The 288,358-nt window shown below is 39.7% G+C and overlaps 6 protein-coding genes across 13 annotated transcripts in view; 3 read left to right on the top strand and 3 right to left on the bottom strand.

The window, feature by feature from the left end:
- TNMD (tenomodulin) overlaps positions 1-14,343 on the top strand; it is a 16,226-nt gene extending 1,883 nt beyond the window's left edge. The window contains exons 1-6 of one of the 2 annotated variants that reach the window (XM_031445326.2): positions 6,076-6,272; positions 7,314-7,454; positions 7,675-7,776; positions 10,677-10,830; positions 12,216-12,382; positions 12,698-14,343. In XM_031445326.2, coding sequence (XP_031301186.1) covers positions 7,323-7,454; positions 7,675-7,776; positions 10,677-10,830; positions 12,216-12,382; positions 12,698-12,907 — 765 coding nt within the window. In that variant the 5' untranslated portion in view covers positions 6,076-6,272; positions 7,314-7,322 and the 3' untranslated portion in view covers positions 12,908-14,343. Of the gene's footprint in view, positions 1-6,075; positions 6,273-7,313; positions 7,455-7,674; positions 7,777-10,676; positions 10,831-12,215; positions 12,383-12,697 lie in introns of those variants that run through there. The other variant, XM_010975780.3, reaches the window with a different exon arrangement.
- A 21,883-nt stretch (positions 14,344-36,226) lies between these two features.
- On the bottom strand, positions 36,227-40,889 carry TSPAN6 (tetraspanin 6). 2 transcript variants are annotated; one of them, XM_064482969.1, is made up of 9 exons: positions 40,649-40,861; positions 40,213-40,230; positions 39,461-39,649; positions 39,108-39,182; positions 38,309-38,407; positions 37,931-38,065; positions 37,536-37,619; positions 36,859-36,964; positions 36,227-36,447 (listed from the first exon to the last, which is right to left on the bottom strand). In XM_064482969.1, the coding sequence occupies exons 1-8, from the start codon at positions 40,733-40,735 to the stop codon at positions 36,896-36,898; spliced, it is 756 nt and encodes a 251-aa protein (XP_064339039.1). In that variant the 5' UTR covers positions 40,736-40,861; the 3' UTR covers positions 36,227-36,447; positions 36,859-36,895. The 2 variants fall into 2 exon arrangements, with proteins under 2 accessions (XP_064339039.1, XP_031302214.2); XM_031446354.2 differs by lacking the exon at positions 40,213-40,230 and having other exon boundaries at positions 40,649-40,889.
- Positions 40,890-47,797: 6,908 nt separating this feature from the next.
- Positions 47,798-77,369, top strand: SRPX2 (sushi repeat containing protein X-linked 2). The gene is made up of 11 exons (XM_010975777.3): positions 47,798-48,156; positions 49,893-50,122; positions 54,502-54,582; positions 63,361-63,552; positions 65,630-65,806; positions 66,088-66,214; positions 66,374-66,495; positions 67,587-67,766; positions 68,113-68,246; positions 70,617-70,738; positions 71,792-77,369. The coding sequence occupies exons 2-11, from the start codon at positions 50,041-50,043 to the stop codon at positions 71,970-71,972; spliced, it is 1,398 nt and encodes a 465-aa protein (XP_010974079.2). The 5' UTR covers positions 47,798-48,156; positions 49,893-50,040; the 3' UTR covers positions 71,973-77,369.
- SYTL4 (synaptotagmin like 4) lies at positions 75,229-181,371 on the bottom strand. Of its 3 annotated transcripts, XM_064482963.1 has the most exons (29): positions 180,984-181,371; positions 180,329-180,372; positions 179,051-179,158; positions 174,759-174,880; positions 173,606-173,715; positions 172,462-172,591; positions 134,772-134,917; positions 130,944-133,982; positions 130,637-130,676; positions 129,962-130,162; positions 127,499-127,990; positions 124,155-124,562; positions 123,268-123,344; positions 98,763-98,941; positions 98,299-98,514; positions 98,045-98,154; positions 97,718-97,820; positions 90,154-90,255; positions 89,601-89,676; positions 89,175-89,265; positions 88,958-89,061; positions 88,345-88,440; positions 87,080-87,258; positions 86,698-86,800; positions 86,020-86,181; positions 82,150-82,258; positions 79,764-79,863; positions 78,796-79,004; positions 75,229-76,871 (listed from the first exon to the last, which is right to left on the bottom strand). In XM_064482963.1, the coding sequence occupies exons 14-29, from the start codon at positions 98,870-98,872 to the stop codon at positions 76,723-76,725; spliced, it is 2,019 nt and encodes a 672-aa protein (XP_064339033.1). In that variant the 5' UTR covers positions 98,873-98,941; positions 123,268-123,344; positions 124,155-124,562; positions 127,499-127,990; positions 129,962-130,162; positions 130,637-130,676; positions 130,944-133,982; positions 134,772-134,917; positions 172,462-172,591; positions 173,606-173,715; positions 174,759-174,880; positions 179,051-179,158; positions 180,329-180,372; positions 180,984-181,371; the 3' UTR covers positions 75,229-76,722. The 3 variants fall into 3 exon arrangements, with proteins under 3 accessions (XP_064339033.1, XP_064339034.1, XP_064339035.1); XM_064482964.1 differs by lacking the exons at positions 129,962-130,162; positions 134,772-134,917; XM_064482965.1 differs by lacking the exons at positions 123,268-123,344; positions 124,155-124,562; positions 127,499-127,990; ... (8 more) ...; positions 180,329-180,372; positions 180,984-181,371 and adding an exon at positions 100,621-100,765.
- Positions 181,372-181,430: 59 nt separating this feature from the next.
- Positions 181,431-203,130, top strand: CSTF2 (cleavage stimulation factor subunit 2). Of its 2 annotated transcripts, XM_010975771.3 has the most exons (15): positions 181,431-181,579; positions 182,674-182,752; positions 183,096-183,265; positions 184,115-184,251; positions 184,726-184,845; positions 184,939-185,076; positions 187,607-187,730; positions 191,657-191,719; positions 194,119-194,178; positions 194,805-194,946; positions 195,722-195,897; positions 196,189-196,481; positions 199,894-200,004; positions 200,718-200,843; positions 202,922-203,130. In XM_010975771.3, exons 1-14 carry the CDS (start codon positions 181,522-181,524, stop codon positions 200,838-200,840), a joined length of 1,794 nt encoding a protein of 597 aa, XP_010974073.1. In that variant the 5' UTR covers positions 181,431-181,521; the 3' UTR covers positions 200,841-200,843; positions 202,922-203,130. The 2 variants fall into 2 exon arrangements, with proteins under 2 accessions (XP_010974073.1, XP_010974074.1); XM_010975772.3 differs by lacking the exon at positions 194,119-194,178.
- A 1,532-nt stretch (positions 203,131-204,662) lies between these two features.
- Positions 204,663-284,300, bottom strand: XKRX (XK related X-linked). 3 transcript variants are annotated; one of them, XR_010379448.1, is made up of 14 exons: positions 282,408-284,300; positions 278,486-278,754; positions 222,925-223,031; positions 222,613-222,697; positions 222,049-222,200; positions 221,772-221,953; positions 221,547-221,679; positions 210,576-210,668; positions 209,621-209,856; positions 209,243-209,405; positions 208,674-208,820; positions 208,349-208,473; positions 205,806-206,242; positions 204,663-204,751 (listed from the first exon to the last, which is right to left on the bottom strand). XR_010379448.1 is itself a non-coding variant. In XM_064482962.1 (13 exons), exons 1-13 carry the CDS (start codon positions 282,740-282,742, stop codon positions 206,116-206,118), a joined length of 2,154 nt encoding a protein of 717 aa, XP_064339032.1. In that variant the 5' UTR covers positions 282,743-284,300; the 3' UTR covers positions 204,968-206,115. The 3 variants fall into 3 exon arrangements, 2 of the variants coding, with proteins under 2 accessions (XP_064339032.1, XP_010974067.1); XM_064482962.1 differs by lacking the exon at positions 204,663-204,751 and having other exon boundaries at positions 204,968-206,242; XM_010975765.3 differs by lacking the exons at positions 204,663-204,751; positions 205,806-206,242; positions 208,349-208,473; ... (7 more) ...; positions 222,613-222,697; positions 222,925-223,031 and adding an exon at positions 252,326-271,771 and having other exon boundaries at positions 282,408-284,291.
- Positions 284,301-288,358: the final 4,058 nt, after the last annotated feature.

Here is a 288,358-nt window from a genome sequence, read left to right as displayed (position 1 = left end):
ATTTTAAGCCCTATGCATTACCTATAGTTAGCCTTTCCTCTTAGCTCTCTCACTACTCTGCTTCTGAACTACTTACCGTTTACATGTCTTTCTAGAGAAGCCAGGCTAGCAAGCTGAGCAAAGCCACTGAGATCAGGAAAGAAACAGCAAGTGAGTGAGAGTGCCCTAATGCCTTCGATCCAATTTGCTATTACTTAGCTAATTCCCAAGGTGACATGCTGCCCCACACATTGAATCTTAAGTCCTCTTGACAATTACGGATGAGTTAGAGGACAAGTAACCCTCTTGCCTTCCATGGCCATAATGTACTTAACTGAGTGTAGTAGGTAGCTAGCCCTTTGACTTTCATCCATACATGCCTGCCTAACCATGGGGCCAGAGGGCGTTTTTTGTTTTATTGTAGGGATTGCAAATGCCGCTCTGAAAGAGCTTATGTGTTTTTCTAAACTTACAATGCTATTTGTCTCAGTGCAACTATAAATGATTAGGTCAGGACCTTGCTTTTATCTTGCAAGGTGTCAAGCTCACTAATGGGGCCCATGATGCCCTCCGCTTCTGTATTATATCATCTTTGCCTCTCACTCTGTCGGTTCCTTTTTAATGGATTGTAAGGATAAATCCTGTGATTCCTTAAACCAAATGTAAAACCGGGCAGTGCATGCACAACAGAGATGGGGTATGCTACCGAATGAAGTTTATCAAGAGCCAAATCTCTTAAGAAGTAATCCATCTTAGGATGTAATTTTTTAGCAAAGGGATTCTCAGAAATGAACAAAATTATCACAAAGTAATCTGGTAAAAGACAATAAATAGGTGTCTCCTGAGGCAAGTTTTTCTACCATGAACAAAGGTCGTTTGTTTTCCATTCCAGTGGGGAGTCGCAATTTATTGTCTTTGATATTTAAATCCTGGCCTTCACCACAAGCCCAGGCTGGGTCCATTGCAAACCGAGGAACCAGCTGGAAATGCAGATGCTTTACTCTGTCTACTACCTTCAATTCCCAGACACAGAGCCCAAGGGAGCATCTATGTTTCCAATGGCTAAGGCTGCCAGTAAGCCTGCCTCAGAGCTGACTTACGAATGCTGGGAAGTGAAGAGTAGTCAGATTAGTCTTGGAAGAAGATTTGCAGAGGCAAAGGATCCAGGCATCTTGCACGAATTAAAGAGGCTCCCCTTAAGAGTATGGCCTGGCAGGAAACAGCAGTTAGCAAATTAAAACCCAGGCTCTTCTGGACTTCCCTTTACAAGCCTGTAGGACCTATGGGGACTGTCGGGCCCTTGGTGGCGAGAACCGGCAATGCTGCTGTGCTTACAGATGACAGTGATGTGTTTGCCGTCCCGGGGCAGCCTCCAATTCTTAGTGTTCAGTCCTCTGGCCTCCATCACATCTCCTTTTTATTTATTTATTTTTTTTGACATCTGTTTATAATAAAGCATTTATTTAACATTCCACATCTGGTGTTGACATTTCCATGCCAGTAAGTTCCCCCCTCCTCCTTCCACTACCTCCCACCTTGGTGTGGACAAAAGGTCCAGAGTCTTGATCTCAAAGAGGGAGTAAGGCATGCTTGACTCCTTCTCCTCACACACCTCAGGCGTAAGGATGCCCCAGCACACAGGAGGGAGGAGGGGAGGGAAGAGGAGGGAGAGGGAGAGAGAGCAGAATAAAGTGAAACAAGGAGGGCTGCCTCTGGGAGGGCTGTTGCACTCCCTTACAGGCTACAGACCCCCCAGCCCACAGCCACACACAGGAGCCACCTGAGCTGAGTGAAAGCCAGTTCATCGAGCTCTGCAGTCAGCTCTCTTACCCGAGCAGAGGGGACCTATTCAGTCCCAGAGATTTTTGACAGTGCTCCACAACGAGGCTCCACTGCCAGGCGTCTTTGAAGCAGATTCCCTAGAGAAACATTCTTGCTCAAAGCTGCCTGTATTACACATTTCACTTGAAACCATCAGCAGTCCACTCCCTAGCTAATTAATCCAACATGGAGAAAACAAGGAATAAAAATGCCAGCCCTTAAACCAACAGATGTCACACAGACCTTGTAGCCTATCCCCTCCAGTCTTCTGTAGAATGACACAGGATGACAAATTAAATACATGAAATGCTGCCCTTCCTGCCTGGTGACTTTAGAGTCATTTGGAAAGCAAAAGTCCTAAGGCCCTCACTGCAATCCACAGATTCTTGGGGACATCCCCTCAGCTGGTACATCCTAGCAGTACGAGATGAGACGTGGTGGGGATGGGTGGGCATCCTTCTGCCATCCCCCTCACTTCACCTACAGATGACCGTTAAGAGTTTCACTCAGGATTGCAAGCCCAATATCACTCTAGGCTGAAAATCCTTTGCCCGGAATGAAAAAAAAAAGGACTTTCCTACTAAGTCTGGATCTAGCTTTCTTGGGCCCATTTCTCTAATGTTAGCATTGGCCAGAGACCAACTTTCTTCACTCCTCTTCTAGGCACACAGAGGATATGACTTTCTTCCCTGAGTTCCCTGGGCTTTCCTACACAGCAGTCTGGTGGGGGAAATGTGGGTCTGGAGAAGCATTTCACACTCTCAAAGAAAGAGTTGGAGTTGGAGCTGGAATCTCATTAGCCAGGGGACTGAACTTCATTAGATGGTGCCACGTCAGCGTTTTTAGAAAGACATCTCTTCATTTTCTTTTCCTCCCAAACCACTGCAGGAGCAAAAGCCACCCTGGTACAGCAATCATCATGGGCCAGCTCTTGCTCTGGGCTACTGTGGAGTGGCAGCAATTGTGTACAGCTGGCTACAAGGGGCACATTCGCATGTCCCTTCATTCTCCTAGGTCAGCTGAGCTGAGCCACTTACTTGGCACCAGCCAGAGAAACCTAGGTCTTCAAAGGGAGCTGTCCCTTAGTGGCTGAGAGGGGGATTGGGGCTACTGTTGGGGGAAAGCTGCCCAGGTAGAAGCAGTCCAATGGTCAACTCGACAGATGCCAGCCCAAATCCGAGCAGCACTGACTTTGTCAACTATTCAACATTGCATCCGGCAAGGGGTGAGAGATAAAGACAAGAGCCAAGCCTCCAAAGCTACTTGGTGACTTGCCCAAAGGGACACAACGTGCAAGTGGCAGAGTTGAGGTTAGGACTAGAACCTGGTCTAGGGGTTCTTCACACTATTCTTATCTGTCTGCTGCACTTAAGAATAAGGAGTGGTGAAGGCAGTGGGGAGGGGAAAACTTCCCAGCCAGCTTGAATCTGTGGAGGAAAAAAATGTTTTTTTCCTTTCTTTCTTTCTGAAAAAAGAAGAATGTCTGTGCTGCTTATGCCAATTTTTGTCAGGGCTGAGAACTGGTGATGGAAGATGCAGAAGTCTGACTTTGCATAAGAAATAATCTGTCTGCTCTGTGTTGGTTAAAGAAATACCCAGAGGCCCTTTAATTCCCACAGGCTAGGTCGGTAATAATATGGCACAACGCATTCCCTCCCCTTCCTTCCAACCTAACACCTGCTAGCCAGCTATGCCGAGCATGTATCTCACCTTTGGAAAGTGTACCTCATAAACAGACAGTAAAGAATGAAGGTGGAGAGCAGAACACCGAGATTAATCACAGGCTTCAAAAAAAAAAAAAAAAAAACGAAGCCAAATGTCCTCAAATCCCTTTCAGGACAGACTAAAGCAACTTGCGCCCAAACAGATCCATCACGCTGAGGTCTGAGGCAGCTTTACTCTTTATAAAAAGCTCTCTTTTCTGATCGCAGAGATTGTCACAAATTGAGGCCAGAAAACACAGCAAACTGTGAGAGGGGGATGTTAGGGCTCATTTGCTGCCTGAGTGGAGAATTTAACTGGACTGAGGAAAGAATACTTAGGCAGGGAAGACAAATGAGTTTGCGCTCTCTCCATGTTTTGTCAGGGTGGTCTTCTTACATCCATCACCACGTGGGCTTTACCACATATCAATCTCATTTCACTTCTGAGTCGTAGGCCACCCCATTGGCTTCCCTGTTCCACACTAGTGTTCTAGTAGTTAAAACCAGTCTTCTATGTGGATGGAGTTGGAACCCGTTTCAGTGGTGCTGGAAAGATGCCCTTGCCCCTAAAATATCTCCTATTCCTAGTACCACTGTGCTTAAAATCCACCATTAGTAATTCATTTCTTTGAGTTAAGTATTACATTCAGTTTTTTTAAACAGACAAATACCCATCACTAATAACTTAGTGTGAAGTCATTTGTCAGATCAACTTCTTTTGAGGGGGAGGGTAATTAGGTTTATTCATTTATTTATTTAATGGAGGTACTGGGGATTGAACCCAGGACTTCGTACACTCTAAGCGTGCACTCTACCACTGAGCTATACCCTCCTCCACCCTCGGTTTCTTCTTTGATATAAGGTACCTGAAACACCATGATGTCTAGACAGCAGACAAAGGTATAGAGGGAGGGGGAAGGGCTAGAAAGGTACAAAGTGAAAAGGATGTGAAAAGAAGAGAAAAGGGAAGTTAGAAGCACCAAAGATGATCTTTCCCTATTTGCCAGTTTGGCGGAAGTGTACTTTTTGTCATACTCTGTCCCTGCTCTGTCATTCCTGGAATAAGACTGAATTGGGGGCAGTCTGAGATGAGCTACTGGGAGCCCCAGTCACACCTCTCTCAGACAGTCATGATGTCTCTGCTTTAGTTTGCACCAGGAGAAGACAAAACTAACATTTATTCCTTCATCTCCAGAAAGACCCTCAGTCCCTAAGCCAGTGAGCTTAGTAAAGTCCCTCTGAAGCCAAAGGCATGAGCTCAGTGAAGCTTGCATAGCCATTACCCAGGCACTGCACTCCACTGGGACCTGGATGAGACAGGATGTCTGGATTTGCTCAAGCCCATCCCTGAACAGTCCAAAGCGGGCCACCAGCATCATCTTCCTAGACAAAGGACAGTCTGTTCCAAAAAGACACCTTCGATAGTTGAATTCCATCTGAGTGAATTTATAGCTCCCCAACCCCCCACCTCCACCCAGAATTCACATATACATGAAGTCATTCTGATCCCACTGCCATGGCTAACAAAAAAGGCAACATACATGCTGGTTAGTAAATACAATCAGAACGGATCCTTCCTCCCTTCCTCACACACACACACACACAAACCTTCGTTGAAGGAATGTTGAAAATAATCAAGATCTGCTGAGCTTGGCAGTTTCCAATAGGTTTCATCTAGCAAGGTGTCCAAGTGAAGTGCATTGCCAACAGTGCAGGAAAACTCATTCCACAGAAGTACACTGAACTCCTAAATGTCACCAGTATGGTTCCATAGTCTTCTACCAATGATTGAAAATCCAGCCTGTATTTTCTCTTTTGCCCAGGTAGGCAGTGTTCCAACATCCCCTAGTCTCTAACCTCATTTTTCCGTGCAACAATCCATCAGTAGTGCTACTGATGAAACAAACACCCCACCCCACCCCCAATGACTAGTGGTGTCAACATTTGTCTCAACAATGGATAGGATTTCTAAAGAAATTCCCCCCTAGTGGGAGATCTGACAAGCCTGGGTCTGGAGTAGATGCCTCTCTCCTCTCCTCAGGTCAGGCCAACTGAGAGCTCAATTTGTTGCCGTAGGTAGGAGTTTCTCAAGCTGGCCGCAGAGCTGGAACTGAGGACAAATTTATAACTAGAAGCAAATAACAAGCCTAGAGGAATTTGCTACCTGTCACAAACCAGGCCAGACTTCCTGTGTTAACTCTGCAGCTGCTGGAAGATTCTAAACACTGCCTTCCTTCCCCTTTTAAACTATGGTCTCTTAAAAGACCTTGCCAATGCTCGAAATCTCTCCTTAGGAAGATGAGAATTGCCATTGTTGGGAAAAACTTATTCGGCAGATACTTTAGTTCTGACCGCATCCAAGGCACTGCAGGCCTGCAAGAGGTCAAAGACATTGTCTGGTGTTTTCCTATTCAGCAACTACATAAACTTTTCACAGTTGAAGTAACATTGCTTCTACGAACCCTTCTGACTTGTTTTTCTACTTGAGTTGGGGAAAATTTGACCAGGTTAAACAAATATGCAGTCACAGACACTGGCAGACATTAAAAACAACCCAACCCAGTGCAAGCTCTAAAAGACTGCCACTGGGAACAGGAGCATGAGAAAGCATCGTTCGCTCTGTGGATTACCTCTGTTTTCAGGCTTTTAGTTTACCAAATGTTTTTTGTAAGGAAAAAATGAAGGAATCTGATAGCCGAAGGCCTCCTGACAACAGGGATGAGATAGATTTCCACCTGGCTCCATCAGATCTGGCCTGGTTTGTGACAGGTAGCGAATTCCTTTAGGTTTTTATATTTGCTTTTAGCTATAAATATGTCCTCAGTTACAAGTAATGTGCTTGTTTGTAAACTGCGACACTCTATGGGACCAGGTCCTCTTGATCCTTAGAAAAAGAATTGTCTCTTTTAGAGGGTGGGAAAGAGTCTGGGGTTTTGTTTCAACCGCTTGAGAGCGACCTGATATGCAGCTTTGCCAAGGTGTTCCTCTCGGCAGACTCCGTATTACACAGTGCAGGGCCCTTGACCCAGTCGTTGAATTCCGTATACGGGATAATCTCGAGAACTTGAAGTCAGCTGAATCAGGCTAGGAAAAGAGAACTCAGGAATATAAGCTGAACGAGTTTGGTTAGCTCATAACAGAGAAGGTTAGGGGAAGGCAGTAAATATTTCCTGGAGTTTAAAGGGTAAAAGGAAGCAAGTGAGGTCATGGTAAAACTATTACCTAATACTGGCCAAAGAGAATGGTCTTCAGATTCTGCAAAGGACAGACTCCAGACGACTGAGGCAATATTGAATCCCTGGTTGGATAAGGAGATAAAGAGCACTACTGAAGTGTTCTAAATGTGTTCAAATCTCTCTCTTAGCCCTAGTGAATTTCTTGGGGCGTCAGGGGGCGGTGACTGCTGGGTACTTGGCAAGGGAAGGGGTACCTTAAAGGAGCAGCATAGGTTTTTGGTGATTCCCCTGCTTACCACAAGGGGAAAATCCCTTACAGGCTGGTTTGCAAAATATCATTTGCTATTTAGTCAAGACTGCCAAGAAAACTGTTGGAATTCTTAGTAATTAGTTCAGCAACTTGGCTTGAATACAAAATCCTGGCTCTGAAGGGATCCCCATATCAGCTGCAGTGCCAAAAAAAATACCTCACTTTAATCTCGACTCTCAGAGAATTCCCAGCGGCAAGCTGCTGAGATGACACCTTTCTACAAAGGCTCTGGAAAAAGAAGGTGCCCCAGATATTACCCAATTCAAATGTCTTAGGAAGGGACATACTGAGTGTCTTAGAGCTTGTTTCCCTCTGTACTCCCAGACATATGACATGGAGCACACTTTCTACAGCAATGGAGAGAAGAAGAAGATTTACATGGAAATTGATCCCGTGACCAGAACCGAAATATTCAGAAGCGGAAATGGCACTGATGAAACATTGGAAGTACATGACTTTAAAAATGTAAGTTGGATATTTCCCCTCTCAGGCTTCCCACAGAATATTAGAACATTTGAGTCAAGTCAAAAATAGCCTGTAGCCTCCATTTAATTGATAAGACAAAGCTCTCCCTTTGAATTCAAATTTTGCCAGCCTGGGGCCCTGACAGATCATGAAACTCATTAATTGTGGCTCTTTCAGGAAGTTGTTTTTTTTTTTTTTTTTTTTTTGGTCTGTTTTATAGGGATACACTGGCATCTACTTTGTAGGTCTTCAAAAATGCTTCATCAAAACTCAGATTAAAGTGATTCCTGAATTTTCTGAACCAGAGGAAGAAATAGATGAGGTATGTAAGAGTAATAATAGTGGCGGTAAAAGCTATCATTTTATTGGGTGCTAACTGTGTATCAGACATTGTACTAAATATTTTACTCTCACTTGATTCTCACTACGACCCTCTAGATAGGTTCTATTATCATCCTCATTTTCAGAAAGTGACTTGCCCAAGGTTACACAGCTGGTGAAGAGCAGATTGGGGTCTTGAACTCAGGCCTTTCAAAAAACTAAAGTTCATGCTTTTTAGTGCAACACTAGACTTTTAGACTTGGGTATCCATTAACAGTATGTCCATTTGCTTCCAAACCAAAGATGTCTAGTAAAAGGGGTGAGCCAGAGGAACAAAATCAATCCTGCCTAAGATAAAGTCCTCAAAAAAGTCCCAAGGCCACCTGGGATCCTTACCACTTTTGTCACACTGTGACATTCACCTATTTTAAACATTTCAGTTCCTTCACCGTACCATTTTATGCTGGGCTGCTAACGGAGTAATCCACCTTTAACCTCACTAGGACAGGCAAAAGCAAAGAAGGTGAGAAGCACAGTGTAATACAAATTCTCTGGAAACACACTGCTGGGCCAGGATGGGGTAACCTAGGGGACCAGAGCAATCGCACATGGCCCCTGAAGGCCTAGTGGGAGGTGGGAGATGACTGCCTAAAGTAAGCTATCGGTAAAGCCCTTTTAATATTTTCCCTGATATTCTGTCTGTAATTATGGTGTGTTGTTCTCAGTGGGGGAAAAGGGAGAACCCTGGCTAAGGCCATATTACGACTGCATACCCCGACTGTAGCCAGGAAGAGACAAATGTTGGATGGTTTAGTTTGTGTTAGTGTTAACTGGCAAATCTAAAATGAGATTATGTCAATGCCCCAGTGACTTCTCTATATATTACAAATACCTCTTTCTTTTTCTTTTCTCTCTCCCCACTTCTTTTTCACTTTTCTCCTTCCCAACTCTCTCCATCTTAATTCTTATCCACTCATTTAGCTTTTTCTTTTACTTTTCTTATTTTTTGGGGGGTGGTATGGGGAGCACTTTTTTCTTTTCCTTACCTGAATCACAGGCTTGTCACTGGCTCCCACAGACATGCCATTAGTATCTTCATGGCCAGAGAAGTTATAGACCTTTGTTACTAAGATTTCTAAGAAAAAGAAGATTTCACCCAAAGGTGATGCTCTGCCCCCAAGGTCTATGGCAGTGAAAAGTTTTGGAGATTTTTTTTTTTCCCAAAAATCAGCCTAAGTTGGATGCATCTGAGGAACAGAACGAGTTGCAGGATATTAGGGATTACTATCAGAGGCAAGAGTAAGATGAAAGGAGAATCAATAGGCTAAAAAGCTATTCTATCCAATACCCTGTGCTGCTTCTTACAGAAAATAATATAATCATTTGAGTAGGGCCAGCCAGCAATGACATCCCAAACTGACACAGCAGGATTTATTTTTTCTGAAGAAGTTAAAGGCAACGGCCCATAATGTCTCATTTTGGCCCTAACTTATTCTTCAGTTAATTTTGGCAGATCGTCGAAATAACACAAGTATTCATCTCATGAGAGTGAGATTGCTTTCTCCTCAAGAAAATCCTATTTTTTATATTCAGGCTACAGATTTTTTCTTTACGAGAGAAATTTGTGGTCCTGAATGACAAAAAGCCTCTTATTCTGTACTTCTCTCTCCACTGTATCCATGATTTGTGCATGTTAAACATGCAGAGCAAGTATATAAATAGCCCTGATTTTGCTAACAAAGCGAGTCCGCGTACCAACCTCATTTCATATAGTCCCTTTCAATGCATCCCAAGGTCTTTACAGACTCAAGGACAAAGGAGCTAAAACTGGAGAGTTTTAAATGACTAGGAGAAAAATTATACAAAGCCATATTTCAAGAACAAATAAAAACACTGAAATCATAAAGCTAGAAAGAAACAAAAGAGAGAAGGAAGAGCCTTATTAAGACTCGGGAAAAAAATGTCAAAGCCCAAGAGACAAATGAGTAAGAGCTAGGTATACAAGACAACAGCTTCCAACACTAGAAACAGAAGAGAAGGCAGTGTTCTTGACAGTATAAGAAAGACTACCTAAACAAAAAACTCTCTGTGAGACAAACTCTAAGCATCTAGAATGAAAGGACTAAAGTAAAAGTAAAGTAAGGCCAGTGAAGTCACAAGGAAGGGACATGATTTTAAAATACACAGGGAACTATATTCAATAGCTTGTAATAACCTGTAACGAAAAAGAATATGAAAAAGAATATATATGTATAACTGAATCACTATGCTGTACACCAGAAGCTAACATAACCTTGTAAATCAACTATACTTCAATAAAAAATTGATTAATTAAAAATAAAGAAATAAATAAAAGACATCTTTTGTACTACAACTATACCATTAACAGTCAGTCTTGCAAAAACCAAAGCATTAAATTCAGTCGCAATTTAACTGATTTCACCAATTTAGATTATAGGAGTTTTTCCCAGCTTGAGATCAAATTTAGCTTGCAACCCTTAGTCATAAGCCTAAAACAAGGCAGGCACTCACAACATCCATTTGAAAAGAAGGAAACAAACGTAAATCACTCAGGGTTCCAGAAGCTCAAATCAAAACATACATGGCCCAGTGGGAGGCCCAGAAAATGATGGCGAGCCTTCCTGACTTAAGTGAAAGGGTAACAGAGAAGACTCCTGTTTCAGTGAGCAGCCTTACTTTAGACCCGAGAGGGAGGGACCAGTTGTTACCTCTCCCAGGGGCACCTGCTGTATGCAAGGCACGGAGCTAGTTCACTGGCAGCCCTGGGACTGGAATTTTTATTCAGATTCAAAATATGGTGTTCCCCAGTGTCCCATAATGTCTCACTCATTGTATTAATGTCTCTGCCTATCTTCACCCTGAACCACTTTCTTCTCTCAGAATGAAGAAATTACCACAACTTTCTTTGAACAGTCAGTGATTTGGGTCCCAGCAGAAAAGCCTATTGAAAACCGAGACTTTCTTAAAAATTCCAAAATTCTGGAGATTTGTGATAATGTGACCATGTATTGGATCAATCCCACTCTAATAGCAGGTATGGCCTCCTCCTCTTCCTCCTCCTCCTCCTCTTCTTTCTCCTCTACTTTCCAAAGTCTGTAACAGGTTAATGTTCCCAGTATTCAGAGACTACGTTTCTAGGAAAACAAATGGTCAGCTTATATCTTCTTAGATGAAACTGTATATGCTGACTGCCAGTGAGGAGGGAATTTTTCACAGCCAAGTTGTAAATGAGATAAATTAATGCTGACAGGCTTTTAAATATCCCAGCAAAGGTAACGCCACCCTAATGTGAGTAGTGATAGCAAAAAGCTAATCTGTCTCTCTTTGCACATCTATATTCATTGCAGTCGGGCTACCAGACTATTACTCAAACCACTGTGTGCCCAACCCAAGAAGGGAGGAAAGAAGAGCCAACAGTGATACTCTGTTGTCTCAGGAAGGGTGCTCTATGTCAAATGGTGGCGTTCTCCCCAGAAGATAGGACAGTCATTGCAATACAAATTTCTTCATGGCTGTTTTAGGAATCACTATAAAAGTAATTGAGGGCTAACGGTGCAGAGTAGAAGAGTTCAGCTCTCAACTTCCAGCCAGCCCATAGAGGGGGCAAAATTCCCTGGACATCTTATTTTGCCCAGCTAGCACAGAATTTGGCCTCCCTCATTCTGGATAGCATAGATTACTCTATTACTCAAGAGAGACCACTCTAATCAATGAGGATGTCTATTGGTGCTCTTTGCCCTTAAAAAAAAAAGGCAACCAAATGCAGTGTGGTATCCTGGATTGGGTACTATGACTTCTGCCTGAGCATCCTTCTTCTAAAGGACATTACTGGAAATAATGATGAAATCTGAATCAAGTCTGTAGTTTAGTTAATTATACTGTACCAATACTAATTTCTTAGTTTTGATCATTGTACCATGGTTGTGTAAGATGTTAACATTAGGTGAAACTGGCTGAAAGGTATACAGAAATCCTGTACTCTCTTTGCAACTCTTCTGTAAATCTAAGCTTATTTCTAAATACAAAGTTTTTTTAAAAATTAAGACAGGAAAGAAAAGGGAGGAGGGAGGAGGACAAAGGGCACTGAATCAAATCAGGCAACCAACAAATATGTACTGGGCACCTACCATGGGTAAAATCACTGTGGGAGACACGGAAGTCCCCTGTCCTCAGGTTTTAATTTAGTATGCTAATAAGGCAAAGCAGTAAGTGATGCCAAATGAGCAAGGACGTCTGTGTACATGGGAATGGTCAGATTTGTTTTGGAAGATCTCCTTAAAATAACAGCTGCAGAAGCTTCAAAAAGTGGTTCAGGCATGCCTAAACGAGGGCTGTGAGAAGACAATGAAAATCTCTATCCCTCAATGCTTGTCCCTCAAGCAAAGCAGTGGCATCACAATTTTGTATTTATTACCTTAGTTTCAGAGTTACAAGACTTTGAGGAGGATGGTGAAGACCTCCATTTTCCTACCAATGAAAAAAAAGGCATTGAACAAAATGAGCAGTGGGTGGTCCCTCAAGTGAAGGCGGAGAAGACCCGTCACGCCAGACAAGCAAGTGAGGAAGACCTCCCGATCAATGACTATGTGAGTTATGTTCACGCTATTCTAGTTAGAGGAAAACCAAAGAGCCCGCATAAAACTTCCTACCTCTTAGATCAAAGTCATTGAAAGAAGAATGTTCATTGTTTTAACAAAAAAAAAAGTATTTTAAGAAATTTGGAATCCTTAGAAGGCTCATTCAAAATCAACCTTGATCTCTATTGATGTATCTCCAAGATCAGGCTCGGGAACTGAATTTCTCACCAGTCCCAATTCCATATAGTCTTACGGTCCTCCCCGGCTTGGTGGACCTTTTCCTAGTGAACCTTCCCTTCCAACACTGGCTTCTTCTTCTTTCAGACCGAAAATGGCATAGAATTCGACCCCATGCTGGATGAGAGAGGTTATTGTTGTATTTACTGCCGTCGAGGCAACCGCTACTGCCGCCGCGTCTGTGAACCTTTACTAGGTTACTACCCGTATCCATACTGCTACCAGGGAGGGCGGGTTATCTGTCGTGTCATCATGCCTTGCAACTGGTGGGTGGCTCGCATGCTGGGGCGGGTTTAACAGCAAGTTTGAGCTCGAGTGCTTAAACTTCTGGCAGCCAACATATAATAAATGCATGCTATTCAATGAATTTCTGCCTATGAGGCATTTGGCTCCTCGTAGCCAGTACTCCGGAATTACTTGTAGGTAATTCTTCTCTTCATGTTCTAATAAACTTCTACATCATCATCAATGGCCTGATTGCTGCTGAGCACACTGGGTAAGTGTTTGCTGAGAATATTTCCTGCAGCTGAAATGAAGCAGATCTATCTCACATGGAGGACGACTATGAAAAGTTGCATTTCATCAGGCTTGGGGAGTAGGAAAGGGCAAAGCATAAGGATTCTCAAATACCGTATTCTCTAGGCTGTATTGAGAAAGTGGAAATAGGGGCTGCTGCTAAAATGTCCCCATAAGTGATGCGTAAAAACTTGTCCTTTTGTGCAGAGCCCCAGTGTTTAATTATCTGAGAGACATATTGTGGACTTGCTTAAGCCACTAGACAGGCAGTGAGTCACAGCAGGCCAACACTAAAATATTCCAAGTGCTCAGACTCAGCAAAGGAGAAAGCTAACCCAGCAAAAAGGGGCCCAGACTCCCCTCCTGTGAACAAGAACTCAACTTTGGACAAAATCAACACTTCATAACCTTTAGGTATGACTTCTCTTTAGAGCAATGCCTAGTTACATAACACTCCAAGGCATTGTCTGGAAAATGGGGACCTATAAATATCATTCACAGAAACAGGTATTACAGGACATCACTGAGGAGTCAAATGGGATTTTTTGCCTCCAAAATGACGAGAAACTAGCAGTATGTCACTTTTTTAAAGGAAGGATAAGGTCTCGTTTCCGATCACCTGATACTTCGCTTGGGAATGGGGAAACGAGCAAAGGGGTGAGGGAGGAAAAGAAGTAGTCAGAGGGGAATGTTGAAATTGTAGTTTCAAAATTCCTGTTCTACCCATCTGTCACGCCTTCTAGTTTCACTTGCAGGTAGCCCCTTCATTGCTCCACTTCAAAGTTACTATGTCATGAAAATGTCTGTCTGGCACTTTCCATTTTCAAAGAGTACAATCTTCATCAAGATGCCTGTGGGCAAGAAGTCATTTTCCCCCATTTAACACTTGAGGAAGCAAATAGAAGCAGCTTTGCCCAAGGCTGAGTTAAGATTAGCCAGTCATTAATTGATAATTAGTATACATGCTGCACTTGGATTACCAATTTTCACAGAATGAGAGCACAATGAAACAGATCTAACAATGCACCATCACTGAAAATATTTTCTTTTTCATTAATGATTTAGAAGACATTTGAGAATTCTGGAGTCCTTCAATTATCATAACAGGCATTAATTTCTGGTTGAAATAGAAAAATGGAAAGGATAGGAGATTAATTTGAGGTTGTATGGACTTTACAATGCTCTCTATCATTGTTAAATAAATTATTCATTTTTGACATTGGTTTTCAAGCTCAGCCAATAATTTTAAATTCCTGAGACGCTCAATTTTCTACAGTCTACATTGTACTATATATACTACACTCTGCGGGGGATACAAATGAGGTAGAAGGCACGCTCCTTATTGCCAAAGAAAAATAAGACACTCAAAATAGATAAGCCCATGTACAGAAACTTCTACACAACTAACTACAGTTGTATATGGCATGCTACATACACGTGCACACACACATACACACACACACACACACACAAGAGGTATAGAACGTTTCATGTCATATGTGAGGGTTGAGTTCCTACTCACATTATTTTAATTCAGGAAGCATTTCTTTTTTTTAATTCTTGTTTTTTATTGAAGCATAGTTGATTTACAATGTTAGTTTCAGGTATACAGCAAAGCCATTCAGTTATACATATACATACATGTATATTTTTTTCAGATTCTTCTCCATTACAGCTCATCACAAGAAATTGAATACAGTTCCCTGTGGTATACAGGAAGCATTTCTTGTTCAAATGAGATACCTTGACCTCCATATCATTTCACAACACTGGGAAAATGTGATCCCCTTAATGAAGCAGACCACGAGTTCAAAAGAAAATACAAGGATGTGCTTAAAGAAGCAGTCAAATCATCTCGCTCTTAAGGAAAAAAAAAAAAAAACAACCAAAACAGCAAACAAACCCAAACACATGAGTCTGTTGCTTCACATAGGCCGAGGTCAGGTTGGACAAGAAGAAAGCAGGGTATCACTCTCCTAGGATAGATTTTTGCCCCTCATTGGTGCTCTGTGCAGACAGGCTCCTTACATCATGCCTGGTACTTTCCTCAGACCAACCCATTGAATCTAGAGCTGTCTGTCTGCCTTCTGCCACCCTGCCCTAACCCCAGGCTCCCCATCACAAGGAGTGACACAAAGTGACTCTGCTCTCCAGAGTCAGAGACCTTGTGGTAGTTCTGATGGATCCACGTCCTCCACTCCAGCCTCTCACCAAATACTTCCAGCTTCTTCCTCCTAAACCACTCTTCAATGATGCTCTGGTCCAGGCCATGGGTTATTTCTTAGTACCACTGATACCACTGCCTCCCTGCTGAAGTTCCCAGGCTACAGACTGAAGCTAGAATAAATTCTTTTATTTTTTCACATATAGATTTGATGAATGTCATTTTCTTTCCTGAAAGTCTATCACAGCTACTTAACTACATTAAAGATCGAGGCTAACTTGCATTCAGATAGTCCTGCCTCAAACCACCCTGAGACACCACCTCACACCCGTCTTATCCTCCGACTACGCTACCTACCCCGTTTGTTTGTCTCAGGCACATTAGCTTACTGCTCTATTTGGGAAATCTTACCACCATCTCTGCAGAGTTTTCTCTCACTAAGTGGAAGAGATTAAAAAATCCCATTTTCCTTTCACCTAAACATGAAACCTAAATCTTCTCTACTTTATTCTCTGCCTGTATAAGTTACTATATCCCTCAATGCACATACTGTTTGTGTATGAGTTCAACCTACAAGTTCTAACAAAGGGCTAATACTTGGTCCCATTTCTCCAGAACTTTGCCCAGTATCAAAGGCATATAAGTGGCCTTTAATTGTTTTTTTTTTAATTAAAGGTAATGAGAAAGAAGAGAGGGGAAAAGGCAGAAGAAGAAGAAGGGGTTGTAAGCGAGCCCAGCTACAAGGCTCTTCAGAATGTTATTACAAAAAGTTGGCCTTGAGTTCTGTTGAAATTTAGGATGAAAGTTCTTATCTTACTTAAATCCGTTTTTGCATTTCTTATCTTTTGACACAGTCTGTCTTGACAAGTATGAAGGATTCGTCTAATCCCAGAATAATCAAAAGCATCGATGATTGCCCACAGCTCGATGACCTAGTTCCATTATACAAATGCAGGCTTTTTGCATTTTCTTCTTAACTTTCAATGACTCCATATATTAAAAAAAAAAAAAAGGCCAAAAGCACATCTGCCGTGAAATCATAAGAACCACCATATTACCTTTCAGATTTTTGGGAATCTAAACTCCAATCAAAAAAAAAAGTCAGGAGAGACGAAGTCATCCATTGCTCTCCCCCAGCACAGGGCACTATGCATTAGTGCGCTCAGCGCCCTGCCTGCACACCTAAAATGGCTCTTTGGCAGGGCTAGGGGCAAAGGAAATCTATTTTTGAGTCTTTATATATAAGGCTCACTGTCTGGCTGAGTCCAAAACTGTCACTTTGGCTCCTAAAGTCTAACGCTGAAAGCTTACTGAGATAAATATGGACCTTCTCATTCAGGCTGTCAGGAAATGCGTGGATCTATTTTATTTATACCCTTAAAAAATGATTTCATTTTGGCTTTCCTTTTTTGAAGAAGTTTCATTCCAGGACTTCATTTTGCTGACAACAGGCTGTTCCTTAACAAGAAAGAAAAGTGGCTCCATATTAAAAACCAGGTATGAATGTACACACAAAAAATATGGTCCGTAAGTGGCTCATTCCAAAGTCCAGCTTCTAAGTCTCCTCTGAGTCTCTTTAATTAATTTACATGAAAGCTACTTACCTGAGGACTGCAATTAAGATCAAGAGTCAACTCTGGCATTTGTAGCCTAATGAGTGAACAGTCACTTGTATACGTACTGCTTGGACATTTGGGTTCCATCTGCCTTATTTTTCCTTCCGTTCATTTATTGGACACTCGGACCTATTGTCCTTGCTAGAAAAAGCTCAGAAAGAGAGAGGTCCATTGAACCAAGGGAAACCAACCAAGCCACAATAAATCCCTCAACCAAAACAAACAAACAGACAAAGCCAGCAAGTCCCTAGTGCTGAGATGAACTCTGTCTAACAGTGATATGACCAGATTGTTTATATTTCGCCTTCCCTGCTGATGCTATCATTCACCATTCTGAACTTTCCACTGACAGCAGTATTTCTGCTGGTCTTATAGAGATGTTGGCTACTGAAACACAATTCAGGCTCATACCCATATCAATCATCAGTGAGCCAAGAACAAGACACTTGCCAAAGGTAGGGAACTTAGAGTACAGTTTCCAGCTATTGTTGATTTGCTGAAGCAGACAGCAAGGTGACTAGCTACAAATAGAACACAGGGATTTGAGCTTGTTTATCTTGCAGAGGTGCCCCTTTGGCATGCTGACCCCCAAATTCACTGTGTCCACTGAAATCCATCCCTTGGGGTGGGGTTGCCTCTCTACAGCTTTGTGGCTCTAGCCCTATGTGTCTGTCTGGTGCACGACTGTCATGTAAATCCCCCATGTTCCCATTAATAGCATTGCATGTTTTGGTTATGCTAAATCATATCCTGTTCAAATCAGAATGGTTTGTGGTTGACCCTTTACATTTCCTGTTCCTCCAAACTACTTCTCTCTTTGAAAGTGTCTTTCTCTTAGGTCGTGTCAATCTAGGGTAACTGTCACACTAATACAAACAAGATACAGGAATCTAGCTGTGACATAGCAGATAGGTTAGCCTCTTGTCTAGTCATTTACAATTTATTTGGCATGATCAGATCTGTGCCCTGTAAACAACTGAAAGTATGAGACAGATTTATTTTTTTTTTTCTGGAAGGATTCAGGAGAACAAGAATTCTCCATCTGCTCTTAGAGATGGAGAACTTCTCTCTTTCAAAAGTCAAAGGTGACAGTTTTCTCAGAATTAACCTACCGATTTTGCTGAGAGATACCACAAAGCCCTGATTTCCCGAAGATATTTGCCTTCTGACTCCTTAGAATCAAGTTCAGCTTCATATAACAGAAAATCTCCAAATGATGTAACTTAAACAGGGTAGAAGTAGGTAGTCTTGGTAGTCCAGTCAACTGACCCATCTACCTGTCTTTCTGCTTCACCATTCTCAGGATGATGTTTCCATCCTCAAGGACAACTTGGGGTCTGAGCAAACTCCAGTTCTAATCATCATGTTCCCATTCCAGATTGGCACCACAAAGAACCTGATCAGGACAAAAAGGCAGCCATCTATCTTTTAGGGAGACTTCCATTTACATGTTGTAAGCCTGAACTTAGCCTCATGGACAAATGTAGCTTCGAGGAGACGTGATAGTCTTTGTTCTGGGCTCATTATGAGACCAAATGAAATCATGATTATGTCACTGAGAAAGAAAGTTAGAAGTCATGCTGGGAGACACAATTGCCAATATTGGTCACACATAGTACTTTGTTACAGGATCTAGAATCCCTATTATTAAAGTCATCTCTTTTGTATTAAGTCACTGTCTCTCAAAATCTCTGCTCAATGCAAATACTACTTGGAAAGTGGTAAAATGTGAACAAATTAACATCCATCCCCCTATGATCACAAATGAGTCTATGAGATTAACTTTTTATCTGAAGGATGTGACCATAAGTAAACGGAACCAAAAACAAATAAACAATATGTTCAGGGAAAGCCCCCACAGGACACTGGAGTCAAGGCACCACAGGTCGAAATGTTGAGGGTAGGGAGAGAGCCCAAACCAATTGTGCTTACTTCACAATTTTGCTGAGGACTAACCCCACCCATCTAAGTCAATACAATGGAATGCAGTTGCTGCAGTCTTGTAGATTATTCCCAGACTGTCACACACATAATTTTAAAAATAAATACAAATAAATAAATAAATAATGTTTAAAAGAATGTTACAATGCAAATAATTCTATTCACTGTTATCTTTTCCAAGTTTTTGTTTGTTTTTCATTTTTCCCAGAGAAGGGAGAGGGCAGGGGTAGAAGAGTGGTACTGTGAGATTTAGAACTGGTTGGAAAAAGGAGAGAAGAAAAAAACTTTCAAACACTCTTATTTTGGAATCAAAATAGAGCACCATTTGGAAGAAAACGTATGGGGACAGGTTTTTCTTTTCCAAAATCCTCAAAATCCTTCAAAATCAGTTTTTGGAGTAAGCCCTTTATAAAATGAATTTTTTTTTTATCAAAGGGGTTTTGTTTTGACAGACAAATTGACTAGAGAAAGTTCATCTTCTACATTATGGGGAATCAAAACGTGTCTAGTGAAGCAGAGTAAATTTCACGACACATCATACAGAGAGCAGATGTGAGACTCTAAAGCCAGAAAAAACAAGTTCTATTTTACCGTCACCCAGGGAAATTTCCCTTTTCTTTCAAGTAGCCAATAATCCACACTTATTTTTCTGAATCTTCATTTTTTGCACCATCAATGGATCCCATCCATCATTCCAATGAATATGGCTTTGGAGATATAAAAGGCTGTAACCAATTTATAGACCAATCCCAGGAGCATAAACCTTTATATTCAGAGAAACTATGGTGACGATTTAGGCCACCAGAGAAAAAATAAAGAAAAAAAATTTATTAGTTTGAAACTTATTCACAGTCTTCAGGCCAACCAACACAAACTGATTCCCTACAGCACATTCATTGTGGGCATTCAATAAATATTAACCAACATTCCCCGGTGTTTTGACCCAGTGTTATATTTAGCCAGCTCAAGAATGAAGCCCCCTTCAAGTACTGAGAGATTTCTTCACAGAAATTCGACTTGTCTTGATTTTCAGTCCAATTTTTTTTCTAAAATTTGTTTTCCTGGTGTCTACATTTTATTAATGAATGAAGCCTTCCCTTTGAGTTTATGAAAAGTTTTACAGAAAATGGTGAGAAGGGTTTTTACTTGAGGGTATTGCTATCATGGTCTTAGGTATTTTTCACTTGAGGGGATGGGGAGAAGCGGCAGGAAAGCTGATCTGTGTTTAGCTTTTTCCCAAAGTCCCTAAACCTGGGTCCTTGCAGTTTCTTTTTAGATGATCATTAAATGGTCTGTAGGAGCTGAGAAAAAAACACCTCGAATCACAGAAAATTGAAATTTATCTTTCATCAAGCATTCAAGAATTTCCCTCCAGGTATCTAATTCCACATGCCAAAGCACGTTGTTTTCAAAAATAGAAGAATTCAACATCTGATAATTTTTCTTACACATTTCTCTACATTTAACACCCTATTCCAAAGTGCTCAACTGGAATGCATGTCACTCATGAAAGAAGGTCTCTATTTCATTTTAGACAGTGGCATGTCGAGGAGGCATTTTTCAGATATAAAAGTTTTAGATTTAAAAGTTTCATTCTGTGTCATCTTTGAAAAATGAACAATCCCACCCAGAGGGCCACGTTCCTACCCTATACAGAAACGTCCCTTGTCTCATTATCCAACCCCCCGGGAAAGATTTCCATGCTAAAATAGGGAAAAGACCACCTCAGACTTCTCTGTTACATAAAGCCTGAGATCAATAGGCTGACTGTGCCCCCTACTGGTATAATGGAGAGCTACAGCCAGCCATCAAAAATTCATTGGACAAAAGCCTTACAGAACCAGGAATTAAACATTTGTTTACCATGCCCAGAAACAGGGTATTTTGCCACCTGAGTTCAAAAATTACATAAAGGATTATTCATTAGTCTGAAAGCAGAAGCAAGTGAAGTCAGAGCAGCTCCTAGGTCAAGTTCAATATGGATTTAAATATTAGTACCCTTTGACATTATTGTCGGTGTAACTAGCTGCATACTGTGTTCTGACCAAACCATACCTCAATGTAGCCTGACCCAGTGGTTCTCAAACCTTAGTTTGCATCTGGGGTTTCTGCGGTACCTGTTTAAAATGTACGGTCTTGGTTCCAAGGCCCAGAAATTCTGATTCTGCAGGTTTGGGATGAAGCTCTAGAATCTGCATTTTATCAGTTCTTCCCTCCCCTGGTGATTCTGATACAAGTAGTTCAACGAATACATTTTGAATAACATTGACATATTCTTTACAAAGCATCCTGATAGTATGAATAATTACTGACTCGTATGTCAGCAACACCATCAACAGAGCCATGATCTCCCTAGGGGCTGGAGGAAAGCCCCTAGTTTTCTTGCTCTCAAACACACCGGCTCTCTGCCTCTACTTGCCTTACTGTCGTCTGTTAGATGCTTGAGCAAAGGAGAGACTTTTAATTAATAATAATAACAATAATAGCTAATATTTACTGAGTGTCTTCTATCTGCCCAGTACTAAGTGCTTTTCTTATATTAACTAATTTAATCCTCATATTAAGCTGAAGTAGGAACTATTATTTTTATTTTACAAATGAAGACATTGAGATATTGCCCAAGGTCACAGACTCTGTAAGTGACAGAGCCAGGAGATGAAGACAGGCAGTCTGGCTCATGCACTTAACCGCTATGTTATTCTGTCTACATTTTAAAGGGAAAGGACTCGCTTTTTTTTTTCCCTTTGTGATTATATGATTTATATGATTTTAATTTTACTCACTAAGGCACGAAAGTATAAAATAGTGTGAGGAGAAAGAAAGAATGGAAGTATAGCCCTTTATCAGAGGCTTAATTGATCAAGTTCAATTTCCCCAAATAGTATGTGATCATGGTAATACCCACTCGAATGCTTTTATAATAGTTCCACATGCCCCACTAATTCATTGCCTCACTTAAGAGATCTGAAAACTGAGACAATAAGCAAATTTTCCAAGGTCACCACAGAGTTAATGGTGGCAGCAGAGTGAGGCCTGCTCATCTTCCCCTCCTCCGCCCCAAATTCTGCATGCTCCCCACACATTTCCTCTACGTACTGGCCTGATTTGAGTAGCACAGTATCCATCATATGGGAATGGCCATGTATGGAGGATATAAAAGAATAAGCAGTGTATTAAGTGAACTTGGCCTGGCTTTTGGAAACAGTACTAATGCCCAAAAGACAACAAACGCAATTGAAGACATCAGCCTAGACAAGGGTGATGTTTTCTTTACAGTTGTCATAATAAATCTCTCTCTGAACTTCACCTGGCATTTAGGTATATCAGGCCTTCAATTGTAGACCTTTGATGTTTTTCGCCTTTCTTTTTAACCTCACTTTAAACATCACTGTTTCTTTCTCTATACTTCCCTCATACAATATTTTTAAAGCAGCCTGGACATAATATTACTCTTTTCATACCCTTTACAAAATCTTTGTGAGCCCAAAGCATGTGCAATTCTTTCTAGTTGCAAGTGTGAAAGAAAAAGGTCACCAGTAGCTAGTCAAAATGTTCATGAGCAACTGTAAGTTCTAGTCAGAGCTTAGCAGGGCCGCAGAGCAATTTTCAAGAGGGCGCTGCACTCACCATCCTGAGTCATTATGCCAAATGCCAGGGTGTAGGACTTCAGTTTCTCCAACAATCACAATGAGTCTTAATAGTGTGAAGTTATACAAATCCATGAAACAATGGCAATACCAGATTTTGATTGATGACTTTATCCCCAGACAGCTTTTGCAAACCATTCGATAATAAGGCATGTTCCATGATGTCAGCCTTATACTAAGCTACTTAATCATATATATAGCATTAAAACCAATTAAAAAATAAATAAGTGAATTAATGAAATGTGGCACCATTTTCTGAACTATTGAATTAGCAAAAATTAAGAATCTCAGGGTTGGCAAATATATGTTAAAAAAGCACTTTAATATAGTAGTAGAGTATAATTATGTAGCTATTTTGAGGGTAATTTGGCAATATTGATCAAAATTAGAACTGCACACACTCTATTCTTCAGTTGGGAATTTAACCCGAAATATATATAAAAGATGAAATATATATAAAAGATCATTCCAAAGGGTATTTGTTGCATTGATTGTATTGGGGGAAAAAAACTAAATTGTCCAGTGATAGGGCCTGGTTAAATAAATATGTCTCACCCCTTCTCTAGAACAAACAATACAGAAGATCTGTATGACCTGATATAGAAAAATCAAGAGGCATTGTTAAATGGTAAAAAACAACAACAACAACAAAAGAAAAGGTAAGCTAAGGAGCAACTTGAAAAATAAAGTAATAGTTAACCATGTGGGACTTCTGGAATGGCAGAGTGAGGGCTTCTATAAATCCACTCTTACATAAAAGCAACAGAAATCTGGAAATTAACCAAAGACCTGAAGCAATCTGAGGGGCATTTAATCAAGAAAAACTGTTTAACCTCTATAAGAACACTTACGGCATTTTTAACTTGACGTACTCCCCATGTTCTCTCCAGTTCCACAGTAGCCTTGAAAAACAGCAAACTGAACCATAGTAGCTGTAAAGAAAACAACAGCATTACAGCCACCAGAGGGAGCAAACTGGGAAGCACCATCCCCAGAACACTGTCACTATTTAACCTGTCTTGCAGCACCCTGGAAAGCCCCATTCATAGAGTGTTTCCATTATTTGACCTGACTCAGAGCTTGCCCCATGGGACAAGCCCTATTTGCAGAGCATCTGTTGAATGCAGTCAGCAGCAACTGGTTAATATGGCAATTGCCTGAGGTAGCTATAATAGTTTGGGCATGCAAAAGCCTAGCCAAAAACTTAAATAAAAAAAAAAGATCTAGAGAATATATCCATAGTGGCCTTTAAAGAGCTGTGATATAACTCTGGGAATCTAGAAGGCTGTGTATATGTGCAGGGCTGTGTACATGCCTAGGAAACACCTGGGAGGAAATCAATCTCTCATCTCTGGCTAACCTTAAGGCTCTAGTCAAGCTGGAAGCACAGGCCAAGGCAGAATTGTAAACTGCCTGCCTGAGTGTTGAAGGCATGCCCCAGCCAGTACAGATGCCCACCCGCATCCTGCCCCACTAGGAAAAGGATGGAAGAATTACCGATTCAAGACACTTAAGGAAATATCTGATGAATCATCATCTAATCACTAAACTGAATAGAGACTTGCATGGCCACACACTAGAGGCAACACAATAGAATTTGTCCAGAAAACTCACTAAACAAAAGAACCGCAAAAACAAACTGACTAACAAAATAAGAACCAAAAACATCCTGGAGAGGGAAAGGATATGATCTAGAGTTTCCAAATTATATTATCTAAAATATCCAGCTTTTAACAGAAATTATATGACTCATAAAGAAAGAGGAAAATGTGCCTATACACAAGGGGGAAAAAGCCATCAATAGAAACTCTCCCTAAGGAAGCTCAGACATTGGACTTAATAGACAAAGACTTCAAATGAGCTTTTATTAATATGTTCAAAGAACTAAGGGAAACCATGCCTAAAGAATTAGAAAAGTATGACAATGATGCCTCACCAAATAGAGAATTTCAATGAAAAAAGAGATGTTTTTTTTTAAAAATCTAAATAGAATTTCTGGAGTAGAAAAGCACAATAAATGAAATAAAAAATTCACTAGAAGTATTCATCAGCAGATTTGAGCTGACAGGAGAAAGAATCAGAAAACCCAAAGATAGGTCAATTAAGATTATCCAGTCTGAGTAACAGAAAATTAAAAGGATGAAGAAAAATGAACAGAGACTCACAGACCTGTGAGACACCATCAAGCATACCAACATACACATAATGGGAGTTCCAGAAGGAGAATGGGGTCAGAGAAGGAAGTAGAAAGAGTATTTAAAGAAATAATGGTTAAAACTCCCCAAATTTCATGAAAGTCTTTAATCTACACATCTAGTAAGCTCAAAAAACTCTGAGTAAGATAAACCCAAGAAGATATACTCCCAGACATATCATAGTCAAATTGTCATAGTCATTTTTGAAAGCAACAAGAGGGAAGCAACTCATCATGTACAAGGGATCCTCAATAAAATTAACAATGGACTTCTCATCAGAAACCATGGAAGCAAAATGCAAAGGGTTGACATATACAAAGTATCCAAAGGAAAATACTGTCAACCAAAAACTCTGTATTTGACAAAACTATTCTTCAAAAATGAAGGAAAAATTAAGATATGTCCAGATGAACAAAAACTAAAAGAATTTTTTACCAACAGACCTGACATAGAAGAAATAATAAAGGCTTCAGGCTGAAATGAAAGGACCAGGCAGTGACTCAAATCCACACAAATAAATAAAGACCATCAAAAAAGGTTTAACTATATAGGTAAACATAAAAGATAGTGCAAATGTTAACCACTGTATATAAAAAAAGATTAAAAAAACAAGTTTCTACTGTATAGCACAGGGAACTATATTCAATATCTTGTAATGACCTCTACTGAAAAAGAATATGAAAATGAATATATGTATATATATATATATATATGACTGAACTGTCATGCTGTATACCAGAAATTGACACATTGTAACTGACTATACTTCAATTTAAATAATTAATTAATTTTAAAGTTACCAAAAAAAGATAGTAGAAATGTATTTTTTGTAACTTCCATCCTCTCCTATCTTATTTAAAATACAATTGCATAAAGAAAGAAATAACTATAAAACGGTTGGACTAAACTATATTATATAATAAATAAATGCTGGAGATAAATGCTGGAGAAGGTGTGGAGAAAAGGAAACCCTCCTGCACTGTTGGTGGGAATGTAAATTAGTGCAGTCACTATGGAAAATTGTATGGAGATTCCTTAAAAAATTAAAAATAGACAGTTACCATATGATCCAGCAATCCTACTCCTGGGCATATATCTAGAGAAAACTCTAATTCAAAAAGATACATGTACCTCAATGCTCATAGCAGCACTATTTACAGTAGCCAAGACATGAAAGCAACCTAAATGTCCATCAACAGACAGATGAATAGATAAAGAAGTTGTGATATGCATATATATATATATATACACACACATATATATACACTATTCAGCCATAAAAAAGAATGAAATAATGCCATTTGCAGCAACATAGATGGACATAGAGATTATCATACTAAGTGAGTAAGTCAGACAGAGAAAGACAATTATCACACAATGTCACTTATATGTGGAATCTAAAAAAATAATACAGATGAACTTATTTATAAAACAGAAACAGACTCACAGACATAGAAAACAAACTTATGGCTACCAGGGGGGAAAGGAAGTGGAGGAATAAATTAGAAATATGGGATCAGCAGATACAAACTACTATATATAAAATATATTAAACAACAAAGTCCTACTATATAGCACAGGGAACTATATTCAATGTCTTATAATAACCTATAATGAAAAAGAATATGAAAAGAAAAAAAAATATATATATATATACATGCCTGTATGGCTGAATTACTATGCTGTACACCAGAAACTAACATAACATTGTAAATCAATACACTTCAACAAAAAAAGAAAAATGTATAATAAAAGAAGCAACAAAGTAATTTAAATGGTACACTACCCATTTATTACAAAATAAGGAAGTAATGGCAGAGCACAGGTACAAAAAGACATTAGACATATGAAAAACAAAGAGCAAAATGGCAGGAGTTAGCCCCTCCTTATCAGTAATTAAATTAAATGTAAGTGAAATAAGCTTTCCAATTAAAAGACAGAGATTGACAGGATGGATAAAAACAAACATAATTCAACTATATATCTACAAGAGACACACCTTATATTCAAAGATTCAAATAGTTTAAACATAAAAGGAGGGGAAAAGAGATACAAATAGTAAATACAAAAAGAAATGCAAGCAGTGATCAAAAGAAGACTGGAATAGCTATACTAATAGCAGACGAAATAGCCTTTAAGACAAAGATTATAATTAGAATTAAAGAGGGATATTTTGTAATGACAAAAGATTCAATTCAGCAGGAAGAGACAACAATTTTTAACTTACATGCACCTAACAAAAGAGTCTCAAAGTATGTGAAATTAAAACTGACATAATTGAAGGGAGAAATAGACAATGCAATAATAATAGTTGTATATTTTAATATCCCACATTCAATAATGGGTAGAACTAGGCAGAAGATCAACAAGGATCTAGAAGACATGAACAACACTGTCAACGAAATCAGCCTAACAGAAATCTATAGAACATTGTACCTAACAGCAGTGGAATAAATTTTTTTTTCAAATGCACATGGAACATTGTCCAGGATAGATTTATGCTAGGCCACAAAACAAGTATTAACAAAGCTAAGGAGTGAAAATCATACAAAGTCTGCTCTGCGACCAAAATGGAGTTAGATTAGAAATCAACAAAAGAAAGAAATTAGGGAAATCAGTAAGTATTTGGAAATTAAACAACACATTTCTAAAAACCACATGGGTCAAAGAAGGAATTCCAAGGCAACTAGAAAGTACTTTAATTTAATTAAAATAAAGGCACCTGTATCAAAATTTAGAGGCTGCAACTAAAGAAGTGCTTAAAGGGAAATGTATACCTTTAAATGTCTATAATTTAAAAATAGGAAAGATCTCAAATCAATAACCTAATCTTCCACTTAACAAACTAGAAAATGAAGAGGAAACTAAACCCAAAGCAAGCCGAAGAAGGATATAATAAAGATTAGTATGGAACTAATTTCCCTAGAGAATAGAAAAACAGTAGAGAAAATCAATAAAACCAAAGTTGGGTCTTTGAAAAGATCAACAAATTAACAAACCTTTAGCTAGACTGACCAAGAGAAAAAGAGAGAAGACTCAAATTACTAAAATCAGGAATGAAAGTGGACACATACTACCAACTGTAGAGAAATAAAAGTATTATAAATAAGGGAATACCATAAACAATTTTATGGCATCAAATTAGAAAACCTACATGAACTAGACAAATTTCTGAAAAGACACAAATTATCAAAAACTGACTCAAAAAGAAATAGAAAATCTAAATAGATTTATAAAAAAGTAAAGAGATTGAATTAGTAATCAATAAACTTTCCACAAAGAAAAACCCAGGTTCAGATGGCTTCCCTGGTTAATTCTATCGAGCGTTTGAAGAAGAATTAATACCAATCTTTTGCAAGCTCATAGGAGGAAACACCTCACAACTAATTCTATGAGACCAGTATTACCCAAACCAGACAAAGACATCACAAGAAAACTACAGACCAATGTCCCTTATGAGTATAAGCACAAAAATTCTCAACAAAATACCAGCAAACTAAATCCAGCAACATATAAAAAGGTTTACACACCATGACCAAGTGGGATTTATCCTAGGAATGTAATGTTGGTTCAACATATGAACATCAATCAATGTAAGATGTCATCTCAATTGAAAAAAAGACAAAAACTACATGATCATCTCAATAGATACAGAAAAAGCATTTGACAAAATACAACACCCTTTCATGATAAAAAACATTCAACAAACTAGGATTAGAAGGAAATGTCCTTAACCTGATAAAGGGCATTTACAAAAAAAACCCACAGCTAACATCATACTTAATTGTAAACGACTGAAATCATTCTCTTAAGATCAGGAAAGAGACAAGAACATCTGTTCTTATCGCTTTTATTCAATGTTGTACTAGAAATTCTAGGAAATTAGTCAAGAAAAAAAATAAAAGATATACAGACTGGAAAGATAGAAGTACAACTATCTCTATTTGTGTATGACATAATCTTATATATAGAATATCCTAAGGAATATACAAAACAAAGCAAAATAAAATAAAACAAAAATACAGCAAGGCCACAGGACACAAGATCAATATAGAAAATTAACCGCATTTCTGTGCAAGCCATCCAAAAATCAGATTAAGAATGTAACTTTATTATAATAGTATCAAAAGAATAAAATGCTTAGAAATAACTTTACTGAACAAAGCACAAGACTTGCATACTAATAATTACAAAACATTACTGAAGGAAGTTAAAGAAGATATAAATAAATGGACAGGCATTCCATGTTCTTGGATTGGAAGACTCAATACTGTTAAGATAATAATTCTCCCCAAATTGGTTTATACACTCAATATAATCCCTGACAAAATTACAGCAGGAGTTTGCAGAAATTGACAAGGAGATCTCAAAGTTCATATGGGAATACAAGGAATCCAGAATATTTAAAACTATCTAGAAAAAAAGAAGGTAGAGGACCCTCACATTCCAATTTCAAAAGTTACCATACAGCTATAGTGATCAAGAAAGAGTGGTACTGGCATAAGGATAGACATAATGATCAACGAAACAGAATTAAAAGTTCAGAAACAAATTCTATTATTTAAACTGATTTCTGACAAAGCTATCAAGGCAATTCACTGAGGGAAAGAATGGTCAACAAATGGTTCTGGATGACTAGACATGTGCATGTAAAAAGATGATCTTTTTACATGCTTTATTGTCTCCATAAAGCTGTTTATGGCCTTTATCTCAGGCCAAACACAAAAATTTTCTCTAAACTTTCCAAACTGAAATGTAAGAGCTAAAACATACAACACTTTCAGAAGAAAATATAAGAGAATCTATGGGAGTTTGGGATAAGCAAAGATTTCTTAGACATGACACAAAAACCATGGCCCATAAAAGAAAAAACATAATAAATAGGACCTTATCAAAATTCAAAATTTTTGTACTTCAAGACACCATTAAGAAAATGAAAAGACAAACTAGGAGAAAATATTTACAAAACCCATATCAGATAAACAACTTGTATCCAGAATACACAAAGAACTCTTACATGTTAGTAAGACAAATAACCCAGTTTTTTAAATGGACAAAAGAAATGAGCAGACTTCACCAAAGAAGACTTAGGAATGGCTAATAAGCACATAAAAGGATGCTTAACATCATCAGTCATTCAGAAAATGCAAATTAAAACCAGTGAGATACCATTTTGTGCGGACTAGAATGAGTGTAAGACAGACAGTACCAGATGTCAGGTGAGAATATGGAGAAGCAGGAACCCTCGTTGGATGCTGATGGGAATGTAAAATGGCATAGCTACTTTGGAAACAGTTTGGCAGTTTGTCAAAATGTTAGCCATAAAGCCACCATCCATCTCAGCAATTCCACTCCTGGGTATCTATTCAAGAGAAATGAAATCACATGTCCATACAAAGAAATGTTCCCAGGAGCATTATTCACAATAGCCAAAATTGGAAACACTCTTAAATGTCCACCAACTGGCAAATGAATAAACAAATATGGTATATCCACACAATGGAATACTATTTGGGAATAAAAAGGAATAGACTACATCCATGTTACATCATGGATGAACCTCAAAAACATTTTGTGAAGTGAAAGAGACACAAGAGACCATATACTGTATGATTCCATTTATATGTACTGTCTAGAAAAAGGCAAACCTATGGAGACAAAGTAGATTAATGCTTGCCTAGGGTGGGAACAAGAATTAACTCTATGTGAACATGAGGGATCTCATTGTGCGAATGAAAATGTTCTATAATTGATTAAATCACTGGACTGTACACTTGAAATGGATGAATTTTGTAATACATAAAATATATCTCAGTGAAGTTTTAAAAAAATTGTAGCGAACAATCTTGGCAAATCCAAATACTAATGTATGTATCTTGCCAATGAAACGGTTCTCCTGTTTTTCTCATTCCTTATACTACATATTGTCTCCATAAAGCTATGTTTATGGTAAAAAGTCTGCTAAGATTTTTCTTCCACTACTCTCCTCAAAAATGCAAGTTCTACTAGACAAAAATAGTAACATTCTCAAAGAAAATATACTCAAACTGTGTTTCAACATTTTTTTTAACTTGGTTAAATATAATGCCATTAGATGTTTGTACTTTGGGTTACCAATGCTTTAAGAGATTGTTAGCACTTTAAGAAAGCTGTAACAAATATGTATATATTTGGTGGAAAACATTCTTATGTATATAAACATGATGAAAAAAATTGTAGCTAACATTTATATAGCACTTAATATGTACCATATACTGTGTTAAGTGCTTAGCATGTAGCAAGTCATTTAATCCTCATAACAGCCCTATGCAGTAGGTAATATTATTTATTCCTTTTTCATAAATTAGGAAACCAAGGCACAGAGAGTTTAGGTGACTTGCCAAAGAGCACACAGCCAGTAATTAGTAGAGATGGGGGATCCAAACTGTCAGTCTGGATCCACAATCTGTGATCTTAACCATGGCTTCCATTTGTGGGAGAGAAAAATAAAAGAATATATGAATATTCTTGTGTATAGTAATATGTAGAAGGAATCACAAGGAACTTAGATCAGTATTTCCTTCTGGGAAGTGGGAATGAGGGTGGACAGGACAGAGAGACAAATTGATTACTTGATACCACTTTGACCTCTGAATTTTTATCCATTTTATAATTTGTGTATTCATTTTATAGATAAGAAATGTCTGTTTTTAAATCAAAACATTGGTTATCTTTGATTTGTCAGGTTTTTACATTTTTAATTTTCCCAAAACTTTTAGATATTTTCTGAATTCTTCCAGCTATGTCTTCGGGCCAAGTTCTCTAATAATTACCATGACATGTTTTCTGTTACGTCTCATTCTGCCAACATCAGAGGCCCGGGATGAGGTCACGGCCAAGAAGAGTCACGGTGGAGGCTGAGGAAGACTAGATGAAAGAAGGGCCTGGGTTGCTGACTCGCCTGCTTGGGCCAGACTGTGACTGGCTGGATTCAAGGCTTCAGTGAGCTGTGATGTGCAGCTCTGAACTCCCTAGATGTTCAGGGGCCCACCATGCGGGCTGGCAGTCTTGGAAATTGCTGCTATCCTGTGGAGGGATAGATTATCTGCCTGCATGTGCACATGTGCAAACAAACCCATTTAACGAAAGCCTGCATTTGCATTTGTGCCTACCGGGTGGAGAGTGATTGCCTCCAGCATGTGTGTGTGTGTCTGTGTAGCAGAGGTTTGGGTTTGGGGGGGATGTTTTTTCCATTTAATATTTAAAGATATTCACAAGAGAATACATTATGAAAGCAGCTGAGTGTTGTGGAGTGTATTTACTAACATAGGAACTATTAGCTTATGAATTTTAGGGAGCCTTTGACCCTGTGACAAGATGCTTACAAGAAAATGGGAGGAGTTAATGCTTAGACTGTGACTCATTGTCATCATTTTTTTAGTTCAATAATATTGTGGAGGCAGGTAGTAACAACAGATGTGTTTGTTTTTATTATGCACTAATTGTATACTAACACCCTACAAGAGCATATTGTGAGAAAATAGGATACTCTTTTTCATCAGGGCTTTCTTTTCAAAGATTTCTATTCAATAAAGACAGAATTTTTTTTTCTTATTCCTGTTCTCTGGCCACAGACCAGGGTCACATAATCTCCAGAGCCTTTTTGTTATTAAGATGTAGCAAAATTCAAAGAAAGAAGCATGGGCTTCAGAGTCAGACAGATTGAATTTCAAATCCTAGATGTGCTACTTACTAGCTGTGTGAGCTTGGACAAGTTATTTAACTTAACCTTCAGCTTTTTGGTGGTTTTTCTGAGAAAATGAGGCTAGCTCTGCCTCCCTGCACAGGGTAGTGGATTGAAGCACCTTACACGATGTCCAGCTGTTACTAAGTACTTAGTGAACTTTAGTTTTCTTACCTTCCCTGGGCACAGGGGGGAGAGAAACTGAGTAGGAAAAATAATTCTTTGCAAAAGGTCTACTTTCTCTTAGATGCCATTTTCCTGCTAAGGGAGGTCATGACATGCACTTAAGAGTGAAAATGTACGGATGCCATCCCTCACCTCTCAAAATCATATACTGTACCCCCTGTGTGTTGCTCTAACTGTGTACATAAAGCTACTCTGCCTTTCCAGCGATGACGCTGAGTGGTTGTATTACCTGTGCTGTGTACACCCATCTGTGAGCTGATCATCCAGGCAAACACCATGCCAGTTTGATTTGCTTTGAGGATGTTGCTCCCAGGATTATCATTTCCCAGCAAAGGTGGTGAGAAATTTGTTGGAAAAGCGAAGTCTTTACAAGTCACTACTTCAATTTTTTTTAATAAAAACTTTGAGGATGTGGTAATGAGAGCACCATCAGATCAAGTATGACAGTCCTACCCAAAGAACTCGTGTTTGCCCGGTAGCAGAATCTATGATAAACTCTCAGAGCAACTGGCCCGTTTTCTCCAATTCCCACTGGGGAACCAGTTCACTGAACATCAAATGTGCCTACTATCCATGGACTATGTTATAGGAGGGGTTCTGAATTTTTAAGTGTTCAGAATGTTAAGCTTTGGGGTGCTGGAGGGGTATACAAGCAAGCCACAATTACCAACACAGAACTCAGGTGCGCACCCAGAGAACTGATCGTTAAGCCTGATGATCATCTACATTCGGTTCCTCCAAGGTCAGCCTAACCTAAGAGCAGAAAGCCAAACGCCAACCTTCGGGAGTCGCCACGCTTGAAAAGTAAGAGGAAATTAAAACAGCAAAATAAATGAGAAAGAGCAGTAAAAGGAAGAAAAGCAGGATATTACAAGGTCAAAACAAAAACCAAGAATCTTCAGTAGCATCATATGTAGCAAGGAGTTCAAAAGAGAGAAGCAGCCAAAAGTGATTTGTCCAGGAGGAAGTTAGCAGTGGTTTCTGAGGTTGAGTGGTTTCTGACTGGGCAGGTGGTTTCTGTTATATAAACAGTGGCTTGTATGGAATGAGCTATGGAGATCAACAACTTATTTCACACAGAACATTAAGAAGCTATTATAATTAGATTCACTCACTCATTCATTTCATTAGCATTTGCTATGCTCTTACAAGTGCCTAAACTACTAAGCTCCACGGGGTAGGGGCATCTAACAGAAAGCCATCATTAAATCATAACGGCTTCTCTCTCACAAGGAATCTGGGTGAAGTTTTAGACCCACGGCTCAAAAATGAAAGTCTCATTTCCCTGAAACTGTTTCAATTTGTGTATTCTTTTCTGATATATTAGCCTTTTATTTTCCTTTTTGAATTAAAAAAGTTTGGTTTGCCACAACACAGGCAGAGTGTCAACCTTGTTTTTGTTTTTTATTTGTTTTGTGGGGGGAGATAGTTAGGTTTATTTGTGTATTTTTTAATTGATTTTTTTGTGTGTGTGGAGATACTGGGTATTGAACCCAGGACCTTGTGCATGCTAAGCATGCGCTCTACCACTGAGCTATACCCTCCCCTAAATTGTCAACCTTGAAAGGCAAAAAACAAAACACAACAAAATCAAATCTCAGTGTATCTTATGTATGCTGTGAGAAATGGTAGTTACAACTTGTGTTAGTTTTTTTCTATAAATACAAACAAAAGCCCATACAGAGTAGTCCAAAGGAACAAAAGTTTCCTCAGTTTCACACACACACAAATGCATATATGGCTTTGCCTCTCATATTTTAGTCATTTTTAATTAAAATAAATTTTGCATCGCTGGCAAAGTACCAACTTGGATTCTGACAGGAGGTTAAAAACATCAAGTCTGAAAGAATCTTGTGTGAGCTCTGAGGAAAAACAGAAATGGCATTTATGCCTTGTATTAGGGACTTATTTTCCATAAAAGTTTGATGCTACAACATAAACCCAACCCCTCACAGGAATAGGCCAAAGCTGCCAAGCTTTCCACACTTTCAGAAAATATACGCACGGAGCTCTGCGGAGCTCAGAGCCGCCGTGCAGTGGGCAGCCCTGTGCCTGGAACTGAGACAGCCCGCAAGGCAGCTTTGGCACATCGCGAAGGTGGAGATGAATTTTACAGTCCAATGTGCACACGCACACCTTAGCTAGAAGGGACTTTTGTAACAGGCCATCCAAAGTAAATCCCCCTTAAAAGTAAATACACAGACCCACCTTAAGGGCGACACGTGGTGTTTTTTCTCTTCCTACTTCCCGTATTTCCTGTTTTTTTTTCTTTTTAATAACGAGGAAAAACTTTAAACTTTTTTAAAAACTAAAGAAAAATTTAAGATTCTTCTAGGCCACCCTAGTGAAAACTACCTATTTGAAAATTGTTCTGATTAGCCTTTAAATCCTTCTTTAGCTTCACTAATTCCAATTATCTTGATTCTCCACATTTGGAAAGCCACTCTTTTTCAATTGTTTAATCGCTATACTTTATGTCAAGACTCACTCATCAAATGTTTTAATGGAGAATATCCTTTCTCTGCAGTACCTCCAAGTATTTTAAAACATGTAACTCAAAATTCATTATTAATCTTATTTCACTAGTGGTTTTTGTCCATTCTCCTTTCCCCTTTACCAAAATTCAAGGACTGCGGATGTGAGAGATGAACTACATTCTACTGATGGATATATAAAGAAACCCAAAACCAAAGGATTCCTCCATTTCAACTTGAATTTTATTAATTTCCTTATAACCCTGAAGGTACAGGTTACATACATCTCTCCTTATTCAACTTCTTAAAGTATTACAATCAAAAATGTCTGATCTCCAGGAGAATGCTAAGCATGTGCTTATTTCATAGCAAGGAATGTCATCCTTTCACAGGGAACAATTTTTGTAAACAGGGACTTTTTTTAAAATCAGAGCCAAGACCTCAGTTTTACATTCGTATCTACAACTGTACTCCAAGTAGGAATGTGGGGCTTAGCTTTCTCAGTGGAAAACAACCACCCAACAGATTTCCTACAATTTAAACATAATTTACAATAAAACACTATTTATTGTGTAAAACGTTTATATTTATTAATCAAAGGCACAAAGCAAAACTAAGACTATGAAAGTTAACCTTAATATTGACAATTAAGTCATAGCAACCTGGTAAAGAAAGACCAGCTAAAGCTAATAAAGAGGAGTTGCTTCAAATTCCTAAGGAAAATACAATGACTGACACCATTAGTAATTAGAACATTTCAAACAATAGGGAAAATATAAACATCAATAAACACCTTATTTTGGAGGCAAAGAAATGTAAAGTGTTCACTGCCTTGTAGCCTGTGGTATGTATCATAGAGGACTGGTTATGCCTTTCAGTCTTGGGTGCCTTAGAGATCAGAGACGGTTACCATCTGGTAACTCTGGTGGGTGTTATCCAACCACTGGCTGGAATTAAATGACACAGTGACTCTGTTTATCAGCAGAACAGGGACGAATGAAAACATTTTAACTTCTTGATGCAAATTATACAATCAAACCAGATAACCTAGGCTGGGAAAGGGCCAGTTTGGAGGGATCAATTTTCAATCACATTACATCACAGTGCCTTTCAAGGGCCCCACGTAGAAAAAAAAAGTCAAGAGGAACACAGTATTGCTTCATTTACATTTATTAAGCTCTTCCAGTGTTTCAGAGTGGTATGGGGATTTCAATGATCTAACATGAATGGGACAAAAGGTGGACTATAACATGAGGCTAATGTCTTGATCGAATCGGGCTACTGGTGCGACTTTTCAATCTATTGGTAGGAGAATTCAGGATTCCAGCCAGGCGATTTTGTAAGTTACAGGGTTAGGGGTGGGGATGTCAATGTCCTAAAATGAAAGAAAAAAGATTAGTTTACTTGTAACCCAAATTTCAATATCTGGATTCATTTGCACACATTCTAATCTATTCTGCTAATAAAGATCTTCATGTGTTCCTGGTCAGTAGCTCAGTTCTCACCTCTTACCATGTTTATGGCTCCAGGTCTAAATTTGTTAGAAAGGGGACCACTTAGGATCTTTAGGCTGACACAGGAAGGTAAACCCACAGAGGCCCTTCTGTCCTTTTTGGCCATGACCTGTATTTTGAGGCCTGATGTGCCTATGCAGTGCTGACACAGTACCAACAATATTTGGATGCACTACTGGACGTGACACCTTGGCAAACTCAGTACATGCATCATGTGTACAAGCTGAAGTAAACACCAACACTGACAGAGTTAAGGACCAAAATGAACGTACCTTAACATTGTAGAGGAATTGGCCCGTGTTATGTTGGTCACACTATCTCATACTGGTTATTTGTTATGGCGCGAGAGAGGCAGTAGGCTAGAAAGATTCCAATCAGCTGGAAATAAAATGCAAGCAAAATTACACACACATATCTCACTGCTAATTTCCTCCCTTAAGTTTTTCTAGACAGCAATATTTGCTACTCTGCAGCACCTAGATCATATGCAAAGCATAGAAGTGAAGTAAAATCTCCAACTATGAAAGCAGACATTCTCTTGGACAACCTAGAGCAGTGCTGTAATGATGAAAACACTCTGTAACACCTGTGCTGTCCAACACAGGGGCTACCAGCCACATATGGCTTCTGGGCACTTTGAATGGGACTGAGGTAACTGAAGAGCCAAGATTCTAATTTAATAATTATAATTTCTGAAAGGTGGCTAGTGGCTATTTTATTAGACAGTGCAGATTCAGAAATGTACCTAAGAGGGCACCAGGTCTTAGAGCACTCTGTAGTTGTGGAAAACTTAAGATCCAAGATAAAAAATTGGAATGAAAATAGCAAAAATTTCTATACTGTGATGAGCTACTGAGAGTTCTGTGAAAATGTGGAAGCCTTCAAAGTGGAAATCTTGTAGCTTACACCTATAAGAGTGATGAAACATTTCCGAACCACAAGGACTTACCTGAAAACAAGCCACTCCGAAGGAAATTCCTGCGACGACTCCCATTTCTGACTCTATAATGGTCATCACCTTTATAAAACAACCCTAATGGAAGAGAAATTTACAAAAACATCAAGTTTTTTGTCTTAGTTCTTAGTTTTTATGTTATCTTTCTTTTATTAACTTTTTACTCTTTCATATAACAATTCCTGTCTCCTTGCACAGTGCTCTTGAAAGAAGTTTGAGGAACAGAAGTTCAACCTTTTGGATTATGCATTTAAGTGTTACTTGCTAGCTGTGGAAACTCAAGTCACAAATTTATTTCCTCATTTATTCAATGAAAATAACACCTGCCCTGCTTCATTTCCGATTATGTGTATTGTGAGTAAAAATTTAAAATTTTTTTTCCTCCTTACTTCATTGTTGACTTTATCTGCATCTCTCTGAGGAGAACAATCTTCAAGTTTACAGCAGCTCTTGGGAAATCCTTTTTCTAAGTAATAATTAGTATTCTTCCAATCTCTATAGTCGGTGACACCACAACAATGTAACTGAAAAAAAAAATCCGACCAAAGCATTTATAATTACAACTTTGTAGTCAAACAGTTAAACCATCATCTTATTATACTCAATGATCTCTATTGGCATTATAATTCAAGAAATGAACGCTTGTTTCTAACATCAAGAGTGACATCTTTGGACTGGCCTTACTTTCCATTGGTACTAACAGTAGGCAGATGTTCCCCTCTTGAGAAGCCACCACCAACAACCACTTACCACCTATGACCACTTACCGTATTTTGAATCTTGTCTACTGCATCACTTCTATAATCTCCCGTAACGTTATATTGCTTTAAAGCTTTCTCATAATTATTCTTAAAGCTGTTCTTAATCTACAGCAAAGAAACACAAGGCTAATAAACAAAGATTCTAGAGTGTTCTTTTGGTTTCTAGGTCAAATAAGAAATTCCCACATCTGACCAATGGTCTTATCTTTGACAACAGCAACGTTTCTAAGGTCCAATCCTGTCCTCTAGGTGATAAGAGTTTAGCTAAGGGGACGACTAAGCAAAACATTCCAGTAAAAGATGATAGCCACTAAAAGTTCAAAGTGCTATAGGAGCATGTATTTATTAAAGCGGCAGCTCTGTACTGCTGCATCCCCTCCCACCCCCAATATCTTTCTCCACTTTAAAGTGAGTACACATTTGACTTCCATGGAATTTGTAAGCTACAAAATCATACTCTGGGAGACTGCACTACCACTTAGTGAAACACTGCTATAGATGGCCTTCAGTCCTCACTAACTTCCTAACCCCAGGGTCAGCAGAGAGTAATCCTGATTGCTAATTCAATATTAATGATTTGCATTAAGTATATCCATTTTGTATTATCAATTTCACACTTTAAATAAGTTGTACTATGTCCATTTTAGGTACTTACACACAGAAAAATGACTGGAAATACATGTAATTATGGGTACCTTTCATTTTCTTGGGTGATTATCAGTCTTCATCAAAAAAGTGGGCTAGACTTAATTTTTTACAAGAAAGCCGTTACTGTCAGCTACTGAGTTCCCAAACTCAGGCTTACCTCATGTCTGAAAACAAATCCTACGATGGCAGCGACCAGTTCGACCAAAAAAATGAGAGTCAGAAACATTGCATACTGTGGGATTAAAAAAAAAGTCCAAGTAAGCAAATAAGATACATCACAGCTGCAAAGGGAGTCAAAGAAAAAAAAATTGTCTGCTCAATCAGTTCAGCATGTTTTTATTGAAAAGGGCAGGGAAAATACAACAAATGTGGAAACTGGCAGCTAAGGTAAGTTTTCATAGGGAAGAGGAAAAATCAAAAAAGGCCACATCTAGCTCCAAGAAACAAAGCTTACAGCACATAAGCCTGGTTCAAAAACCAACAACCAATTCTAGGAAAACAAGAACTCACCAGTTTTAGCATCCATGCAGAAGCTCGGCAGGTAGCAAAACAGCCGAAGGTGCCCAAAAGAATAATGACAGTGCCAGTGCCGATGAGCACGAAGGGGACATTGGTGGCCTTCTCATTTAAAAGTGAGAAATAATTCTCTAGGCTCACCTTCCCCCAAATGCCAACGGCAAGAAGGATAACGCCAGTGATCTACGTGGGAAGTCAGAGAATAGAAAGTTACTCGCTGTATACAGCAGCATCTTCAAACCACAAACCACTAGGTGTTTAAGAAACAATAGGTGTGAGAATTGATTAAGCTGCCTGTGACCAATGCTCTGGCCGGGATGTGGCAGACAAGACACAGGGGGTTAGGATGGGGAGCTGCACAGAAGGACAGGCCTTGATCAATCCACACGCTGGATCACTAGGTAGCCCAGGTAACCAGGACAAAATCAGGGGGGCAGCTAAAGAGAGCATCTTGACAAAATTCTTAATCTGATTTTTTTTTCCCCTAGGGCTGAAAACTTACTTAACTGTTTTACTCCCGCCTTAGAAAGAAAACTCTCCCAGAGATGGAGCGGGGAATGGGCAGGGGTGTGGGGGGGTGGGAGGGGACGGGGGGTGAGGGTGGGGGCGGGGTTGGAATGTTTCTAGGAGTTCCAGAAACTTTCCCCTTCCTCCCCAGTTCAGGGATGAGCACAGGGTACAAAGGGATGGTACACAAAGAAAGTCCAAGGATAGATTGGCGGGAGTGCAGCCATTACCATACTTACCTGCGAAATACTCCCCTCCTATGAAGCAGTGAAAAGAAAGAGACTATTACGCAAGCGAGCTCCCCCAGGGGCTGGGCAAGCTTTGCCCCTGCAACGGGTCGGGGACACTCTCTGGGCGTGGGGGAGCGGGGTGGGGGTTAACTCCCTTCCTCGCCCCCCGCACGAATTCGCATGCGAGGCACGTCTGGGTCGCGGCTCAGCTTCTAGGCTGCCGTCGCCCGACATCCCGACCCTGGTGCGGGCGAGATGCCCGAGTTCGAGCCCCAGCAATTCGTCTACAGCGCCGGGGTCCTAGCTGCGACCGCCACTCCCACCCCCACCCCCACCCCCGCCCCTCCTCCACCCGCGATCCGAGCTCCCTCCGCTCGGGGTCACACCAACCCCACCGACCCAAGCCCACGATCCCCTCCCATCCCCGGGCGTCTCCGTCTCTCACCCAGAAGATGAATGTGTAGATCAAAAGGACGCTCTTGAAACATGTGATCACCGGCTTGGTCTGCAGCCTCCGAGATGGGGACGCCATGACTAGCCCAAGACCCTGCCCCGCCGCGCCAGGCGATCGGAACAGAGCGAGCGAGGCGCGGAGTCCCCGAATCTCCCCGGAAACTGCCGAAAAGTTACGAGCGTCTGCAACTGAGAAGAGCCGGAAACACCGTAGTTTTCTAGAGGGTAAAGTCCGGGTAGGCCGTCCGGAAAGCAACGACAATTTCCGAGCGCCCCCTGCCGAAGGTTACCGAAAACTATATACAAAGGTTGTAGTGTCGGAAATTTCTTGGATCTTCAAACGGAGCTTGCTTCATTTTTAGGCTGAAAGAATCTTTCCCGCCCCCTAACCCTCCCCCTGCCCTTATAACTTATCATATTATGTTTCTATCATCAGCAGCGCCAGCAGCGCTGAGATTCGGCCTCGACGGCCCTTAGTGCCCTAGAGGGAAAAAAAGAAATATAAGGAGGTTAAAAGTGACCTAAAAATATTTTATGACATCGCAAAATACTCACAAGAAATATCTTTCCAAAGAGAAAGAGAAGCGGGTTGCAAAACGATACGTTCAGTCACATGTTTTCAGACAAAAACCCAAGTGCACTTTACGTGAGTGGTGAAATTACGCTGATTTTTTCCCCCTCACTTATTTTGTGCTTCTCAGTTTTGAACATTGTTTTATGCGGTGGGAAGGGGGTATAAGAATGAATGGATTATGGGAAATAATCACTTGTTGACAGAATTCCAAAGGTAGGAGAGAATTCAAGTCCTAGAACTTGAGACTATGTGTTCCTAAGGAGTTAAACTGAATAGGAATGAATCATCAGAAAGTTTCCTGTCCCATATGTCGACAGACAGCCTGAGTCAACCTTTGTGCTAGAATGGAATTAAAAAAAGAAAAACCCAGCCCTTTCACAGTCTCCTAAACACTGGTAATAAAACGTTCTTTTTGTTTTGTTTGAGGCTTGACTAAGTGTAAAAACTGGTCTCCAGATAGTTGAGAGGCCTAGAAAGCTTGGATTATGCAAATCAGCAGAGCCAATTAGGTTAAAGTTCTTTGATTCATCTATAAAAAAAGGGATGTCTCTATTTCATAAAGGATGTATAGACAAAGGATGTATGTACCCAGCCCACAGGAATAAGTGCATACATTTGAGCTATAGATACAATAGGTTGATTCCATGTCTCTCATTAAAGGGGAAAAAAGAAATGAGTCCATTGTTTCCTGCTTTCTAGCACCATTTAGGCTTCAAGAGTGACCAAATGAGCCATTCAGATTGCCCTCAATTTAAATAGGTCATTTAACTTCTCACGAGAACCTCAGGATAGGGATGTCTTTTTCATCAATTAAGGTTTGGTTTCTCAACTAAAGTATAAGCTCTCTGAGAGAAGAGACTGAGTGTCAAATGTGTGTGTGTTATTTACAGAGTGGTAGTAATCCCTCTAATCGAAGACAGTATCAGTTCCCTACCCAACCCATTACATCATCATTGACACAAGCATAACATCACAAATGGGCATTTACTATATTGCTATTGCAAAAAGTCCTGCACTAGTGAAAAGGAGGTGGCTGCCTAAACTTTTTGCCTGAAACCTTGCTTTCAGTATATACCACAGAACCAGAAAACAGGAAAGTTCCATTGACTTGGTCACACAGAACTTCCCTGTGCTTCAAATATTGACCTAGGACCAGCTCCTGTAACATCATGCCAGATGTCTGAGGTCCAAGAGAGCAACTGTTGGAGAATTATCACACTGCCACACTTTATACTAAAATTTTATCCTAAAATTAGAAAAGCCTAGCACATAAATACCTGGAAATGGGTAAATGATACCTCTGTATACCTCATAAACAGCAAGGTCATCAGGAAATACAGCAGACATTGACTTTTAAAGTGCCACTTGTGCCATGGCTACGGGAACTGAGGTTGAGGGGCTCTGAGGATACACCAGGCTGTCTCCCTAGGCTACACATTGCTACCTGAGGGGTTCTTGTATTAGAACAAAAAACTATCGAGGGAAGTCTTACTAACTTCTTGTCACCTTAAATGGAAGTTTCCTCTGAAGCTTAGGTTTGTACCATGTCCCTGAAAGGGATTTTCATTGTGAGCCTGAGAGCAAATAAATATTTGTGTCTGAAGAAAAAAAAAACAGTCAAAGCAAAAGCCGCATCTTATTTCCAAGAATGTGTTGATTTTCCTCCTCTCCCTTCCTCTGCCACTCACAACGCTGCTTTGTTTGAATAACAGTCGGTGCCAAATTAAACCAAAAGCTGACATGGAACTTAATATTCCTATGGCCGCAACACCTTGCACCAGTGCCTCCCAGCCTGTTCCACCTCCCCCCTCCCCCGTTGCCATGCCACCAAACCCAGAAGTTCAGTTCAGTTCAAATTTAGGCCTGGGTCTGGGTCCAAACCCAGACAAAGGGGTATCTAATCCCATCTAAGCAGTGTAAGAAGTCATTCTCTAGGTCATAAGATAAATTTATTCTTTAAAGTATTCATATTGACTATAATATTGAGCAGTGACTAGGTACCAACCACTGTTGCTAAGCAACACGACATGTGTTACCTCACGCATACATCACAAAAGCCCTTATTGTGAGGTGGAGACTACCACTGCCACATTTCACAGAGGAGGAGACAGGTTCAGAGAGGCTAAGTAACTGGCCTGGGACGAAGCCCTGGCAACTTCTGTTTCCCACATGAGAAATGAGGCCCACTCTGTGATGAGACATGGCTGCCTCTGGACAAACAGCTGTCTCGGCTGGGAATAACCTCAGCCGAGACAGCTGTTCTCAGATGTTTAGCCACAAACAAGGGCTTTTTGGAGCCCCTGAAGCACAAGAATCTCAATGGTTTCCCCAATTCTGCCTTGTGCTTGGGGATTTTTGTTGAATTTTACTTTTGCCTTCACTCAGTAGCCCAAATCACTTAGGAAGTCACCCTGCCCCCGGTCCCAGAACGGCGAAGTAGAGAATTCAATAATTTTTCTGGTTCAACCTCTTACTTTTTCCCTCTTTCTGATCACTAAAATGTATGCTTGATGTCAAAAAGGTAGGGCAAAAGGAACTTACCTTAAGTATTGTTGCTGCTTGTTTTACATTCAATATTTAGTAGAGATTTGTGTCCCTTCCCTATTAACTTCTATAACCTTTGAGATTAGGTTTTAAATGTTTTTCTTTGGCATTTAAACGATGCCTCCTGCACCAAATATATCAGCTTATTTCCTATAGCTTTCCCAAAGTGAATTTTCTGTTCCACAATAGGCCAGTATTATTATCTCCCCAATAAACAACATCTGTTCCCTACTCCCTCCCCACTCCCCAAACTCAAAATTCCTGCCCCACAACCTAAGGTTCAACTCAACCCCAATTCAATGAGAGCGTCCCCAGCCCCCCAGCCCCCATCCACACACATACCTCTTCCTCTAACATCAGTGCTCATTAGTCTGAGCACTCACAGTAACTCATACCCTTAGTCAGTTACTACCATACCTGCTTTGAGTACCTGCTTTCTTCTCTACTCACCTATCTTACATACTGCTGCCTACATATTAAGAAACTTCTGAGGAGCTAGTTTGGCAGGGCTCCTGCGCCCCCTTTTATACTCTCCCAGCCCCTCTATGACATAATGCACAATTGTTGAGCTCATTTTGTGCTCAGCCAATCCCTGCTCAGCTCATTGGTCATAGCTGGCCTCTGAGGCCAACCACTTAGTAGTGACTCAAGGTTTGATTAATTAAATTAAATTAAAAACTAACTGTCTAAGCCATCCCAGTATCACACTGACACAAAACAGAAAAATTAAGTTGAGCTACTAGATAATGTCTTGGGATATTACTATTCCCTGTCTTAGGAACCAGTAAAAAGACATAAAGCACTGTGCACAGAATACATCTTATCTCTTGTTCACATAATAATCTTACCATTTTCACTTTCTAATACCTTTTCTAGACTCCCTTCAACTACCTTTAGCTAAGTGCCTATCATAAAATTTAAAAGTACCTTCTACTTATTGTCTTAAAATCTCACATTTTACATTACAGCCATCAGATAAACATTTAAACAGAATTTAAACATCATCACTTAAAAAGATAATTCACATGTACAGTTTCAAAAATTAGTTTTCTGAATAGGAGTATCTTTCTCTTCCTAGTGTCTCTTATGTATTCTCATTATTCCTTCTCTGAAATTCTCTTCTGTGTCTATTTTTTGATTCTTTTTTTTCCATCTACTCTTTTCAGGTTCTCCATGAATCCTTCCCTCCTTTTCCAGCCCTGATCTTTCCTTTTTCAAAAAGGCCCCTAATGTACAACTTGGGACACATGGAAATGAGAAATACTCCCAAATGGTATTAGTATTCACATTTCCACATTAGTCCATTTTCTAAGAAAGTTGTTTCTAGTCTAGGCTTGTTAAGCTTTGCGGAGATCTCAGCTAGGCAAGTCAGTTTCCATATCTAATATTTCTTAAAACAATATCTTACTGACTACTGAGGGGTTTCATATTAAACTCTTAAAGTTGAAGATGGTACTGAACTTTAAGAACTTTTAAAATTTTATATTTGGATGGATGGATGTTATCGGTTTCTTTGTCTTTGTCTTATCTTTCCAACCAAATCATAGGGAGATGGCTTTTATTGAACTTTATGTAACTGCAGTGTCTAACATAGTGCTGTCCACACATAGTAGGTGCTGAAGAGGTGTTGGGTTTTTTAATTGACCCCACTTGTTTTGGGTAAGATCTTCATTTACCCATCCCAGTGCTTCATAGGGATACTGTCCCTCTTGTCTCATTTAACCTCTTACTTTGATCTCCCTATGATTTCCATAATCTTCCCCTTCACTTTCTTCTTTAACCTCTCTCTGTGACCCCTCTGTCCTGCTCCTTCCAGCTTTAAGTGGGACACAAGGCTTTATGCAGCCTCCTCATCTTAGCACGTGCTGGGCTCTGTGTTTGGTGCTAGGGGAATGAAGAAGACGAAGGCACAGTCCCTGCCCTCTGGGGACTCAGAGTCTAGTAGGGGATAGAAATGAGTCTGAGATGAACAGACTAGTATAGTAGGAGACAGAGCTTATCATTGATCAACAGTGACAATAAGCATGATAAATCCTATAATTGAGACATGCATAAAGTGATATGGTAGAAAAGGAAGGTGAAGTAAACCAGCTCTGGCTGGTGTGGGCTGAGGGAAGCTTCTCAGTAGCAAAAATGGATATAGTTTCAACAGGCCAGGGAAGAAGGGAAACGGATACAGGGTAGAGTCAATATGTCTCATCCCAGCCGCCATTGTGTGAAAGGAAGAGCAAGAAGTTCAGTGTGTCCAGAATGAAGAGTTACGGGGTGAATGTTTGAAACTAGGCTGAGGACGTAGGGCAGGTTTGCTTGTACAGGGTATGGAATGCCCTGCTAAGAGCTCAGACTGTCCTCTTTGCCAAGGGTGAGCTAATGAAGGGCTTTTTTAGAACGAAAACAATCCAGGTAGAATTTATCCCTCTGCTTAGTCACTCTCCTCTCTCAACCTCTCTCTGTCCATCTCTCTCTCTCTCTCTCTCTCTCTCTGTCTCTCTCTCTCACACACACACATGCACTTAATCGATTCACTGTTTTCTAATACATAAGTTTAATGTAAACTCCTATATCTGATTTGAAGGGCCCCACAATCTGGCCCTATTATATTTATTCAACTTGGTTTCCTCCCCCCACCCCCGAGCCCTCTTATTGGTTAGCCTGCCCTCCCTCTGAGCTAACAGTGAGCACCTGTTGATGTCATCTCCCTTGCCTGAGAGCAGGCCAGGGCCCATGTCCACCAACAGAGTGCTCACACCGTCCTCATAGCATATTCTTTATCTGGTCTTGTACAATTTTCTAATGGTTTGTGCCCCCCTCCTCTCCCCTACTGGAACATAAACCCTCTGGGAGCTGGAGACTAAACTCCATAAGATCAGGAATCACACAGTTCTTACTCAGCATAGTCCCCTGGTTCTTAGCTTATAGTAGAGGCCTGATGAAGGTTAGTTCAATAAACACACACAATTGTAATTAAGAACATTTTTGTTGAACGTCTGTCTCCTCCATTCCAGGAGGGCAAGGATTTATGTCCATTTTGCTCACTGATGTCTCTCAAGTACCTCAAACAGTGCGTGGCATATAATAGATGCTCAACAAATATTTGTTGAATCAATTATGGATTAGGATGTCAGGGACTTCGTCCACCATTCTTAACATAGTAAATGCTTAATAAGTTTATTGAATGAACGAGGCCAAGACCATGTCTTTGGCTTCTTTATACAATGATCACTCAGTTGAACATGTGGTAGATACTCAATATATATTTGTGATGGGTGGACTGGAAATGAAGCATTTGCTACTGAAATTTTTATTATTGTTAACACAAATCCTCCCTTCATAACTGAGAAGGGGTTACCAATTTTCTTGCACACACAAGGAAGAAATCCTTTCTATAGCAGCTAAAAAAAATTTTTTTCCACGACCACTGCCTTTTCAAGGATGGAAATGCAACTCTGAGGGGAGGGAATGTATCAGGAGCTGGTCTTCACCATGGTAGAACAGTCTCATTATCAGATACTAAAATGAAGAAAGCTTGCTTAGTGAAGAGACTCAGCTCTCCATCAGAGATCACCGGGAAACATGTCAGCAATGCCTATAACCTTGCCATGCCCAGACAGATCATCTAGATTTGCTTAAACAACCTCCTACTAAAGCCTCTTTCAGCATGCTTTCTCTCCACGCTTATGACAGGCAATCAGTTTTGATTCTGCAGGCTAGAAGCACATGGTATTTTTTATTGTCAACAACATAATCTTATCAGAAACTGAAGTCCATAGAAATTAGGTCATCAGAGAGGGTTTCAAAGTGGGACCCTGTGCCTGGGGATGGCAGAGCAACTCAGAGATGGAGGCACTCAGGAATGACAGGGGAAATCTCTGGGGAATGACAAAATCAGCTCCAGTCTTCCCCTCTCCTAGGAGTTGGTGGAATTCCTTTTCATTTAATCCTGATGTCATGCTGAGTCATTTAAAAAAAAATGTTCTTCAGTGCGCCACATCTCTGGAGGCCCCTTAGCCGGCCTATTAGTCATTACTATACACACAGGCTTGGGGCCAGCACCATTCACACATTACCCTGCTCTGCAGCAGACGGACAGAGTTGCTCTCATCCTTGTCTCCCTTCTCCCCTACTTCTCCAAAATCCTTCTCTGTGGGAGGAACAGCTATAGCTTTAGGGATAATATAGCTTTAAGGAAACTTTTGGCAGATGCCGATGTCCTAACATCTGGGCAGTGTTAACGGGATCCCGGAGGCCCGGACAGACCAGGAGCCACTCGTTCTAGGAATGTTAAAGTAAAAGTTTTTCCGACTGATGAGAGGAGCAGAAAGGAAGGAGAAAGAGCAAGAGAAGGAGAGAGAGCCGGACCCCTCCTCCACAAAATACAACAGGTAAGATGTGCTACTTCGCCCCTCCACATCACACTACCCCATTTCACAGCCTTGGGGGGTACAGGGGTGGGGGAGAAGTTATTTTATGAAACTGGATCATTTGAGTCGTGACCTGGCTGCAGACACACGTTCCCACTACCTTCCCAGCCTGCAGCAGAGGAATGGCTGACTCCGGTGGTGAGTCAAGTTGTCAGTCTGAGACTGGGGAGGAGGTGGGCAGGGAAGGGGTCACAGACTCAGAGCACTGGGTCTGAAAAGGAAAGCCCCTGTTCCCAAAGCAAGGAACTGGATGGAAGCTGCATGTGGGAGAGGGGTCGATGATTCGTGCATCTGAGCTCTTCATTCTCCTGAATCTCTTTAATCTCTCTCTCATCCTTTTTGTTCCTTCTTTCTGCTTTTATCTCTTGACTTTGGCTCTGGTAGATTTTCTTTTCTTGTTAAGCTTCCTTCCCACATCGTTTCACTTTCCTTGCCTCCCTCGCTTGCTCTGACTGTTTCTCTATCCTGCTTCCTCGCCATTCTCTAGACAAAATCTGAAGCCAGGTAGCAAGGCATTGGAAGATGAATGGTGCCATTCTTGGCCTTTTCACATTTCTTTGGGGTTCTGTCCAGAATCTGCCATCTTTTTGTTTCTCCATTTCTGGGACTGACTCCTTCTCTGAGCCTGGCATTTCATTGAAAGCATGTGGGTGAATGGGTGCCTGCTGAGAAGTCCAGTGGCCAGCTTATACCCATAGGCAGCAAGTTTTAATACTGTCATTTATGAAGTATTTGCTTACGGGGAACCACAAAACTCTCATCCCATTAGAGTGAGGACAGGACGGGAAGTGAGAGGGCACTTGGAGCTTGCTTACCCTCTCCTCACGTACCTCAGTAGGTTCTTCCCAACCTCACCAACTTCCCGCTGGCTCAGCAGGGTAAAACTAGAAGGTTAGGCTGGACCTGAAAGCCAGAAGTCACTACCAAACCACTAAGCCTCAAAACCCAAAGCTAAGAACAGAGCCAGGGTACAGTTACTGCCTGAGAGACTAGAGAAAGGAGACCTCCAGTCCTGTTCAAGATGGAGTTGGTAATAATAATAATATCTATTATATACTGATTGCTTCCCTATGTGCCAGGCAATAATCTATTCTATAAGGTAGATGCTATGATTATTCCCATTTTATAGATGAGGAAACTGAGGCTCAGAGAAGGTAAGGAATTTATCTAAGGCCTCATTGCTAATAGGGACAAAATCGGATACACATCCAGGTCTGTGTAACCCCAGAGTTCAAGCTCTCAGCCTATATATGCTAATGCTTTACCAGATGAGTGGTTAGGAAATACTAGTTAAATGAATGGAACCATCCACTGGCGCCTTTAAATTGCAGGATTCACTCTTGGTTCTGCATGATTTTATGTTGGCCCTTTCCTGGTCTTGGTACCTCAATGTCCCTCTCTATAACTTGGGCCATGGAATATTGGCATCAGATATCACCAGGGTCAATTGGTAATTGGTTGTTTTATGTCCCCTTCCTCCTAGGAGGAAAAGAGACCATAAATAATAAAGAGAGTCTTGTTATCCTATAAAGTGGGAGAGCCTTACAAGGAGCATGATGATACAACAGGCATTCACTAATTTTTTTTATGGCAGTACTACCCAGTGCCTCGTGCATGCTAAGCCTACACTCTACCACTGAGCTACACCCACCCCCTGTGGCATTCACTAATTTAAAAATCTCTTTTCTTCCTTGCAGATCCCACATTTCTGCTTCCCCTCACTTTTGGAAGTTTATTGATGGCCGATTTCTGAAAGTCATTCTCCTTTGCCCTGGTACTTCTGGCCACATACCTCTACTCTTGTCTCCCTAACCCACCCTTCCCCAGCTTCCCTGCCTTTCAAGGATGGCCATTCAACTAACTCGAAGAGGAGCTCTGTGTCTGCTGCTCTTCCTCACTCCAGTAGTGACACCAACGTGGTACGCAGGTAAGTTCTAGAAGCCGTTGCCCATCATTTCTGGGGAGAGCAGGGCCTAGACCAAGTCTTGGAGAAGGGAAGAGTTAGAATGCAATAGGAGGCACTTAAATTAGATACAGAGAGGAACTATTCTCAACAATAAAGATGTTTAAACACTGCAACAGGCTACCAAAGGAGGCTTTTGAGGCAACTGATAAGAGCTATTTGAAAACAGGCTGCATCCACAGAAAAATGAGGTTTAGTCAATATATCCTTGTAGCTTATTTGTACCACACAGGGAATATAGCAAATATTTTATGCTAACTATAAATGGGGTATAACCTTTAAAAATTGTGAATCAGTATATTCACATCTTTAATTTATATACTTTTATACTTCAATGATACTTCAATAAAAAAAATAAAATGAGGTTGGTCAACATGGCTTTTGAGGCCACTGTCTTACCTGCTTCTCCACTTACTTTCCTCTCTCTCTCTCTCCCCCTCCCCACCCCAACCTTACTTATAGGATGAGATTTTTATAGCCCCTTTCTGCCAAAGATTGTTAATGACAATTCAGATCACATTCTCTTAAACAGGAATCCCTCTGTTTCTTCTGGCTTGTTTCTTATTTCAGAAGGGATGGAGATTTCAGGATTCACGAATGTTCCATCCTTTGCCCCTGGAGACCTAGGGAGCTCAAGAGAACAGACTTCGAGGAGAGGGGAAGGAGGAGGGGGAGGAATGAAGGAAGGATAATGAGGTGGCAGACAGAGGTTTTTTGATGGGGCCCGGCTGGCATTCCAAGTGCTAAGAATATTCTGCGGCCTGCAGTGTCTGCCTCCACCGGGCTGAGGGAGTAGGGGGAGGAGACCAGCCCAACTAACGGAGTTAGAAAAACATCCAGAGACGAGTAAATAACAAACTGCTTCCATCACAGCTGCAGTCATTGTAGCTAAAATTTTCCACATGCCCTTAGCTCCTGGTGGAGGCCTCTGGCAGGATCTCTGTTTGGAACAGCTGCATCAAGCTTTTAAACAAATATGCGAACTTCTTCCCCTCCTTGGCTTAACCTGGCTTTGTAGGGGGTGAAGCAGAAGGGCTGACATTAAGATGAAGAAATTCAAGTCAAGCCTTTGGCAGAGTACACACTGTTTGGGCTTGAAGGAACCCCGAATCCTCAGGAGACAATACGCACAGCGGTCCTCCCCAGCCTCCCCTCTAGCTTCAGTTCAAGTGCAGGAGACCGAAATCCAGCCAAAGACCGCAAGACTATGGAGCGGATGTTAGATGGCTCAAGCCCAATTTTGAACGCCTGTAAGAAACCCCATGGTATGCAAAGGTCTTTATGTTTCCCAGGGTGGGAGCTAGAGCTATCGGAGTCTTGAGGACAGTGCAGTTTAAAAAAAAAAAAAGGCAAAAACAAACAAAAAACAAACCAAAAAATAGATTCATTTGAGGCTCTCAAAGGGCCATTTGCTAAGGTGGCCCCTCCCCACTTGCTACAAGAATCCCCATGCTCACCACTCGAGCCCAGGCTGATGAGGTCTCTGACAGTCCTGCCAACCCCCTGGTTCTGCCCTCTTCTGTTCTTAGGAGGCTATGTCTTGAGAGAAATTTGGAAATTTCCCAGTAATCCTCCCCTCCATCACTAGCTCAGCTGTCTGAGCTGGCTCTGTTCATTTGTTCATTTATTCATTCAGTAGATATTTAGTGACCACCCGGCACTATTTTGTTGGTGGCCATAGCCTCGTCCTCAATTGGGAACAATACAAGGAAAGCAGCCAAGTGTGGATTCAAGGCTAATCAGAAAAAGGATCTAAGAGTAATCAGCAGGGGGTAGGAAGGGTTAAGAATACAAATAAAGCCAACAGTGGGTTAAAAGTGTTGGCATATCTGTGCAATTCAGGAAGTCAGACTGTATTTCTTATCATAATCCAAGCCTTAGTGTGGAGTCCTAAAATAGTCATCAACTATCAGTTACATTCCCAACCACACCTTTGCAAAGGGTAGTACTTAGAGGATCTGAGTGTACTATGGAAGTTGGAGAAACCCAGACCACACAGCATCTACTGATTGACCAAAAGGAACCCCAGAATGTTGCCCAAACCTTTCCCGGCCAGGGCTGAAGGGGGAGAAGGAGATAGAACAAGGTGGGAAGGAGGCCCCTCTAGCTTCTTATATCTCATCTCAGTAACATGATCTGCAAAAAATACCCAAAGACAGGCGAAGAGGGGAAATGGAAAGGCTCACGGTGGTAAGGTGGCCCTAACCCATTCCCACCACAAAAGCAGACAGGGCACTGGGCCAGCCACCTCTGTACCATGGTATAGACTCTAATTATCTGACTGAGTCTTCCCCTCAGCTTTCCCACATCCCCTGTAATTCTGGAATGATGTGAAATGCTTGGTGGCCTTCGATCCCCCCCACACAGAGTAAAAACAGCTGAATTGCAAGAAAGTGTGGATTTTTATATCTGCTGGATGTTGTCCAGAGCTCTCCTTTACTGCCATCTTTAGTGGCATGTGTCTGAGTTTGGTATTGAGGGGCTTAAAGAGCCCTGGGTGGGAATGGCCACTCTGCTCCTTACTAGCTGGGAGAGCTGGGGCTCCTCCCTGCACAACTCTGAGCCTGTTTCCTCATCTGTGTATTGGAGAGCAATAAGGTTGTCTACCTCACTGAGATGTCAGGGTGATCTAATGAGATTACGCATATAACGTGCTGAACACAGAGTACATGCTGGACGATACACGCTGTCGTTGTGGTGGTGGTGGTGGTGGTGGTGGTGGCGGTGGTGGTTCTTATCCAGCCATGGGCCTCAGACACTCGTGTTCGCTCGTCTGGTAAACAGAGGCTTGCACCCTGCTGGGCATCTCTTCACAAGCCAGCTCTGGAACAAGAGTGCGGGGAACAGATCCTTTAGAGAATCATGCACATCTGGCCTCCTGTTGACAGGCGCTGTAGGCGTTTGAGGCTAATACTAAACAGAAACAGCTGACAAGAATTCTGTTCCCCTCCCTCCCCCACGGCCCCACAAAGAAACCTCCCAGGTGAGAAATGAGCGAGCAAGGGAAAGGAGGCCTAAGGAGCAATAAAGGAAAGCCACGAGAAGAACCCAAATGGGAAAACAGGGGGAAAAAATAAATAAAGGGAAGGAGAAAATATGAACTCTTTCCTCTGGAATGAGGGCAAACCGACGGGGACATGATTTCATTGGGCAAACTTTCAGTTTGATTCGTTCCCTTGTTCATCAAGTTGAACTGGTTTCCCAACACCCCCCCACCCCCACCCCCAGTCTGGGCCCGTGGGGAATGGAGGAGACTCATCGGCAACCCTCCGCTCCACCCTTTAGTGCAGGGGGCCCTGCGCCTCTTCCCAGAGAGGAGGCTGGCGAGCCTGTTTACACAGGCCACAGGGCTTCAGCGCTCAAACCCAGCCCCGTCCTGGAAGCACACCCTCTCCTGGAAATGAGGGATCGTCCTCTGCCTCCAAGCGCGGCTGGCGGCTCTATTCCTGTGCGTGCACTGGGGCTCTGGGAGGCTGGAAAGGGAGCTTCCGGAGAACTTCGCTCCGGAAAGGACCAAGTTGTACTCCAATTAGTTCGTAATCATGACCCGCTTCCTGCCGTCTGGTGGAACACACTGTTTAGTCTCCCAGAGAGCCGCAGACCGGCCTCCACCAGGGGCTGGACCACTAAACAGAATGGGGGTGGATTCAGAATGTTCTCTATCTCTGCAGCTCCCTACTAAGGCTTCTGCTGATTACAGAAACTGGTTATTTCTCCAAAGGACGCTGCCTTCTTTTTTCTCCAAACCAGGACAGACTGCTCGGGATGTGAAACCCTTCTCATTCCGCTCGCCTTTTGGGCCCCCCCTCCTTTGCCTTGGCATGCCTCCCCAGCACTGGCAACCAGGTGGCAAAAGTCTAGTACCCTGCGGGCTGGCGGGAGCGTGAGGGATTGTTTCTCTCTGAGGACTGTGAGAAGGCCCCTCTAGAGCTGAAAGACCCTCGCTCAGGCTCTATTTTTGCCCATCCTTAGAGCTCAGTCATCGGTGTCTCACCAAGACTCATGTGTTGCATCAAGGAAATAGGTCATTTGTAGTCCAGATTGGCAGGATTAACGGTTAGTCAAGTATTTTTTTCCTTTTGCATGGGGGCTTCTAGTGCTCCCAGTAAGCCGCCCACTCCTCCATCATCATGAGCTCCCCCTCCATGCCCCTGAGGTGTTGAGGTTTGCCCACAATAGTTCTGCTCCTTCACAAGGCAAAATTTTCCCCACTAAATAGCCACCTAGCTCCTCACCCATGGAGTGTCATGTCCTCAGAAAGGGACCAAGTTGGAAAGGGGAAATGGTTGGGAAGGACTTGAGTGAGAAACCAATATGTCACCTTGATCTTTTCTTCATTCCAGGTTCGGGCTACTACCCAGATGAAAGCTATAATGAAGTATATGCTGAAGAAATCCCGCAGGCCCCCGCCCTAGACTACCGAGGTAATCCTCGCTGCTTCTCAGCCTTGGGAAGGGCCTTTTCTGGCCTAAGGCCTAGGCCCTCCCTGAAGCATCCTCACCCAGCTTGGCTTGTTTATGTCAAAACTGCAGCTCAGGAATCAGGGGCTGTGATTTCCGGTCATGAACTTAACTACTGGCTTGCTGTGTAAGCTCACCTCTCTAGCATTAAGGTTGCCCATCTGTCATTAAGTATTGACTGAGTACCTACTGCATGCCTAGTCTGGTGTAAGGTAATCCTTGGGTGATACCAAAGCTAAGATAGGGTTTTGCGTCCCTCAAGAAACTTACATTCAGCTGGGGGATATGGGTGAGAGGGCAATAAAATTAGCACGTGTAAGGCAAGTAAGTGTGAAACTATGTGGTAGCAGTAAATGTAATAGGAGTTAAGAAAAAAAGTCAGGAAAGAGGTTATGAAAGATGACATTTAGACTAGGCCTTGAATGATGGGTGGATTTCGAGAACTGGAAAGGGGAGGGGAGGGCATTCAGCCAAGCAGATGGCCACAGACATACAGGTAAGAACAAACCTTTTAGAGGAAGGAGCTAGGGAGAAGCCAGCCTGACTGGAGGCGATGGGATGTGGAGGGAGTAGTAGAAAATAAAGTTGAATATCAAGAGACCAGGGGAGGTTGATATAGCTAAAGTGCTAAAGCACACGAAGTCCTGGGTTCAATCCCCAGGACCTCCTCTAAGAATAAATAAATAAATAAACCTAATTACCTTCCCCCCTCAAAAAAATAAAATAAATTTTTAAAAAGAATGAGGTCAGATTAGGGAAGGCTCCATGATCTAGGGACTCTTCTAAAGAGAGGCAGGAGGATTATCTGTGAAGAAGGCTGAATAGCGATTCCTGCATTAGAAGGAAAGTTAGACCAGGTGATATCTAATTTCCCTTCCATTTCTAAGATTATTTATTTCTGTTCTTTGCAAGCCATGATGAAGAGTTTAACCGTTGTGCTAGGAGTTATAAGGAGCCATCATCTGTTTTTCCCTGGGGGAGTGACATGGGAAATGGTATTTTCAGAATATTAACCTCACTATTGCGTAGAGAAAATAGGAGTTCGGGAGGGGTGGAGCCTGGGTCATGGAAATTCTCCAGGAATCAGTAACAGTAATGTTGGTTAGAGATGATTGAGGGGAGTGGAAGAGAAATGGAGAGTAAAATAAACCCAAGATGTTTCAAAGAAAGAGATGACAAGACCAGTACAGATTTGATGTACTAAGAGGTTAAGAAACAAAGGACTCTCTGAAAGCAACCTGTCTGAATACCTGTTAAGATCCCTCTCAGGGAGACAAGGTTACAAAAGAAAAGCGGTTTGTACCCTATAGGCAGTGGGAAGTAGAAAGACAGAGCTTTGTGAGTCACTAGGTTAGCTGGATGAGCTGTCTGAGGGAGCGGAGGGTGAATGTCAGAGCCTCAGAAGACACCTACAGATGTGAGTAGGAGAAGAGGAACCAACAAGGAAAAAAGAGACAGTTAGTGGTCAGCCATGGAGGAGGAGATCAGGATAGTATCTGTTATATTACAGAAGCCACAAGAGAAGAGAATTTTAAGGAAAGGGAAGGGATAAGAGATCTACTGTATCAAATAATGGAAACAAACTGAGGGTGTTTCAAACATATTTGGCAAGAAAAAGGTAAATGGTGACCTTTGAGGAAACAGTTTCAATGTGGAAATGATCAGAGTTTGGAATTCCTCTGTGCTCCTTTCTAGCTACCTTCTACCTATCTTCTCACTGCCAAATGGTACACACCAACTACCTCTCTGTCCCGACACCCGCTACCTCCCAAACTCCCCGCAGACTCTTTCCCACTCACCCACAGATCTCTATGCTGAAATGACAGCCCTGGAAGATCACAATTCTCTCCCAAAGCCCAAATCATATGGCCCCTTCTTGAGCTCAATCTCCCCTGTCTCTCAGCAACAATGAACACATCCCTCTCTTCTCACCCTGCCCCCTTCCTTGGGCTCCATGACATTTCACTATTCTGGTCATAGCTGAAGCCAAGAAAGTAGATGGGCTCTCTAGTGGTGACAAGAGAGAGAGGGAGGCATGGATCTGAACTTTGAATGACCCTGACCTGTCTCCTGAGCTCCTGGACTGCATCTCCAATTGCTGCTCCATTTGGAGATATCTAAGACTAAATTCTTTCATCTTCCCTGAAAACTGCTCTGCATCTGACCTTCCTACTTTTGATAATGATACCCTCATTCTCTTAAAAATACCTCAGTGGCATCTTTAATAGCCCCCATCACCTTTAATAGCCCCTTTTTCCTAATCACCCCTCACCAGTCATTCACCAAGAATTGTCATTTCTTAATTAATCCAGGGGATTAAGACTTTTATAACCTCACAAATGGATAATGACACTTGCCTCCTAACTGGATTCTCTGACTCTCTCCCTTCCCCAAACCTAGTGGCCCAAAATGATCATTTCTAACAGAATTTGGTCTCAGTCTAGCTGCCCAGCCTGACAGCTCATTGTCCCTTCTCCCCACATGAAATCTAGCTCTACCCTGTTCCCTGACTGCTTTGGCCCACACTGAGCTCTCCCTCATCCATTCATTCTTTCATTCATTTATTCAATGACTGTTTATTAAGTACCTACTATATACCTCTTCATTTCTTTTTAAGGGTTGGGAAATACTATGTCAAGTTTCTTTTTTTAATGAAATATAGTCAGTTTACAATGTTGTGATAATTTCTAGTGTGCGGCATGGTGATTCAGTTATACATATATATATTCCTTTTCATATTCTTTTTCATTATAGGCCATTACAAGGTATTGAATATAGTGCTATACAGCAGGACCTTGTTGTTTATCTATTTTATATATAATAGTATATGCAAATCTCAAACTCTCAGTTTATCCCTCCAGCCCCTCCTTTCCCCCCGGTAACAATAAGTTTGTTTTCTACATCTGTGAGTCTGTCTCTGTTTTGTAAATATGTTTATTTGTTTCCATTTTTTTAGATTCCACATATATATGACATCATATGGTATTTTTCTCTCTGGTCAAATATGCCTGCCCTATACCTCTTCTGAAATAAATGTTTATTGTCTGGACCACTCACTTGGCATTCATTATACACTGCCTCTTTGGTTTACTTTTCATTATCCTCAACACAGGAGTTACCTATTTAACAGAAGGAGCCATGTATGACACCCCATAGAGCTTCGTAGAAAGTAGATGCTCAAGAAATGTTTACTGGCTGATTGGCATTCTGGGAGCAGAAGCCAGATTATAGGAGACTGTAAATGGGAGAAGTAGATGGGAAAAAGCAACAGACACAGAAGATACTTTCAAGGGGTCCAGCAACTCTTAGTTAATATTAACCTGCCTCATTGGTTATTTTTAAATGTTCATAAAGCCATTTTTAAAAAAATATAAGCCATATGGGGGCCTTTGGCCTTGGGATCAAGTGTCTCATGACTATCTTTGGGACTTAGTCTCGGGGCATAAAACTAATTGAGTGAGGTTATCTATGTTGAGGGGTGAGGGGGTAGCCAGGAATGTACAACCTGAGGTCCCAGCCTTCCTTATAAGGTCTTGTGACCTCATAATTGGCAGCTCTGCAACCATAGCGCTTGAGACTTTCTGTAATTTGGGGATGGCATCTCTAGGAGGCAGCAGCGTGTTGTTGCTTGAAGCAGTATGAGCCAGCATCTCAAACCCAGACACTGATTCAGGGAATATCATTCCCATTCCCAAGGCTAGATCTATTTCACACATGCATTTTCATCTGATTCTCGAAACAGTCCTATGAAACCAGCTTATTGTCCCCACTTCACAGATCAGGAAACTAAGCTTAGGGAAGCTTAATTTAGAGAATCACAGAGCTCAGGGGTGGCAGAGCAGGAATTTAAACTCAGATCTGACTTCAAAGCCATGCTTGTTCCAGCTCTTTCATAAAAAATGTAACCCACTGTTTAAAAAAAAAAGGAAAAAAAGAATAGTTAACCAGTAAAAATCAGATCATTATTTTTGAGCAAACTGCCTGTGTACTTTGGTGCCATTTTCACTAATCTTGCACTTTTGTTCCCTTAAACTAACTCCCAGCTTGGAGTCAGAAACCCTTCTCTGCAGTATGCCCCAGTCCCCTGAGCCACCACTTTTCCCCCAGATTGCTACAGCTCTGGGCAAGCTGGTAACTCTGCCTGCTTGAGTTATCTGAAAATAATCACAAAGAAGGCACTTTTCAACCCTGTTGTCAGCACATCGTTTCCTTTATAATCTCTAGAAAGAGATAGATGGATAGCAGAGGCCGTGGGCCTAAGTTCAAATCTCAGCTCCTCTGCCTTCTAGCAGCTTTGACCCTGGCAAACACATATCATGGGCCAGTCACTGTGCTGTGTATTTGATAAATGTTATTTAAATTAAATAAATGCTGTGCTTGCTATGCAGTGATATGGGAAGACCTCTAAAACATACTGTTGAGTTTATTTTATAGGAGTGGAAGTAATTAGGTTTATTTATTTTTAACAGAGGTACTGGGGATTGAACCCAGGACCTCAGGCATGCTAAGCATATGCTCTACCACTGCGCTATACTCTCCCCACCACCCTGTTCAGCTTATTTTAAGAAGTATTGGTGGGAACAGTGGACATAACATGCTACTGTATGTGATAAAGAGGAGGGGAAATAAGATTTGCTTTATATGTATAAATAAACTACTAATAATTGTTAGTGGGGGCACTAAGGGGGATTAGGTGTGGGAGCAGGGGTGAGAGGGAGAATTTTACTGTGTAACTTTTTATACTTCAGCGGTGGCTAAAGTATAAAATGTGGCTATATTACCTATTCAAGAATGTAAATGTATACTTCAAAATAGCAGCCTAACATGCTGCAATGACAGATACTGTGGTTAGGGAAAAAAAGGGTTTTAGAGTCAAAGCTTGGGTTCAAAGGCCAGCCCTGCCCCATGCTTGCTGACAGATCCTTGGCAAGTTACTTCCTCATCTGCAGAATAGGGATAAACCCCTACATACCTTACAGGGCTGTTGTGAGAAGTATATGGGATGATGGATGGAAAAATGAAAATATAAATCTGGGTGCCTAGCACACGGTAGCTACTCCGTAATGACTGACACATGTCCTACCATGTTCTTAGTTTCAGTTTCCCATGAGCATTCTTTGGGTAAGTTTGTTCAGCCAGTTATGAATCTCCATAACTGTACTGGCACCTCTCCTGTGTTTCTTCATCTGATCCACATCAGTGGCCTGAAAGGCGTGGTCACGTGCCTCACTTACTTCCACATAGTATACCCACCATTTCCCCTGCTCCACCAGTCTGGTGACCATACCCAAAAAGGAAATGAGGTCCACCTGGAATTACTTGTTCTTGAGATCACTTGGAGATCATCGCTTCTCTTTGAAACTGCTCATAAAAGTATGTTTATTCTAGAATATTTTGTTATCTGTGCTGTCAGTCTCACCAGTCTATAGTTCCCAGAGGCTGCCTTCTTCTTCCTTCTGGGGATCTAATGTACAGCATGGTGACTGCAGTTAATAAGTCTATGTTGCATACTGGAAATTTACTAGAAGAGTGCATCTTAAGTGTTCTCACTACAAAAAAAATGGTAACTTTGTGAGGTGATGGATGTGTTAATTAACTTGACTGCGATAATCATTTCACAATGTATACATATATCAAAACATCATCATTAAGGTTGTTCACCTTAAATATATACAATTTTATTTGTCAGTTATACCTGAATAAATCTGGGGAGGGGGGAAGAAAATTGGAATAGTGTTTTTTGCTCTTTCCAGCCTTCCAACATGTTCTTTTTTTTTTCTTTTGGTAAACTGTCATTTCTTATGGTTAAGTCTTTTTTTTTTTTCCTTCCAGTTTTATTGAGATATAATTGACATACAGCACCATGTAAGTTTAAGATGTAGAGCACAATGAGTTCAGTGAACATCCATCATCTCAAATAGATACAATATTAAATAAATAGAAAAAAATTTATCCTTGTGATGAAAACTCTTAGGATTTCCTCTCTTAACAACTTTCATATATAACATACAGCAATATTAATTATATTGATCATGTTGTACATTACATCCCTAGTATTTATTTATCTTATAACTGGGAGTTTGTACATTTTGATCACCTTCATCCAATTCCCTCTCCCACCACCCCGTGCCTCTGGTAGCCACAAGTCTAGCATGTTCTCTTTATGCCAGTATTCCTCCAGGCCAGCAAATACGAACTTATTCACAATAGCTAGACCCTTTATTACTGTCTCAACATTTATCCTGGGGTTTATATTTCCCTTTACTATGCTTGCTTGTTCTTTCCATTCCAATTTTATATGTATTTTCCTTGACAGGATATGAGTGAAAAATAGGGCAGGAGTGATTGTTGAGGTCCCAGCCTCCCATGTAAAGTCTTGGTGATATGTGTTGTGACCATATAATCGACAATTCTGCAGCTATAGCGCTTAAGAGACTTTCCGTCATTTGGAGATGGTGTCTCCAGATGGTAGCTGTGTGTCACAGCCACAGGCTCAAAACGAACACTGGATCTGTTAATCCCAAACTTCTAATTTATCCCTCTGCTCCCTACTTCCCCTTTGGTAACCGTAAGTTCGTTTCCGATGTCTGTGAGTTGGTTTCTGTTTTGTGAATAAGTTCATTTGTATCACTTTTTAATTATAAATGTATACCTCAATCAAAAACAAAACAAAACAAAACTAATGCTGGAAATCACAAGCCCATTGTGGCTTAAAAGATAGTTTTCTCTCTGTCATCTGTCTTCATTTTCCAGCTACCCTCAAACAGAAGCTCTAGCCTGTCTTTGTTCCTTTAGCTCCTGATGAGCTTTTTAAAAAAATTTTTTTATAGCTTTTTGGGGAGGGGATAGTTAGGTTTATTCATTTACTTATTTATTTTTTACAGAGGTACTGGGAATTGAACCTAGGACCTCATAAATACTAAGCATGTGCTCTACCACTGAGCTATTACCTCCCATCCTCTAATAAGCTTTTATTCAAAGCTCTCCTTTTTTTTTTTTCTTAGGATTTAGGAACCAAATGAGCACATATAGGGCTTTAGCCTCCCCGATCCTAGGCTAAAACATCTGTGTCATCCTATGTATACATCCTTGGGCAAGTGGCCCTGTTCTTGTTTATACGTGCCACTTTAAAATCTGAACCCACTGAAGAGTCGTTTATTTTGTGTAGCCAATGAGGCATCGTAATGACGCTTTTATGATTTAATGGCCCTATTACCTTTTGTGCTCAGTACTGAACAGGGATCAGACTTTCATTCCTAAGCAGCCTACTTTGAGATCACATTCCCTTCCTCTCTCACAAAGCTTCATTCTTTGTGTTATTTTTTAAAGTTACTGTAAATGTATCTACTATATATAAAATTCACTCTTTTTGGTTTACAGTTCTATGAGTTTGGACAAATGCATAGAGGCGGGTCAGCAGTACTACAGTACCAAACAGTTCCATCACCTCAAAAATTTGCCCAGGGCTGCCCCTTTGAGGTTATCCCCGCCTCTACCCCTGATCTCCTGCCACCACTGATCTGTCTCAGTACTTTTTGCCTTATCCAGAATGTCACATACATGGACTCCTACAGTCTGGAGCTTTTTGAGTCTAGCTTCTTTCACTTCACAAACTGTTTTGGAGATTCGTCCAAGTTGTTGCATGTATCAGCACTGCTTTCTTTTGTATAGATAAACCGCCGTTAGTTTAACCATTCACCACAGAAGGACATTTGAGTTATTTCCAGCATTTGACAATTATGAATAGAGCTACTTTAAACATTTGTGTACAGGATTTTGTATGAACATGGGTTTTCATTTCACTTGGGTAAATACCTCAAGTGGGACTGCAGAGTCACCTGGCAAGTGTGTATTTACCTTTATAAGAAACTACCAAATCATTTTCCAAAGTAGCTGCATCATTCTGTATTTCCCCCAGCAACGTATGAGAGTTCCAGTTTCTCTGCATCCTCACCAACACTTGGTAGTGCCAGGTTAGTTTAGTCATCCCAATGGGCATATAATGGTATCTTGTTGCAGTTTTAATTTGCACTTCTCTAATGACTAATGATGCTGAATATCTTTTCATGTGCTTAGTTGCCACCACTATATCCTCTTCAGTGACATGTCTGTTTATATCTTTTGCTCGTGTTCTAACTGGATGTTTGCTTTTTTACTGTTGAGTTTTCCGAGTTCTTTATATATTCTAGATACTAGTTCTTTGTTCGATATGTGGTTTGCAAATATTTTCCCCCAGTTTGTGGTTTGTCTTTCATCTGTTAACAGTGCTTTCTTCAGAACAAAAAATTTTACTTTTGACAAGTTTCATTTCCTTGATTTTTTTCTATTATGAATTGTGCTTTTGGTGTCATGTCTAAGACCTCTTTGCCCAGCACTGAATCCTAGAGATTTTTCTCCGATGTTTTTTCCTAAAAGTTTTATAATTTTACTTTTTCCACTGAAGTCCATGATCCATTTTGAGTTAATTTTTGTGTAAGACACCTAGGTTGAGGTCCTTTGCTTTGCTTTTGTGTGTATGTGTGCCTATGGAAGTTCAGTTGCTCCAACATCATTTGTTCAAAAGGCTATCTTTCCTCCATTGAATGGCTTTTGCACCTTTGTTAAAAATCATTTTGGCATATTTCTGTAAGTCTGTTTCTGGGCTCTCTACTCTGTCCCATTGATCAATGTATCTGTTTTATCACCAATACCACGCTGGCTTGATTACTCTACTTCTAGCTTACTTTTCTTCTATTGCTACAGTCCCCCGATGGTGTTATACATTAAATATCCAGGATGGAGAAGCCACGTGCTACTCACCGAGAGGAGGAAATTATCACAGCAGCCTGGGCACTCGTTGCGAGCTCTCCTGTGACCGGGGCTTTCGACTGATTGGACGGAGGTCGGTTCAATGCCTGCCAAGCCGCCGTTGGTCTGGAACTGCCTACTGCAGGCGTAAGTGGCATGTGTGCATATGCTGACGGGTGTGTGGGAGAGAGGCTGACCGGCCAGCCACCCAGGATATATGCCTGGAGGTGTTACTATGCCCTCTGTCAAGTGCATATGGAGAATATTCCCCCAGGCTCCCAACAAGGCCTTTCCCCATTCTAACATTCAGCTCATTGTCTCTCCCTATGGCTGGTACTCAAGCAATGTGGGCATTTAAGTAGCAACCAGCCCTTCGGGCTCCAGGGGGCCTAGGAGCGCATGGAAGGCTTCCACCTGGGGCCTGCTGTGGACTTGGGCCTTCCCCTGGTGCTCTGAGGGTGTGTGGTCTCAGATTCTTGTAGTAAATGGCTGTACTTCCTGGCGTAAGGCCTTAGAAGGCCTTGGCAGTGAAGCTATAAAACATCTGCTATTCTGCATTTTCTCCTGAAAGTCAAGATGGGTCCCTAAGGCTAGAATGTGGGGATGCTAATACACACATTTCACAACACGTCCCCTCAGCTCCCAAGTCCCGACCTCTTAGTTAAGTCCTACAGCCTACCCTCTTCTGGCTGCTGGGCTTGTCTGTCCCTATGTCCATCGCTGAATGCCATTTGTAGAACAGCCACACGTGCCGAGCCCTTGTATTGGTCATTTGAGGAACTTACTCAATCTCTCAATTACCAGGCTGCTTATAGACTAAGGGGATGGAAACCCCAGTGTGTGCGCATGTATGCAGTATAAGTGGATGCCAAGTGCTGAGCATTCAGGGAGAAATGGGGTTGATCGGAGAAGATGCTGTGGAGGAGAGGAGAAGCCTGATAGCCAGAAAGAAAGAAGCCCCCACACCCCTCTAGGTGACTAATTCATTTATTTTAGGACTTAGACCCCATCGTTTCCAAAATGAATTTGAATTGGCTTTCCAAAATGAATATAAGTCTATAAGTGAACGTAAAACCAGTGTAAAGACTGGAGAGGTACATATTCCCAGGTGTCTAGCATGAGTTAATTACTATATTGAAACACAGAGTCTGGTTTTGTCCTTCCTCATAAGAGACACAAGGGCAAACCTTTTGGATGTGTCATTTTCATTGTCATATAATACTGAGAAAACAAAGGCATCTGGAAAGACAAACCTTTTTTCTTGGCCCTGATTTCAAGGAGGTCATTTTTGCATAGATCTTTACATAAAGGATACTGAAAAACATAAAAGGCAGTAATCTTCAAGTCTGGTTCAACCCAGAAGTGAAACGAACACAGCTTATAGAATCTTTATTCAAAGTTCCAGTAATTGAACTTAAGGAGGGTTAGAACTTAGACAACCTGAAGGAATGGCTGGCCTACTTATTTCATTTCAAACTAGACTTTGGCAAGCATGGGCTCACAATCAATTCATGGGAGCGGTCTCCGCTCCCAGCCCATGTGATGTCTAGAGCACATGGATTCCTCTTTCAACAAATGCCACCAAAGCTGGCCCTGCAGGCACTGGCCTGATTTGCATTCTCACCCAGACAGAGGGCCAGCCTGCTTCCACGTGGAAGTGAGCTTCAGCTGAGGAGTGCTTGTGGTAGCACTGAAATTATACTCAAAAAGGAGCTTTGAGTCTGTTCAAGGGCATCTAGCATTTGAGGAATGAGAGAGGAAATCTATCAGCTGCCGAGGCCCTAAATAAGCCCAGAGGTTTATGTGTATCGTCTCCTTCATCCGCACTACAATCCCACTTCACGGTATCCACATTTTAGTGATGAAAACAATGAGGATTAGAGAGATGAGGTAACTTGCTCAAGTCACAGAGCTAGTACGTGGTGGAGCTGGGATCCAAACTTAGGTGCGATTCTCAAGTCCATATACTTGGACGAGTAATTTACTTCTTTAAGACCAACACCCTGCCCCCACCCACCTAGGACACTACTGTACTTTATAATATCAAACTAAGAAGGCAATTAGGAAAAAGAGGCAATCAGGCACAAAAACATCAGAGCAGTTCAGGGTAGAGTTTTCTGGATTTTATGCTGTCTCTGATATGGTTCTCCTTGTGCTAGATGCCCAGGCATCACCTCCACATGGTCCCACAGGCCCCTGAGCTTGCCACTTGATTCTCTCTTAGAAATGAGATGCCACGCACTGCCATTCATCACGAGTGGCACCTACACGTGCACAAACGGGGTGCTTCTTGACTCCCGCTGTGACTACAGCTGTTCCACTGGCTACCACCTAGAAGGTGACCGCAGCCGAATCTGCATGGAGGACGGGCAATGGAGCGGAGGCGAGCCTGTATGTGTAGGTAAATGCTGGGTGCTCCCAGTCGTCCTGCTGCAAAGAGCCAGCCTGACATTCTGTCCACCGCAGAAGGCATTCCCATTCACTGTGAGGGTGGTGCCCTGAGCCTGGGCTTAACAAAAAGATCCCTTCCCTTGGAGCCGTACTTCCTTCCCCAGTTTGGTTGAACATGTTGAACTGAGAGTGCATGTTTTGCCTACCCAGTGGTGTGGTATTGCTTCTACGGGTTCCCTCCAGGGAAGGCAGGGGACCCACGAGTCAGCACTTGATTTCTGGCCTTGGCAGACATAGATCCTCCCAAGATCCGTTGTCCTCACTCACGTGAGAAGATGGCAGAGCCAGAGAAGCTGACTGCTCGCGTATACTGGGACCCACCCGTGGTGAAAGATTCTGCTGATGGGACCATCACCAGGTGAGTAACGGATACCTCTTTTGCCTCCCACCGGCTTCTCCCAGGCCCTCAGGCTGCCTACACTGAACTGCACAGGCTGAGGGTACAGTGATGAAGTGCCCCAGACCCTGGTTCTAAGAGTCACTTTCCTCAGTGGCTCTCTCACCCTGTCCCATGCAGGGTGACACTTCGAGGCCCTGAGCCTGGCTCTCAGTTTCCCGAAGGTGAGCACGTGATTCGTTACACTGCCTATGACCGAGCCTACAACCGCGCCAGCTGCAAGTTCATTGTAAAAGTACAAGGTCAGAAAGAAGTCTTCCATTTCTGCATCACTTATTATTCCTGTTCTTCCCTGATCCTCTGGATGCCCATCACAACCCTCTTCTCTGTAGGGCTGAAACAGACACCTCAGGTATATCGGGAGAGGGAAAAGACAAGTTCACTAAACAGGTCATTCAGGAAGCCCACGTTACATGTGCATACACATGTTTCAGAAACTCTACTCCCCAGCAAGACTTTCTCAATCTCCTAAATCTAGATAAAATCCAGAAAGATATTCTGTATCCATTTCTATTCTTGGTCTTCTAATAATCAAATCTAATCAGCCTTCATTCTCAGTCTTTCACCTCGGCTGAAATTGGTGATGTTGGCTGCCTGATTCTTGCTCTTTGTTTTGTTTTGTTTTTATCATAAAATTAACTCATGCTTGTTGTTTAACATATGGGAAATAAAGAAATAGACAAAGGGGAAAAATCTATTACCCTTTTGTCCAGAGGCAATTGCTGTTAATCTTTTGATATTTTCCTTCCAGTATTTTATTCACATGGACTTTAAAAAAGATATAGTTGAGATCATACTGAGTATCCAATCTTAGATTACCCTTTTTCACATTTCATTATAACACAAGTAATTTTCTCATGTTCTTTAAAATTTCTTCAGAAGTATTTTAATGACAGTATAATAATCTACTTCTAAGAATATAGCATAATTTGCTTAACACTTCTCCCACTGATGGATATTTGTCCCCTCCAATTTCTTTTTGATATTAAAAGTAATTTTGTAAGGTGGTCATCTTTATGCAGTGTGTCTCCAAAGTCCAAACACAAAAGTGGCAATTTTTTTTTTACAGATTAATAGTTTTTTGATGACAACATGTATACTCATCTGTGCTTCCACACTTTATGAACACCTTTGCCTACATTTCAGACGTAATTCTATAAGAAAGGAAGATCCTGGCTCTACTCCTGGCCATTAGAAACACAGAGAAGTCATTCATTTTGATCATCCTGGGTCTGCTGATCTAGAAAACCCAGCATGGGCACCCTCTTAGCCTTCTTTTTTTTTCCCCCCTAAAGAGCCACCATAGCCTCTAACTTGAACTCCTCCCTGACAGTGAGACGCTGCCCAACTCTGAAACCACCACAGCATGGCTACCTCACCTGCACCTCATCGGGGGACAACTATGGTGCCACCTGTGAATACCACTGTGATGGAGGTTATGAGCGCCAAGGGACCCCCTCCCGGGTCTGCCAGTCCAGCCGCCAGTGGTCAGGATCACCACCCATCTGTACTCGTGAGTGAAAGTAGGAAATGGGGAGAGTGGACATATAGATCGGGGCTACTTTGGAGTAACTCCCAATGTTTATGGCACAGGGGCCAATAGCAATGTGTATGATGTGGAAACAGGGGATTCTGAGATGTGTTAAAGGGCCAGTGTTCCCCATAGACTACTCCTATGCCAAGAAAAATGGTTTAAAATCTCCAAGTTCTCCAAGTGTTCTTTCAGGATTTCCCCCAAGGAGAGGGAGAGACAACCAAAAAGTGTTAACCCTAAAGCCTGGAACTCCTCAGGATGTTGTTGCCCATGCTGGGATGAAGGAGCCGGCCATACTCTGACTGGCCTCGTGCTTCTGCCCTAGCTATGAAGATTAACGTCAATGTCAACTCGGCTGCTGGCCTTCTGGATCAGTTCTATGAGAAACGGCGACTCCTCATCATCTCAGCTCCTGATCCCTCCAACCGATATTATAAAATGCAGCTCACTATGCTACAGGTGAGAGCCACTCCCCTAATTAGGACTTCACTCCTTTGCACGCCCCCAAACCCCACTCCATTACTCCATCACCTCTTGGAAATCAAAGACTTGCTCTTTCTGCAGCACAAACACTTCTTCCTCAGACTCTTTGGGGACAACATTTGATCAGTTTTACTGTGGACAAATATAGCACATTTTAAAAACTGCTGTTTTTACTGAAAAGGCAGTGAGTTCACTGGAATGATGGGTTGCAGGGGGCTTGGTGAAGGATGAGAAGGGAGGGGCAAAGCACTCTGGAGAGATTTGTGAGACGGGTAGGATCAAATGTCCATGTGGGGAATTAATTATGTTTGTGTTTTCGAGGAATAATAGCACCTAACAAACTTAGTAAGTGCTATAATAAGTACCAGGTATGTTGAAATATACGTGCTTAACACATGTTCATTGAATTTTCACAGCCACCCTTATGAGGTAGGTACCATTAATATCCCCATTTTATAGGGCATATGTGGTATAGAGAGGTTAATGGTTTGCCCCAAATCACTAGCTAGTAAGTGGCCGAGCCAGGGCTGAACCCAGGCAGTCTGACTCCAGGATCTGTGCTCTTAACCACTGCTGGTAGCAGAAGAGAAGGAAAAGTGTCGTGATATTTCAAAATCAAATAGGGGAGTTGCGTGATGATTTTTAACATTCTATGAGATACTTAGTTAAAGCCACTTGCAGGGAAAGGAGAAGCTATGAGCATTGGGACCTATAGAAAGAACAGACTAGGATCTATCACTAGTCTGTCACTATGGTAGTACACCTGACACTTAAGTCAGATTGTAAATCAACTCTACCTCGATAAAAAAGAGAAAAATAATATTGAAGAGAATTCAGGGTATGCTGGCAAGACTATGAGAATCAGCTCTGAGGAGATGCAAGGGGTTAGATATTCAGGTAAAAGAAGCTATTTAGGGGCTCTCTAAAGTTTGAAACTTACAAGTTGCCAAGGCAATATTCAGAGGCCAATGATGAAAGCAACTTTATCAAAAGAGTGACCCTGGGTATCTAGACCAAAAAGGACCTAGTTCCAGACAAAAGTAATACCTCAGCTTGAACAGAAAGCAACAACAATAACAGGAAGCAGCCAGGGAGGACTGTGACCTTGAGAGCCAAGACTAGAGAAGTAGCCCAAAGATGAAACAAGGGGTGCGGCACCAGGGAGTGTTCTCTGCTGCTTTAAACCTCCACCCAGGTATCTGGCTAAGAGGCAACCCTGCCAAACAAGGCAGGACAAAGAGCCACGGGAGGGTTACAGGATGTTCAGCCCGGTGGGAAGAAGGCAACACAGGGTAATGAAAAGAGCACTGGCACTGTTTTGGAGAAATTCTGGGGACTGAGAGAAGACTGTGGCCATGTTGCCTAGTGGTAGGGAGCACACCCTTGGGCAGGCAGCCTCAGCCCTCATTTTGAATCTTGCCTCAGCATCCTATTGTCATGCAAATAGGGGCAAGTTAATTTCTCCTCTACAGAGAAAGAACCACCTATGTTGTTAGGGGTGTTGTGCTGATCAAATTAGATTATTCCCACAAAGTATTAGGTATGCATGTCAATAAACAATAGTCATTATTGCAGAAACTAACTACTACATATAAAATAGATAGACAACAAGTTTCTTCTGTAGAGCACAGGAAATTATATTCAATATCTTGTAGTAACCTATAATGAAAAAGAATATGAAAAGGAATATATGTATGTATATGTATGACTGAAAAAAACATGCTGTACACCAGAAATTGACATGACATTGTAAACTGACTATACTTCTATTAAAAAAAAAAACTCTGTAGCTTCCAGTTATAAAAGAAATAAGTCCTAGGTATGTGATGTATAGCATGGTGACTATACTTGTATATTTGAAAGTTGCTAAGAAAGTAGATCTTAAAAGTTCTCATTGCAAGAAAAAACTATGCGTTGTTGAGTGTTAACTTGAATTATTGTGGTGATCATTTTGCAGTATATACAAATATGAAATCATTTTACTGTACCCCTGAAACTAATATAACGTTATATGTCAATTAGTATCTCAATTTTTTAAAAAAGAACCTATGTAGTTTAAAACCTATGCAAAACTAAGCAAGGAGAGATTTTGTTCCTGCAATTTATCAATTACATTTTTCTTTTCTACTCCACATGGTGTAACCAGTTTCCACACTTGGTTAGAATAAAGGAAACACTGTTAGGGCAAGTGCTTCAGAAATGACAGAGGGAAGAGTTCGTAGACCCCCTGATGTGACGGTTGGGCGAGAAGCCCCTCCTTTCCCACACTGCCCAGGAGGAATCAGCTAAGTAACCTTAGATTTGAGTCTGACAGCTTATTATCAAAAACCTTCTCTCCCCTCCCAGCAATCTACCTGCGGACTGGACCTGCGGCACGTGACCATCATCGAGCTGGTGGGGCAGCCACCTCAGGAGGTGGGACGCATCCGGGAGCTACAGCTGTCAGCCAACCTCATCGAGGAGCTCAGGTCCAGGCTGGGAGGCGAGCGGGAAGGGGTGGGCAGAAACCCTAGGCAGGACACTGGCACTGGAAACAGGAGGGTTGTGGGACCATCAGCAGACACTACTCTCTTGGGGCATTCCTTCTGTTTGAACTCTTCGGATACATTAGGTTAAGACCAGAGAGTGGCAGGGTGTCAGAATCAAATGGAGGGGTGAGGGGAGGTGCTTAAAATACAGATGGCCAACCCAAACCACCTCAGGACTGTGCTTTTATAAGGTACTTCAGGTGACTCTGAAGCATAGCCAGGGCTGAGGCACAGACCCAGACATGACAAGCCTCAGATTCTGGTGCCTTATGGCTTTATCCCTCTGCCTTTAGTCTCCAAAGGTGCAAAAAGCATCTTTAGGCACTGAAATCTGAACCATACCCATCTGCCCCCCGTGGGGAGAGAAGACTATGAGAGGCAGGTGGCAGAAGTGGACTTTTCTCATTATCTATCTGTTATCACATTTCCAATGCTTCCACATATACTCAAAGCCAATAAGGCCGTCACTGCTATCTGTCCTATAAACAGTAGACCCCTTGGGGTTCAATCTCAGTAGAGACAGACAGATTCAGTCCCAGGTAGAGGAAAGACTGTGAAACACTCAGAGGAAAGAGACTGCTGACTTGTGGTTACCATTAGAAGAGTTGACCAGGTGATATTGATCCCACAACCTCAGGGCTGTCATGTAAGGCTGTGTGGGTTATGCCCACACTAGGAATCACTAGTAACATCATGTGATAGCCAGCTTAAGGTGGCCTATGAGGCAAGCACAGTCTGGTCATAACAAAGCTGTTTCATCTGGGGTGCAGAAGGGACAGCTTAGCTGAGCTAGACGCACAGGGGCAGCAAGACTCTGGTCTGAGTAGAGAAAAACATAAGGGCTTGAGATAGGTGGTGGAGGGGATGGGGACAAGGGATCAGGTGGGAAAGGAATTCGTCCATCAGTGGAGCTGTGAAAGGTCAGAGGGTTGTAGAGCCTGGCGGAATGACGCCCAGATAAGTTCTCACACCTCCTTGGGCTCCTGTCTCTAGGCAGTTTCAGCGCCTCACTCCCTCCTACTTCAACATGGTGTTGATTGACAAGCAGGGAATTGACCGGGAACGCTACATGGAACCTGTCACCCCCGAGGAGATCTTCACATTCATTGATGACTATCTACTGAGCAACCAGGAGCTGACCCAGCGCCGGGAGCAAAGGGACATGTGCGAGTGAACTGGAGCCAGGCCGTGGTCAAGGTCAAAGGAAAAGGTCCCCTGGTCAGCCAAAGCTGGGGCCTCATAAGAGGAGAAAATGCTTTCCCACAGCTCTAGGGACAGGACTCTGAGGTGGCTGAGGTTCCTCGATCCTGGGACATTTCCAGACACCATTTTAGGGCTGTGTAATAGTTTCCTTAAGCAAGTCTCTGCTTTCGGTAGCACTGGAGGAGCATGAGAAGCTAGGTGGGGACTGAGGACAGGCCCTGGGCAGCAGGTCGTGGCTAGAAGATCTGGCTTTCCTAACCTGGGCCTCTGCCCGGCTCTCCGAAGTCTTCTAGATAAGTAAATCCTAAATTCATTCACTAACCGGCTGTGTTTTACATAGTTCCTCTACCATGAGTGACAGCAGAGGGCAGCACCATCCCAACAGACAACCAGGACACTTGAGCAAGCGTAGCTGGATTAACTGTGGGATTGGAGGGTGGAGGGGGAGCCACAAAACATTCCTGAACTTGTTTGTCGTTTCCCCCTTAGGGTATTGGGCTACAAATGCTATGTTAACTATCACTTCACCTAAGAGTTACCAAAATGCTGCAGTGGGAGGGAGTTTGGGAAGAAAAATCAGGCCAGGGCAGAATGCTTTCTCTTGCCCCTCCAACTAGCTCATGGGCAACAGTCTCTTCTTACTGAGCCTCCGGTTCCTGTAGCAAAAAGGTAGGCAATGCGGCCCCCTCCTCAGAGAAGCCCCCAGTTCGTGATCTTGGAAACCTCAAAACCACCAACTATAAACTAAATCAGAGAGAAGGAAAAAAGACAGACTCAGCCTCCCGTATTCACTTACTCAGACATCCACTTTGAAGAGATGAGCATGGAGCAGGTGGGAGCTACAGCAGCACAAAGGCAAGTAAACTGGGGCTTTGGGGGCTGTTGTGAAGCTGATCCACATTTGGACCCTTGCTCTGGCTTCTGCTGCACTCAAGCATGCGCCACTGTTTCAAAGAAAAGTGTTCTTCCCCTTGCTGCCCCGGGAACCTTCTTGTCTACACTTGTGGAACCCTGTGTCATGGTTAAGACTCAGCAGCCATTCACCTTCAGCTTTACCCAGAGGGGTCATCGGTGGAACATTAGAGGGGAGGAGGAAGTGGGCTAGGTGGAGAGGCAGAGCTAAAATGCTCAAGTACTCACTCTGTGCCAAGTGCTGTTCTAAATACTATCAATTGACTGAAATCTTCAAAAGAACCCTCTAAGGTCGGTCCCATTATGAGCCCCATTTCACAGATGCGGGGATGGAAGCACAGAGAGGTTAGGCAACTTGCCTAAGATCACACAGCTCAGAAGTGGCAGAGTCAGGATTTAAACCCCAGCTGCCTGGCTCCAGAGTCAGTATCCTTAAACATAATGCTTTACTGCCTGTACTTCTTTTTCTACTTTTCATTTAAAGATAGCAGATAGCACCAAGCAAGGAAGGAGGAAGATGTCCTCTTCTGTAATCCCACTCAGACAGAAGACTTAGAGTGTGCCCAGGAGGAAAGAGAGAAGGGGGAAAAATAATCTCTCAACCCAAGGAAACTCCCTCTCCCAAGCAGAGTGATGGGACGGAAGTCAGGAGCCCAGGACCTATAGGTCGGGGGTAGTAGTGCGTCACAGAGAAGCTCTTTCCACTGGGCAGTTAGTGGAAGTCTTATTTTTAAAATGTTACATTAAAAGTCAGGCAGTTCCTGGCTGGAACGGAACATAGAGGAAATGATCAAACTTAAAGCAAAAAGGTCCCTTCTTGCCCCTTCCCTGCAGGGAAATACAGGAGTTCTGAAAGGCAGGAAGCAAGTTATGGGCAGAAGGGAAAATACAATGAGTTAATGTGGGAAATCTCTGGTCAGACAGGGTCTGTGGTTCCAAAGGCAAAGATTGCACATCAGGCAAAATGAATGCCCTTCCTTGTCTTTATCACAGACACTTCATGTGGCAAGCCAGCGCATGCCCGCGGGTCAAAGGCCCGAGTGAGGACATGAGGAGGCCCACTGCCTCCCGAGCAGGGTTCCCACCTGGGCCTGACACATATAAATGCTCCTCTAGCTTACAAAAAGTTGAGACACCTTTGTTTTGTTTCACTTTATTGAGTAGGCAAGGCAAGTCAGTCTTGCTTTCTTCAGGTCAAGCTTTACTGTTACGTTCCTCGGATTATGATTCAAGAAATCCCAACTCCCAAAATAGGGGGAGGAGACAGCAGTGGAGTCAGGCCCACAGCCAGACCCAAAGGGGCTAGCCTGACCCCGACCCTGTACTACCTGTTTCTGTGTCACTCTGTCCTGCCCTACCTGCAACCTTCCTTCTTTCCTCCCCCTCCCTCCTTCCCTCCCTGCCTCCCCCTACACACACACACACACACACACACACACACACACGCACACACACGCTGTTCAGTCAGCTGACCAGGTAACATCCAAAGCATTTTGACTGTCCTACTAACTAAACTTATTTCTTTGAGATACTTTAGAAGGTACATCTCATCCTCACAGGAGGCAGCGTGGCCCAGGAGAATCAGATCTTGATTCAAATCCGAACTCTGTTCCACGATAGTGGGCTTGACTTTCCTCACCTGTAAAAAGGGAAGTTTTCCTACTTCATAAGGTACTTGGGGGAAATTATGGAAATAAGATATGCCTAGCAGAAAGCCTTGTACACAAAAGGCATTCAGTATATATTCATGCCCTTTGTGCAAGAGGTCAAGAATCACTTAGGCTCTACCTAGAAGCCCAGAGCCTTATATCTGAGATGGATTACTTGGCATCTGGGTTATTTCTCTCTCAAAACTAAATAGCAGTCGTTAAGAGGGAAGGAAAAGGCCCTAGCTCCTAGAGAAAGTGAAGGACCCAGAAAGAAACAGCAGGGACCGGCTCCCCTGCCCTGTGCACTTCTCTCCTGTTCCTGCAGCACGTTGTGGTGGTGCAGGGTGGGGGAGGGGGTGGGTTACAAAGGTAGAGGAGGAGTTCCTTTGGTACTTTACAGAGGGAAAGGAAAGTGGTGGCACTTTTAAGATGGGTTTTCATTCTCTCCCTGGACACCAAACACAAAGGTCAATGGATCACAGCTTGGCGGAGGTCTCAGGCAGTAATGTGGAGACAGGGAAATTTTCTTCCAATCAGCACAGGATGGTTAGGGAAGGGCATTTGTCACTTTGGTTCTTACCCTTCCAGCCATGTGAAAAGCAACAACAAACAGTAAGTCAGGACATCAGAGACAAAAGCATTTATAGAACTAACAAATGTAAAGGCTTGGCAAGTGAGAAAGCTTTATTGAAGCACACACACATTTCAGGGTGTGGAGAACAAAGAGGCACGTGACAGTCTGGGATCCCAGGTTACGCCTTCCATTACAGTATCAATCCACACCAAGTAAACCTTTTTAAAACACTCTTCCATTCGCTTCACACATACAGCAGAAACTGCCGTGGCTGCCTTCAGTCCAGTAGCCTTAGAGGAGCGTCCACTAGCACCCGACTCTACTGAAAACGACTTTTTCTCCCGTACAGGCTCCTTTTGCAAATGACTTTGTGTTGATACAGTGGTGAAAATAAAAAGGTCAGTTTGGAACAGTGAGTTTTGGAGAATGAACCTTAGACTACTAAACTGAAATTGGAAAGGTCTCAACCCACCACACCTAGGTTACATCTAGGTCAAGATTAGGAATAGAAAATATAGGAACTGAAACCACTTCAAGAAGGAAGTCAGAAAAACTGGGAGAGTCTCGGAACACGTTCTCTTGGAGCACTGACAGTGCCCAGGCTGGAGAAACACTGGACTGGTTTTAGACCATCGTGGCTATTCTGGCTACATGACAGTATAGAGACCACATTCTGTGTGGTAGCACACGGCGGACACAAACGCTAAGGAAGGTGTGGTTCGTGAGAGTGAAGATGTCTTGTCTTTCATTAGAGAAATTAGGAGCTCTCTAATAACCACTGCATCAGTTTAAAATGCAATGAATTCAGCACAGCCTGGGAGACATTCACCAGTCCCCAGGGACCACTGAGAAGCCCTTACTGGGCATGCCCATGTCCCACTCCAAAGGCCGTTATCTAATTAAAGTGCTTTTCTAAAGCAGCACAATTCTAAGGGTCCCCCAAAGGTCTAGTGAAGGTGTCCAGAACTGGAAGCAACTTAAACATTTTCTTAGCATTTCCAAGAAAGCCATTAGACCCAAGCAAGGTGGAAACTGCTAAAAACAAGAGGAGTTAAAAGCCTAGTTTCAGAAATGTGTCAAGGTAAATAATGGAGTTAAAAGCATAAATTGGGGAGGAAAGAAAGGACCTACTCACTTCTCTCCCATCTTCTTTCCTGGGTAACCCACCCCTGCTTCCCAGAGCCTTGCCCTCAGACCAGGCAAATCTTGAAAACACAGACAGGTATGAGTGCCAAAGGCAGTCAGGGCTTCCCAGGGAAGGAGTGTCCAGGATAGCAAGGCAATAAAAAGTTGTTTTGAAAGATAAGTTAATTAAATCTCATAAAGATAGAAGAAATTGGACTCTGAAAACACATACTAGTTTATGCACAAATAAAAACATTTTGAAGAGATTCTTATTCTCGAGCTTGCGTTAAAAAGGGGGAGAAGTCTGCTCACTCTGGTATGATGAGATTTGTAGAAATCCACACTTATACACACACATACATAACACACACACATATTAAATTATAAATCTTTGCTCTTGGTTTCTTCACTTCCTCCGACTTGCCCTGGACAGGGCTGGACCTGCAGAGAAGGACAGGGGCTCACAAGCCCAGCTTCTGCTTGGCCATCGAGGAACGGAGCGGCAGAGTCCCTTCTGCCCAAGACCCTGGGTACTGCCGCATCTTCTGCCACAGGCTCACTTCTTCCCCAGTCGAATCCATCCAGTCCACCACTTCCCCGTTACTGATTCCTGAGGAGAAACACCAGAGGAGGCTGAACAGGGACCCCACTTCTCAGCTCACCAGCAAAGATGGTTTCTGCACCAAGGGTGGCCACCGCGCAAATGACAATGTACTACGGAAATGGGCCGATGGGGACAGCAGTCTGGGAACGGCGCCCTGTTGATTCTGCACAGCCACTTCTGTGCTCCTGAGATGCTATCAAGATGTCAAGTGGATGAAATGGGACTCCAAACAGCACACAGTAGCTCAAGACCTCTTATTCTGAGGCTGTTACAGCTACTGCCCTTCTGTTATTGTCAATTTGACTTGTAGTGGAAGGGAGGGAAGGAAAGAAAAGATGGAAGGAAGGGAGGGAGGGAGGGAGGAAGAGGTGGGAGAAGGAAGCCAGCGGAACACCTTTTTTTTTTCCCTAGCTGTAGACTCCAGGCTTGAAGCTCAGCTTATATGTGGCTTCATTCCTATTCTCTTGTATATTCATTCAATAAACATTTACTGAGTGCCTACTATGTTCCAAGTACTCTTCCAAGTTCTGGAGATAGAAGGGTGAACAAAGCAGAAAAAGTCCTCCCCACAGGCAGCTTCCATTTGAATAGGAAAGACAGAAAATCTACATGTAAATCAATAAGCGTATTTCAGATAGTGAGGTAAGGGTCATGAAGCGAATAAACAGGGTGAGATGTAGTGTGGAGATCAGGGACTCCCTTAGATGGAGTGGCCTGAGGGCCCCTCTGAGACAGAGACATTTGAGTCAAGAGCTGAAGGGTAGGAAGGAGCCAGCCTTTCCAGAGGGAACACAAATTGCGGAGGTTATGAAGTGGGAAGGAGCTTGGTATAGTTGGAGAGTAGAAAGAAAGTCACTGTGGTTGGAGCATCGCGAGCAAGCAGAACAGTGCTATAGGATGGGTCATGAAGGAACACAAAGTCCAGATTACACAGGGGCCTGTTGGCATGGTGTGAACTTTGGATTGTTTTCTAAGTACAGTAGGAGCCACTGAAGGGTTTTAAGCAGGGGACTGACATGAACTGGCTTACATTTGTAAGAACATCATTCTAGATGCTTCGTGTTAAATGCTTTGTATGAATTATTAATGTACCAGTACTATCTACACCCACAGGAATGCAGAGTCTGGAGAGAGGAAAGAGGATTCAAGGCTAAGTTTGCAGAAGCACCAATATTCAGAGTTTGGGTAGAGAATGAGGAAGCCACAAAGGAAAGTATGGTGTCAACAGAAGCTAAGTATTTCAAGAAAAAGGGAGTGTTCAGCTATGTTAAATAGTATGAACATTTGAGGAAGATGAGAACAAAATTTCAGCATCAGCAACTGCTCAGTGGAGGGGTGGGACAGAATAGCACAGTGGAGTGAGGACTAAAGGAGAGGTGAGGATATGGAGATGACTCTTTTTAAGAAATTGGATGGGGGATGTGGGGTCAAGGGAAGGTTTGTTTCTGTTTATTAAAATTGGAAATACTAGGGCATATCTGCTCTCACCACCAGTCGGGAGGCAGAGAGAATGAAACTGATCAGACAGGAGAGGAGATTCCAGCAGTGAGGTCACTGAGAAGGTGAGAGTGTGATCCAGAACACTTGGAAAGAGCTCGGCCTTTGCTAGAAAGGACCCTTCTTTCATTGTAAGGTGGAAGGTGGAAATCAGAGGGACAGATATAGGTAGGTCTTTAAATGTTTTTGGTAGGGAGGTACTGGTGTTCCTGGGAATCGGGGTCCTGTTTATCTGTACACATAATAGGGCAGGGGCTCCGCCTTCCCCAACCCTGCACATAGTAGGCACTCAGTAAATACTGGTTGAACATTAACTGAAAGGAAAGAAGACAACTCTTGACATAGAGGAGATGTGGAGGGAAGGGGATGGCTCTATTTGGAGTGAAATATCGAAGAGGCCTGGAAGACACTGAGGATGAGGGGAGGCTCTCACCAGTTCCAACACCCAGCCTGACCCCCCCCAGGAAGTCATTGCTGGCCAGGGGCTCCCGGTCCCACACTGTCAGCTCCAGGCACATGTGCTGGAGATCTTCAAGCCTCACGCCATTGTAGACAAATGTATGGTTGTAGTGGGGATTCAGGGTCTTCTTCATCACAGGAGTTTTCCGCTTACTGGCCTTGTTCCTCATGGGAAGCAGGTATCTGGCAGAGGGCGGGGAGGAATCAACAAACTACAAAAAGCTGGCAATATCTATTTAAATTCCCTTTTCCCCTACCACAGGCCCCGCCCAGGAAGCTGAGGCAACATGCAAATCCAAGGACACAAACTCCCTCCTTTGAATCTGCCGAAGCAGAGTTCCCACTTCCTCCACTAGATCATTCACCCAACTCAATTCCTTTAACCTGGAGAGAAAATTAATACAATATTATTAGGGAGCTGTTGTCAGTATTCTACTGAAAATGGGTTTTAAGTAGTTGGTTCCACTTCTATTGGGCAAGGTCCTCTTTAATAAAACCAGGAGTAATTATCATAGGGATAAGCCAAACATGATTTGCTAGAGAACTTTAGTCAGTGGGGTGAGCTCTAATTTGGGGAAAGCTGGCATTGCTTCAATATTGTGAGGAACAAAGTCCTGAGCCCTCAAGTCTTGACAGTCAGGAGACACAGATTTTTATTCAGGATTAATTAGGAGCATAAGTCGATAACAAAGGAAAAGTCAGACCTAACCGTTCACCACCCTCGTTTTTGGAAATCAACACCACAGCCCTGTCCAAACTGAGCCCAGACCAGAGCAAATTGGTAGTGGAGGTTGGGCCATCACCTAATTTCAGGAACAAAGCTGGATGCTGGAGGTGGCAGGACACAAAGGGATAAGATCCACAGAGAAGGGTTAAACTGGGTTCCTCTCCTAGCTTTTGTATCCTGAAACTGGTTAGTTTGGTGCTGGTCCCGGGACTCACCCCTTCACAAAGCTGTCTGAAGTCCCTCCTGATTTGGCGGCCATCAGGTTCTTGGCTTCTTTGATCCACACCTGGAGCTCTCCCCCTTCCCCGCCTTTACCTGGAAGGGATGTCAGTCACAGCAAATGAGCCCTGACACCCTCCAGATTTCTCTCAAGCTTTATCTACCCAGCATTTACTCTTCTGGTTCCTGAAGACAGCAAGTGCCATGACAGCTGGACCACACCTGCCCTGTATCCTCAGTACTGAGCACAGTGCCTGACAGCAAGCAACAGGCACTCAATTCACAACAACAACAATAGCGAGAAAAATATTGAAAACTGGCCATGTGCCAGATTCTACATGAAGTATTTATTCCTCAAAATAACCCTAGGAGACATACACTGTTATTTTATATAATAATAATATAATTATTTTAATAATGTTATAATTCTATAATAATGTCTTCATTTTCCAGATGAGACAATTGTGGCTTAGAGAAATAAAGTTGCCTGACATTCACTGAATGATTAAAAAGGGCACTCCCCCACTTGTGTTCTGGCTCCCATCCGCATGTCAACAAGACTCATCAGGCATCATCAGTTTCAACCCCCATCCCCCATTTTTAATATCTTGTTCTCTACTGGTCCTATCCTCTCAGTCTAAGTAAGTGCTAATCTCACCTCTTCTTTTAAAAAATCCTTCTAAAAGAAAACCTCCTTTCAACCTTATCTCCTTTTCAAGCTATCCTCCATGGCTCTCCTTTCCGTATAAATGTTACGATTATTTGTTCTAGTTCTGTGAAAAATGTCCTGGGTAATTTGATAGGGATTGCATTAAATCTGTAGATTGCCTTGGGCAGTGTGACCATTTTAACAATATTGATTCTTCCAATCCAGGAGCATGGAATATCTTTCCAATTTTTTAAGTCTTCTTTAATTTCCTTCATCAGTGGTTTATAGTTTTCTGTGTATAAGTCTTTCACCTCCTTGGTTAGATTTATTGCTAAGTATTTTATTTTTGGGGATAAAATCTTAAAAGGGATTGTTTCTTTACTTTCTTTTTCTGATATTTCATTGTTAGTGTAAAGAAATGCCACTGATTTCTGTATGCTAACCTTGTAACCTTCTACCTTGCTGAATTCTTTTATCAGCTCTAGTAGTTTTTCATGGCTCTCCTTTCTTTCTCCATCAATTATCCTGGAACAGAGTCTACACTCACCACCCCTACTTCTTTGCCTCATTCACTCAGCCTAGTTCCTAGTGAAATCTGGCTTCTGCTTCCACTAATCCACTGAAAATGTAATCTCAGGCTGATGAGCTGTGTCTTCCCATCAAGCCTGATATCCCAGTAGCATTTCAGTACTGTTAACAACTCCACTCCCTTCTTCGAGCTCTCTCCTGGTGCTGCTCTCCCCTGATGATAACCCTCCACCTCACTGGCTTCTCTTCCCGTCTTCATCCTTTAAAGTGTCCCCTGTGGTTCCATCCCTGCCTGTCTCCTCTAGTCATTCTTCACACCTTCCTTGGGGATCTCACTGAATTCCCCAAACTGTATAGATGAGACTTTGCTGCAGGTAACTTTTTAAGAACTTGGGCTTCCCATTGCCAAGGCATCAAGTTCAACTCCTTACCATTACATTCATGGCCTTTTTCCGCCAAGCTCCAGCCTCATCAACAATTCCAGCCCCACTCCCACATCTACATACCATAACTGCAGTCCCACTGAACTAAGAAGCTCACTGCCTCACACTGACATACAACCCCACATTTACCATTCCTTTTTAAAACCTTTGCTCATGCTATCTCCTCTTTGGAAATGCTCTTCTCACCCCATCATCTTCCTCTTCTGCCTGGTAAAGTCTTAAGTCCACTATCACTATTACTTCCTCTTTAAAATGTAACCAGACAGAATTCATCATTCCTGCATCTGTGTTCTTTTAACATATGACTGTCATTCTTTCTAAAAAATGCTATGCAAGGGAGGGCAAATATCATGATTATTCATCCACACACCGACCGTCACTAGCACAGTGCCTGGTGTGTTGATTTACTCCTTCTCAGCCTTCAACTTCCTGTTGCTTACACTTCACCAGCACTTCCAACCACCCTCTCTCAGTCTTGAAGTTTCTGTTCTGTTCTGACCTCTTACTAGTTTGCCAGAGCTGGACCAAGATCAAGATAGTTTAATGGCCTCAAAAAAAAAAAAGGAATTCCAACTCTAAGGCATTCCTTTCTAGCTGAAAAACAGAAAAGGCTTACTTAGTAAAGGAATCTTCCCTAGAAGGTGATCCAGTGCACTTTGCAATCTGGTCCCTCCACCAGTGCTAGCCACTAGCCAGCACGGCCTCACACAGATCTGGTGCAGAAAACTAAGAGCTAAATCCAGGGCCCCCCAAAAAACTCACTCTTTTTCCGGTTACCTCCAACAGAGAGTTTGGAGGCTGGGATGTATTTCAACGAAACCACCAACTCGCCTTTGTGTGATGGCAGGCTGGCTGGGGACTCGGCACTGATCTGAAACACAGGGAAACGCAAAAGGTCAAGCTGGGCTGCTCAGGAGCTGCTGAGACCTCTCGCTGAGGAGATTCTAGAACTGCCCCCAAGAACAGCTTCACAGCATAAAGGGATTCTCCTCCTTATGAATACCATCCAGGATCCCAAGGCCACGGCAGCCACAGGGTTCTACGGCAGTGTCTTCAGAAGGAACTGCAGAAGAAGTAACAAACAGTCTTCCACAGTGCCCATTATTTTGCTATTTTGGGGACAGAGTGACTAGATTCCAAATACCCTCAAAGGTCTTCCAGCAAGGCTGCCATACAAATTCCCAGGGGACTGACACCATGATGAAGAATCTTGCTACCAGCATTGTTAGTAACAGCCCCGAAGTGGAAACAACCTATGTCAATCAATATGGGAAAGGTTAAATGAGTGATTTTAATGCCTTCATATGATACATGGCATGCGATCATCAAAAAAGATGCAATGATACATATATATATTCTTTTTCATTTTAGGTTATTATGTATAATTGAATCACTTTGCTGTGTAGCATACAGTGACACAACATAGTAAATCAACTCTTCTTCAATTTTTAAAAAAGGATGCAGTGAATCTCTACATGCTGACATGGAAAGATATCCAAGATGTCCTGTTAAGTCAACAAAGCAAGATGCAGAAAAAGCATCCGACTTATATTAAAATACACTCATATTTGTACATGTGAATATATATGTATGTAAATAATGATTACTATCATTATCACTTATTTAGTACTTACTGTGTGCCAGGCACTGTTATCAGTACTTTACCATTTTGTTTAATCCTCAAGATAGTCCCTATGAGACTGTTATCCCCATTTTACAGATTATGGAACAGAGAAGTTAAGTAACTTGTCCAAGGTCACACAGTCATTGGCAGAGCCAGGATTCAAACTCAGACAGACTGATTCCAGAGTCCATGCTTTTAACAACTATACTACACTGCATAGGAAAACCCAGAAGGATACAAACTTCACATTTTTATCTTCTAAGGAGGGAAGTAGAATGGGGAAAGGATAGAGGGCTTTCACTTTTTTACTGTCTCTATATCTATAGTGTCTTTTTTTATGAGAATGGCACATATCATGTGTATGGTTTTCAAAGATAAAAGGTCTTTTTTAAAAGAGAGCTTGCAAAGATTTGCGGTCTAGGTGAAACTCTGTTACAAGGACTGAATATGCCGCAATTTTTAATTTTACGTTTGTCTCTCTTCCTTTGATTAATGACTATCTCTCCCACTAGAATCTAAATTCCAGAAGGACAGGAATCAAGCCTTTTTGTTGTTTTTGTCCATCCTAGTATGCCCAACACTTAGCAAAGTACCCGGCACATGGTAGGTGCTTCACAAACACTTCTGAATGAGTGCAAGAGTGGATGAGCGGACGTCTAGGATGAGCAGCAAATGGCCGTGGGCAGCAGGACTGCTTCACTCCACTGGCCCTCCCGGCACGGCTCTGCTGCTCGGGCTTTGCTGCCCAGAGTGTGAGCCGGTGTGGATCAGAGGTGCTCTTTCACCTGCCCGTGTTCACTGGGGGTCCTCTACTTTAGGGCCTCAGCACCGAGCACAGCAGTGCCAGGAAGGCATAATCCCCATCAGCTTGGGAAAATGTCCCATATGCCCAGAATGCACAGAAGTGTAGTATATGGGAGAGGTACAAAAGAGAGGGAGGTGGAGGCCAGGAAGAGAAGACTCAGTCTGAGCAAATGAATCGCTAGAGCAAAAAAGAAAAATCAGAGACAATAAATGTAGGATGTTTTCAGTTAAAATAGATATGTCATACTAGAATGGTCTTTTGCTGTTTATAAAATGTCTACACCATTTATTAGTCTCTAGATTGTGAACTTCAGTGGACTCTTAAAAACCGGAGTTTAGCTGTAGCTGGAAATTGGTGTAATTGGCGTATTTGTTTCAGTAGCATGTTTTCATTCTGGCTCAAAATAATTGCAAAGAGCAAACAGCTCCATTACAGTACAGCTTTTTCTTTTGATGTAGGACTTTTTTTTATTGTCAGTACTCTGTGACTGTTTATAGTGACATTTCCAATTTAATTATATAAACTGTAGGACCCTGAGAGAATGATTTACGTATCAAATGCTTAAGAAATTCCAAATTTCTAATAATATGCTATAGTTTGGTGATAACTGCTTTCCTGTTTTTATTAGTACTTAAAGGGACAGATTTAATATTGTTACTATTTTTTTGGAAGGCAGTAGCTATCAAAATACTGGATGTACATTTCCTTTGACTCAGCCATTCCACCACCAGAAATTTCTCCAACAGTTACGTTCACAAAAGAAGGCCAAGATATATTACAGCATAGTTTTAAGAGCCCCCCAAAAGAGGCAAACAATTTAAATGCCTATCGGTGGAAGAATTAATTGTAAATAAATTATAAAACAGGCACATAAATAACACAATTCCAGCAATCAAAATGAGATAAATCTGTAAGTGATGGCATAGGGAAAAAATGTTCATGGAAAATGACAAATTGTTAAATGAAAAATATCAAGATATATATACACTGTGAGGTTCGTATCATCCCATCTGTGTAAAAAGGAAAAAATATACACCCATATGTGTATATCTGTGCTGCTTAATACAAAATTTCTATAAAGATATCCAAGTCATTGATAACAGTGGTTATTTCTAGGAAATAGAACCTATCTTTCTTTCTATACACTTCTAGTTTGTTTTAATTTTGAGCCACGTGCACATAAATCCTTTTATTCTTAATTTTGTTAATAAGCAATATATGCAGACATGGTAAAAAGTTCGAACATTTATAAAAGGGCATATAAAGAAAGCTAAATTGCCCTCCCACCTCAGTCTCTCTTCCTAGAGGCAGCCACTACTACTAGTTTCTTGTCTGTCTTTCCAAAGGTATTCTATGTCCCATGTATTATTTTTAGCATTAAAAATGCTAGTGTAAAAACACCTTCCAGAAGAACTTTGCCAATGAAGAGTTCTGATAATTTCGTCTTAACCAGATTGACAATAATTTCACCTTAACCAGAATGACAGTAACCTACTGAATGTCCTTTACGTCCCAGGTACTGATTGGTACTTTGTATACAATCCTGCAAAAGAGGAATATTATTATCATCTCCATTTTACAGATGAAGATGCTAAGGCTCACAGAAGTTAGGTGACTTATGTCAGTTATTTTTAAGTTAGGTGATTTACCTCGCTGGCAAATCACAGAGCCAGGATTCAAATCCAGGTCTGCGCTCAGCTCCCAGGCACTATTATACACATTGCTACATTCTCACCTGAGATGCCATCTCCTAAGTAAAACTGTCCCTGGCTTGTGTGAACAAGAGCACGGCAGCTGGAACTCAAATGAATTCCTTTATATTCCACTTCCTTCGTGAAAAAATTAGCTTGGAAAAGGAGTGCAGATGACGCTAACTGAAAGGCTAGCTTGGAGAAGATGCACAAGTTAGGATGATGGGACATGCCCAGACTCTGGACAGTTAGGAGGCAAAGCCTGGCACGTGTATTAAAGACTTCAAAGGGAAACCATAGTTTCTCCTTCACCTGGCCTATACAGAAGAGATTACTCCCACTTGCCATCCAAGTACACCTGAAATTACTGTTAAACTCAGAAACCCCAGCAGGGGGCGCTAGAAATCTACAGAAGACTACATTCAAAACTGCTACCAACAAGTCCCAGCAGAGGTCACTGCAGACAATTCTACCTCAGATCCAAACTGTAAGGAGCTGTTAAATCAGACTACCTTTCCATGTAAAGGGAGGCAATGATCCAATTTCCTATCAACCGTCCAGGAATCCATCTGGACCTCTGCCTCTCCAAGGAAAGTGTTTCTCCCGAAACGACCATGATGCCAAACCGAGAACTGCAATGTCCTCTGAGCCAGGAGAGATTCTGGGATCTCATACTGTGAAAGAAAAGGAAAAGCCGAAGATGATTAGTTCAGGGTAATTCCTCCAGAAACGATTATTCCAAAGTCCGCGCAACCATACCCATAGTCCTGAATATCAAATTACATTAGTCCCTAACCACTCTGAGTCTCACTTCAAGTTTCCACTTACCCCATTTCACGAAAACCTATTATAGTCCACGGGAGGACCTGGAATATTAATTTTTCCTTCAGTGGGCAAGAAAACACTGGAATATTCCAAAAGAACTGCCAGGCAGACTCCTTATCCCAAATGACTTTTTAAAATGAATTTGTGGCCACATGGATCTCCAACTTGACAACAATCCAAGAAAGCCAGATCAGCTTTGTTCTCTTCTCTGAGAGGTGGGGATATGAAGAGACACCCACAGTGTATCCTCAAACACAGCCATGGCCACTGAAAACCACATCTACCAGCCACGTGGCAGAGGAAGAGCTACAGCTGAGCACACAAGACAGAACGAGCTCTCCTACTCTCGGGCTCCAGATACTTACTTTGAGAATCTCATCATATAGCGGATTAATGGTGTCCCGCTTGAGGCTGGTTTTTCTTTTCCCTTGGCGGGATTTGTCAGGCAGAAGATAAGTCTTCACGTATCTAGAAACCAAGGAGAACACTGAGTAACTCGCTGTCTTTTCTGAAGCCCATTCCTAACTGCCCTGCTCTCTCCATATACAGATCTCATGACAGGATGAAAATGTCACATCAAGCCCTCTTAGACATGCCATTCTTGCATTTTCCCAGTCCTGGTCCCTTTCCCACATCTCCTCCAACCACTCTCAACCACACCTCCCTGTCTGCCCAGGAAGTGATAACCTCAGTTCAAGGATGCCCAGCGAGACACCAGGGTCTGAGCCCTCCTCTCCGAGCACTCACGGGTTTGAGCGCTTCTTGGCTTCGTCAGCATAGGCCAGCTGGTGGCACTCCTTCACGTGAATGACCAGAGTCTGTGTTTGCTGCTCATACTTCAGGGAAAAGGCAACCTTGCCGGTCACGAAGATGTTCCCAAAATCGCCAGCTTCGCTATAGATGCTCATCATGCTGCCAATGGTACTCTGAAGATAAAGCCCCCACAAACATCTGCACACTCCCCCTCCCACATTGCTCACGTTTTCCCTCACGAGAAAGGCAGTCACTGAACAAGACAAAAGCCCCTGCAACAAGCCAGTACTGCCAATGGTCTTGTGCCCAGGGTACAGCAGATGCCAGGACACATCCACCGTTGTTCAGGTTCATCAGTCTGCACATGACTCACCCAGGCCTCGAGCTGCTTTTCTTCCCCTCTTTTTACACATTTTATCGTTAATTTTGAACTGCCCAAAAGGTGGCCAAGGAGGAGAGGTAAGGTTCAGCTGAGTCCGATTTTGGTATCTGTTATATATGCTACAAGGTTGGTTAGAAGGGGTCAGTTACTAATTAAAACAAGGTGCCTTAATTATAGGTGGGTTTCTTTTATCTACTTTATCCCTCTCAAGAGTTACAGAGAAAAGTGACTGCATCAGAACTGGGGGAAAACCCCACCAGAGGGGAAAAGACATCTTCCTCTTGGTAATAATCAACTCGGCAAGCCCACCATTCTCTTCCTTTGTGTGAGTGGGAACATCTAATCACCCTGCTTCCTGACTCTGTTTCCCCTAAACATCAATCTTTATACTTATGACAGAACTAGGCTCTGATTTTCAAATGTCCCTTTAACTTCACGATTCTGATTGGCACTGTTATCCCTCAGTCATATCCTGATGCCAATTAACCCTGCCAAGCAAGGTCCTTCCCATGACACTCACTGCCCTTGAACATGAGATTTCCAGTGTGCTGTGATGAAGAAATCTGATCTTGCTCACTTCGTGGCTTGGGTATACCTTTTTAAGGGAGAAGTTAAGGGTTACTGTTCACTAAGCTGCGACAAAGAACATCTCTAGCCCCAACTACCTGAGGTAAGACCCTCCAGGGCAGAGGCTGAGAAAATCACCTAACTGCACTAAGCAACTATGGTTTAAATTGAGGAAAGGAACAAATGCATCTCACTTACCTGGAAAGGGTGACTAGGAGAATTTCTCCAGGTCCTGACCAGCTCTAGAGAGGCACTTCCATCCTTGCTGGTACCCCAACATGTCTGTAGCCACAAAACTAACAGAACTTACCATGGACGAGCCACTTCGCATGCTGCTTCTGGCTAGCTTCTGACGATGTAACTTCACCAGGTGGTCGATGTCTTCTTCTTCCTCCTCTTCCTCTTCCTGGAACAATAAATATAGATTTCAGAATTAATAAAAACAAGAAAAAGTTCAAAGACGGATATTCTTGCTTCGGTAGGGGCCATAATTGCCGCTGAGCTCTGAGGTGTCATGTGCACATGTACATACTTAGCCTTATTTTTATCTTTCCCCATTTCAGGCTTCCCAACTATATTCCAACCATCTTTCTCAAATCTCAAAATAATAAGATAAGAATAGCTCTTTCCCATTTGCCTGCCCCAAACCAGCCAGCTCTTTACATTTTAATCAAAAGAAGTATTTATTTGAGCCCCCAACCATATATCAAGCAATGTTTAGAAAATAAGAGATGGTGAAGACAGTCTTATTTTTTTAAGCAATTCAGCAACCAGATTTACTTTAGAAATGTGCGGGAATCAAGATTCATGTTACCTTTTCCTAAAGAATTAAACAGATGAATTCAGAGTATCAGGTACTCAAGTCAACTCTAGATATATAAATTTTCATATAGTGACCAAGTGAAATATACAAGGGTACTTACCAAATCCACACTGAGGCCTGGGACAGATTTGCTTCTGTCTCCCAAGGAGCCATCTTCACGCCCTACATCTTCCGGGCGAAGATCGATCACAGATTTAGTGTATTCTGAGTGGAACACCAAAAACCCAAATCAAAAAGAACCCACTCTTCTCCATACCAATGACCCACCAAGTACTCAGAACTTCAATCTCAAAATGCCACAAAGGGAAACCAGCTACCTGAAGGCCTGAGGATTTTTCTGGTGTTCTTCTTGAATATCATTTCACCCTCATCCACAGTTAACACATTTTGACCCCCAGGCTGAGTTTCCTAGGAAGGAGTAAGGGCAAGGAAAAGGAAAAGGACACCTGGGTAGGTAGAAAAGTGGAATAAGGAAGAAGGCTCAGATTTTCACTAAACTACGAAAAACTTCAAGGAAAGATTAATTTAATCTTAGGAATTTAATCCTAGGAAGTAGTATAAAATCCATTTTCTCACATGTTTCAACCAAAACCTTAGAAAATGCTCCAAGGGGATCTGAGCTAAATTTGTTTACATGAATTCTTGATTTAAATTCTTCCTGAGAAAGGAAGAAGAAAGAAAAAGAGGGACAGACACAGACAGAGAGAAAGACAGAGACCGACCAACCAATAACTAAAGCTTACCTTTTCTACTTGAGATTTGGGGGCAGACATCTTCTTCCATTCTGGAAAGAGGCCAGATTTATCGAGAGAGTCTCTCCTGGAGGCAGATACAGATGCTAGAACAAAATCACTTCCTCCCCTTCCCCTTCTATCTAGGGACCCAAGCTCTAGGGAAGGAGAGCCACTGGCTTGAGGTCACTGCAGTGACAAAATCCAGGAGGTAAACTTCACATCTGATCTACCTTGAAGGAATGCCAATGATGAGGTAAGCCATTCTGCACAAATACAGACACTCACACCCCATTCCCAAGGGGTAGCAGCAGGTGCTGCTGGTCCAGGAAGACTCCTCCAAGGTGCAGCAGCCTATGGAAATTAGCATGTTCCAGAAGGCTGTGCCCAGAGCCAACAGAAGTGCTACCAGAAGACTTGTGGCCAAGTCAGAGAAAATACTTTGTTCTCCTTGCCAAGGACAGAAGTCAGGATCACTGAAGGCATAGGAATCCCGGCACCCTGGTGCTAGAGAACAAAATGGGAGCTCGGTGGAGTGGAGGGGCAGGGACTGGGGGCATCTCACCTGGACGTGGTATCCGAGTCAGCCGTGTAGCTATCCAGACTCTCGCTCTCTGCCTCCAGGGCGCTCTTTCCACTTTTCAGCTTGGACACTTCAAATGGCACACTAGAATCAAAACCAAGAGCCAACACATAAAGGAAGTGGGCTCTCCTGCCAGGAGTCAGGCTTCCTTCCAACCCCTTCAACGATGGTAGCTGAAGTGATCTTTCTAAGAGCTGAGCATACTTTAAAAACTGCTCAGCGGTTCCCCATTGCTCTGGGGATTGAGTTCAAACTCCTTAGCGTGGCAAGAAAAGCCTTATGGTTGGACCCTGTGCGTGTCCTCAGACTCATCTTTCCCCCTCCACCTCTCCTCACACTTTACATTCCAGAATGATGAAGCTCTTTTGGGTCCCTGAATACGCCAAAGCTCTTCCTCTCCTCTCTTTTCTCTGCCTGGATGGTCTTTTCACAACGGCCATTTTTCATCACCTGGCTATATCTACTCCTTCTGGTCTCTCCTTATACGTCATTTCCTACAGATCTCTCTGGCCATGCCCCCACCCCAAGACTAGATTAGTAACTTTCCTATGTGCTCCTAAAGCACCCTGTTGTCTTGGTAGCAGTCATCATATGTATGATTTTATGTGTGTGTTTATGTCTTTTAAACAAATTATTTAATTTGTTCAATAATTTCAACAAATGATTTATTTAATGTCTTTCTTCTCTATTAGACTAAGTTCCAGGAGATCACTGACCACATATTTTGTTCACTGCTGTGTTCCCAATGCCTAGAAGAGAAGCTATCATAGAATGTCTAGAAGAGAGCTAGCACTCAATTATTTGTTGACTGAATTCTTGACTAAATGCCTTCAGTGGGGCTTAAAGTATATATATAAATAAGCAGTATGCTTTGAAGATATTACTCAGGAGACCAGAATTCTTTCCAGCTTAATGAAGGATGACCCTGGGCATTCAAAACAGCAATCTTCATCTCTAAAGAGAAGGACACAATTCCTGGACCCCATACCTCAAGGAATTTGTGAGGACAAAAAAAAAAGGGAAAAAAATCATTCTTCCTGAAGTACCTCAAGTAATTTCACTTGGTTGCCAGGATGCCACACTCTCCTGGTCCTCTGACCACACTGGTCCTCCCCAAAACTTACTCTTCCCTCAATTTCATCAAATGACAATTTCATCCTTTCGCTTCTCAGGTCAAAAATCTTAAGACTTATCCTCAACTCCCCTCATTCTCTCAAAATACAAATCCAATCTGTTAGCAAGTCCTCTTGGCTCTTATCGTCAACGTATATCTAGCATATGACCAGTTCTCTCCCACTCCACTGCCATTACTCTGGTCCAAACCACCATCACCTAGCTCCTGGATGGTTGCAATAGCCTCCTAACTGAACTCCCTACTTCTGCCCTTGTCTGCATACAATCTATCCTCAACACAGCTACCAAAATGAGCTTTTAAAATATAAATCCAATATAGAATTACCACATGACCCAGCAATTCCACTCCTACCCAAGAGAACTGAAAACGTTTCCACATAAAAACCTGTACACAAATGTTCACAGCAGCATTATTTACAATAGCCAACAAGTGGAAATAGTCCAAATGTCCATCAACAGATGAATGGATAAAGGAAATGTGGTACAGCTGTACAATGAAATATTATTGACAATAAAAAGAAATGAAGTTCTGATATATGCTACAACATAGATGAACCTTGAAAGTATTATGCTAAGTGAAACAAGCCAGACACAAATGACTACAATCTGTATGACTCCATTTATATGAAATGCCCAGAATAGGCAAATCCATTGAGACAGAAAGCAGATTAGGGGCCAGGGGAAATGGGGAGTGACTGTTTAATGGGTGCAGTAGAGTGATGAAAATGTTCTGAAATTAAGATACTGGTGATGGTTGCACAACGTTCTGAAAGTACTAAAACCACTAGATTGTATACTTTAAAATTGTTAAAATGATTAATCTTATGTGAATTTTATCCCAATTTAATAAGAGACAAAATAATATCATGTCACCAGAGCCTTCCTTCTCTCGGAGTAAAAGACAGAGTCTTTACAGGTGCCCACAACATCTTACATGATTTGCTTCTTGTCCCATCTCTGTCTGCATCCCCTCCCCTCCCCTCCCGCTCACCAGTTCCAGATGACTCATACATGCCAAACACCAACTCACCTTAGGGTCTTTGTATTTGCTGTTTTCTCTGCCTAGAAAGTATCTTCTTCCCCCAGACAGTCTCAGGCTTTGCACCCTCATTTGCTTCATGTCTTTTCTCAAATGTCATCTTACTATTAAGACTTTTCCCTCCACTGGCCTAAATAAAGCAACCTATATACACGCCTGCTTTCCTGGCACTCCCTCTCCCTTTAGTCTACTTCATTTTTCCCCATAGCACTTGTCAACATCTGATATATGCTATATTTACTTGATTATTCATTTATTGTCTGTGACCCCAACTCCCACGTCAAAGCTCTTCAAGTAAGGGACTTTGTTGTCTTCACCTGTGGGTCTCACTACCTAAAACAGTGCCTGGCAACTAGTAGGCATTCATAGATATTATTCAACAAATGAACGAACCAGTAAGAAATCAACAAAGAATGAAGTAACTAAAATCTATAATGTCTTAGGTAGTAGAGAATAAACTTTCCAAGTTATCATAATACGATGATGGAGATGACTATGAAAACGGACAGCAGGGGTTGGAGTCCTAGGGCATGCAAGAGGTGAAACAGTGGTCATTTCTTGAGAGATACAGCAGGGAGCTTGATTTCATTTTTAGTTTAGAATCCTTCTTTTCCTCCCTTTGCTCCAAAGAATAAAGAACCCAAAGCAGAACAATTCCTCTAGACGGGTAGTTTAATAATGGCCCATGGAGAGTGTTTTCTGCTTGTATTTTTTTTCCTAAAGATTATACGTACTGATCCAGAGCTGATACAAACCACCCGAGGACCAAAAAGCAATTATTTGACATCTGTGCAATAGAAAAATAGACTAAGAGATGGGAGTCCTGGGCTCTTACTATCTGTATGATCTCAGGTAAATCACTTATCCCACTTTCTTTTCTGTAAAAATAAGAGAGTTAAATTAGATTATCTCGGAGGCCCCATAAATTTAGGGAAAATATCATTTATATCCACTTAATCTGTTTCCATGTTTAGGATAAATAGGAGTCTTCTGGGTCCAATGAGACAAGAGGTTATAGACAGCCAAAAGCAGTAGGTTTCAGAAATTACAATCTGACCAATGATATCAGATGTGTTAATCAGGTTCCGGAAATAAAAGCCATTCTTATCCTTATCCACAAAGGAAAAAGGGGGCCTCATAACGTAGAACAAGTGAGTCACCCACCCAAGGCTGTGTGGATAAAATCACAGTACATACATACAATGAAACACCACACAGAGAGCAAAAAGAATGAGGTAGACCCTTGGTGCTGACATGGAAAGACATCAATGTTATGTTTTTCCATAATTTTTTCCTTTTATACCTTGAGCTACAACTGACATGAATAAACTGCACGTGTTTAAGTGTGCCATTCGATGAGTTCTGACATATGCATACACTTTTAAACCATCACCACAATTAAGTTAGTGAAGATATCAATCACTCCCCCAGAGTTTCCTCGTGCCCCTTCATAATCCATCCCTCCCTCTCCATCCCTGTCTCCAAGTAAGTGCTGATCTGTTGTCACTACAATTTAGCTTGCATTTTCTAGAGTTTTATATAAATAGAATCATATATAGTCTGTCTTCTTTTTTGTTTGGCTTCTTTCACTCAGCGTGATTACCTTGAGATTCATCCATGTTGTCACATGTACCATCAGTTCATTCCTTTCCGTTGCTGAGTAGTACACCACCATATAAACAAAGCACAGTTTATCCCTTCACCTGCTGATAGACATTTAGGTTGTCCCTAGGCGCTGGCTGTCACCAATAAAGCCACTATGAACACTCACGTACAAGTCTTTGTATGGACATATGCTTTTGCTTGAGTAAATACTGAGAAATTTAAAGGCTGAATCACAAGGTAGCTGCATATTTAACTTGTTGAGATACTACTAAACTGTCTTTCAAAGTGGCTATACCATTGTACACTCATACCAGCTCTGTATGAAAATTTCCATTGCTCTACATCCTCATCAAAAATTGGTATGATCAGTCTTTATAATTTTGGTCTTTCTAGTTGATACACAGGAGCATCTGATTGTAATTTTAATTTGCATTTCCCTAATGACTAATGATGCTGAGTATGTTTACATGTGTTTATTTGACATCTGTATGTTGTCTCTGGTAAAATGTCTGTTCAAATCTTACGCCCATTTTCTATTGGATTATCTGTATCCTTGAGTTTTTAAAATTCTGTCTCATTTTTTTTCATTTAATATACATACAGTAAGATACATTTGTAAAAGGAAATTAAAATTTTAAGAATCCAACACATATTTGTACATTTAGACAGTCTGGTAGTCCATACACCAAAACTATTAATGACTATTAATGATAATTGTCTGCGGCATAAAGTAGTGAGATTACTGGGGACTCATTTTCTATATTTCTATATTGCTTTTCCTCAATCATATAAAACATGATAAAGTCACTTCTCTTTGGCTGAGGTAAAGTTAGAAAAAAAAACCACACAAATAAAGAGCCAAAAATTCGTCAGCAGCAACCAAATGAGGGAAAGAACAAAGCTCTAAGTGCCAGAGTTCAGAAAGTCATGGCAAAGGAAACAGAAGAAATATTTAGCTCAGCAAAACTCCTTCAAATGTGGAGACATAAAGATTAAGTGAGTGAGTAGACAGTCCTAGGGTGAGTCAAGGAAAACAAAAATCCTCAAGATCTGCAGGTATCACAGGTGGACCCCAACAGAGACAGACAAGCCTGCTGGAGGATGTCTTCTCTCAGGGCACTGATATGAGTTAGAGGATGTATCCAGAGCTGAAGTGAGTGAGCCCAGACATTTAAGAGAATTTCAGGAGACTGAAACCAGGGATTCCCAAGTTACCTTTTGCCCCTCCTCTCAAGTTATAGAAAAGACGTATATAGAAAGCAATTTCTATCATTAAACTAAAGTATAATTGAGTGTGGGGAAAAGATAATTGTCTCAAATTGAAATGAGCAGCCAATCAGGAAGAATCCACATACAAACAAAACATAGAAGCAGAACTTCCCAAGTTAAATATTAGAATGAAGAGAAGTGGTCTGGTAGATATATAAATATGCCACAGGGTGGGGAGAAAGAGAAACAACTTGCATGATGGACAAAGAACCCATTCTGGAGAAGAATATAACTGTAGGAAAATAAGTAGTTTTCTTGCGAATGCTTTACACTTACACAGGAACTTAATAAGGACAGAGATTTGATAAAGCACAAGAGCTCAAACACAAGATGATGAAACAACAAAATTATAGAGAAAAAGGAAAGCAAAGAAGAAATTAAAACCTAAACAAGACAATTCATTCAAATATGTGAATTAGATACAGCAAAAAGGAAGGGAGGGAGGGGAGAAGGAAGGAAAGGGAAGAAAGAAGATGGCTGAAAATCAAAGTGATAGCACAGAGGAAAAGGTTGGGCTCCTAGGGTTAATTGTTTTCCCCTTTCTCTTTTTCTTCTGCATTTGATAGTAAAAGGAAAGGACAGAAATGGAAGATAGAGAAATCCAGTGTCCCTGAAGTGGAGAACTTAACTAGTGAAATAGAAAGAGTTCAGAGGATACAATATGGAAAAATTTTCCCGCAATGAAGAACTCAAGGGTACACCTCATATTAGAGAAAAATGATACAGGATGATTAGCAATTGAGATCTATCCTTGGTAAGTTACCAAACTTCAAGAAAAATACAAGGAATTTTTCAGGTACACACACACACACACTGAGTAAGTTAACTACAAAGGAGAAAAACAAAGGGCTAGCTGGCCTCAGACTTTACAGTTACATTCAGTGGCAGAAGACAATGGAGTAATGTCTACAACATTCTGACGGAAATAAAGTGTGACCCAAGAATACAATATCCAGCCAAGACATTGTTCAAACATAAAGGGACTAGGCAGACATTCTTAACATGAAAGAGTGAAATAAATACAGCACTTACAAGCGCTTGTTAAAGGAAATTCTCAATGATGAAATCCACAAAACCAAGAAATAAATTACAGTAAAGGATTCAGAAATATAGAGAAGCCATGGTCCAAAGCCTGGCTGTAAGCATACAATCCTTTTAAATATGAACTAAAACTAAACAAATAGATAAAATAAGCAGATGATTTGCGGTTGCATAACAATATAAATCTTGTAAGTCCTGACACAGTAAAAATAATTTGATTAATAAAAAGTGGGAGTAGGGGACAGTGTTGGGAAGAAGTGCAAGAAAGCTAATCTCCTCTTTCATAGCAGAGTCCACTGATAATGTTTAATATTGAAAAAGGTAGATTTTAAAAATGACTAAATGACCCAGCAACTCTACACCTAGGTATCTTCCTAAGAAAAATGAAAACATATGTCCACGCAAAAACTCATAACAAATGTTCAAAACAGCATTACTCATAATAGCCCCACAGTAGAAACAATCCAAATTTCCATCAATAGATGAATGGATAAACAAATGTGGGTATATACACATGGCAATAAAAAGAAATGAAGTACTGACACATGCTACATACAACATGGGTTACCCTTGAAAACAGTATTATATGATTTCATTTAAATGAAATGTCCAGAATAGGCAGATCGTGATTGTTTAGGGAAGGGGAAAGACATGGAGAAGGGGGAACAGTGATAGCTAAAGGATACAGGGTTTCTTTTTAAGGTGATAAAAAGTTCTAAACTCAATTGAGGTGATGGCTGCATAATTCTGTGTATATACTAAAAACCTTGCACTGTACACTGTTAATATGTGGATTATATGGTCTGTGAATTACAGCTGGATAAGGCTGTTACCAAAAAAGACAGTACAAAATAAAAAATGACTAACTGCTCAATGGTTTTCATAATATTTTTTCTTAAGCTTAGAGGGATGTTAATGACTAATATCTTCTATAGTAAAGAATCATTCATCTGAAGATTAGCAATTCCTGTATTTTATTTCAGTGTTTTATTCTGTTAAATTCAAGTAAAATTAAACACAGCTTTTATTTTAATACATTATGATCCAATATGATGAAGGTTTTTCAGTCTATCCACCCACCCATCCCTCTATCTACATATATGCACAAAAGATATGTGAAGTAATTTTTACATAATGTGAATACTAGGGTAGTAGGAATTTGGGTGATTTGTTGCTTTCTTTATTGTTTCCCATACTGGTTAAATTTTTAATAATGAGTATGTGTTATATGTATTTGTCTTCAAATTGTTCTTAAAAAGGACTAAGTAAATATGCCAAAATGTTAATGTTTATATGTGGTTAGCAGGATTAGAAATGTTTTTTTTCTTCTTTTTTTTTGTTTTCTGTACTTTCCAAATTTTCCTATAATGAACATCTATTATTTTATAAATAGAAGTAAGAAAATAAAAGAATTAAAGGAATGTGTAGCATTTCTTTAAATGATTGCTTGGTTCCTACCTGGGCTCCTTCTGTTGCTCCTGAATGATCTTTCTTCCTGGCCAAATATCACCCATCTGTGGCTGATGAAGGAGGGACTGTCCCACTGTCTCTCTTTTATTCACTTAAAGACAAACAAAAGCATGGCAGAGGGGCAGTGGTGAGAGGGGAAGGGAAACACAGCACACCTGCAGAAAGGATGGCGACACAATCTTCACGTTCCCCAGCAAATGGGCTGAGCCCAGGAAGTGAAGACACCACCACTAAGAACACACTAGGATTCCACAGTAGAGGATCTATCACTGAGGTCAAGCACCTCCGGGAACCATTTCCCGACAGGTCTGGTACCTGCAGGTTTGCGACGCAGGGACATCCTGATTATCTCACTGCCTGTGCGGTAAGCAAAGCGGTTCACTTTCTGGTCATAAAACCAGTCTCCAGTTGCCTTCTTTAGCTCTCTGGGAAGGAATAAAAGAAAATGATAGATGAATGAAAAAAAAAACATGGTCCTTGACATTCAACCAACAAAGGCCAAGGAGAGAAATTCTAACCACAACTGGGGCCCCATTTTTTCTCTCTACTCAGCCGTAAGTAACACTCACATTTCCTTGGCGCACACCTTACACCTCCAGGTACCGCTGCTTTCCTGGATACGACAGTCCCGACACACCAAGTGATTACAACCCCGACAAGTGTTGGTCTTGGGAGTCAAACGGCCCAGGCTCTCCTGGCACCGGGCACAGGTCCGATCACTATAGTGTTGGCTGCCCCTCTTGGCCCCTTTCCTTTTTATCTCCAACAACTCATTCTTCAGTCGCCTGCCAAGACCCAAAAGAGAAACACAAGTGATTCGGGATCTGCAGAGGTTGGATGGAGAGGGAATGAGGGACAGAGACAGTAAGACCATTTGGTTCTGTGAAAGCAACCTGCTCCAAGCCCACCCTGACCCAATGAGGAGCTGCAAACCTCATACACAAGTTCCTCTGAAAGTCAGATGAAAAGAAGTGCAAGTCCAGACATCTTTGGTTAAAGGTCTGGGAACCCATGCTTGTTCTGGGACTCTCACCTAATCCGCTTCTCTTCTGCTTTCCGGAGCTCCTCATCCCGTTGTAGAACACTGAGGATCAAATCTCTTTCCACTTCAGACAGAAAAGAGAGGTCAAGTATCTCCGACATGATGATTCTATTTTCTCTTCTACTCTTCTTTCTTCAAAGCTACCAGACCAGGAGAGCTACCACAGCTGCCTGAAATAAGATAAGAACTAATTTCACATAGATCATTTACTCCAGGAGAGGCCGACACTCCAGGGACTTTCGGTACGCCACTTTCCCCTTAAGCCAGGCTAAAGAAACAACATAGAAGTATCTGGCCTTTTTATTATACCTACTCCCATCTGAATCCTACCCTGAAGATAAAAAGAGGCTTTGATTTTTCAAGAATAAAAACTTATTCACGACTCTGGCAAAGGGTTGGGTCTTTCAACATAAGCATCTTAGTCTGGAAAGAGCACTGAACAGCTGAGTCAAACTCCCCCTCCACCAAGTGGATCCTCAATCATCCAATTGTCAATACTTTCAGTGTTCTCAAGTCACAAGCCTATTAAGCCAAATAATCAGACAGCTAGTCTCTGCAGTGAAGAAAACCACACAGGGACCTCTGCCAGCTGAATCCCCATTCCTCCTTTCCTGACCAGCTTCCATGTTCCCAGGATTCAGTCAGCTTCCTGCTACACTTCCAAACTTCCATCGCCTGCTCTATTTCCCAAAGTTCTTATTGCTAACACTACCTCAAGAATATCTTCACCCATTTCATGCACACTTGTTGGGCACCTGCTCTGACAGGCATTGTGCAAAGTGCTGGGAACACAGAGATGAGTAAGACACAGTTCCTGTTCTTCACAAGTTCACAGAGTAATAGGGGAAACAGATATACATAAATACAGTACAGGGCACTGAGTTCTATTAGAGGGATAAGAAATTGTTATGGGAACTTAAGAGGAGGGAGTAACTAACTCTGTCTTGTATAGAAAGGGAAGAAAGAGAACTATACATGTGGAAGGTTTTACAGAACAGGTGGGTTTTACCTTATAGAACAGAGTATAAGTTTGTTGGCTGGGAATATAGGTTGGGATCAGATTATGTATCTCTCAAATAGTCTCAAAAATTAAATTTTAAATTGACTACATAGACAATATAACTCAATCAAACATCTTTGTTGTTGCTTTGTTTTTGATATTGGGAAAACACATGCTCAAATTCATTTTACAAAGATCTTTCTAGCTATAGTATCAAAGACTGATTCAAAAGATAATTTGAAATACAATTGGTAGTACATAACACACTGTAAAATATGCATACTCCTTAGGCAAGCAATATCACTTCTAAGAATCTACCTAATAGAAATATTTACATAAATATGTACGCAAGGCATATGTGTAAGAAAGTTACCGCAACATTATGCGTAAGAGCAAAAACAAGTTATTTAACAGAGAAACCTTTAAACAAAACAATACTTTCATATGGTGGCGTACTATGCATCCATTTTTAAAATGTGGTAGATCTGTATGAAAATATGTTCCTGAGTTTTAAAAAAAGTTAGTTCAGGACTACACTTGAATGATCTCTTTGGAAAAGTATTTATCTACACATTTGCATATGTAAAGAAAAAGGTCTAGAACAAAACCCATTACCATTGGTTTCTCTAGGGGAATAGAGTTGGAAGGGGGTAACTTTTACTTTATACTTTATACAGTTCTGATTTTTTAATAAACATGTCTTACGTTTAAATTTCAAAGAAGACAGAGGAATTATTGCAATAATCCACACAAAAATACAACCTAGTTTTACTAACTATGCCTCTAACCAACTGGGCAAGTCATTGTATTTCTTTCATCCTCTGGTTTCTCATCTTCAAGGTGACCTACCTCACAAAGTTGTCCAGAAAATTAAATAATGTGTTTAAGGGCCCATCACAATGTTTGGAACACATGTTTGGAGTACACGTACTTGCTGAATCTGCTACAGGGCAGGCCTAAACGAGAACAGCAAGAGGGAAGAACAGAGAATAGGTATGAGGAGTAGAACTGACAGAACAGTGTGGTGACTGATTGAGTGAAGAGGATGAAGACGGTGAAGGCAAAGATGCCTACCTCTCATGTCTAGGTTAAACAACTGACTGGCTGGTGACAGTCCTAACAGTGATAAGGGCTGTAAGAGAAGAAACAGGTGTGGAAGTAAAGCAAGAAGTTTCCTTTTAGTCATATTGAGTTTGTGCTGCATCCTCCATGTGAACAAGATAATTAGGTTCCAGAGGTAGTTGGCCATAAGGCTGGACCTCAGGAAGAGAGACTGTGTCTGAAAATAGATATTTGGTAGTCACGGGAGTCAAAGAGCCCAGGATGGTCAGAGGGTGAGAAAGAAAATGAGGATCATACTTACCGTCTCTGCTCTCCCTTGAAACTAGACAACAATCCCTTTTCACTTTTAAAACTAATTACCAACAGGACAATAGAGGGTATAAACAACACAGCAAAGCTATACAGGTTCCTGAAATCTCAACATTTTCTTGACTTGGCTATTTCTTGGTTTTTATTGAACTATAAGATGCTAAGCCTCTTTCACAGGCTCTTTCTTAGGCAGTCTTGAGGAAATCTTAGTTATTATCCTCAAGGAGAATATATACACTCCATATATTCTCAAACAAGGACTTTTTCAGTATTCTTCTATGTATCTCACCCAGTACCGAACCCAATATTCGGCACATAGTGTTACATATGCCACCACTATTATTGATCATCATCACTGTCATCATCACCCCAACAGTTCCATTTATTGAGAATTTATTATATGCCAGGCAACAAGCACTTCACACACATTAACTGATTTAATCATCACATCAATGCCAAGAATAAGGTACTATTATTATCCATCGTTTATAGATGAGGACTCAGGAGAGGTTAGATTAACTTGCCCAAGAATAAACAGCAAGTAATTGCAGTTGCTGGGATTCAAGCCCAGACAATCTGATTCTAGAGCTGGTGCTCTACTGGCTCTGTCCCAGGCAGGATCATGGCCAAAGCAATTATAAAATACTGAACACAGCAATCAAAAGCACTGTGAAAATGAATTCCCATATGTGTGATTATAGCTGAAGCACTGGCCACAAAATCAGTGCCTCCTGGATAAAACAGGTATCACCAATTGCCTGGCAATTCAAGACCAAGGATGGCACAGGCACACAGGAAATGAGAACAAAACCAGATTTTTTAGAAAACTGGTGTTTGTAGAGAGGCAGCAGAGTTCTGTGATGAGACAGTCACGTTTGCACAATAATGAGACCAAGTAATAGTAAAAGACGAAGAATTAAGAACATGACTGAGGAAACAAAGATAGCATAATAAGAAAATACACTGTACATCTCCCCTTTATTTTTCACTCATATACTTGACCAACCAGAACTGCCCCCACAACTGAAATCTTAAATTCAAGAATCCCTACTTTTCAGCGTGGAGGGATAGATTAGGAGTTTGGAGTTAACAGATACACATTACTATATATAAAATAGATAAACAACAAGAACCCACTGCATAGCACAGGGAACTGTATTTGATTTCTTGTAATGAGCTGTGATGGAAAAGAAACTGAAAAAATATACATAAATATGTATGTATATGTATAACTTCAATTCAATTGACTATACTTCAATTAAAAACTAAAAAAAAAGAATCTCTACTTTTTGGTCACATCTCATTCCCACTATACCTGCTCTTCAACTTCATCAAGACCACAGTCTCTTGAACCCACCCTCCATTGTCCCTTGGTCTACTTGCCTCCTGCTGATCTATCTTCCTTCCTTACCCATCCTAGACTTCAGATGGCTCAACATCTGAACCAGTCTCACCAATATCTTCCATATCCATGTACCTTCATCCCTCTGCAGCAACTGCCCATCAAAACCCAAACCTATACAAATGCTACAGTCTGCCTTGTCTGCTCCTATATGCAGGTCCTACATAATTCCTGGTCTACAATCTGAGCTGGACCCTCCTTGTCACCCACAAACCTTTTTACATACTTTAGTTCAGTTCCCTTACTAGTTCCTTCGGGTTCTATTTTAAGCCTTCATTCATCTCACACTCCCACTTCCCCTTTCCCCAGTTCCTATCAGACATCCTTGTTTCATACTTGTCAAAAAACATTTTCAGAATCCATCAGCCATGACTTCCATCAGCTCTCTTCCATTTCTCCCTATCACTTTCCAATCCGGCTCCTTTTAGAAAAGCACATCCCACCCCCAACCCCACCCTCGACCATGGGTTGCTATTACTAACATTAACCCTGTTACCAGCCAGCTCACTTGAGATGCAATTTTGCAAAATCAGTAGTGGGGAAAAAAAAATAAGAAAAAAAAATTTGAAGACAAGGAGAAAAAGCGCAGAAAAAAGTGAAGCAAATAAAAAGCAAAAGTTAAGATGGTAAAAAAAAAAAACAAGCTCCAATATATCAATAAACATAAAAAACATATATGAGCAAAATTCATCCTCTAAAATACAGAGGTTAACAGACTATATAAAATTTAAAAATCCAGGTATGTGACATTTCACAAGGGACACATCTAGACTGGGAAAGATTGAAAGTAAAAAAGATACAAAAAAGATATACCAGGTAAAGGCTAACCAAGAGAAAGTTGAGGTAGTTATATTAATACCTAAAAAATAAAACTTCAAGACAATAAAAGCATTATAAAAGATTAGATCACTACACAGAGTAAATTAACCTAGTATGTTTTATTAATATGCACTAATGAAACACCTCCAAATATATAAAGGAATATTATGCACAACTAGAGAGAAATTGAAAAACTGACCATCAAAATGGGAGATTATATAAAGTAAGTTACAAGGATATATTGTATAATATGGGAAATATAGCCAATATTTTAACTATAATTGGAGTATAACCTTTAAAAATTGTGAATCACTATATTGTATACCTGTAACTTACATAATATTGTACATCAACTATACTTCAATTTTTTAAAAACATGACTTAGTATATGTAAATTATCTAGCACTATACCTATAACTTGTAGTCCACAAATAAAATAGCATAGAATTTGTAAAAAAAAAAAAAAGGAGAGAGATTAACATACTTCTTTCAATTATTAATAGTACAAACAGATAAAAATAATTAAATATATAGACAGTTGAAAAACAAAGTAAGCTTGATTTAATGAACATATGTAGAATTCTATATCTAATTGGAGATCACATTCTTTTCAAGCATATGGAACATTTACCCCCCAAAATGACCATGTACTAGGTTATAATGCAAGTCAGTAAATTTCAAAGAAACCATTCGCAGACCATGGTCTCTGACCTCAAGGAAATTGAATATGAAATCAATAACAAAAGATAATATTTAACCCCAATCCTTTTTGGAAATTTAAAGACATTTTTTGTAGTTTTTTTGGGGGGGGAGGAGGTAATTAGGTTTATTTATCTATCTTTTTTAATGGAAGTACTGGGGATTAAACCCAGGACCTTGTGGATGCTAGACATGCACTCTACTACTGCCATTATTACCCTCCTCCCAAGGACACTTCTTAATAACTCACAGGCTAAAGAAGAAATCATAATTGTACTAAATCTATCATTAATATCTTGAAGAAGAAACCTGCTGCCTGCCTCACCACCACCACCATGCCTTTATCATAAGAGAGAATGTCTTCTAGAAATTCAAAAAGGAAAACATGGAATAAAAATAATGCTTTCATATGCAATGAGTTAAGTGCTACATTTTTATGGTAAACGGCATGTCACATTCTAAAAAATATAACTCAGAAAAATAATGGAGGCACAAATAAGAAAACCAGGCAGATTTGAGGTTAGAAAATATGTGATCTTTCATATTCTCCCAATTGAAAGATACTAGGACTTAGTGAAGAAATTAAAGCCCAAGAAAACTTGTGAAAGCCCTTCACTGAAATTCAGTCACAGGTATGTGGTGAAAAGGGTAAGGATTATCTACTGAGAAGACCACAGCTAACATGAGTGTCCGAACCCGAGCTCTGATGGACAACTGGTTCCATGTTAGTCCTGGGGTGTCAAGACTCAGATGAAACTTCATGCTCACAAGAAGATATTTTAGAAAAGACGGTTTGTTTAGTTAGAAAATTACACGTATTTATTGCTTAAAATTCAGGATACTATTTTAACGCAAATACTTACAAAAGTTAAGAGGTAACTGAAAAATCTACCATCAAAATGGGAGGTTAATATATGCCTCTCTCAATTACTGATAGTACAAATAAAAACTTGGTGTGTGTGTGTGTGTGCATGTGTGTGTGTGTGTATATATATATATATATATATATATATATATATATACACAATTTGAACAACACAATAATTTTGATATAGTGAACATATGTAGAATTATTTATCCAAATGGATATATCCAATTTATACCCTAATCCTGTAGATTAGGAGATAATAATTAATATATAAACATTAACACCCACACTAACACAGCTAGTTTTCAAGAAGGAGTAGGGAGAGTGTTCTCCAATTATTTTAAATTCTGAAGACCAGTTGAATAGAACAGAGATATTTATTAGTTATATGACCTTGGGCAAGGGCCTAAAATATAAAAACAATTTCAAAAATATAGAATTCCTTGTAAGAACAGTACCTAGCTTTAAAATCACTGTGGTGTTCCCAAAAGGGAAACTGATGTGAATTAGAAAAACACCAAATAATGTTCCTGCACTGGGCAGCAAATAAAAAAACAGATTTTGCTATGTTTAATTTGTTGGGAACATTGGTATCCCTTCCTCTCCCAAACATGCAGTCCACATATAAATGTGAAGATGGTTAATACTCATGCTCAAACTCAAACTTCTACTAGATGTGGCTTCCTTGAAGGCAGGCACTGTATGTGGAATTCACACCCCCAGGAGCTTACTTGGCAGTGTCTGATACACAGTATGAGTTCAATAAATGTTTACCGAATGTCTTCACCAAGAAATCTATTTGTATTTATATGTTTAAACTAAAACTCACAGAAACTGAAGAGTGGTAATAAAGCTGAGAGAAAAATGTTTTTATGTTCCTGAGGCAGTATGGTGTCATGGTTAAAAGCATGGCCTCTGCAGCCAGACTGCCTGAATCTGAATCCCAGCTTCACCAATTTCAAGCTCTGTGACCTTGGGCAAGTTACTAAACCTCTCAGTGCTTCAATTTCCTCATTTGTAAAAGGAAGATAGTAACTGTACCTACCATCTTGGGCTTGTTATAAAGATTCAGTGAGTTTCTAAAATATGTAAAGTGTTTAAATTAATGTGAACACAGAGGGTGAGCTGTAAGTTTTAGTTATTTTTATTTTGTCAATTTTTATATGTGCACTTGTGCTTTAAGGCTTTACTCAGTCTTACCAAATGACATTTATTTTCTATTAAAGAAAGCAGATGAATTGGGAGTTATACTTCATTTAGGCACCATTTAAAGTTTCAGGCATTTTTTTTTAAAAGTAAGAAACTGCTGACAACTTTAGAGATGACAGAGAATTCCAGAAAAATTGACCCATGCTCAAGGGCAAAAAGGCTGAACTGGTATTAAATTATTCCTGTAAACCTACAAGCAGTAATTATGTGATGGTTTTGCATATAAATTCTATTCCATCATCAGTCATGTTCCACTAAAGTAATATGATAAATGCATTTTGCTGTTTGGGCCAAGGGCAATGGACAATTTTAGTAAAATTTATACCTCACTGAAAATGAAAAAGTGAACCAGTGTCTCTCGAAGGATATAAGTTTAACCAAGAATCGCTGAATTAAGTTGCTGCTATTAAGCAAATGATACTATGTTTTACACAGAAACTGATGAGTGATGTGAAAAGATTTACATTGCTGCATGTCAGATTCTATATACTTTTGAGCAGATATTTAGAACTGATCTAGCTGTATTAAGAAACATGATGGTGTATACATTTTTGAAAGATGAGAATTGAAAATGGGCTACAAATTCTAATTAGTCATGAAAATTTGGGATTATAAAATGTCAGTGGCCTTCTACTTCTGGCCAAGGTTGGATCTTTACCCTGCCCAAACTGCCCACCCTGCTTCAAATGGATAAAATATATAAAATAGTGGTTTTCAAGACACTGAATATCAAGCAATGGAGGACAGTGATCCCTGAGAAACAGAAAACAAATAGGGTAGGCCTTCTGATTTTCCAAGCTTACCGTCTTGAGAGAGTTCCAGACCATCGTGCAGGGAGGAGGAATCCAGGCAGAGCCTGGTGAACTCCCTGAGTTGAGGTGACAGAGCTGAGAGTCTGGCCAGAATACGTGAGAGAGCCACACAGAGAGAGGTCTTCAGAGAGCTGCACAGGGTCTCAAGTATTCAGCAAGGGACTGATCAGCACATGGCATGCTTGTGAGGAAATTACCCTAGGCCAGAGAAAGAACTAGCTGAAAGGATTCAAAATAACAGTGCCCGTCGCTTACACAGGACCAGGAGTAGTGCCTGTTCCACCAGTCAAACTGGAAAATCTCATGATTCACAGGGCACTGGGCAGAGTACTCAAAAGGGTCTTGCCTCCAGTGGGAAATAATTAGCCCTAGACTGTGTACTGCTTTGGTCTTGCCCAACAAATCTAAACAGAAAAGCCTGAAAGGATCAAACTGTTTCCAGGTAACTCAAGTGCATCCTAGAACAGAGCTCAAGCATATTTGTAGTAATATAAAAATATGCAGCATTCAACAAGGTAAAATTTACAACACCTGATACCCAATAAATTAACAGGCATGCAAAAAAGTAGGAAAATGCAGTCCATGGTGAGAAAAAAATCAATCAAAAATAAATGAAGAACTACACAAATGTTAGAATTAGCAAAGTCATTAAAACAGTTATTACAGCTGTATTCCAAATTTTAAAATGTTAAACACATGAAAGTTATTTTAAAAAGATCCAAATCAAACTTTGAGAAAAAAACTACAATGTCCGTGATGAAAAAATACACAGAATTGGGTTAACAGAAGATTATACATCACAATAGAAAAGATTAGCAAACTTGAAGACATAGCAATAGAAATCATCCAAATGAAACAGAAAGAAAAAAAAAGATCAAAAAAAAAAAAAAAAGAGCATTAATGAGCTGTGGAACAACTTTAAGCTGCCTAATATGCATGTAATTGGAGTCACCAAAGGAAATGGGGGCACTAAGAAAATATTTGAGAAAATAATGGCCAAAATTTTTCTAAATTTGGTGAGCACTATAAACTCACAGATATAAGAAGCTCAATGAACTTCATACACAAGAAAAAGAAAGAAAACTACACCATTTAGCACACCATAGTCATTTTTCTTAAAGCCAGAGATAACGAGAAAATCTTAAAAGCAGCCAACGGGTAGTAGGTGGGGGAGAGGAACAACATGTTACATACAGAGAAACAAAGATGATGATGAAAGCAAATTTATCACTGAAAACAATGCAAATGAGAAGGCAGTGGAACATTTCTAAAATACTGAAAGGAAAAAAAAACTTGTCAACCTAGAATTCTAATCCCAGTGAAATATCATTCAAAAACAGAAGCGAAATAAAGACTTTTTCAAACATACAAAACTTGAAAGATTTAATCACCAGCAGACCTGCAACTACAAAAAATGTTAAAGGAAGTCCTTCAGACATAAGAAAAATAATACCAGATAGAAATATGGGTCTACAAAAAGTAATGAAGAACACATTTTATAGTTAACTATGTAGGTAAAAATATTTTTTCTTATTTAAATTTCCTTAAAAAATATAACTGACTCTTTAAAGCAAAAAAATATATATATCCAATATATTGTGAGGCTCAAAACATATGTAGAACCAAGTTGTAAGACTTACACAACCTGATTTCAAGACTTACTATAAATCTACAGTAATCAAGTGAGTGTGGTAGTGGCATACAGATAGATAAATAGATGATTGGAAGAGAATAGTCTAGAAATAAATCCTTATGTTTACAGTCACTTGATTTTTGATAAAGATACAAGGGAATTCAGTGGAGAAATATAGTCTTTTCAACAAATAGTGCTGGGAAAACTGGATATCCATATGCAAAAAAATAAAGATTTCTTAGATATGACACCTAAGACATGGTCCAGAACTTGCTAAAATAGACTTCATTGAAACTAAAAACTCTGTTCTTTGAAAGATGCTGATAAGAAAATAAAAAGACAAACCATATACTGGAAGAAAATATTTGCAAATAGTGTAACTGTTAAGGACTTGTATCCAGATCATATGAATAACTCTCGAAACCCTGTATTTTAATAAAAACAAATAACCCCAACTTTTTAAATAAACAAAAAAATTAAGCAAACACATCACCAAAGAAGATATATAAATAGTAAATAAGTACCTTAAAAGATGCTGAACAACATTAATCATTAGGGAAATGCAAACTAAAATCAAAATGAAATACTTCTATGCACTTATTAGAAAGGTTAAAATTTAAAATGTAACAAATGTTGGCCAAGATTTGAAGCAACTGGAACTCAGTGGGAATGCAAAATAGTACAACCACATCAGAAAACGTTTTAGTAGTTTCTCAAAAAGTTAAACATTTATCTGCCATATGACTGAGCCTTTCCACTTTTAGGTATTAACCCAAGAAAAAGAGCATACGTCCATGCAAAGACTAGCATGTGACTGCTAATAACAGCGTTATTCATAATAGCTGAAAATTAGAAATAATTCAAATGCCCATTAAGAGGTGACTGGATTTTTTAAATTGTGGTATATCCACACAAGGGAATACTACTCAGCAATAAAAAGGAATGAACTACTGATGCACACAGCAATATGGATGAATCTCAAAATAATTATGCTGACTGAAAAAAATCAGAAAAAAAAGAATGCATACTACATGACTTCATTTACAGGAAACTCTAGAAAATGCAAATTAATCTATAGTGACAGAAAGCAGATCAGTGGTTGTTGGAGAAGAGGGGTATAATACAGAGAGGAACAGGAAGGAAGGATTACAAAACGGCACAAGGAAACTTTTGAAGGTGATGGATATGCTTCCTATCTTGGTTTTGGTAATGGTTTCATGGGTATATAAAGATGTCAAAATTTATCAAATTGTATACTTTAAATATGCACAGTTTATTGTCTGCAAATTATACCTCAATAAAGTTGCTTTTTAAAGTGTTAGGATTAAATGTAACTAAACCTTCTTGTAATCAGCGGTTTTACAATCTCAGAATACCTATAAGGCAGTAGGAGATTTTAAATGCATTCAAACAATAAAATGTTGTTTTATGTCAAAGAGGCTTTTTATAAAGAAGAGATAATACAGAGTAGATTTGAAAATGTTTCCAAATATTATTTAATTTTGTTGCCTAAGAGATGTATTTTAAGTTCTAACTCTTCCAGATGAAGAATTTCAGTGAGTTTCAAACCATTTGTTAAAAACCATTTGGGAAAAGACAGCACACTCAGACCTAGGAAGATGGAACAGCAAAAAAACGTTTGCATTAACTGTCTCCTGAAACTATAATATGGGTATCATTATTTAGTAAGTGCATCCAACAATGCACTTCTTTTATTTTAAATCTATGCTTTGTGAGGTATCTTTTTTTCAGCTATAACAGTCATTAAAATCAAGTATAAAAATAAACAACTTAGAATAAGACCTTCAGGTAGCTGTATCATAAACCAAGATTTTGTTTAAATGAAGAACACAATGTCACTGCTCTCATCAAAATGAGAGTAAAGGTTGTTATACCATTAATAAATATTAAAATTAATCTTAAACAGTGTTCATTTCATCTCATATCCTTCTTTATTTCTATTTTTTAAATGCCTGACAATATATAGTATTAGTACAGTGGTAAATATATAGTTTGTAAGTATATATATATATATATATATATATATGGGGTGATCAAAATTTTTGGTGGTAAGGGAAAGTGATCAAAAAAGTTGGGAAACGCTTTACTTAAAGGAGAGTGAGGAGAAACCATTTTTATGAATTGTCATGTGTTATCGAGATTCTGCTTGCATATAGTTATGATATATGTTAGTTAGGAAAGAATAAATCATTCTGATGACTCTAACGCAGTTGCCCTGATGCAAGTAGGGCAGAATAATGAATAAGGATTTGGGCTGCCATAAGGTGCATTTCGAAGTGGACTCTATTAACTAGTTGTGACCAAGGCAATTACAGTATCTGAAACAGACCAATCGAGCACTGTCAGAATTAATACCTATCTTGTGTATGGGTTTCCAAAACATGAGTGAAGCATAACTAGCAAAATCCATCCCACTTTGGGGAAAAAAAAGACATAATTATTTGAAAATCTAAAGGTAAAAGAGAGTGGATTTTAGAGCATAGAAAAATGAAACCAAAACAAGTTATGTGATGAACCTGCAGAATTCACACACACACACAAACACACATAAAAGATTCCATGTAGAAAAGAAAGCTTCCAGGGGTGCAGGGCTTCCCTAAATCCCCTTGTTTGGATCCAGCCACCTACACACAAAGGCAGCAACTGAGAACATCTTTTTGGTTGGTAATAGCTGAGTGAGCATGCAACATTGCTTACAGTCAACAAAATGTTTACACTGGGATACCATGTTGGTTATTTTACCAATTGTCCCTTTCAATTTTAGGGTGATGTCCTCCAAGAAAAGAACTTTAAATCTGTTTATTAAAATGTGTCTGTCTTCAATATCTAGTCAAGGCCACTCAGGCAAATTTAAGGTAGATTCAAACTGCAAAGCTTTTAGGTCTGGTTTCTCAGATCTTTTCAAGTTCTCTTGGATATAGACCCCACTCCCACTCCTTCAAGTCCCTTCTGGCCCCTAGATTAAATAATGCAAATATATCTGGCCCCAAAGGTTCTTCTGTGAGACTTCCCTCTCCTGTCCTGGGAGGTTTATGTGGTTTCAGCCCTTCAAAATCCTACTTTTTCCCCTGACCTGGAGCTCTGTATTCTGCACTGTTTACAGAATGCTCACTAGGTAGGAGAGCCAACTATGGGCTACGTGCTGTGCTAGCTGGCTAAGGACAAAATAATGCAGAGCACCTGTCCACAAAGAACATATGGTCTATCAAAGGAGATACTTCAATAATCATAAAGGAACATGGTAATCAAAGAAATATACACACAGGGTATTATGAAAATGCCAAGGTGGGGTACTTAGTCCAGCTTGGGGGAAAAGGACTAGAAAGAAATACAAGCAGTAGTACAGGAACTGGCTGTAAATAATGTCTATCAGTTGGTTAACCAGGTAGAGGGCACAGCATTTACAAAAGCAAAATCTCAGAGGCATAAAGCAATGTGGTATAGGCAAGCAGTGAGACTGTATAGCAAATTGTAAGAGAGGGTGTGGAAGAGGCAGGCGGGGATCATATCACATAGTGGGGAGGACCTTGATATGCTACGCTCAGAAACATGGATAATTAGCCTTTGACAATGGGAACCACTGAAGAGTTTTAGGTAAGGCAAGGACTTGTTAGATCACTCTGGCAGTTATGCAGTGTATAGATTTGAGGAGGTTGTGGTATAAATCCAGGAGGAAGAGGATGAGGGCCCAAAGTAGAGGGCAGCGGTAGTAGAGATGAAAAGGGTTCAACACTAAGGTAAAACCTACAGGACTTGTGAATGTTCCATAACACAGAACAGCCTCTTCTACTAGGACGTGGAGTTCTGATGTGTTAGATTTCTAATTAAGAGCAGTATAGCATAGAATAGTGCCTACAAGCACTAGATTGGGAGCTAGGTTCAGATCATAGCTTCACTAGTTTTTTAGCTGTGTGACCTTGGGCCAGTTATTCAATCTCCCAGAGTCTCAGTTTCACCGTTTGTAAAAACGGTGATTAATAATAAGAGTTCCTGCCTGAGGCTGTGAGGATTCAAGTATATATATCATGAGTACAGGGAATAGCATAATGGTTGGTCTTGAAAAAGTAGCCAATTTGGGTAGCTGTTTAGTTTTATTATTGGTATCCATATGCTTTGGAAAATATATGAGCATATTGCAGTTTTGACATCTTACTATGAAATTTGAGAAATCTAGTCAGTATTCTTGCCCAGATGGAAAGTCACCATACCTCTCTGCAGGGAGGTAGCTGACAAGCATAAATATTAAGCAAATGTTAGTAATTAGACATGATCAGTTTAAAAGATATTTATTCATATACTGTTCCAGACAGAATTTAAAGTGGCTTACAAAAATACATAAAACAAACATACAATTTAAAAATAGGATCAAAAAGAAGAAAAACAAGAGTGGACACAAAGTAGAGAGAGTCCAGGCTCCAAAAACAAAAGGGCAACTGAGGCTTCGCATGGGTCAGCTGGGGTCCAGACCCCCACAAGCCCACCCATGAAGCAAATCCATGCCTCAGACAACATGCCCTGGCCTGCCCATATTGGGCTCCGTTCTCAAGTGTTGTGGTAGCCAAGTTGGTTTTTTATGTTTCCCTAACAATGAAACTATAACTAGCTGTCAATTTTACAAGATTATGCTTTTGGTTTTACTCTAAGGTTCTCTTGTCACCTTCAATCCTTTTCAAAATAGGTTCTACAGAAGTGGAATTTGCATGTACTGAGGCATTTTGCAGTTTCAGCTCCTTTTAATATATCTACCAACTGAGGAAGATGAAAATGAAGAAGAAAGCAGTTAACATTTCCATAATATTTACTACGTACCAAGCACTTTTCTAAGCATTTTACATACATGAAGTTATTTAGCAGTCCTCAAAATCATATTACAAGGTAGGTACTATATTATCTTTTACAAATGAGCAAAATGAGACACTCTTCGAGCAAATAACTTGCCCAAGGTCATATGCCCTATAAGGAACAGTCTGGTTTTGAACCCAGGCAGTCTGATTCCAGAGTCTGAGCTCTTAACCCTGTGCCATACGGTCTCTTCGTATTCCGATAATATTGCCCATCCATGATAATATTTGAAAAAGGGGACATTCTTCCCTCAGGAATTGGAAGGTAGAGTTTTTTTAAAAGTCCTCAGCTAGTAAGAGATGAACATTTGAAAGGCCCATGGGCCAGCTTACTTTCTCAATCCCCTGACCTCCCCACACAACAGTGTGTACCAGGCAGAGCAACTCTACACATGGGAAAGGACCCATTCTCCTCATCCAGGACACCCCTTCTAAAGGATGACAGGAGCATATGCAGGGGGAGTGACTAAAATATAATCTTTTGTTAGCTCTTAGAAACACAGGTGGGGACAGTTTTCTCCAGGCTGACTCCACATGGTTACCTTTCCATTTACCACCAAATTTTGTTCATAAATGGTTTGAAGAAATTCTCACTTAAAATAATATATATTTCTCTAAAGTAAGTTCCAGAGGGAAGCGGGATATTTCTCCTGCAGAGTGGTTATTTGGATACATGGAAATGTGGACTTATTTTCATGATGTCACACCTTTTTTCCCTCCTCCTCAGCAACTCCAGGTGTCTTAAACCTACCACACCAATCCTAGAAGGCAGATTTCCATAAACATGGTCTGTAGAAGTAGAATATGAGATCATGTGTCCAAACACTCCCCTCGGCAACAGGGGAAATGTATTTACTAAGACAAATCCCACTTGGCTTTCCAGCTTGCGAGACCTACACTTGAAGTTTCCTCTCATCGAGCCAGGCAGGCTCAGAAGAGCCCCATGAGGTTAATGGGGTGAACAATGGACAGTTTATCTTCTTCTCTACCAAAGTCCCTTTCCTTAACAGCCCAGAAGCTTAAAAAGATCAAAAATCCCCAACTAAAAGAACAGAATGCTTTAAAATCCAGGTCATTTATATGCATAAAACACTTTTTTTCAGTCTGGTGAGAGCTGGTACATTATTATTTTTTAATAAGCCTCACCATCATGTGAAATGCTACTATTTTTCCTTGGTCAACAAGCTTTGATAAACCAGCACCCCCGTAGGGAAGACCCTCTTCTCCTGTCTGGGTCACAGATGGTGAGGATTTCTAAAGTGAACTCTAGCAAGTATCTAATTCTTTCTTGCAGGACACCACCTGAAAATCACCCACACAGTCCCCTTAAATGAGAAATCAGGATGGTTTATGACTAATCCATCCCATCTTCACACATAACTGTGATTTCATGCATTCGGTTTCTTTTTTAATTTTAGGGATGCTGTGATTTAGCTATGGCCACAGAATCCTTAAACACAGTAAAATAACCTGTGGCTGAACTTAAATTGAACTGTACATGTGGCAGATAATTTTAAGGTTATTTAAGGCCTATAAGACATAAAACAAATGCTAATTTCTTACAAATAAAACATTAATAAATATACACGGGTATATGTACACAAAAGAGTAGGTATAAACTGGAGAATATAAAAAAGATACAAAGGGGAAAAGGGGAGGGATAAATTAGGAGTTTGGGATTAGCAGATACAAACTACTGTATATAAAATAGGTAAACAACAAGGTCTTACTACATAGCATATACAAGCATTATAGCTTGTAATAACCTATAATGAACTCACAGACAGAGAATTCAAACTTGTGGTTGCCAGGGGGCGGGGGGTGGGAAGGGACAGACTAGGGGTTTGAGATTTATAGATACTGACAGGTATATATAGAATAGATAAGTTTATACTGTTTAGCACAGGGAAATATATTCAAGATCTTGTAGTAGCTCACGATGAAAAAGAATATGAAGACAAATACATGTATATTCATGTATGACTGAAAAACTGTGCTGTACACCAGAAATTGACACAACATTGTAAACTGACTATAACTCAATTAAAAAAAAAAGGAATATGGAATGAGCAATCGCTCTTAAAAACAAACCAAAAAAATCCAACATATTATCAAAAATAATTTTTACCAACTAACTTTAAGAAAGACATTTGGTTGAAACAGATAAGACATACTACAAGGAGGCATAAGTGATCTTGTTTTAAAATAAATTCTATGTTGTAAAAATTTGTAAAAAAAATAAAAAGAATATATAAACATATAACTGAATCACAATGCTGTATACCAGAAACTAACACAACATTGTAAATCAACTATACTTCAATTTAAAGTTAACTATTAAAAAAAACAAAGATAAAATATTAATGTACTGTAAGCTCTCTTTCCCTCCTAAACTGTTTAATCATAATTACTTTACACATTACATCAAATCCCTAGAACAAGATTAGTATATGTATTATCAACATCTGGTCTACAGCTAGAAGCAATGTCCTAATAATTTTTTAAAAATACTTAAGTATAAAAAATTCAAGACTGCTAAAATGTTTAAATTGCATGTGTATGTTTGTTTTATCTTCAATTATGACATAGCATATAAAAGTACCTTAAAAAGTTCTAAAGGGGGAGGATATATGAACTTTCATAATTCAGTTAATACAAACTTACAATAAAGCAAGGCACTCAAAATGTCTAGATGGACTTTCCTAGCCTCACATACATTACATAAATATTTGACCTTGGAATTATTATTAGTTCTAAACAGAACTACATACTCAGTAATCAGCATATCAATGAGGGTGCCCTTTTATTTTATAAAAATGAATAATTTCCCCCACTAGATAGTAAACTGCATAAGACAGGGGACTTTGTTTTGTACATCTCTGTACCCTTCAGTGCCTAGGGTGCTGTCTGGCACATAATATGTACACAATAAATATTTGTTGAATGAATGAGCTGGCATCAAAAATGCCATATATCATATTCAGCCACACCCAAGAGCTTATGTACCCAGGACTTCTCCACATCTGATATCATTAATTCAAATACTCCACACTGACTACAACCCGCTGTCCTAGCCTGTTCACTCAATGACCTTCTCCAGCCCCATGCTGGTTCTCAGACCTCATGGCGGGGAGGGAGCCCTCCACTGACCCTTTCACTTCTGCTGTCAGCTCCTTCCTGTCTTCACTTCCTTTCCTAGACAGTTTGGATTCTTTGTTTCAATTGCACTCTTTTCAATATTCTCAAGAACCCATTTTCATTGCAAATATCTAATAAAAACATAATCCTAGAAGAGCCCAACTATTGTGCTTTATGCCCACACTGGGACTACTGAGATTCACTGGAGAAAAAAAATCACAATCTGGTAGATTGCTATCCATATGAATCCTTGGCCGCCAAGTTCACCTCAACACCGCCTGACACTTCAGCTATGCGTCCCTGGTCCTAGATTGCTCTCAGGTTCACCACAATAACTATTTCAAACCTTCTTCAAGCACCTCAAAGCTCCAACCCATGCCCTACCCCACCTCAACCCGTGTTCTAAGAGGATGATCTTTCCTCTTACATCACAGGAAAATATACATCTATTCACTTTTGTTCTTCCTTTCCTCTTATTTAAAGGTAATCCTTCCACTTCATTCTGGATCCTCTCCCACCTGGCATAAGGACTTTACCCTGTAAGGACCTTGCTCTATCAAATTTCCCTTCCCTCCCATCAGCCTTTAGAGACATCTAAGTCCTACTAAATTAAAAAAAGAAGAAGAACGAAAGATAGAAAAAGAAGAAAAGAAAAAACTTCTCTGGATCTCAATCCTTCCCCTACTACCACCCTCTCTTTGCTCTTCAGAGCCAAATTTCTCTAAGGAATTGTCCATATTCACCGCCTTCACTTCCTCATATCCCCAATCATTTCTCAACCCATCGAAGTCTACTATACCACCCCTTACTCCCCCGAAATTGCTCTAAGGTCACTAAGAACCTCCTAAACCCAATGGACAGTAGTCAGTCTTTATCATCATAGACCTCTCTGAATCTTTAGCAACACTGACCATTTTTCAATGAAGCCATTCCATTTTGAAAAACTTATCCTACTGATATTCAAGTAGATGTACAAGTATGTATCATAAGGATACTCAATGTTTGAACCAGCAAAAAAAAAATCATACAATTTAAACATCAATAGGAAACTGATTAAATAAACTATGGTACATACAAATAATGAACTACTATGTCACTGTTAAAAAGAAAGAGGTAGTTCTATATATACTGATATTGAAAGCGTGCCACAAATATTAAGTAAAAAATATACTGCAAAACATATATGTTATAATTTCATTTGTATTTTTAACATATAATTGCAGACAGGATGGATGGATGGATGGATGGATGAATATGTGGATGGAAAGAAGAAAGGAAATACTTTATATGGACATGAAAAATGTCTGAAGAGATACAAATTTAATATTGTTACCTCTGGGGAATGGGATGTGGAAAGGAAAATGGAAGACTTTTATGTTATCTTTTATGGGGTCAAGTAATAAAAATATAGTCAGGAGCCTTAAGCACATCAATATTTCCAGAGTGTGTAAGAAAGAAGTTCAAAGGAGATCAAAAGGGAATGGCCAGGGAGACTGGGTAAAATATATTTTAGTGTTTCCAGAACTAAGGCAGGATAGAGAGAAGAGTGGTTAATGGTTTCAAACATGGAAAGAAAGATCTCTAAAAATAAGGAGAGGTAAGTGTCCAATTAACAAAGAGCATGAACAGATAATTCTTAAAGGAGGAAGATCAAATGGCCAATAGATGTAAAAAAAGAAAAAGTTTCACTCTTACTGGTAATAAACATGTTTTTATATTTGCCTATCAATTCAGCAATATTTTAAAGACAATATTCAATTTTTAAAAGAGAGGATGTAAGGATTACTCTTATACTTTGTTGGCAAATGTAAATCAGTTTTAAATTTAGATTTGATTTCTAAAAAACTGAACTTCATACAACTTACCACAATTGCGATTAAATCATTGATTATATGATACATTGTTTAACACATACCTCCCCTACTAAGTTCCACCAAAAAAAAAAAAAAAAGGCCAGAGTCTACCTTCTTCTCCATTACATCTCGAGCACCTAGCCTAGAAACTGGCACACCGTTGGTCGTCAGTACGTCAATCCATACTTTCTAGTAAATTGCAAGCAACAGTTTAAAGACGCTGATACTAAAGCTATTCTGATGCCTGAACTGACAGAGCTATAATCAAGAAACAAAGCAGATACCACGAAAATTTTCCATCTCTTGTGAATTACTCGAGTTCAAGGTAGGTTTAGATAGACACAGATATGAAATCCACAGTGATTCATCATTTCAACTATTCGGGCAGCACTGTCCAATCTCCTGCCCTCTCATATTTCTGTCACAGCAACCCAGAAAAATCCCCCAAACTAGATCGTCTGCACTCTGTTTCCATACCTGGGCTGATGGGTGCTGTTGGAAAAAAATGGAAATAGGGTTCTGTGACTTGTTGGGGAGACAAATTCAAGTTGTCCAAGCCTTTCTGGACTCATTATGATGTGGCAATCTGGATGATTTGCCTCTAAAGAGCTCCACTATTCATTCCTCTCAAATGCTATTCCAATCCCTCACCACTCTCATTGGATGGGAGCTCCCTCAAAATCCTATCCTTCCACAGCCCTGTCCCTCTCCACAGCTTTACCAATCCTGCCTTCTTTCCCTCTGGTCTCAATGCAAGAGCTACTTTCCTTTCTCTAAGGCCAGTCTTTCCAGCTCTTTCACTCTGAAGCCCTCACCCTCCTGCTTCCTCAGCGACCTTGCATCATCAAGATCTCTGTGCCATCTACACATAAATGGGCTCATCTCTCTCCTATATTTAAAAGGAAACAAAATTAACAACCTTTCCTTCTCCCTTGTCTATAGGAAACTCTCCTTCCCATCACAGCCAAGCCTCTTCCAAATGTATTCATATTCCTTATCAGTCCCTCTAAGTGCTCACTCCTCAAACCTCTACAATCTGCCTTCTCTCCTCCTGCTGCGCTGATGTCATTGACTTTCTAATTGCCAAATCTAATGAACATGTTTTTTAAATGTTTTATAGTATGTTTTATCTGATTACGAGAGGGGTACACATCATGGACAAAGTTATGACCTATGACAGACTAGAGAGAAAAAAACTTGCACTGTATAACAGGCAATGGGTAGATATCCCTGATAAATATAGTGTTCTTATAAACAAATGAAATATGGAACCCGAGAGAAAAATATGCAGGATATCAAGGAGCAAGTCTCAGGAAAAATACAAATAGCTAACACACATGAAAAGACACAGCCTCGCTTGTAACCAGAGAAAGGAAAGTTAAATCAGTTACTGTTTTTCACCTATCAGATTGGCAAAAAATTAAAAAGACTGTCCATCCTCAGCAAGGGCACGAGGAAAAGCCCTGTCAATGGTGTGAGTGTAAATTCTCTTGGATGCCACTCTTGCGATGCCTATTCACATTTGTAAATGTACATATCCTTTGACCCAACAATTCTCCTGCGAGAAAGCCATCCCACAGAAATATTTCCGGGTGCATCTATATTTATATGCATCATTGAGCATTGGGCAAAGATGCTTATCACAGCTTGTGGTGGCTCAGACCGGGGTGATAGGCAGAGGAGAGGCAGATGTGGCAGAATACAGTGGCACGATTGGAAGTTCAGGTCGATGGGACTCGCTGATGAACTGGGTGAGGGGAGAAGGTGAGAGAATGAGATGAATCAAGGGTGACTCTAGGTTCTTGGTTGGAGCAACTGAATGGAGGATGGTGCCATTTTACTGAGATAGGGGAGGCTGAGGGATGGGGTTGGGGACTTGAGGGGAATCGGGACTTCTGTTTCAGACATGTTTCGTTTGAGATGTCTATTTGACATCCAATAAGAAATGTGGAATAGGCCATTGGATATATGAGGCTGCAGCTTAGAAGAAAGACTTGAGTCAGAGACATAAATTTGGGAATGCTGAGTCTATAGACAGATGGTATTTAAAGCCATGGGGCTGGATGAGTGCTTCTAGGAAGATTCTGAATAGAGAAAAGTCCATGGACTGAGCCCTGGGTCACTCCATTGTTGAGAGATTGGGAGGATAAACTGAACAGAAGAGGAGGCTGAGCAGAAGTTTTTTGTACAAACTTGAGTTTCAAAGAAGTTAACATACATCAAATGCTGCAGAATCACATATTTACCGCCGTAGCAAGGGCCCAACTCCTTCTAAGTCTGTCTTTTAAAAGATCCTAACCTCATTTTTCTTTCTGAATATTTCAAAAAATTTAACTAGAATAGTACTTTTTTCTCTTCTGTTACATAATGGTCTCCTCACATTGTATGATTCTCCTAGCATAAAACTAGTCAAGTACTGCACAAGTAGTAATCAGCAATGGCTTTTCCATAAAATTCACAACCCAATAACAACCTCATGCTTAAAAGGCTATGAGTGACTTGAGGCCAGAAGCTTAATTTGTTTGGCATCTTTTATTCTTTTGGGCTGTTCACTTCCCGATCACACAGCAACTTTCTCCAGCTTCTTCCTGAGCTCGCCAAATACCTAAAATGCCTCAAGACATCTGACAATCCACACCCCCTCCTCTTAGTGCAGCACCCCCTTCCTACCCACAAGAAGCGCAGCATCTTCACACCTCCACTTTAAACTCCAGAAGTCTCCATCTGGAGACCCATGCCTTAAAAAAAACGAGAGAGGAAGTACTTCCAACTGGGTCAAAGTTGTCATCAGGCATGTAATCGCCAAAGCAAAGCTGTGTGAGAACCAGGCCTGGGGCAGAATGGGGACACTTAGGTCCAGGAGAGCAAAAAGGAGTGCCAATTCCTAGAACAGTAAAGTCACTCATTACTTCAATTAACAAATATTAGCAAGCACCTATGATGTGCCAGGCTCTGTGATGGATGCTGGGTTCACTGGAGAATAAAAGACAGGAATCCCTGCCCACATGGAACTTACATTATGGAGGGGGGAGAGGGACAGACAATAAGAAAGAAAAATGAATAAAATATACAATATATTACACTAGAGTACTAAGGTGGGGAAGGGGCATATAGAATGTTCAGGGAAGAAGTTATAAATTTAAATAGGGTGGTTAGGGACAGCCTTACTAAGGTGACATTTAAATACAAACTCCTAGTTGTCAGACTTCACGTGCCTCAAAAAGGTGTCTTCTGCACTTCAATCCCACCATCACCTGACCTCAGGCCCTTGAAGGAATGGTATCCCCAGTTCCTAGCACAAATATTTGTTCATCTCTTGCGATCAAGATAAAGGGAGCTCCAAGATCCAGACCTTGCCCTTAAAGAGTTTACAACCTTCCAGATGGAAAACCAACTAAGATAGGTGTTAAGGGATTTTCCTGAAGTGTAAACAAAGTGCTTTAGCACACAGGATAACTGGTCATTCTGCTTAGGGGAAGGAATTGTGTGTTCAATAAGGTTTCTCAAAGGAGATGACTTTAGGGCTAAATCTTGAGAGACGAATAGGAATTAATGGCAGGAGAGTGGGGATGGGTGGCAAGTTATCTTTTCAGGAAAAAAAAAGAAAAGGAAAGGAGTAATTTCAGCAAAGACCCAGAGGTGGGATCAGGAAGGACATTTTCTCGAGGACTGGTGTCCCTGCCTAAGGTACTCCATCCATCTCAAGATAAAACAAGTACACATTCACCCTCAGGCTCTCTGGCCAGGCTGTTGAGAAATCCTTATCACTTTCCACACCTTCATTTCCCCCCTAGCCGGCAAGAAAGGAAAAAGTTGAGTCAGGCGCACATCCCTAGAATCCAGGGTCACCCTCTCCTAACTTCAGGGCAATTCCTACTGAGCTGAAAGCCCCAGAGGTTTCATTCAACCAGGTACACCCAAGGGTGTGTGCTTACAGCGGCAACGTGGCAACTGGCCCCGTGTTGGAAGCGAAGTAAGACATCAGTGAGGTAACTGGTCCACAGTCTCCCCAGTGCCTCTGAGGTGGAGGGAAGGACCAAAACTTATGCTTCAGCTTGGAAGGGAAATGTTTAATCACTTAGTCCTCACCTGTGAGCTATTCCATGTTCCCAACATCTAAGACAGCAGAGCTGATGTGACGGGATAAGAACACAGCTGTGCAGTCAGATGGCCCAGCTCCACCCCTCATCAGTTGGGTGATGTGAGGCGAAGCACTTAAACTCTCAGAGTCTCCTTTTCATCATCGCATGCTTATAATTGTAGTGCCGAGCACACAGAGTTATCATTAGGGTTATGTGAGATAATTATGCAAAGAATTTATCGTGTGCCTGGCTCAATGGACCCTAACAGCCATTATTAGTAGCAGCCTTTAAGGGGGAAAGCTCAGAGAGCATCAACCAGATACATCAACCACATACACTCACAGGCCAACTATCCAGGAACGGGCCTCCAAACTCCATTTCACTACTCTGACCTAGAGTGAGGCACCTGAAATTGTGCTACCAGAAATGTTCATCCTCTGCCAGGAAAAGTCTCACAAGCCATGTTGGTGAGTTGGTGGTCTTTTTCTACTAGGATTTCCAGCAGGTGCTTTAAAAAAAAAAAACAGCAACTACGACTATAGCAGAAAACTTCATTAGGGCCTCAACTCTTTGCATAAAACATTGTTCTCTCCACAGACTAGCAGGTAAACACTTAACGTCATTAACATCTTAATATTAATGGGCTTATGAGGGGTGGGGGCCGGGAGCTGAAAGAACAGAAAAGAAGCCACTTAAAAACAGGAGGTACAAGATGTATTCTGAAAACTAATTTCTGGCACAAACGTACAAGGTCTAGGGTCAATCCAGTCGAAAGCAGTATTTTGGAATGCTAGGTCCTCTGGTCCTGAAGAAGCAGGCAGGGTACTGGGGGAATAAAAGGTTAGTTGATGAGAAACAGATCACCTGTTCAAGTCACCAAAATTCTAACCAAATGGTTTCACCACCAAAAAACCCAACCGCTTTATTTCACGTTAAGGGCTGGAGACATATCTCTTCCGCCCCTTTACGTTTACAAACCATCACAGAAGACAGAAGAGTTCTGTGCCCCTCCAGAGAGCTCTGGGGACCCCGTTCCAGGAGCAGCCCCCCTCCCCCGCACCCTGCTGGAACGGTGGTAAGATAAAGCCAGGGAAGGGGACGCCGCGTGGTCCCAGGTTCAAAAGCAGTGCGGGGCCGAGACCCCGCGCGATGGCCGGACGCTGCGAGAGGCACTGCCGAAAAGGTGACTCGACGCCCGGGAGGGCGCAGTTCCCGCTAGGAACTCGGCCTCACCCCCGCCCCCGGGGCAGGCTCTCGGGAGGGGCCCCGGCTCCGAAGGGCGGGAAAAGCCGGGCACTCGGGAGGAGGCAGAGCCCCGAGGGGCACAGACTGCGGCGGCGGCCGATGGGCCGGAGAAGGGGCCAGGGGTGCCCGGGAGAAAGCAAAGTGGCGGGGAGGGACCGCCCTAGCAGACGGGAGTCAAAGCGTGGGGGGGTGCGGTCCACGAAGGTGGACGGGGAGAGGGGACAGGGGGTCAGCTGGGGAGAAAGCAAGACTGGGAGAGCGGAAGGGCGGGGAGGGAAGGGCGCAGATTCCCGAGATGGGGGTGGGGGCGCTTAGGCAGCGAAAAGGGACTAGGGGCACAGGAGGCGTCGGGACGGAGGGCGGAGTGGCGGTCGCGGACCATGGACCTACCTGTTACCTGCAACAGGTGCCACGAGAGGGCGAGACGTCCCAGTGCCGGATTCAGGGGAGGGTCTCGGGCTCCGGGAAGATCGCAACCCTGCTCCGGCCGCCGGCTCTTCTCACCCTCCTGGGAGGCGGAAAAAGCTGCAACTTTCCCTGGAGCGGGGAGGAGCTGGACTCTTAAAGGGGCCGCTTGGCGCTCCGGGCTCCTCGGTAGGGGGCCGCCCCACCCCAAGGGGGACTCTGGGAGCCAGAGCCTTAAGGCACTGGGGGAATGCCGTCCCAGTTTAGCAAAGGGAGCTTGAGGACTGAGGATGGGAGTCTCTCTCAGATGATACATCATCTTTCTTTTCCGCTCCGCTGAGCCAAAAGTTGTCAAATTGTGGACTTCTAAGATGAAGACTCTAGACCGTATAACTTGGGAAGATAAAATATGATACCATTCTGATCCTTTGACTTTCAGCCTTTTATGGCAAATAAAAGTCTCTGTCTAAAATAGAAACGTTTTGGGCAAAGGACATAGACTAAATTCACACACCAACACAACTGGTTAAAACAGTCAACTCACTAGTAATCAAAGAAGAGCAAAGTAGAATAATGAAATTCTTCGGCAAAGGTTTTTGTTTGTTTGTTTTTATAACACTTAATGATAAAGTAGCCACCAAACAAGCTTTCTCATAATTGGTAGTAGGAGTGTATGTTGGTTAAAAACCCTTTTAGAAAGTATGTGAGCAATCTGTATCAATAGACTATTAAATGTTTATATCTACCCAGTAATTATAGATTCCTCTCCCTCCCTCTATCTCCCTCCATTCTTAGCATCAGCCATTAACCACACTCAAGTTCCTCTGATTTGTCATCAGCAATTAAATATGCTCAAGTCTCTGCCATCTTTAAAAAAAATATCCTCCCTACACACTAGGTACCTCTCCAGCTCCTCTTTATGGGCAAATTTACTGAAAATGTACTTTACAGGTACATTTGCAATCTGCATTCCCTTACTTCTTACTCAGCAATTTGGCTTCCTTCCACCAACACTCCACTGAAACTGTGCTCAAAAAGATACCCAACCAATGATCCCTGTTTCAATAAATCTGTATAAATAGATAGATAGATAGTAGATAGACAGATAAAGGCATTTTCACTCCTTATTTTGCTTGACCTCTCCCCTACATTTTACACTGTTAACCATTTCCTCCCCCTTGAAAGTTTTCCTGAGGCATCTATGATGCCATACTCTTTTGTTTTTCCTCCTACCCCTTTGCCCTCTCTTCAGTCTCCTTTGTAGATTCCACTTCTGCTATCTAACCTCTGAAAGCCAGACATTCTCAGGACTAGGCTACATATACTCTGCCCCTCCTAAATGATCTTTCACGCATTTGGTATTAATTACCATCTATATGGCCATGACTGTAATTTTATAGCTCTATCTAGACCTCTTCACTGAGCTCTGCTTTCTTGACATCTCCATGTGACTTCTTGCAGGCACCTCAATCTCAGCACTTCCAAAGATGAACCCACCATCTTTTCTCCTAAATTTGCTCCTCCTCCAGTGTTTCTTGTCTTAGTAAATGACAACATCCCACCCAAGGCAGAAACTTGGCACCTAGCATAGTAGCTGGCACATAGTAAGCCCTCCCTAATAGTTGTATAATGAATGAATGTTTCCTAAGGAAACAGAGATGTACCCAAACTTTTTGTACAATGATGTTAACCCCGGTATTACTTAGAATAATAAAATACTAGGAAAAAAACACAATGCTTCAATGGTTAATTAAATTACAGTATAGTCATATAATGGAATATTATACAGACAATAAAAATGATGTTTGCACATAGTTCATAATGACAGGAAAATGCTTATGCTCTAATATTGTTTGAAAGTAAGATACAACATTAATACATGATCACAACAATTAGTGAAAATGAGTAGATATGCATGGAAAAAGACTAAAAAGAAATATGCAAAATATTAATAGTGGCTATCTCTAGGTGGCGGAACTAAACAAATTTTTTGTTTTCCTCCTCTGTTTTTGTATTTTTCAACTTTCTTATTAGCAAATATGGTTTTGATGATATAATTTTTTTTGAAAAATCTTAAAAGAAAAAGAAAAAATCATTTTAATTCTAGCAGACAAAACAGTAAAATTCAGCTCCCAGGCTCTACCCAGAGTTTCCTTCCATACTTTCGCCCTTCAACACCCCGCCCACAGCCTGAAGTGTGAAGAAGTCACTTCAAAACGGAAGTCCTTTTGTTCTGTCCAGCTTTGCCAACTCAGCCCTCAGGGCCCACTCTGCTCAGGCCTGGGCTTTGAATGTGTTCCCCTCCCTAACCTGGCCTGTGGGAACTCAGACCAAGCACTTCCCCACTCCTTCTTTACAGGTGGTCCTTGGCAGAACTGGAAACACCCTGAGCCAGAAGGGACTTCAGAAAATTTTTAGTCCAATCCCCTTATTCCTCAGCAAAATTTCCAGATATTATTTAATGTTTTTACTTCCTTCTATACGTACAGTTTCTCACTCTCCAAGGTCTACCTCATTGAAGAGAAAGTGGGATCTGACTCATTTACTCTAAGACAGTCTCACTGAACTAGCTACAGACACACAGAGATAAACATAAATGATGAAGCAAAACTAAGTTAGTGCCTGTTTACACAGATTCTATGTTCTGCAAACTGCTGCCCATTTCTGTTTGATTCTCCTTGTTTGCCACAAGGATGCTGTGCTCTAATTCTTCTGCCAAATATTGTGAGGGGTCCAATGCAAGCAAACCCAGACAGTAACCAGCTGCAACAATGGAAACAGGAATTTATGATTATCCTATGGAGAATACATAAACTCCTGTCCCATACTGAATGATCGGATTTAATGAGTTGTTTGATTTTTACCATGTTAGTTCTGGCTAGTGCAAACTAATAAGATGGAGATTTTCCCCAGCCCTAAGTAACAGGATGCCTCAGTATTGCACAATCATTCTCTTTTAAAAGTATTAAATATTTCAAAAATACATAACTGTATAAAAATAATATAACAAGAATATGCCCACTACTGAGCTTAAGAAATAAGGCATTGTCAGTGCAATAGAAGCCTTCTGTAACACCTCAATCCTGAGGTTTTCACTGTCCCCAGATTTGATCTTGATCATTTCCATGTATATATTTCTACATTTACTACATATATGTCTATCCCTAAACAATATAGAGTACTGTACATAAGTAGTATCACTCTGTATGTACCTTCTGCAATTTGCTATCCTCACTCAACATTATGCTTAGGAAATGTATCCCTGTAGCTTTAATTCATTCATTTTCACTGCTAGAGAGCATTCCAGGCATAAAAGTATTATAACTTACATATCTGTTCTCCTGTCGATCCGGTACATCTCAGTTGCCAAAGTCTTAATTCTGGTTTCCAGGACACTCCATTTCTGGCTGGATAAGCTTACTTTTGTTAATTAAAAAAAAAAAAAACAAGGAAAAAACAGGCTTCCTGACAAAGCAAATGTAGTGCACTAGTGGTCTACAGTAAGCATAGCATGTAAAAAGTAGATTCAGTCTCTTATTCAGGCAAGATCAGGGTTTATCCACCTCTACACTATTGACCTTTTGGACCAGTTAACGCTTTGCTTTGCTGTTGGCCGGGAAGGAGGGGTGTGGGACGGGAAGTGGGGAGGGAAGGGCTGTCCTGTGCACCGTAGGATGTTTAGCGGCATCTCTGGCCTCTACTCACTAGATGTCAGTAGTGATGACCAAAAATGTCTCCAGATATTGCCAAATGTCCTCAGTTGAGAACCACCGGTCAAGATGTACTAAGCCCTCATTGCATGTGAAGCACTTTAGCAGATGCTATGGGAAGAAAGAAGATGAGTAAATATTGAGAGCACACCCTTTTATTCAAAAATATGTATTGAGCATCTACTACATGCATAGTATACCATACTAGGCACTGATATTTTGGTGACCCTTTCCTCAAGGAGTTCACAGTTTATCACATGGGCTGAGGGGAGGCAGACAAACCATAAACATAATATTATAATATGATGTGGAAAGTGCAGAGCTGGGGAGATATGCAGGATATGTGGGAGCACCAAGGAAGGCCACTTGAACCAGCCTGGTGGGCAGTGAGCAGTGAAGAGTCTCTGCGAAAAGTAATAGCTTCTCTGAAACTTAAAAAATGAGTAAGAATTACCTAGACCAGAAAGGGTATTTCAGGCAAAAGAATAGCATAGGCAAAAGCACAAATGTGGGAAACATGAGGTCTATGCAAAGGAAGTACAAGGAAGTTGGTGTTGCTGGAGCATAAAGTGTAAGGAAAAAGTGATCAGAGATGAAGCTAGAAAGATGGTGTATTAATTTGCTAAGGCTGTGGTAACAAGGTACCACAAAGTGAGTGGCTTTAAACAACAGAAACTTATTGTCTCAGTTCTGGAGGCTTGAAGTCCAAGATCAAGGTGTCTTCATAGTTAGTTCTTTCTTAGAGCCATGAGGGAAAAAAAACATCTGTTCCTCTTTCCTAGCTACTGGTGGTCTGTTGGCAGTCTTTGGCATTTTTTGGCTTACAGAAGCATCACCCTGATCTCTGCCTTCATCTTCACATGGCATTCTCCTAGTATATGTGTCCCTGTGTTCAAAATTCCCCTTTTTATAAATGCATCAATCATATTGCATTAGGGCCCATCATAGTGACCTCATCTTAACTAATTACATCTGCAATGACCCAATTTCCAAATTAGGACATATTCTGAGGTACTGGGGGTTTAGGACTTCAACAAATGAATTTTGGGAAGGATGTAATTCAACCCATAACAGATGGGTAGGGATTAGAACTTCAGAGGTCTTGTAAGTCATGTTAAAGAATCTGGACTTTATTCAGTAGATAATTACAGCCATTCAAGGAGCCCTGCAGTTCTCCATTTGTGGTGACATCACTCAAATTATTCTTCATTCTTTTTATGGCTGAATAGTATTCCACTATATGCATAGGCCACATTTTGCTTCTCCATTCATCAACTGATAGATATTTGAGTTGTTTCCACACTTTGGCTATTATGAATAATGCTGATATAAACATTTATGTGTGAATTTTTTAAACATATGTCTTCAAATCTCTTGTGTATACACTTAGGAGTGGAATTGCTGGGTCATATGATAACTCTATGTTTAATCTTTTGAAGAATAGCCAGACTGCTTTCCAAAGTGGCTGCACCATTTTACATCCTCACCAGCAAGGTATGAGGGTTCCAATTTAACACATCCTCCACAACACTGGTTATTGTTGTATTTTTTTTAATTAGACATCCAGTGGGCGTGAAGTGGTATCTCACTGTAGTTTTGATTTGCATTTCCCTAATAACTAATTATGTTGACAATCTTTTTGTGAACTAAATAGCCACTAGTATATCTTCTTCGAAGAAATGCCTATTCAAATCCTTTGTCCATTTCTAAGTTGGGTTATTTGTCATTTATTACTGAGTTGTAAGGGTTCTTTATATATACTACTCATACTCTTGAAAAGAGGGGATGGATTAGGGGAAGGGAAAAGGGAGAAGGGTATCCTTAGCAGGAGTGGCATGGAGTTGTATGCAGATGTTAATAGCAGGTTTTGCTGTTTCATTCAAGAGGAGAGTCCAGGTCAGGGAAAATGTACTGAAATGTATTGAAGATGGGTCCTTTGCAGTCATGGCCAAAACTAAATAAGTGCAGGACTGGTTTGTTCTTTGGAGGTTGATGACTTTTAAGACCTATTCAAAGATTTGAATCTGAATGGTCATTCATTCTAATAAAAGTATCTCTGAAGGAAGGAAAACCACTACTTACCAGGATATGAAAGCAAAAGATAGGGGCGCCTTGTTACAAAAGTTAATGGCCGTATCTGTTTTATTTTCTTTTGCCACTGTTGCCCATTTCTTCTTTTTAAAGTCTCCTCTCCTATGGCTTTTGGAACACTGCAGTCTCCTGGTTCTCCTATCTTTCATTGTCTTTCTTATTCTTCTCAGACCCCACATTCTCTGCCCATACCTTAACATTGAAAGTTTAAGTGTCACATTAATTTATTCAGGAGAAGTCTGAGGGCACTAACATTTACTAGTGCCTGTTAAATGAACTGTTTTTAAGAGCTGGGAATGCAGCAGTAAACAAAAAAAGATCTTGCACACATGGAGCTAACGTTCTAAGTCAAAGAAAAATAAACAGCACTAATAGCAAACACACATAGCACTTGCTATTACTCTGAAATATGAATCTAAGACTCTCACACACACATTCAGTCCTCACAAAAATCCCATAATGTAGATACCATTATTATTCCCATTTTACAAATAAAGGAACTGAGGCACACAGAGAAGTCAAATGGTGAGATCTGAAGCCAGACAGTATGGTTCCAGAGTCCATGTTCTTAACTAGTACTTTATATTGCTTCTCAGTAATAAATAACACATTATATAAGACTTACTAAGAGGTAGCTAAACTGGTATTTCAATTATCATTACTCACCAGTCATTTCCATTCCATATAGGAGAATTCTAGAGATTAACTAGAGGAAAAGAAAGAGAATTTTTTGAGGGGAATTCATAGGAACAGAAAGCACTGCATTTCCCCTGCTCAAGCCAAGCAAACTGGTCCCACCCAGTTAAACCTTTCAAGAGGGGAAACTGGCATCTTACTCCCAGGCTGAAGTCTTCTGCACAACAGAAATTTTTAGGCCTGCCTGTGTTGCCACTGAAGCAGGAAGAGTTCATGGGAGAACTTCACATGTGTCCTGTGGTGTCAAAGAAGATAGAAACTTGTGCTTGACTTTTACCTGAAGAAATCTGAAGGCAGGAGGCTGGTTGAAGTTGTTCACAGCAGCAGGGCAAAGAAAGAGGTCTAGGCTTCCAAGGGACCATGTTTTCAGTGGGCCAGGGAGTTTTCTTAGAGTGTATCTGGCAACTCCAGCAGCAAGAATGAGGATTCCATGAGAAGAAAGTTGTGTAGGCAAGAGCCAAGGAGGGAGACAGGCAGGGCAGTCAGGGCACACATTGTCCCCATCAGGAATGGTGCAGAGATGAGGTCCGCTAGGGGGATGGGGAGTGAAGGAGTCTCTGAAGAAATTACAAAAGCACATTACAAAAAAGGCAGTATTGAGGCATTACAAAGGACACTGATAGCCAGATTACACCAGCCACAGTCAATTAAGTTTGGGCTGTCCCTTTAAGACTCCCTCTTTCTACCTACCCTCCCCCCCACACACTGGAGGAAGCCCAAGCAGCAGAGCAAGTAGGGGAGGAAGTGGAGCAAGGAGAGTGAAAGAACAGACCAAGTCACCTTTCTTCACTGGAGATCTGTGTGATCTCTAGTCCCGAGGCACTGGAGGTTGGAGGCTACAGAAGCTTTAAACTGAATGTGAGATAGAAATTTTGGTTTTGAGTGGTTGAACTTTTTAATGCCTGTTAGTCAAACTATTGTAAATATCTGAGAGTAACCAAAAAGCTAATGGGTTATATACCTAACCTAATATGGGATAGTAATGTGTTACTAAATAAAAACAGGGTAAAGGAATAGAGTGATGGGGTGATATTTTGCATACATTTGTCAAGGAAAGCCTCTCAGAGGATGTGACACAAATGAAGTGAAGAACCAGGCCATAGGAATAAGCTGAGCCCTCATCTCTTTACAGTATACACATTCTCCTTGGACAATCTCATTCATTTCCATAGCTTCAGTTTCCCCTGATGACTCTCAATCTTGTATCTCTACCCTAAATTTTCTCCTGATCGTCAAACTCATATATTTAATGCTGACCAGATATCCCCACCTCAATGATCACATTCAAATTCAACTTTTCCAAACTTAAACTTCATCTTCCTTCCAAACCTCTTCCATACTAGTGAATAACATGACAAGTACCACAAGCCAGAAACTGTCCTCATTCCTAACTAGTCCCCAAATCCTACTGCTCTCATCACCTAAATAGATCTTGAATTCCTTCCCACTGCCACTACTCTAACTCAAGTTAAAATCATCTCTCCCCGGACTACAATAATAGCCTCCTGACTGGTCACCATAGATCTTGAATTCCTTCCCACTGCCACTACTCTAACTCAAGTTAAAATCATCTCTCCCCGGACTACAATAATAGCCTCCTGACTGGTCGCCTTACTTCCAATCTGTTTTCCACACTGCAGCTAATCTTCCCTAAATCTAAGCAGCATGATGGAGAAACTCAATGGCTCTTGATAGTTCTCAGAATTGAGTCTTTCATGTGACTTAGAGGGACTTTCATGATCTGCCTATCTGTCTGACAAGCCCTCTCTTCCACCACTCCTTGTTCTTGAGCACTCCTCTCCCAGCCAACCTAAATGATTTGCATTTCCCTCCAAACCCCCAATTCTCTTATGTCTCTTCTATCCTCCCTTTATCTTTGCCAGGCTGTCTTACTCATTCTTCAGCTCAAATGTGATGTCTTCTGGAAAGCCTTCCCTGCAGCCAACTATGATGGGTGCCCATTCTCTGGCTCTCATTGTCCCATAGCAACTTCCATTTTTTCCCAACAAAGCACTCACTCCATGGCTTTCTCATTTTTCAAGTGGTGGCCTCTCCCATTAAAATGTGAGCTCCTCCAGAACAGGACCTATGTTTTATTTATTTCTGTATCCATAAGGCCTGATGAATAAAATGGTTCTTTTTCAAAATCCAGACTGTTCCTTGTTCCTCTGCCTGAACTCACTCATCATTTGCCTTTTAAATTTCCAATCATTCCTAAAGATTTCATTAGCCTATACTACAGGATGTTTGTGTGCCAAAGAGCTAGCAGATTCGTTTCTCCTAAGGCTCATTCTCAACTGGAAACAAAGTTGCCCCCTCCCCAGGGGACACTTGGCAATGTCTGGAGATACTTTTGGTCATCACAACTCAGGGGAGGGATGGGGTGCTACTGGCATTCTAGTGGGTAGAGGCCAGGGATGCTGCTAAACATCCTGTAGTGCACAGTACAGCACCCCACACGCAACAGAGAAGTATCCAGATGAAAATGTCAGTATTGTGGAGGCTAAGAATCCCTGCCCGAGGGCAAGCAAAGCCCAAAGTCCAGCTATGGTGGACTTTCTAGCCTTATGTCTCTTAACCTGAATTACAGAGCTGCCTGTGAAATTCAGCCCTGTCTTCTGGAGTCTAAGATAATAATGAGGAGGAAAAGGAATCATAAAAATAAAGTTCTTGTGGTCTAGGGTTTTGCTGGATGAGCAAAGCCACATCTGAACGTACGCTAAAACCCATATTTGGGAATATACTTACAGAGAGATGAGCCATCCTACATACAGCCCAAAGGGCTTTAACTAATTCAGAGAACTCTTTAGAGCCATGATTTTTGACCCAGGCTAAGTGCACTAGACCAGCTCCTGTACAAGTGGAAAAAGAAAGACCAATGAACATTTGTTGAGCTATTTCCATATGCCGAATACTGTATAAAGTGCTTTACATGCATTATCTCTTTTAATCTTCACAATAGCAGTATAAATTAGGCACCGTTACTATCTCCACTTTACAGATGAGGAAACTGTGTCTCCGAGAATTAGGTCACACATTAATGCCAAATGAAGAAATAAGTACTTATATCCAATGCCTTTCTGTTACACCATGCTAGGATGCTTCAGTTCTCAACGCACATAAAAATCAAGTTCTCAAGGCAGAAGATATCTTCTCATTCTTTCAACATCTAGTTTGTTTCAGTCAAACTTAAAAAGGAAAAAGTAGATCCACTCCAAGTCTAGTTAACTCTTTGATTCTTCACACTTGAGTAGGACCATCTTTCTTTGGTATATGTCTGTTAGGGGCACTGTAGTCCAACAGGATCATGCTTGAGCTGGGAATCAAAAGATATAAACCCATTCAATTAATGAGGTGTACTTGAAAAAATGGCTGTGCATTTATTTACCTCACTGTTCCTTGGTTTCTCATTTGCAAAATGATAAAGTTTGATTATGATAACTATAGGCTATGACAGATGTGTTGTATCCCACATACAGGCCTTTCTCAGACCCAGACCCACTCCCTAGCCAAAGGTCCCCAGGATTCAGTCTGCTCTTCCCTCTTTACAAAAGTGCTGCTGCCCTTTCTATCCCCTTGGGGTTCTCATCAATATTACCCTCCCCTCATTCGTAAAGTGGGAAGTAATCTTAGTACTCTAGATGACAATCACAGGAGTACTTTCTATGGAACCTGTTATATCATTGCTAAATTAGTCATTCCCTTACAGGAAGTGACTTGCATGGACCAGAATCAGAGGAAAGCGTGCATCATGCAACTTTTCTGTTGTTTAAAAACACCACTGAAGACTGCTCTAGCGTCCTATATAAAGCTCCATAAGGATGGTGGTCACTGTAATAGGATGGTGCCTGCCTTATAATGCCTCAATTACTCAAGCATCAACATGCCCTGATGCAAAGGACAGTTTTTGCTGATGTGGTAGCATATAGTCTGACCATTTCACACCATAACCTGCATTACTAGCCACTCCCCCACTCTGCTTAATAATACCTCCTCTAATATCACAAGTTTCATCTTCAAGGATTTTGAGGTCACATCTCCACCTGCCTTGCTGTTGCCATTCCTTTTAGACAATGCAATTCAAAATTTCTGTCTTCAGACTTACAAGGAGCGACTGTCTGCACATCTCTTCACCTGGGTTTAATCCCTGCTTCTTTCTCCTAAAATTCTCCTTGTGGTTCTCTTTACACTCCTGCTTGATAATCTTGAGGCTGTTTTTAATGTGTAGCCAAGGGTATATGGGAACAAAGCCTGACAAAAATAAACTGCAATTAGAAGTGCAGGTAGTCGCTAGGGAGCTTCCGCAAGTTTGTTGAGTCCTGGCACTCATTTTGAGTAAACAAACAAGTTTACTGAGAGTCCACCCTTCCCAGATACCTTTCTATTTGAAGCTCAGTAAACTTAACAATGATCTCACCTCAGCATGAACTGAAAAGATACAACAAGATTTCTGAATAAAAGATACTTGACTAGTGGAGTTAAAGTGAAAAGTGGTCTTCTTTTTAAAATAAGATTGTTTCCCTCTGTGCTATCGGTCCTATGGTTGGCCTGTGTCACATTTTTCACATCTTTCTTTTGCTCGTCAAAGAAAACCTGATTTTTCATATGCTATCTCTTTATTTAGGTCTTAAAAAAATCACAACAGGATCATTTTAGAGTGAAACTAGGGCCTTAAAGAATAATAGAACAAGAAAGAAAGAAAAGGCAAGGGACGATGTCAAAATTCCATCCTTCCGTTGGCACTGCTGACCGTCCAGAGGAGGAAACTGGTAGAAAGCTGACACTTCAGCTAGCTCTGAAGCAGTGAGACAAATAATCAGCTGGGGCATCCTCCAGGGAAAAAAAAATAAACATGCATCAGCACCAGTCAGCTAGCTTAGCGTAGCCTCCACTCTGTGTACATCTCTGCCTGTGCAGATTCCTCCACTCCAGGCTCTGTTTTATCAGCCTAATTTATAAACTTGATGAGAAAAAGCTTGATTATTTGGGGTCAGCATAACATTGGGCAGTGGAAAAGCAAATGCAGGGGATACGGACAAGATGTTCTACACATACATAGTGTCATTTCTTTTGAGGAGACATCGGAATCAAATAGCAGGAATTTTTGGCTCTTCGGATTTTGAGGGCAAACAAAATGACCTTGGCATCTAGAAAAAAGCTCCAGTTCTGAAGATTGAAGTTATTACCCACAATAAGATTAGATTCTGCTCTGTGGGAACATATCTGTGTTCTGCAGTCAATTTGAGATTAACATTTTCAGGGCCGCTGGAGAATTGATTGGTTCTTAACTTCTCTCTCTGGGCTGCCTTAGGCTCTAGAGGGTTCCATGTATTGCAAAGGAGCTTTGTGCAGCCAGCTGTGCGGCTGTAGCTTATTTACCCATGCTTCTGGCTTGGATTCCTCTGAGTGTGAGAACTGCGGAAGGCAGCCCCTCCCAGAGAGCACACAAGCCCAGCCCAGCCCAGCCCAGCAGGACTTAGTGTGGGCGGGGTCCATCCAGTGCAACAAATGTGACAGTCCAGAAAGGGGCGGTACCATGAAACCACCCCAGGTCTGCCTCCTCCTCTGCTGTGCTTCGCTTTTCTTCAATTGCTCCTGCTTTATACACCCTACCACAGACAGGGCACTTGTGAAAATTCCAAAAGCCCAAGAATTCAAGCTGGCACTGCTTCAGGAATTGTGGATGTTTTAAAGAAGTGTGCAACTTAGTTTAAAAGGATATTCATCAAAATGTCAATGGGGGTTATCTCTGGAAGTTTTCTCTCTCTCTCTATCTCTCTCTCTCTCTCTCTCTCTCTCTCTCTCTCTCTCTCCCCCCTCTCTCTCTCTGTGGTTTCCTAAATTTTTCATCATGACCATGTATATTTTTTAAACTTCTTATTGAAAAAGGTAACCTTTCTAGATGAGTCATTTTTATTTTCCTGGTGCTCAATCTCCAAGTACTGGAAAACAGCCCAGAAAGTGTACAGAAAAACACTCAAGTGAGTTTTCCACTACCAGTATTATTGTTATTTAAAAGCATGGAGATAAGGCGAAGGATGAAGATATGAAGAGACTTTTATCAGCAGGGCCTTGGAAGGAAAATAGTTCACTCTAGATGGTTCAGATGAATAGTTTGCGAAAAGACTATTTACAGTGAATGGTCAGGGTTACAGGAAGAAACAAGGGAGAGTGAAGTATGAGTGGTAAACTGTTATCACCCCTAGAGCCAAGGGGTCAAAGGAAGTGACAGACTTCCCAGAGCCCAGTGAATGCTGGAACCATGAGGAGGAGGAGCACAGTATATGTTCTAGTCTACAGAGATGCAACTATTGCCAGAGATGCAGTGTCAGAACAGGGAGGGAGCGGGGAAGGAACACCTTGGCCCCCCTTTCTTTCCACTATCTGATCTCTTACCATTTCCACCCCTTTACCAAACCCAACTACAAGCCAGCAGGCAAGAGAGCCAAGAATATAGTCTGCAGGGGTAAATGTCCTAGTAAACAAAGCAGGGCTACGAAGAATAGAAATTGAATGGGGGTACAGGGCAAAGAATAATCAGCACGGCCTACCCCTTCTGTCATTCAAAGCCATTTCTGTCCTTTGTGCAAAAAAATACCATCTCCAACACAGAGGGGACACAAAATCTATGAGCCACTATATCAGCATGAGGTGATACTGATTCAATGATATTCCTATCTGGAACCTAACTTATAACATTTAGCCACCACCATACTCTTTATCAAGGAAGCAAGGAAAGGGAAATGAGAAAAAGAGATAATTGATTAACATAAAATATGCATAGCTTTTCCAATCCCCACTTGCTGAGAAACCAAGGCAGTACTCCCTCATTCGCCCAACCCCACCTCCACACACACACCCAGGGAACAAGGCCTCCTCTGCATACAACCCTTTCAATAAACGCCCCTGGGGACGTTGCCAGACAAATTAGTGTTTAGCTGGATCCACATTCTCATCTGCTCCAAGTCCATAAGGAGAGTTAGATTCCTAACACAGCACAAATTAGAGTGGTACAAGGCCTGATCCAAGAGAGAGCCTGCCTATTCCCCAAGAGACTCTAGACCTCAGCAGTCTATACTGCCAAGGAGCACAGGATGCATGTATGGAACTGAGTTCTAAGAGTGCTGACCGGAAGGGAAGAAATGTAAGACTTGATGGTGTTGGATTCACTGATGTACTTACTCATCCAGAATTCAAAATTGAACGTGTTGGCTGAAGCATTGAGATGTGTTGTAATGGTCTATTAAATTGGTTAGTCAAAGCCCGGACTCCATGACAGCTTGCAGTCATTGAAGTCAAAATGCCTGAATTTCTCTAAAATCCTATAGAAGAAGGAATCCAGAAGTTCAGGGAAATGGATATAATAGAATACATTTACTTGCAAACTGCTTAGCTACCCCCTAGCCATACCTCCTGGAGGACACATAGGACACTTCCCTCACCAAGGCATTAAACAATGTATTGATGCACTTTCTCCTCCCTCCCATCCCTGAGCAATTCAGTCTAAAAGCCATCGGGAGGGGCAAAGCAAGGAAGGCATCATGGAGGGCAGGGCGGTAGAGCCTGAGTGGGGTCAAGAAGGCATGGCATAGAGTTATGAAGCCTAAGCAGGGTGTGGAGGGCACCTACGCAGATGGAGGTCATCACACATGGAAGCAGTCTGGCATGTAGTGTCAAAGCTGAAATGAAGAAAGGAAGGAGTTCATGCAGAGGGGTGACCTGGCACGGGGTTCTGGTGCTAAAATAGGGTTAGGAGAGTGTTCATTCTAGATGGAAGTCCAGCGTGGTGAGTCACAGCCAGGGCAGGGTGAGAAGAGCATCCCCAAGGAGAAGTGTTCTGTCTTGGACTATCAGAGTCCAAGGATGGTGAAGAAAGCATGCACATGGAGTGAGGAGGGATGCTTGGGGTGGGGAATCAGAGCCCCTTGAAGAGAGGATGGCCTGATGATGGGATGTCAGAGCCCAAGTGGAATGAGGAAGATGTCAACAGGGAGAGGGGGCCTGGCATGTGATGTCCCAGCCTAGGTGGGATTAGGAGTATGTCTACACTGGAGCACAACTCAGCATGTCAAGTCAGAACTGAGCAGAGTGAGGAAGGCATTCACTCAGAGGTGAAACTTGGCATGCAGTATCAGAGCCCAAGAGGAGTAAGAATGGTGTGCATGATGGCAAGGAGCCTCATACAGGACGGCAGGTGCTGAGCAAGGTGAAGAGTACATCCATGCAGTAAAGTGGCAACCTAAAGCAAGGTGTCAGAGGCTGGGCAGAACGAGGAAGGCATACATGCAGGGGTAAGGCCTGGCATGGGGTATCAGATCCAAGAAGAGTAAAAAGAGGGGTCCATGAAGGAAAGAGACTTCTTGGCGTAGGATGTAAGAGTCCAAGTGGGAGGAGAATGGTTTTCATACAAGTGAGTAAGCAGTCTAGAGAGGGGTGTTTGAGCCCAAACAAAAGGTGATGTCTCCAGGGAGAGGCTGCTTGATGTGGGGTATCAGAGCTCAAGCAGTGTAAGAAAAGCATCCATGTGGGAAGAGGGGCAGTCTGGCACTGAGGGGTCAGAGCCTGAGCAGGGCAGGGTGTAGAAGGCATCCCAAGACGGGTGGCCTTGCGTAGAATGTCAAAACCCATGTGGAGTTAAGAGGACATCCACACTGTGGAGGGGGAGTGGGGTGGGCAGTGTGCAATACCAGAGACTTAATGGGAAGTAATGGGCATCCCCACAGAAAGATAGCCTGGTATGGGATGTCAGCAGCCAAGAAGGATGAGGAGGGCGTCCATGCAGAGGGATGGCCTGATGTCAGGTGTTGAAGCCAAAGTGGGGTTAAGAGGGCATCTCCATCGAGTAACGGTTAGTGGAGGAAATGCAGATTAATTACATACAAGGCGCTGAATCAAATTATTAAGGATAACTGAAGCCAGGTTTTGTGTGCACTGTCAGAGAAAAGAGTTACCAATATGGTAAGGGAAAAAACCTATAATGAACCTTGTGGTATTGGATTGGAATTGGAGGTATCAATGAGAAGTCATGGCTTTTAATATAAAAATAAATATAGATGTAAATGTGTTTCTGTGTATTTATAAACATTTAGATAGATAGCTAGAGAAATAAATACACACACACACATACATGCATTTCTACATATATTTCCTAACTCTGTCTGCTGAGAGGACCTAAAAGCAATGTCACTTCAGTAGCAATGATCACACATAGCACCCAGATCTTGTTTTCTAAATACCATTTTCTGCTAAAAGAAATCAGAGCTCCTTGGAGAAGTGGCTTGCTTATTGCAAAGGCTGGACCAGGAAAATGATAAGATGAGCCTCTAATACCTTTTTGTGCTAGAAACTAAGGAAGGAAGGTAATGTTTGAAGAATGGGTTATTTATGTAATTTCTCAGTATCTCCTCACAAAATACTTATGAATTACAAAAGATAAAAAGAGTAACTTTACAATGGAGAAGCCTGGCAGGTACCACCTTAATCAAGTGATCAAAGTGAACATCATTAGTAATGGGACAAATAGAAATTATTCACCACCTGATAGGACACTAGAAGAAGAATGCAGTGTTACTTTTGTGATATTCCTGCTAAAGATGCTCTATCAGTCAGGGTTCAATGAGAGAAACAGAGCTACAAGGAATTGGTCAAAGAAATTTCATCTTTTGCAACTGTCAGACCTGGTTAATCAGTGAATGCAAGGCTATTGTGTTCATGTCTGATGCCGGAGCTCGCAACCCACAGGTCAGGCAGTTGGAAAGGTACGATAGACGTAAGATGTGGGCAGGGCGGGTGGGTGGGGAAGCATGGACAAGTTGGAACTCACAAGCATAAGCTGGCAGTTCTCGTTGCCTCTGCCCCGTGGTATGGGTATCCCACAGAAGCTGGGCGCTTCATTGTGAAGCTAAACCTATATCTGGCCCAGAGAAGCTGAAGGGAGATCTAGGGGAGGGTGGGGCAGTTTCAGGCCCAGTTGGTGCCCCACACCAACAAACTAAGACAACAGACAAACAACAATGTGAGTAAACTATAAAATGGCTGCTGCTTCACTTCCACCCTCCAACTCTCCTGTGAGAATCTCTTTCATGGCCCCTTCAGCAAGAAACATACTGAAAAGGGAATTCTGGAAAATGCAGTTTACCCAAACCAGTTGACATTACAAAGCCACCAGAGATACCTGACATGAATCTAGTCATGAGAAAATTATCAGAGTAATCCAAATTGCAGGACAGTCTACAAAATAAATGTAATCTTCAGAAGTTTCAAGATCATGAAAGTTAAGGGAAGACTGAAGAATCATTTCAGACCAATGGAAACTAATGGTACATTACAATTTAATGGAATGCATAATTCTGTACTGAATCCCAATGCTCTGAAAGACAACTGGCACAACTTGAATAGGGTCTGAGGATTAGATGTAATAATGTATCAGTGTTAATCTCCTGATACTGATGATTGTCATGTGATTATATAGGAAAATGTCCTTGTTTATCAGAACTACACACTTAAGTATCTGGGGAAATACATACTTTAGTATTTTGAGGTGGAAGGGCAATACGTTGGCAGCTTACTCTCTAAAGGTTCCAGGGAAAAAAGTTACTTGTATTTGGCACTTTTCTATAAGTTTTCTGTACACTTGTGATTTTTTTAAAAAGTTATAAAAATATGCATTGGTAAGGGGAGCATTGCATCTTTGACAATCTAAGTAATGGCCATACTCGGAAGGCCCGAGATGATGATGGGAGATACTGCAATGGAACTGAGTTCCCTGAATTCATATGGGACCTAATAGGTTCCCAAAGAGATAAGAATCCAGTGGCAGCCTAACCACAAAATAGGAACATTTACCACAGTAACACTCAGGGACAGAATGGGACTCTGAGTGTTTTGGCCATCAAGGATCTGTGGTAATGGCTAATTGATCACAGGGTCCCTAGAAATAAAATATATGGGTAGCCTACTAAAGTGCTGCTTAACATACATAGGAGGAAAAATTATCGGTCTGCTGGGCAGAAACCTAACTTCCTTTGGTCACTGTTAAGAAAATTCATGGCCTCTTACTCGGTTTCCAGTCATAAGCCAGTTCACAAAGAGCCCCCTGACTGAGGAAGGATCCTGCAATGCAGCCACAGATATGTATCATGAATCTTCCTCCAAGGATCTTGTGGCAATTTATCAGAGTAACTGGGCTCAGGGAAGGGAAATATTAAGACCTTCTGGGGATTATTAGATACTGGCTCTGAAGGTATGCTAATCCCTAAGCAACTGGAATAATCACTACTATCCACGGATAATAGGGAACCTGTGGTGTTTAGGCGATAGATGGGAGTCTGGGCTTGAACATGTCTTACATTGGGACTAAGGACGCATCCTATGGTTATTTCCCAAGACTCAGAATATATAGTGAGAATAGATATACTTACTAACTGGAAGAATTCCCAAATTGATTCTCTGACTCATGGAGTGAGAACTATTATGTGAGGAAAATCCAGGTGGAAGCCCCTGGAACAACCCCCACTCCTACCATAATAGTTAAACCCTAAGGAATAATGTGTCCCTGGGGGAACTGCCTTGATAACCCATATCAAAAATTGAGAGATGCTATAAAGGCAATTTCTACCAAATTCCCATTTGACTCACCTGCTTGGCCACTGTAAGTGAGATGATTTATGGAAAATTAGAGTAAATTATCACAAATTTAATCAAGTGATACCAATTGCAGCTGAGGTTGCATATGTGACATCTCTATTGGTGTGCAGTTATTGACCTGGAAAGTGTATTCTTTTTCATTTCAATCAACAAGCCAAATCAGAAACAGATTCCATTTACAGGACAAAGACAACAGATTAACTCTATACCTTTACTGCTGCCCCAGTGCTATGTCAACTTCTCACTTAGTCCAGAGGAAGCTTGATCATCTCAATATCCCAAAGAGCATAACACTAGTCCATTATATTGATGATATTATGCTAAGTAAACCCAGCAAATAGGAAATAGCAAATAAATACCTTAGCAAGATATATGTATGCCAGAGGACAGAAGATGAACCGTGGAGAAGGTCAAGGGCCTGCCACACTGGTGAAGCTTCTAAGGGTCCAGTGGCATGGGGCAGGTCTGGATATTCCTTATAAAATAGAATATCAACCCCTGCACTTGTACATCCACCATGAAGAAAGAGACACAAGGTGTGGTGAGCCTCTTTGGATTTTGAAGGTAATATTTAACTATATTTGATTATGTTCCTCTGATTCATTTATCAGGAAACATAAGGCTCGGCTTTGTTGAGTGAAGCCCAGAGCAAGTAATGACTTTGTAGCAGGTCCTGGTTGCAATGAAAGATGATCTGCCCCTTGGGGCTTAGGACCAAGCAGACCCAATGCTATTCAAAAGATCATGTCAGTGACAGGCAGAGAAGTAGTATGAAACCTCTGGCAAGGTCTAATAAGATATCACTGTGAAGATCACTACGGCTTATGAGTAAGGTCCTGCCCTCCTCTGCTGACATACTATTTTGTATTGAAAAATCACTACTAGTTTACTACTGGACCCTGGTAAAGACTGAACACCTGACGATGGGAAACAAAGTAATTATACAAACCAAAATTGTTTTCATGAACTGAATGCTATCTGATCCACCAAACCATAAAATTTCTCATACAAAGCAGCATTTTGTTGAAGGTGGAAGTGAAGGAATTCCACAACCAGAATGACATATGAGGAGCCCTGTAGATCCACTCCAGAGTGAAACAAGCATAACCAATAAAAATCATTTTAAAAGCCAACTGTTTAAAGTCCCTGATTTTTGTCCTAGGGCAAAGAGCAAATGCAGAAACACTTCTTCTTCAAAAGAATCTACTAAAACTCAGTAAAAATAGCAAAAATCTGTGACAGTTCAGCCAAGAGCCATTCCCTCCCTCCTCATCCCCCAGCTGGGTTAATGCAAACTTTCCTCTAGGAGGATGTGGCCAAGAAGACAAGTCTCTCCTACCCCTCAGCTCCAAATCAAGGCTTACCATATTTCATTGGGAGAGGCAAGATCCCAGCACTTCTCATTCCCTCCCACTTGAAGTTGAAGAAGTCAAATTCCTGGTCAATATGGCCAAGAAGTTGGGACACCCTTCCTTACCCAACTTCCACTCACGGGGCAGAGGCTCTACATCAGGCATGGCAGGCTAAAATACTAGGGCCTTATCACCCTTGCTTCAGCTTACTGTAAAAGAAAGGGCTCCAAAGATGTGGAGAAAAGGGGACCCTCCTACACTGTTGGTGGGAATGTAAATTGGTGCAGCCACTATGGAAAACAGCCTGGAGATTCCTTAAAAAACTAAAAATAGACTTACCCTATGATACAGCAATCCCCCTCCTAGGCATATATCCAAAGGAAACTCTAATTCAAAAAGGTACATGTGCCCCAATGTTCATAGCAGCACTATTTATAATAGCCAAGACACAGAAACAACCTAAATGTCCATTGACAGTTGACTGGATAAAGAAGTTGTGGTACATTTATACAATGGAATACTATTCAGCCATAAAAAGAATAATATAATGCCATTTGCAGCAACATGGATGGACCTAGAGTTTATCATGCTGGGTGAAATAGATCAGACAAAGACAAATGTCATATGATAACATTTATATGTAAAATCTAAAAAAATGATAAAAATGAACTTATTTACAAAAATAGAAACAGACTCACAGACACAAAAAATAAATTTATGATTACCAAAGGGGAAGAGAGGGAGGGATACATTGGGAGTTCAGGATTTGCAGATACACACTACTATATATAAAATAGATAAACAACAAGGTCCTACTGTATAGCACAGGGAACTGCATTCATATATTGTAGTAACATAAAATGAAAAAGAATATGAGAAAGAATATATGTATAACTGAATCACTACATAACACAACATAGTAAACTGAATATACTTCAATTTTAAAAAAGAAAAGAAAGGAAGGAGGTTGGGGGTATAGCTCAGTGGTACAGCACATGCTTAGCATTCGCAAGGTTCTAGGTTCCATCCCCAGTACCTCTGTTAAACAGTAAATAAATAATTTTAACAAAGAAAGGAAAGGCTCCATATCAGGAGAAGACCAGAGGCTACTACTCTCACACAGTGCCCGAAGAATGGCTCAGAGAATTTTCCCAAGGGGAGAGGCCATCCATAATAACAGAGTTCCAAAGTTCTTCTCATAGAAATTGATTTAATTTGAAGTGGTATATGGGAAGACCAAGGGTGCTCTTAGAAACAATGGGCATTTTGGTAGTAAGAAGAGACTGTTTACTCCTTGAGAGCAAGGTAAGTTGTAGGCCAATAAATTTGTCAGAAAGAGACAGCTAAGACTAACCTTCCAGGTATCAGAACAAACCTCAAATATGTACCTCAAAAGCTATCCCTACAAAGGAGCCTAAATTTAATCGGATCAAACTATGGAGCAATTTAAGTCCTCCAGATAACATCATACTTAATGATGAAAGACTGCATGCTTTCCCTCTACAATCAGGAACAAGACAAGGATGTTGCTCTTGTCATTTCTACTCAACACTGTACTGGAGGTTCTAGCCAGGGAAATTAGTCTAGATGAAGAAACAAAAGTCATACAGTTTGAAATGAAGAAATAAAACACTTTCTATTTGTAGACAGCATGATCTTGTAAATAAAAAACTCTAAGGAATCCACAAAAAAAACTATTAGAGCTAATAAATGAGTTCAATAAGGTTTCAGCATATAAGAGCAATATAGAACATCAATTGTATTTCTGTAAATATAATTGTATTTCTGTAAGTCTAAAACTCAGTTGCATTTCTGCAATGAACGATTTGGAAATGAAACTAAGAAAACAATTCTGTTTACAAAAACAACAGAAGCATAAAATATTTAAAATAAAATATTTTATAAATATTTTATAAAATAAAATAAAATATTTAGGGATAATTACAACAAAAGAAGTGCAAAATTTCTTAATATGGTGTATCACATTTATTGGTTTGCATATGTTGAACCATCCTTGCATCCCAGATAAATCCATCTTATAGTATAAGACCTTTCTTTTTCTTTTGATATATATTTATCATTATAAATTTCCCTCTCAGCACTGCTTTTGCTGCATGCAACAAGTTTTGGTATGTTGTGTTTTCATTTTCATTTGTTTCAGGTATTTTTTCATTTCCTTTTTCATTCTTCTTTGATCCATTGGTTGTTTAGGAGTGTGTTTTTTAATTTACACACATCTGTGAATTTCTCAGTTTTCTCCTGTTATTGGTTTCTAGTTTCATATTTTTATGATAAGAAAAGATACTTGGTATGATATCAATCTTAAATTTGTTAAGACTTGTTTTGTGACTGAACATATGATCTATCTTGGAAAATCTTCCTTATGTGCTTGAGAGGAATATGTATTCTGGTGCTGTTAGATAGAATGTTCTTTATATGTCTGCCAGGTCTATTGGATCTAATGTATGGTTCAAAGTCAGTGTTCCTTTATTGATATTTCTGTCTGGATGATCTATCCAATATCAAAATAGTGGGATATTAATGTCCCCTACTTTTATTATATTGTTATCTATTTCTTCCTTCAGATGTTATTATTTGATTAATATATTTAGGTGTTCCAATGTTGAGTGTGTTTGTGTATATACATACATGTATATATATACACAATTATACACATATATACACAATTGTTATATGCTCTTAATGGGTTGCCTCCTTTACCATTATGTAATAAACTTCTTTGTCTCTTGTTACAGTTTTTGACTTCAAGCATATTTGGTCTGATATAAGTTCAGCTACTCCCACTCTTTTGTGTTTTCCATTTGTGTGGAATATCTTTTTCCATTCCTTTACTTTGAATCTCCATGTGCCCTTAGTCCTTAGACTACTGATGTGTGTCTCTCTTTTGTGTTATTCATTTATCCACTCTGAGCCTTTTGATTGGATGATTCAATCCACTTGTAATTATTGATTAAAGTAATTATTTAAAGGTTAAGGACTTACTGATGCCATCTTATCAATTGTTCTCTGGTTGTTTTATAGTTTCTTTGTTCCTTTCTTCCTCTTTTGCCGTCATCTTTTGTGAATTGATGATTATCCATAATGCTATGCTTTGATTCCCTTCTCTTTACCTTTTATGTATCTACTATAAATTTTTAACTTGTGATTACTATGATGCTTACATAAAACATCTTACAATTATTATAGCAGTCTATTTTGACTTGATAGCAGCGTAACTTCAATCATGTACAAAAATTCTACCATTTTACTTCCTACACATTTTGTGTTTTTGATGTCATAACTTATAACTTTTCATATTTTATATCCATTAACAATTTGTAGCTATAATTATTTTTAATGCATTTGTCCTTTAACCTTTAGAGTTAAGTGGTTAACGCACCACCAGGATTAGAGTATTTTGAATTTGACTATACATTTACCTTACTAGTGAGTTTTATACTTTCATACGTTTTTATTTTATTAATTAACATCCTTGCATTCCAGACTGAAGAACTCCTTTCAGCATTTCCTGTAAGGAAGATCTAGGGGTAATGAATTCCCTTGGCTCTTGTTTGTTTTGGAAAGTCTTTACTTTTCCTTCATTTCTAAAAGACAACTTTGCTGGGTAAAACATTCTCGTTGACAGTTTTCCTTTTTTTTTTTAGCACTTTTAATATAACATCCAACTCTTTCCTGGCCTGCAACGATTTTGCTGAGAAATCCACTGACAGCCTTATGAGAGTTCTCTTGTGAGGAATTTTTTATCTTGCTGATTTTAAAATTCTTTTTGATTTTAGACCGTTTTGTTATAATGTGTCTTGCAGAAGACTTCTGGGGGCACCTATTAGCTTCATGAACTTGGGTGTTCACGTGTCTCCCCAGATTTGGTAAGTACTCAGCCATTATTTCTCTAAAAAAAGCTTTCTATCTCTTTCTCCTCCTTTTCTCCTTCTGGAACTCCAATAATGCATAGATTGTTTCACTTGATGGTATCCCATAATTCAAGTAGCCATTCTTCACTCTTTTTTTTTTTTATTATTCCTTTTCTATTGTGGTAGAGTTGATGTAAAATATTATAAGTATCAGGTGTACAACATAATGATTCACAATTTTTAAAGGTTATAGTTCATTTATAGTTATTATAAAATATTGACTATATTTCCTGTGTTGTACTATATATCCTTGTAGCTTATTTATTTTATAAATAGTAGTTTGTACTTCTTAATCCTCTACTCCTATCTTCTCCTTCCCCTCTTTCCTCACCCCACAGGTGTGTTCTCTGTATCTGTGAGTCTGCTTCTTTTTTTGTTATGTGCACTAGTTTGTTGTATTTTTTAGATTTCACATATAAGTGATACCACACAGTATTTGCCTTTCCCTGTCTGACTCATTTTACTTAGTGTAATACACTCCAAGAGTTGTTGCAAATGGCAAGATTTCATTCTTTTTTACGCCTGAGTAGTATTCCAGTGTGTGTGTGTGTGTGTGTGTGTGTGTGTGTGTGTGTGTGTGTGTGTGTGTGTGTGTGTATGCCACATCTTCTTTATCCATTCATCAGTTGAAGGACACTTATGTTGCTTCCATATCTTGGCAATTGTAAATAATGCTGCTATGAACATTGGGGTGCAAGTATCTTTTCAAATTATTGTTTTTGGGTTTTTCATATAAATGCCCAGGAGTGGAATTTCTGGGTCATCTGGTAGTTCTATTTTAGTTTTTTGAGAAACCTCTGTACTGTTTTCCATAGTGGCTGCACCAATTTACATTCCCATCAACAGTGTAGGAGGGTTCTCCTTTCTCCACATCCTCACCAACACTTGTTATTTGTGTTCTTTTTGCTAATAGCCATTCTGACAGGTATGAGGTGATATCTGTGATTTTAATTTGCATTTCTCTAATGATTAATGATGTTGAGCATCTTTTCATGTGCCTTTTGACCTGTGTGTGGTTTGTTTTTTTTTTGGAAAAAATATCTATTCAGATCTTCTGCTCATCTTTTAATTGGGTTGTTTTTTTTTTTTTTGATGTTGCATTGTATGAGCTATTTATATATTTTGGATATTAACCCTTTGTTAGTCATATCATTTGCAAATATTTTCCCCCATTCAGTAGTTTGTCTTTTCATTTTGTTGATGGCTTGCTTTGCTGTGCAAAAGCTTCTAAGTTAAATTAGGTCCCATTTATTTATTTTCACTTTTGTTTCCTTTGCTTTAGGAGACAGATTCAAAAAAAATATTGCTACAGTTTATGTCAAAGGGTATCCTATGTTTTCTAATTTGTTTTCCTTTGTTCTCCTGATTAGATAATTTCATATAACTTGCCTTTGACTACACAGATTCTTTTGTTTGATCAAGTCTGTTTTTGATGCTCTCTATTGCATTTTTCATTTTATTCATTGTATTCCTTAGCTCCATAATTTCTGTTTGGCTCTTTTCTATGATTTCTCTCTGTGTGAAACTTATCATTTTGCTTCTATATTGTTTTCCTAGTTCCTTTTAATTGTCTTTCTCTGTTTTCTTGTAGTTTGTTGAGCTTCCTTGCAACAACTATTTTGAATTCCTTATTGGGCAAATCACAGATCTCCATTTTGAAAGATCAGTTACTAGAAACTTATTGTGACCCTTTAATGGTGTCATGTTTCCTTGATTTTACATGTTCCTTGAAGGCTTATATTGCTGTCTTCATATCTGAAGAAGCAGTAACCTTCTCCAGTCTTTACTGACTGGCTTTAGGTAAGAAATACCTTCTGTCATCGCTGCTAGTGATTCTGAGAGTTTCTCAGACCTTTTCTATAAATATTCCTACTCCACACTTCTTGTTCACTCTGGGGGGAGGGGGCAATTATTAAGTTTGTATGCCTTCTCTCAATAATACAAAGCCAGGCTGGGTGCTGACAGCCTCCCATTTGCTTTCCCTACGGCACTGCCAAATGTTCAGTTTTGTGTGCTTTCTCCCAGTCCCACAGAGACAGGGCAGTTTTCTGTGTGTTCTCATTAAACATTTGCAAAGCTTACATGTGTTTCCCTTGGAGTAACACACAGGGAGCCAGCCACGTGGTGAAGGTGTGTGTGTGCATGAGGAGCATGGAGTATTGGGGGCCAGCTGGGAGGATCCACAAATGAGATGTCCCCAGCGGCTTGTGGGTGGGTTTCATGATGGAATCAGTGAAAGGGTTACTAGGATCTACATCCTTTTGGTGCCCTCCAAGAGCCCTGGTTGCTGTTCTGCCAGCCCCTCTCCACTGGCCAGTCATGCAGCACACTTACGTATTTTGGTGGGGTGAGAAAGAAGTGGGCTTCTTTGGCAGCTTTCTACACAGCTGAGGAATCTTTTTACTCACTCACACTTTATCTTCCCCATGGGAGAAATCATGGGTGGAGAGGGTCTTTTTTGGCACTGAGCTGTGCCACCTTAGGGAAAGGGTGATGATGCAAGTGAAGTGAAACTTATCTTCTTACCCTTTTCAATGTATCCAATGTTGGGTAATTTTTGCTCCAATAGTGTGCTAGAATTTCTCACTGGACTCCTGGACTTCCACGAAGGCACTCTCATCTGTGCATGATTGTAAAAATTGGTGTTCTGAGGAGGGAAGATGGTACAAAACTCCTGTCCTACCATTTTGCTGATTTCATTCTTAATCCCATTAAGTCTTGTTATATTGTGGGTTTGTTTTCATTTGTCTCAGATACTTTCTAAATTCTCTTGTGATTTCTTCTTTGATTATTTAGTTGTTTAAGAGTGAGTAGTTTAATTTCCACATATTTGTGGATCTTCTGATTTCTATTCTTCTATTGATTTCTGGTTTCATTCCATTGTGGTTAGAGAAGATACTTTGTATGATTTCAGTCTTCTTAAATTTGTTAAGACCTGTTTTGTGACCTAACATGAGAATATTCTTGTGTGCCTGAGAAGAATGTGTATTATGCTGCTGTTAGATGGAATGTTCTGTATACGTCTGCTAGGTGCACTTGTCCTATGGTGATGTGAAGTCCTGTTTCCTTATTGATCTTCTTCCTGGTTTTTCTATCCATAACTGAAATCAAAGTACTGAAGTCTCCTATTATTGTTGTATTGCTGTTCATTTCTCCCTTCAGCTTCCTCAGTGTTTCCTTCATATATAGGGGAGCTCAAATATTAGGTTCATGCATATCTATAATTGTTTCATCCTCCTGATGAATTGACCCTTTTACCATTATATAATGTCCTTCTTTGCCTCTTTTAACAATTTTTATCTTAAAGTTTATTTTGTCTGATATAAGTATGGCCACCCCTATTCTTTTTATGCTCCTGTTTGCATGGAATAGCCTTTCTATCCTTTCATTTTTAGTCTGTGTGTCCTTAGACCTTAGTGTCTTGTAGATAACATCATGTTAGATCTTGTTTTTTAATCCATTTGGCCAATCCATGTCTTTTAATTGGCATGTTTATTTACATTTAAAGTAATTACTGATAGTGAAAAACTGAATATTGCCATTTTGTTCATTGCTTTCTGTATGTCTTAGTTTTTTGTTGTCCTTTCATCTCTTGCTGCCTTCTTTTGTGTTTTTAAATTTTTTTGTAGCAACATGATTTGATTCCCTTCTCATTTCCCTTTCTGTTTATTCTATAGATATATTTTGTGATTACCATTGCAATTACATAAAACATCTTAAAATTATAACAATCTATTTTAAACTGATAACAACTTCATTCCAATCACACATAGAAACTCTAATCCTTTAAATCTCTATCCCCCCAACCTCATGCTATTGATGGCACAAATGATCTTTTTATACTGCATATCCATTAACTTAGATTCATAATGACTTTTTATGCATTTGTTTTCTAAATTGCATATTAGTTTTAAAAGTGATTTATGCACTTACATTACATACAATACTATAAAGTTCTATACTTACATATTTACCTTTACTGTGGAGTTTATATTTTCATATGGTTTTGTGCTATTTTTTATCATCGTTTTACCTTAACCTGAAGGACTGCCTTCAGCATTTCTTGCAGGACAGGTGTTTTAAGTGGTGATAAACTCCTTCAGCTCTCATCTGGGAAAGTCTTAATTTCTCTTGTAATTTTGAAGGACAGTTTTGCTGGATAAAGTATTCTTAGACAGCAGTTTTTTTTTCTAGCACATTGAACATATCACCCCATTTCCTTCTAACCTGCAAGTTGTCTGCTGAGAAATCCACTGATACTTTAATAGGAGCTCAGTTGTACAGGCATACATTGGAGATATTGCAGATTTGGTTCCAGACCACCACAATAAAGTGAGTATCACAATAGAGCAATTCACAATTTTTTGGTTTCCCAGTGTATATAAAGGTTATGTTTACACTATACTGTAGTCTATTAAGTGTGCAATAGCATCATGTCTAAGAAAACAATGTACATACCTTAATTTAAAAATCCTTTATTGCTAAAAGTTTCTAACCAACATCTGAGCCTTCAGCAACTCATAATCCTTTTGCTGGTGGAGGGTTTTGCCTTGATGTTGGTGACTGCTGACTGATCAGGGTGGTGCTGACTGAAGGCTGGGATGGTTGTGGCAATTTCTTAAAATAAGACAATAATGAAGTTTGCTAATCCATTTACTCTTCCTTTCAGGAACGATTTCTCTGTAGAATGCAATGCTGCTTGATAGCATTTTTCTTACAGTAGAACTTCTTTCAAAATTGGAGTCAATCCTCTCAAACCCTGCTGCTGCTCTATCAACTAAGTTTATGTAATATTCTAAATCTATTGTCTATTCAACAATCTTCATAGCATCTTCACCAGGAGTAGATTCCATCTCAAGAAACCATTTTCTTCGCTCACCTATAAAGCAACTCCTCATCAGTTCAAGTTTTATCATAATATTGCAGCAATTCAGTAACACCTTCACCTCTAATTCTAGTTCTCTTGCTATTTCCACCACATCTGCGGTTACTTACTCCACTAAAGTCTTGAACTCCTCTAAGTTATCCATAAGAGTTGGAATCAACTTCTTCCAAACTGCTAATGTTGGTATTTCGACCTCATCCCATGAATCACAAATGTTCTTAATGGCATCTAGGATGGTAAATCCTTTCCAGAAGGTTTTCAATTCACTTTTTCCATCAGAGGAATCACTATCTATGGCAGCTATAGCCTTACAAAATGTATTTCTTAAATAATAAAATCTGAAAGCCAGAATTACTCCTTAATCCATGGGCTGCAGAATGGATGTTGCATTAGCAGACATGAAAACATTAATCTTATTGTACATCTCCATCAGAGCTCTTGGGTGACCAGGTGCATCAACAAGTAAATAAGCAGTATATTTTGAAAGGAATCTTTTATTTTGAGCAGTAGGCCTCAAAAGTAGGCTTAAAATATTCAGTAAATCATGCTGTAAACGATGTGCTATCATCCAGGCTTTGTTGTTCCATTTATAAGCACAGAGTAGATTTAGCCTAATTCTTACAGGCCCTAGGATTTCAGAATGGTAAATGAGCATTGGCTTTAACTTCAAGTCACCAGCTGCATTAGTCCCTAACAAGAGAGTCAGTCTGTCCTTTGAAGCGCTGAAGCCAGGCATTGACTTCTTTCTAGCGATAGAAGTTCTAGATGGAATCTTCTTCCAACAGAAGGCTGTTTTGTCTGCATTTAAAATCTATTGTTTAGTGTAGCCATCTTCATTAATTATTTTAGCTAGATCTTCTGGATGACTTGCTGCAGCTCTTATACCAGCACTTCCTTTACCTTGCACTTTTGTGTTATGGAGACAGCTTCTTTCCCTAAACCACATGAACCAACCTCTGCCAGCTTCAAACTTTTCTTCTGCAGCTTGCTCACCTCTCTCAGCTGTCACAGAATTGAAGAGAGTTAGAGCCCTGCTCTGGATTAGACTTTGGCTAAAGGGAGTGCTGTGGCTGGTTTGATCTTCTATCCAAACCACTAAACTTTTCTCTATATCAGCAATAAGGCTGTTTTGCCTTCTTACAATTGTGTGTTCACTGGAGTAGCACTTTTAATTTCCTTCAAGAACTTTTCCTTTGCATTCATAACCTGGCTGTTTGGCACAAGAGGTCTAGCTTTTGGCCTCTCCTGGCTTTCAAGATGCTTTCCTCATTCAGCTTAACCATTTCTTGCTTTTGATTTAAAGTGAGAGACATGCAACTCTTCCTTTCACTTGAACACTTATTGTAGCATTATTAGACTTAATTTCAATATCGTTGTGTCTCAGAGAACAGGGAGGCCTGAGCAGAGGGCGAGAGACTGGGGAATGCTGAGTGATGAAGCAGTCGGAACACCACAGCATTTATCAAGTTTGCCATCTTATTTAAGGTCATGGTTTGTGGTGCCCCCAATTACAATATGACATCAAAGACCACTGATCACAGATCATCATAACAAATATAATAATAAAGAAAAAGGTTGAAATATTGCAAGAATTACCAAAATATGACACAGAGACACAACAGTAAGCAGATGCTGTTGGGAAAATGGTCCTAACAGACTTGCTCGATGCAGGGTTGCCACAAACCTTCAATTTGTAAAAAACACAATAAAGCAAAGTGCAATAAAACAAGGTATGTCTGTATGTGCTAAGTTCCTCGTCTCTTAACTTCTTTCAAGATTCTCTGTTTGTGACTTTTGACAGTTTGATTAGGTATGTCATGCTGTAGGTCTCTATTTTATCTTAGTTGGGGTTTTTTTTCTTTTGAGCTTCTTGAATTTGTATGTCCATTTCTCCTCAGATTGGGTAAGTTTTTGGCCATTAGTTCTTCTAATAGGCTCTCTGTCCCCTTTTCTCTTTCTTATCCTTCTGTGACTCCCATATGTTGTACCACTTGATGGTGTCTCTTAGACTCTGTTCACTTTCTTCATTTTTTTCTCCTTCCTCTTCCTGGGTAATTTAGAAGTCCTTTAAGTTCACTGATTCTTTCTTCTGACTGGTCAAGTCTGCTGTTTAACCCCGCTAGTGAAATTTTCAATTCATTAATTGTATTGTTTAGTTCCCCAAGTTTATTTCTTGTTTCCTCATAATATCTTTTTGTTGTTATTCTAATTTACTTCATGCATTTTCCCCCCAATTTCGTTTAGTTGTCTATCTGTGCTCTTTTAATTCCCTGAGCATCCTTATGGCAGTTTTAAAATTTCTTTGTCTACAAATTCATATGTCTGTTTCTTTAGGGTTGGTTTCAGGATGTTTAATTTGTTCCTTTGATTGGGCCATGTCTCCCTGTTTCTTTGTGTACCTTGTTATGTTTTGTTCAGACTTTGGCATTTGAAAAATCAGCCAACTCTCCCAGTCTTTGTGATCTGGTTTTGTGCAGGGAAGACTTTCTCCAGTCACCCAGTAAAGATTCAGGAGACCTTCTAAAACTTCCAGAGATTCATCTTCTCTGGGTTTGTATATGTAATCTCCTAATTGAAGAGATTTGCAGGTTTCTACTCACAAGCACTACCTGGTGTCTATGTGTGGTATTGCAGCCTCTTTGGTAGTATACCAAGCCACAGTGTTGGATGTCCATCTAGCGTCTGTTTGTGGTACTGCAGACTATGACGCATGTTGCTCTCATTTGTTCTCATAGTCTCCCAATCTGGCACCCTGCTCTTCTCAGAGTTTAGATTTAAGCAAGACAAAAACCATCTCTTGGAAGCCCCCCAAAGAGTCAGAACATTGGATATGTTATATTCTTTCTCTCTCTCCCCAGGGAGAAGTAGGCAGTTGGGAGTTTTCTCCCAATCATGCCTACTGTGCTGGAAGGAGAGGCTCTAGTGAGTGTGTGCCATGAATTTTTCTACCAGACTTTGATGTAGTTGGCTTCCTGCTTGCAGAGGTGCAGGAACCTCCTGTTTCTTGATTCCTTACAAAGGCAGTTGGTCTGTGCATTGTTGTTAAGTTGGTGTTTCTGTGGAGCAAGGAGGTTCTGGTGCTTTCTATTCTGACATCTTGCTGATGACATTCCCAATGAGTCTAGTCATTCTCTTTGTTAAACAGCCTTATTGGATTATAATTTACATAACGTACAATTTACCCACTTAAACTGCACAACTCAATGACTTCTTAATATATTCACAGATGTGTACAACCACCATCACTGCCAATTTTAAAACATTTTCATCACCTCAAAAAGAAACCCAGTATAATTTAGCTATTACTACCCCTCTCACTGCCACCCTCCCAATCCCTAAGCAAACACTAATCTACTTTGTCTTTACAGATTTCCTTATTCTGGACATTTCATATGAATAAACTCATATAATATGTGGTCTTTTAAGACTTGCTTGTTCCACTTAGCATGTTTTCAAGCTTCATCCACATTGTAGTATGTATCAGTACATAGTATCTTTTTATGGCTGAATGATATTCCATTGCATAATTATACTACATATACAAAAAAGAAATCTACAAATATCTCACTTAGATTAAAATATTCAACAAAATAACAAATTGAACCCAGGAATGTATCAAAATAATTATACCAAGAGCAGTTGCTTCCAACTATGCAAGGTTTGTTCAGTATCAATGTAATCCATTATATTAACAGGCTAAAGAAAACAACTCACATATCAATTCATGGTGAAAAAGCACTTGAGAAAATTCACCCATATGCAAATTCCAATAAAGCCATCTTTTAAAAGTCTTAGTAAACTAAGAATAGAAGGTACCTATCATTTTGTTGAAGATTTTTCCATCTATATTCATTAGGAATATTGTTCTCTAGTTGTATTTTTTTGTAAGTGCATTTTTTGAAAACTTGGCATCAAAGTAACACTCCCGTAGAATAAAGTTGGAATTGGTCCCTCCTCTTCTATTTTTTTGAGAATTATATAGGTTTGATACTAATTCTTTAAATGATTGGTAGAACTCACCAGTGAAGTGATATGATCCTGGGCTTCTTGTTATGGAAATAAATTTTATTGAAATATAATTCACATACCATAAAATCCAACTTTAAAAAGTGTACAATTGTGAATTACTATGTTTGCAGAGTTGTACAACCATCACCACAATTAATTTTAGAATATATTCATCTCCCTTGAAACAAAGTCTGTAACAATTGGTATTCTCATGCCAACCCCATCCCCTCATTTCTATACAACTAATATCTACTTTTTATCTCTACATTTTTGCCTATTATGGACATTTCATATAAGCGGAATCATAAAATATTTGGTCCTTTGTAACTGGCTTCTTTCACATAGCAAAATGTCATTAAGGTTTATCTATGGTGTATCATGTACTAATACACTTCACTGCTTTTAACATCTAAATAATATCCCATTGTATGGATATGTCACATTTTGTTTATCTATTCATTAGTTGATGGGCATTTAGCGTGTTTCCACTTTTTGGCTACTATCAGTAATGCTGCTATCAACATTGACGTACAAGCTTTTGTGTGAACATGTGTTTTCAATTCTGTTGGGTATACACCTATGAGTGGAATTCCTCTATCTTAACTCTATGACTAAACTTTTGAGGTTTTGTTTTATACAGAGGCTGCACCATTTTCCATCCCTACCAGCAATGTATGAGGATTCTAATTTCTTCACATCCTCATCAACACTTCTCATTGTCTATCTTTTTTATTATAGCCACACTGATGTGTGTGAAGTAGAATCTCATTGTTGTTTTTATTTGTATTTCTCTAATGACTGAGGATGTTGAACACATTTCAAGTGCTTACTGGCCATTTATATATCTTCTTTGGATAAATGTTTACCCAAATCCTTTGTCCACTTTTAAATTGGCTCATATGTCTTTTTACTTTGTGTTGTAAGAACTCTTATGCTCATGTAAGAGTTCATATATTCTGCATACTAGACTCTTACCAAATATATGATGCAAATTATTTTCTCCCTTTTGTGAATTTATTTTTCACTTTATTGCTAGTGTCATTTGAAACAATTTTAAAATTTTTGATGAAGTATAATTTATTCATATTTCCTTTTGTTGCTTTTCCTTTAAGTATCATATCTAAAAAAAAAAAAAATGGCCTAATCTAAGTACAGGAAGATGTACACCTATGCTTTCTTGTCATAATTTTACAGTTCTAGCTCTTATAAATAGGTCTCTGATACACTTTGAGTTAATTTTTATATATGGTATGAGACATTTTCAGGAGGTCCCTGTACTCAAGCAGTGGTCAACAAGCATCTAACATACAGGCCACCCGTGGCTATATAGAGGTCGATGACAAACTCAAGATGCCTCTTTCCTTTGGGATTCCATTGTTCTACTGTCTATTGAAAAAGGGGAGAAGGTGGGAGTCCTGGTAAGTATATCCCACCCCCAGCCCATCTCCGCATGCCTGACAGTGTTGCCTCCCCTAGCAACATGTATGGCATGCACAACCAGGTCAGATTCCTAAAGCTGCAGCCATATTAACATCTACAGATCAGACAATGTGTTATTCTTGTAGAAGGGGAAGACCTTTACATACAAGTTCCTGCTAAATATCTGTCTTTTTAACATTAGACTTCTGCTGCTCCTTTCCTGTGGCATTCAGTCGCTGGATGGGCACATTTTCCACTGGTAGGATTATTTGGCCATTGTCTTTATTCCTCCCATTGTCCTGGAGAACATCATAGCACATATAAAATCCCTTACCAGATTCACTCAACAAGACTTAAGTGATAGACAGCAAAGTCTCTAATGGGAAAAACCATCCTCTAAAATAGGATGGCCTTGGACAGTATAACTGCCTCACAAGGAGGTATCTATGCCATTATCCAAGCAGAATGTTGTATGTTCACATCTGATGAGTTTGTTAATGTATCATCTTTATTAAATCACATGAGGACACAAGTGAATGCCCTGAATGAGCCGATATCTAGCCTATGCGACTTAGTAAATCAATGGTTTGGATCATGGGGTTCTTGGTGGAAGAAGTTGTTACTTATATTAAGAATCATTGTCTGTATCTGTGTATTGTCTTGTATGCGCTTATACTCTTGCTGTGGCATCTACCTCCAATGCAGCCAGACAGCTGCCAAATGAGCCACCTCCATGGTGATAAAACCCCTTGCTGATTACTCAGAGACACTGCGGAAGAGGAGGATGTATAACATTATAAGAGTTGGATGGAGAGTTAGAGGAGGTCCTTGAGAGGACACTGAGAAGATGTGACCTTTAGCTGATCTGCGAGCTGGACCTGGTCAATGGAAGGCTGCCTACCCACTCCCCATCCTTGGAATGTACATTTTGCCCACCATTCCATACTACAAGTTGCTTCAAGGATGCAACCTTGAGAGAGTAATGTATTGTTGAGACCATCTGACCATCTGAACTGTGTATGTGGCTGAACCCTGTTAAGGCCTCTACATAAAAATTTTAGATTCTGGTGGGTGGGTGCAGACATCAATGTCTTATAGCTACCTAGGACAAGCCTCATATGTAAGTTCTCTTGCTTATTAAAACTGACACCTACCAATCTGGAGTGGTCTAACTCTTTCTTTGGTTTCTTCTTATCCTCCAAGTATGGGGGCCAGTTTCAAATTTCACTCGGGGTAGACTGATTGATCTATCTATCTAATCACATTGCTGTACACCTGAAACAAATACAACATTGTAAATCAATTATATTTCAATAAAAATTTGTTTTAAAAAAAGTATAAAGCTGATATAAACATCCATGTGCAAGTTTTTGCATGGCAATAAGTCTTAAGTTCTTTAGATAAATACCAAGGAGCATGATTGCTGGATCATATGCTAAAAGTATGTTTACTTTTGTAAGAAACTGACAAACTGTCTTCTAAAGTGGCTGTACCACTTTGCATTCCCACAAGCAATGAATGAGAGATCTTGTTTCTCCACATCCTTGCCAGCATTTGAGGTTGTCAGTGTTCTGGATTTTGGCCATTCTAATAGGTGTATAGCGGTATCTCATGTTTGTTTCAATTTTCATTTCTGTTATGATATATGATGTGGAATACTTTTTCATATGCTTAATTTCTACCTATGTATCTTCTTTGGTAAGGGGTCTGCTAAGGCCTCTTGGCCATGTTTTAATTGTGTTGTTTTCTTACTGTTTAGTTTTAAGAATTCTTTGTATATTCTGATAACAGTCTTTTATTAGGAATATTGTCTACAAATATTATCTCACAGGCTGTAGGTTTGTCTTTTCTTTTCTTTTTCTTTCATTTTGACAGTCTTTTGTAGAGCAGAAAATTTTAATTTTAATTAAGTCCAGTTTATCAATCCATTCTTTCATGGGCTATGCCTTTGGTGTTGTATCTAAAAAAAATCACTGCCAAACCCAAAGTCATCTAGATTTTCTCCTATGTTATATTCTGAAAGTTTTACACTTCTGTGTTTTACATTTAGGTCTATGATCCATTTTGAGTTGTTCTTGTGAAGGATAAAAAGTCTGCATATAGATTCATTTTTTTACATGTGGAAGCTCAGTGATTTCAGCACCATTTGTTAAAAAGACTATTATTGATCCATTTTATTGCCTTTGCTTTTTTGTTAATTGTATGGTACTGGCATAAAAATAGACACAAAGACCAACGGAGTAGAATAGAGAGCCCAAAATTAAACCCTTGCATACACAGTCAATTAATTAGGAAGCCAGGAATATCCAGCAGGGAACAGATAGTCACTTCAACAAATGATGTCAGGAAAACTGGATAACCATATGCAGAAAAATAAAATTAGACCCCCATCTTACACCACTTACAAAAATTAACTTGAAATGGATCAAAGATTTACACATAAGACCTACAACCATAAAAGCCCTAGAAGAAAACACAGGGAGAAGCTCCTTGACATTAGTCTTGGCAATGCTTTTTTTGATGTGGCACCAAAACCACAAGCAACAAGAGCAAAAATCAACAAGTGAGACTATATCAAACTAAAAAGCTTCTGCACTGTGAAAGAAACAATCAACAAAATGAAAAGGCAACTTACAGAATGGGAAAAAATATTTGCAAACCATGTATTAGATAAGGAAGTAATATCAAAACTATATAAAGAACTTTATAATACATACAACTCAATAATTTTAAAAAAACCCAAACAATCCAATCTTTGAAATAGGCATAAGAACTACATAGACATTTTTCCAAAAAAGAAACCCAAATGGCCAACAGGTACATGAAAAGGTGCTCAACACCACTAACCATCAAAGAAAAGTAAATCAAAGCCACAATGAGGCTTTGATTTACACCTGTAAGAATAGAAATCATCAAGAAGAGATAACAAGTGTTGGCAAGAATGTGGAGAAAAGGGAACCCTTGTGCACTGTTGGTGGGGTTGTAAGCTGGTTCACCCACTATGGAGAAAAGTATGGAGATTCCTTAGAAAATTAAAAATAAAACTAATATATTATCCAGCAATTCCACTTCTCAGTATATATCCAAAGGAATGAAAGCAAGTTAACAAAGAGATATATACACTCCATATATACACTCCTATGTTTACTGGAGTTTACTGTTTACTATTCTTTACAATAGCAAGATACGGAAAAAAGCTAACTGTCCATTAATGGATGAATGGGTAAAGAAGATGTGGTATATACATATACAACGGAATACTAATCAGCCATTAGAAAAATGGAAATTCTGCCCTTTGCAACAGCAATGGATGGACCTTAAGGACATCATGTTAAGTAAGTCAGAAAGAGAATGACAAAAAAATGTATGACATCTCTTATATGTGGAATCTAAAAAAACCAAACTCATAAAAGCAGAGAATGGAATGGCGGTTACCGGAGGCTGGGGGGTGGCAGAATGGGAGAAATGTCATTTAAAAGTAAATACTTGCAAATAGTAGATAAATCCTCCTTGAGACCTATACACAGTACAGTGATTATAGGCAACAAAACTGTATTAAACATTAAATTTCCCAAGAAATTAATCTTAATTGTTCCCAATATTAGAAGAAATGATAACCACATGATGTGATAGAGGTATTAGTTAATGGTACAACGGCAATCACACTGCAAAATATATGTATTAAATCAATATGATGTACACATTAAACTTACACAATGTTATATGTCAAATACAACTCAATAAAAAACTAAAAATAGAAAGTTATCAAACCACAAAAGAAGAGAAGAGGAACAAAGGAACTACAAACAGCCAGAAACCAATAAATAATGTGATAGGTCCATACATATCAATAATTACTCTAAATGTAAATGGACTAAATTGTCCAATCAGAAGACATAGAGTGACTGTATGAACTGAAAAAAAAAAGACCCAACTATACAATGCCTACAAGAGACTGACTTCAAGTTTAATGACACACATTGATTTAAAGAGAAAGCATGGAGAAAATATTCTATGCAAATGAAAACCAAAAGAAAGCAGGGATAGCTATGCAGTAGTCCCCTCCTTATCCACAGAGAATATATTCCAAGATCCCCAGTGGATGTCTGAAACTGCAGATAGTATAGAACCATATATATACTGTTTTTTTCCTATGCATACATACATACCTATGATAAAGTTTAATTCATAAATTTGACATAATAAGACATTAACAGTAACTCATAATAAAATGGAACAATTCAATTATAACAATATGCTGTAATAAAAGCTATGTGAATGTGGTCTCTTTCTTTCTCTCAAAATATCTTATTGTACGGTACTTACCCTTCTTCTCATGATGATGTGAGGTGATAAAATACCTACATGATGAGATGAAGTGAGGTAAATGACATAGGCATAGTGATGAAGTGTTAGGGTACCACTGACCTTCTGACAATACATCCAAAAGAGGACCATCCACTTCAAGTGATCCTGGATCATTAGGCAATGACAATGTCTGTGATTGTATGTTAGGAGCAGACTATGTCAGTGGTTAGGGATCCCATTTGGGAACAGAGCAGAATGATGTGAGATTTCATCATGCTACACAGAACAGCATGCAATTTAAAATTTATGAATTATTTCTGGAATTCTCCCTTTAATATTTTCAGATAGCAGTTGACTAAGGGTAACAAAAACTGGAGAAAGTGAAACTGTGGATAAAAAGTGACCACTGTACTTATATAAACAAAATAGATTTTAAGCAAAAATTACAACTAGAGACAAAGAATGTCATTATATAATGATAAAGGGTTCAATTAATCAAGAGGATATAAGAATTATAAATATCTATGTACCAAATCAAAGCATGTAAATATATAAAACAAACATTAAAAGACCTTTATAGTGAAATATACAATACAATAATAGTCAGGACTGTAATACAAACTTTTGACAAAGGGTAAATCACCCAGATAGAAAATTAATTAAAAAAAATTGAATATAAACTACATGTTACACCAGATGGACTTAAACACATATATAGAACATTTCATCCAACAGCAGCAGAATACATTCTTCTCAAGCACACATGGAACATTCTCCAGAACAGATTATATGTCAGGTCACATAACAAATCTTAATAAATTTAAGAAGACTAGAACCATATCAAGCACCTTTTCCAACCACAATGGTATAAAACTACAAATCAATTACAAAAGGAAAAATGAAAAATTCACAAATATGTGGAGATTAAAAACATGATTCTGAACAACCCATGGGTCAAAAAAGAAATCAAGAGAGTAATCAAAAAATACCTTGAAACGAATGAAAATGGAAATACAACATAATAAAACTTACAGGATGTAGCAAAAGTAGTTTTAAAAGTTCACAGCAATAAATGCCTATATTAAGAAATTAAAAAGATCTCAAATTACCAACCTAACTTTATACCTGAAGGAAACAGAAAAAGAATTTTAAAAGGCCCAAAGTAAGTAGAAGGCAGGATATTAAAAAGATCAGAGTGGAAATCAGTGAAATAGAGTAAAAAGACAATAGAAAAGTTCAATTAAACTAAGAGCTAGCTTTTGAAAAGATAAATAGAATAGATAAAACTTTACCTAGTCTCAAGGAGGACTCAAATAAATAAAATCAGCAATGGAAGAGTAGACGTTACAAATGACAACACAAAAATAAAAAGGATCATAAGAGAAAACTATGAACAATTATATGCCAATAAATTGAACAACCTGGAAGAAATGGATAAATTCCTAAAAACAACCTACCACAACTGAATCATGAAGAAACAGAAAGTCTGAATAGACTGACTACTAGTTAAGGAGATTAAATCACTATTCAAAAACCTTCCAACAAACAAAAATCCAGGACCACATGGCTTCACTGGTGAATGCTATCAAACATTTAAAGTAGAATTAATACCAATCCGTCCAAACTCTTCCAAAAAAATAAAAGAGGAGGAAACACTTTTAAACTCGTTTTACAGGGCCAGTATCACCCTCATAACAAAACCAGGCAAGGACACCTGGAAATGACAGGCCAATATCCCTGATGAATATAGATGCAAAAATCTTCCACAAAATATTAACAAAATAAAACCAACAATATAAAAGAATCACAGACCATAATCAAGTGGGATTTACTCCAGGGAAGTAAGGATGGTTCAACATCTGCAAATTAATCAAGATGATACACCATATTAACACAATGAAGGGTAAAAATCATATGAACATATCAATAGATGCAAAAAAAGCATCTAACAAAATTCAAGATGATTTAAAAAAAATCTCAACAAAGTGAGGAAAGGGAACATACCTCAACATAAAAGAAACCATATATGACAAGCCCACAGCTAACATCATATTCAATAGAGAAAAACTGAAATCTTTTCATCTAAAACAAGGAACAAGACAAGGATGACCACTTCACACTTTTATTCAAAATAGTATTGGAAGCCCTAGCCACAATAATTAGGCAAGAAAAAAAAATAATAAAAGGCATCCCAATCAGAAAAGAAATAGTAAAACTGTTGCTGTTTGCAGATGACATATAACATATGGAAAACCCTAAAGACTCCATAAAAAAGAAAAAACTCTTAGAATGACTGAACAAATTCAGTAAAGCTGCAGGATACAAAATCAGAAAAAATGTTGCATTTCTATACACTAATAATGAACTACCAGAAACAGAAAATAAGGAAATAATCCCTTTTACAATTGCATTAAAAAATAAAAATAAAATACTTAGGAGTAAATTTAACCAAGGAGGTGAAAGACCTGTACAATGAAAATTAGAAGACACTGATGAAAGCAGGAGAACAAATGAATGGAAAAACATTCCATGATCATGGACAAGAAGAGTTAGTATTGTTAAAACGTCGAAACCACCCAAAGCAACCTACAGATTCAATGCAATACCTATCAAAATTCCAATGGCACTTTCCAAAGAAATACAACTAATAATCCTAAAATGTTTTTGGTATCACAAAAGACCCCCAAGTAGTCAAAGCAATCTTTGGAAAAAAGAACAAAGCTGGAGGCATCATACTTCCTGATTTCAAACTGTATTACAAAGTTATACTAATCAAAACAATATGGCATTGGAATAAAAACAGACACATAGATCAATGGAACAGAATAGAGAGCCAAGAAACAAACTCATGCATACATAGTCAATTCATTTACAACAAAGGGGCTAAGATATACAATTGGGAAATGGCAATCTCTTTAATAAATGGTATAGGGAAAACTGGATAGTCACATGCAAAAGAATAAAACTTGACCACTACCTTACACCATACACAAAAACTAACTAAAAATGACTTAAAAACTTGAACATAAACCTGAAATAATTTTTTAAAAAACTCCTAGAAGAAAACATAGGCAGTAATCTCCTTGACACTGATACTGTTAAGGATTTTTTTGGATTTGACACCAAAAGCAAAGGTAACAAAAGCAAAAATGACAAATGGAACTACGGCAAACCAAAAAGCTTCTGCATAGCAAAGGAAACTATCAACAACATGAAGAGGCAACCTACCAAACAAAATAAAATATTTGCAAATCATATGTCTGATAAGGGACTAACAACCAAAATATACAAAGATCTCAAACAACTCAACAGCCAAAAAAAAAGATTGAAAAATGGGTAGAGGATTTGAATAGACTTTTTTTCAAAGAAGAAATACACATGGCCAACAGGATATAAAAAGGTGTACAGGATCACTAATTATCAGGGAAATGCAAATCAAACCTCAAGATATCACCTCACACCTATTAGAATGGCTATTACCAAAAAGACAAGAAATAAGTGTTGGTAAGTATATGGAGAAAAGGGAACCCTTGTGTGGTGTTCATGGGAATGTAAATTGGTGCAGCCACTATGAAAAGCAGTATGGACGTTCCTCAAAAAATTAAAAATAGAACTACCGTATGATTCAACAATTCCACTTCTGGGATTTATCCAAAGAAAACATAATCACTAACTTGAAAAGATATGTGCACCCCTATTTTCACTGAAGCATTATTTATTATTCATAATAGCCAAGACACGGAAACAACCTAAGTGTCTATTAGTGGATGAACAGATAAAAAATGTGATGCACACACACACACACACACACACACACACAATGGAATGTTATTCAGCCATGTAAAAGAAGGAAAATCTTGCCTTTTGCAACAACATGGATGGACCCTGATGGCATTATGCTAAGTGAATAAGTAAGGCAGAGAAAGACAAATACTGTATGACCTCACTTAAACGTGGATCCTAAAACAAACAAAAAACCCTGAACTTATACAAAGAACAGGCTGGTGGTTTCCAGAGGTGGAGCTGGGGTGTGGGTGTGATAGGTGAAGGTGGTCAAAAGGTACAAACTTTCAGTTATAAAGTAACTAGGTCATGGGATATAATGTACAACATGATAACTATACTTACTAATACTGTATTGTATATTTGAAAGCTGTTGAGAGAGGTCTTAAACTGTCTCATCACACACACACAAAAATTTCTACTGTGTATGGTGACTGACGTTAACTAGACTTATTGTGGTGATCATTTCACAATATATACAAATATTGAATCATGTTGTATACCTGAAACTAATATAATGTTACATTAATTATATATCAATTAAAAATATTTTCAAAAGATATATCTGATATGGGACTGTTATCCAAAATGTACAAAGAACTCTTTAAAATAACATTAAGGAAAAGTGATATACCACATTAACAAACTGAAGAATAAAAATCATATGATCATCTCAATAGATGCTTTTGACAAAATTCAACATCCATTTATGATAAGAACTCTCCAGAAAGTGAGTATAGAAGGGACATATCTCAACACAATAAAGGCCATATATGATAAGCCCACACACAGCTAACATCAAACTCAATGCTGAAAAGCTGAAAGCATTTCCTCTAAGATCAGGAACAAGACAAGGATGCTCACTCTCGCCACTTTGATTCAACATAGTATTGGAAGTCCTAGTCATGACAATCAGATGAGAAAAAGAAATAAAAGGAATCCAAATTGGAAAGGAAGAAGTAAAACTGTTACTGTTTGCAGGTGACATGATACTATACATAAAAAATCCTAAAGACACCACCAAAAAAACTACTAGAACTCATCAGTGAATTCAGTAAAGGTAGAAGATGCAAAATTAATATACAGAAACCTGTTACATTTCTGTACATTAAGAACAAACTATCAGAAAGAGAAATAAGGAAACAATCCCATTTACCATCGCATCAAAAAGAATAAAATAGGAATAAATCTATCTAAGGGGGTAAAAAACCTGTACTCTGAAAACAATAAGACACTAATGAAAGAAATTAAAGACAACACAAACAGATGGAAAGATATACCATGTTCATGGATTGGAAGAATTAATATTGTTAAAAATGATCATACTACAAAAGATAATCTACAGATTCAATGCAATCTCTATCAAATTACCAATGACATTCTTCACAGAACTGGAACTAAAAAATGTTAAAATTTGTATGGAAACACAAAAGACCCTGAATAGCCAAAACAATCTCGAAAAAGAAGAACAGAGGTGGGGCAATCATGCTCCCTGACTTCAGACTATACTACAAAGCTACAGTAATCAAAACAGTATGGTACTGGCACAAAAACAGACACACAGGTTAATGGAATCAGAAAGTCTAGAAATAAACCTATGCACTTATGGTCAATCTACAGAAAAGGAAGCAAGAATATACAATGGAAAAAGAGTCTCTTCAATAAGTGGTGCTGGGAAAATTGTACAGCTACATGTAAAAGAATGAAATTAGAACATTTTTTCACACCACATAATAATAAACTCAAAATGGATTAAAGACCTAAATATAGGACCAGAAACCATAAAACTACTAGAAGAAAACATAGGTAGAACACTCTGACATAAATTGTAGCAATATTTTTTTGGCTCTGTCTCATAAGGCAAAGGAAACAAAAGTGAAAATAAATGGGACCTAATTAAACCTAAAAGCTTTTGCACAGCAAAGGAAGCCATCAACAAAATGAAAAGACAACCTACTGACTGGGAGAAAATATTTCCAAATGATATGACTAATAAGGGGTTAACATTAAAAAAATGTATAAACAGCTCATACAACTCAACATCAAAAAAAAAAAATCCCAATTAAAAACTGGGCAGAAGAGCTGAATAGACATTTTTGTAAAGAAGATATAGGTGGCCAACATGCACATGAAAAGATTGCTCAACATCTTTAATCATTAGAGAAAAGCAAATCAAAACCATGAGTTATCACCTCTTACCTGTCAGAATGGTTACCATAAAAAAACACACACACACAAATGAGAAATGTTGGCAAGGATGTAGAGAAAACAGAACTCATTTGGTACACTGTTGGTGGGAATGTAAATTGGTGCAGCCAGTGTAGAAAACAGTATGGAGATTTCTCAAAAAACTAAAATAACACTGCCATATGATCCAACAGTTCTACTCCTGGTATGTATCCAAAAAAAAAAAAAGACTGAAACATTAATTCTAAACTATACATGCACCCCAGTGTTCACAGTAGCATTATTTACAAGAGCCAAGATATGGAAGCAACCTAAGTGTCCTTCAACAGATGAATGGATAAAAAAGATGTGGCACATATACACAATGGAATACTTACTCAGCCATAAAAAAAATGAAATTTTGCTATTTGCAACTAAATGGATGGACCTGGAGGGTATTACGCTTAGTGAAATAAGTCAGACAGAGAAAGACAAATATTATATGATATCACTTATGTGTGGAATCTAAAAAATAAAACAAACTAGTGAATATAAAAAACAAACAAACAAAAAAAAGGAACAGACTCACAGATACAAAGAACAAACTGGTGGTTACCAGTGGAGAGAGGGAAGGGGAAACACAGGGGTAGGAGATTAAGAGGTACAAACTACTATGTATAAAATAAATAAGCTACAGGATATATTGTACAGCACAGGGAAATTAATCAATATCTTATATTAACTATAAATGAACTATAACCTTTAAAAATTTTGAACCACTATGTTGTACACCTGAAACTTATATAGTATTGTAAATCAACTATATCTCAATAAAAAAAGAAATAATGTTAAAAGCCAATGCTTTTGTAACTGAGCTCTATCTAATTATTAAAAAATGAATGATTGGGGGGAAGGTATAGCTCAAGTGACAGAGTGCATGCTTAGCATGCATGAGGTCCCGGGTTCAATCCCCAGTACCTCCTGTAAAAATAAATAAACCTAATTACCTCCCCCCCAAATATAAAATAATTAAATAATATAATAATAAGTAAATAAAATTTTTTAAAAATTAAAAAAATTTTAATTTTAAAAATTAAAAATGAATGATTAAAATAAAAACAATAAAACACCTTAACTAAAAAATGGACGTAAAATCTTAACAGACACCTCACTGAAGAAGATATACAGAAGGCAGATAAATATATGAAAGAAGCTCCATACCATATGTCATCAGGAAATTGGAAATTAAACGAGAGAACACTATACACCTATCAGAATGACCAAAATCCAAAACATTGACAACACTAAATGCTGACGAAGATGTTGAACAGCAGGAACTCTCTCATTTATTACTATTAGAAATATAAAATTGTATAACCACTCTGAAAGACAGTTTGGTGGTTTCTTACAAAACTAAACATATTCTTAGAATACAATCCAGCAATCACATTCCTTGGTATTTACCTACAGGAGGAGAAAACTTATGTCCACATGAAAATGTGCAGACAATTATGTATAGCAGTTTTATTTGTAACTGCCAAAATCTTGGAAGCTAATAAGATGCCCTTCAGTAGGTAAATAGATAACTCAATTGTGGTGCATCTGGACAATAGAATATTACTCAGTGCTAAAAAGAAATAAGCTATTAAGCCATGAAAAGACATTTAGGAACCTTAAATTCTTATTACTCAAAGAACACAAACTGAAAAAGCTACATACTATATGATTCCAACTATATGACATTCTGGAAAAGGCAAAACTGTAGAGACAGTAAAAAAGATCAGTGGTATCCAGGGGTTGCCGGGCAGGGAGTGAGGGGTGGTACTAAGCATACAGGATTTTTCGGGCAGTGGAAATATTCTGTATGATACTTCAATGATGGATACAAGTAATTATACATTTGCCCAAACCCATAGAATGTACAGCATCAAGAGTATACCCTAAGGTAAACTATGATCTTTGGGTGATTATGATGTGTTGATACAAATTCATCAATTGTAATAAAAGTACCACTCTGCTGGGAGATGTTGAAAATGGGTAAGGCTATGCGTGAATAGACAGGGAGCATATGGGAAATCTCTGTACCTTTCTCTCAAATTTGCTATGAACCTACAACTGCTCTGAAAAAAATTAAGTCTTTCAAAAGACATACCAAATGGAAGGAAACATTTGCAAATCATACATCTAATAAGGTTTCAATATCTTGAATATATTAAGAGCTCTTACAATTCAACACCAAACAGACAGCCCAAATAAGAAGTGGACAAAGGACCTGAATAGACATTTTCCAAAGAAGTTATACAAATGGCCAACAAGCACATGAAGATGTTCAACAGCATTATTAGAGAAATGGAAAACAAAACCACAAGGAGATACCAATTCACACCCACTAGGCTGGCCATAATCAAAAAAACAAAGTAACAAGTGTTGGTGAGGATATGGAGAAACTGGAACCTTTGTACATTGTGGGACTGGAAAATGGTACAGCCACTCTGGGAAGCTTGGCATTTTCTCGAAAAGCTAAACATAGAATTATCATATGACCCGGCAAGTCCACTCCTAGGTATATGCCCCTATAAGAATTGAAAATAGATATTCTAAATTTATCTAAAATGACTAACAGTTGCATACCCCGGATTACACTAAATACAATTGAACTGTTCACTTTAAATGTGTGAACTGTACATCATATGAATAATGTCCCAAAATAGCTGTTAAGCGCACTTGCACACATGTAAACACACACATTCTCTCACACATAAATGCGGAATGAAGTACTGATATATGCTACTCTATGAATGAACACTGTGCTAAGCAAAGGGAGCCAGTCACAAAGGATTATATTATTCCATTTACATGAAATGTCCAGAATAGGCAATTAAAGACAAAATATACATTAGTGGCTGCCCAGGGCTTGAGGGACTAGGGGATTGGGGTGATTATAGCTAAAAGATATATGGTTTCTTTTTGAGATGACAAAAGTATTCTAAAATGACTGTGGTGATGGTTCCAGAACTCTGTGTATATACTAGAAACCACTGAATTATATATTTTAAGTGTGAATTACATCTCAATAAACCTGTTTGTTCTTTAAAAAAAATTAAAAGAGATCACTAGGAGACGAGGGGATTACAACTTGGGTTGAACTAATAAGTTAAGGGAATCAACTAGGGAAGCTTACTCACACACGGAACCCTTATGCCCTAGGATTCACCTCCTCTAGTCTATGAGAGAACAGGGGTGATGGTTCACATCGAGGACCATGTGATCCACATGGGCAGCACAGGATTTCACTGGCTGAACATGCAAGACTTGTGTCTGTGTCTTCCACAGTTTACTGTGCACTTGGTGGAGAATGGCAATGTGTGTTTCTACAGGTTGAGCCCACCTCTGCCACTCCGGTTTCGTGACTGCTGCCAGCATTTCCCTCACAGAAACCCTAGTAGCTTTATATTTCCACTCCTCATTGATAATTTACTGAGGATAATGACTGCGCTGCTTCTCCTCTATGTCCCTGCTTCCAAGTAGCTAGAGATTCTCCCCCAGGAAAGATTCCACATTTTGGCTGACATACAAAATGCCTCCAGTGTCCTGATGTAACATCTGGCAGGCAATGAACCAACCTTCTTCAGGGCTAAGGGCCAGCCAGAGAATTGCCCTGTCAGCCATGCGCAACAGTTTCAGCTACAACAGGTGTAAAGAAAACGAAGTAAGGAACAGCAGCAATACTATCAAATGCTACCTAGCCATAGCGCAGTAAGAGGGGAAATGACTATGTAGATTCTTCCAAGTCTCTTTTCCAATTGTGTATTTTGAAAAGAAAAGGAGAAAAACAAAGAAACAAATTCTTCCCTACTTTATTCTGCAGGAAATGAGGATGACTCATTCTTCATGAGTTTCACTCCATCTTAACATTTCTCCCATCATTCTCCTCTCCAATTTCTTTTACAGCAGGCAATCTACATCTCTAAAACCACATTAAAAATCTAAAGCCCTATACTTGTATTTTAATCAATTTATTATCTTTCTGTACTAGTTTCAGACTTTGGCTGCTTACTGAATCCCTCCTCCACCCAATTACATGCAATTAACTTTCTACAGTGTATCACTCAAATTCTCTGAGTGAAATCATTCAATATATAAAGAACAGTACATTGTATAGTGAGATGAAGGCAAGCAATACAGTTGGTCTTATTTTGTTTTTGGAGAAAAGGGTATTTTCTGAAAGTCACCGCCTGGTGGTATATGTGGAATGTCACTCTGAATTGTCACAAGATATATTTCCCCTGCACTCACCTTCCTGTTATCCTCAAATTATATTTGGCACCAATCAGCTACTCCATTCATCTCTAGATTTTCTTTCTCAGAGCAGCTACAGCATGAGGATTCCAGTCACAGGCATGGATGAAGGCAGCATCAGCAGAAACTAGGAACGGCAATGTAAAATAGTCAATCTCTACAGAGAGATCAGACGCTGCTTGAGATTATGGGCCCCAAGTGGTCAACCATAAATAAAGGTTCCAAGCTCTGAGACTCAGAAAGAGCAATTTCCTTGAGGGACCACTCAGCTGTGGACTGAGTTGGGAGTTAATTTCCTGTAATCACAGCCAAGGGACTAAAGAAGGCTGTGAAGCAACCTTAGATGTAAGAAGTCATCCCCTCCTCATTCAAATTTATAGATGACTATACTCTAGACCAATTAGAGTCTTCATCTTCCTCCTCATTATTAATAAGCAGATACTTAGTACTATATTGACTGGGGCTCTTACATACACGTTCTTTAGGGAGAAAACAACATTAATACAAATATTTAAAAGATACATAGAAACACAACCAAATGTCGAATACTTTGAGTATTCACACCAAACACATTATCAAGGGTCAGTGCACTCTAGGGAATAACTGAACAGTAGTGTTCAAAAGACAGTACATAAGGAGGTATTACCATTCCTTAAATTACTCCAGGTGGAGTTTAAAAGGTTCTTTGAATGACAGTCTCATGAAGGAAAATATGAAAAAACATGTCAGGCATATGGGAGTCATGGGAGAAGGCTCACAGGTATTAAAAAACGTGGCAATCTAATACGTGGTGCTGACATTCAGGAGGAAGATTTTAGACTTCATCCACAGTGAAACAGGAAGGGCCTTTAAGAGGAGAATCACATGATCAAAAGGAAGACAATCTCTCCTTACACTTTAAAGAGGTCACCTAACAAGGGGACATTAAATTTGTTAGGAAGGTAATAAATAATTTTTATTTGTTAACAAAAAGAGATTTGGAGTTCACTGCACTTTAATATGAATATATCACATTTGAACAACATAATTTTCTCATGGCTTTGAAGAAAAACACTGATAAAGACTCAAGAGTGGACTGAACCTGAATAGGGGTCTGGGGAAGAGGTGGCTACTTCAAGCCCATGGTCCCTAGAATCGTCACCTGTATAGAGACCCCCTAGTGCTTCTCCAGTACAGGGCAATGATGTCACTCACAGCTTCTGTGTTGTGATATCAAAGGAGAACATACACTGGGTCGCATAGAAATTATTCCTAGGGAAAGAAATATAACAAGAGGGAAGCTGAATAACACAGGCACCAAATTTAAAAAGTGAGAACTCACAGCTGTTCATGACATTATAGAAGCTAGTTCAGACAAGTAAAGAACTGTAACTGATAACAATGGCTAACCTGTGAATGCTCACTATGTACCAGGCACTGTGCAAAAGCATGTGTTCTAAATCATTTAATTATCACCCCAACAACCTCATGATGTTATTATATTCATACCACAGATCAGGAAATTGAGGTTCACAGACACACAGGTAGAAAGTGACAGAGTTGGCATTTGAACCAAAGGCATCTCTTAGTTTGTGCTCTTAAATTACCTCCAAATGTCTAGTAAACTATCATTTGAGAGAGAATTGGATTATGACCATTCTAGCTTTCCCTTTTTTCTTTTGCTCCTGTTAACCATCTTCTACACACACATATCCCTCCAAATGAGTTTCCATTCATTCTACCACAGCCATCTAGATTTCTCATATTCTGAAGACATTTTGATTTACTAAGAGGAACCAGGGCTCCTTGGAGAAATGGGTAATTCTCCAAGGGCTGTGGCAGGGAATATACAAAATGAGCAACCTATAGTGCCAGAAAGTAAGGAAGTGCTCAAAAAACAAAACAGTGGCGGCATGCCAAAGGAACATAGGGACCAATGTGAAAGGGCTTCCAATGAACAAAGCTGGAATAATTTGAGAAACAAAATAAATCATTCTTCCTTATAGAGGAATGCTAAATAATTTATGTAGATTCTCACCCTCCAGTAAGTGGAGCTTTATCTTCTCCAATCCTTCTTAAAAGTGGGCTGGATTTAGTGACCTCCTTCCAAAGAATGGAGCTTAGAAAGTGGGGAATATAACTTGAAGGAGGAGAAACCTGGCAAAGGTTGGCCAGCTGATCAAAACCTTGATATGATATGATATGATAAGAATAGTATTTCACCTATGTGGTCTTTCTCCCAAGCACCCGTTACCCCAGTCTAATCATAAGTAAACATCATACAAATCCCAACTGAGGCACAGTCTACAAAATACCTGAGTAATACTCCTCAATAATTTCAAGATCATCTAAGCAAAGAAATTCTGAGAAACTGTCACAGTCAACAAGAACTTAAGGAGACACCAGAGCAATGTGATGTGGCATCCTGGACTGGATCCTAGAACAGAAAAAGACATTAAGTAAAAACTAAGGAAATAAAGTATAGACTTTAGTTAATCAGTATTGGTTCATTAATTATAGCAAATGTACCATACTAACCTAACATGCTGATAAAAGGGGTAACTGTGTGCAGGGCAGGGAGTGGGTGAATATGGGAACTCTCTGCACTATTTTTGCAACTTTTGGTAAATCTAAAATTATTCTAAAATACAAAATTTATTTTTTAAAAAATTCACAAAACCTGGAAGAAGAAATAGAATCAAAGCCTAGCTTTTATCCTCATTAACTGGGTAACCCTGTACAAGTCACTATCTAAGCACTGGTATCCTTGTTTATAAAATAGATAGGGTACTAGCTTTTTACTGACATTTGCAAGTTGGCAAACTAGGAAGCTCCAGGCCCTCCTTTCCCCATCCACATTAACATTTAAAAAACCAACTAGAGATTGGCTAAAATAACTTTACAGGAGGTCTGGAAAACAGTCTTTAACAACCAAGTGGAAGTTTAATCAAGAAAAAGCCACATAGGAAATGGCAGGAAATTCCATGGCATTTTTACTTATTTTAACCCCTCTTTCCCCTGTAGTGCAGTGAAGCACAGTCTGGGGAAAGCAGTGGCCCAGCTGTCAATTCCCTCCCTCTAACTGAAGAAAGGAAGGCAGACCTTTTTTGCAGTGTTCTAATCTGCCTAGGACTACCTGAGGTATTAGTCTCCCGGAGTTCAGGAAGAGAAAAGCAGTATAGCTCGGATCTCGGGGTAGGAAAAGCCACGGGAAATGGTGGACACTGCTTGAGAAAGCTGCAGAGGGACTACAGTCTCACAACATCTGAGGCAAGAGATTAGAGGCAGAGGAACACAGTGGAATATCAATGGCCCCCCGAAGAAGCAGTGGTGGGAGTCTTTGGGAAATTAAGACACTTAAACCAGATGTGTATTTAAGGGAATTGAAAAAAGCACACACAGTGGTCCAGACAAGATGTATGCCTAGAAAAGGTCCAGGAAGACCTTTAAACCTTTACATGAGGCTGATCTCAAGGCTCAGAGCAAGCCGTCCTAACTCGTAAATGTCTTTCCCAGGACAGAGCCTATCTGCAAGGCATTTTTCAAATGCCCAGCTTTCAATCAAAAAAACCACAAAGCATACAAAGAAACAGGAAAATATGCCACATCAAAGGAAGAAAATAAAGTGGTAGAGAATGTTTCTGAAAAAACACTAGGCAATGACTAAAACAATGATCTTGAATATGCTCAAAGAGCTGAAATAAAACACAAAGAACCAAAGGAATGAGGAAAAGAATACGTTTTTTAAATGAGGACATCAACAAAGAGATAAAAATTATAAAAAGGAACCAAAAAGAAATTCTAGGGCTGAAAATATAGTAACTCAATTGGAATATTCACTAGTGGGATTCAACAACAGTCTGAAATAGGAAGAAAGAATCAGTGAAGTTGAAGATATCATTTGAAATTCTCGGGCCTAAGGAGCAAAAAAGAAAAAGAGGATAAAGAAAAGTGGGCAGAGATTCAGAGACTTACAGTGTACCATCAAGCAACAAATGCATTATCAGAGTTCCAGGAGGTTAGAAGAAAGAAAAGAGCAGAGAGGTTATCTAAAGAAATAATGGCCAAAAACTTCCCAAATTTGAGAAAAAACATGGATTATTCACAAGTCCAAGAATCTCAATGAACTCTAAGTATGATAAACCCAAAGAGGCTTACACAAGGATACATTATAGTCAAACTGTCAACAACCAAAGTGAGAATCTAGAAAGGAGCGAGAAAAAAAAAGTGACTTCTGTACAACGGATCCTCAAAAAGATGATCAGCAAATTTCTCAGTGGAAACCTCAGAGACCAGAAGTGAGATAATATATTTATAGGGCTGAAAGAACAAATGTCAACTGAGAATTCTGTATCTGGCAAAACTGTCCTTCAGAAATGAAGGAGAAATTAAGACATTCTCAGACAAACAATATTCAGCATGAAAAAGGAAGTTTTAACCATGGAAATTAGCCAAGAAAGTTAAATAAAAGGCATCCAAATTGGAAAGGAAGAAGTAAAAGTACCTCTGTTTGCAGATGAGATGATCTCATATGTAGGACACACTAAAAATTCCTCCCCAAACAAAAAATAACTCATTAGAATTAATTCAGCAAATTTGCAGGGTACAAAATCAACATAAAAAACCAGCTGTATTTCTATACACTAACAACAAACAATCTGTAAAGGATATTAAGAAAGTAATTCCATTTATCATAGCATCAAATAGAGTCAGTAAAGGCAACAAAAACGAAAATAAACAAGTGAGACTCCATCAAACCAAAAAGCTTCTGTACAGCAAAGGAAGTCATCAACAAAATAAAAAGGCAACCTACTACATGAGAAAAAATATCTATAAATCACATATCTGGTAAGGAGTTAATATCCAAAATACACAAAGAATTCCTAACATCTAATAGCGAAATGGCAAACAATCCGATTAAAAAATGGGCAGAGGCTCTGAATAGACTTTTTTCCAAAGAAGACACACACATGATCAACAGGTACATGAAAAGGTATTCAACATCACTAGTCTTCTGGAAAATGCAAATCAAAACCACAAGGAGGTATCACCTCACATCTGTCAGAATGGCTATTAACAAAAAGGCAAGAGGAGGGTATAGCTCAGTGGTAGAGTACAAGCTTAGAATGCGCGAGGTCTTGAGTTCATCCCCAGTACCTCCATTAAACAAACAAACAAACCAACCAACCTAGTTACCTCCCCTGCCAAAAAAACAAACAAACAAAAAGACAAGAGATAATAAGTGCTGGTGAGGGTGTGGAGAAAGGGAACTCTTGTGGACTGCTGGTGGGAATATAAACTGGTATAGCCACTGTGGAAAATAGTACGGAGGTTCCTCAAAAAAATTAAAAATAGAACTACCACACAATCCAGCAACTCTACTTTTGGGTATTTATCTGAAGGAAACAAAAACACTAACTTGAAAAGATATATATACCCCAACATTCACTGCAGTGTTATTTATAATAGTCAAGACATGGAAGCAACCTAAGTGTCCATGGATGGACGAATGGATAAAGAAAATGTAGTATACAAATACACGGGAATATTATTCAGTCATTAAAAAGCAGGAAATATTGCCATTTGTGACAACATGGATAGACCTTGAGGGCACTATGCTAATGAAGTAAGTCAGAGAAATACTGTATCAGCTCTCATATATGGAGTCTAAAACAAACAAACAAACGAAAAACAACCTATAGAACAGATTGGTAGTTGCCAGAGGTGGGGTCTGGGGGCAGTGGGTGAAAAGGGTGAAGATGGTCAAAAGACACAAACTTCCATTTATAAAATAAATAAGACCTGGGGATGTAACGTGCAGCATTGTGAATATAGTTAGTAATACTACACTGTGTACTTGAAAGTTGCTAACAGAGTAGATTTTAAAAGTTTTCATCACAAGAAAAAAAGTTGTAATTATGTGTGGTGATGGATGTTAACTAGACTTATTGTGGTGATCATTTTGCAGTACAAACAAATACTGAATCATTATGTTGTACACCTGAAACTAATATAAAGTTATACATCATGTACAATTGTGTAGTATATACACACAATGGAATATTATTCAGCCTTAAAAAGGAAGAATATTCTGACACATGGTACAACATAAATGAATCTTGAAGGCACTATGCTAAGTGAAATAAACCAGTCATAAAAAGAAAAAGTGTTATGACTCCACTTATATGAAGTACCTCGAACAGTCAAATTCATAGAGACAGAAAGTAGAATGGTGGTTGCCAGGGGCTGGGGGGAGGGGAGAATGGGAAATTAGTGTTTGATGGGTATGGTGTTTCAGTTTGGGAAAACAGTAATCTCTGGAGATGGATAGTGACAGTGGTTGCACATGTGAATATTCTTAATGCCACTGAACTATACACTTAAAATGGTTAAAATGGTAAATTTTATGTTCTGTATACTTTACCACAATAAAAAATAGATAGCATACTAAAACTCTCTCCCAGGTTTTGTGAGAATCAAGTGAGATCTATGCAAAAAAAGCTTTGTAATCTATACGGCCCTTCACAAACATTAGCTCTTTTTAATCATCACCCTGTTTACCCCAACCTGATACCATTATCTACATGCTCAACCCAGCCATACTCACCTAGCAGCATACTGTTGGAAGTTTAAGTGCTGTCCAGTGACACCCATCTTCATTTTGCTAAGCCCTGGATTCCATATGCCCAGGCAATGGTCTCCCAGAGTTCTGGTTCTGAAACAAAACAAGCACCAAAATAGACATGTTTTAGACAAGCCTGGTGGATTCTAGAGAAAAAACTCAAAAGACTTCCTCCTCTTACTCTTCCCCCAATGCTTGGCTTGGAAGCAGTCCTCATTCAGCAACAAGAGGTCAGCAAGCCACTGCCAAGAACAAGGGAAATCTTCCTTCAGTTCAGCTGACCACCTAACTCCCTGGTCTGCTACCAAGCAACATATCTCATAAAACAGCCTTTGAGCAGGTGAACAGTCTTGAACCTCCTTTGAAGGAACAGGATTCTGAGAGAAGAATACAGGAAATATATTCAGTAAGCATGAATTGAGAACAGAAGTAGTTAGATAAAAAAATGAAAATACTAAAATTGAAAGGCCAGAATAACCAGCTTTGATAGATTAGACATCAGTCTGCACAGTAGCCTCAGAGCTGAACCCTCAAATATTCTCAGACAGTATAAATATTGGTACAGAACCAGTGTGGTAACGCAGTAGTGCAAAACCTAGGAATGATGTTTCTTTCTGGAAAGCAAGCCAGTTGGTACCTACACCCAGATATTGACCAGGATCTGTGTCAGCATTCAGGTGCTCTTTAAGTTTCCTTATCTCTTACAAGCACTGCTCACTGAGGATTTCTCCTAACTTGGGTCAATGCTACAGTGCTATTTGGAATCTTTTTCATGCAATGATGTCTATCCAGAAGTTGCTGCCTTTCCAGATACTCTCTGGAGGGAATATCCTAATGAGGGATTTCATTCCATGACTCTCTGAGGAACTTTAAACATGAAGTAGCACCTACCTGGGCCTTGGAAGTTTGACCTATGGCCAGGAGAAAGAACCCAAGTCTCTGTGCCCTCACAATCTTGAATGTCTTTGCTTGCTTCACTCGTACCCTATCCAATATTCCTACTGTCATCAATAAGACTGGATAAGAACTCAGGACTTTTTAACAAAACTTTCTGCCAATGCCCCACAAATCTTACCTATGGTTTCCCAAATTCTTTGATTCTCTACTGTGTACCCTCTCCCTTCTGCTCAGAACCCCCAAATTACACTTATCCTATATATACAGTCCCATCTGTGTAGAAATGCATCTTTCTGAGTTCTTCCCCTACCTGTTCATACTGTACCTATACTGTTCTGTTAACTGAAGTTCAATCATAATACCTACAACAGCATCAGATGTCCCACCTTCTGTCTTCATTTTGCTATAACCTGGAGGCAAAAGAAATGTGTCACTCTGGGAGCGTGGCAATGAAGGGAAAAGATCCTCACGGACAACAGCACTGAAGCAGGGTCACTAGCACAAGGCCTGTAAGAGAAACCCAAATACAAAAAAGCAAAAGCTTAGGTAATATTCCTTGTACACCCCTATGCTTTTCAACCAGCAGGAGTGGCTGATGAAGTGATATAACCAACAGTCCACAAATGGCTGATGGCAGAACAAACCCTGGCTAAGTGCTTCAATCTATTCTTTGGTGGTTCGTTATCATGAGCCATTGATCCACCATCACCAGGTCCTACGCTCTAAGTTCTTTTCCAAAACTGGTTTAAAAAAAAATTGAGCCATTCTAAATTCTCTCAGTTATACTGGGAGGCAGTAGATACAGCAGTTAAGCATTCAGTCTCTGGAGCCAAAACAACCTGAGTTCAAGTCCTGCCTTGGCTGCCGGTCGTGTACCACACAGGTCACTGCTGTTTTCGGTTCTGATGTTTTCTGCTACCCTGCCAGCCAACGCCCTCCGCCGCCCCGCCCCCTCACCACCGCCAAGCACACGGAGCCCAGAGCCTACAAGGGAGCAGACAGGGGCCTGTTTGGCGTTTACCTCCCCATCTCCTCAGCTATGTCGGCGCCTTGACGTTGAGCGCCCCTCTCTAGGATGCCGCGACTCTCTTTCCTCATCTCACTCCGTACGCTCACAGCTTTTGCAAAGGGATAAAACGCATGCCGCTGGGGCGGGGCCAAGCACTTCCCTCCCCTAACGGGGCGGAAATAAAACGAAAGTGCCACGCTTGTTTATCCAATGACTTCCCTGTTACCATAGTAAAACCGCCGCCGCCATAGTTATTTCGGTGGACGGTTACTCGCGTTTAGCCAAAAAAAAAAAAAAAAAGCCTTCAAACTAGCCGAGCTCCAGCTCGGAACGGAGTTACTCTCAGGCACGAGCCCAGCCGGAACGGGGCTCACGCCCTCGCGGACGTAATGCGCGCCGGCTGCTGACGGAATGACGCCGGAGAAGGGGTCTGCGTCCGTCCGGCCCAGGCGCTTCCAGCTCACGCGCCGTACGGAAGCGTGTTCTGCGCTGGGCTCATGCGCCGTACGGAAGCGGGCTCTGGCGCACCGGAAGCCGCCGGAAGAGAACGATGGCGGGTTTGACTGTGAGAGACCCTGCGGTGGATCGTTCTCTACGTTCGGTGTTCGGTGAGAGGAATTCGGTGAAGCCAAGCATCGGGGAGGGACAGAAAAAAGACAGGGAGCAGCAGGGAATGCCCCCCTACACTTCATGAATCGCCGCGGGAGCCGGTGATGGGTCGGGCTTGCAGCTCGACCTGCCTATCCTGCGGGGCGGTCAGCCTGGTGGACTTGTGGGCAAAGTGATGCTCCCCTTCGTCCGAGGTCTCGCCCCCTTTCCACGACGTGACTGAGGAAGTTAAACTAGTGTTCAGCTTCTATGCGTTTCTCCTTTCATGAGCTTCAATTGTTATCTAGAAGCGAGGGCTCATGGCAAATGTCCCATAGTATTTCTCACCCCCTATCCCAGAGTATAGGTTAGGTGATGAGGGTATAGAGCCTTGTGTCCACTTCCCTTCCCTCTCATAGGGACTTTCATCCTCTGCTTTTTACCCGTTACGTTTTAGTTCGTCGTTAGTGGTAGCGGCTACCTGGCATCTTAAGGTGGATTGTAAATGAATGAATGAATGAGCTATTAAGACGACGTCAAAGAAATTTTAAAGAGGATTGAATCGATTCTGAGTAATCTTTTCAGCCGAAATAAGTTTTTTTTAAGTATGTGTGGTGATTTGAAAGCACCTTCTAGAAGGGACATGACAAAACAATTAAGAATAATTTTTAAACATCCTCCACTACATTCAAGGTCATTCTCTTTGAGTGTGTGTATATGTGGAAATACGGACGTATGAGGCGGTTTTTAAAATTACAATATTGACATTTTTAGTAATTGATAAGACTTGCAGACCTTCGGGTGAATACCAGTGCCTAAATATTTATTTTCAACATAATTAAGGACAATCTAACACATGTCAGATCCATCTGAGAACTAATACTTAGAAGTGCCTACACCTTTTTTGTTTAATCTCAGTGGTTTATTTCTCTTGTAATTAACGTCAGCAGACACGATTGAAATCTTGTCTAACAGAGTACCATGGAACCAGGATTGGATGAACACTGTATTAGAACCAGTCATTACATTTTCAGTGATATATGTAGATACTTTCTCACTAAAGATCTAGATTACAAACTCAGAATTTTGGTTTGTTATCTATTTTCTTCCTTAGTGGGGAACATCCCATATGAGGCTACTGAAGAGCAATTAAAGGACATCTTTTCTGAGGTTGGACCTGTTGTTAGTTTCAGGTGAGATTCCCTTTTATTACTTGGTGGAAGTTCCTTGAAAAATCACAAATCTGGCCCTTAGTTATAAAAGGTTTTTGCTGGTGACTTCTCACACACATTCTTTTTTCTTTGTTTGTTTATACCAGCTTTATTGAGATGTAATTCACATACCATGCAATTCACATTCATTTTTACTAAAAGATAAATATTTTTTCATTTAAAAAGATGTGTAAAAAATATTCCAGTGAGACAGAAAGATAAGGTTATTTGTCTTAACAGTAGAACAAATTTAGAATGTGGCAATGTCAGCGGGAACCCTGTGTGTATGTAACATTTGTGCCTGATACTTAGTTCTGCTCTCTAGGTTGGTATATGATAGGGAGACAGGAAAGCCAAAGGGTTATGGCTTCTGTGAATACCAAGACCAAGAGACAGCACTTAGTGCCATGCGAAACCTAAATGGACGTGAATTCAGTGGGAGAGCACTTCGAGTGGACAATGCTGCCAGTGAAAAGAACAAAGAAGAGCTGAAGAGTGAGTATAAACCCAAGCTGTGTGCAACATGAGTTAGTTAAGATATGACAATGAAGATTTCCACTTATGAGACCTTTAGCATCTGCTAAAATGCTTATTAGCCATACAGCTTCTTTCTTTGACCCACATGAGGTACCTACACTAGGAAAGTGTTTATCTTAGAAAAATAAGGTAAAGTTGACTTAAGTCCACCTGTTGCCAAGGAGCTGATTGCCGGTTGAAGATGAATTACAGGCTCACCAAGCCATTAGCAGTGCTAACTATGTCTGTCATTAGTGTTTGCCGTTCCTGTGATTATGTTGCCAGATGTATAACTGGTGGGAATACCAAGGCATTCTCGTGGCTTTTTTCATAAGGTAATAAATAGATCCAGGAATTCCATTTTGAAATTAGAAAAATTTTTTAAATAAAACCTTTTGCTTCTTGGGGGGAGGGTATAGTTCAAGTGGTAGAGCACATGCTTAGCAGAGGTCCTGAGCTCAATCCCCAGTACCTCCTCTAAAAAGTAAAATAAACAAGCCTAATTACTTCCGGCCACCAAAAACATGGTTTAAAAAAAGCCTTTTGCTTCTGAAATGACTTGTGAAAGGAAATGGATATGCCTAGTCCGTAATTTAGGTTAACATCATTCACCTGTGTGATCCTGGGTCAAACTTTCCTCTAAGAGCAGAAAATACACTCTCATCTTCCTCCACAGAAATAAGAGACTCGCAAATCACTTATTTCTCAGCTCCAGAAAATTTAAAGTTATCAACAGGCCCTTATAGCAAACCTGGGAAAGTAGATACTTGAAATGATTTAGCTCTTTATTTTGCCTCCTTAACATTTTGGTACTTTCTTCCCCATCAGGCCTTGGCACTGGTGCCCCTGTCATCGAGTCACCTTACGGAGAGACCATCAGTCCTGAGGATGCCCCTGAGTCCATTAGCAAAGCAGTTGCCAGTCTTCCACCAGAGCAGATGTTTGAGTTGATGAAACAAATGAAGGTGGGAGGAGGTATTAGGTTATGGATAAATGAAATCACATCAGATTTTCAGAGTTCGTTGATTAGTTAATGGAAATGATTCCCTGAGCTCAGATAGAAGGTGTGCCTCTTGACCAACATTTCTGGCACCTTGAGTATCCATATATGCACAGTGTATTTTACATTTCGTGCAAAGAGCTTTCCATTTTCTATACACAAACACACCTATACAATCTGGCTGGGGTTTTATGGCCCGTAGATACCAAATGTAGATGTTAAAATGTGGCTTTTTTCCTAAGTGATGGTATTATGGTATTTGAAATGCCTCTTCCTTCTCTTGCCTACCGTGACTAAGATTTTATTGCTACATGAAAACTGAGAATAGCTTTAAAAGCCTCTTGAATAATACGTTTCTCAGATGGGAATGGCTGTAAATCACTATCAATTTCTAAATAATAAGTACTGAACCTAATGATGAACCTCTTTATCTTCTCAGCTCTGTGTCCAGAATAGTCCCCAGGAAGCACGGAACATGTTGCTTCAGAACCCTCAACTGGCTTATGCTTTGCTACAAGCACAAGTAGTGATGAGAATTGTGGATCCAGAAATTGCCTTGGTGAGTGCTTCTGGTTCTTGTATGGAAATGCTGGGGTAAACCTTGAGTGGGGTAGAAACAGACAACGTATAGATTCGTCTTTTCACTTTTTAGAAAATTCTACATCGCCAGACAAATATCCCAACGCTGATTGCAGGCAACCCTCAGACAGTCCACAGCGCTGGACCTGGCTCAGGATCCAGTGTGTCAATGAACCAACAGAATCCTCAGGCCCCTCAGGCCCAGTCTTTGGTAGGACTTTATTATGCCTTAATATTTTTTTAATGTGTCTTAGAATGTTATTGTCATTTTAGGAGGATATATTGAAAGAAGAATGGTCAGAAGCCAGAGATGATAATTTCAATTTCCAGGCATAAAAGCAGTTAACAGGTTTGCAAAGTACATGACAGCTGAATGAATACAGGTTCAATGCCACGTTTGTAAAACAAAGATCCTTCCTTTATGCCCTTTTTTATAAGCTGATTTTATGTGTATGTGCATGCATGGCACTGTGGTTGACACTTTTGTCTTTCCATATATATTATCTCATTTAATACTTATAGCAGTTTTATGAGGTTGGCACTCTTTATTCCATTCTTACCGATGAAAAAAGTAAAGTTCATTTTCCAAGTATGACACAAAACCCTGAAGACATGAAAAATTGGTATATATGAAAACTGAAAATTTTCTGTATAGAGAAAAAGAAAGAAATACCAAAGACATGACAAATTGGGGAAAAGTATTTGCCACACACATGATGGACAAATGGACAATAGACTGATGATTTAAGAGCCCTTTAGTTATGTTCAAGAATGTTTATTGTCACATTGTAGTGGTGAAAAATTGGCGACATCCTAAATGTACAACAATGGAAAAATGGAGAAAATGTGGTATATTTATTCAATGAAATACAGCAATTAAATAAACTACATGTGTCACTGTGAATGACTTTCAAAAATATAATTCCATATAGTGGTTAAGATGAACTAGGATACATGGTATCAACACAGATAACTCAAAAACGTAATGCTATACAGAAGTGAAAATAAATGAATGTGGAAGTATTCCAAAATACAGGATATATGTGTTTGTACATACCTCCAAAAACATGTTGAATGAGTTGCAAAGTATATGTTCAGTATGTAATGATTTACATACAAATTCAAAACATCTATTAGAGTTCTTAAGTGATTGTCTAAGAAGGGGATACAGGATGCAATTGGGAAAGACGATACAGAAGATTTCAATTGTATATATAATTTGTTTTCTAAGCTGTGTGCTTATTTTATTCTCTATCCAATTTATATATCTGAAATTTTTCATAAAAAACAAAGACCTCCTATAAATTAGTAAGCAAATTACCAAAAACCCAGTAGAAAACTATGCAGTGGGCATAAACAGTTCATAGAAGTAGAAATACAAATATGTATTAAATATATGAAAAATGTTCAACCTGAAAATAAGATAAATGTGGACAAATACAATACGCTACTATTTTCACCTGTTAGATTGGCAGAGGTAGACAACTTGAATAGCTCATTCAAAGGTTTAATTTAAGGTAGGGGTCAACAAACATCTTCCAAATGGCCAGACAGTATTTTTTGGCTTTGCAGGCCATAGGATCTGTCTTAACTACTCAATTCTGCCATTGGAATGTGAAGTGAGCCACAGACAATACATAAACAACTGTGCATCATTGTGTGTCAATAAAACTTTTATTTATGAAGCCATTCAGTGAGCCAGATTTTGCCCATGGGTCATAGTTTGCCAACCCCTGCACTGATTCAGTGAATAATTTTTCAGAAATAGGAAGGAAATAAATTAAGGCCCAGAGAGATCAACTGCTCCAAAAATAACAATCCTAAGTGGCAGATCCAGGATCTGAACCTGGTTCTGTCTGACCTTGTAGCCTGTTTTCTCTTAATCACCTCCCTAGGCATTTCCTCTTTTCTGTTTTAGAGTTTTGTTTGTGTTCTCTGAGAATATATGTGATTATATGTGTGTGTGTGTGTGTGTATAATTTAGCTTTTATTATTTATTGAGGTCTTTCTGTTCCAAGGGACTACTCAGTTTTCTTGGGAATACACAGATGAAAATATAACATTCCCTTTCCCTCCAGGAGTTTTAATGTAGCATTAAATTTTTTTTTTTTTTACATTCCCTCAACCCAGAATTATATTTGAGGACATGGATGAGAAAAGATTGGTCAAATGAAATAACTTTGATCTTAAAAATGTAGGCTGCCGGCAGTTCCTTTTTTTAAAAAGTCCTAATCTCTCCTTGGGATCAGCACTTTTTTTTAAACATTTTTTATTGATTTATAATCAATTTACAATGTTGTGTCAAATTCCAGTGTAGAGCACAATTTTTCAGTTATACATGAACATATATATTCATTATCACATTTTTTTCTCTGTTAGCTACCATAAGATCTTGTATATATTTCCCTGTGCTATACAGTATAATCTTGTTTTTTTTTTAACTCTTAATTGCCAGGCCCTGGTCTTGAGGCTGTATATGGCCTCACTACACAGGTAAGACTTGTCAGTCTCTGCTTTTAGAATATGGTCCATCTTAACCATGTTCTATATAACCAGACTCATCGTGTGTATTGCAACTTCTGTTCAAAGTATGTTATAAATCTAATGCTGCAGAAGACATGCTGTAGGAAAAAGATATTTGGTAGAATATTTGGGAGTGTCAATTTGAAGAGTTCTTTAAGATCATAGACTTTGTGTACTGAGTCTCCACAGAGGCATACTCTGCTTTTTCTCTTGGTCAGAGTGGAATGCATGTCAATGGCGCACCTCCTCTGATGCAAGCATCTCTGCAGGCTGGAGTTGCAGCACCAGGGCAGATGCCAGCCACTGTAACAGGACCTGGCCCTGGTTCCTTAGCTCCTGGAGGTATGTTTCATTTAGAGTCTTCATCATTTTGGTATTTTGCTAAAGTTTTGTTACAGCAAATGGCATGGTGTAGCCAAATTATTATGTGGCAATGAGATCTTGATATTAAATTAATATGTAACTAGGCAGTATATATCCTAGTTGGAGGAAATAGTTGATTTTTTTAATGTACAAATCCTATATATCTGATTATGAGAGCAGAGGAAAGGACAGTAGATTGGAAAAGTACAGTAAAATTCCAAATTACTGAGGGGAAAAATAGAATAAATGGAAACTAGACCAAGCCAGTGAATACAGAGAAAAGGAAATGACATTGTGGAGTAATAATAAACACAGTTAGGGTGGAAGGAATAGAATTTCGTATAGTCATTATTCTGCTAAATGTGAATGGCCTGAATTTTACCATTAGAACCCAGAGACTGTCAGTTTAGGTTAAAAAGCACATGGGAGGGGGGAAAACAGAAACAAAATACCTGATCACATTTGTTACTATATTTAACAAACATAAAATTGGATTTCATGAAATATCATTAGACCAAACAATAAAAGGAAAAAAATAATTTTAAAAACTATGTATGTTCAGTAAAAGTATATATATATAGGTATTAATAGAGTATTTCTATTACACTTGTAGCTTTTTGTCATTCAACAGTCGTAACTAAAGAAGTTATAGGTGAGATAGTTATTCCCCATGTGAAACACCTTTATGAATACATGATGTATATTAGTATTTAAAGTTTTTTTATGCAACAAACTTGTTTCTTGTTAATTTATCTAATCTGGGTTAGATTGACTACAACACAACTCATGGGGAATCATTTGAGTTTAAAATGTTCTGTTTTATAGAGGAACCAGTCTAAAGGGCTAAACTGACAGGGAATAAATTTCAGCAAACTACGATTTTCACTTATCCTATAGAATTAGTTAAATTATCTTTCAATGAAAGAAATAAGATTTTGGTTTTATACATTTTTGTGTGTTATAGGTGCCTAGCCTACCTTAAAATAGCACAAGTTGTAATGTGGTCCTATTACACATGACAAGTGTGCAACCCATGACATATGCAGCTCATTACATAAGTCGAAAAACACCCAAACTAGCCTATACCCTGTTCAGTGAGACAAGTGCACTTCATGCAATTGGATGTCATAGCAATGTCAAGTTGCTATAACAGTTTCTAAGCATCTGCTGTCCATTTTTGTACTTAGCATTGTCATAAACTGTTAACACAGAGTGTGTGGATCACTGTCATCTGTGGACCACACTTTGAGTAGCACTGTGGTAGTAGACAAAAAATAAGGATGTTGAGAAATAAAATAATAGAATCAATAAGCTTGATTTAATATATAGAGGGAGGCTTTTATCTTTTGACTAAAGAACATACTCCCCCCCATTTAAAAAAACTTGACCATGTTTTTAGCCATAAAATAAAAACAAATTTTAAAATGTAATGATTTTAGAGGCTGTATTCTCCGATTATGCCAGTAAAGTTAGAAATAAGTAATTAAAAGGTGACAAAAAACCTTTACTTAAAACATTAAGGAACATATGTAATCCTTGAATTAAAGAAGAAGTAAAAAAATTTATAAATTTTGTAAAAGACAACAAAAAGTAGTACACTTCATACAAAAAAGTGCAGGAAATAGTGAAAGCAGTACTTAAAGGAAAATGAATATCCTTAGGTGCCTGTATTATTAAAGAATAAAGGAACTTACTAGTTCTAAAGTATTAGAAAAATAATTTTTTAAAAAATAAGATATCAAGAAGAGGGAATTAATAAATATAAAAGTTGAAAGTAAGTGTAGAAGGAACTTAAGTGAATTTTCAAGTGATTTTTTTGTGAATTTTTAGCATTTATAGTTCTGAAGTTATTAAAACTTCACAGATTTTTGAGTTACCCTGTACAAAGTTCTTTGGCAGTTGATGAGAGGTGGGGGCAATCTAGTAGAAAAGTAGGCAAAGAAAATGAGTAGGCGCTTCATAGAAGAGCACATCATAGAAGAGCAAATTCAAATGGCAACAAAAACATTCATTTATAATCAGGGGATTGCATATTAAATAATGAGGTTTCACTTTACTTAAACCCATCAGCCTAGCAAAAGTTTTAGAGGTGACACTTGGTATTGGTGGGGAGTGGTATACATTGCTGGTAGAAATGTGAAGTTTTTCAGCCTTTTAAGAAAGTAGCCTCACATTAAAATTAAAAATTCATATACACTTTGACCTACCAATTTCACTTCTGGAAAGCTAGCCCATACAAATAAAAGTGCCATTATGTGATAGAGTATAATATGAGCAATTATGCCCAGAATGCCTTCTGAGTGGTCTGAATAAATCATAGAATATTATGGATAGAAGAGAGCTTTGAAATCATTTGGACCTCACAGTTTAGTGTGAATTAGAATCACCTGAAGGGCTTATTAAGCCACAGATTGATGGTCTCCACCCCCAGGCTTCCTAATTCAGGAGGTCTAGGGTAGAGCCCTGAGAATTTGCAGTTTTGACAAGTTTCTGGTGATGCTGATGCTGCTGGTCTGGGGACCACGTTCTGAGAAAACACTGGTTTAGACAAACTTATTCACTTTATAGATGAGGAAGCCTGCAGATATGTTAATTTTATCAGACCAGTTGTTCAGAATTACAAGTACTTAGTAGCTTTAGTAGGCTAACACAGATTCAGGTTCTTAATCCTTGCCCGGGATGTTAAATGGGATAAGAGAATGTGACATGTACTTGGGGTATTTTAGGTGAGTATTAATGAACTACAAACAGTTCAGCTTGTCTTTTGTCCCCACTCGCAGCATATATTGTTTCTTTGAAGAAAAGAGAATTAATTACTATGTAGAAAGGACCAGACAAGGACTTGTGACACATGATTAGTCTTTGTGTAGCAATCATACCCCACTGGTTAGAGTAGACCTGTCACTCTCAACCCTGTTAGACCAGGTGGTCCCTTTTTGTAACAGGTATTTTGCAGTGACCATTTACTACCCTAAAATGAAATGCACAGATGACATAGCATATTTAACACAGATTCAAAAAAACTCAATATAGTACCCTAACTATAATACTAAAGGAGAACTAAAAGGAAATCACAGTAAAAGAATACTTTTAATATGCAAGTATTTGAGCACAGCTACACTGGAAAACAAAAAATAGCAGTCAGATATTTGTACCTATACCATAAAAGTAAAAGACAGATTCACGTATGTTGTTTTGGCAACTCAGATACCACAGGGACTGTTAACATTGATGATGTGATTTTCTAAAATGGTGAAAATAAAAACTCTTGGTAAAGTTCTTAACAAAACAAAACGCGGTACCCATACTTTACTTAGTATTGGCATTTTGGGAAAATTCAGTGTATGTGTGTATATATATATACACAGATATATATCTATCTGTATGTGTGTATATATATTTATGTATACACACATATCAGCAAAACGTTTGAAGGTTTTGCAAGACGGTAATTCCTGATTTTTCAGGAGTATCTCATACGTTGCAGGAAAACTAGTATCTTTTTTGGCTTCTCATAAAATGCCAGCCATGCCCCCACGGTCTTTGTCACAACTAAAACAGTGTACCCACACATTTATAAAATCCCCTGGGAACAGTACTGCCTCCTGTGGGAGGAGTTACGTGGGAAAGTGCCATTGTTCTGTATTACAGAACTCCCTGCCAAGGTTTTGGTAACCAATGAGATTAAGAATTGTTACTGAACTCACTTTTCTGTCACCAAAGCCTAAAATGTACTACCAAACTCCATCTCCTGTATAACTGCATTGTTTAGTGGTAGTTCTGATCTTCCTTTGTAGGTTTTTGCTTGTTGGGCAGAAAGAGGAAATTTGTTAACTCAGCCACTGTCCATATTTTTTCCCCACTGTCCTAGTTTATGTCTTCCTTTCCCGCCCTTCATCTTCTAGGAGGAATGCAGGCCCAGGTTGGAATGCCAGGAAGTGGACCAGTGTCCATGGAGCGGGGACAAGGTAAATAAATACTAATGTCTGATTAATGTGGACTAGACTTGTGAAGGTTCTATATCTGCATTGTCTGATATGGCGGCTACTAACCCCACGTGGCTATTTAAATATTAAATTAATTGAATTAAGTTAAAATTAGGTAAAACCTAAAATGCATTTCCTCATTCACACTAGGCACAGTCTAAGTGCTCAGTAGCCATGTGTGGCTAGTGGATATCATACTGGATATTGCAGACATAGAACATTTCCATCATTGCAGAAAATTCTGTCAGCCAGCACCGTCTCGATTTCTATCTAGTGACTCAGAGCGCGGCTCTACAAGAATTGATGACAAAGCAAATGGATCCTTTGTTTCTATTTAATCTATACCACCTTTTCTGATAGTTTAATGCTTCTGCTGACACGTTCTCTCTGCCTCTACGGAGATCTGAGTAAGGAATTTTACTAATGAGCATGTAATATGTGGCTGGGTAAGTGGAAGACTAAATTTAAACCCCAGAGAAAACTGGGAGGGGATCAGAAGTCTGTGAAGCCTGCTTGATAAGTGCATGTTGTACTGTGGCGGTAGCACTGGACACCACAGCGGCAGCCATTCCAAAATCTCTGCGTTATTTCTCTATGTTACTGGAGTTTGAAGAAAAAATGCAGTGATTCGGTTGAAAACAACATCAGGAAGAAAGAGAGTGAGAAAAAGAACTAATAGTAAAAACTGAGTGCATCCTAGAGGCCATGCACTTTAATTTTCATAAACAGCCTCATGAGTTAGGTGGCAGCACCTCAGTTTTCAGGTGAAGAGCTGGAAGCTCAGAGTTTTGAGTTACTTCCTCAAGGGGACATGGTAAGTAAACGCTGGTGTCTGAGTAACATGGGCTGGGCTTGGTGCACTCATCATCTCTTCCTAATAAGCTAATAAGCGGCAGAACTAAGATTCTCAAGTCTCTGGCTCCAAAATCTATCCTTTTTCTGTCAATCTACAACTGCTTCTATTAACTTCCAAAAATGCTCTTTAATGTCTTCTTATTCACTGCGTCCTTGCGATGAGAATGAACTGCTTTGGACAAGCATAGGGAAGCTTAAGTTCCTTCTTATTAACATATGGTCTATAAGTAAAACCCATTTTTTTAAAAGCACAATACTAAAAAAAAAAATAGGCCTGTGCACTGTACTCCTCGTCTGTGGTTTGTACACTGGGATTCATTGCTGAAGCGACAAAACTAATCATCTTGGCAGGCAGTTGACAGTGGAACAAGCTCTTGTCCAAACACCTCATCTGAGCAGCCCATGCTTTTGTGCTGTTGTGCCTCGCCACTGTCAGATCATGTGTGTACCCCAAACTATTTTTGCAACAGTGAGAAGGAATTAGGGTTTCAGTCCTACCGTTACCTCTCCCCCAGCCATCAAATCAATCAAACTTCAGCTGTTGAATACACACTTCCGCAAGACATCTTCCTTCCTGCTATGGTTATCTTCACCTTTCCGGTCAGAAGTTAACAAAGGGAAATGACTTGAATTTTGAAGGTGTATCAAGGATGTCTTCATGAAAAGACAAAATGAAATGGGTTTCCTTTTATAGTTTTCCTTTAGCATCCAGCCGAAGAAGCGAGAATCTTCCCATTTGTACCCAGTCGGTCTTGCTTTTCCTGCAATCCATGCTGCTTTCGCACATTTGTAATGGTGAAAAGAGACAATGAGATGTTTAAGAAGATACTTCTTCTTGCCTTCCACCACCTTTTTTTAAGTGTCGGTGCCCTCGTCATCTTATTGGTCTTGGTTTGCTGTTGCCATGATGTTACTTATTGAAGATTTGCAGTGGCAGAGTATTTCTTGAGGAGTGATATTCTCTTTCCTTGTCTAAACTTCATTTACTGCATTCCTCCGTTTGATACTTTTTGATAGCAGAAATTCTTGTGCATTAAAAATACAGCAAAAATAGTTACCCTACTTTGTTATGGGCGTTTCCAGAATGAATCTTGCCTTCCAGGTTCAGTACAATCGCTTTCATTTTTTGCTTATGAAAATATGCTTGTGTTCTTTGCCTAACTAGAGATTCAGAACCATCCTTTTTATGTTTTTATTTCTTTTTTTAATAGAGTCACAAGGAGATTTAAGGGGAATTGTGGTAGCAGAGGTGAAAATTGAAAGTGGCTGGTTATTACTGTCCAAATAAAATCAGTGGCCATAGGTTTTATGTTAGGAAGCGGTCTCATCAAAGCAAAACAGTTTCAGATCCCAAAGAAGCTAACATGGTTTCAGAAGGTTTTGTAGCCCAGGGCAAGCTAACGAACTGTTGGCTTTTTAACTTGTATGTGTAAATCTCCAGTGTCTGTCTGTGTATGCTTCTGCGTGTGTGTGCAAGCTATTTTACGTGTCTGCTCTTTCTCCTTTTGAACTTACTGCTCACCTAGGAACCCTACAGCACTCGCCCGTGGGACCCGCCGGGCCTGCATCAATTGAGCGAGTTCAAGGTACCCATTGGATCTGCGGGTTTCCTTTTGCTTGCGGTATTCAGGGTGGGACGTTGAGAGGACAGGGCTACTTGGCAGTCACCCTCACACTCAGAACCCAAAAGGGTAGTGTTTTGGGTTTTTGTTTTTTAATTTGTTCCTACTGGGGCCACAAGCCTAAGCTTGACCTCTTCACACAGGGCAGAGAGCATGGATGATATGGGCATCTGCCTCCCTACTGGTGTCAGGAGGCTTGGATGGAATAGCAGTCTGTAAGGAGACAGCAGGTTCTTGCAGAGCCATGGCAGTGTTCACATATGCCGAGACCCTACGTCTCTTTTGAGACTCCAGTCCTTGAACTAAGGTTGATGATAAGGAAAACCAGGAGCATTAAGTTGAGGTTGTAGTGCTAGTCCTTGGCAGGTTGCTCCCCAGTTTGCTCTTTATATAATTCCATCCATACCTCTAACAAGGCACAGATTCTGCCTCCACCCTGCTTCTTTTCTTGAGCTGCAAGAGGAGTCTGCTGTGGTGAGGTCTCACCCACTCTAAGGTGTCTGAATGATATCGTCCACGGAATATAGAGTCATTTCTTGTGTCCTCATGTGTCCTTCACAGCAGTAACTCCCCGTTTGTTTCCCTGTCAGTGCCGATGCAAGACCCCAGAGCAGCTATGCAGCGTGGCCCCTTGCCTGCCAATGTCCCAACTCCTCGAGGTCTGTTAGGAGACGCTCCAAATGACCCACGCGGAGGCACTTTACTTTCTGTAACTGGAGAGGTAGAGCCTAGGTAAGCACTAACACAGAAGGAACAGTTTGGAGGAATCAGAGTTTTCCCTTGCTTTGAGAACAAAGTCTCTTCGTTTGGACCTGTTTGCCTGCTTCAGAAGATAAATATTCCTGGCTGCTGTCTAAGACTAAGCACTTCCTGGGCAGAACCATGTAGCTGAGCATGTCATTTGGAACTAACCATTGCTACTCCATCTTCAGAAATTGGAATACATATCTGAACAGGAAAAACGTACATTTCTTATTGGTAGTAGGAACACTGATGACAGTGATAATCATAATAATTGATATTAATAGGGATTATGCCTCTGATTCTGCTCTGAGTGCTTCACTGAGATCATCTCATTAAATCCACACAACACCCCTGGCAGATTGATACTAATATCGGTCCCATGTTACAGATGAAGAAACCAAGGCATAGAGAAGTTAAGCAAACATGCCTAAGATCAATCAGCTGTGAAGTGACAGAGCCTAGATTTGAATCCATACGGTAACCCATGTTCTTCAGCACCATACCGCGTATTCATTACATATAATGGATATCCACTACTTCCTCCTTAATTTGAGTGCCCCGACCAAATATGAAATTCTGGAATACATGGATTTACATCTCCATAGCTTTTCTTCGACCTGTTTGGTGTTATTCTCTTAGCATCTTTAGACTGATGTCTGCATCAGTTCTTTGTCTGATTTTTACTTACTTATCTTCTGGTTGACACTTTTTTCTTGTTGTTTTGTTCTGTTTTAAAATATAACATTTTTTTCTCCATCTCTAGAGGTTACCTGGGACCACCTCATCAGGGTCCGCCCATGCACCATGTCCCTGGCCATGACAGCCGTGGCCCACCCCCACATGAGATGAGGGGAGGGCCATTAGCTGAGCCCAGACCTCTAATGGCAGAGCCAAGAGGACCCATGCTAGATCAGAGGGGTCCACCCTTGGATGGCAGAGGTGAGGGGAAACCACGTCACAAGGCTGACTGGCAGTTGTGGGCTCACGATGAACCCGCTCTCTTAGGCTCTAATCTGGGATACAGAATGCTGGGGCAGTAGGGTTGGCAAGCATTTTTTAGGTTTATCTGCGAACCTGAGAAATTGAGGAGGGAAAGCAGTCTCATGTAGTTGGGGGGAGATGTGACTGGAGGAATAGATTTCTATCTTTCTTTGGTCATTGGTTCGTCTTGCAGTAAAGGTGAGTAACTACACAGTGGTTTCCTTGCCACTTTTTTTTTTTTTTAAATAGGCGGAAGAGATCCCCGAGGCATGGATGCACGAGGGATGGAGGCCCGAGCCATGGAGGCAAGAGGATTAGATGCTAGAGGATTGGAGGCCCGTGCAATGGAAGCCCGTGCAATGGAGGCCCGTGCAATGGAGGCCCGTGCGATGGAGGCCCGTGCAATGGAAGTCAGAGGGATGGAGGCCAGGAGCATGGATACAAGGGGCCCAGTCCCAGGCCCTAGAGGCCCCATACCTAGTGGAATCCAGGGTCCCAATCCAATTAACATGGGTGCAGTTGGCCCCCAGGGATCCAGACAGGTATGTGTAACACTCACTTCTGGCTTGTATGTGAAATCTTGATCTATTCAGGAATTGATTATTGAGGCTGATTATTACTGCTTTCTGATTTGGGCTGTTTCTCAGCTTGTTAGGGAAGATTAGGATCTCTCTTTAGTTTCTCTGTCCCTCCGGGTGGTGATTTTCTGATCACCAGGATTATAGTCCAAAAGAGTAACCTTGTCCCACAGTTTCAAATCCCATTCAGAGCAGAGTCCCTGATTTTAGGGAATAGAGAGCACATCGTAGAATCTAGGCATGGATAATTTTAAAAACCTCCCCCAGTGATTCTAATTTGTAACCCTAAGAACCACTACATTGGAGCATATGAAGAACTATCAGTGGTCATTTAGATAATATTAGGTTTGCAGAAATCTATTTTAATTTACTTTCATCCCAAAGCCTAAGTGAACAGTGGCGTATGAAGGGCGCTTTACTAATGCGCGCACTAAAACCTGTGCATCTGAATTCTCATCGCTTCTTTCTCTTTATTTGGCTCTCTCCAGCTTTGTGTATATGGTGGCCTATGATTGTCTTGTCACCTCCATCATTTTTACCGTCCAGTTGGTTGTAGGAAGGTGGCACGTGTGTCTCTTCCCTGTGAGGTTTTTTTGTTGTTGCTGCTGCTAGCACCTTTGTTTCCCTCTAGCCCCTCCACCTTCCTCTTTCCTCTGTGTGACTTCCTCCTTCCTCTGTGCACTTCTCTCTTCTTTCTCCCATATGCTTCTGTGCCTTACTCCCTTTGTGTGTGTGTGTATGAGAGAGAATTGTATTGTCAGAGCTGGAATGGAATGGGTCAGTTATCTAGTTCTCTTATTTTATAGGTTTGGAAACTGAAACCCAAGAATTCAGGTGACTTGTCCAAATTCACACAGCTAAAAAGTGGCAGAGCAAACAATAGAACCCACTGTTTTTTCCACTGTCCTAATCTGTCCTGTTCTCTGCACGTTGTGTATGTGTATATGTGTATCTGTCCCCCTTCTTTAATATGAAATATGAATATGGTTTTTGGTATGCATAGAATAACACTTTTCTTTTTTTTTTTCAAGTTTTACTTTTTAAAAAATGTGTTCATGGGCTTGATTTTTATTGTGCCCTCTGGTCAGTAGCCTCATAATTAAAATATTCAACAAATATTTATTGAGCACCTACTATGTACCAGACAGAGCTGTAGGTACTGGTGATATAGCAGTGTGAAGAAAACCAAGTCTCTGCCCCCTTGGGGCTTGTATTCTAGTTGGGGAGATAAATAACCGCATGATGTGCTTATGCAATTCTATCAATAATTCTTTGGAGAAAGATGTTGAAAATAATGGTTGGAAGACCATTTCTGGTTAACATCTTGGTCCTTTATCTCTGCTAGTACTTGAACTCATTACTCCTTAGTATTAGGATTATTATAGTTTTTATTAGCAGATTCTATAAGACCAATTAGATCTCAGGTAGAGAAAACAACTTTTATCTTCAAACCTTTTCAAAATTGTTTAATATGTTCAGTTATAAATAAATATATAAAATACATTCATTCATGTATGAAAGATAGGAAGAACGCCACTATCTCCCCTCTACCTGTCTCCCCATGACCCCATCTCCTGTAGATAATCTCTTTTATTAGATTTTTTTAACGTATCTTTCTAGCAAATTATATATATATACTTTTTGCAAATATGAATAAACATATATTCTTATTTTTCCTTCCTTTTACTGTTCTGCACCTTGTTTTTTTACTTAACAGTATATCCTTAATTCATAGTTTTAAATTAGATTTTAAATTTAACTCCAGTCCACCTCATTGGAAACTTGTTGGTAAAAGGCTTATTACTGGGGTGACTGTGTAGCTTATTGTCCAAACAGGGACACGTTTGAGAGTGAAGAGTGCTGCTAGTAATTACTGTGGGGCAAAAGCATAAACTGGGACTGTCTTGGGCAAACCTGGATGTGTGGTGGTCACCTGTGTTACTACTTGTCTGCCCAGAACAGGCTCTTTTGGAAACTTTAAATGGCCGTTATTAAATGGTTAGATCACATTACAGTACCTCGAATTAGTATTGACTGAAGCTTCAAAAAGTTTATTCTCATAGCTGTTTCAGGTCTGTAACAGATCATTAAGGTTTAGACGGGTCTCCAGATTAAGTATTGATAAAGAGCAGAAAGTGATGATATTCCAGCAATTGTACAAAGCTGTACTAATGCTTCATGTTTCTAGTGTCTTTGGGAAGTGAGTTAATGCATGTAAATGATTGTTCCAGATAATAGAACTATTCGACCAAGTTTTAAGCTACTTTAATAAAGAATAATATATAAAATGTACTGTGCTTCCTTCTCTTCTTAAACAGGATACCAAAAAAATGATTTTAATCATTTCTGATTACTCGAGGTCATGATTAAATGTCCCCATGATTGTTTATGCTGTCATAGAAAGCATAGTTGTCTCCTGTTTTGGTTTCTGGTCTCCTTTGCTGTCAGGCTGTCACCTGGCTCTTCACGCTGCTGTCATGCTATCTGCTCCTAATGGTTTACCCACATTTCTTGTATGCTTTGCTGCTTTTCATCTGCTAGGGAAGCAGGTAACGTGTTTGTTAACAATTTGTGTTTAATAGTAGTACCACCTAAGCTCTGGGTGAATGCTTTGAGTGTGAACACAGCTGCAGCATAGGGACCTTTTAACAATTAGTCTAGGTGCTCTGAGGCCCGTGCCTTGGATTCTGGTTATCTCTCAAAAGCTTGAACCTATCAAACAGCATATTAAGTACCAATAAGCATGATGCCACTGTACTTTGTTAACTCAGGTCAGTTATGTTTCTTGGTCTGAGGTTAGCAGAATGCTTCTGCTGCATATTCTGTGTGGAAAGTTATAAAAAGCAAATGTTGGGCTAATAGCAATCTTTTCCCCAGAGGCCTTCCCTTCTCCTTTCATCTCTGCCTTACTTGTGGGTTAAGGCCCTTTGGGACGAACCGCCCATCTCTGATTGAACTAGAGGTAGGCTGTGTCCCTATGAATGTAGCTTCCCCAGAGGAGCAGCATACATTATTCTAGACTCTCAGCTTTCGTTTCTGTTTCCACTGAGTGCTAGTTTCCGGGATGCTCTCAGTTTTCCCTGTGCTTATGTGGCTGAATTCTGCTGGATTTGATGGTATCCGGTTGTGCTGTGTGATATGCGTTGATGATGCTGGAGCTGTTGTAAGCAAAAGTATCTAACTTGCTAGTTGATCTCTGGCTGAACCCTGCCTTCTGCTGTTGCTGACAGTAGGAAATGATCTTCAGAGTCATTAATTTGCTCTCTTTACTCCTATCCATAATTAGATCATATTTTTTCACATTGTTATTACTGGATTCTGGTTATCTAAATGAGAAGTACTGAAAATCTCTCCTCATCTCTCTCTGTGCACATAGGTCCCAGTCATGCAGGGAGCAGGCATGCAAGGAGCAAGCATTCAGGGTGGAGGCCAGCCTGGTGGCTTCAGTCCTGGCCAGAACCAGGTCACTCCACAGGACCATGAGAAGGTAAGCAATGCTGTCCAGCTGCCTCCATATGCACAAATCTTTTGGCGTCCCCTTTTCAGTTACCATGCGGAGGTCCTGGGTCTTCAGTCCCTTTGGAAGTGATGTTTACACTTAGAACTCTTTATGATCTTGTTACCTGAAAACCTATGGGCCTGCTCCTAAAATTCTTAAATGGATGTATTTGAACGGCAGCTTATCTTACATTTCAGACATCTGCCAATAGATTTTTGTGTGCGCAGTCCTGATTGACTTGGAAATTCAAATCCCTTTCTTCCTGCCGCTTCTACCTTATCCCTAAAAATGATAGCAGGTTCCCTGTGAGTATATCTTTGTTTCTATATTTGACCATTGTGGGGAGCTCATCATATCTGATGTAAAGGCCAAAACTTGTGAAAAGGAGACATTTTCAAAACAGAATTAAAAACTGTAGACTGCCCAGGACTCACAGATACCATCTTAGTCAGCAAGAATTTGGGGTTCATGAAGGTGTCTGTTTTGAGTCTTCTAATCTGAGGTAATGTTGTACTTTTACTTTTCATTGTGCCTTTTCTTACCAGCTGGTTTTGGTTTTTTCTTTGTTTTGTTTTATTCTGTTTTGTTTGGCCTACTGTGTTCTGTGAGTGAACTCTCCTTCCTTTTTGGACAGAAGCTGGTGGTGGTGTTTTTTAGCTGCCGTCATTAAAACTCACTACCTTTTTTTTTCCTCTGCACAGGCTGCTTTGATTATGCAAGTTCTTCAACTAACTGCAGACCAGATCGCCATGCTGCCTCCTGAGCAGAGGCAGAGTATCCTGATCTTAAAGGAACAAATTCAGAAATCTACTGGAGCGCCTTAAAAGGTGAGCAGACTTAACTCTGCCTGAGTCAGACAGGCTCCTTGTGCACTTGGTATATGCTTTCAGGCTTAACCAACAAGACTCTCTGAGGCCTGCCCTCCTCTTGGCTAGACCCTTCACCCTTCAGTAGTTCAGCCCCTATCACAGCAGGGGAAGGCGATAGGCATTTGTCCAGTTGTTGAATTGATTGTAATCCAATGTAACCTTTCCTGGTGGCAAAAGTGACATTGTCAATCTAATGATATTAATAAAATACAGAAATCTAGAAAGTTTAGGGTAAAAGCTCTGCTTCCTCAACCTCATTCCCCAGACATAACCTCTAAATATAGTTTGGTGTGTATCCTTCCTAGAATCAGTTGTTATTTTCTTCCAAACTATCCCATCAAAACGGAATATACAAACAAGTTCAATAGAATGTATAAACATTTGAGTTTCCAGTATTTATCTTACTTTGAGTATTTTGAGGTTAAACTGCTACAGCACACAATTTAAGGCAGTGAATGTCCACCATCCCCATCAGTCCCTGTACATTTTAGAGGTTGCTCTACACTGCTGCCCTTATTTTTCTTGCTCATCAGTTGGATAAAAAGGAACATAATCGTGTGAGACCTAACTAGATTACGTGTATTGGTGTTTCTTTTTAAAATTTTTCCCCAACATCTTATATTTTATAAACAATTCTGTTTTCTAAAAACAGTTTAAAAATCTGCATTGTCCCAATATCAGCTGCAATATCACATTTTGAATTTCTACTTTTTTCTCCATCTTTCTTACAATTCCCATCTATGTATCATCATGTAACAGTGAACTCATTTACACTAACCTAGCCGTCTTTACTAAATATATTGTACTTGAATCCTTATTTGTAACATTAAAACATCCAAACTGGAAATATGCGTTGTATCTGTATCTCAACTTTAAATGACTGAACTTCAATGGGAAGCAGTCATAGACAGACGGGGATAGACTTTCAGTATGACCAGTACTTTAACTTTTTAGTCCAGATACCCAAGGCATTCTATTTTCTTCAGTAAAAGTATAGACTATCTGTTATATTCATAGGAATATAGATTTTCTGAAAAACTCTTCCTCTCTTTTACTTTTTCTGATTTATTTATGCCAGAGAAGGCATTCCCTACAATGTGGGGAAATTGTGTTTTGGGATAGTACAGGTAGAAATGTTTCTGAAAGTTCTTTCTTTGTGTCATTGTATATTCTTGCTTATAAGATACCTCATTTCAAAACCTTGCACATAAACCAGGAAGCGAGGTTTTTTGTTTGTTTTACCTTTTATTTTGAAATATTAAAAATTCACGGCAAGTTGGAAAAATAGTACAAAGAGCCTTGTGTACCCTTCCCCTAGCTTCCCCTAATAACATCTTGGGAAGTTAGCAGACACAATACCTTTTTGGTTTGTAGTGAAAAATGAAGAAATTGACATTAGTATATTATTAAGTAGACTACAGACCTTATTTACCTTTCACCATTATTTTAAAACCTGCATTGATATGTGTGTGTGGTGGGTATGTAGTTCTATGCAGTTTTATGCAGGCAAGGTTTTAATGTGCATTTGCTGGTATTTGTGCATACTGTAGCCAGAAGGTTGGCTCTCCCTCCATCCTGTACATTGCTGGTTGTGATCCATCTCTGCTATCACTGACAAACTTATACAGCATCGCCGTTAGATCGCTGGTTCTCAACCAGAGGCAGTTTTGCCCCCTACAGGACATTTGGAAATGTCTGGAGACATTTTTGGTTATCACAGTTTTGGGGGGTATGGTGTGCTACTGGCATTCAGTGGCTAGAAACCAGAGATACTGCTAAATGTCCTATAATGCACAGGACATCCCCTGATAACAAAGAGTTATCTGGCCCCAAATGTCAGTAGTGCTGAGGTTGAGAAACTGCTGTAAGAGCTGATTACTTTGAGGAGGCAGGAGGCAGACACCTTAGGAATCTGTCCCTGGTGTTGTCCTCTTATGCACAGCCTCCCTTCCCTACCTTTAACTTTTTTCCCTGCTGTTTGGGGAAGAGAACTTTGTCTCCACTTCTAATGGATTTCTCCCAACTTTTTCTTACAGGGTTTTCAAAAATACCTGGCAACAAATCTGGAAAGTAATTCCATAACTTGGTTGAAATGTTCCAAAAAGATGACTTCTGCATCCTAACCCTTGAATGACTCAAATTGGTGCCAGGTGGAGGACTCCCATCACCTCTCAAAACAAAATCAGCTCATTCTGTTGTCTTAGTTTGTATATTTTCTGTGACTTGAAATAAACTTTGAACACAATTTTAGTATACTGCAAATTGATATACACAACCTTTTTGCTTTTAAAAAGCGGAGCACCAAGGGTGAAACCTTAGATGCGTTTTCTACCCTTACCGCAGTATTGTACTTTAATGTTATGTTGCCACAGCTCTGTTTTTTCCTTCTAAGTTAGCCATTTATTCTTCTTGATGATATTTGAGAATTTCTCAGAAGCAGTGTTTTCTGGGACTTAGTTTTTGCTTAGTTTGCTACCAACAGGAATAATACGATTTGCCCTTTGAGAACTTGCTAGAACTTCTGAGTCTACTGGGAAAAAATAGCATGTGCTTAGAGCTGTAAAATGGTCAGTAGACCAACAAAGCAAAGAGCCTACCTAGCAGAGCAGTGTATTTAGTTTAGAAAAATGCAAATATCAAAACGCATTTCTTTTTGTCAGTACCAGGTCTATTCACATACATAGTTCAGAGTTAAGACAAAGATGACATATGAGCACTGGTTCGAGTGTGTCAACAACACTAGAGACCGTTGACATTTACCTGTCTCTTCTAAAACACTTCAGCCTGGGTAGTCAACCATAAAAGTTAAGAAAGCCACTAATTTTTCACATGTTCAAGATGAAATAAAAACAGAAATCAAACAAACAAAATACATTTCATCCTCCCTTCTGGATAATTACTAATCTACAGCCCTACCGTATAACCAAATTTATTCTGGGAAATTAAAACATAGAAACTCTAAAATTTTACATTTTTCTCCTTTAAGAGGACCAAATATAGAGCACAAGCAGTCAGACTGCCCATTAGGCCTGCCCCTGCCTGCTTCCTTCCAGATGGGTATGAACATCATTAGTGCCACTAGCTCTAACCTATGGCTCTTCTGGCCTGGTCTTCTTTCTCTCATAGTGGCATTAAGGAGAAACATGATTTCTCTCCCATCAGGCCAACCTCAAGAGGTTAAGAGGTGCCTTAATAATTAGTAAAGTTCCACTGGAACTACTCTTGAGCCTATTTATATTCTCAGAGTCCTAGCCCCGGCGTTAGGATTATGGTCAAGTGAATTAAAAGCCTGCCGTAGGCTTAGAGAATGTAATAGCATATTGCTTACATGCCAAGCAAAAGAATGCAAAGATAATCAATTTTATGAGAGGCATTAAAACTGAGGGATTTTTCTACTCTGATACATAAACATTTACTACAACAAAAATTTGCTGAACAAAATACTTGATATTACAATTTAGGAAGAAAAACTTGCTCAAAACAGCTGAGGAGCTTTCTGGGTATCCTGCTCATCCCCAGTTCGGGCTTGGGTGTTGATTATGTGTAGGATTTATTATCATTACCTTTTCTGCCTAGTCCATGAACATTCTAGGCCTTGATGTATTGATTTTAGCAGTAGTCATATCTTGAAGTGTCACTGTATTTAGACATTAAGACCAAGAGTGAAGCCTTTCTCATTAGGACCTTATAAGTTTCAAGGAACACTAAGATTCCAAATCAAAGTCACTGAAGATCAAGTTTTCATTTGGTCAGCAGTTGTTTACTAGGAACTGTATCATCAGGGTTCCATTGTGCATTTTCCTAAAGCCTTATTTAATTTAGATAGCTGAAATCCAGGAAATTGGCAACAGCAGAGGTACTCCAATCTATTCCGATGGAAACATCCATTAGGTATTTTTTTTACTGATGTCCACTTAATAAATGAAATACAATTAGCTACCATGAGTTCAATACTTACCTTTATTTTGTTCAGACTAGTGACTGAAAAAATTGGTTTTACTAATCCTTCAAGTCATGTACGTTTCTGGATAATTTAAAAACAACTATTTATTCATTTTTGTTCACTTAATGGTAGAGAAATAGGTGCTATAAGGTTAATTCAGTAGACTCATTCTTATAAGTCTAATGAATTGAACTGTCTTGGGGCACAATGAAGTGTGGATTTTTCCCCTCTTTTAAGGGCCCTGGTCTTTCCTGCTACTGATTCACTGTGACTACTAACATCCCGGAGCCAGGTAGATGGGAGAAAATAAAAAGCATTTTGCTAGAAGAAAGAAAAGGCATTTTGCTTATGTCATTAGGTGAATGATTTCTTAGTGAATAGGTAGATAGGAGCAAAAAACATGTCAAAATTTTAAATTATCTTTTTTCAAGACTAAACATTAATAAACCGCTTAATAAAAATGGCAGTAAAGAGCCCTTGTTGACTAAATAATCATCCTAAGGTGGGACTTCAAGTTTTCACAATTATTTCCAACAGAACAATGCAAGCTAATGACAACATAGCTTACTCTCCATTATAATGCAATTTCAATTAAGATTAGCATACTTTCAAGATTTTCTTTCCCAAATGGACAGCCTAGATAAAGTAACAAAAGATTCATTCATTAAGCAAAGAAGAAAATCCTTCATTTTTTGACAAGCAAAAATAGGTAAAGCATAAATTGCTGTTCACACTGGATAAGACTTATGTTTAACAGTGGTAAGAACGTACATGGTGTTATATAGGGATTGAGTTCTTGGTAATTTTATGTTTGTTGTTTTCCTATTTATGCTTATTATTGTGTTGTCATTAAGTCGTTAATAAATTTTTATTTTAAAAAAATCACCCTACTCAGAAATCTTCTTTGAGGGTGGGAGGTAGGGGAGAATGTGACCCAGAGCCCGGGAAACAATAACACTTGGAATCAACAAAATCACCTGGCGTTAAGTTGTATAACTGTCAAGCACCTCTGCTACCTTGCTGCAATCAAGGCATTCCAAAAGGATTTGCAATTGTCTTCCCAAGAAAGGATCCATGGGCTTTGCAATTATTGGGACTTCTGGAGTTTTTAAGTCCATGAAGCTCAGTGATGATGAAGTTGAATCCAATCAATAAAGAATGCCAGGGAGTCAAGGCTTGAAAAACACGTTATTGTCCTTAAGTGGCTGCCCAGACCTGACCAGACCAAGTAAACTGTTAAAGATACAAAGGAGAGACAATGCAGATTACCATCCTTATTCCCATAATTCAGAAATTTTCTTTGTTGAAGTGGAATTGAACCTTCCTTGGATCCAGACTGGAGTATCGTTGACAGCATTTGCTCAGGCTCTTTGCCAAGGTCTGAGGTCCACATAGGAAGACTCCCACCGCCGACCTGCAGGAATAGAAAGGTAGGCCTAGAATGCCGTGGGAATGGAGAAGCTGCCTCTGCGCGGCAGGCCGCTCCTACTCTCAACAACCTTGCGTTAAAAATTCAGCTATTGGGAGTGGGGTGAAATAGCTCAGTGTTAGAGCATGTGCTTAGCATGCATGAGGTCCTGGGTTCAATCCCCTGTATCTCCAATTTTAAAAAATAATTAATAAACCTAATTACCCCCCAAAACAAAATACTAATAAAAATAAATTTTAAAAATAAGTAAATAAAGGTTTTAAATTCAGTTGTTGACTCCCTCTCACGTTTGTCACAGTAGCTTTCTCACCTTTTCCACTTGCAAGCCCCAAATGTGCTCCCAGCCCCTAACACTCTCAGCACTCAGCCTTTCTTATTCTCTTGGTCTTGAGCACAGACGCTCAGGAGATGTAGTGCCACGTAGTGATTCAGTGCTAGGTTCTGGAGCCAGGCTGTCTAGATTTAAATCCCAGTTCTGATGTTTGTCCCAGCTGTGTGACTTTAGGCAAGTTTCTTAACCTCTCTGTGTCTCTATGTCTCCCCTCTGTAAAATGGGGATAAAAATAGTACCCACCTCCTAGGGTTGTTTTGAGGTTTAAACAAAAAACATATGTAAAGCTATTAGAAAGATGCCTAGCACATAGCAAGTGCATATGTGTCAGCTGCTATTAAAGCCATCCAGTGTGCACTTATCTCCACAACAAATTTTCTCACACTGAAGACGTGGTGGTTCTTCTTGCCAAGGATAATCTTTCTGACTAGACTCTGGGTCCCCCTCTCCTTCCTTCCCTCATACCTTCCTCTCCCTTCATTTTACTTGACACATAATTCACACATTTACCCTTTTAAAGTGTACAGGTAGTGCTTTTCAGTATAACCACAAAGTTGTACAACCATCACCACTATCTAATCCGAGAACATTTTCATCGTCCCAAAAAGAAACCCCAAACACATTAGCAGTCACTGCCCCCTCTCCCCATTTAGTTCCTTAATACTTAAGCATTCCTTAGTACTCTGTCCTCTGCCACTCTCTCTCCTAATAATCTCATCCCTTCTCACAACTTCAACTATGGTCAGTTTGACACAATAATTAACATAATCTCTTTTGCTTACATGCTGCTTTACAGTTTACAGAGCATTTTTCATATATGGCATAATATTCATGACAATCCTGCAAGTGAGTAGAGCCAGCACTTACTAATACAACCCCCGTTTTACAGATGAGGAATCTAAAGATCAGAGGGTTTTCGAGCTCAAGGTCCCAGACCCGGAAAGTGTCAGAACTAGCAGCAGAACCCAGGATCATCCAAATCTGAGTCAGTACGTGTTCTCCCCACTGCCTTCATGAAGCCTTTCCTGACCACCCCATGTGGGCATGGACATTCTTTTGCTTCATGTCCACGTGCGTGTTTCATGGAGTGCATCATTTTGCTTTGAGCTGATTGTATGCATCGCTTATTAAAATGTGTATTCTTTGAAGGCAAGAATCATACCCTATTTCTCTTTCAACCTCCAAAGCTTTTAGAAGAATGTATGCTGAGCCTACAGAAGGCAACCAGTAATGTTGGTGGAATTGAACTGATCTTACCTGCCAACTTGTTCCAGGAATTTATGTAACACCATCGGCTTAATCTCCTTGCCATTGGAGTGGCTGATTTTGTGGTACCAGACTTTTATGTATGCTCTAGTATGTCTCAAAACCCCTCAGAAAACCAAGGTCAGGTCATTGGTTAATCAGTTAATACACTCCAAACTCTTTTTAGTTTAAGTTGGGGTCATTAAGGCCCAAGATAATGCATTTGAATTGTTCCATTCTCTATTTTAGTTGGTAAAACCACCAGAACTGAGTTTCTTTGCCTTACTGTTTGAATGCGGACTTTAAGGAGCAGCAAACGTCTTCTCATCAGTTACGAGATCATGGACCTTACTGGATGAAACCTTAGATGAAATTTCCTCATTTTTAAGCAAGAATCTAAGATTCATGCAAATAGTTTCAGCCTCAGAGGTCTTTCGCCAAGAATGTTCAATGTACTGTAATACCTTTCCTAAATCTTAATTTTGGAAGCTCAACCAACTAGAGAACACACTTACTTGGGGTGGGCAGCAGCTACTGCAGAAAACTCATTGTCCCACATAGGTCTCCCAAAGAAGGTTTTCTGTTTCAGACCTGTCAGGATGTCAGTGGCCTTGTCAAAGTTTAATGTTGCATGACCAGCCTGGAGTCAGAGAAATAAGAAGTTAGAAAAAGCAGGTCCTGATAGCTGTCTCTTCCTTCAGCCACTTTTAAATTTGGGTGTGAAGGTGAGAGCAGGTGGGAAATCTTAAGAAATAATTACTTCTAATCAGCATAAACTACCTTTCATCTAGCATTCATCTTGCATCTATAACATGGAAATTAGTATGTTATTGAACTCACAATGTTGCTGTCCCATCCAGTGAGGAAGAGACGGTAGTTTAGAAAACCCACTTTGCCTAATTCCTCCATCTCCTGTTCCAGGGAAGCCAATAGGTCATTGAACCAGGCAAAGGCACCCGTCTCCCTGCAGATCCAGTAGAAATAGATCTGGAAGCAGCAAAAGAGAACGTAACCTTATTAAGTGCCCTTTACGATGTGCACTAGGATGACACGCTTATGTACATATACACTGTATTTATTGATCAAGTCTAAGAGTGACCGGAAAAATCACATCTACAGAGCAGCAGAACCTAGGTGGCATCCATATCCAGAGTCTGACAACTACCCACATGGAAAGAGAACTCCAACATTGTCTTTGGTTCAAGGTGACTTTAAACTCCAAATTGAAAATGAATACCCAGTTCTTATGGTAAGTCTGTAGAGTGGATGCCTTGGCAAAGAGAAGTGATCACTTACTGTCATAACTCCTGGGAGAGGTTACTCTATTATCAACTGTAAAGTGCTTAGCCCAAGAAAGCAACAGACCTATCAGGCCCAGACCAGATAAAAAGTGGTATTCAAGAGTGTACCGTTTGTGTTTTGAGGTTGTGATCTGCATGCCGGAATTTGTACCAGATGGATTTCAAGATGGAAGCGAAGGGGGTAACCCCAATTCCTGCTCCAACCAACACAGCCACTTCATAATGGAAAACATCCTCACTGGCAGTGCCAAAGGGACCGTCCACCTCAATCCTGGCGGAAGGCAAAAGACAATGGGCAAGTGAAGTCTCATTTCCATCCCCAGCATCTAACATCCTCCCAGAAACGTAGTTGTTCCACAGCTGATTGCTGCCTGCTTGTTTTAATCATACTCTATTGTACCAGACTTAAGGTTCAATGAGGAATTGCTTTCTCTTTTCTGTCTGTCTGCACTCTGGTCTGGGTCTCTGCTGCTCTCAGGGACCTACCTGGGAACCGGGGAATCCTGTTGTTCAAAAGCCCTAATGAGATTTTCTGTCCAGTCCCCTGCTGCTCGGATATGAATGGAGAAGAAGTCTTCCTCCGGAGCAGATGTCAGGGTAAAAGGATGCCATTCCAGGTAAGAGATTGAGGGGCAATTAACAAAAATATACTGGCCCACTTCCATGCTGAAGCCACACTTGTTCATCTGCAATTCCACAACTTTGGATGGGTGCATGACAACCTATGAATGAAGCAGAGGGCAAAGGAGGCAAATTCAAATGGTGACAGGGGCAGGCAGATAAAGTAAATGAGTAAAGCTGGAGGGCTGGTGATGGCGGTGAATTGTAAGCATAAGTCCTTTCTAAAGGGGGCAGCAGTTACTAAGCCCAGACAATGGTTACACTGTGGAACTGAGACAGCATTATCAGGTTGCCTGATTCTTGAAGAGAAGCCAGAAATGCCATCTTTAGAAATGGAAGTACAGTTGATTTACAATATTGTGTTAGTTCCAGGCGTACAGCACAGTGATTCATCTTTTTTTCAGATTATATTCCAGTATAGGTTATTCCAAGATATTGAATATCATTCTCTATGCTGTAACTGGGTAGGAAGGAAAAGCAACAAGAAATGCCATGTTTTTTTTAAATGTGAAAGCCTCCATCCAGATTTCTAAATGTTAGCAACCAATTCGGCTTTCTAAACAATCAGTGTGTGAGGCGAACAAAATCTTTCTGTGGGCTAGAGCTTGCGCAGGCTGCCTGTTTGCAGCTTCGGACAAAGACCCACGCTGATGACTTCTGCCAAACCTCTCTTTCCAGTTCTGTCCAACACTGGAGGAACTAAGTATATTGCCCTCAAGTTCTTTTTTATTCCCTTCAAGATGACAACGTGACAACTTATTTCTATAATCAGGAAGAACAGAACTCCTTGCATAGCAAGAAGGAAATGCATATTCTTTACCTTGGTAATCACAACCTTCTGCTGGGAGCGATAAAATCGAAGGATCCTTTCAAAGAGATAAAGAATGCTTGGTGCAAGGATCCACTTCCAAGACTGCACACAGAGACAATAAAAAATGAGGTCACACATTAAGCTCTTCTTTAGGATTTATTTGTGTAGCAGTTCATTCCTTCATTTAATAAATATTTATTGAGTTCTCTGATGTGTATCATTATTAAGCCACTAATTTCACCAATATTTGAAGACGGAAACAGAAAGAAATAATCTACAAAGGTTTTGTTTGCTAAATTGTTACTCATAAAGCAGATCATTTCCTGAAATGTTACCGGTCTCACCAGGACACAAGAGAAAAGCAAAGGAATAAAATACATGGTAATAATATATATTATATACATTCTTAAAATTTTTTTAAAAGTTTAATTTTAAGAATCTGAGACCATCTTTCAGGACAACTTGTCCAATCTGAAAAATCAACAGAGAAGGTAGATGTGAAATAGAAGCAGATGACTGAAAACCAAATGAACAAAAAAAAGGAAAGTGCGTAGCTGACACACTATTAGTAACAATATATTAAACTCAGTATTTATCCGTCACTTCTTTTCTCAAATGCTCAAAACATCTAACATAGTAATACACTTTATCTTGTCTATATTTTTAAAAAACAAAACAAAACAGCCTTTCCATCCCTGAGATCTTCTCAAAGGTAGCAGGTTGCTTCCATATGCACAATAGCTACTAACAATGTATTTCCTAGTAATGCTAAGTCATGTTCTTTTTCACACAATTGCTTAAGCGTGATACATCGGAACTGTGCAGAATGAGGTTTCTTATGCCGTTTCAGGCAAATAACTTCCTTGGGTATCTCTGGGGAGGAAAGGGGCATAGACTGGATAGTGAACCTGAGAGTGGACATAATACAGTTTGATGCTACTTCTTATTGGGAAAGAAAATCCCCAGCTGAATTCAGAAGATATGAAAAAAATATATTTATGAAGTCGCTAATAACAACGTGGGAAAAAAATGTTAGCTTCGAAAGTAATCAGAGAAATGAATACTAAAACAAAATAGCATCTTGGCCTCTCAAATTGGAAAATAGCTTTCAACAATAATGCCCACCATTAACTGGGGTGCAGGGAAATAAGCATATTCAAATGTGCACCTGGGGGAAGTACAAATAAGTAGCATCTTCCCAGAGAGCAATTTGGCAACACATCTCAATGGCCTTGAACATTCCTTCTCTTTGACCCAGGAATTTTACTTCTAGGAGATGGAGTATAAAGCAATAATTAAGTTGTGTGTGCACAAAGTATGTGCGTATACTAATGGCCCATTATTTACTAAGAAAAAGAAGACAAATTGGCATATCATACAGATTTTTTTGGCCAGTACCAAACTATCTTTTCTTAATATTTATTTTTTTTTATTGGGATATAATTGACATATAACATTTTAGTTTCATGTGCACAACATAATGATTTAATATTTGTATATATTGCAAAATGATCACCGCAATAAGTCCAATTAACCCTTCTCACCATGAATGGTCACAAAAATTTTTTTTTCTTGTGATGAGCAGTTTTAAGATCTACTCTCTTAGCAACTTTCAAATAGGCAGCACAGTGTTATTGTAGTCATCAGGCTGTACATGACATCCTTGGGACTTATTTATTTTATAACTGGACATTTACACCTTTTGACTACCTTTACCCATTTGCCTTATCTCCCCTACAACCCGTCTCTGGCAACCATCAATCTGTCCTCTGTATCTGTGAACTCATTTTTTTCAAGTAGATTCCGCATATAAGTGAGATCATACAGCATTTGTCTTTTTCCGTCTGACTTATGTCACTTAGCATAATACCCTCAAGGCCATGAAAAATGACCATGTAGGAAAAAGTGACAAAAATGGGATACCATTAGGCTTTTTTAAAACAAATGTTTCAGGAGAATATTTGACAATAGACTGAAGCATCCATGATACAGATTAAGGGGAAACAGTTATTACCTCTAGGTGGTAAAACTGTGAAATTTTAATTTTCTTCTAAATATTTTTCTGTGTTTTCCAAACTTTCTACAATAAACATATTCTTTTTATCATTTTTAAATGGGGAGAATGCAAACAGATTATTTTTGTGTGTGTTTATGGAAGAAGGAAACCAATGCATTCAAACAGATGGCAAAACTGTTGTTCTCTCCCTTGGGGTATTACATGACCAATCAAAGCAACCCCTGAGTTCTAAGTGTACATCCAAATAGGCCAAACGTACCTTATCTCAGGTAATAGAGGGGAAAGAGATAGAAGTTAATGTGTAAGGTAAGACAGGAGATTTATTGCCTTAACTAGTAAGGGGCTAGTCAAGCTCTACAACTTCCTGTATTTAAGGACTGCCTGCCAACTGGTCAAATAATACAGAAGGTGTCTGGTCGTAGCCTGCAAGTTCCTCTGACTTTAGAAATGAAATGTGCTGTTAACATGCACCAGGTATTTCCTTTTAAAATTATTTTAAAAAATAGGTAATACATGTACATGTCACAAAATTCAAAAGTACAACAGGGTATATAATAAAAAGGAAATCTCCCTTCCATTCCCATCCGTCAGCTCCCCAAGGAAATCAATGCTATTATTTTGTGAATCCTTTTTGGAGAATATGCATTTAAGTGATAATATTGGATTAAGTACAAATGGTAGCAGACTATACACACTGCCCTGCCTTTTTTTTCATGTAACATCTTAGAGACTGGTCCATATTAATAGGTATAGAGCTACCTTTTTCTTTTCAGTGGCTACAGAGTATGCCATTGTAGGAAAGTTCTGTGATTTAACTAGTCCCCCATTAATGGGCACTTATTTCCAATCTTTTGTTCTATCAAGCAATGCTACAATGAACAACCTAATATGTGTAGTTTAATACAAAGACAAAAATATTTTAGAGTAAACTCCTGGAAGTAGAATTTTAAAGTTTGATAATATTGCCAAATCACCTTTACAAGCAGTTGTACAGATTTACATTCTCACCAGCAATGCATGAGAGCATTACCAACATAGCACGTGAGCAAACCTTTTGATCTTTGCTGACCCGTTAGGTTTATTGCTGTGGTCATTCTGGTCATATCGCCTACATCTTTTTAAAACATCAGGTTGTTAAGCTTTTTCTTATTGATTTGTATGAGTTATTTATATATTAGGAAATTAGTTCATGGTCTGTGAGTTGTAAAAACTTTTCCACTTAGTAATTTGTCACCTGTCTTTATTTATAATGGGCTTTTTTTGCCATTAAAATTATACATAATGTATGTGTGGAGAGAAAGAGAAAGGGAGAGAGAAGGAATAAATAAATTTGAATGAATATATATTATCTTTCCTTTTCTGGCTTCAAGCTTTTAAAAAATATTATATAGAGAGTATTTTTACTAACACTCCAGTATTAGAAAAAAATGCCCATGTGGTCTTAGGGTGCTTTTATAATTTCTTTCTTTTTTTTCAACATTTAAGTCTTTAATCCATGCATCTTTGATCCATATTTTACTGTAAAGTATGGAATAAAAAGACAGCTTTTTTCCTAGATGTCTATCTTATTATTCTAAAAAAAATTACTAAATAATCTTTCTCTCCAACTGATTTGAAATGTCAACTTTAGAGGATTTTTAAACAAGCAGTTTTACCTTTCTATATGAAGACTGAGCTACTACTCTTAATTCTGCATATGATTTAAAGACTAATCATGCTCAGAGCACTTTGAGGCACCTCAAGTCAACCTTTCCCTTCTATTTATTCCTCAATCTAACATATTTTATGAACAAAGGTAAGGCATAATATCCATGATAATTACCTTGAGGCACACCTTGAATTCCCTGGAACCCAGTTTCTTGATCATCCACTCTCAGACAGTATTTTCCAAGCATGTTCTTACAACATCAAAAAAATCCAACTTTAAGAATGCTTTAAAAAATAAATTGAGGGGGGTTCTAGTGTGGGCTCTGTCAATGACATATGGCAAAATAGGGCACTAAGCTTCCCAAGCCTCTGGTTCCCCAGCCAGGAGTTGAGGAGAGGACCCTCCTTCAGAGGGTTCTTGTTGACATTTTATGAAATCACAAGGCAGCAGGCTGTGGCCAAGATCGTGGAGTAGGAAGACCCTGGTCTCACCTCCTACCACAGGCACACCAAAACTACAACTATCTACAGAGCAACTATCTATGAGAATGACCTGAAGACTAGCACAAAAGATTTTCCACAACTAAAAATATAGAGAAAACCACAATGAGATGGGAAGGAAGGGTGGAGTCGTGGTATAGTTAAGCCCCATCCCCCTAGCTGGCTGACCCATCTCCCCGGCTGGGTGACCTATCCCCCTGGCTGGGTGACCCACAAATGGGAGAATAATTACAACTGCAGAGGTTCTCCTCAAGGAGCAAGGGATCTGAGCCCCATATCAGGCTCCCCAGTCTGGGGTCCTGCACCTGGAAGACAAGCTCCTAGACTGTTTGATTTTGAAGGCCAGTGGGGCTTACTTCTGGGAGGCCCAGAGTGCTGTGGGAAATAGAGACTCCACTCTTAAAGGTACACATAAAATCTCACACACTGTGGGACCCAAGGCAGAAGTAGTAATTTCAAAGGAGCCTGGGTCAGACCTACCAGCTGATCTTACAGTCTCCTGGAGAGGCAAGAGGCCACTGGAGCTCAACCTCTAGGATATAGATCCTGAAGGCAGCCATTTTGGGGAACTCATGCTACCACGAGGACACTGATGCTGGCAAGTGCCATTTTGGAGTCATTCCTCAAGCCTATTAGTGCTGGGAGCTTACCCACTCACCAGCGGGCTAACTCTGGGATCCCCCCGCCAGACTGCACAGACAGTCACACTGGGACCTGGTCCACTCAAGAGTAGGCTGGCACCAATCCCAGGACCTGCAGACTGTGAAGGCAGTCATGCAGGGATCCAGTTACCCAGCAGGTCGGCAGCTACCACAAGAGGCAAGTCCTGGCAGCCAACTCAGCCAGAAGCCAGCCATGCTTACCAGTGTGCCCACAGTAGTCAGCCTCATCACAACAGAAAAGCCTATGCAGCTCGCATGGCAGGAGGGTGCCATATAGTATATACCTCTGGTGACCAGAAGGGAGTGTGCTACTGGGCCCCATAGTATGTCTCCTATATAAGATCACTTCTCCAAGATCAGGAAGTGTAACTGACCTACCTTATACATAGAAATAAACACAGATCATTAGGCAAAATGAGGAGACAGAGGAATATGTTCCAGATGAACAAACAAGACAACACCCCAGAAGAATAAAGCAAAACGGAGATAAGTAATCTATCTGATAAAGAGTTCAAGGTAATGATCATAAAGATGCTCAACAAACTCAGGAGAAGAAAAAATGAACACAGTGAGACATTTTAACAAAAGAAGAGCCAAACAGAGCTGAAATTAAATAAATAAAACAAAAAATACACTAGAAGTAATCAACAGTATATTAGATGATACAGAGGAACAGATCAGTGAACTGCAAGACAGAGTAATGGAAATCACTGAAGCTGAACAGAAAAAATAATTTTAAAAAATGAGGAGAGCTTGAGACCTCTGGGGCCACATCAAGCATGCTAGCATTCACATTATAGGGATCCCAGAAGAGAAAGAGAAAAGGGCAGAGAACTTATTTGAAGAAATAATAGCTGAAAACTTCCCTAACCTAGGGAAGGAAGCCGATATCCAGGTCCAGGAGGCACAGAGAATCCCAAATAAGATGAACTCAAAGAGGTCCACACCAAGACACATTACAATTAATATGGCAAAAATTAAAGATAAAGAGAGACTCTTAAAAGCAGCAAGGGAAAAGGAACTAGTTATATACAAGAGAACTCCCATAAGACTAGCAGCTAACTTTTCAGCAGAAACTTTGCAGGCCAGAAGGGAGTGGCACTGTATATTCAAAGTGATGAAAGGAAAAAAATCTACAATCAACAATACTCTGCCTGGGTGGAGGGTATAGCTCAAATGGTAGAGTATACGCTTAACATGCACAAGGTCCTGGGCCAGTACCTCCTCTAAAAATAAGTAAAATAAACCTAATTACCCCCCCCCCAAAAAAAGAATACTCTACCTGACAAGGCTATCATTCAGATTTGAAGAAGAGGTAAAGAGTTTTACAGTCAAGCAAAAGCTAAAAGAGCTCAACAGCAGTAAAGATCAGAGTGGAAACAAATTAGAGACTTAAATAAATCCATAAAACTAAGAGCTTGTTCTTTGAAAAGATAAACAAAATTGATCAACCTTTAGCCAGACTCATCAAGAAAAAAGGAGAGTGGGCCCAAATAAATGAAATCAGAAATGAAAGAAGAAAAGTCACAACTAACACCACAGAAATATAAAGGATCATGAGAGATTATTACAATTATTAATTGCTAATAAAATGGACATCCTAGAAGAAATGGATAAATTCCTAGAAACATACAATCTCCCAAGACTGAGTCAGGAAAAAATAGAAAATATGAACAGACTGATTACTACCAGTGAAACTGAATCACTAACTTAAAAAACTCCAAACAAACAAAAATCTAGGACCAGACAGCTTCATAGGTGAATTCTACCAAACACATGAAGAACAGTTAGCACCTACTTTTCTCAAATTATTCCAAAAAATTACAGAAGAAGGAACAATTCTGAACTCATTTCACAAGGCCAGCACCACTCTGATACCAAAACTAAAGGCACTACAAAAAAAGAAAATTACAGGCCAGTATCACTGATAAACATACATGCAAAAAATCTCAACAAAATATTAGTGAACAGAATTCAACAATACATTAAAAAGGATCATACACTATGATCAAGTGGGACTTATCCTAAGGATGCAAGTATGGCTTAATGCCTGAAAAGCAATCAATGTGATATACCACATTAATGAACTGAAGAATAAAAATTATATGATCAGCTCAATAGATACAAGATAGCTTTTGATGCCATATGATACCACTTGTATGTGGAATCTTAAGAAAAGGACACAGATGAACTTATCTACAAAACAGAGGCAGACTCACAGACATAGAGACTAAACTTAAAGTTACCAGGGGGTAAAGAGGGTGGGAAAGGATAAATTAGGAATTCGAAAATTGCACCTCTTGGGGAGTGATGGAAATGTTAGCTATCTTGATTGTCATGGTGGTTTCATGGGTGTATACAGCTATCAAAATTCATCAAATTGTACACCTGACATAGTGTAGTTTACTCTACAGGAACCATACAACAATAAAGGTGTTTTAAAAAAGAATGAATAAAAATAGACAGCTTTTGATAAAATTCAACATCTATTTATGATAAAAACTCTCAACAAAGTGGGTATGGAGGGAACATACCTCAACAAAATAAACACCATATATGACAAATATACAGCCAACATCACACTCACTGGTGAAAAGCTGAAAGCATTTTCTCTAAGATCAGGAACAAGCTGAGGATGCCCACATGTGGCACTTTTATTCAACATAGTATTGGAAGTGTTAGTTAGCCACAGCCATCAGACAAGAAAAATAAATAAAAAGAATCCAGATTGGAAAGAAAGAGGTAAAATTGTCACTGTTTACAGATGATGTAATAATATATATAGAAAATCATAAAGACACCAGCAAAAAACTATTAGAACTAATAAATGAATTGAGTGATGTTGCAGGATACAAAATTAATATACAGAAATCTGTTGTGTTTCTATACAATAATAACAAACTATCAGAGAGGAAAATGAAGAAAACAATCCTATTTACAATGGCATCAAAAGAATAAAACACCTAGGAATAAATCTAAACAAGGAGGTAAAAAACTGTACTTGTAATACTATAAGACATCAATAAAAGAAATTAAAGAGGACACAAATACATGGAAGATATACCATGCTTATGGACTGGAAGAATTACTATTGTTAAAATGATTGAACTACCCAAGGAAATCTACAGATTCAATGCAATCTCTATCAAAATACTAAAGGCATTTTTCACAGAACTAGAAAAAATAATTCTAAAATATGTATGGAAACACAAAAGACCAGGGATAACCAAAACAATCTTTGAGAAAGAACAAAGCTAGAGGTATCACACTCCCATATTTCAATGTATACTATAAAGCTACAGTAACCAAAACAGTATGGTACAGGCACAAAAACAGACAAACATATCAATGGAACAGAATAGAGAGCCCAGAAATAAACCTACACTTACATGGTCAGTTAATCTATGACAAAGAAGGCAAAAATATACAATGGGAGAATGATAGCCTCTTCAGTAAATGGTGCTGGGAAAACTGGACAGCTATATGCAAAAGAATCAAACTGGACTACTTTCTTACATCATATACAAAAATAATCTCAAAATGAATTAAAGAATCCAATGGAAGATCTGAAACCATAAAACTCCTGGAAGAAAACAGGCAGTATGCTCTTTGACATTAGTCTTAGCAATATTTTTTAGATATGTCTCCTCAGGCAAGGGAAATAAAAGCAAAAATAGACAAATGGGACTATATCAAATAAAAGCTTTTGCACAATGAAGGAAACTATCAACAAAACGAAAAGACAGCCTACTGAAAGGGAGAAGATATTTGCAAATGATATATCCAATAAAGGGTTAATATCCAAAATATACAAAGAGCTCATACAACTCAACATCAAAAAAACAAACAATCTGATTAAAAAGTGGGCAAAGGACCTGAACAGACATTTTCTTAAAAAGAGACATACAGATGGCCAACAGACACATGAAAATATGCATAATGTCACTAAATCATCAGGGAAAAGCAAATCAAAACGACAATGAGATATCACCTCACACTTGTCAGAATGGCTATTCTCAAAAAGACAACATATAAGTGCTGGCAAGAATGTAGAGAAAAGGGAATCCTCGTGCACTGTTGGTAGGAGTGTAAATTGGTACAGCCACTATGTAAAACATTATGGTAGTTCCTCAAAAAATTAAAAATAAAACTACCATAGGAGCTAGCAATTCCACTTCTGGTTACAGTTGACCCTTGAACCACATGGGTTTGAACTGCACATGTCCACTTATATGCAGGTTTTTTCAATAAATACATACTACATTACTAAAAGATCTGTGGTTGGTTGAGTTCACAGATGCTAAACCACAGATACAGAAGGCCAATTGTAAAGTTATATACAGATTTTCAATTGCCTGCGGATTATCACATGTAACCCCTCAGTTGTTCAAGGGTCAACTTCATTTTTCCAAAGTAAATTAAAATACTAATTTGAAAAGATACATGTACCCCTATATTTATTGCATCATTATTTACAATAACCAAGATATGGAAGCAATCTAAGTGTTCATTGACAGATGAATGGATGAGGAAGATGCAATTATGTATTTTTTAAAACACTTTTTATTGATTTATAACCATTTTACAATGTTGGTCAAATTCCAGTGTAGAGCAAAATTTTTCAGTTATACATGAACATATATATATTCATTGTCACAATTTTTTCTCTGTGAGCTACCATAAGATCTTGTATATATTTCCCTGTGCTATACAGTATAATCTTGTTTATGCAATTATGTATTTTATATATAATATATATACATACATATATAACATATATACATATATGTACATATATATAATGGACTATTACTGAGCCATAAAAAAGAATGAAATCTTGCCATTTGCAACAACATGGATAGACTCTGAGGGTATTACGCAAAGTGAAATAAGTCAGAGAAAGACAAATACCATATGATTTCACTTATATGTGGAATCTAAAAAAACAAAACAAGTGAATAAACATAACAAAACAGAGTCATAGATACAGAGAAGAGACTGGTGATGGAGAGAGGAGCTGGGTGAGGGGGATGAGTGAAATATGTGAGGGACATTAAAAGGTACAAACTTTCAGTTATAAAATCAGTCACAGGGATATAATGTGCAGCATGGCAAATACAGTCAATAATGTTTTAATAACTCTGTATGGTGACAGATGGTAACTTATGGTGATCATTTTGTAATGTATAAAAATATCAAATCACTATGCTGTACACTTGAAACTAATACAATATTGTAAGTCAATTATACTTAAAAAAAGAAAAGAAGTTGAACTCAGAAACAGAAAGTAGGAAGGAGGTAGGGGTTGGGGGAAATGGAGAGATGCTGGTCAAAAGGTACAAGCCTTCAGTCATAAAATGAATAATGTACAGCATAGTGACTATAGTTAATAATAATGTGTTGCATACTTGAAATTTGCTGAGAGTAGCTCTTAAGCATTCTTACCACGCACACACGCACGTACACACGCACAAAATGGTCACTATGTGAGGTGATGAATGTGTTTATTAACCTTATAGTGGTAATCATTTCACAAAGTATACATATATCATTCATCACATTGTACACTTTAAATATACATGACTGGATTTGTCAGTATGCTTCAATAAAGCTTGAAAAAAATAATGCTTTTCCCCCCAAAATTGACTGGGCTTTCACAGCTGAGCTTTGGGACATTCCAGTGGTCAAAAGCACAACCTTTGGAATCCGAAAGGCCTGAGCTCGAATTCCAGCTCCACTAGTTACTTGCTGTGAGAGCTTGACAGTTTACTTAATCTCTCTGAATCCTAATCCTTTTGTTTTAATATGGAGGCAAAAAGTGTCTACCTCATAGGTTATTGCTATGTATAAATGAGAATCTGTATTACACAGCAAACCTGGCACATGGTAAACACTATTAATAATGTAGGCTATCATTATTATCTTTAGAGAGGGTCTCACAACATGCAATAACCATTCGTCCTTCCTTTCCAGGATCTCCTGCAAATGATAATTCTTTAGCCTGTTGCCAGTTACTTGATGGTAGAAACTTTGTGGATATATCCTCTATAAGACCCAGAACGAGGCTGAGCTAATAATGGTTATAATAAGAGTAATAATAACAACAATAGCAATACAGCTCCTAACAAGAGTCTATCCTTGTCCTGGTCTTACCTCAGCAGGGAGCCCTTCAAATTGAGGACGCTTGCAGTGGAATTCGGGATCATCCCACTTCTTGAAAAACTCTGAACAGTTGTCAGGATGACTCTCACCCATGCTCTCTTCTGTTTGACCTCGGACAATTCCACTGAGACAGGCAAAAAGGACAGTATGTGGCAAAGAATTATGCAAAGTTAGGGGCTGGGGCATGAAACGGTGGGGGAGGGTTGAGGACCTTACCCAATGCCGTGAATCGCTAAGCCAATGAAGTAGATGACAAAAAGATGGTGTGTATACCAAAAGACCTCAAAATAACTTCTCCGGATAAATTCTATAGCTGAAGTCACCATGAGAATCAGAGCTATTGTGATGATCACTCCAGTGAGACCAGCAATGCTGGTGAATGTCACATACTCCACTGTCTATTGAAGGGAGAAATTTAAGCCTGACACAATGTCCACAAAGGACACCATGCTCATGACCAGATCCCAGGTGCTTTGCCATTGAGTCAACTCACCATGTTTGGGGACTGGATGGGATTTAGCCAAGAATCCCCCTTTTTCTCTTGATGAGATCGGTTGGAGAGAATGGAAGCAAGGGATCCATCTGTGGCCCGTCGGCCTCTGCTGTATCGTTCAAAGTTAAACAGGTGTGCGATGATGTGAATAGCTAAATGGAAAGATGGAAAGGAATGTGAGAGGTGTCTCTGGAACATCATGGCAGGCATGCCCCATTACAAAAGGAGGATCTAGTCCACAGAACATGCCCAATAATGATTGCAGAGAGAATCAAGATCTTTTTCATACTCTCTCTGTTCCCAAAGGAATAGAATATAAATTCCATGAAAACAGATCTAGAACAGTGCCTGCCAAATACTACCAAGTGTTCGATTCTGCTTTTTTTTTTAATGGAGATACTGGGGGTTGAACACAGGACCTCATGCATGCTAAGCATGTGCTCTACCACTGAACTATTTCCCTCCCTCCTCAATTATGTTTTAAATGTTGATATGAACGGATGAATGAAACTACATTCTGAATGCTCGGGGAGCCCGCAGTTTGCCTCAGTTTGCCTCAGTCACCTGTGTGTAGGCAGATCATATACGCCACCAGCTTGTGGAAGGTGAGGTTGTGATCCAGTTGCTTTCTCAGGGTGCTCCTACAAAACTACACATATAAAATGATCAAGGTCAGGTGTCTCTCGGCAACTTAGTGAAATTTACTAACCCGTAGCCAACATGTCTTACAAGAGCGTGCCAATACCCATCCCCTTCGTTACCAAAGGAGACCTCTGGCTTCCATTCTTAGGGGTTTGGTGCTGAGCTGTCCTACTGAGGAATTCAGAGTCTCTTGTCTTTAATGTGAAAGTTGACCTACAAGTGGTTGGGACTCACTGAGCAGGTGCCCCTCAAGAAGGACAGCAGATTTCGACACACGGGAAGCAGGATCAGCATGCTGTTAAAATTCAGGCAGCGAGCAGAGGCTCGGGCCCAGGCCAACGCTGACTAGAACAGAGAGAAGAGACCGTCAGCTGCTTTATCTTCTCATCCAGCAGGTGAGCCCAGACCCAGTCTGACACCTGAACAATCAGTCCCAGCTCTCTGTTTACAAACGACAGAAAATTTGCTGAACTTAATATTGAATTGAAAAATTCTCATGACAGTGGTTTGGAAATGTTTGACTATGCATTTATCAATATGAAAGAGAATAAGATTTAATGATTTCATGTTAACAAATAAATTCTATGAAAGCAATACTTTGCAATGAGTATTTTGCTGAATACACTCAATGATGAGTTTTAGTTTGTCATTTGTAAAACAATCTTGAAGATCATATATATCTTACTTGCATTTTAAAGAAAGTTTATATTTCGAAGTATAATTACAGACTGTGACTATTTTTCTCTTTTCTATATCTTCTAATGTTGTCATTATAAGCATATAATAATCATGTCATAAAAACAATAAAAAAGTAACTACCTATATTTAAGATCTCTTTAATAACTGAATAAAGCAATCAAAACTAATGAACCCCTCAGAACAAAAATTTTAAACTTAGGAAGAGATTTGAAAAGGGAAAATGTCTAAGAACAGAATTTCAAACTGATTTCCTTGGCTAGCCAGGCAGCATACATCAAGATCAATCTGATCTAGGAGTAGAAGCTGCTAGAAAAGGAGACAAAGATTCAGTGCTTCAAAGAAGTACGTAGCAAAACAGAAACAGACTCACAGACTTAGAGAACAAACTTATGGTTACCAGGGGGTCAAGCAGGTAGGAAGGGATAAATTGGGAGTTTGAAAATTGCACCTCTTGTGGAGTGATGGAAATGTTAGCTATCTTGATTGTGGTGGCGGTTTCACTGGTGTATATAACTATCAAAATTCATCAAACTGTACATCTAAAGTGTGCATAGTTTCTTGTATAGGAATCATACCACAATAAAGGTGTTTAAAAAAAATAAGTATGTAGCCCAGTAACAGGCTTGATTAGGTATAGGCTGGACAGAGTATGTTCAACTCCATGGTAGCTAATTCTGACTTCTCTCCTCCATTGTACAACTGGTCTCCTCATCAGCTCCATGTACTTGGGACTGTAGACAATGGAGTGTGACAATTTCATGGCAGCAGGGGTGCCAGGCAATTTTTGTTGCATTTCAGCTGACTGGCCAGCCTCACATGCGTGCCTGTCACGACTTGGTAAAACGAAGAATATAAGTTAGGCTTAACCATTTTTCAGCATTTTTCTAACAACCTTTTCAGCACAAAAAACTATTTTTTCACCCAACCTAAACCCTAAGGCAATGTGACATCGGTTTGATAAGGCAGGACAAGATCTGCCTAGCATCCATCATGGCTGATGATGGCGGGCGGTACAGTGAACAGAGCTGCCCTACTGTTTTCCATTTCTGACTCTTCCACATGACCTGTGTTTTCTCCCTCTGCTGAGTCACACTCCGGCTGTTTTTGGTAGAGACAGTCTGTTCTATGCCTGAGTCAATTTTCTCTGCTTATCTCTGAGATCCTGCATTTCCACATTGGTTCCCACAGCTTGCTTATTTGAGTCACAGAGGTTCCTTAAAGCTAAAATTGAGAAGTGAATTGAAAATACAGGCCTAGAACTTGACAGCTCCCTATTCTTGTGGAGGCTATCTGGAAGGGACGAATTCTTTATAGAGCAAATCTTGTTTCCCTGTTGCAGCATATTGAAATATCTCAATTTATGTTCACTTTTCAACACCAACACAAACTGCTGTTGTAATTCAATTGCAGCTGTCATTAATACCTCATTGACTATGGATTTAAACTCCTTCCTCTGCTACTTACTTGCTCTGCTATATAGTGAATCAATTAACTCTGTGTTTTCCTAGATGAAGCACAAATTTAAGAAATTCCCTACAGAATGATTAAATAAATTAGGGTGCTGTTATGTTCTTAAAAGGATGAGAGCTATATGCAGTGGTATGGGGTGGTAAATGGTTAACAACCAGCTTTTGGTGGAGGGGGGTTCTTGATTTCCAGCATTTGCCAGTTTACATGATCTAAGTATTCCCACCACGGCAGATTTCAAGGTGCCAACTTGATGTTATTGAACACCCCTGAATGCAGGGTTGGGAAGTGATGCACACAACTGGCTTTTGCAAGCTAGTATGAGCTGGTTCCAGCATATCAATGGTTATATACATACATGGAAAGACATCTGAGATGCATTAAGTAAGTGTAGGAAGAAATTTCCAGCCAATATCTCCAATGTGATCTTTTGGTTAAAATAAAAAACTGTGTCCTATTGAATGTGTTTATCTAAACACCCCAAAGAGCAAATTTTACTTTATACAAGAAATAAAAGAGGAAGTATAAATAGTACCCACCTCAAAAACAAAAACAAAACCTCTATGTCTGATGCATTTGTGTGCATAAGTCAATGTGTCTCTATAGACACACACGCCAAACTACTAACAGTGGTTATCTCCGGGGAACTGGGATGGGAGGGCAATTTTCATATTTTACCCTTACACTTCAATATCATTTGATCTCTTAGAAAGCAGCATTATTTATCATTAATTTTTTTATAGAGAGGATTTTAAAAAACAAAATGTCCACAGGATATCAGCGTGATTCATTTTTCTGCTGCTGACTTTTTGGTCATAAAGCAATTCAGTTCTTAATAACTAGTCACATTTATTGCATCATTCTCTTAATAAAAAGCTATTTTCAAAACAAATTAACACTTCCTTTGGAGTTAAAAGTTTCCAAAGAAGGATTAAGGATCAACATTTAAAATGGAAAACAGCAGGGTGAAATAAGTCATGAACAGAACGTTCAAATTAGTTGTGATCTCAACATAGATCCTTTGATTATGGAGAGAAAGGAAGTGTTTTGAAAAAGGACAAGCTGTCTTTAAACATGTACATTGGGTGGGATGTTGTGGAAAGCTAACAAAAAGAGGCACCGTCAAGATGAAAGTGAATTCTCCAAATCCCTTACCTTTTACTGAATAACTGATTAGCATTAGCAGTCAAATTTGTTTTACTAATCAGGCAGTGGCCAGATTGATGAGACCGGGAGAGAACCATTCTCACCTCCAGGCTTCTCCCTGTTCACCTCCATATCAACGTGCTCTACCCACCCCCTACCCTTCCTGTTCTATCCTTCATCTGCTACTTCTCCAGCCTTCTCCATCCTGTTACTTTGACTGTATCCCCACCTTTTTGTAAACTTTGAATTCTGCAATGCCATCCACTCCACAGACTACCCACCCCAGGAAGTACCCCACTTGTTTGATAAGTATTTTTCTGTGAGATCAGTCCACAGTGATGGTTTTCAAGCTATTTATTTGCTTTCAACCAAACTCATTCTTAAAATTATAAGCAGGAGTCCGTAAGACAGATAAAGGCTGCTTTGGTTAAAGTGTGGACTGGGGCAGGACTACTGTCCAGTTGGCCTTCCCCTCACACCCTCCCTGTAGGGGCACTTGAGTTTCTGTGGAAACCAGTTTGCAGATTGCTTAATATTTTCTTTACTGTGTGTTTTCATTATTAGGTCCAGGGAGTATGCCCTGGATAAAGCTGTCACATTTAGTGAAAAAAAATACAGGATGCCCAGCTAAATTTGAACTTCAGATTTTAAAAAATGAATAATCGTTTTTATTGAAGTATAGTTGATTTACAATGTTGTGTTAGTTTCTGGTGTACAGCATAGTGATTCAGTTTTATATATATATATACATATATATATATGTATATATATATATGTTCTTTTTCATATTCTTTTTCATTATAGGTTATTATAAGACATTGAATATAGTTCCCTGCGTTATACATTAGAACCTCATTGTTTATTTATTTTATATATATTAGTTTGTATCTGCTAATCTCAAACTCCTAATTTATCCCTCCCTCCCTCCCTCTCTCTTTCCCCTTTGGCAATCATAAGCTTGTTTTCTATATCTGTGAGTCTGTTTCTATTTTATAAATAAGTTCATTTGTCTCATTTTTTTTAAGATTCCACATATAAGTGATATCATTTGATATTTGTCTTTGTCTGTCGGACTTACTTTATTTAGTATGATTATCTCTAAGTCCATCTATGTGGTTGCAAATGGCATCATTTCATTCTTTTTATGGCTGAGTAGTATTCCATTGTGTGTGTGTGTATATATATACACCACATCTTTACTCATTCATCTGTCTATGGACTAGCTTGCTTCCATGTCTTGGCTATTGTAAATAGTGCTGCTATGAACACTTGGGTGCATTTATCTTTTCGAATTAGAGTTCCCTCCAGATATATGCCCAGGAGTGGGATTGCTGGATCATATGGTAATTCTAATTTTAGTTTTTTGAGGAATCTCCATACTGTTTTCCATAGTGGCTGCACCAAATTACATTCCCCTCAACAGTGTAGGAGGATTCCCTTTTCTCCACACCCTCTCCAGCATTTATTGTTTGTGGACTTTTGAATGATGGCCATTCTGACAGGTGTGAGCTGATACCTCATTGCAGTTTTGATTTGCATTTCTCTGATAATTAGCAATATTGAGCATCAAAAATGAATGATTTTTAAATATACCACTGTCTCATGCAATACTTGAAATAAGTTATACCAAAAAAAGAAAGCTAGCTCTAGAGGAAACCAGGACACTGGGTCTCAAAGGATCCAGGGTCAGAGATAAGAAAAGAACAGAGATTTCCCACATCACAACTGTGACACTCACCCCCAGGATTTGTCTTGTGTAGTAGTACTTGTCGGCCTTCTCAAATGACAGGAAGGCATACACAAACAGGAGAACATTCAGCCCCAACCAAGCAGCCTAGAATAAGAAATTAAGCAAGGAATAAGTGACATTTGGGTATGGGAAAAAGTAGATAAGGGGTAGGAAATAGTGTCACCATCTTGGCTATTTTGTGTTTATCTGCTTTCAAACGAGTACAATCCTTCTAGTATCTAACTTACTTTCAGAGTGAGTTAGGAGTTCAAGACATGCATTAGAAGCTAATAACCAAGGTCAGTAAGTCAAGACCCAGAGGTCAACTCTAGCTCACCACCTGTTTTGTACAGCCTACAAGCTAAGAGTTGTTTTTACATTTTGTTGTTTTCACATTTTTAAATGGTTGGAAAAAATCGGAAGAAGAATGTATTTCACAACATGTGAAAATTATATGAAATTCAAATTTCAGGACTTATAAAGTGGTTTTGGAACTTAGCCACGCCTACTTATTTCTGTACAGTTTATAACTGCTTTTGTGATTCAATGGAAGCGTTGAGTAGTTGTGACAGAGACCATACGTCCTGCAAAGCCTAAAATATGTACTACCTAGCCCTTTACGGAAAGCATTTGCCAGCTTCTGGACTAGAGCATTCAAACTATTGCACCTAAAAGATGGCAATAAGTGAATAAGTGGATTTCTAAAGAAACAAAGAATAAATTTAACACCTACAACAATACCCATCTGAAAGGACTAAACCATTCCAGACGGGCCTGCCTCTTTAATTATACCCTGACACACATTTTTCTGTTTTTAGATTGTGAGTCTTTTTTCAAATGAACCTATCCTTGCTTTGGACTCATTTGAGCTCTTAAGACTGCTTTTGTCTATCCCAAGATCTGTCTCTGCATTGCCAAAGGGGGAAATTTGGAACCTACCGCCCATTGCCTTGGAGAATAGCCAACTGGGCTCTAGCCTAAGCTTGAAGGTGCTAGTCTGTAATTGAGCAGGACTCGAGGGCACTGGGATGCCACTAATAATGTATCCTTGACCCCCAGGATGGTCCACAGGTAGAGGGTCTTTAGCCTAGGACATGGCCCATTCAGATTCCCTAGGTCTGGACCACTCACACACCTCTGGCAGCATAACATAGTGATTTAAATTATGATACTGGAGGCAACCTGCTTGGGCTCAGATTCTAGTTGTACCACTTTCTGGCTGTATCATCTTAGATAGACACATGATTTAACTTTCCTGAGCCTCAGTTTTTTCACCTATAAAATGAGGATAATAACAATATCTACCTCACAGCAATACTGTGAAGCTTTCATGAAATAATGCATGTGGAATGATTCATACAATGCTTGGTGCATAGTAGGAGCTCAATAAATGCTGGCTACAGGGCTGTGTCATTCCCAGACTGGCTTTACCAATCAATTTCTTCCTGCATCCTTTGCTCATACACCCTTTCCAGAGCTGTGTGTCTTCCAGAGATCCTTTGACCCTATTGGTAAAAGAGAGGTGAAAGACACATATACCTCAAGAGTTCAGAAGACAAAGGAGAGAAGCCTACTTAGAAGAGCAGAAATATTTCAGGATCTGAGAGGGACACAGAGGCAAAGAGTCCTGTGTCAGCCCATTATCAATTGTAAGCAAGGTGAGTGATGAAATACAGTGACATCTGAGAGTAAGGAATTCCATTTCCCACTATAATTTCCTCCACTATGAATGGGAAAGAGAATGGAATAGAAGACCTGGCAGGAAGGAGGAGTAAAAATATTTTTTAAGTAATTTATTTCTCCTTAAAAAATAGTTCAAAAGAGTATATGTCGGGGGGGAGGGTATAGCTCAGTGGTAGAGTGTGTGCTTAGCATACATGAGGTCCTGGATTCAACCCCAGTACCACCATCAATAAATAAATAAATGAATCTAATTATCTCCCCCTTAGAAAAAAGAAAGAAAGAAAGAAAAAGGACTAAATGTCAGAGACAATAAGAAGCCTGAGCCTGCTGGCAGGATTGGTGGGAGGTGGAAATTCAAAACTTGATGGTTAAATGTGAGTCACCACCAAGGGTGATGAATTCTCCTAGCAAAAACTAAAAGAGGGATAAAAAAAAAGACAAAAGTTTATAGCTAGAAAAACATATATTTATATCTAATCTAGTTTTCATGGATCTTCACACACATACACACACAGGTGACCTGGAGTCTAGAGAGGATAAAGAATTTGTCAAGGTCCCTCAGTTAAGAGCAGAACTGAAACTAGAGTTCAGTTAGAGAGTGTGTTAGGAGAAGGGGATTGTGCATATGTGGTGTGGTGAAGGATTTCTGGCCTGAACACTGGGGAGCTGGATAAAGATGGACATTGCATAATGATAAAAGATATGATCTACCAAGAAGACATAGTAATCCTAAATCTGTACACCAAAGAACGGAGCTTCAAAATATGGAGCAAAAACAGATAGAATTGAAAAGAAAAATAAACCAATCTGCAATATAGTTGAGGACTTTAACAACCCCTTTCTCAATAGAACTACTAGATAGAAAATCAATATCAATATAGAAGAAACACACCACTGTGGTAGGCAGAATAATAGTTTTTCAATTCATCGTGGGATATCTGGGTCTTATTTCCCCATGTAAAATCAGGAAATTCGTTTATATGTGAACTATACAAAGCTGTAGCCACTACCCACATATGGTTCCTAAGCACACAGAATGTGGCTAGTTTTAACTGAGATGTGCTGTAAGTATAAAATACACATTGGATTTCAAAGACTTAGTAAAAATAAAAGAATATAAATTATCTCATTAATATTTTCAGTATTGACTACATGTTGAAAGGATAACATTTTCAATATATTGGGTTAAACAAAATATATTACTGGACATTAATTTCACCTATTTCTTTCTACTTTTTTCAATGCAGGTATTAGACAGTTAAAAAAAATTTTTTTCACCAGACTAAATAATTATCAACTCATGGGCAATCTTGTTCAATCTATTAGCCCCCTACTGCCCTCATCATTTCTTAGGAGCAAATCCCAGACTTCAAATGACTTCATCTATAAACATTTCAATGTGTATTTCTAAAAGATATGGACTCTTTAAAAAACATAGTCACAAAACTATTGTTACATCTTAAAAAAATGAAAAATTTCTTAATATCAAAGATTCAGTGTTCAAATATCTTTGATTTTCTCACAAAGTTTGTGTTTTACAGTATTTGAATCAGGATCCAAATAATGTTTATACACTGCAATTGCTTGCTATGTCCAAATAATGTTGATTCTCTAGAATCTTGTAAATGTGACCAGTTTCTTCTAATCATTATGAATTCATGGATTTAAATAAAGTTCATGGTTTAAAAGAATTTTTATTGAAGTACAGTCAATTACAATGTGTACAATGTGTCAGTTTCTGGTGTACAGTACAATGTCCCAGTCACGCATATACATACATATATTTGTTGACAACTTTTAAATTACGTATGTGACGCATGTTATAGTTCTAGTCGACAGCACTGGGCCATAATCTCTAAGATGCCAGCGCTGGCCTTAATCTCTAAGATCACTTCTGTCTCGAACGTTTCATTATTTTATGGTTTCTTTTTTTTAACTGAAGTATAGTCACTTTACAAAGTTGTGTCAATTTCTGGAGATGTTATGGTTTCTTAATGTGAGCAATATAGGAAGGATGGAGAGAAATGAATGTTCCATGGCAATAGTTAGAAGTGAAATTGAAGAGAAAAACAGAAGACAAAAAACAAAAACATTGAAATTCCAAATACTTGTGGTTTATAGTATTTGTCTCTTTACCAATTTCTGGAGTTGGATATTTTTCCTTTTCTAAATTATTGAAACATACACAGAAAAGTAGAATATATATATATATATATATATATATATATATATATATATATATATATATATATATGTATGTATTTACATATATAAATTCTAGAGTTGAACTTTTCAACTTATAACTGGCCTTGATGAGCCCAATATTGGCATGGAATCTTTCCCCTTGAAGTAACTTTACAAATATTAACAAACATAATGTCTCCTTACTCTGCTAAGAGTAATTAATAGAAAGTAGAACATCACTTACCAGAAACAAAACTGAAAACCAATGGTTAATCACCCAGTTTCCCATTGTCAAGAGTAGTTTGGAGCCCATATAAGCAGCAAGGAAGACTTATCAACCTGGATTCTGGAGAGGTTCTTCAAGGTTGGCACGTCTGTCCAGCTGGGGATCTGTGAATCCTTAAGATGTGAAAGGTACACACCTATCCACAAAGCTCCCAGGAATGAATAAGTGCATTCTGCCTTCCTTCTCTGGACGGAACTATGTTATCAGCTTCAGTAGACCAGCCCTACCTATGAGAACCACAGGGGTTTTCCCTGGTGGGGTTTTATCCCTTCAGGAAATAGCAATCTTCCTGGGTGAGAATATTCTTTGTCATCAACTTATCAACATGACTTAATTGATAATACATTTGCTAAGATTTCTCACAAGAAAGATTTAAGGCTAAGACTATAAACAGATGATCTCAGGAAAAACAAGACAGGAAGCAAGCATGTTAAAGAAGCTGCTTTCCAGGTGGGCTTTCTGAAGAGCTGCCGCATCTGCCTGCAGCAATTTGGACCTCAGCCTGGCTAGTTTAGAAACTTCAGTTTACCAATTCTTCTGGATGATGATCTGGCTCTGGGGAGCACAAGTAAAAAGAATGGCCAAATAGAGTTAAGAGAAAATTTATCAGGTATAAATGTACACCTTGGTTCAAAAAAAAAAAAAACAAAAACAGAGGCAAAATACTCAAAACAAGGGAGCTAATTGTCTTCTAGTATGATGGATCAGCTAAAGTTGTATGTTCAATTCTGGGCACTGATATTTTTCCTTTCCTAAATTGGTGAAATATACACAGAAGAATGTATAAAACATATACATGTAATTTTAAAAATAATTTTAAGGAATGAATATCCATGTACTCAGTACCCAGGTTTAAAAAATTGAATATTTATTTCCACTGTCTTAAAGTCCTCTGTGTGTCCCTCCATGGACACATCTCCCTTCTTCCCCAGTTCCTCCTCCATCAGATGTAACTACTATCCTGAAATTTGGAGTAATCATTGCCTTGCTTTTCTTTATAGTTTTACTAACTAAATGTATTCCTAAACAACATATTGTTTAGTTTTTCCTGTTTTTGAACTTTAAAATAAATGGAACCTAGATGTTAGTATGTATGTAATACTCTGTGATTTGCTTCTTTCACTCAACATTGCATTTCTGAGATTCATACATGTTGGCACCTGTAGTTTCAGTTTAATTATACTACTATTTTCAGTTTATTCATTCTACTATTTTGGATATGATAATGGAACAAGGTTGATGGAATACGCTACTGTTTCTGTAGGGTATATACCCTGGAGTAGAATTCCTGGGTCCTGGGATTTGCACATGTTCAACTTGACTGCTTAATGCCAAACCCTTTTCCAAAGTGCTCACATAAATGTGTACTTCAAGGAGCCATGGATGAGCATTCTACTTTCTCCACATGCTTACCAGCATTTGTTATTTTCCAGACTTTTTATTTCTATGATTTTACTAAGTGTGAGATATTATTTTATTGTAACTTTAATTTTCATGGCCCTCATTACTAATGAAGTCGAACATCTTTTAATTCAATTATTGGCCATTTGAGTTTTCTTCTTTGAGAAGTACCTATTCTAGTTTTTGGCATTTCTCCCTCCCTCCCTCTCTCTCTCTCTCTCTCTCTCTCTCTCTCTCCCCCCTCCTCCCTCCCTTCAGTTTCCCAAGTCTTTATTGTGTGGTTACAGAGGATGTGAAGATTGGTTTCAGGAGTTTAGACATGCTGGGAAAGACAACGCATTCCCTGAGCTCATCAGTGTTTTTGTAGGTTTCTCAGTGCTTGGCTCTGCATCCTTTTCTGGCCACCTTACACCAAAAGACTAAGTTTTGGGAATCAAAAAACTCAACCTGGTTTCAGCCCCTCTTGGAAAGGTGATAGTTTGAGCTTGTTTTCTTTTTTTTCTTCTCTTTCTTTTTCTTGATATTTCCTCTTTTGTCATGTCTCATTGTGTTTCCTTCTTTATATCTTTAGTTGTAGATCTTTTCTGCTAGTCTTTTGGTTTTTCTCATCAATAGCTTCTCTGTAAATAATTGTAATATCGATGTGCCCGTGGGAGGAGGCGAGCTCAAGGTCTTCCTATTCCACCATCTGGGCCACTTCTATTGGTTTCTTTTTCTATGGCTTGTAGATTCTTAGAGTTCTCTTTATAATCGGATATTAATCCTTGCTTATGTTTATGGCTTGTCCTTTCTCTCTCCTAATGGTGTTTTCTGATAAATAGAAGTTCTTAATTTTAACGTACTCTGACTTGCCACCTTTTCCTTTATGATTTATACATTTTGTGCCTCCTTTTAGAAATCTTTCACTACCCAGAAATCATTAAAACATTACCTTATATTTTCTTCTAAAAGTTTTACATTTTTGTCTTTCACATTTATGCTTTGAATCCATCTGGGGTTGATTTATTTTAATGTATAGTATGAGGGATTGCACTCACTAGAACTTCTGATACAATGTTGAACGAAAGTAGTAATAATGATCCCCATTGTCTAATTCCCAGTCTCAAAGGGGATTCTTTCAACATTTCACCCTTAAGTATCATGTTTGGTGTAGCTTTTTGTAGATACCTGGCTACATATTCTTATTTTACTCTATTCTAGGCACAAAAGTGAATATTTATTTAAAATAAGAAATCACAGCACATTTTTAACAGCTTGATTGAGGTATAATTTACATACCATAAAATTTCCCCATTGTAAAGGTACAGCTCAATGCCTAGCACATTTTATATTTTAAAAAGCTGAAAACTCTCTTCAATATCACAAAACTCATAAAAATAACATAACACTTTCTTTAGCTGCCTAACACATCTGCAACTTAATGTCATAATACAACGTGAATTAGCACACTGAGTGGTAGTAGTAGTCCTGGAAGCCATTCCTCCACTAAGACAGCTAGCGATCAGTTAACTATACATGAAAAGTGGCAGTGAACCACATAAAGTAAATTCTTCTCAATCCAGATTAAATATATCACTCACACAACTTCCCCTTAGCTCTATTTCAGATTTTGCATGGCCACTCCAGCACTGCTCGACGTGAGGACAAATGTGACAGAGGAGAGAGGAGAAGGAGGAGTGGAAAGACAGTCGTCTTAACCATTTGCAATGAAGATATCTTACTTTTGCAAATTTTACAAAAACACTTGACCACACCTTAAAAAAATAACTAAAACCTGTCCATGGGAGGGTGACCAGAATGATGTAACGATTTGAAATCATCTTATATGAGGAGGCTTTAAAAAATTTAGAGTTTGGCCTGAAAGAGAGGCTTATCAGGGATGTGAGCTTATCTATGTGTGAATTTTTTTTGGAGGTTTAGTTTGTTTTGTATTTGGACCCAAGGAGTTAATCTAGGACTGAAGGCTCTTAAGTAACATGTTTTTGTTAACGATGCAGATATTCATTAATAAAGCAGAATTTTCTAACACAGGTATTCAAAGAAGTAAAGAGGTAATAAATTTCCTGTTACTTGAGATGCTCAAGGAAAAATTTTCAAAAATTTCAGCACCAAATGGATGGTTAATTAAATGTCTTTGAAGTATATTCTAATCTTGAGATCCTGTGATTCATAGAGAATGACTTATAATTCAAATGGCAATTTATGTATTACCTAAGTGATTATATATAGGCCATTCTGAATGGAGCCTTGTGTCTGTGGGTAGAGACTCTCATTCCCAGTGTACTAGGAAGTCAATTGATAAGTTGGTGAGCACAGAATCTGAGTAAAAATAGTCAGATGATCTTAATGGAATATTATTATTAAGCTCCAGCACCAGGATCAGGTGGACCCTTTTAAAATAAGATTATACTAGCTAATCCAACTATAATACTCATGCCCTTAGTCTGAGGTCCCTCTTTCTCGGGCAATGCTGGACACACTAAAAAATTCTTAGCATCAAACTCCCTTTCTTGTAAATTCTGCCAAGAATTGCTTTCCTTCTTTGAGCTCTACACATTATAGCTTCTCCGCCCTCCTTATTTCACCAGATTGTCCTAATGTTTGCATTTCCCAGGTTTATAGATTGACATTATTGAAAAGTGAGGTTGGTTACTTCCTGGAGACCTCTAGGGAGTACCCAAAAGTCATCAGTAACTTATCCACAGTTAAACTATAAATAGGTTTCAGTCTTTTTGAAAGACTTCCTGTAAACGGTTGATTCCACCCATGGTAGGTGGATTTTTTTGTAAACTATAAACGCAGAGCCCCTCCCTAACTTGCTTGCTCTATCTTCTTCCTGATTACTTGTCTATGTCATTGTTTGTCCCAGATTTAACCTTTACAACTATAACTCTTGTACACCCTTTCCAGGTATTAACGTGTAACAGTCAGCACTGAATTATTTAGCAGTTTAAACATGTACTTAGGATACCCAGAAAAATGCTTTTAAGAATTCTTTTAAGAATTTGTGGGTATTTCAAAAGAAAAAATTAAGTAGTCATGATGGGGAAAATTGGTACTTTGTTGTATTTATTTTACTGTTTATAATTGCTTTTAATTTGTATCCACAGAGGATGGTTTTGGAAGAACATCCTTCTCCTTTTAGAGCTTAGAGCCTAAAGATATTAATTTGGCCTTGATCACAGTGTCCAAAAATAAAACATCCCATAATGATAAAAGGAACTGATGCATGTGGAATCATTTGAAATCAATTCTTTTCACTATGTTGGATCAGAACCAGACATCACAAAGTAGCCTCTCCTAAAAACAGCATGGTGTGATGAAACTGGATTTAACTCCCAGTTGCCCGCTCACTACCAATGCTGCCTTGGAAAAGTCTACCTTTTCCAGGACTCAGTTTCTTCATTTATCACTTAGTACTCTGGTTCCTAACAGAGTAAATGTCCAAGCAGTAGCCTATACTGATAGGCAGAAGGCAGGTGGTGGTAGGAAGAGACAGTGGGGAAATATGGTATAATGGTTAGGAACATAGACTCCAGAGTCAGTCTACCTGGTGTTGGAGTCAGCTTTGTTTTAATTATCCATAAAATGGGTTGCTGTGATAATTGAATGAATTAAAATATGTAAAGCATTTAGAACAATGTATTCTATAGCTGCTTACCACTCTGATGATGATAATGATCCCTAAGAAAATATAAGTAGAAGGCCTGAACCCTATGGTACTTCCCTTTACCATTGAAAAAGGGAGCAGAAATTATAGTTTAGAGGTCATCATTATATAAATTTTATAAGATTATGGAACCTTTGCCACTCTCTTATGTCTATCAGTCTTATCCTGTTTCTCCAGAGTACTTAGCAGATAAACCTTAAAACTAAATGAGCCTGTGTGCTTGGCTTCAACATCAGCAAACAAGTGGGAAAGGTGGAGAGACTGTGTCTCATTCTGCAGCTAGGCTTAGGAAGACAACTACCAAAAGGAGAGAAAACAGCCTGTGTTCCCGTGGCTGCAAGAAAGAAGGAATATGGGGAGCAGACGTTGCGGAAAGGGACCTAGGAACTTAATGATGGCAATGTTCTCGTGTTTCTCTGCCCTCCCTACTTCCTTCACAGGGCTGTGGTGAGCACCAAACAAGCTTTATAACAGTGCTTTTAAAAAAAATTGGGAGGGGGTTATTTAATTAGGTTTTTGTTTTTAATGGAGGGACTGGGTATTGAACTCAGGAGCTCATGCATGCTAGGCATGTGCTCTACCACTTAGCTACACCCACCTCCTGTAATAGTGCCTTTTAAGCTAAGTATTATGAAGACAGCACTTGAAAGCAATGAATACTTTCATTCTACAACTGTTACATTGGAAAGCTGAACTCAGAAGTGTGTGTTGTTTGCAGAGAAGACGAAGCATGTTAAAAATATTAAGAGTTCATTTGGCAAAAATGGATTTGAATAGGACAGCACCAAACTGGAAGTGGTTAGGAGCACTCCACCAACAGGAGCTAGGGGAATAAATTATACAGAAAAGGTATGGAAGCAAAGAAAGGAAATTATTTGGCCATAGCTTAAAGCCTAGCTGTCTATTTGTGATTGGTTATCCTTAAGTTTCTATTTCTTAACCTTGAAGCATTTACAGGTGTAGGTTTGGGTTTGTTTACATAGGTCACCAAAGCATTAGAGCCACCTTAGTCTAATGGCCTCCTTGTTTAATTAATTTAACAGTGTGTAAAGCTTGTTCAACTCATTGAATTCAGTTCAATGTTTCACTATTGTTGAAACAACATTCAAATCTTGCCCTTTCTTGAAGATGATTAACCAAGTTCTGCCTCTTCCAGGAAGCCTTCTCTGAATTCCTCAACAATCACATCACACCATCCTCTAATTTTCATAGCAGGAATTCCTCTTACCTTCTTAACTTTTCTGTGGCCTATAAAGCCATCTATTGTGATTTATACTTTTCTACGTAATTCCTGCCTCCCCCAGATGACTCTTAAGGTGGATCACAAAATCCTCTCTGCAATAGTAAGTGTTCAACAAACCGTTGTCAAGTGATGGCACAGTGGGCAGTATAATAGCCACCCAAGGATGTCAGCATTCTAATCCCTGGAACCTGTGAATATGTCACCTTACGTGGCAAAGGGAAATTAAGTTTGTAGACGGAATTACAGTTGCTAATCAGCTGAATAATAGGGATATTATTCTGGATCACACAGATGGAATGATATAAACATAAGGATCCTTAAATGTGGAAGAGTGAAGCAGAAGAAGAGGTCAGAGTGATGTGATATGAAAAGAATACAGCCCTCTGTTGCTGGCTTTGAAGATGGAGGAAGAAGGCCAGGAGGCAAGGCATGTAGGCAGTCTCTAGAAGCTGGAAAAGGGCAAGGACCTTGATTTTAGCTTACTGAGACCCACTGCAGATTTCTAACATCTAAAAACTCTAAGATAATAAATTTGTATTGTTTTTTGCTGCCAAGTTTGCAGTACTATGTTACAGTAACAATAGGAAACTAACACAGATGGCAAGAAATGACCTTCCTGTGACTGTACCCACTTGCTCTGAGCTTCCTGCTCTGCCTGCGAAGGAAAAGCCTTAAGTTTTCAGAGCTTAAAGTTGATGGTCTAAAGTCCCTACCATTAACATAACATGTGCTGTGGGGTAAATGAGTTAGGACTATTTTGGTTGCAAGTAAAGCAGGATATAAATGATTGGTCTTTTTAATAAGAAAATGCAACAGCTTTAAAAATCACATTTTCCTTTGTTGTATTAGAAACATTCAGTTCATTCTAGGTGTAAGGATGGAAATTTCTGCTCTCTCTTCCAGAGAGTACAAGATGAGATTAACTAAATGTTGAAGACTGAGTCTTTCTTGCTATCAAGAAAAGGTTTTTGATTGTTAAGGATTTGGACTCTGGTTTGAAGTTCTTCACTGTGGGTCATCAAGATCAACAAAAATAGAACTGGGCTTTGAGGGGAAAGGAAGTATCTTGAAACCCAGGAAGGATATGGAGTGGGAGAGACAAGGAAGAGAATTGCTGGATGGGTTAGGGAAGGTGGCCCAGATGCACCGGGGCTCAATCCTAGAATGCTGTCCCCACACCTGTAGCTGGTCAAGTGCACGGAGAGAAGAGCCACACTGAAGGGCAATACTTGCACCCAGGGCCTGGGCCCATTGTTCCTCCAGTCTGCATGTGGGCAAGAACACGACTCTGTTCTGCCCAGTGCTTTACAATCTGATCGTCCATCCTATGTGATGGAGTTAATACCTGAACTTCAATAAGATCTTTGTGTGTGTAGTAAAACACACATAAAATTCACCATTTTAATCACTTTAAAGTGCACAACTCAGTGGCATTTAGTACATTCACAATGCTGTACAACCATCACCAGTATCTAGCCCCAGAAAAATTTTGTCACCATAAAAAGAAATCTTGTGCCCATTAAGCAATCAGCCCCCATTCCTGCCTTCCCTTAGTCCCTAGCAATTGCTTTCTGCTCTCTGGTATCTTCTTTTTGTCTCTATGGAGTTGCCTTATTCTGCACATTTCATGTAAATGGAACCTTACGATGTGCGACTTTCACTTAGCATAAGGTTTCAGAGTTCATCTGTGCTATAGCATATATCAGGACTGTATTTCTTTTCCTTGATGAATAATACTCCATTGTATGAATATACCATATTTTATTTACCCATTCATCCTTTGATGGACATTCAGGTTACTTCCACCTTCTCACTATTATGAATAGTACTGCAATGAACTTTAATGCACAAATTTTGGTTTGAACATCTGTTTTCAATTCTTGTCGGTATGTCCCTAGGAGTGAAACTGCTGGGTCACATGGTAACCATCAGTTAACTTATTGAGGAACCGCCAAACAGTTTTCTACAGTGGCTGCATCATTTTGCTTATGATAAAATTTTGCTAGGGAATGTAATGTACAGCATGGTGATTATAGTTAATAATACTGTATCACATATTTGAAAGTTCCTAAGAGAATAGATATTTAAAGTCCTCACCACAAGAAAAAAAATTCTAACTATGTATGGTGACTGATGTTAACTAGATTTACTGTGGTGATCATTTCATAACATGTATAAATATCAAATCATTATGTTGTACACCTGAAACTAATATAATGTTATTTGTCAATTGTACCTCAATAAAAATAAAGATTTTGCTCTGTCTTCAACCCACCTATCCCATGCAGATATCTCCCCACAATATCCACAAACATCCCTTGTTCTGGGAGCTACTCCTCCACAAGTATCTCATGTTCCTACATATCTTGCTGGGTATGCCAAGAATGCAAGGTCCTGACCCACTCTTTACCCAGGCCATTTCTCAGAGTTGTATTTGCAATGAGCAGCCTTGAGAGATGAGTTAATATTTCCCTGCAAAGAGTGGGCTTGCTTCTGCTTGCTATAGGCCAATAAATCCCACAAGCTAAGTGTTCCTTGGCCATAAAGCAAACTCATTCCATGTATAGCACTGCCTGGCCCTCCCTCACCCTGCTTATGTCTCCCCTGTGGGACTTGAGAAGCATGGGGAATCCACACAAACCAACATGAAGCTCGTACTGCTTGCTGTGTCATGGGTAATAAAATCCTTTGTCTCTGACCCAGGAGTCTCATGTCTTCACCAGCATCCGTGACACAAGCAGTCTCACTTATTAACTTGTAAGTAAGGTAAAATCCTTGACATTTCAGTTCTTGACACCTATAAGCCTTTGACGTTTATTGGGGTAGTGGGGATAAGCTTCCACATCTGTTCTAGGAGGAAATGTGAACTGATCAAGCTTAAACCCCAGGGCTGGGACATAGCATTTTGGTATTTTTAAATGTCTTTCTATGAACTATGATTATTTTACCATAGAAGACTTGTATAATTTTCTGTGTATTTATTCCTAATAGCTCATATTTATTATTGCCTGACATTTTGAATTTTAAATTTCATTTTTAATCTGTTTGCCATCTCTATGGGATTCAATTGATAGATGTATTTTTACCCAAGAACCTAGCTCAATTCTTTTTAATTCTAATAACTGGACTTTCTTTTGGACTTTACAGTTTAAAAATTAATGAAGTTCACTTGACACATTGTAACCGACTATACTTCAATTAAAAATAATAATAAGTAAATAAAAATGAATGAAATTCAGGCACCTTGTAAGAAAAATCATTATTACTTAATGCATATTAAGTAATATTTTTAGACAATATTTTTTAAAATATAAGGTCTATGGAGGAAAATATAAAGAAAGAAGTCCTGAGTGATGAAAAGTTTGGGATCAACCAAACTATGCTATCCAATCTTGATGACTTGCATGCATCACAAAAATTGAATTTTACATTTGGTATTTATTGGATATCTGTTCAATACAAGTAGTGAGGAAGTCAAAGACACAGTCCCTTCCTTCAAGGAGCTCATAGTGTAGCAGGACAGATGGAAGAAGTGTCTCTAATGTTCTGTTTATGCAGAAGCCACTGACTTTGTAGTCCACCATTCATTTATCCCTCCAGGCTACAGTGTTTTTGCCTTTATTATTGCTTATTTTTTCACCCCTGTGATTCAAAGAACAGAAACCAACTCAATGTACTACAAGGAAAAGAGGCCCTATTTTCAGGTGCATCTTCACTGTTCTTTTTATGGATTACTTTCCCTCTCATCTCTATATCTTTTCTGTTCCCTCACCAGTATTTCTGAGAACAGACTTTGATTGGCCCAGCCTTTCTTATGCTATAGGCCAGATGTGGTTGCTGGCCATTCTACTTGATGGTGTTGACTGTCTCTGGGTTACGTGATCATCCAATCAATTAATGTGATTACTAGTGAAGGATATGGCCAGTGAGGCAGGAGGAGGATAAAAAAAAGACTTTAGAACCAGCGCCCTTCTGCTTCCCATGGGATCATGAGAGTAAAATCTCTGAGTGGGGAATGAGACAGGAGAGAACGGGACAGGGCACAACCATTAAAAGAATGACACAGCAGTTAGGCCCAAGATGGCAGAAGATTCGACTTCCAGTGGACCTTGAGACTCATGGTACACCCTCAGGTGCCATGGCAGTTCCCAGGTGGACCACAAAAGGCCAAAAGGTGGGTGGGTGACCAATTCTTGGAAATCCTCGCCCCTTCCCTAACACAGTTGGAATAATCCTTCCACTCATTAGCGTATAAAATTACCAAGGCCATAAAAAGTAATCACCCCTACACCTCGTGGCTGCTCTTCCTTCTGAGTGAGATGGACCATACTCTGTCTGTAGAGTTTGTATCTCCCTGAATAAACTTACTTTCACTTAAAAAAAAAAAAGACTTTAGAATATAGGTATAACATAGGTAGAGCAGATAATCATTTACAGCTCTGGTATGGCAAATTAATCTCTTGAAGATCCCATTTTTGTTCCTATAAATGTGCATGTGAGTAAGCCCCATAAACTATTTCGTGCTGTGGGTTGAAGGCCTAAATAACTAGTTTTATGTAACTAGTTTCAGTTCTACCCAAATGAAGAAATTATAACATAATTATTGGGTGAAATATTGGTCAAATATTATCAGGATCCTTTAAGCTTCAGTAAATTCCAAGTAACGTACTGTCATCTGCAGGGAAACCTTCACTCAGATCTCTGTTGCTTCGCTTGCTTTGGAATTGCAACTCATTTGTACATAAACATGAAATAGCTGATCACATGACAGCTTCATGGTTCCACTTCTAAAATCAGACAGTGTTGCTTATAATGAGACCAAAGCAGATGAAAGGTAGAGCAGGAAGTAGAGGATAGGTAGGCAGTCTCCTATGTTGTATAATTTTTTGAGAAATTCAAAATGCTATTCCTACTTTCCACCTGACTAAAAAAAGTAGCCTTTTCATTAGTCTGTCATAGCGCAGGAAATTCTCACCATTGGAATTATTCCTTTGGGAAAAGCTTTGTTCCTAGAGGCTATGATTAAATCCCATTGTTATCTTGCGATGGTGCAGGGGTGGGTGGGTGGGTTTTCTACTCAAAGGAGAGAGAGAAGGAAGTAACTAATCAACTTATTATTGCCTGTAACTCATATTTTCACAGAAGGCAGGGTCCAGAGAGAAAGGGACCTAAGACAGGTCCCTGGGGTGTCTGGCAATAAGGGGGTAGTTAGAATGGGGTACTACAGCAGAAGGCTTTGGAAAACCGGATGCACTGGGTGTTTGGAGGGGGCCTGAAGCCAAAGTGAATGCCTGAAGGCCCAACTGATCCACCTATAATGCCCTCTCCAGACCTACTGAATCAGAATTTTCATTTTAACAGGATCACCAGGTGATTTATATGCATGTTACATTGAGAAGCATTGCTCTGTGGGGTCTGCAACTCACAAGAGCTCAAAACCTACTGACTTACGTGGAAAAAGATTAGATGGAAAAAAGTTGGTGAGGTATCACCTCACACCAGTCAGAATGGCTATCATTCAAAAGTCCACAAATGACAAATGCTGGAGAGGCTGTGGAGAAAAGGGAACCCTCCTACACTGCTGGTGGGAATGCACTTTGGTGCAGCCACTATGGAAAACAGTGTGGAGATTCCTCAAAAGACTAGGAATAGACTTAACGTATGACCCAGGAATCCCACTCCTGGGCATATATCCAGAAGGAACCCTACTTCAAAAAGACACCTGCACCCCAATGTTCATAGCAGCACTATTTACAATAGCCAAGACATGGAAACAGCCTAAATGTCCATTAACAGATGACTGGATAAAGAAGAGGTGGTATATTTATACAATGGAATACTACTCAGCCATAAAAACCGACAACATAATGCCATTTGCAGCAACATGGATGCTCCTGGAGAATGTCATTCTAAGTGAAGTAAGCCAGAAAGAGAAAGAAAAATACCATATGAGATCACTCATATGTGGAATCTAAAAAAAAAAAAAACATAAATACAAAACAGAAACAGACTCATAGATATAGAATACAAACTTGTGGTTGTCAAGGAGGTAGAGGGTGGGAAGGAACAGACTGGGATTTCAAAATGTAGAATAGATAAACAAGATTATACTGTATAGCACAGGGAAATATATACAAGATCTTGTGGTAGCTCACAGCAGGAAAATAAAATGTGACAATGAATATATGTTTGTTCATGTATAACTGAAAAACTGGGCTCCGCACTGGAATTTGATACAACATTGTAAAATGACTATAACTCAGTTTAAAAATGTTAAAAAAAAAGAAAAAAGTTGCAAATTAATCTCACAAAATGATTTAATTAAATTCCTTCCTCCCTTTATTTAACAAAGATTTGTCTTTTAAGAAATGGTTTAGATACTAAGCCTCCTTTCCCACTTGCTTGAATCTTCCCAGATAGCAAACCACACACAATCTCAGCTTTCTTATATTACAGGAAAAGCTGGAGTTTAGGTGAATAAGCATCAAAGATTCCGGGTTATAGCCCTTCTTTGATCATTAAGGAAATATGAAAACAAACAGTAATCAAAAACCCCCAAGACACTTTGTTTAGATATGACTTTATCTTAGCAACTGTCAGAGGTCATACAGCTGAGTGCTAGGAGTTAGGTGGCAGGTCAGAATGAGACAGCAGGACCCTGTGGCGTTCTCCCTGGTGCACATCCTTTCCATGTCCCCCATTCTTGTTTGTAGGAAATAGGCTTCATTCAGCCTCCCTGATCTTCTCTGAGTTCCAAAGGGCAGATTCAAATAGTTTCTAATCAGGGAAGGGAGGGAATGCAGAAGGAAAGGGGGAACAGGCAAGAAACAATAGTGCAGCCTTGGGGCAGGGTCCTGGTTCCTCCACAAGGGATATACAGAACTATATCTTTGAGTTCTTCTGTAGGAACAGAGGCCCCCCACCCAGGTGGAGGGTGGGAACTTCAGGCTGAGCACAGGGTTCCTGGAGCACCGTCCTGTTACCTCACCCCCAACCAAGCAGAAGAAAGTCATACACCCTGCAGCCCTCATACCAAGTTTTGCCTATAAAATTTTTTTCCCCAAAACCATTGGGGAAGTTGGGATTTTTCAAGCTCGAGCCGCCCATCCTCCTTGCCTGGCCCTGCAATAAACCTTTCTCTGAAGCAAACGGTGATATTTCAGTTTGTTTTGCCTCATAATGTGTCAGGCTCACGAACTATTGTTCTGTAACAAGAACTCAAAGTAGATAACTCTTAAAAACAAAAACCTTTAAGGAATAACATATAGACATTGCTCTGACTTAAGGCTCATACATTTAGAAATCCATTTGGGAAGTTAGCTTGGTTCCTTGGCCTTTTCTGAGCAAGTTGATTCAATGAAAAGGGATCCCCTATTTTTCCTAATAGGTAGTCTCATTAGGCCCATTAATGTGTGTCTTCCAGAAGTGAAAAGAACTTGCCAGGCTGCAGACAGAGCAGGTGGTGGACAATCTTTGAGGAAAGATTGAAAATGTGACTCTGCCTTGGAACTGACCCCTCTTCACTCTGATTTTTGCTGCCCTCAGGTGGTTTCCTGGTAGTACAAGCAGAGGAAGACCAGGGAACTTCAGGGAAGAGGAGTAATATTATTCTATTGTTTTATAATTGGATTATAAATTACTTCATTTCAAAGGGGAAAAACAGACATCTTGAGGAGTTTGGAATCAGTTCCATTTTCTCAGGGAGAACTTCCTTCTACTGAGCTTTCCAGAGACTAAATCAGAGAATCAAAAAAGTGAGCATTTCCTCATTCAATGTTCACTCAACAAACATTTATTACATATTTACTAATAGGCACTGTGTTAGGAGCTGATGATACAGACAGACAAGCTCCCTGTCCTTATGGAACTTATATTCTGGTGGGAGAGACAGATAAAAACAAGTTAAAAAGAAATATATTTCAGGTAATGACGAGTGCTATGAAAAAAACTGAAACAGGGAAGGGTGTAGACAACGATGAGTTAGTTGGGAGTCACTCTTAGTCATTTCCATAATATTCCACTGGTTACACTACAGTGGTTACATTCTTCTCTATTGAGTGTGGGAAGGGAGTAAGTACACAAGAAAGGAATTACTGGGATATCTGTTAGGCTGGCTACCACATGATGGGATATAGGATATAGGCATTCTGAGGCTTAGAATGCCACTCCAAAGAGTGCTGAGCTGCTGGGCTAGCTTGAAGCCCCTTGATGACATTTCTAGTCACTCCATATATTCTGAACACAATTCATTTCACCAGTGAAGATTTCTTACATCTCTCATGCTAATAAGAAGAGTCCGTGGGGCAAGGTTTCCTAACCTTGCGTCCTGTGAATAGAATCCAAGGAATTCTTTGATGGGAAAAATTATTATGCCTTTATTCTTATCAATTTCTAATTGAATGTAGTCAACAACCACAGTCTCATTAGCAGTACCTGTAACTCTGCTACCAACACATATCAAAGATATTTTCACATCACATTATAGCTATTGCCACTATCTCAAAAGATCATTAAACTTATCACTATTTCAAAACTATGGTAATTATTAGACCTGCTGCCAGATCTTGTTATTTGCTGAGTTAATAAAGAATTACACATATGAATATGTCAAAATTGTATCTTTAATATTTTGATAATGTGCATTTCAACGCAATTGATTTTAATTGGAATCCTATGTGTTTTATCCTGTTGTGCATTAAAAACACGACTCTGAAAAGGGCTCACCAGTTGGCCAAAGGAGCCTATGGGACAAAGAAAATAGAAGAGCTCCTGCACAGGTTCAAACAGGAAAATGTGAACATCCTGGGGTCTAGCTACCTGTGGGGTAAGGACACCTGAGTAGGATCTTTCAGATGCTAACTAACCATTCCTGATTAGGATAATTCAAATGTTAATTAACCACCCCCAGAGTGTGGGTTAAAACTAATTTACAATGAGTTGTATAAATTGTTTATCAATATGAGTAAACATCTCCTGTTTCTTCTCCACTTCAAAATATATCCTAAATCCACTCCTTCTTCCTACTTCCACTGTCTCCAACCTAGACCAATATTTCAAAACATTATTTTTTAGACCGATACACCATTACATTAAATCATTGAGTCTATGAATCCAAGCTGTCCCTAGGTTGTAAGACCATCATTCTTCTATGCACCAAGAAAGAAAAATTGCTTCTATGCACCAAGAAAAATTAAACTATGACATACTATTAATGGTAAAGTTCACCCCAAATTCAGAGGTGATAAAAAGTGAAAAAATGCATCTTAGAATAGATTAAATAAAGTATATTACACAGCTGATACCGAAGTGTTTTGAAGTAAATTAGAGAAAGTATAAAACATAGCACATATACAATATAACATGGCAAGGAGTTTTGGATTTTATTTTAAATGTGATAGAAAGCAGTTTTGAGCAGGGAAGAGGTAGGGTCTGGTTTTCATTTTTTATACGTATACTCTGGTAGTGGTGCAAAGAACAGATCATAGGAGAGGTGGATGTGACCATAGAGGTTTGGTCTAGGGTCAGAGCAGTGGAAGTAGGAAAAAAGGGTGGATTTAGGATGTATTCTGAAGCAGAAGAGGACCAATAATGTTTATTCATATTGATAAACAATTCATACAACTGGAGCAAAAAGAAAACATTGCTACAAATCTAAATAAATCCCAGAATAATTAACTCTTGTTTTTGGCATTTATTAAGTCAGTACTGCTGAATCTCTGACTTCTAGAAGCTCTGTCAATCTTTCATTAGCTGCAGCTAGTTCCACCTCCAGGTGCCAGTATTTCACTTCATGGTAAAGGAGGAAGCAGCATGAATGACTAGCCCAAGGGCAGGAACGACTGACGACAGCTCCTTGTATGAGTCTTACCCAGGGACATTGATATTTACATATGGGTACTTGAAAATACAAAGTAAGTATGTATATTAGTCTGTGCTGCTTTAACAAACTAGCACAGTGTCTGAAATAATAGAAATTTATTTTCTCACAGTCCTGGAGGCTGGAAGTCCAAGATCATGTCACCATCAGGTTGGTTTCTGGTGAGAGCTCTCTTCCTTGTATGTAGATAGCTACCTTCTTACTGTGTCCTCACATGGCCTTTCCTCTGAGTGCATGGATAGGGGGGGAGAGGGAGGGAAGAAGAGAGGGCAGAGTAAGAGAGACAGGGAAACAGGGACCATCCCTAGCAGATTAAGGCCCCATCTTCATGACCTCAACCTTTATTACCTACTTGTATGCCTTATCTCTAATATAGTCACATTAGGGGTTAGGGCTTCAACATATGAATTTTAGGGACACACAATTCAGTTCATGGATGAAGGTACTTATGCTTTGTCCTACTTACCATTTGATCCCACCATCCCACTCCTAGGTATTTTTGCAAGAGAAAATAAAGCATATGAACATACAAAGTTCTGTACATGAATGTTCATAGCAGCTTTGTTTGTAAGAGCCCAGAGCTGGAAACAACATAAATGTCCATGAACAGATGAATGGATAAACAAATTGTGTATATCCATATGGTAGAAGACCACTCAGCAATAAAAAAGAAAAGGCATTGATACACACTACATGATTAATCTCAAAATAACTATGCTGAGTGAATCCAGGGGAAAAATGCATACTGTACAATTTATGTAAACTTCTAGAAAATAAAAATTGATATATAGGAACAAAAGTAGATCAATAATTGTTTGGGGATGCGGGACAGGAGAGAAGAAGGAGAAAGTTATAAAGTGGCAAAAGAAAACATTTCGGGGTGATAGATACATTTATTATCTTGATTGTGGTGATGGTTTCATGGGTGTATACACATATAAAAATGGTCAAATTGCACAATTTAAATATTTACATATCAGTGTATGTCAGTGATACACCAATTAAGCTGTTAAAATTTGTGGGAGTAAACAGATGAGGAGGATAAAGTAGGAATTTCAGTGATAAGTGTAAGAAGTTCTAGAATAAAACAAATGCATAGAATTTTTAAAAAGCACCATTCTTCAGAATATGTTAGGGAAATAATTTCAGTACATAAGAAAATCATGAATAAGGATACTCATTGCGCATTAGCTATAGTGGCCCAACAAAAAGGAAATAATCTAAATGCTCAATAATAGAGAATAGTCAAATCAATTATAGCATATCTACACAGTGGGACACTACACAGCTATTTAAAAGACTGTAACAGGAAAATGTATTTACTTTGAAGTTAATGGAGAAGAAAACCCAAGATATCAAAATCACAATAATGTATAATTTGGCAAGTAAGAAGCCTGAAAGGAAATATAGCAAAATATTAGATGGGGCAATTGATAAGTAGTGGGTTTCTTTGAGATTTTTTTTTTTTATTTTCTGAATTTTCTAAGTTTTTTATAATGGGAATGCATTGCTTTTATATTTTAACTTATTTTTTATCAAAGTTAGACATAGTTTACAGAGTTAAATAGTTCTACAAGTTTCATTATGAAAAACAGTGCTCTTTCCCCTTACCCATAATTTCCTGCTCCCCAGAGGCAAGAGCTTTCAACTCTTTTAGCTGATTCTTTTCGTACTTATCTTTGTTCTCTAAATAACATTATTTTATTGCTACTTCTTGAATTTTCAGTTTTCAGCATTGTCTATTGACATCACCTTCATGCACCCTGCCCCCCACCTCCTCCAAAGACCCTTCCTATCCCTACATTCTTCCAATATAGGCATATCATAATTTTGGCTAGACCACTCTTCAGTGTTTACAGTATGGTGGCCAAGGAAACATTCTTCACCGCTGAGCCATAAAGTATCACAAATACTTTTCCTTACTTGCACAGTGTTTTGTTTTTCCTGGAGCTAATAATTATTTTGTTTTTTGTTTAGTTTTCTATGTACTTAGCAGAAATTCAACTTTAAACTCTTGTTCAGTTATCTCCAGCTCCTCTCCATGTGTTTAGATGAATCAGATATCTTGAAGATATCTTCCCCTGAAGTCTTCTGAGCTGTGTGAGTGAGCTGTCCTCGATTCTTTCTTGGTGTGCAGCTGTCATTCTGGAACCTCCTTTCACCATCATTCTGGAGCTTCCCTTTTGCCTCTTTCTTATGCTGGATCCCCCCACCCACTAACCCAAGTCCTTCCTCTTTCTTGGTTTAAAACTCTTGTTTTCTATAACTCAATAAAAAAAAAAAAGAAACATAAAAAAAAAACACTCTTGTTTTAAGCAAGAGATGCATGAAGGGTAAATTTTTGAGACCTCACTTATCCCTCACACTTGATTGACAGCTTGGCTAGGTACAGGACTCTAGGTTTAAAATAATTATTCTTCAGAATTTTGAAGGCATTTCTGCTCATCTCCTAGTGTTCCAATGTTGATATTGAGAAATGCAAAGCAATTCTGATTCCTGATCCATCATATATGACGTGTTTTTATCTCTGGGAGCTTGTAAAATCTTTTTAACCCAACGTTGGGAAATTTTAGGGAGCTGTATCTTGTTGTGGGTCTATTTTTGTCAGTCGAGGATCTTTCAACCTGGAAACTCATAACCTTCAGTTTGGGAGAAATTCCTTGAACACATTAAACATTTTATTCCCTTCATTTTCTCTTCTCTCTAACTAGAACACCTCCTATTCAGATGTTGGACCTCTGGGACAAGTCTTCTAATTTTCAAATATTCTTTCTCCTATTTCAATCTTTGTCTTTTTGCTCTCCTTTCTGGGAGATTCCTTTAACTTTATCTTCAACATTCCTATTGAATTTTTCCTGCTGTCATATTTCTATCTCCAAAGAGCTTATTGATATTCTGATTTTCCCTTATAAAGAGTGCAACCCATTCTTGTTTATGTCTTAACTCTAGGAATACTAATGATACAGGAAAAATGTGGGCTGTGAGAGGATGGTGGTGTCCCAGGTCTCAGAGTGCCTGGGATGCGCCCCACCAAGTGAGGGTTCTTGGCTTCACGCAGGAAAGAATTCAAGAGCAAGCCATTGTTGAGTAAAAGTAGATTTATTCAGAGATGCACACTCCATAGACTGAATGCAGACCGTCTCAAAAGGCCAGAGAGGCCACGAGGCAAGGGAGGTTGGTTAAAGTAAAAGTAGATTTACACACTCCATAGACAGAGTGAGGGCCATCTCAAAAGGCAAGAGAAAGGCCTGGGAGATACACATTCCATAGGTAGAATGCAGGCCATCTTACTCAGAAGGGAGAGTGGCCTCAGAGCATGGAGTCGTCTAGGAAAACTGAGATCGGCCAAGTGGTGTGAGGGTTGTTAGTTTTTATGGGCTCGGTAACTTCTTATGCTAACGAACAAGTGGGAGGATTATTCCAACCACTTTGGGGAAGGGGCTGGGAGTCCCAGGAACTGTGCCATCATCTACTTTTGACCTTTTATGGTCAGCCCTAAAACTGTCCTGGCACCTGTGAGAGTGCCATCTAGCATGCTGTTGTATTTCAATGAGCGTATATTGAAGCTCAAGGTCTACTGAAAATTGAATCTTCCACCATCTTGGTGCTAATTGCTGTGTCATTCTTTTAATGGCTGTGCCCTACCCCCTTTCCTCCTATCTCACTAACAACAGTTTTTTTTGTTTTTTAAAATCTTTTCTTCTCCATATGTAGTAGACACCTGGTGTACATTGCTTCACATCCTCTCAGCCCACCATTTAGCCCAGTCATTGCTGTGGCAATCAGTGCTTTGCAGGAGTAATCTGCCAGTGCCTCACTTGAGCTGTACCAAGAATTGCTTTACACCCTAGGGCTCTTCTGACCTACAGAGGTATGCTTGGGGAAATCAGTTCTGTGCTGCAGCCTACACAACCCAGAAGTGCAGGGTAGTTGATATCCTTGACCAATGAGGGCTGGGAGCCAGTGGATTAATGCTCTCCCTTTTCATAATACCCTATAAAAATCATCCCTCAGGATAATTCTGACGTAGGTTCAACATAGCCCCTCAGAAGATACTGGCAAGGTAGAACCCCAGTTGCCAACAGCAGTGATTAACTTGATAATGCATCCTTCCTTTCCTTCCCTATTTTACTATCCTAAGTCTCTCATTCTTGTCTCCTGGGATTACTTCCCAAAATTAACCAGCTATGGGCAAGCCTTTACCTGAAGCTCTGCTTTGGGGTAGAAGAAACAGACTGAGAAGTTCTGAATTATCCACTTTTGCTATGTTTATTTTGGCTTCTATCTTTCATATTAGAGACTTTCTTCAGATGTGTACTGATCTTTGACCACTGATTATAATTAGCAATGGAAACGAAAAAGCTGATTGGAAGTTCAAAGCCTGTAGTTGGTGTTTGTCAACTGTGACCTTACTGTAGGATAATGTAGTTGGGCCATTTCATTGGGGAACACTTGACATCAATATATTTAGGTCTTTCTTCCTGGGCTTTTCTGATTCTCCAGAGAAGGGTCTTCCAATCTCCTATCTGGAGGATACACACCTGGCCAACAGCTTTCTGGAAACTGAGTGGGGAAGAGGGCTAAAGTTATCAGCATTCAGTTTGTAAACATTCACTTAATCTCTCTGTTTCTGGTTGGATACCTTTGTCTTCAATGGTATCTGGAATCCCTCCTGTCTAGAGATTCTCTGTTTTACCTTTTCCAGAAAATAAATCTCCAATCTTTTGCCAGGGAAAAGGACAGTTGCCATGTGCATGGAATGTAGGAAGGATTCTGGAGATTTGCTTCTTAGACAGATTTTCAACCAATCCCCTTGTTTTTAGGCCCATCTTCATTCCCATTTTCAAAGCTGCTGTCAATTTCTGAGCCCTTTTGGAGGGCAGTGTAAATTGGTTTTTTTCTCACTATTGTTATAAGGTTCCACTTTCTCAGATCTGCTGAGTAAATTACCTACTTCACCACTTGCTTTCCAGCTTTAAAAATACTACCTTTGCTATCTTCTTTCCTATTCCCTTGGTTCTTGTGGGTTATGCCTTTTAAAATATCCCCACATTGTCATTTTTCACATATTCAACACACATATTCTGGATACCAATCCTTTTGTCTTGTTATCATTTTGCAAGTCATTTAAATGGGGCAAAAACAAATTCATATGTTCAATCTGCCATTTTGAGTGGAACCATGCTTTGCTTTTATAATTTAAAATACATATATTCACATACAAGTGAAAATTTCCAGAAGAGAAAAAGTCTAGTGGAAAACATCTTTTTGGTTCCAGAGTCTTTCCGGAACCCTTCGGGTCACACCTTTTAGACTACCACTGAAACATCGAGTCAGCTCTGGGGAAAAACTTTAATGAGCTGCAGTACCCAGCATGTACCATGGATAGCAATAAATGAAATGGTACTGTGAAAATTTGCCATTATATCAGAAAGTGCTTTCAGTTTCTCTCTCAGCTTGCTAAGTCAGGGTCCCTGCAGAGGCTGAATAGATGATGCTTGTATGACATGATTCCAGGAAACAGTCTCACTCTCAAGTTTGTACCCTCCCTTCATTCTACCATTGCCACCCTCCCTGGTGCCTGAAATCCTTTTAGCCAAAGACAGAAGCTTTCTTTTCACAGCTAGAGGACAAACTCTCTGGGAGAGGAATGTGATGACATATGGTTACAAGAAGCTATTGATGGGTGCAGAGACCACCAAGCCTCTAAGTATTTCAGGTCAGAGAGAGGGTACCTTGAAGAAAGTCTGGGAGTGCAAGAATAAGGGGAGGTCTAGAAAAAATCTTGGAACACTGGTAATGAACATTTTCTACTTCACAGTGTTGCCAACATTTTCTTCACACTTATGAAAAGTCAACATTTCAATTCTTAAGCCTGCCGACCTGCCACAAGATGGCAAGAGCGCCAAGGAGACACTTGGAGAAGCAGTGAATGCAAGTGAAGACTAGTGGCACAGATGAAAGAAGTGTCAACAACAATGACAATGATGTGTTTGTCTTTTGGATGCCTCCATTGGGCTTAGTTCAAAGCTGATAATAGTGAACAGAAAACAAGTACTTCAGGGAAGTATAAAGGTGCACATCTAATGTCCCATTCTGTCTTGTGTGTCCTGGCCTATGCCCTCCAGTCAGGGGCATAGGCAAGATCACATAACTGGGACAGACAGCAGACCATGTGGACTCATTTGCAACCAGGCTGTCAGGGCTGTTTAACATGTTTCAGAACCTGCCTCAGCTTCAGACAGCTTGGGACGTGGCTCATAACAAGCCAAGGCTTGCCACATTACTTCGTTCCTCATTACTGCCAGGCAACTCATTTGTTTTTAGCACAGGGTATGTAATAGGGAAAATAATAGGATGCCAGCTCTGGTATATATCTGTGGGATGAGCGGTGAAGGGTGTGAAGTAGCTCCAGTTCCATGAAGACCAGAGATACCAATTGGATCCTCACTAGCTCTGTGGAGAGATATAAAGAGGCCTGAACTCACACACTGGTGATGGGAATGCAAAATGGTACAGCCCCTATGAAGATGAATTTGTCTCTAGTAAAATTAGATAGGCACACATAAAGCAATCTCAATTTCCAGAAACTATTCCAAAGACATATTAGGAAAAAAAATGCAAAATGGCATGCGTCCTATATTTTCATTGTGACATTATTTGCAATATTAAAAGACTGAAAGAAACCCATGTATTGGAGTAATATATGGTTATAAAAAGGGATGAAGATAATCTTCATATATTGACAAAGAATGATCTCCAGGATACAGTAAGTGGTAAAAAGCAAGGCAGAGAACAGTTCCTACAGCATGCCGCCTTTTCAGTAACAGAGGGGTAGAAATACATACACATACATATACACACATATACATATTTGCTTATGTTTTCAACAAGGAGCTCAATAGTATAAACCAAACTCTTAAAAAGCTGGGGGAAAGAAGGAACAGAGTACAGTGATAAGAATGGAAGCCACCCTGCTAGGTTTCCAACATGATTCTAGATTTCTAACCTGGTATTCAATCTAGATTGGGAAACAGGAAAAGGAGCAGGGGAAGAGGTAGTCATGATGCCTAAGAGGCATCCAAATGCGTGGCAAACACACGGCCCAGAAAAAATGAGGGCACAAAGCAGCTTCCAACCTTGGTTGCTTTGTTAAAGTACAGAAACATCTGATTAGAGAAGCAATGCATAGGTTAAATTTTTAGAAAACAGCACAGAAAAGGGAAAAAAAAATCCATTGTAATCCCACTGCTTAAAGAGAACTATTAATGTTTAGCTTTTAAAAAAAGTTTAGCTTTACATGGTTCTAGACTTGTGCTTACTTCTTCCCCTTAACTTTGACATATAAATGTCAAATGTAATAATGAAGGGGGAAAAGCATTAAGTCAGGCAAAGTACTTCATTTTATATTGAAAAAAGCATTATCTATGATGAAAGCAAAATAACTATTTGTTAGTGAAATATCAAAATATATAAAGAAAAACTATTCAGAGACACAAGAATATGGAAAAATTGTATTAATATTACCAAGGAAAGCACAGAAATTGGCTGTCAATTTTGGGTGGAATAAAAAATAAATTCACCACTTGGAAGACTATAAAAAAAAGAATGGAAGCTAATCTCTGAATGTACCTTGTGATCTAGTTCTGATGTTGGAAGCATAGTTAAAAATGAAATTAAGTCAAAAGAAAATAAAAAATAACCCTTAAAAATGGAAAACAAACAGAAACAAATGGCCTCACTGCATATCAAGTTGGCATAATCATACAAAGAAAAGAATAACATCAAGTGACTTTAAAAGACAGTATTTTGGCTATACATCCCTAGTGATATGTGGTCTAAGAACAAAATGAACCACAAAGAAATTTTAAACAGCTTTCAGTAGTCTTATTGTTAATAATAATATTGGCATTGTTATTTTGAAATTATTATTGCTTTATTTAGAATAAGCCAAATAAGTATGATGTTAATGTAGTTAGAAACCAAGATTATCAGGGTAAGAGAAAAAAGATAAAAATATAAAATAAAGAAATTGGGTAAAGCCCTGTACTACTGAGTTTGAACTGGAAATATCATTATGAACTCACGATATTTTTCATTTTTACAAATGTTTTCCCTAGCTCTAGCCAGTGAAAAGCCTAGACGCAATGACAACTCAACAGCAACTAATACCCTTAGCACACAGGCTTTGGTCTTTAAATACCATTTCCCACCTAAAGGAACCAGAGGCCCTTGGAGAAATGGCTATCCAGGTCTGAGTCAGTGAATGTCCAAGATAAGCCTGAGACCCTGTACCAGAAAGCAAGGGAGCTAACAAAGATGACTGGGATTCTGTCAAAAGGACAACAAGCCATTCTGAAGGGGATTTCACTGGCCAATGATGAAGACAATTTGTGCATTAAAAAGTAATGAGTGGACATCTGGTTTTAGCTCATTCATGTTAGGAGCTTGGAAGTGGAATTGCTATCCTTACAAAAAAAAAGAGTTTACCAAAAATGATGGAGTAGGTAATTCCAGGGTTCCATCCCTCCACAAAAGCAACTAATAAGCTATCAGACTTTCAAAATCAACTTTCTGGGATCTTTGGAATCTAGTAAAAACTCATACCAACCAAGGGAAAGCTTAATGAAGAAAGAAGATGCTGCATAGCAGGAAAAGGGGACTGTGGCATTTTTAAGTTGTATGCTTGCCATCCCTCACTCACCAGATTGGCAGCAGCTGTGAAAATAACAACCTATACTCCTGGTGCAGGTGGTTGTGCCAGAGGAAACAATATAGTCCTTATGCTCAAAGAATTGTGAATGTGTATTTTGACCTGTCTGGTAGTTGCCTAAAGGAAAATTACAAGGGTTGGCTGGTTTCTTCAAAAAACTAAAAACAGAACTACAGTGTGATTCAGTAATTCCACTCCTGGGTATATATCCAGAAAAAAACAAAAATACACTCACCTTAATGTTCATAGCAGTGCTATTTACAATAGCCAAGATATAGAAGCAACCTAAGTGTCCATCAACATATGACTAGATAAAGAAAATGTGGTATGTATACACAATGGAATAGTACTCAGCCATAAAAAAGAATAAAATCCTGCCATTTGCAACAACATGGATGGACCTAAAGAATATTATGTGTTATGCTTAGTGAAATAAGTCAGAGAATGGCAAATACCATATCATTTCACTTATATGTGGAATCTAAAAAAATAATACAAATGACACATCAGGGGTATGAGATTAAGAGACACAACAGTGCTATATTATATAACACAGGGAATTACAGCCATTATCTTGTAATAACTTATAATGGAGTATAAACTGTAAAAATACTGAATCACCATGCTGTACACCTGAAACTACTATAATATTGTAAAGCAACTATACCTCAATAAAAATGAACTAGATCTCAAAAAAGAAACTTGCAATGATATGGCATTTAAAGAATTATTATATATAAAGATTTTTTTAATTGCCTAACACATGCTAATTGTAATGGAGGAAGTAAAACTATGTAGAAAACCCCAAAGAATCTACAAAAAACTGCACAAACTACTAAGTGACTTTAGTGAGATAGCAGGACATAAGGTCAATGTCCAAAAGTTCGTTGCTGGGAAGATGGAGTAGACATATTTTTTCCTGTTCCTTTCACTAAGGACAACTATAACCTCTGGAAATAAACAAACATAAGAAACCTCTGAAAGATGGAGGTAAGAAGGCAGACAGGCTAGGGACCTGAGTTCTCTGGGTTTTCTTTTTGCTTCATATATCCTGGAGTGGAAGAAGCCAGCAACTTGGAAACACCAATGAGTATAGACAGAAAAAAAAAATGCAAAAAAAACAAAACCCAAAAAACAAACAAAACTCCAGCAGAAGCCTGCTGTCTTTATCCAGTGGACTAGGCAAGGGGCAGCCTAACAAGACAGAAAATTTTTAGAGAACAACTGCTCTATTCCAGCCAAACACAACAGGAAAAAAAAATGTGATCTCACCCCATCTAGACTTTCACCATCACTAGATGTAACAAGGTACTATGAATGAATGAGAGAGAAAGAGAAAGAGAGAGAAAAGGGAGGAGAAAGGAAGGAAGGAAGAGAAGGAGGGAGGGAGGAAGGATTGGATTATAGCCCAAAGAATAAAATATCCATGATGCAAATAAATGATTGAACAAATAAATAAATGGGGGAGAATAGACAAATTCCCCATACAGATAGAATTTCAAATAATTTATGTAGATAATGCCTCCTTACCGAGATGGAACTTAACTGCCCACCCCTTGAGTGTGGGCTGCTCTTAGTGACTTGCTTATAAAGACTAGAGTATGGAAGGGGGGCAGATAATATTACAGCAGAGAAACCTGGCAAACACTACCTCAGCCAGGTGATCAAGGTTATCACTGGTGATAAGTCATGTTGATAGCATGTATCTTTCATATGATGTGGTGAAAAGAGTACTTTTCCTCTGTAGTCTTTCTCCTAAGAACACATAAGCCCAGTCTAACCACGAGAAAAATATTATACAAACCCCAGTTGAGGGACATTCTACAAAATACCTAACCAGTACTTCTCAGAACTCTCTAGGTCATTAAAAACAAGGGAAGTCTGGGAAACTGTTACGGACCAGAGGAAGCTAAGGAGACATGACAGTTAAATGTAATGTGGTATCCTGGGTAGGATCCTGGGACAGAAAAGAGGGGTTAGGGAAAAATTAGTGATATCTGAGTAAATAATGGAGTTTAGTTAATAACAGTACATCAGTAATGGTTTCTCAGTTGTGACAAATGTATCATAGTAATGTAAGATAGATGTTAAAAATAGGGGAAACTGAGTGAGGGGTATATGAGAACTCTTTGCAACATTTCTGTAAATTTTAAGCTAGTCTAAAATTAAAAGTTTATTAAACAAAGAATAATGACTGCATTGGATTGAAGCACGTCCAACATAAAATTACATAAATTCATACTGATGCTAAAAAGCAAAGCAAAATGAAACAAAACCTTTGCTGAGCACCATTGGAGACTGCTAAGGCAACAACTTATTCCTCAGAAGACCAAGAGAAAACAAAGTATTTATCCTGGCTTTCCTTGTATAAATTGCCTCAGATTAAGCAAATAGCTGATGAGGGAAAGTTCTTTTTTATAGAAGAACTTTAGCTAATAAGTGCAGAAGAAATGTTAGTATTAGAAGAATCACCATTTTGCCATTCTATAATGATCTAGGCAATGGTTATTTGGTAAAAGGTTGATGGAGATCTTCACAATAGGGGTATAAGCTGGCATCATCTAAACCCACTGATCAATCTTAGCGTCAATCAAAATGAGATATGCAGACATAATGCACCTTATAATGTAAAAAATTGATACTAAATCTAATCAAATTGCTGGATCTAACTAAGAGTTCACAGGAAATATAAGTGACAGAAGAGCAAGTTAAACAGTATCATAAGGAAGCAATTGGCCAAATCCATAGTGCAGGATAGTCTACAGAAAAAAATGACCTAGTTTCTTCAACAAGTCAGTGACATAAAAAAGGGAGGATGGACTATTACAAAATAAGAGAGACGATAACTATTACCCAAGTGTGATGGGTGGATCTTGTTTGGATCCTGATCTGAATAAACCAACAGTACAAAGACATTTTGAAAACAATTGAGAAAATATGAATATGGACTGAGAATTAAGGAATTATCATTAATTTTGTTGAGTGTGATGATGACATAGTACTTACGTGCATTTCTTAATATATTTCACAGTTATAGAATGCACATCAAAGTAATTACTGTGAAACTTTCTTCAAAATCTTCCAGCCAGATGAAAAGAAAAAATAATTGGAGGCTTGATGAAATAAGAATAGCAAGATGATAAATGTTGTAACTGGGTGATGGTACATGAAAGTATATTATAGTTTTCTCTCTTCTTTTATGTACGTTTGAATATTTTTATGTTGTTTTTGAAAAGAAGTATGGACTAGAGGTATGAGCCCTAGATTCCATTCTGATTTACCCTTAATTAGTTGTGTGATCCTGGCCAAGTCAATTCATTACAGTACCTTAACTCTTTCCTTAATAACTTAGAAATTATAACTGATAAAATGATGATAAAATTTATCACATCTAACATATGTCTAGAATTATATCAAGTAGTAAAAAAGCACAAAGAACTTCATATATCCCACTTATTCTCCAGGCATCAGGGTTGAGGTGGGGGAGCAGGAGAAGAAATATGGCTTTGGAAATGTAGAATATTATATAGAAGATAATTATCACTTCTAATCCCATCCCACAGAAGAAACACATTAAGATCTTGGTGTGTATTTATACACCTTCCAGACATTTTACTATCCATATATACACGTCTTTTAAAAAAAAATTTTGGACTATATTGTATGTGTTTTTTTGTGGCCTGGTTTTTTCTATTTGTTTTGTTTTGTTTTTTGGTCCCTCTGTGTATGTACTATTACACCCTTTGGGTGATCATACTAAAGTATATCAAAACATTATAGATATGTAAACATAACCTTGTTTAGTTTCTTTTTTCCCCCCACAGCTATTTGATTAATTACAATCAGCCCTTTAATGAATATGTACCATTAATGGTCATCTCTGGTTTGAACTCTTGGCAGCTGGTCTCTTGACATCTAGTTTTACACTCGTCTAATCCATCCTTCACACAACACCAAAGTGATCTTCCTGAAATAGCCTTAACTACCTCTGCTCAGAAACATTCAGTGCAAGAGGTTATGTACTGTATGATTCCATACAGACGACATTCTCAAAAAGACAAAACTATAGGGAAAGAGAACAGATCAGTGGTTGCCAGGGATTAGGGGTGTGGGAAGGGTATGACTACAAAGGGGGTAGTATAAGGGAATTCTTTGGGGTATTGGAACTGTTCTGTGTCCTGATTGCAGTGGTGGTTACACAAATCTCTACATGTGTCAACATTCATAGAACTATACATTATCCAAGAATGTCAGTTTTTCAGTATGATGCTTTCTTAAAGCCTTAAGTAATTCCCCATTGCTTACAGATTCAAATTCAGGATTCTTAGCCAATATATGTAAGGCACCTCCACAGTTCCCCCACCTCTCACTCTACCTTTCTAACTTCATCTCTCCCTGAGCCTCATCTCTAATGCACACTATATTTCAGCCACACTGCGACTACTTCCTGTTTAGTGAACATATATGTCATGGGCCTTGACAGCTTTTTTTTAATTGAAGGATAGATTGATGTAAAATATTGTATTAGCTCCAGGTATACAGCATATTAATTCGGTATTTTTATACATTACAAATAATCACCCTAAGTCTAGTTACCATCACCATACAAAGTTATTATATTATTGACTATATCCCCCATGCTGTACATTACATTCCATGACACTTATTTTATAACTGGAAGTTTGTAACTCTTAATCTCTCTCACCTATTTCACTTATCCTGTATCCTGCCACACCCCTCCCCTCTGGCAACCACCAGTTTCTTCTCTGTATCTGAGTTTGTTTCTGTTTTGTAATTTTTTTTTTCATTTGGGATTCCACATATAAGTGAAATCATACAGTATTTGTCTTTTCTTGTCTTATTTTGCTTAGCATAATATCATCGCATTCCAGCCATTTGATATGACATTGCCTGGCAGTGTCAGGCAATGACATATAAGCAACATTCATCCTTTTTTTATGACTAATATTTTATTGTGTGTGTGTGTGTGTGTATCTCACATCTTCCTTATCCATTCATCTATCAATGGACACTTACACTGCCTCCATATCTTGGCTATTGTAAATAGAGCTGCAGTGAACATAGGGGTGCATGTATCTTTTCTAATTGGTGTTTTGTTTTCTCCAGAAAAATACCCAAAAGTGGAATTGCTGGATTGTATGATAGTTCTATTTTTAATTTTTTGAGGAACTGCCATACTGTTCTACATGGTGACTGTACCAATTTACATTCCCACCAAGAGTACACAATGGTTCCTTTTTCTCCACATCCTCACCAACGCTTGTTATTTGCTGTCTTTTTGATTATAGCCATTCTAACAAGAGTGAGGTGATGTCTCATTGTGGTTTTCATTTCTATTTCCTTGATGATTTAGTGACATTGTGTATCTTTTCATGTGTCTATTGGCTATCTGTATGTCTTTTTTTAAAAAAAAATGTCTATTCAGGTCCTCTGCCCACTTTTTAATCAGATTGTTTTTTTTAATGTTGAGTTGTATGAGTTCTTTGTATATTTTGGATATTAACCCTATATTGTATATATCATTTGCAAATATCTTCTCCCATTCAGTAGGCTGTTGTTTTATTTTGTTGAGTTTCCTTCACTGTGCAAAAGCTTTTTATTTGATATATTCCCATTTGTTTATTTTTGCTTTTGTTTCCCTTGCCTGAGGAGACATCCAAAATATCGCTATGACTAATGTCAAAGAGCATACTGCCTGTTTTCTTCTAGGAGTTTCATGGTTTCAGGTCTTACATTTAAGTCTTTAATCTATTTTGTGTTTATTTTTGTATATGATGTGGGAAAGCAGTCCAGTTTTCCTAATACCATTTATTGAAGAGGCTATCTTTCCTCCCATTGTATATTCTTGCCTCCTTTGTCGTGGACTAATTGACCATTTAAGTGTGAGTTTATTTCTGAGCTCTCTATTCTGCTTCATTGATATATGTCTGGTTTTGTTCCAGTACCATACTGTTTTGAATACTGTAGCTTTGTAGTATAGTCTGAGGTCAGGGAGTGTGATTCCTCCAGCTCTGTTCTTCTCTCAAGATTATTTTGGCTATTTGAGGTCTTTTGTGTTTTCATATGTATTTTTAGAATTATTTGTTCTAGTTCTGTGAAAAATGCTATTGGTATTTTAATAGAGATTGCATTGAATTTGTAGATTGTTTTGGGGATTATGGTCATTTTAACAATATTAATTCTTCCAATCTATGAGCACAGTATATCTATTTGTGTCGTCTTCATTTTCTTTCATCAATGTCATAGTTTTCCAAGTACAGGTCTTTTATCTCCTTAGTTAGATTTATTCTTAGGTGTTTTATTCTTTTTGATATAATTGTAAGTGGGATTGTTTTCTAAATTTCCCTTCCTTATAGTTAATTGTTATTGCATAGAAACACAATAGATTTCTGTATATTAATTTTGTATCTGGCAACTTTACCCAATTCATTTGTTTGTTCTAATAGTTTTTTGGTGGTCTTTAAGGTTTTCTATATATAATTATCATGTCATCTGCAATAGCTCTGTGTCATTGCTTGTTTGTTCCCTCTGTTAAAATGCACCCCCACCCACCACCAATGGCAACTCTACTTATCCTTCAAGGCTCTCAGTCCCAATTGAATCTTTCCTCAGTGCTCTCACAGCACTTTGCTTATATCTCGTTGCCTTCACTGACAGGTATTATAGAGAAAGCCTAAACAGAAGCAGTCTCCAATGATTAGGCAATAAAACCCCAAACCTCACTCATTCACTTAGTGACAAGCATCTGCATTCCTTCCTTCCATTGCTGTCTCAGTCAATGCCACGCTGGTTTTCAGGCCAGGCTACCCCTGTAGACTTCAGATTTGTCCTGTTATTTACCTGCCTATCCTTCAGATCCCAGCTTCAACTTCATTCCCAATTAATAAATTCCTGCTTTTCTGCTCTGGCACTGAATTCCTGGCTTGGCCACTTAAGCAAACATGAGTCTTCCCTGACACTCCCAGAGACGTTCTAGTTTACTGACCTGGCTATGCCCATTCAGTCCCACTTTCCTGGCTGGAAGACAAGGCAGCTTACCTAGCAGGTGTGAGTACCTGGGGCCAAGGCTCACAGGAGGAATCTCTCATTGGCAAGGGAGACAATCCAATGGGAAAGAGCAAACTGAACAGTCAAGTGAGACAGGCAGAGGTTTGTACACCAGAGAAGCAGAGCCAAATGGATCAGGAAAGCAAGGAGGCACTGGAACCTAAAGCCAAGAATATGAGCAATGGAAGACAGGAAAGCATATAGACAAGGCTAAGCCATGGCCTAATTTGGGTAAATATTAGAGATAAGGGTCCTTTGTTCCCCTCTGTGAATGTACTCGCCCCATTTAAAGAGCCAACGATGAGTGTAAAATACCCATTAACTTCAGTCCTACCCAGTCCAGACCATGAGACCAACATCTATGTGAGGCAGTGTAGTAGAATGCAAAGAATATGATCTTTGGAATCAAAAAGACCAGGATTTAAATTCTGGCTCTTTCCCCTAGTAGTTGTGTGACCTTAGGTAAATCACTCTCAGCTTTAGTTTCTTCATCTGAAAAATGGAGACAGATATCATCTACTTCAGAGGACTGTTGTGATGATGAAATAAAATTATGTAAATGATCCAACATGGACCTTGGTATCTAATAAGCACTCAACAGATGACAGCCCACTTCATTCATGGGTACCTATCATAATTTGCCTTATATTTCTAGTTAGTTGTATAGAGTACATCTCTCTCCAACCAGATTTTAAACTTGTTGGGGGCAGACACTGTGCGTAAATTGTTTTTTACATATATTTACTTTTTAATATAATATATTTTTCAGATTTCAAACATCTAAAATTATACAAAATTCAAATATTGCAAGCTACTTAACACAAAAGAAATCCCTAATCATCTCTGCAACCTCCTCAATCAGAGAACTGCTGTAAAGAGTTTGGAGCACTTTCCTCCAGCTCCTCCTACCACCATATTGTTGTTTGTTTTGTTTTCACAAAAATCATCATTGTTAAAATATGATTTTCAAAATGTTCAAAAAAATTCATGCAAATAGAGTGTGTGCATGTGTCAAAGTTTAATTTTAACTCATGAAGGAAACCAGCAGGATGGCAAAGTTAAATCAAAAGAGGATATGAGAACTGGTAGTTTATATATAGTCAGTTAAAAAACAAAGAAATGCAAAAATAATATTGCTAAGTTAGAATTAAAGCCGATTAATGTCCAACAGGGCAGTATGAACTAAAATCGTGGTGTCTTCTTTAGGTGGACAGAAAATGTCATTGCATCTTATCAGTTTCACAGAATTGTAAAATGACTGAATCCAATCATGCCAAATTACACTTCTCTAGACCTAGAGAGTCAGATGACACCCAAACAGGCCTATTAGAAAATGCTTTTTTTTTTGTTTCACATTTTTTTTATTTTATTGAGTTATAGTCATTTTACAATGTTGTGTGAAAATGCTCTTAACGTGACATTAAAGCATCAAGTAATCATCTCTTTCCTTTGTATTAGTTTCCTAGTGCTGCTTTAATAAATCACCACAAACTAGGTGGTTTTAAAAACCACATTTTCTTACGGTTCTGCTGAATGGAAATCCAAAGCCAGTTTCACTGGGCTAAAATCAGTGTCGACAGGCCCTGCTCCTTCTAGAGGCTCTATGGGAGAATCTTATTTCCTTGCTTTTAACAGCTTTTAGAACTGCATTTCTGTGTGTGGCCCCTTCCTCCATCTTTAAAGACAAAAGTGCAACATCTTCAAATATCTGTGCCTTCTCTCTATGAGGACCTTTATGATCATATCTAGCACACCTGGATAATCCAGGGTAACTTCCCATTTCAAGGCCAACTGATTAGCAACCTCAGTTGCCCCTTAATTCTCCCTTGCCATGTAACATAACATATTCACAGGTTATGAGGATTAGGACAAGATTTCGGGGGCAAGGTGGAAGGAAGTGATCATCATTCGTCCTATCACACCCTTGTTTCCAAATTTTGAGTAGTTCTTCAAACCTTATCCTATATATTTTGTTCTCCAACTTGCTTTTTTAACCTATCTTTTCACTCAGCACATGCTGTATACACCCACTCCATTCTTCTTAATGACTGGACAAAACTTCAGGAATGGAATTGCCAGAATTTAATCATTTCCCTATGGATGAAAATTTAAGTTACCAATTTTTCATTTACAAACTGCCTCAGTGAACATTCTTGTACATATCTCTCTGCACAACTGTGGCTTAAAAATTCCTAGAGGTTAAAATTCTGAGATAAAAAGTATACCCGTTTAATTTTGACAAATACTGACAAATTGCCTTCCAAAAACTTGTGCCAATACTTTACTCTCATACCAGTAATGTATGGAGAGTGCCTGTTAATCTCCAATATTACTTACACTCAATATTTTGGACTCACTTGTCTTTTAGCATCTATATAGCACTTTCAGATATCAGCATAGGTTTTCCAGGCACAAAATAAGAGTTTAATAATTGTCTGATTAATTGAATTGAAAGTTAGAACAATGCAAATCCATGTGTACAACTCAGAGGGCTTGTTCTAACAATGACATAGTGGTACGAGAGCTAATACGTGTTAAGTGTGCCTTGAATTTTATAAAGTGCTATTTCTCTTCATGGAAATGTGTTTTCACATGTAGTTCCCATATCTCACACAGGTTGGCCTTGCTACTTCCTGGGTTCACATGGTATATGCTTTGTTGCCAAGGCTCATAACATACTCTCACTGTGCACCTCAGAGGCTCTAAGGTCTAAAGTGTGTGACTGATGGTGCCAGTCCTTCAGGAGGAAAGGCAGGATAAGATTATGGGCATATGCGTCCCCTGGATAGTAACTGTGTGGCTGAACCACACTGACTCCATTTTGTCAGCTCCACCTGAGGCCCGCAGTCCTACCCCCTTCCCTCTTCGCATGACTGAACTTCAGCATAACTCACAAGGAATGCACCCAAGCCAGATGAGTTCCCTATCAACTTCTACCCTGCTTTCATCTGATATGAAGAGTTTAAGAATGCCTTTTGCTGACACAGGTGGTTAACGGTCATGAGACCCCTGCGGGGGAGGAAAAACACCCAGTTTGCAACAGTGTGGACATGCTTTTCCCTTGGTAGTCAGATTCTCTTTTTATCTTTCAGCGGTGCAGTGCACAGTGCAGCTGAGAATACCTCTGAATTGTTGCTCACTCGATCCTGCCTAGACAGAAGTTACCCACAATAAACTTCATAATTGCACTTTATGGAGCTGCCTGCTTCATTTTTCAGTCTTAAAGTTCCTTCTCAGTTTGGAGGATATTATTCAATATCCCCACCTCCCAACAATAATAAAGCCCAATAGCAAAAGCTTCAGAGAAGAAGGATCCCCACTCTTTGGTAAATATTTTGGAGGGTCCAGAGTCAAGTGATTTGATACTAAAGGATTTCTGAGACAGAGCCTTATTGATTTAGATGGAGTATTTGGGGGAGTACCCTACAGCCACCCACCTCAACCCTGCCCCAGGAAGCAGCAATCAATTCTGTAACACCAAGGACTATGACCTTGTGAGGTGCAGGCATGAGAGGGTAGCTGAAAGAGCACTCAAGGTTGACCCAGGCTCTCAGGACTGTGACAGCTCCTGGAGGGGCGTTATTCAGCACTGTCCCCATCCCCTGGCCTGCTCTAGAACCAAGACTCAGCTTCTCAGCAGGAGTAAGAGCAGTGTTGGCAAGACAAAGTATGACAGCATGAGCTTCAGCACCACCCTGCTCTGACTGCTTGTTTCTGGAGGAAATATTCATACAAACCTGCCTGGGAATTGCTCCTTCCTGTTTTATTCCCACAACCAGGGTCTGGAAGGTGTGTGTTTAAGAACATAGAGGAGACAAATCCTGAAACTAGAAAGGAAATGAGTCCTTCCACCATCCTTCCCCTCCCCCCAACCCCACTTCCAAACCCTCCCTGTTTCCAACCTTCAAGTCCATGTGAACACACGCTCAGTTTTCATCCCAGGCCTTTTAGGACTTGACCCTTCTCTAGAGTGGATTGAATGGTGCCCTTTGATAAGGAGTATTTGTGAGAAAGCCTGCTTGATATGAACCCAGCCATAGCCCATAAAATATTGCTGAAAGCACTAACATATTAAAATAGTTTCACAAAGGACCTAAGAGGACTCAGAGGTTTGTGTCATGATCAAGAGTATAAACTCTGGCCGGGGAGGGTATAGCTCAGTGGCAGAGCACATGCTTAGCATGCACGAGGTCCTGGGTTCCATCCCCGGTACCTCCTCTAAAAAATAAGTAAGTGAACCTAATTACCCCCTAAAATAAAAAATAAATAAGATAAAATTTTTAAAAAAGAGTGTAAGCTCTGGAGTCAGAGTGCCCAAGAATGAATCCTGGTTCTGACACTAGCTGTGACCTTAGGCAGATCACTTCACTTTTCTGTACCTTCGAATCTTTTTTTTTATAAAATGGGGAATAACAGTATCTACCCTCATAAGAGTTGTTTTCAAGGCTGAATCAAACAATGTATATAAAGCACCATGCCAGATATATAGTAAGTGCTCATAAATATGAGCTAGTGTTTAATTCTCTTGCAGTGCCTCATGGTTCTATGCCCATAGTCTTTAAAGCATTTGTGGTGCAAATGAAATTGACGATTCATTTAATCCATTTCCCCAGCATGTTCACTTGGCCTACTGAATTTCCAATGACATGAGAATAGCTGTTGCTACCGTGGCCTAGCTTTTCCCCCTGAACTTCATGGTTCTGCACTCCTATTCCAAGACTCATTTGCTGGCCCCATCTCTGGCCCGCCTCCCACTCAGTTAGACTTGCCCCTACACAAGTACCGGTGTGGCTTTAAGATTTCAGAGGGTAAAAAGAGAGTAGTCAATTAAAGAAGTGTTTGCAGGTAGAAAGGAGCACGTTCCTCTGCCCGACCACCCATATCCCACAATTCCTTCATCTCTGGTGTATCTAAAAGATTGCTGTGGAACAGAAAGGCCACCACCTATAGGAGGTTCCGCATGTTCATTTGTATAATGTATCCCTGGAGTCTCTTCTCCCTGGGTAAGGGTAGCAGGTTTTTCCAGTGGAAGCTGCTCTACAGACCTCGCCCTAAACTCTCTGCATTCCTGGGATATTAAGTCACTGAGGCTGGAGAGGATACACGGCGGGAAACGCTCCTGGTCCAGCACGAGGCACATCTCTCAGCCTGTATATCTCCACGCCAGCTCTAATTGGCTTGCCTGGCTCAGTGTGTGTCTCTATGTTCTCATAGCACTGGCCCCTGAAGGAGTTGACTCACATGGCTTTTATGGACCAAATTATAGTTCCGCACACTCTTGCTCTTAATGGAAGGCATATTAACCACTGGGGAGAAATTCCTGCTTGAATTCCAAGGGGACAGTGTGTTCTTCTGGAGGTTTGGTAGATTATTTCTTTCAAATGCACCTTGAATAACACTCAGAGGACAGCAGTGTGTGCTTTTTATGACAACAACCTAAGTCTCCATCATGAAAGATGAGGATGAGGGATGAGGGTGTTAGACTGAAAAAGGAAATCTCCACTACTTCAAAGCAAGTCACTTCGCTCTCCCCCAAATTAAAGTTCCAATCGTTTTTGCCCTAAACAGTGCTTGAAGATGGGAAAGCTTCACTAGACATGTCAGGAAATAGGACAATTCTGGCTCAGAGCCCTGCCACTTAGAAGAGGGAGCTCTTCCAACAAAATGTCCTGACATGGGATAAGAGGAGGGGAAGTGGCTAAAGATAAATTCCTAACGTGATCCCAAGAGTAAAACTGGATGAGAATGAAAAGCCTTAGGTTAGATTGTTCACAATTCCTCACAGCATTGTGATGGTCACAACTGGTACGTGCTACCTGGAGTTCTTCTCACTTTTCTGGTGTGTGAGGGGCAAGCATCAGTTAGGTAAATGCTGGGGGACTCGGTCCCAACAGGCAGTGGCCATAGTAACTTCAACCCCTTGGTAACTTTAGAGGCATCCAGCTGGCATGCTCATCAAAATACCCAACAAATATGAGATCTAAACACTAAGATAATTAAGAAAGAGAGACCTGCATTCATCCACTGGGGGTGTGGCAACGAACAGACAGCTGATAAGCATAGGCTCCTTATTAGAAAATAAAATCGTGTGAGCAGAAAGCAGTACTGATGATGATTTAAGGTGATCAGACCTGGTTTCCTTCCTCTGCCTTCACTCTGCCTTGGAGTATGAGCCACTGTCCCAACCCCAAAAAACATAAAAGTGATGTCCAAGTTATTTTTACCTTCTCTCTTCCCTAAAAAATCAAATCAACAAAATACTCAGGACAGTAGGAGACACAAAGCAATCTTCATTTCTTCCACACTTTAGAAACATTTTCAATTACAGTTGAGCTTCTCTGAGATCCACATCAATTTTGGTAAAAGAGCACAGAAAAAGCCAGGTTGGAGGAAATCCCTGATAATGAGGCATGAAGCTTTGACTCAACCAATCCACTCAACATGCTGGAAGCCCATGCAGGTCCCTGAGATAAAGAGTCATTCTGGTTTACACCTTTAAGGAATCCTACTCTGCACTCCCTCCTCAGAGCATGCCTTTGAAGGGCCACTGACAAGTAAGATCCTTGATGAATGATCACAAGTAAAATCCTAATGGAGAACTAACTCATTTGGGGAGCAGCTCTTTTAATAGTAGGGGTTTTCCTCTTAATCAGAGTTTCTCATTGGCATTAAAAGACCCCAGTCACGTTCACAGTTACAGGTTCCACATTAGTCAGACCATTTCCTGGGAGGCACCCATAACCAGTAAGCAGTCACACCCTCTGATCAGTCAAGATATATTCTGGTGGGATTTGGGGCCTTTCAGCTCAGCCTATGGAAAGGTCAGTAATGCTCAAGCAAATGAGCAGAGCTTAAAGGTCAGAGAACCTTAGGTGTGTGGAGGTAAGTCATCCCAGAGGGCAGCCAGACAGCTGACTTGGGTGGGAGGGATGTGAATGATATCTCTGACCCTCCCAGGTATACAGTGGCTACCTTGGTATCCAAACATAGCAGTCAATCTTAAGGAAATCACATCTATTTAGGGGCTGCTCTTTCTTCTGAAAGGATTACCAGAAAACTCAAAACAATGTCCTGGTGGGTCCTCACCCATGAGCCTCGTAGTCTCCTTCAATTTCCCAGTTGCTCTTGGCAGTTTCCCCAACCCATTCCCACATACCCAGAAGACAGAATCAGACAATGCTTTGCCTTTCTTCAGCATCAACAGATGGCTCTGAGTTCTCAACCCTGCCCCGAGGATGTCGGTGGCAGCAGACACAGTGGAGGTAATCCACTACATTGTGGGTGAAGAGTGAGCGCAATGGGTGCAAGTACTGGAAGAAAAGGAGCATAAAGCCAATGGAAATCAGATAAGCAATAATGAGCTGCAAGGCAATCAAGGAATGACAGTAATTCAGTAACACTTTCACGCCAAAGAACTTAAAAACTAAGACCATGATCACATTCTCTATCAATCTCACACTATAGTGAAGGCCCATATGTCCCCAGTTCTGACCTTTCTCAACAAGGTCCCTGTCTGCCAACTTCAACTGCAAAGCCGACCAGCAAGAGAAATTGATGCCAGCGTAGAGGACAGTAACAGAAATCAACACCATCAGGGTGCCGACCCGGCTGAAGTTTTTCTCAATGTTATTGGGCATCTGGGCCCCACTCCTCCAGAACTTAACCCAGGGCTCAAAGAGGATGATCAGGAAATTGAGCAATAAGAAGGGCACAGCCTTCAATTTCAAGGTGGCTGAGAAGAGCACCAGAATCAGAAGGCGGGAGGTGATCTCCAGTGTCCGCCAAATGGTGATGCAGAGGACTTCTAGTGGCCCCAGGCGAATCTTGTATTCATCGTACTTGATCTGGATAGCCAACATATTGCAGAGGGTAGCCCCATAGGTGACAGATATCAGGGAAAAGACCATTAGCACAGCTGTAAGAAAAAAAAATAAAACAGAAAAAACAGGCAATCAGTCAATGTTGGTGAAGTCTATATTCTGACCCAGAGGTTCAGAGAGATGACAGGTGAGACTTGACGGGCCCAGTTAAGAGCAAATCTAAGTACGAATACAGCTACATAAACAAATAACATGCACAGAAAGAAAATGGAAAGAAACTAAATTTTTTGTGGTAAGGCTTGTAGCAGTTTTTAATTTTTTCTACATTTCTCTAGTGTCTAAATTCCCCAAGAAATTAGAAAATGACCATGTACTGCAATACTTATACAATCATAGAAACATACAAAATGAAGTTTTTTTAAAAAGTGGGTCTCTGAACAAGCATTGAGAGGCACTAACACAAGAAGAGCACATATAAAGGGATGGGCAGCATCTACCTGATGAAACAAGGTTCTGAGGAAACAATGGAGGAGGCAGAAAGAACTCTATCTGGAAGAAAACCCAGTCTTAGAAGACTCATAGAGAATGCCTTTGGTTATAGAAGTCCCTTCTTTGATGAATATCTTTCCCAAGGAGCTAATCTTGTTTGTGTGTGCTTCTAAAATGTGTCAAAATATATACTGGAAATCCCATGAGGGCAGAAGGGACCAGGTCTATTTTGCTCACTGCTGCATCCCCGGAGCCTAACACACTGCCTAGAGTATAGTAGGTGCTCAATAAATGCTTGTAGAGTTAATGAAGAATTCTGAGTTTAGAGAGGCAGCATAAAATACCCACGACTGGAAGTCCTTGGTTCAGCAGTGTGGGAGCTTGTGCAAGTCACTGAATATCTAGTTCCCTAGGTCACTCAGCTAATCTAGAGTTGCTTGTATGAATCATCAGCAGTGCCAATTTATCACCCCGGGGTTTTGGCATCCTTTAGCAACTTCCAGAAGAATGGTTTAAAAATTTTAAAACCCCATTTCCTAGCCCATAACATCCGTATCACCATGTGTTAGAGTAGGGGCCCTGAAGGGTCAGGGTGCTCTATAACCTGCTATGCTAAGTCTCAGCTATAGAACATACAGTGGCCCTTTCCTTTCCTTTCTTTATGTCAAAGGATACCGATCACTAAGAAAAATCTCGTGCTCTCTAGAAGAGTGAGAGGCCTGAGTGTACTCATCCAAAAGAAAAGCTGGAGCTTTCTGTTCCCATAAAAACACTGCATCCAGGGAACTAGAGCCACTGAAATGTCAATTTAATACCATCCTCAAGAATTGATGTTCCTTGTGGAGTTTGGAACACCAGAGCATGTACAGCTAGCCAGGTGTGGTGATGCTTTCTCTTAAATTAGAACTCATTTATTGATAGTAGTGTAATAAAAGGTAGAAAGCTTCCAATAAATATAAAAACACTTTTTGTCTGTCTCCCTGCAAACAGATACACGCCATAAGACGTCATAATGCTGCTAGTGAATTTGCTCATCTATGCTGATACAGATGGCCTCTCAGCGAAAAAGGAATTAGAAAACGGGTAGCAAGGAGAAGACAGCAGGGTGGGTGAAAATGAGGAAAACTAAAACCAAAAAGGTGCTTACAAAACCTTAGAAGAGATGGTATTGTCAGAAAGTTAACAGGAGAAATCACTGAAGAACTGAAAACAAGGCCTTGCAGAAAGCTTCCCTTACATTCTTTGTAGAGTGATATAGTTAGAAATACCGGTTCTAAAGGAAGACATCCTGGATTCCAATCCTTTTTGCCACCGATTACTTATGGAGCCTTGGGGAGTTTGCTTAACCTCTCAGTGCCTCTATTTTCTCATTTGTAAGATGGGGATAACAACAAGTATGTCACAGAGTTGTCGTGAAGATTTAAATGAAATAATTACGTTAGAGAAGTGCCTGGAACACAGTAAATGCTATCTGCTAGCTCCTCTCATCATTATCACCATTCCCTATTTCCAGAAGTGCAGTAGGTACATTTACTTTACCACCCTGACATTTAGGAAATCAGGTGAGTCTAAAACTGATAGAACACCTAGAAATAAGCCTTACAAAAATGTGCAAGACCCACAGCAAGAAAACTATACAACTTTACTAAAGTATATTTTAAAATATTGAATGAAATGTACTTCAGTAAATTTGTATATAGTTGGCCCTCTGCATCTGTAGATTCAACCAACCACGGATAGAAAATATTCATAAAAAAAATTCCAGTAAGTTCCAAAAAGCAATACTTGAATTCGCTGTGCACTGCCAACTATTTACATGGCATTTACATCATATTTACAACTATTTACATAGCATTTACATTGTATTAGGTATTATAAGTAATCTAGAGATGATGTAAAGTATACGAGAGGATATAGACAGGATATATGCAAAAACTATGCTATCTTATATAAGGGACTGAGGATTTGTGGATTTTGGTACCTGCAGGGGGTCCTGGAACCAATCCCCCACAGATTCCCAGGGTTGACTATAGTTTTCTTGCTACAGTTCTTGCATATTTATGGCATAGAGTACAGTGATACTTCATGGATGTATACTTGTCTCCAAACTCATCAAGTTATATTCATTAAATACGTAGAGGTTTTTCCTTGTCAATCATATCTCAATAAAGTGATTTTTAAATATTTAATGAAATGGAAAGTTAAATTAACATGAAATTGACTGATCCTATAAAGATGTAAATTCCATTCAAAGTAACTTAAATAATGTAATGCAATCCCAATCACAGTCTCCACAAAATCTTCTTTTGTTGTTATTGTTTTGCTTTGTTTTGGTTTTTTGTGAGGGAATTGACAAATTGACTGTAAAAATTTATTCTGTTGGGAAGACCAAGCTAAACTGCTCTATCAGATATGAGCTGTGAAAGGCCTTTCTAAGAAAAGCATGGGATCTAAAAGCAATAAAGAATTTGAATATATAAAAATTTAATGCTTCAAAATGCCAGAAAATACTACAAGTATATTGTCTCTTATATATATTGGGTTGCATATCTGTTACATGTATGACATGTATATGCACATTTAAAATATGTGTGCATGCATCTATGATCAATTAATCTTCGACAAAGGAGGCAAGAATATAAAATGGAGAAAAGACAGTCTCTTCTATAAGTGGTGCTGGGAAAACTGGACAGCTCCATATAAAACAATGAAATTAGAATATTCTCTAACACCATATACAAAAGTAAACTTAAAATGGATTAAAGACCTAAATGTAAGGCTGGACTATAAAACTCCTAGAGGAAAACATAGGCAGAACACTCTTTAATATAAATCGCAGCAATATTTTTTTGAACCAGCTCCTAGAGTAATGGAAACAAAAGCAAAGATAAGCAAAAGGGACCTAATTAAACTTAAAAGCTTTTGCACAGCAAAGGAAACCATCAACAAAATGAAAAGATAACTTATGGAATGGTAGAAAATAGTTGCAAATGATGCAACTGACATAGGCTTAATTTCCAGAATACAAAAACAGCTCATAGAACTCAATAACAAACAATCCAGTCAAGAAATGGGCAAATGAACTAAACAAACATTTCTCCAAAGAAGACATACAAATGGCCAATAGGCACATGAAAAAATGCTTAATATCACTAATTATCAGGGAAATGCAAATCAGAACTACAATGAGGTATCACCTCACACCTGTCAGAATAGCCACCATTAAAAAGTCCACAAATGATAAATGCTGGAGAGGGTGTGGAGAAAAGGGAACCCTCCTACACTGTTGGTGGGAATGCAGTCTGGTGCAGCCATTATGGAAAACAGTACGGAAATTACTTAAAAAACTGAAAACAGACCTACCCTACGATTCCGAAATCCCACTCCTGGGCATATATCTGGAGGGAACTCCAATTTGAAAAGATTCATGCACCCCAATGTTCATAGTAGCACTATATACAATAGTCAAGACATGGAAGCAACCTAAATGTCCACTGACAGATGACGGGATAAAGAAGTTGTGGTATATCTATACAATGGAATAATATTCAGCAATAAAATAGAATAAAATAATGCCATTTTCAGCAACATGGTTGGACCCGGAGATTGTCATAACAAGTGAAGCCAGAAAGAGAAAGAAAAATACCATATGATATCACTTATATGTGGAATTTTAAAAAAGGACACAAATGAACTTTTTTACAAAACAGAGGGATTCACAGACATAGAAAACAAACTTATGGTTACCGGGGGGAAAGGGGGTCAGAAGGGATAAATTGGGAGTTTGAGATTTGCAGATACTAACCACTATATATAAAATAGATAAACAACAAGGTCCTACTGTGTGGCACAGGGAACTATATTCAATACCTTGTAATAGCCTATAATGAAAAAGAATACAAAAAGGAATATATATATAGAATATATATATATATATATACACACACATACATATGTATAACTGAATCACTATGCTGTATACCAAAAACACATAAATCGACTATACTTCAATAAAAAATAAATGTATGTACACATACACACAAAACACTATGCAAATATATATATACATACTTATCCACAGCAGAGAAAGAATAGCCAGAATAAGTAAATAGCTCCTCCAAATTAATAAGAAAAAGGCAAACAACCCACTAGAAAAAGTGAGTAAAATATATAAATAAGAAATTTAAAGAACAGAATGACTAAGCATGAAATAATGCTCAGTTTCACTCATAATTAAAGAAAGCAAGTTATTAAAACAGTTATAGTTACACAAACATTTGGTTTAAAATATGAAGAAACAGGCACATTCATACACTGCTAGCGGGAATATAAATTCATACGTTTTGGAAGGGTTATTTGGCAGTACTGATAAAATTCTAAAGGAGCATATCTTTTCACCTAGCAATTCTACTGCTAAGAATTTATTCTACCAAGTATCATTCCACTAAACAGATACTTATAAAGATGTTCACAGGAACATAGTTTGTAATAAAAAAAACTTTTTTAGGTGGAAAATTATAAATAAACTTTAATCTTACCAAAAGCCAATTATGGAAATAAGAATGGTCCAATGCATATAAGGGAAATACATATTTAACATCATCATTATTATATATGTACAAATAAATAACTTTTGAAGAAATATTCTCATACTTTTGAAAAAGACATGTTGCTGAATAGAATGTTTAATGAAGTCATTTTGGGGGCAAATATATATATACATATACATAATATGTTGTATGTATGTTTATATTTACATAGTAAAAAGAATTCTGGAAGGATATACACTAAACGGTAAACAGAGATTACCTTTGGGAAGTGAGATTACATTTCCTGTTTTACATATATTCTACATGGTTTTGAATCTTTACCATAACCATGTATGATTTTTATTAAAAAAATAAGGACCCAAGGACCAAAAATAGTAATAGACGATCATGGTAAAAAGAAACTGAAACCATATAAAAGGGTATAAAGTAAACGCTAAAAGGTGGCTGACTTCTCATTTTCACTCCCTAGAGGTAAATCGTTTCTTGCATACCGTTCTAGAAATAGTCTGTCCATATACGATTTCCTGCAGGTCATTCGGTTTGTGCATTATTACTTTTATAATGCATACATATTTTAATTAGATGATTTAATTACTCTCAAAATTCTCAGGAGGAAAGGCATCATCATTTCTGGGGACTTTTCTCCCCAGACTACTGTCAATTCTAGGCATGTAAAAAGCTTCAAGACGAATAGAACTTCATGAATAATTCTTAGTGGAGAAAAAGAGAAAAGAGGGCAAATTTCCTCCTGACATTTATTTGCCAAGCAGGGTCAGCACCTAATAATAAGGAAATGGTCCAACATTCTACCCACAGCTGTCCCAGCTCCAGCCCAAGCAGATGAAGCTAATCTCAGGCTGTTAAAACTCATTAACAGAATTTTATCTCGGCTTTGAAAACACTGACTCACGTTTCATCCTCTGCTTACAGGTCTTAACTCATCTCAGGATCCCTTTTATAAAGTGGGAAATTAAGACAGTGACCTCTTTGGTAACTTCCTTTAAAGATCACAAAGAAGGTCAGAACTGGGACCAGGTCTGACTCGCATCAGTATTCATTCCATACTTGTTTTTCTTTCTCCCCGCTGGAGTTGGGAGAAGTGATTAAATTAGTGGTTCCCCAAAGTGGCTGATCAGAATCAACCGGGGTACTTCCAAAAAATACGGATTCCTGGTCCCCCCACACTCATATTGATTCAGGTCAAAGCATGGAATGTAAATTTAAAAAGGAGTTTTCACCCAGTAATTATGTTTTCTCATGATCAGTAATATTTGGGAACCTCTTATTAAAAGGCAGCCATCCCTGAAGCAACCAACGAGCCAAGCTAGCAAACAAAAACTCTCAGTACAACTTAAACACTGTGGATAGGAAAAATGTCCTACTGGATGCTGGTATTACATGCTTCTTCTGGGCCCAGAGAGGGTTTATCTGTGTGTGGCATTTTTAGTCTGGTTTACCCCGGTTTAAGAAATCTGACAGGCCTGAGACGTCTGGCTCCCCAAGTTCTCTGACTATCGGTGCTGTCCAATAGAAATTTCTGCAGAAACTTTCTGTGGAAAGTTCCATAATACCAGTACAGTAATCACTAGGCAAACATAGCTATTGAGCATGTGAAATGTAGCTAGTATGACTGAAGAAGTAAATTTTTCACTTTTCATTATAATTTAAATAGCCACATGAAGCTGGTAGCTGGTACACTGGACAGCTCAGGTCTAGATTTCTAAGACCTTTGATTTAAGTGGAGCCCTCCCCTCAACTGACCCCACTCACCTCTACCCAGGGGGACTTCTGCAGAGATCAGGGTCACATAGAGCTGATAGGTCAGCTGGGGCACTGAGCCCAGGAAGGCTTGGATCTGTGACATACGTTTGTAGGCGTTGCGGTGCATGGCCAGGGTCCGGATGGAGTGGCCCACTTCCCATTCTATCAGCACCTCCTCGCCATCTATTAGCATCTTCTTTCTGGTGAGGCTGACATAGGGCTCCTCCTGCCCCTCTTTCTTCCACAGTGTGAGGTACTTAATCATGGCCTCCAAACATCTGCAGAAGTAAAGCATCACGGGGACTTAACTAAGACTGTCCTGGGAAGGAAAGTTGCAGTGGTGGGAGGGGATAACTCAGGGAGGTTGTGGTAATTTCTTGCATTTCTTCTCTCCTGTTCTACTCATTTCTCATGAGTCAAGGAGTTGGTCGTGCCTTCTACAAGTTACTTGAGTCTAAATCCTTTTGTAGTCAGTCATTGACCAACCTAAGAACACCAATTCAAAAGTGTCTGAGGACTTAAGAAATTGCTTTATCTCCTTAAGAATAAGCTTGTGATAGAAAAGTGGCTTGAAAAGAAAAAAAAAAAAAGAAAAGTGGCTTGAACATAAAGACATTAACAATGTATCATGAGAAAATCATGAAGGTTCCAAAAGGCTCTGGTTTTTGTAACACCTCAAGCTCCTGAGGTAAAGCATTTCTTATTCAAAGCATTCAGCTCCATTATCAAGGCTTTTGAGCTCTGCTTTTTCAAGACAAAGTCCACACAACTCTAACTGTCTCAGCCAGAGTCTTGGGCAGCATCTGGGGAAAACAAACTCTGGAAAGCCATTTAGCAGCAAAGGTACTTAAAAGACTTGACAACTCAGAACTGAATGTACTATATACCTAGGGAACTTCAAAAGATCTCTTTAAAGGTTGTTTTGGGGGGCCCTCTTGACCTGTTTAGGAATGATAGCCTTTTAAACTTCATGCTTTCTTTACAAAGAGGAAAACATCCTTCTGAAAGCCTATCACCCTTGAAAATGGTGAGATCACATTTCCTGTTGTACCCGTCCCATCTCCCCCATGTAAATCAGAAGCCTTTAGCAGTTCTGATGTGGTGAAACGAAAAGCTACTAGAACATCTTGTTTTGGAACACCTGAGTTACCACTTCCCCTGCTCACCCTGAAATGAATGGAAAGTGTGGACTATTTCTTACGATAAGTAAGAACAGTTGTGTCGAAAATTAAGCTGTCTTTCCTGATAAGCTGAGCGCATGGGTTGTACTTATCCTGTCCACTGCACTTACCACATGGAGCATTGAATAAATATGTGCTGAGTAAGCGAAAGAGTAAGAAGGAAGAAAAGAATACAGAGTGAGAAGTGATGAGGGGAGATGATAATAATAATGGCAACATAATTTAACAGAAAAATAGACTGAAGGCAAGCTCAGAGATGTATATGCTCTCCGGACCTTCGACTCCCAATAGGAAGATCTGGAACATGCGCTGCCATTCTCCACAGGACCCCTTTGGTGCATGTGTGCCAGCCTGAAGCATGTAGTTTGAAACATCCACGTTGTAAGGACAAATTCTAAAATCCAGGGAGAAAAAGACAGAAGGAGAGAACAGAGAAGAAAAAAAGCAATTTTCTCTTCCTATTGTGGAAAAATGCGTAAGTGCATTTCCAACAAAAGATTTTCACTTTTAACCTGAGCCCATCAATGCTATTGCTGAATAAAATATTGGGGGAGTCAATGGCATGAAGCATTCTGTTTATGCTTCTGTTCTATTCTTAAGGCTACTTACTGGTTTAAGTAACAGTGTCTGCCTTGCCTATAAGTGTCAAGAAATTAGAGTACATTTTCATTTTCAGAAGTATCTTTGTATTTCATATAAGGGAGCCAGGCCCTCCAAACACCTTCATGTGCCTAATAGCACTAATCAAGTTCCCACCTACCAAAAACATAATTTGCCTTGAAAATAAGCATTATCCAGGGTATCACTTATGAGCTTTTAATTATTTTTCCCTGCTGTGGGGTTAGCTGATTGAGATTATAAATGCTTTCCAATCATTTCTAGTGGAAGCTGAATGACAAAAATGAAACAGTACTCAACACTCCACATGGAGGGTCCAAATCAAAGATGGCTTGGGGGCCACAAAGCAAAGAAAGAAGTCAAAACTGGGAACTGGGGCAGTATTTACTGAAATTTGCATCATGAGAGTGCTTGATCTGTTAACTCAATATATTGCATTTGCAAAGGGGGAGAACGGTTTCCTTGCTCCTCTAATCTCTAAAAGGACATCTTGGTTCCAAGTCAAAATGAGGTCTTCCTTTTACATCTGACCTTCAAAGATTTAGAACTGGAAAGGACCTTTAGATTACCTTGTCCAGAGGTTGTACATAACAGAGGCTGTCTGGCCTAGACTGTGTTTTTATTTGATTACCATAATCAGTTGTCAAAACTTTAAATCATTATATTTCACATAAAATCCTGTCTTGGGAGCTTCCTCTGAAAAGTGGGGCCCTGGCAATACTGGGTCCGAATTTCAACAGGGAAACAATGGGCCAGAGCTGTAGAGTGGCTGCCTCCTTTAGGCAGATCTTGCAGACTCCAGATTGCCACCATACTCACTACTCTCCATCATTTCCCTAACACTGAGACTTCATTTTTATTTGTCATCACAAATGAAGCTACTGTATCTTCTCATACTTGGCTTGCTTCACTCCTTTATGATACTGCCTGGCCTCTGTAAGCATTTGAGTTTGAGATCCATAATCTAGCCCAACCCATTTATTTTAACAGACGAAGGAACGGAGGCTCAAGGCATCTTCAGGGCTTTCACCAAGGCCATGTAACTAGTCAGTGACAAAAGGAGGACTAGATCCCAGGTCTCTTGAATTTCAGGCCACTGTTTCTGTTGATAGCCCATATTTTCTCTGATGAAACATAATCAATTCCTCCCCGTTTAAATAGATTGATTTAAAACAATTTTAAAGGGGGAATTCCATCCCTAGTTTCAGACTGTTTACTTCTCTAAGGATGAAATACCTTCCCATTGCAATTACAACACCAACACTCTGACACACATTCCTCAGCTGACTGCAGGTTTCTGCCTCTCTTGCAATCAAGACAAACTTGGTCCATTCTTTCCTACTGACCTCATAAGTTTTGCAACATCTCCCTACCTTGGAAATACCATAGCATCCAGATGAGACTTCTGGCACAGATGCCTGACTCCCTAGGATAAGGCATATTCTTGTCCCTTCAAGGCAATCTGAATGGAAAGACTCAATACTATCACAGGGTGCTACAAGCATCCAGATGGAGAGATAGACTATCTTCCTTTGCCCTTTTCTAACTGTGTATTCTTTACTGCAGAAATATACAAAGAGATAAATAGGAGACAGATAAACTGACAGAGAAAAATAAACTCAATGGCACAGATGAGCGCAAATGGCTTAAAATATTTTCCAGATGTCAGATAACTCCAGAAAATTTGAAAATGTCAGGAACAGCAACCCAAGCAGAAACTGAATGTGAAATGGAATGGAGGGGTTTAGGAACTTTCATCCAATTTAAAGAGCAGCTAAAAGGCAGAGTCAAAATAGCACGCTCAGAAGCTACAACCTGTTTTCACAAGGTGGCGACATCAATTGGTCCCATACAATTTTCACAGCCCAAATCCAGATAGCAAACATTGTCTAATGAAATCTTATCAATGGTAACCATACAGTTTTAAAACACAGGTACAAGCCACATCTTCACCGTGGTGGCACTTGAAAATGCAGATAAAGAGTTTTTGGATGGTAGGCAGGGAAGCCAAGAGTGGGAGAGAATGGGAGAATCACTTAGAGGCACAGTATCAGTCTTAGAAATATTAAATTCATCTTTCTGTGTACAAGTCGGGTGTAGGGGAGGAGGAAAACAATTCAAAAGTTGCTCACCTAATAACAGGTCCCAAGAGGATTAGATGCATAAACAATGAGAGTGGCTTGTCTTTGGCCAGATCTCTGTGGACAAAAATGAGGGTCAACTGGACCATAATGGATGAAAACATAAAGAAGGAAAAGGTGTATGTCATCCAGTAGGTTTCACTATTCTTCCTATAGATTCTAACCATGTACAAGGCAGATGCTGCCTCCCCACAGTACAAAAAAGTGGAGAAGAGGATGCCAAATGGAAAGGTAAATCGGGGGTTGGTTCCACGGATGACATCTTCCTCCAGAGAGGACACTGGATCCACGTTTGGCTCCTCAGGAATTTCAAAAACTTGGTCCATTGTCGAGGTTCTGAGTGTTGTGGTTTGGTCTTCAGAGCACCTCCGCCCCAATTCCCCTCAAGAGAATCCAGGAGCCACTGCAGTCCAAGTAGTGGTGAGGACAGCTGTCAAGTCCAACTCCACAACGTTGATCTACTAGTTAGAGCAGGAGACCACTGTCTTCTAGTCTCAGATTAGACTTGTTGGAGTCTGGGATGGAGAGCCCTGAGTGCCACTTTGAACTTGACTCCACTGGGCCTGGATTCCAATTGTCAAGATGCGTGCTGTAGAACTTGCACAAGGCAAAAGCAAGCATTTTAGCGCCCAGTCTGGAGTCCAGTTCCAGGACTGTAAAGAGCCATGGGAACAGCTGTTTCTGTGGCGACTCCGGCTTCGGCTTCAGCTTTCGCAGACCCCCAGGGATCTGAATCCAGAGGGAAAGCCACTCTGTCAGGGACACCGACACTCAGCAGCTCTTCTCGAGGAGTCCTGACCAGTGTGCCCTCTCCAATCAGCTGAGAACTGAGCCAGGGCAGAAGAGGGGGCGCAGCCTGAGCATCCCTTCAGGGATTCAGTTCAGTGCCCAGGTACCCTAGCTATCGCTAGGCTGTGGCTATTAGCTCGCCCGCTCGCCGGGGCCGGCGCTCTCTCCGGACCCGCGCAGAGTCGAAGGTTCTCACGCTGGCTCCTCGGATTCTCCAAGCTCCGCCCCCAAGGCAGCCAGGCCAGGGGCTGGAGCAAAGCCACAACCCCGTCCCGGAAGCGCAGTCTCGGGGAGAGAAGCAGAGCGCGCGCCTGCTACAGGATGAAGAGAAAGCTGGAGGGGCTTCTTTTCCAAGGAGAAACTTTGCTAGCGAAAAACACGACGTGCGGGCGCCAACCCCGCCAGACGGATGTCTCCAAACACTTGGGCGCCCGTCTGCTGCCGGGGTCCTGCCGGGCCCGCAATTCCAACTGTCGGTGGCTTCAGAAACTAAGGCACCGAAGGCGCCTGCGAGCGAAATGGGAGACAGCTGGGGCCAAACAAAACCAGCCCGCGAGTTCCAGGGCGGGCAGATGAAGGATGCTTGGTGCATAGAAGCGCGACAAAAAGGGGCTTAGGCCAACCTTCGCAAGTCCTTCTCACCACGACTCCTGGACCCGGGAGTCACAGCTCTCCTCTTCCCAACAGCAGCACTCACTCCTACCCCGCCCTCCCTAGTTAGCTCGCTCCCACACTAGCTCAACCCACGCGGTTAGGCAGGTGTGTCTCACTCGGCCTCAGGGTTGAACCTCCCTAGGTCCTATTGCCCTCCAGATACTGTCACGGTGGGGTTGCGGGGGAGACGTGGGAGGCAATTAGGCCATAGAGTTTCTTTTCCAAGCGAGACTGTATGCAGCAGAAGGAAGAAAGAAAAGAGTTAGAGGGGGTGTCAGGACTCAAGGTCAGCCCACAGACCCTGAAAGCTGATACTATATATGCCTTGATTTCTCCACTTGCAGAATAAGGCCGGGATAGGAACTTTACAATGAACTTTCAAGTTTTTGGCTGGAACGTTCTGAAGAGGTGCCAAATTCTAAATAGACTGGAGAGGAGCCAAGAGAGCTGTTAGTAAAAACTGAGAGAGCTGTCTTAAAGAGCTCTGAAAATTGCCTAGTTCTTAAGAGCCATTCTCCCCCACCTTGCTCAGCTTTTGTTTTTGTGCCTTCATTTGCATAATTCTCAACCCCAGGGTAAAAGAGAAAACAGCTGCCCCCTGGTAATATAAATGTAGCAGAACCTGTGCCAATCTCCTGCTGCTGCAGGAGGTCAGGAGAAAGAATCTATGTGAGGAGGGGCCAAGTAGCAGCCACCAAAAGGATGGCCTCAAGAAAGACAGTCTTGCCCTTGTGCTGGTTTTTTAAGATTCCTGCAATTGCTGCCTCCTTTCCCTAGGGCTGATTCAGGGACAGATCAGCTTCTAAAGATTGTTGCCTTTGAAGCTGACACTCCAGCTTGGTCTGCACCTGTGCTTGCAGCTGGGCTAGCAGGCTGATCCTTCCTCCTTTCTGTTTCACAAGGCAGGTCAACACTGAGAACACTTCACACTTGATGGGCTGGGACTTTCCAAATGGCACAAGGTTCACCAACAACAGTGTTATGGTGCAGAATTTCTTGGGGGCTTCTCAGAAAACTATTCTCAAGGTGGATCACAAGCAGGGTGACCAGCTCATCTCAGTTCGCTGAGATGGGATGAGTTGGTCACCCTAGCATGGGAGACTGAAGCTAGGGAGACCAGAATCCACATGTTTTGCTTTTAGCCTTTCCTCTTTCTTCCCTGTGCCCTTGCCACTCCCCAAATACGCAAATCTATGATGCCTTCCTATTTTGTTCAAATATGACTCCTTCTGTCTGCCATTCAAGGCTTTCTATAATTATCACACAATTTCCCTCTCCAACTTCATCGCCCACGTTACCCAGCCACACCCTTTGCTCCAGTCCAGCAGGTTTTTTGCTTAATCACATTTGGTTTGCACTCTCCATGCCTTGCTGAGGCCATTTTCAGCCTCCTTCACTCTTTTTTCCATTAGTCCAAACCCTAACCTTCCTTCAAATGTCAGCTCAAGTACTACCTCCTCCAGGAAGCCTTCCCTCACCTCCCCAACTCACACTTTTCCCTGTCTTTGTGCTGCTGGCACATACTCTCTTGCTCTGGTCCTTCAACTCTTTCTGTGTTTGCCCTGTCCTGCCCCCAATAGAAGCACAGACTCAGGGAGGGATGCTCAATTAATGTTTACTGTGGTTCTTGTTGATGACAATAGTGATTAACAAATAGTGATGATGATGAAGCCTCCTCTGCTATTCGTCCTCCGGGAAAACATGAGGCACACTCATCTCTAAAAGCTGTAGCCACTGTAGCTGGGGCATAAAGTCTTTTGGGACACCCACTAGCCTCAGTCAGCCATTCAGGTCACAGAGGATGTCAGCCCACAACATCTGTCCCTTCCCGGAGTTCCTATAGCACTTTTTCTGTTTCTCAGTCCAACAGTTAAGCAACAAATTACAAATTATTTCAAGTCTATTAATTTTTATTTCACAACTGAATTACTATAAACCCCTTGAAGGCAGAGCCTACTGTTATAAATATTTGGATTCCCCCAAGGCTGGTACAGACCTGTAAATCTGCCATCTGATCCCCCTCACCCACCAGCTTCTCTGTTTTCAGCTGCAGGACTCTCTGTCACTCCAGGTCACTAAATCCTCTGGTCTCTTATTTCCCTGTTCCTTTTGCCCTGCTATGAGAAACTAACTGAGAATTTGCCCTGTTTCCGTCCAACTCTTTCCTCTTTTAGGCAATCTCTAGACTCCAGCCCTTTACTCTTCCTAGGACTAGAGATGCTGGAGATGTTTACAGTCATGAGACTGCTGAGGCCCTGGGAACTTCTTCCCCATAAAGATCACTGATCTCCCAAGGACTGATCATGTGAGGTGACACCCCTAGGCTGTGCCCTGAATGCTAGGCCGTGTTCAAAGGTTTGGTTCTCTAAGAAAGGGAGACCCAAGATTTGATTCCCCATTCTCCCTATACCCAGGCCCCAACTCAGCACGAACAGAGAACCAATGTAAAAGGCATCTGGTTGAAAAGCTCTTGGCATCTTTATCAGGTTTCAGAACCCCTCTGAACCATATAAGGCCCAGGGACAGGTTTGAGTTTTCAAAGCCCACTGCAGCCAGAGCTGACTCATAAGAGGTAGTAGGTGGCATCCACGAGGGAAGAGGATAGGAAGGAGACTGCTGTGCAGCAAATGGCTGATAGTCCAGTCACAGAACACTGTTTGGTGGGAGGTGATGGGCCAGGCCCAGAGAATCAGTAGCTAGGATGGAAGAAGGCTTCCTTCTAGAGGACGCTCAGTTTGGACTGTTCGAATCCTTCAAAGATACCTAATGCAAAATCAGTCACCTATCCTCTGGGCCATCTCTTTTTAAGTTCCCTGGGGACAAAGACTTTTGCCCATCTTATTCTGAGCCACTCTCTCAACAGATATCATCCATTTTTCAAAGTGGCCAAATCATTTTACATTACCATCAGCAGTGCGTTTCACCACATCCCAAACAGCAAACAGCATTTGTTACCTTTTTTCATTATGGACATCCTAGTGGTTTTGGATTTTCACTTCTCTGATGGCTAAATCGTGTGTGTGTGTGTGTGTGTGTGTGTGTGTGTGTGTGTGTGTGTGTGTGTGTGTGTAAGGTCATTTGACCTTACTGGCTGGCCACAGTCATTGATTACTTCAATAAACATTTATTTGTAATAGCAATGAGCAAGACAAAGATCTCTGCTCTCAAGGAGTTCACACAGTATAATAGACATTTGTCCTTTTGGGGGTGTTGCTGTACAGCATTTGAACCCTTTTGTTTGGGGGAGAGGACATAGGAATCTTGTAAAGAAGCAGGTCCTCCTTGGAGTTGGGGCACAGGCATATGACTTCACTCAGTTCAAGGATCCATCCCTTGAATTGGGAGCTAGGGACCCAAAGAAGTGGACAATCTTCTCCGACTGAGACAGTCATGAAAATGTGCCTCTTGGTTCTTCCAGTGGGGGAGAGTGTCAACGACCTTGGCCCCAGCTGCTGTGCTTTAAATTCACCCCAATATTTGCTGCTTTGCTCTGAAGCCACACTGCTCCCAGCCAATGACTGAGCACAGCAGGAATCCTAAGTCAGGCACATTTCTAGGAGATGCAGGACTACGTGGCCTGTGACTTTAGTAACAGGACTCCCCATCAGTATGGTGGTACTTTATTAGCACAGCACTTCCTACCCCATCTTCTTCTTTCCTTCTCCCATCCAAAAGGTCAGATTTACACTGCAGTGTAAGAGCTCTCCCAGCTTCCTCTGGTTCCCTCATAGATATTTTCCCGCAATAAATCTCCTGCATGTCTAATCCCAGCTTGGTTTGTGCTCCTCTGAGGACCTGAGCTAACATACTAATGGTGCTAGCATGGCAGCAGTAAGGGTGGTAGCTGTGATGTTGGCTGTGTAGCCCTGAGTCTGGTTCTCTGGTCCAATGTGTGATTCTGTAAGCTATTCAAAATGCTTTTAAGCATCTTCTGCTTAAATTAGCCAGTCAATTTCTGTTGCTTGCAGCTAAGAACCCTCTGGGTTATAGGGAAAGGGACAAAAACATTCAATTACAATATAGCATGACAAGGGTTATGACAGGAGCACAGAGTCTGTGGTAGTACACAGGGGCCACCTAACCCAGGCTTTATATCTTCTCAAGTGAAATAACCATGTGCTACCTGGAATGGCTAATCAGCTCGTTTCACAGGCCACTGCAAATTCAACAGCGCAAAACCATCTTCTCAATTTTCCATTTCTCAGGCAGTAGTTCTCATAGTTACATTCACATGAGAAGTTTCTGAGGAAGAAGACTGCTTGCAGACTTCAGGGCCCCGTCCTTTAAGCAATGCTCAAGTGCTCAGATGATCATAACTTGAGAAAAACTGTCCCAGGGATAGGTCTACAATCTGTTCCTAAAATAATTTTATCCATCATCATAGTGTGCATTTCACAAATGCTGGCAGCAGTTTTCCCCTCTATGGCTTGGGCCAGAGTAAAGAGATAGATTTAAAAGTCATTCCACACAAGGGTCCTTGATTTCCTTTGGCTGCGCAC

This window comes from Camelus dromedarius, chromosome X (genome assembly GCF_036321535.1).
Source record: "Camelus dromedarius isolate mCamDro1 chromosome X, mCamDro1.pat, whole genome shotgun sequence".
NCBI lineage: Eukaryota > Metazoa > Chordata > Mammalia > Artiodactyla > Camelidae > Camelus > Camelus dromedarius.
Note: the sequence above shows the minus strand (reverse complement) of the source record. Positions and strands in the feature narration are given on the sequence as shown.

What these genes read in the sequence shown, in the direction of transcription:
- XKRX (XM_064482962.1), bottom strand. Translation starts at nt 282,742, where the DNA reads ATGGACCAAGTTTTTGAAATTCCTGAGGAGCCAAACGTGGATCCAGTG. An exon ending in TTAGCGATTCACGGCATTGG is followed by an intron (nt 221,680 to 221,771) that starts GTAAGGTCCTCA and finishes TGCCTGTCTCAG; the next exon opens with TGGAATTGTCCGAGGTCAAA. An exon ending in ACAACCTCAAAACACAAACG is followed by an intron (nt 208,821 to 209,242) that starts GTACACTCTTGA and finishes TGCTGCTTCCAG; the next exon opens with ATCTATTTCTACTGGATCTG.
- SRPX2 (XM_010975777.3), top strand. Translation starts at nt 50,041, where the DNA reads ATGGCCATTCAACTAACTCGAAGAGGAGCTCTGTGTCTGCTGCTCTTC. An exon ending in AGGCGAGCCTGTATGTGTAG is followed by an intron (nt 65,807 to 66,087) that starts GTAAATGCTGGG and finishes TGGCCTTGGCAG; the next exon opens with ACATAGATCCTCCCAAGATC. An exon ending in TGCAGCTCACTATGCTACAG is followed by an intron (nt 68,247 to 70,616) that starts GTGAGAGCCACT and finishes CTCCCCTCCCAG; the next exon opens with CAATCTACCTGCGGACTGGA.
- TSPAN6 (XM_064482969.1), bottom strand. Translation starts at nt 40,735, where the DNA reads ATGGCGTCCCCATCTCGGAGGCTGCAGACCAAGCCGGTGATCACATGT. An exon ending in CTGCATGGATGCTAAAACTG is followed by an intron (nt 39,183 to 39,460) that starts GTGAGTTCTTGT and finishes TTAATCCCACAG; the next exon opens with TATGCAATGTTTCTGACTCT. An exon ending in TAGACAAGATTCAAAATACG is followed by an intron (nt 38,066 to 38,308) that starts GTAAGTGGTCAT and finishes TTTTTTTTTCAG; the next exon opens with TTACATTGTTGTGGTGTCAC.
- SYTL4 (XM_064482963.1), bottom strand. Translation starts at nt 98,872, where the DNA reads ATGTCGGAGATACTTGACCTCTCTTTTCTGTCTGAAGTGGAAAGAGAT. An exon ending in GCAGAAGAGAAGCGGATTAG is followed by an intron (nt 98,515 to 98,762) that starts GTGAGAGTCCCA and finishes GGGTCTTGGCAG; the next exon opens with GCGACTGAAGAATGAGTTGT. An exon ending in CAGGCTGGGTGTTGGAACTG is followed by an intron (nt 76,872 to 78,795) that starts GTGAGAGCCTCC and finishes GTTTCTCCTCAG; the next exon opens with GAATCAGTAACGGGGAAGTG.
- CSTF2 (XM_010975771.3), top strand. Translation starts at nt 181,522, where the DNA reads ATGGCGGGTTTGACTGTGAGAGACCCTGCGGTGGATCGTTCTCTACGT. An exon ending in TCCACCCTTGGATGGCAGAG is followed by an intron (nt 195,898 to 196,188) that starts GTGAGGGGAAAC and finishes TTTTTTAAATAG; the next exon opens with GCGGAAGAGATCCCCGAGGC. An exon ending in CTCCACAGGACCATGAGAAG is followed by an intron (nt 200,005 to 200,717) that starts GTAAGCAATGCT and finishes TCCTCTGCACAG; the next exon opens with GCTGCTTTGATTATGCAAGT.